This window comes from Melanotaenia boesemani, chromosome 8 (genome assembly GCF_017639745.1).
Source record: "Melanotaenia boesemani isolate fMelBoe1 chromosome 8, fMelBoe1.pri, whole genome shotgun sequence".
Classification (NCBI taxonomy): domain Eukaryota; kingdom Metazoa; phylum Chordata; class Actinopteri; order Atheriniformes; family Melanotaeniidae; genus Melanotaenia; species Melanotaenia boesemani.
Window position 1 is genome coordinate 13,231,178 of NC_055689.1, and position 239,668 is coordinate 13,470,845.

The 239,668-nt window shown below is 38.5% G+C and overlaps 10 protein-coding genes, 1 long non-coding RNA gene and 1 other non-coding gene across 15 annotated transcripts; 4 read left to right on the top strand and 8 right to left on the bottom strand.

Annotated features, from left to right (window-relative positions):
- Positions 1-6,784: 6,784 nt before the first annotated feature.
- map4l (microtubule associated protein 4 like) lies at positions 6,785-107,752 on the top strand. The gene is made up of 17 exons (XM_041992126.1): positions 6,785-6,905; positions 35,521-35,708; positions 49,966-50,052; positions 51,232-51,309; positions 53,521-53,751; positions 59,154-60,473; positions 84,407-84,771; positions 85,319-85,510; positions 87,020-87,134; positions 88,422-88,481; positions 89,508-89,764; positions 93,526-93,585; positions 97,403-97,495; positions 99,188-99,269; positions 99,365-99,468; positions 99,671-99,863; positions 100,759-107,752. Exons 2-17 carry the CDS (start codon positions 35,531-35,533, stop codon positions 100,761-100,763), a joined length of 3,420 nt encoding a protein of 1,139 aa, XP_041848060.1. The 5' UTR covers positions 6,785-6,905; positions 35,521-35,530; the 3' UTR covers positions 100,764-107,752.
- Positions 107,753-112,823: 5,071 nt separating this feature from the next.
- On the top strand, positions 112,824-147,365 carry LOC121644127. Its single transcript, XR_006011228.1, has 7 exons — positions 112,824-112,940; positions 122,001-122,152; positions 129,879-129,958; positions 130,095-130,228; positions 138,402-138,553; positions 145,061-145,211; positions 146,896-147,365. It is a non-coding gene; the product is annotated as an uncharacterized LOC121644127 (long non-coding RNA).
- LOC121644123 (myosin-6-like) lies at positions 114,779-127,290 on the bottom strand. The gene is made up of 39 exons (XM_041991848.1): positions 126,927-127,290; positions 126,657-126,702; positions 126,011-126,225; positions 125,788-125,931; positions 125,545-125,701; positions 125,427-125,454; positions 125,233-125,341; positions 125,003-125,095; positions 124,844-124,907; positions 124,494-124,592; positions 124,314-124,417; positions 124,086-124,224; positions 123,627-123,745; positions 123,399-123,548; positions 123,142-123,312; positions 122,749-123,058; positions 122,503-122,585; positions 121,989-122,194; positions 121,783-121,906; positions 121,565-121,701; positions 121,221-121,476; positions 120,877-121,119; positions 120,608-120,784; positions 120,377-120,522; positions 120,204-120,294; positions 119,700-120,089; positions 119,489-119,615; positions 119,294-119,412; positions 119,012-119,208; positions 118,752-118,935; positions 118,506-118,671; positions 118,298-118,422; positions 117,888-118,196; positions 117,255-117,458; positions 116,875-117,171; positions 116,639-116,743; positions 116,182-116,277; positions 115,793-115,927; positions 114,779-114,902 (listed from the first exon to the last, which is right to left on the bottom strand). Exons 3-39 carry the CDS (start codon positions 126,209-126,211, stop codon positions 114,882-114,884), a joined length of 5,826 nt encoding a protein of 1,941 aa, XP_041847782.1. The 5' UTR covers positions 126,212-126,225; positions 126,657-126,702; positions 126,927-127,290; the 3' UTR covers positions 114,779-114,881.
- LOC121644124 (myosin-7-like) lies at positions 131,642-143,368 on the bottom strand. The gene is made up of 39 exons (XM_041991849.1): positions 143,252-143,368; positions 143,020-143,068; positions 142,142-142,350; positions 141,884-142,027; positions 141,593-141,749; positions 141,471-141,498; positions 141,282-141,390; positions 140,964-141,056; positions 140,815-140,878; positions 140,635-140,733; positions 140,445-140,548; positions 140,184-140,322; positions 139,725-139,843; positions 139,502-139,651; positions 139,245-139,415; positions 138,853-139,162; positions 138,678-138,757; positions 138,390-138,595; positions 137,851-137,974; positions 137,483-137,619; positions 137,071-137,326; positions 136,727-136,969; positions 136,458-136,634; positions 136,227-136,372; positions 136,054-136,144; positions 135,550-135,939; positions 135,339-135,465; positions 135,144-135,262; positions 134,862-135,058; positions 134,602-134,785; positions 134,356-134,521; positions 134,148-134,272; positions 133,738-134,046; positions 133,449-133,652; positions 133,065-133,361; positions 132,853-132,957; positions 132,641-132,736; positions 132,410-132,544; positions 131,642-131,767 (listed from the first exon to the last, which is right to left on the bottom strand). Exons 3-39 carry the CDS (start codon positions 142,340-142,342, stop codon positions 131,747-131,749), a joined length of 5,823 nt encoding a protein of 1,940 aa, XP_041847783.1. The 5' UTR covers positions 142,343-142,350; positions 143,020-143,068; positions 143,252-143,368; the 3' UTR covers positions 131,642-131,746.
- LOC121644126 (myosin-7) lies at positions 146,868-159,953 on the bottom strand. Its single transcript, XM_041991852.1, has 38 exons — positions 159,832-159,953; positions 159,443-159,655; positions 159,183-159,326; positions 158,923-159,079; positions 158,807-158,834; positions 158,445-158,550; positions 158,248-158,340; positions 158,090-158,153; positions 157,910-158,008; positions 157,710-157,813; positions 157,155-157,293; positions 156,951-157,069; positions 156,691-156,840; positions 156,427-156,597; positions 156,039-156,348; positions 155,852-155,931; positions 155,534-155,739; positions 155,324-155,447; positions 154,297-154,433; positions 153,951-154,206; positions 153,591-153,833; positions 153,308-153,484; positions 153,052-153,197; positions 152,860-152,950; positions 152,379-152,768; positions 152,062-152,188; positions 151,778-151,896; positions 151,488-151,684; positions 151,074-151,257; positions 150,735-150,900; positions 150,524-150,648; positions 150,121-150,429; positions 149,829-150,032; positions 149,443-149,739; positions 149,007-149,111; positions 148,742-148,837; positions 147,860-147,994; positions 146,868-146,986 (listed from the first exon to the last, which is right to left on the bottom strand). The coding sequence occupies exons 2-38, from the start codon at positions 159,641-159,643 to the stop codon at positions 146,966-146,968; spliced, it is 5,820 nt and encodes a 1,939-aa protein (XP_041847786.1). The 5' UTR covers positions 159,644-159,655; positions 159,832-159,953; the 3' UTR covers positions 146,868-146,965.
- A 4,176-nt stretch (positions 159,954-164,129) lies between these two features.
- On the bottom strand, positions 164,130-175,183 carry LOC121644125 (myosin-7-like). 2 transcript variants are annotated; one of them, XM_041991850.1, is made up of 38 exons: positions 175,087-175,183; positions 174,707-174,767; positions 174,310-174,517; positions 173,784-173,927; positions 173,400-173,556; positions 173,283-173,310; positions 173,083-173,188; positions 172,853-172,945; positions 172,703-172,766; positions 172,504-172,602; positions 172,257-172,360; positions 171,695-171,833; positions 171,499-171,617; positions 171,224-171,373; positions 170,954-171,124; positions 170,560-170,869; positions 170,385-170,464; positions 170,015-170,220; positions 169,793-169,916; positions 169,563-169,699; positions 169,198-169,453; positions 168,877-169,119; positions 168,595-168,771; positions 168,367-168,512; positions 168,193-168,283; positions 167,714-168,103; positions 167,492-167,618; positions 167,291-167,409; positions 167,019-167,215; positions 166,683-166,866; positions 166,280-166,445; positions 165,731-166,164; positions 165,438-165,641; positions 165,052-165,348; positions 164,840-164,944; positions 164,655-164,750; positions 164,435-164,569; positions 164,130-164,262 (listed from the first exon to the last, which is right to left on the bottom strand). In XM_041991850.1, the coding sequence occupies exons 3-38, from the start codon at positions 174,508-174,510 to the stop codon at positions 164,239-164,241; spliced, it is 5,823 nt and encodes a 1,940-aa protein (XP_041847784.1). In that variant the 5' UTR covers positions 174,511-174,517; positions 174,707-174,767; positions 175,087-175,183; the 3' UTR covers positions 164,130-164,238. The 2 variants fall into 2 exon arrangements, with proteins under 2 accessions (XP_041847784.1, XP_041847785.1); XM_041991851.1 differs by having other exon boundaries at positions 164,141-164,259.
- A 9,131-nt stretch (positions 175,184-184,314) lies between these two features.
- Positions 184,315-188,028, top strand: fitm1l (fat storage inducing transmembrane protein 1, like). Its single transcript, XM_041992682.1, has 2 exons — positions 184,315-184,814; positions 186,222-188,028. The coding sequence occupies exons 1-2, from the start codon at positions 184,636-184,638 to the stop codon at positions 186,892-186,894; spliced, it is 852 nt and encodes a 283-aa protein (XP_041848616.1). The 5' UTR covers positions 184,315-184,635; the 3' UTR covers positions 186,895-188,028.
- A 470-nt stretch (positions 188,029-188,498) lies between these two features.
- Positions 188,499-196,513, bottom strand: trnau1apb (tRNA selenocysteine 1 associated protein 1b). 2 transcript variants are annotated; one of them, XM_041992681.1, is made up of 9 exons: positions 196,325-196,513; positions 194,539-194,636; positions 193,946-194,045; positions 193,042-193,094; positions 191,423-191,551; positions 190,866-190,982; positions 189,861-190,167; positions 189,687-189,729; positions 188,499-189,468 (listed from the first exon to the last, which is right to left on the bottom strand). In XM_041992681.1, exons 1-9 carry the CDS (start codon positions 196,361-196,363, stop codon positions 189,332-189,334), a joined length of 1,023 nt encoding a protein of 340 aa, XP_041848615.1. In that variant the 5' UTR covers positions 196,364-196,513; the 3' UTR covers positions 188,499-189,331. The 2 variants fall into 2 exon arrangements, with proteins under 2 accessions (XP_041848615.1, XP_041848614.1); XM_041992680.1 differs by having other exon boundaries at positions 189,687-189,732.
- Positions 196,514-201,686: 5,173 nt separating this feature from the next.
- trnaq-cug lies at positions 201,687-201,758 on the bottom strand. Its single transcript has one exon. It is a non-coding gene; the product is annotated as a tRNA-Gln (tRNA).
- Positions 201,759-204,049: 2,291 nt separating this feature from the next.
- bpnt2 (3'(2'), 5'-bisphosphate nucleotidase 2) lies at positions 204,050-211,381 on the bottom strand. 2 transcript variants are annotated; one of them, XR_006011303.1, is made up of 9 exons: positions 210,778-211,381; positions 210,017-210,089; positions 208,640-208,786; positions 208,226-208,382; positions 208,041-208,136; positions 207,573-207,734; positions 206,902-207,036; positions 204,514-206,618; positions 204,050-204,371 (listed from the first exon to the last, which is right to left on the bottom strand). XR_006011303.1 is itself a non-coding variant. In XM_041992753.1 (8 exons), exons 1-8 carry the CDS (start codon positions 210,894-210,896, stop codon positions 206,476-206,478), a joined length of 1,032 nt encoding a protein of 343 aa, XP_041848687.1. In that variant the 5' UTR covers positions 210,897-211,381; the 3' UTR covers positions 204,050-206,475. The 2 variants fall into 2 exon arrangements, 1 of the variants encoding a protein (XP_041848687.1); XM_041992753.1 differs by having other exon boundaries at positions 204,050-206,618.
- A 3,041-nt stretch (positions 211,382-214,422) lies between these two features.
- Positions 214,423-222,783, bottom strand: dars2 (aspartyl-tRNA synthetase 2, mitochondrial). Its single transcript, XM_041992595.1, has 17 exons — positions 222,327-222,783; positions 222,054-222,153; positions 220,834-220,900; positions 220,540-220,641; positions 220,264-220,359; positions 220,038-220,161; positions 219,881-219,927; positions 219,689-219,795; positions 219,333-219,402; positions 218,713-218,892; positions 217,379-217,486; positions 217,121-217,183; positions 216,510-216,662; positions 216,185-216,403; positions 215,967-216,077; positions 215,783-215,858; positions 214,423-215,465 (listed from the first exon to the last, which is right to left on the bottom strand). Exons 1-17 carry the CDS (start codon positions 222,499-222,501, stop codon positions 215,278-215,280), a joined length of 1,986 nt encoding a protein of 661 aa, XP_041848529.1. The 5' UTR covers positions 222,502-222,783; the 3' UTR covers positions 214,423-215,277.
- Positions 222,784-223,191: 408 nt separating this feature from the next.
- cryz (crystallin, zeta (quinone reductase)) lies at positions 223,192-228,307 on the top strand. Its single transcript, XM_041992596.1, has 8 exons — positions 223,192-223,420; positions 224,812-224,964; positions 225,070-225,233; positions 226,538-226,589; positions 227,150-227,299; positions 227,375-227,476; positions 227,621-227,716; positions 227,952-228,307. The coding sequence occupies exons 1-8, from the start codon at positions 223,313-223,315 to the stop codon at positions 228,111-228,113; spliced, it is 987 nt and encodes a 328-aa protein (XP_041848530.1). The 5' UTR covers positions 223,192-223,312; the 3' UTR covers positions 228,114-228,307.
- Positions 228,308-239,668: the final 11,361 nt, after the last annotated feature.

Genomic DNA, 239,668 nt, shown 5'->3' on the forward strand with positions numbered 1-239,668 from the left:
TATGTCCATTAGTGTGTCAATCCCTCAGTTAAGCCTGAGCACTGCAGGGGTTGGCTCCTTATTTAGGTCATCTGATGGTTAAAGAGTTAAACTCCTCTGGATTGGTGCGGCTATAAAGAAAGTGTGGTATCAGTTCCAACAACTGGTCTGTGTGGCCTAAATCCTGCACACACCCGCATACAGAGGTGGTCATTCAAGAGCTTTGGTGGAGTGTCATTTGTCAAGGTTAACAGCTTTGATTACAATTCATTTTGTTATAATAAAACTCAAAAAAGATGAAATACTTTAGCTTTCTGTGACTGTATAAAAGAATAGTCTAAGAGAAGTAAGTGGAATAAATGTGTACTTGTATGTAATATGTCTGCTAATATGTTGTGTTGGACAAATTTGCATTGCCAAGAGAAGCTTTTAGGATATAAAGCTTGTGCATTTTATTCTTATTCTAACAAGCAGGTTGATCATGTGGTATGTTTTGGGTTATCTTGTTAATATGTAAATCCTCAAACAGCCTTTTTTTTCTTTTTTTTCTAACATGACTAGTCTTGTTGCATCCCCACAGAATTATTCTGGCATTACCATGTCTGCTTGTGGTTTTTACCACATACTGTTGGAATTTGGTGACTACTAATTTAACAGTTGTTTCATCAGAACAAACCTTGCGATTTGAGAGTCAGTCAGATACCACTGTTCCCAATCATATGCCTCCAGGTGAGGAATGGCTTCTGTCTGACAACTCCAGCATAAAGGTCTGGTTAGGGAAGTGTGTTATACTTATTCCTCATGTGAGCATGTGCAGGAGCCGAGCAGACGTTGAGAACACGGGGCTCGGACAGTTTGTCTACATATGCTGCACTGTGGTGCTTAACTGACTAAAAAAGTGATCTAATATAAGCTTGCTGCATGTAAGAGACTCTATGTTTTGTTTAAAGTACACCTGAAACAAGGTGAAGAAATGTCTCAACAAGTGGGAGCAAGTATGGAACAACACACAAGAACTCTCAACCCTTATACGTTCCATAATGAGAGAGGAATTGAACGTGGCAGTGGATAAGCTAAAGAATCTCATAAAAGACATATCTGCTTGGTGAATTTGACGAGACAGTGTTGGACTCACACAGGACAAAGTTTGAGACTGTGATGAGCTAATTAAGACCAATGAAGAGTTGATAAGTAAAATCGAGCTGATGGATGAATGGATGGACTTGAAATGCAAAGTCACAAATTCAATGTGCATGTGTTGGGCCTGATGAACGACATAGAAAAAGGGAATCCGACCAGCTAGATGTCCGCTCTGTTTAATGAGTTATTTGAAGAAAAACCACTGTGGGAGCCACAGGTAGGTCAGAGGAAGACAGTATGAACATTTACTGTTTACATTAACATACTGTCACTTGGGTGGCCAGGATGGATTTGTGATTATTTTTGGGGTGGAGTGCATATCCCATGACACAATGAGTTGTTTTGTAAAGCAAAACTCGACTACAATGTCAGGCGGCGTCTCGAAAGAAAAAGTGCAGTTTCTCAGCATCATGATGCTGCTGGGCTCTGACGGCTCCAGAAATGTGCATATTGAATGTCAGTGTGCCATCAAACAAGTCAGGAATGCTGAGTTAGAAGGTTAGAAGGTTGCATAGTGTGACTTTAACAACACCAACATGAAATTCAGCTCTGCATTTAATCCATGGATGTGTTGAAGAGCAGTGGGCTGCCATGTTTTGGTGCCTGGGGAGCAGTTGTGAGGGGTTAAGAGCTTTTCAGTGGTTCACCTCTGTTGGCACACCGGGGACTTGAACCCAAGTTCTCTAGACCCAAATTCACTGCTGAAACCACAAGGTTGCCACGCCCCCAAACATTGAGGTACCACCAAGATTAACTCTGCACCTCTACAATATTTTGAAAGCAAATGAAATAATATTTGGTGTATCTAGATTTCTTTCCTCATTTGTGCTGATAAAGTAAAAGAAACTTAGATTATACAGCAGTACCATGTTTTCCAGACAAATGTATTGAGTTTTACTACTTTGTACTAGGAAATGCTCAGCTTAGTTTATGGCGATCAGCAGCATCATGAGCTCATTCTCTGCGTATCATCAGAAATACACAGATTTCTATTTTCCTGATCAAAATCTGATCTATCTATACATACACACATATATAATACACACAGTTTCCCCCCTAATATTATAGCTTATCTGTAATTATCTGCAGAAGTGATTCTACAGCGTCCTGGAGCCCTAGGCAACATTTCACAGAGGGCTCCTCCTACCAGCGTTCGTCACTCTTTTATTATATTATTTTTAGGGATGACAAAAATAACGCATTAACGGCGATAACTAATTTATTTAATTAACTGCATGAATATTTTAATGACGGCTCCAGAAATGTGCATAGTAAATGTCAATGTGCCATCAAACAAGTCAGGAATGCTGAGTTATGAGGTTGGAAGATTCCATAGTGCAACTTTAACAACAACAACAATAATTATTATTATTGTTATGTTGCATTTTTGCACCAACGTTTGCACCAACAATGTCTGCTCTAGTGGCTTACTGGTCGTCTGTGGAGCAGCTGCGTCCTTCCTTCTCTCTCATGTTCGGTGAATCATGACAGCTGTTGGTGATCAGTTGATCAGCTTTTCTCTCTTCTTGAGTTTGTTCATCATTTATCTGAAAAGGAGGAAACTAGCGTTTTATGGTTCACACATATTTACCCCAAAGTGTTGTTTTTAGCAAGACCTTCTCTAACACAGTAGTTGGCTGGTGGTAGACAGGGTTTATGATATGCAGGGGCGAGTCTAGAAAAGTTTAGATGGGGGCCAGGTAGGTGCACTGACCAGGAAAACGGGGGCACAATTAAGACCTTTTTAAGGTCTAGATTTTATGAAACATTGAACTGATTATTACAACTAAAGTGAACATCTAATGTAAAAAAGTGAAGAAAACATGTAAAACAAACAGCCAATGATCTAGTTTATCAGCAGGTGTTTACTTTGGGTGATGCTGCTGTAGGACCTTTATCACTGCTGCACAAACACGTACACAATACGTGTTTTTATCCAGATCATCAGTTTTATCAGAGTTTCTTAATCAATGTTGGCTGTTTAACTTCAGTCATCATATCTGATGGTTTTATGGCAGATATTACCACCATGGAGACGGTTGGTGAGATGATAATATATGAATTCTGAATTATGATCTAGAAAATGGTAGAGATGATTTAGAACAACATATAGAAGTACATTACATGCTGCATTTACTGACCCTTTGACATCTAAGGTTTACACAAGGGAAGGGAAGGTCAGTTAACTCTAAACATTTGCAAGCATTAGCTCTTTCTGTTGGTACAATACAGTAAAAATGGGCACATTTCAGACATAGTCGCAAATGGTGATTAATCATGATTAATTAGTTTGAAAGATGTGGTTGATCTGATTAAAAATGTTAATCATTTGACAACCCAAATTATTTTATAATAATAACAGTAACATTTTTAATATATTTATAGGCTTTGTTGGTGATGTATTAAATTCCTCAAATCTAACTGTTGGACTGTTCTACTTTATTAGTCATTTATTTTCAATAATTAAACTGGGGCAATATGATTTAACATCGTTCTAATACAAAATATAAAACTATATGCTTAGGCATGTATTATGACACCTTAGATTTACAGCATACAGGACATAAATTAATAAATGTAGTTTTCAGAAACATAAAGCCAAGTGGACACAAGGAAAATATAATATAAAGACCACCTGCAAACAACACACACCTTACTTTTATTAACTGTAGAAGTGCATTATCTAAATCTCTCTAAACTTAACATTATTATCTTGACAGTTTAACTGCAGCACAGCTTTAATTAGTATATAACAAGATATGTTTTATTTTTATTTTTAGGCTCACAACAATTGATAGACCCCCCCCCCCCCCCCCCCCCCCCCTCGGTTTTCCCTTCTCGGGATCTATCTAACAATGATAGTATAAATGATTCTTAGTAGACAGTTCTCTACATTAGTAGTACTTCTATTGCAAGTACATTTAACTATTTTATTTTACCTGCATACTATTACTCATCTGTTTCTGAACAAGCTAGCCAGATAAATTTAAACATAAACCAACATAACTCCTAACATGCTGCGTCCATGTGAACAGAAAAAGCCAGTCATATGAAAAGATACAGCCGGAGACAAGCAGTGGCTTTACGTGGCAGTTCACTAGCAGCACTAGGCTGTAACACAAAAAACATCAACAGAATATGATGAATCTGCAACAAGCCACAACTGCAGCAACCACAGTGCCTTTGTGTCTTTTTACTCTGTCAGTAATTAAATAAATGCCCCAAAATAATTTTGAATGAAAGAGCTTAAACATTTTCCTGAATGACCAAGAGCATGGTTATATCTGAAGATGACTAAAGGAAATTTGAGCATGGTATTTGTTATTATTTTTATTATTATTATTATTATTATTATTATTATTATTATTATTATTATTATTATTATTAATAATAATAATATTAATAATAGATTTTGCTGATATCAATTGTTATTGGGCAGCATTTGCTCTGATAGTCACTTTTCTTATGTAACACAACTGTCATATTGCTATTAAAAGTTATGATACCATAATGCTGTAAAAGTTTGCATTCTCTTCCATGTAGATGTTGTTGTCTTAGTTGAGTTTTGAATTGTATAATGATGCAATGGTGCAATGATTCAATTTGGACATGTATCACCGCAGCCTGACAAACAACTGCATCATACAGCCAAACTTCTTTGTCAGCATGACTCTGATGCTGACTCAGACATTTTTGGGGCAGTTTTTATTAACTGTGAAATGCAAATAGCAAAAGAGTCAGTTACATGCATACACATGACAAAGTTTTTTTTTTTTTTTTTACAAATAAAAACTATGTATCCACAGGAGAAAACAAACAGCAAGCCAAAATTTTCACTAAACATCAAAGAAATCACTAAATACACAGATAAAGATGGAATTATATTACTATAACATTACAAATACCCAAAGCCCAAAGGGACACGATCACACTGCCTCGGTGCAAATAGTGAATAATAAGGACAAGTAAATAAAATAGTAGAAAATTCAAATTGAGAAAAAAAGATGTTTGTGGAAAAATCAGCATTCTCAAAGCTTGTCATGAAAACTTCCTAACAAGTGTAATTACTTAAAATCTTATTTCACTCATAAATTTTGTAGCATACTCATAGAGCAAATCTAAACACATTTAGAAAGGAAAACTTAAAACTTCTTTGTTTATCTGTGTGAAAAACTACTTGCATGTTTTAGAAACATTGATTTAATGTTCATCTGGCATCTGGCTGCAAAAGAAAAAGCATCCATAGTGGGTTTATGGGAGATGAGGTCAAAGATGTGATGATACGGGTGTAAAAGTGAAAGCGAGGAATTATAGCAAAAGCAGAGTGACAGAGAGTAGATGTAACAACAGATTGAGTGCCGGTTAGACAGAAGCAGAGATGCTGATGATAGGAAAAGGAGAGGGACGTGATTTAGGCCGGCAGGAACATTACATAACCCTCTATCAAACCAGAAACCAGGAGAGAGGCAGGGAGCGAAAACAGAGGAGAGGACTATGAATGAAAAGAAGTCATCTCTGACTCTGGACATGATGAACAGCAACACACTCCTGTTTGAGTCATGAGAAGCTCCTTCAGCAGATGCCCTCAGAGAGGCTGCAGGCACTGTTCTGTTTTTGTTGTGCAGTTACTATGTTTGTAACACATCCTTTACAAGAATAAGTAACAATTAAATTAAAAATTTGGCAAGCCATGTTCAGACAAGACTAAACTCTCATGAACATCAGTTTGGATAAAGCTGAAAGTTGTGAATTAAAGAGAGATACTTCCATGATGAACGGAATGATGAAGACCACTTTTTATGCTCATTTACGTTACACAGTATGTGACTTTTTGAGAGATTATGGACAAACCCTCCAAATCAAATGGGAGCCATAATCCCAGATAATCCTATAGAAACCTCTGCCTCTCTAGCAGCCAGTCATCTGGCTAGCTAGCTGAAAACAGTCATTCAGTCAAAAACAACCTTTTACTTCCCTTTATGCAGCATCAAACTGACAGAACAGAATAACTGTAACAGTCCACAGTCATTGTTTTTGTTATTTCCATTCGCCTAATCCCCAATGTATTTCACACACTGATGAGAGACTTAATATTTCCACTTAAAAATCTCACATAGCTTTTGACTTTAAAATGCTATATGTTTTTCTAGAGCATGGTTTCAACCCTCTGACCAAAGATTTGGAAGAGCTCTTGCTCCATTTCAGTTACAACTTTCTTTAATTTTGTCTGTGATCATAAAGAAAGCTGTTGCATACAGGTTCTGGTTTGGGTGGCATCTAGTTGCCACATGCTACACTACAGTATATGGTCAGCATGCATGGACTCATTCTTGAAAGCTGATGAACTTCAGCATCATATTCACATTCCTATATAAAGGCCACTTTCTGATACTTTGCACCAAGGAAATCGAATTAATTTAGCGTTTCCTCGGTTATGGTGCATTTTACGTTCGTAGTGAAAATGTTTTAGAATTCCATGCGTGTTTACTATAATGTATTTCATACGACTATACATAAATTGAGTTTATGTATATGTTTTTACGGCGCTACGTGAACGCCTCACCAGCCTCTTGTCTGCAGATTCAGAGGACTCTTTTCTCTTTTGCTTTCGGCTCCTGATTGGCTGAGCCGGTTTGAGAGGGGGCGGGGCCTCTGTCTGCGTCCTGGCACCAGTCTTCTCCGCAAGCAGCGAAAGGTGGAGAGATTTTCCCCATCACACACTTTGACTGTCTCTTTCACGCACACACGTATACGCGCTCAGCTGACAAACGGGACGCAAACAAACGGTGAGTGGCTAATTTTACCATTTTAACTCAGATTTATGGTGTGTCATCGCGTGACTGTCGATGTTTTTCTGTTATTTTCGCGTTGCGACATTCTTGCGTGCATTTATGAATAACTGATATTTTCGTGTCATATTTTGCGAGATTTAGAGCTCGTGTTGCAGTGGTATTAATACAGGCCTGTATTTAGCGTTATCACAACGTCGGCCTTGGTTGTAGACATTTCTGTTCCTGGTGCTTCCCATCACAATGGAAGAGGATAGTGGGCGTGTGATGAGGAGGAAAGAAGCGAGGGGGTGGCGGGGGGGTTGTGTCTCAGGCAGAGATCCGTGGATTCATGTCTCTTTGTTATGGTGGTGATGCCGCAGTCGGGATGGTACACCCCTCCTGCTGAAAAACCAACACGGAAATGTCCCTGCCTTGGTTCAGAGCGTCCCATAGAAATGCGTGAAATGAGTGAAACATGTAATGGCTTACTCTGGTATTCTAATGTTGTAGATTATATGTTAATTCTTCAGTGTTTCCATAAGGACTATACAAACAGTTGCATGTGCAGTAAAATCAAACCTTGTTGTATAAAGTTTGTTTTTTTCTGGAATTGTCGGATCTTCTACAGAGAGTAATACAATATTAACCACCTCCCCAGTCTACAAACACAGCCGCAGATACACTGCATCCTCATTCTCTGTGGATTAGTAGGCCTGCACATTGTTCCATCTTTGCTTGTATTTTTTTCTGGTCTTTTCTCCTATTGATTATTTTCCTTTTGTCTTACTGGCTGTAGCACATCTGGGCTTCAACAATTTATTGATAGTGAGTGCATTGATTCAACAATAAATCGCCCCAGATTGGAATAATATTAGAGAATGAGGGTCTTAACTGTACTCATAAAGTAAAAGTGGTTGTAAAAGTAAAAAAAAAAAAAAATAAAGTCTTAGTGTCTGTTCTGTGTGCGATTGTTGTAGCGTGAGTATGAGTAAAATCCTTGTAGCCTCAACACGTGGCTGGAATGTTATGTAAAAGTGGGCATATTTCATACTTTTTGCCATACAGACATGCAGCATCGTTATAAACTCATTTGAGCTGAAGAATTTCAAATAGTATGCTTATTGTGCTTCTCTCTGCACCTGTTACACGTGCGATACATCACATCATATTTAATTATTTATTCATTCTTTGTACTACTGCAAGATAGATAATTCATGAACAATTTTCTCAATTTATCAATGTAATTGTAACTATAGTGAAGTAGTGAGGTGGAGGTTCAAATTCCTTGTTTTGTCCTACAATCAGTGATATTAAAACAGAAAAACAGAAGAAAAATATATTATGATTGCTTAACTAACATGACTTAAATGATATATTATTAGAGTTTATTTAGTTAAGTTTGCCAAATCATAACACAAGTCACCCAGAGAAGATGGTTTGGGACAGTTTCTGACTCAACTGTCAAAGCTTGAATAGGGATTATGCAGTCTGATGACTGGCAGCAGAAGAGCCCTATGAACTGTATTTTTCTGACATAGTTGATGACTAATTAAGTAATGCATAAAAGAGATATTTAATTATTTCACACATAAGAAACCTTGCAACCTGTGCAGCACATTTCCAAATATATCAGACTAAAGTATATTAGAACAAAGGGCTTGTTGGAGCAGCAGTGGGACAGAGCTGACCTAATCAGGATTTATGGACTGACACTGTATACTGTACAGCTGGACATTGGAGAAAATCTCTTGTCGCCATCATGTGATCTTATATCAGGACATTTTAGATTCATTCAACGCACAATGACATGACAAAGATAGGTCATAGATTTATGATTTAAGGGTGACTGTAATTTCATTTAAAACAAAGTGGGGTCACTCATGAAAATAATTAGACCTCTTCATATTTTCCATACCCTTTTGCCATTTAAAAGTCTAATATATTGGATGATAACTTATTACAAATGCAGTAGGTGTATACAGTGTGTTGTGCTAAATAAAAGCAGTTTGTACAGAATGTAATGGAGAAAAAATATGTCCAAATGATTTAGAAATGTGGTAATAACTTATTTTTTCTCTGCAAAGTAGTTCCAGCTCCATTGTTAAGAATACTCACAGCATTGTTTGCAGAACAATAAATGAATTCCCTCAACATGGGATAAATTAAGTCTTATTTAGTTTTATGTCTTCATAGAACATTGTTGAATCATTTCTGAAATATATAATCTGAGCTGATAAAGAGTAACCCCATCAGTTAGATATGTAAAGATTAGCTGGGATATTAGTATAATAATCTTTTACTTTATGATGGATCTGGTACCGTTCACGCTGTGCTTGTATGCAACTAGCTGACGTTACTTTAACTATGGACCATTTTCATAGCTGAAAGCTAGCTGGGACCCCACTCCAGCTATAGTGATTATTAACAGTTCCTCATTAGGGATGGCGCTAGCGGACTTCACACTTTCCAAACCACTTCAGGACTTATATGGTCAAGTCAGACAGTGACATTTTAAAGAAGAAAAAATAAAAAAAATGTGCACTTGTTGGTGCTCAAAATCTGTATGATTTTCCAAATTCCTGTTAAAAAAAAAACTCCAAAACATCCAACTGATGGAGATATTGCCACCCGATTTACCTTACCTTGACATTTACAACTACATAGGCAATCGACATTTCACTTCATAGGGAAAGAATTAAAAGCATACCAGTCAGATTAAAGGCTTATACATATTTCGTGGCAGGATGGGTATGAGACCTTCAATGCCCCAAACAAAGTATTTCCTCTTCATGTCAAAGCTGAGTAAGAAAACAGCAGATGCAGGTAACGTTAGCGCGATGCAAAAGTTATGGATGTACTGCCAATATTTTTAGGGGTTAACATTACTAACAATTACTGTGAGAAAACAATGCTATTTTAAGCCTGTTTAGTTTTTTGAGACTACAAAGGAAAATACATGTCCAACTTTTTACTAACACTGAAAACTACCGTCACTGTGGTGATCCGCAGTGGACATTGAATTTGTGAAATATCCAACCAGTTTCACCATGGTCGCATTTACACTGTGAGATGTTGGGGTTTGCTTGTCAGGGTTAGGGCATGTTATTGTTTCAGGAACGACAGGAAAAAGCACCCAACACCTCCTCCATCCACCATACTGGATGCAGAAGACAGGTACACATCCGGACGGACCATTTCATCCGTCTTCTGCTTCAGTTACATGAGTAATTAGGTCCGTTTTCAGGGAGCTTCGCCATCTGTCGCTTGACATAGAAGATGGAGCAGTACGATCAGAAATCACAGGGGCAGTGCTAAGCAGAATAGCTGACATGCGACCAGCAAAAGAAACAGAGAAGAAGAGGACCAGGAAGGGAACAAAAAGCAGAAGAGGACAGCAACTGTAGAAATTATGCAAGCCTTTGAAGAAAGGATATATGCGAGTGTTTAGGGCGTGTTGGGCTTTTGGAAACAACTTCATACCGGTGCTTTACCTCTACCAAACATGTCTGAAACTGACGTCAGCTCATGGGAATGAACTCTGAACTCAGCTCTACCCGTTAGTGGAAGAATTGAACTAACCATGGCAAAGCAAAACATGCGTGGAAGTATGAGGACAACGACGTATGACAACGTTTGAAACGGGCGTCGCTATTTACCTACGTTAAGAAGCATAAATGTGCCCTATGGGTGTAGGAAAGTAGTGATACAGATGATACTACTGTAGTGCTACAGAAATACAACCTGCTGGAAGGGCTTTTGGTAAATGATGTTTTTTTGTACCTGTGATGACATCTGCTTCAGAATTAATCGTGTGTACTTGTATTAACTAAACTAAAAGCACCTGTTAGAGACAGTCTGAGGAACATTGTGAATGTAACTGCAAACTAAGGCGTGTGAACATAGGCATCTTTGCCTCGTATGGAAAATTTTTGTGATCTTTAGTGTAAAATTGTAAAACTTAAGTGATATTTTAAGTGTAAATAGACTACCTTTTATAGAGCATTTTGTTGTCAGTGACCACTGCTTCACAGTGCAATTTGTTAATCTATGCAAACTAAGAAGACGCTTAGTTTATGCAGCTTTTTCCTCTTTTATATATTCTCTCGGATGAATGCACTTGGGAAATTTTGGGCTCAGTGTCTTTGAAATAGACTCTGGAAGCTGGATGGATTATGAACGATGTTCTAGTGCACTACTACTGTGATGCCATAATTTCTGTCTGGGGGATTGATGAGATTACAAGCAATCCCCCTCAGTTTTCAGCAGCCAAGCAGGCAGGAAGTCAGCAGTCATGCAACCAGCTACAGTCAACATTTTTATAGTGGAGCAGATTGTCAGCTAATAGCAATGGTGGAGGCTCAGTTCCTGGCACATCCATGTGCTCAAGTCTTTGGGCAAAACAATGGACCCTAAGTTTTTCATGATGGCAGACCTCTTGTATGGCTCTACCATCATAGGTGGGTTGGTGCATGAGTGGGAATCTGTGAGTCAGGCAGAAAATGTACAGTAGAAATTTAACTGAACAGTGGTGGAGAGCCTCCAGGGAATGTCAAAGCCTTAATAGTGGACTGCACAATGTAAGATTATGTAACACCTTAGGAGTTATAGTTTAGTGTTTTATTCCAGGTTACATGGGGCTCTGATAGCAGTTGTTGAGAAAACCTCCTAGAATAAGGGAAAAAGCTGTGGAATACAGTGTAAATTTGATCTTTTCGACAAGGCTGTGACCCTTTTCATAGCCCTCAATAAAGTGGGATGGAACAGATGGCAATACTAAAGATTATGACATGTAACGGATGATCAATAGTGCATGATAAAGTACAGTATGTACAGCTTACTAAGCTGCTATTAAAGTCTTGAGCATATACTGTTATGATTGTCATAGTTTGATCCAAGCTAGGAAATTAAGATTTCATGCTCAGTGGTAATCCCAGTGATTAAAACCTAGTGGAATCTGGAAACCTTAGCCATACATATATTTAAATGTTTTATTGACATAGCAAGTGCCACAAGGTAGTTAATTCATTCAAAAATAAATTTCAAGCTGTTGATTAAGAGTGCCCTTTCCATTTTACTTTTTGACTGAAGCTTTGCTGGTCAATATCTTGACACGTAAGCATGAGGTTGCCATCAGTGACAAATTTAGAGGGAAAGGATTATTTTCATGATGCTGGTGTATGTTGGCAGCTAAGTGTTTTGCTGGCAACGTAATAATCTCACCCCTGCTTGATAATAAAAACACAGTGGGTTTGCTTTATTCATGCTGTCTTGTTTTGTTTTGTTTTTTTTTTGCCTCCAAGTGTGACAATCATCAAGTCAGCTTCACACTGTGCTGATGAAAACTTGGACACAACTTGTTACAGCAGTCACTCTTGAGGGTCATTAGAAAGACTTTCAGTGTGTTCAATAAGCGATAGTAGTTTTGATTAATAATTTATGACTGTAAAAGGTTATATAAGGGATGAGTTATCCATTAGAAGCCATTTTTGTAGCTTCAATGGGGCAAAGACTCTGAGATCCCTGAAATATTTGTGAGAAACATCTGTGTTAGAGCTTCATCCTGCACACAGGCTGCTAATTTACCAGCTTTTTGTTATGTTATCTTCAGTGTTTCGTACTTTATTTGAGGTCATGTGTTTTTGCACAATTGAGGATTTGTGAGGAGTAGGGATGTCATGATTATAGATTTTTTTGGTACGATTATTGTCAAAATATTTATCATGATTTTACTATTATCACGATTATTCTGTTAATTTCCCATCACTAGAAATTTGCAAAACTACATGAATACTAATATTGCACACTGACAAATAAAAATCATGCACCTCATGCCGAATTGATTATGTTTGAAAAGCGACACTATCCATCACAAAAGATGTATTTAATTTTTTTTTTTCTTTCATTTGTATTACGTTCAGTCATGTTACGCTGTAACCCGAGTTGTACATGATTACAAAGTAGCAAATTACACAATAACATTTAGTTCAATTTTAGGTTAGCTAAACATTAGCGTCATTTAACCAAACTACTGAATGTTTACCTATAGCATAAAAAGCTGGGGGACATCCTGCAAATTCCATGTATTTCCTCCTTTCTCTGCAACTTTTCATGCCATGTTTTACAGGCTGGTCATAGTCTATTTCTTCTTCTATAACCAAAAAAAAGTTAAAAGTCTGACAAGGATGACCTAATCCATTTGTTTAGAGGAATAACTCTTCCACTGCTGTACTGTTCCATTCTAACATGCCTCTCCTGCAACTCACACAGAACTAAAACAAAGCAACCCAGGCAGAAACACGTTCAGATGGTGTAACGTTTTCGTTCCATGTGTTGCATTGATCTTTTATAGAAAATGACAGTATTGAGGAATCTTTGCTATTAATTAATCATAGCTTTAAATACTGCGATTAATTGTAGAATTAAGTAATCATGACGTTCCTATAAGGCTGAAATGATTAGTCGACATTGTCGACAATAAAAATAGTCGACTTTTGTAAGCAAAAAAACCCCCCAAGAAACAAAACAAACAAACAAAACAAAAAAAACTACAGAGTGAGACATCGTCTTCTTTCCTATTTCTCCTGAGAGTTGCACATCCAACAGCAGCAGAGGACGTCAAAAGTCTGGGACCACTTCACATTAAACATACAACATAAATTAACTACATGTGACATTTGTAAAGCGGACCTTGCGTACCATGGACGTACGTCTGCAATGCTCGAACATTTAAAGAGGAGGCACGTCGGACTTACATAACAACCTCATGCAAGATTTAAAAGCTGAAAATGAAAAAAGAGCCATTTAAAAATTTTGAGTCCAATTAGTCGATTAGTCGTTTTAATAGTCGACGACTAATCGAATATCAGAATAGTCATTAGTTGCAACCCTACATTCCTGGTGATTTACCAGATGGGGATCTGTTAAAAAGGTTGAACTTGAACCCTACTTTAATTGTTGTTACCATGGTGATCTTTGTTAATTATTAAAACTGAACCACCTTTGAGTAAATGAAAAAAAAAACAGTTTTAAGTCATTCTTCACCGGCCTACACACTGTTGTGACAGATCAGGTAGGATGTGGCAGAACTATTTTCTGTATCAAATCATGATCAGAGCAGCAGTATTTCTTTGTGAGCTGCCAGTTTACTGCAGGTTTGGACTTTAACCATAAAACATCTGTTCAGTAAATTATGCAGAAATATATCAGATATTAACTATTTAGTATTGACCGAATGCAACCACCTGGTTGTAGCTGTCACATCGACAGCTGGTTAAGATATTTATTTTCACATATCAATTTATTTAGATAAACTTATACCGTGTCTTTACCGCAGGCCTATTAAATTTGTGTTTATACCATAATACTTTAATATCATCACAGTTTGTGTAAATCTGCTGGTTGTGTTCAGTCAACCATAAAGATTACTAGAACGTTTGAAATAAGAACATTTTGTTTAAAAACATATTTTCCATATTTCGTGTATTTACACATCAGACTCACCCTGTTGTTCCTTGTCGAAGTGTTAACTTTTGAATAGGCCTGTCGCGATAAGCAATAAGTCAATTAATTGAACGATAAGAAAATAAGAGCACGATAAGTTTGCCGGCCGCGATAATTTTTATTAGTCCCCCCTTTACCATAAACTGTGTATGACAATAGGTTTCACTATGGAGTATTTCGACTCAACGCTCTGGTTTGTTGCGGAGTGATCTCTCTGGTGTCATACTTGACTGCAGCATGTTGCAGCACGAGCCGGTAAGCCGCATTTGTTTTGCAGGGCTGCCAACACGCAATGGCCCTGAGACTTGCGCATTTAAGTGGCTTCTCACGCTCTCGCGCTAAACCTCCGATTCTCATGCTAAAATATGTAAATAAGTCGAATGGAGAAATAATAGATGCAAGCACCTCCTCTTTTATCATTTCGCTGCTCCCCACATGTAAGCAGAACACACACATTCTAGCTTACGACGTCAGTACAAAGCCCCCACTTCCTGGTCTACCGTAATAACCCCTGTAATCCGCAGGCACATTACGCAAATAGAGTCAGCCTATATACTAGCGTATTTGACAAAATACACATTAAGAGCAATGCCGTCTAATCGAGAGGTTTGGGAGGATTCCCAGTGGGTCGCATTGCTTTTGGGCCGGTGTCCCGGCGTATGTGAAAAAGGCGCTTTTATTTATTTAGTTTATTGACCTTTACAAAAGGGGTACTTGCATTATTATGGCATATGTCATTATATTAGTTGAGAATGGTCTCAAAATGACACATTAGCGCTTTGCGCAATATTATCGTTTATCGCGATAATTTCTGAGAAAATTTATCGTACAGCTAAATTTGTTATCGTGACAGGCCTACTTTTGAACAAGTTTGCCCATTTCATGACGCTTGCAACTGTATTTGTGGCAGACTATGTAGTCAGACTTGAAAAGCTAGTACATGGACAACAAAGATAAAATGGCCATGTCATTCCAACAGCTGATATTTCTATGTTTCTACCAGCACACCAGCAGTCATGCTTATTTTTCTCAACTGATTACTTATGATCCATGATACTCACAAATACCTGTACAATATAATTGCATATTTTAATCTTTCATTCATTCATTCATTCATTTATTCATTCAGTCATTTTCTGTACCGTCCAATTCAGGGTCACGGGGAAGCTGGAGCAACAACAGGCGTGAGGCAGGGTACACCCTGAACAGGTCGCCAGTCCATCCCAGTTTAATCTTCTTGTTAATAATTTTTTGCTGTCTACAACACAGTTATTATTCAGCTGGCCACAAGCTATGAATGATGAAACCTGACATTAGACTGACCTGTTTGTTTAAATTTTTTAAAGATTGTGGTGCTCCCAGTGGAATAGTATCTACACAGTTGATACGTGTGGTAATTGATAGCGACAGAAGCTAAAGCCTGAGTAATATTTTTTCAAAGACTAAATTGTTTTGGTCCTTGGACTGCAGCCTTTGCATTTCCTAAGAGTAATCATTTATTTAAAAAGGAAATGACTGCATCCTCTGATGGTGACATGTGGGGGCTTAAAATGTTACATAAACCCTCACAAATATATTGGCAGTATACTGGTTTTTCACTAGTAACTGGCTGGAAACATTTTTCAAGTTGCTCAAGCTTAGCCACAAATACACAGACTCTGCTTTCTGCTACAAGGGGTATAGAGATGTTCACAGGTATGGTTACCTTTCCCCACGGCTGAAATTGACACTGCCCAGTGCCTAGGCAATTACCTAAAGTATGTTCTGTATGCTAGCAGCCTAAAGAACCAAAACAGACAAAAAACAAAAACAAATCAGAGCATGGTAACAGATTAATAAGTGGGTTGATGGGTTCTATGAAATCCATTTGATTTTTTTCCATACTCAATTTTTTTTTATATTTTTCTCCGAATTCTGTGTTTTACCCTGCAAGCTCATTATTTCCAGGGAGGATGTGTCTTATCATGTGGTGGAGGTATAAAAAATGAACAGTTCAATAGGAAAATGTCATTTTCTTTGAGATGTTAATATTTTAGCTCTAGAGGCATTAATGAGAGTTACTGGACAAGAAAAGGGGTGAAAGACAGAGTGGGTGCATCCACCAGCTGTAGTCTCTATAGCCTATATGAGCTGTATGCTTAACTAGAGCAGCTTAGTGCCACCAACATTCTTTTTTCTTTTCTTCTCTTTATATATATATACATATATATATATATATATATATATATATATATGTATATATTATTTCGATATTTAATATGCAGCAGCCTCTCCTGCAAATAGTTTAGTGGACATGGATTGATACTGTCTTTCCCCATGGATCTTCTTCAGGACAGCCTCAAGCCCAGCTGGGATAAGTGAGTCTGATAGAGGCTGCTCTCATTTATGCTCCTCTTTGTTTCTAACACTTCACCAAAAATGGAAGCAGCTTTTAAATTTTTTTCTAGATACACTAAGGGTAGAATCTTTTTTGATTTCTTGGGTATCGTCTGTGTTTCTGTCGGTCTCTTAGTTGTCACTGACTCTGGTGAGTCTTGAGTCCTACAAGCACAGGTGATGTCAGACAACAAGGAAGCTACAGCACTTTAACTCTTGTCTGGTTTTTCATGTTCATTTGTCTCAGACACGGTAAAACTCTTAGATTAAATGGCTGAAAATTAAGTCCCATATCAGCCAATACCACAATGTTCCACATTTTATAACAATTCCATTTTCATTGTCCAATTCTGCAATTATATCTATGTTTTTTGCATCACTGAAATCACGGGGCTCTAAAAGTAGCTGTAGTACTACTAAAATCTTTATGTCCATTCCATCCTTGGTACAAGCCACGGTTACTTCTGTTTTCTTTTTAGCTGGTGTAATAGACTCACGCAAAGATTAGGGGCTTGTACATTCCCATTATAGGCCACAGAGTCAGAAATACAGACCCCTCTTTCACTGCTGCAAATGCATTCAGTGTATGTTCCATCAAGCAACCATGATGTTCACCAGGGATTTGGGTGCTTTGCCTTTACAGAGTGTGGGGAAGGGAAGGGCAAAACTGTGCTGAGCCATACTGTACCATACCATGTCCTGAAGAAAATCTCATTTGTTTGAGTCAATATGCAGAAAAGAGTTTTCATAGTCAAATGTCCTCTGCTTGGTACCAGATGCTCTGCAAATAACTGGAATTTTGTGTCCATAGTGTAGTGTTGATCCCTAGGGTTGTCACGGTATTAAAATCTCACTCAATACCAATACTAAGTATGGTGCTTGATTCTTAATATTATTTTCAATGCTACAAAGGGAGAAAAAAAACTTTTTAAAAGGAAAAAAATTAAAGTCAGAACACCACAAAAATATCAACACAACCCAAAAAATACAATGAAAAACTATATATTAATAAACATAAGAAAAGACATTAACATTGTAAAGATAAATTCATTATTTTAAAGTTTTATTAGCTGATAGTCTTTTTAAACTGCTCACTGTAGTGCAAAAAATACAAAGAACTTAAACCACTAGTTAGTGTACTTATCAACATGTGTCCTTTTTTACAATATTTGAGAACAGATCAAGTAAACAACAGAACAAGCAAACTAGTTAAGAGGAACATCTTTTTAGAATTTAAATTTGCATTTTGAAGAAGCCTGAGGATAAAGTTCATACAATATATCAGACAGGAACCTGTCTTCAGCTAATCCAGACAAACAAATAAAGAGCAGTGCCACAATTCCTTTGAAGACTGGACTGACCTGACTATATACCAGAGGTTGAGTTCGTTGAACAAACCAAAACTTCAGAGGAAACAACAAAGGTCACCCTCTCCTGCAGCGTGAAGAGGCCGAGATTCAGATCAGACACGACATTGTGTGGTACTGCAGGGCAGGGAGGTTGGTAAATAATGTGTTTCTTTATATTTTCCATCTTCATCATCCTCTTCCTCTTCCTGAGAGCCACCATCAGTGTGGGGTTGCAATTTTAAACAAGCAAAGGTCATTTCTGTCCTGCTGATTGCAGGACGGAGATTGAGATCTGACCTGACATCAGACAGTACAGCAATGTGAAGGATGGGGTAAGCACAAAATGGCCCCTCTATTGACTTCTTTAATGCATTTAAATGTGTACTCTACACAGAAAGGCAGGCAGCAAGAGATGTTTTTCTTGTTTTTGTTTTTTTTTAAGCTTAAAATTTAGAGTACAATCACAGTTTATCTTGTCAGTAATCTTAAGTAAAGTTAGTTGCTTTTAAACTAATTTAAAACAAACTCACTGTTTAGGCAGAAGGAATATGCCTAATTAAGTTTCAAGTTACTTAAAATCGACATTTAGTTTCTGTAGAGAGAACTCACATATGCGATATATGATAAATGTTTAATGTGCGTCTTCATTAAAAGGAGGGATGTACTTTACTGCCTCTCAACCTTTTTTGATAGATGTTTCGGAGAATATTTAGCTTCACCTGCTGTCTCTTCATGAATCTTTCCCAGCTGGTAATTCGGATATGTAATGACCTAATTGTGGTACCAGCAGAACTGTTAACAGCCCCATATAAGACACACAAACACAAAACAGTAAGATTATGTTTCTTGTTTCCAAATGCTCAAAAAGAAAGATCTGCAAGCTTAAAGATGGACACATTTAGCGAAAGTAAAGTATCAGCTGGATATGTCATTTTCTATCGGCCCTTGCATCATCCTCGCAGGCTCTTGTGATTTTCCTGCATTTCATCTCTGCTGTGCAATCTTGACTTTCTTGATCATTTTTGAAGAGAAATGCACACAAGCCCAAACACATGAAACAGCCCAGTTTGACTGATTTGCGTAGTTAGTAATCAGGCTGGTTGATGTGCTGTCGTCTACTGTCTCATAGATACTGATGCTGTAAATGTGCATTCACATGTGTGTGTTAGTTTGTGTACGTTTGCACAGCATGTTGTCAGCAGTAATCTAAACTGCTGCTCATCAGAGACACATTGTGCGTATATGTGTGTGGGTGTGTCGGAGCCTGTGCCCGTCAAGAACGAGACAGCGAGGAGCTGCTGAGTCACCATGGCGACTGGCTGGGCTGCCATGACAGGATTCTGTTAACATGATAGATGCTGTGAATCTTGAAGCCTCACTTAGATGCAAACTGAGTTGTAAATTTTGTGTTATTTCCCATTTTCCTAATGCTTAATCAGTAAGATGTTTTTTCTTTTTTTTGCTTAGTCATTGTTGTAAATTATTCACAACCTTTTATAACCTTTTCCCTTGACATCTGAGGACAGTCTTTGTTGTGAAAGCTTTTTAACCACATAGATGGAAAAATAGAAAGATGATTTTTCCATCACTTTCAGAGTTGATGTTTCTGAACCAGTTAATTGACTCCACAACATATTGCAGCTGTCTAGATTGTTACGCCCTAAGTGAATCAGGATAGTTATTTATCCTATGCTTCTGTTAAACTTTGATGTTGACCAACACATTGGAAGTGGAGAGTCATTTTTGGAAAGTATTCTTATTTCCCATGAAGCCACACAGATGAACTTAGCAGTGACTGTACCATCTGAGTGTGGGTGAGTTGGTGACACAGAAATAGTTTCCTGGGGTTGTTCTGTTAAAACTGCGCCAGACATATTTATAATCTGTCAGTAATTATCAGGACTTCATCACAGTCCAGTACAGTGGGGTAAGATCTAGGCAGATATGTTAAACAGAGAACAGATTTGGACGTGCTTACTCATTTAGTGGGGATGTGTCAATTTGATTACAAACTAAAACAGGGCTGTAAAACTCTCTGGATACCTGAGAAGAACTGCACTATTGAGTGTTTAGAGTGTTTGTTTTGTGGTTTCATCATAATGCTTGCTGCTTAGTCAAAAAGAAGTGGCACCACTTGAATTCAACTAGACAAATGAAAGAGAAGAAAAAGAAGTCAACGATACAAAAGAATGCAGCAGCAACATCTGTACAACCAAAACAGAAACACTAGACCACCAGCTGCTACACTTGTAAAGAAACCTAACATACAAACAAAGCAGACAATCATTAGGAGCACCTGTAGAAAGACAAACTGAGAAAAACATGAACACCAATATAAGCAACAAGAAAGTTAAATAAAGGTCGGTCTACCTCATGATAACTTTTTGTGAAAGATGCACTACATATGCTACATATCTTTCCATTTCAGTACCAATGTTGGCTACACGTGGATGTTTTCTAAACGTAGCGATCAGTTTGACTGTGAAGCTAGTAGTTTGTTAGCTGCTCATTACTTTGTTTATCAAACATCCAGTCACACTTTGCCTGGAATTAAAGCTGAAATTCATATTAAAAGTATATAGCACTACAGACTAGTTTCAGAGAGGAAAAAACAACAAATGCCTGGTGCCTACTGTACAAACTTCTCAGGACAAAGCTGGTCAGTAGATTCATGGATGTATCTCAAACGTAAGAATGCCAGGACCCATTGCTCTCAGACTGTAAGAGTGGTTCAGGAAGCATGCCAGCAACTGTGAGTTACAAAGTAAAGCTAAAGGTTTTCCTGAATGGTCTTTAAATTTTTGTTGTGAGGCTCCTTTGGAGGACATGCTGTATGGAACTAATGGCATCTAATGTTTTGCTACATGTGGGGGTCATTAAGTTACATATCAATAAATTCTACACTTTTAACCAGTATAATGCATCCCTCTAAGATTTGTTTCACATACGACAGGCTGTTTGGCAAAGATTACATCCAGATTTTGTCCATGTCTTTTAGTTGTTCCATTACACATAAATAGAAAAACTGTTACACATAATTATGGTTGTGTATTGAACAATTGTCCAAAATATAACTATACATGTATCCAACGCTTTTAGGTCAGTTATTATTTCCAGCACTAAGTTTTCTTCTGCTGGATTTTGGAATAAGTGCCCTTTTTTGGTGACTTTACAACATTGTTTACATAAAATGTTTTTAATCAGCTTTTTTAAGTGTCTCATTTTCAGCCTTGCTGTCTCTCTCTTTTTTTTTGTTGTGTCATTAAACCACTGCAGAGACAAAGTTCACTAGTAATTAACTATTTCTGTTTAGTCTTTAACTCAATGTCCTTCTTACAAAATCCAAATAATAAATCCTTCTTCACTTCATGTCTTCTAGCGAAGTACAAACAGTCCTTACATCATCCCTAGCATTAGTTCTCTTTCACTATCTGTTATCTTGTTTTATTCTGTCTCTCTGAACTGTGTATGAACTTATTCGCTAACTGGAAAACAAAACTGGAATTTACACTGCTGTGCACTTGCTGCCCTTCAGTAAACTAATGGCTAAGCAGAGAATGTGGCTGCAGCAAAGATGTGCTGCTCTTTCTGTCAGGACAAGAGGCTTGATGCATACTATGTAGACACGATTACACTAAACAAGAACAAAAAAGTTGCCATTGTTTTGCATAACACAGTCCTCACTGTATCAGAATGACAGATGATTTGACAAGGCTGACCCACACCACTAATCACATATTTATTAAAACAATAATAAAAGCAGAATATGTGATTAAAATGAATAAGTTGTAAAAGTAGTTGCACATGGGGTCTTTGTGGTGTGGCAACATTTTTCCTGACGCGAACAGATTTATGAAAGGAGGAGATGATTCTTGCTTCATTTTTAGCCACCAACAAGCACCATGAATGCAAGAAGGGGCTGCTCCCCAGGGCTACTGACCTCTCTATTCACTGCTGTTACATCATTAGTACAGGCTTTGATATTGTACTGTGTCATCAGTGAGTTGAACTGACCTGCAGCTGAGCTGTGAAGCTATCTTGTATTCGACTGAGGAGTAAAACAGCTGTTTTCTGCTGTGTTGTGAGGGGAGTAATGAACTTCTGTTTCCCGCCTCTACCTCATATTCTGTCAAGCTTGCCACTTTTTCCTTTATTTATTTATTTATTATTTTTTTTTAACAATGTGTTTATTAAATTTTCACATCTTATAATAAACAGTCTACAAGTGACCAGTATTATATTAATATGACATTATCATCCCCTATCCCCCACCCCCACCATATGAACAGAATAGAACAAAATAGAACAAAACAAAATATCGCTCTCTTAATTACTCAAAAATTATACGAAGATCATCAAACTAAAAATGCAAAGGAGTATATCAATTACAATATCATACCTACAGTTACCTTCTAATCAAATATACATTGCTGTACATTACACACTCCAGTTATAGAATACTATTAAGAAGAGTAAAGAATCTCTACACCTCCTGTAGAAAATGACCAATATTAGATTTTTTAATATAATTAGTAAAAGGTTTCCAAATTTCTTCATAGACATCTAATTTGTTTTTCAGAAAATATGTTATTCTTTCCAAGGCCATGCACTGCGCCATTGAATTAATCCAGGCTCCAATACTAGGTGGATCAGACTTTTTCCAGTTAAGAGCTATCATTCTTTTGGCTTGTAATATTGCGAAATCTATGAATTTGCGCTGCTGGTATTTTAATTTAAGATTATTTGGATATAGATGTAACAGAATCATTCTTGCATCTAAGGGGATATTCAAAGATAAAATTACCTTTATAATATTGATCACTTCTACCTAAAAATCTCTAATATTGTTACACTCCCAGACACAATGCATAAACGTCCCCTGAGCCTCTCTGCATTTAAAGCATGTATCCGGGATATTTTTGTTAAATCTATTTAATTTGACAGGAGTCAGATATGTTTGCATCAACCAGTTGTATTGAAGTAGCTTTAAGCTAACATTACCTGACTGTTTCTGGGAGTTAACACAGATTTGTTTCCATTCATCTTCTGAAATATCCCCTGTTATGTCCATCTTCCATAATTCAAGTTTATGGGTTGTTGACTCAGTAGACCCAGACGCCAGCCAGTTGTAAAAAACTGATATTAATCCCTTATTATTGCATTTTTTAGTGATTAATTCCTCTAGGGAAGAAAGAGCTCGTAACTTTATTGATTGGTTTTGCATAGAGAGAATAAAACTCCTAGTTTGTAGATATTTAAAGAAATGCTTCCTTTGGACATCATACTTAATACATACTTGTTCAAATGTGATCAAAGTTTCCTCCTCAAAGATATCACTAACCTTACACAATCCTTTTTTAAACCATAACTGAAAGCCTGGGTCCAATTTGCCTGGTTTAAATAATGTGTTACCCCAAATTGGACTAAACTGGGATAAAGAGTCAGCTATCTTCATATATTCTTTTACCTCATACCATACAACAATCATATTGCGAACAATAGGATGAGTAGTGACTGTTTTCAATTGCCTAACCTTATCTGAGTATATGTATATATTTAATGGCAATACAAAGAAGCTTGACTCCATATCTACCCATGATGGTTTGTTTCCAGAAGAAAAGTAAAACATGATTGTTCTTAACTGTGTGGCTAAATAATACCAGTACAGGTTGGGACATTTTAACCCCCCAGCATCAAATGGAAGATAAAGTAAAGAAAGACGGACTCGAGGGCATTTCTTATTCCAAATAAATTTCCTAAATAAAGTGTTAATCTTGGAAAATAATCCAGCAGGTGGCGCCAAGGGAATGTTTTGGAATAGATACAGGAATTTAGGTAATATGTTCATCTTCAGAATATTTATCCTTCCTATCAAAGAAATTGGTAATGATAGCCATCTTTCTAAATCTTTAGATGTTGATTCCATTATAACATCGTAATTTGTTGAAATTATGGTTTCTAATTGGGGTGCTAACTTGATACCCAGATATGTAAAGCTGGGTGATATCTTAAAGTTAAATTTAGATAACTGTTTTGTTGTGTCTTGACAGCATTCTTTATTAAGCAACATTAACGCTGACTTTGATGTGTTTACTTTATATCCAGAGATATTACCGAATTGATTAATCAAATTTAGCATTGCTGGTAAAGAAGTATTTAACTGTTTTAAAAATAGAACTATGTCGTCGGCGAAAAAAGCTATTTTATGTTCCTTGCTACCCAATGTGATCCCTTGTATATGTTTACTAGATCTTACAGCTATTGCTAGTGGTTCAATAGCCAAAATAAATAGAAGTGGAGATAGTGGTGAGCCCTGAGGACAGCCCCTTGTAATATTAAATGGTTCGGAGATTACCTCATTAGTTAGCACCTCAGCTACAGGATTTGAACGTAATAGCCTAATCCAACGTAAAAAGGAGTTTCCAAATCCAAATTTTTCCATAACATCAAAAAGATAAGTCCATTCTATCCTATCAAAGGCTTTCTCCGCATCTAGCGATAGAAAAGCCGTATCCTTTTCCTCTTTTTGGCTATGCAAAATATTTAAAACACGTCTCACATTGTGGAATCCCTGTCTACCTTTAATGAACCCATTTTGATCATCACCCACAATGCCCGGAATCACGTCCTCCAACCTTTTCGCCAAGATCTTACTCAATATTTTAGTGTCTGTATTTATTAAACTTATAGGGCGCATATTCTCACACTTAGTATTGGATTTCCCTGTTTTAGGTAAAAGAATTATCAAAGCTTCTCTCATTGAAGTAGGAAGACAATTACTATTATAGCATTCTATGTACATATCATGGAGGGATTTAACCAATTTATCTTTGAAATATTTATATAGATCAATAGAGAGGCCATCGGGGCCCGCTGTTTTACCACTTTTTAATGAGTTTATAGCCTGTAAAATTTCAGTTGAATTGAGTTGAATGTCTAAATTAACTCTTAATTCCTCAGGTATTTGTGGCATATTAACATTCTCAAAAAATGTAGCATGGGTATCAGTTGTGGTTTTATATTCAGATCTATATAGATTTTTATAGAAATTTCTAAATGCTTTATTAATTTCCAATGGATCTACAGTAATATTACCTTTTGCATCCTCAATATTAGTAATTGCTCGTTCTGATTCCTGTTGTTTAAGACGCCAAGCAAGAAGTCTACCAGGTGTCTCTCCTTGATCGTAAAATTGTTGCTTTAACCTTAGTAAATTGGCCGCAGCTTTTTCATGTGTTATTTCATTATACTGAGTTCTTAACAGTAATAGTTCTTTTAAAATCTCCTCGTTATTTTGACCTGTTTGTAAACTTTTTTCTTCAAATAAACAGATTTTTGTTTCAAGGGTTTTAGTTTTCTTCTGTTTTTCTTTTGCCTTACTACTCATAAAGCTTATAATTTGCCCTCGTATAAAAGCCTTAAAGGCTTCCCATCTAATAGTAGCTGATGTTTGGATAGTGTTATGCTCGAAATAGTAATCAATTTGTTCCCCTAAGAACACTAAAAAATTTTTATCCTGCATCCACTTCATTTGAAATCTCCATTTAGGGTGATTTTGAATAAGCTTTGGCACAGTATATGTCAAAGATACAGCTGCATGATCTGATATAAGAATACTATTGTACTGGCAATTTGTGATACACGAAGTGAGTTCTGTTGATACCAAAAAATAGTCTATTCTGGAATACCCTTTTGAAAGGCCTGACCAACAAGAATATTCCCTTTTTAGTGGACTTAGTGCCCTCCATATATCCACCAGATTGAGTTCTTTTATAAAGTGTTGTAAAGTTTTCCTAGTCCTTATATGAGTGTTATCTACACCAGATGATCTATCCTTACTGGCATCTAAAACACAATTGAAATCGCCCGCAATAATATTTTTTCCAGGCATCGTGGAGATTCTCAGAAATAAGTTATTATAAAAATTTGCATTATCTTCGTTAGGTCCATAGACATTAACCAGATTGATTCGAGTTGACAAAATATTTCCTTGTACAATCAGATATCTACCATTGGGGTCTTCTGTTATTTTATCTATGCGCAAAGGGATAGATTTATGTATCATTATTATAACTCCTCTAGAATTAGATGAATAAGCTGAAGAGAGGACCTGGCCTGACAATCTACGTTTAATTTTGATTGTTTCATGAGCTAGCATATGTGTTTCTTGTAGGAACACAATTTTGGCTTTCAGTTGTTGTATTCTACCCACGACTTGTTTTATTTTGGTAAGTTTGCGTAAGCCTCTGCAATTCCACGAGACACATTCAACTAAAAGATCTGTCATTCAATAGTCTAGGTTGGTTAACAGAAAGAAAGAAATCCAGTACCCGTAAGTATGCACAGCAATAATAAACATATCCAGGCATCATATAAAAAAGAAAAATGAGAAAGATAGAGAGCGACCCACCCCCAGCCTAAGCCTGAAACATTAGAACTTACAGGCTCCCCCCCAATCCCTGAGTAACTTCCCTCCACTTTCTGGAATAGGTCCACACAATATTGAGGAACTATTCTTCTGTATTCCAAAACTCCGCTCGGATGCTTGTTGTTGCACAATAGGTAATGATCCGCATAAGAAGGTTTAGCTCGCCCTTAAATACGCTATGCCCTATTTTAGGTGTTTATATTTCCACACTCGCTTACTTTTATACCAAGAAGTAATTGCACTATTAAACAAAAAAAATAAGAAATAACTTAAGATCAGGGCTCTTTACTACATATTATGACAAATATACTTGACCAGTATATTAACCATACAGTGCCAGGTTTCACTGAAAATAAAATTAAGCCCAACATACCTTTATACTTCTCAATAGTCCATTATAAAAAGTTTGTAAGTGAGTGTTCATATCAAGGCGCATTCATTTATTTATTTAGTTATATATTCTTATTTTTTTTTTGCTATTCATTTGTTGCTGGCTGCAGCTTCTTGATGTATCTGTCCACGTCTGCTGGCGAGTTGAAGATGATGGTGCGGTCTCCGTTGGTCAGCAGGAGCCGCGCGGGGTAGATGATCCGGTGTTTGTCCAGTCCATGTTCACGTAGTCGTTTCCTCACGTCTCGTACCTCCTCTGCTTATACACCTCAGATGGCAGGTCGGGAAGAATCCTTATCTTGTTGTTACGATACGTCACCTCTTTCTGTGTCCGCGCCGCTCTCAGGATGTTTTCTCTGTCCTTATAGTTCAAGCATTTGATGATAATGGTTCGAGGGAACCTATCAGAGCTCTGACTCGTTGTTAGCCGTGAGCTCTCTCCAAAACCGGTGGTGCTATCTTCAAAATGTCCGCTATACATTTTTCCATAAAGGAGCAGGTGTCAGTGCCTTCTTCTTTTTCGGGTATACCCAGTACACGCAAATTGTTACGCCTACTCCTTCCTTCCAAATCTTCAACCTTATTAGCGAGATTTTTTGCCTTGTTTTCGAGGTTTTCCACGACTTCTTTCAGGGATTGTATTTCGTCTTCCGCCGTAGAAATTCGCACTTCGGCTTCCATGATACGTCCAGTGCAGTCTTTAATATCTGTTTGGACATGTCTTATTTTTGTCAGCACACCATCCATCCTCGTATCAAAATCATGTTTAAATGACTTAATGGCATGCATCAGGTCCTTTGTAGAAGGATTTTCCATGTCCATATCTTGTTCGGTGTCTGCGGATGCAGTATCGGGAGCTTTCCCCGGAGAGCACGACTCCTCGTCGGCCAACTCAAGGCCGATATCCTCACTACTTTCCGTCGGCTTCTTTCCTTTAACCGCCTTTTTCGGCATATTATAAGTATTTTACTTCTTATGTTTTCAGACCAGTCATTGTTTTGACTTTGTTTTAGATTATTTATTGAGGATTTACTAAAAAGCAACCGAGCACGAGAAACACGCGTCTGCTCAGTTTGCCGCCATAACTGCTAATTTTACCCGTTTCACCTGCTTTTATCTGTTGACTCTTCTTGTCTTCTTGACTTCAAAAGCCATAGCCAAACAAGGTGAAATCAGATCTTGTCTAACCAGTAGCACCAAAATTCTTGCTTCTACCTGCTGGAGCTTTCCTGTCTACATTGCGGACTATTAATATGACATATTTTGGTTTGTTGTCATTAAAGTGTTATGGTAATGAATGATATGTACACTTATATATCTCAATAAGCCTTTAACTTGGCCAAAAAAAAAAAAAATGAATTCACCTGTGCTTGTGGCTTTAGGTCTGATAATTAATAAAAACTGTAAGTTATTTTTTATTTACCATTTGTTCCAATGTTCCATCAGTATCTGGTAGGGGTCTGCAATCTCAAGCCCCGTTTCCACCAACGGGTGCAGGTTGGGGCAGGGTGGGTTGGGATGCATTTTTTGTGTTTCCACACTCAAAAACTGGGAAGGGTACCCTAATATCCAACCCGGCCCGTTCTACTTTGTCGGGTCTCTTCTATTGGAGTACCAATCTAACCAACCCGACCCGAAAGGGTGAAGTTTGACACAATCCAATCTGTTGATTGGTTAAGAAAAAAGTAGCTTCACGTGCGACCTGGCAAAAAACAAAGCAGAAACGGCTCCTTGTTTAGAGTAATGTATTTTCTTTTTGTCAATTAAAATGGCGTTACAAAGCACCACCAAGAAGAAAGAACACAAACTGTTGGATGACCATTCTCCTCCTTTGTTTCTGAGTCGTGTTGTGGTTCTACTTTAAGGCAGGCGAGGTGCTGCGTTAACGTCATGCTATTATGTAACTGAGGCATTTATCACTCTTGCGTAAGGTTACGGTTGGCTGTAGAAACGCAGCAAGATAACAGTTTACAAACCATTAACGCACCCTAACCGTCGCGTCCCGACTCGCACCCTTGGTGGAAATGAGGCTTTAGGTACCTCACGATTTGATTACATTACAATTCAGTGTACTTTGATTTGATCAATAAATGATTATTATTTTATTTTTTACTCACTCCATGGCAACTTCATACTTTTAAATCTATTTAGTATCCATTATTTCAAGTAACCAAACAAAATTATCTCAACTTTATTTATGTCAAACCTAAATAAATCTAACACATATCCAACAAATTTTTCCATGGAAACTACAGGAAAAATGTGTTAGCAATAATTAGGAACACCAGGTTTTGATTTGGTTTGGCATGTGATGTCAGAATTGCTATCCTTGGTTAATGCGCATGTGTAGCACAGAAAACTGCAAATGATCCATCAATTCAGCACCACTGTCCAATGAAATTGCGTCGGCATACAGACGACTGTGATGCCGCAAGTTAGTTTACTGCATTATATTGCATATTAACTGCACATTGCTCAAGTGCATCTTTTGTATGACTAAAATTGAGGGGAAATGCACTTAAAAAACGCAGATGAAGCATATGAAACTGTACTTATAATAGTTTTTTTCTGTAAATTTTTTTGCATGTGAAGTCATAAATGTTGTTTAAACAGATATTGTAGCATCAAATCATTAACATCCTACACCTTCTCCAAAAAATGCAAAATTTAACGTGTAATGATTCATTTTGAAATAACTATTGTCAAATAAAATATTAAACATAATTGTAGCCTATCTATCAAAGAGAAATACATAGCTATGCCATTTTGATAGTAGTCTAAACCCGACAGACAAGGCTATGGTATGCTATTAATCTGACAATGTATGTCAAATCGTCAACACCGGTGGCTTCTCTTCATCTAACCTGGGATGGTAATCCACAGGTACTGTTGCAGGTTTGTAGTATTGCTATCAATTTTTATTTTGGTTTTAAACAACTTACATATTGATTAAGTCTTGTCCAGGCCTTGTCCATATTGATGTCCATAAAAACCAAAATGTTTCTGAGTAAATCTCATGCTCAGTAAAAGTAGCTGCCAGCTTCTGGTATCGCTGTTGTTTACTTTTTGCTGCACAAACACTTTAGGGAGACGGATCGGTCTGTCCCATAAATATGTCCGAATGACACACACAACTTTTTTGTTTCCCGTCATTTAATTTTTATAAAAAATAATTGATTTTGAACATTATCGAATCGTAATTGAATTGGCACGTGTCACTTCGATTAAAATCGATCAAATAGTGAATCGGCCAACCACAAGTATCTGGATACATAAGCTGGATAAATAAATACGATTTATGAACAAGGTTGGCAAATATGCTGTTTTCCAACTCACAGTAGCAGTGGCACAGATAAACGTCTTTCAAGTCTAAACACTGCTGCAACTTTGAGTTTTTCTCAGGCTTCACATTAACATGTGTTCTCCCTTAAACATCCAGATTACATGTTAACATCAGGTGTAACCGCAATCATGCTATGCAGCTAAATAATGGGCACCCAGTATAATCAGGGCCTTCTGTGTTTTTGGCACATCTTTCTACAAGTTGCCTGTAAAATAATTTTGTAGACTGTGCTCACACAGATAAAAAAGTAAAATAAAAGGAGTCCATTGCACATTTCATGCAACACTGTGCAGACTATTCTGAGCAGGCAGATGCAACATAGAAGGCATAGCATACTAACATAAACATTCATATCTAAAACCAAAAAAGCATTAAGTGTTATGGATTTTGAATAATCAAATTAAGGTTATAACTTAATTTGCATGGTTCTACATTATCAAAGTTAAACTATTTGTTTATTAAAGAGAGTTTAGATTTGTGTTTTTAATTCTTCTTCTACTGCCATGTTTATATTACAGTACGATACCGCATACAAAAAGTTCTAACATTTTATACATGTAGATAAATAAATAAAGCTAAAAATTTCTTAGTTTGGCAAAAAAAAAAAAAAAAAAAAATACTCAGGAAAAATCTGAATTCTGATTTGTGCAGAAAGAAAACATGATAGATTGATGGTGTATAATTTAATTGATTTGTCATCCCCACAACAAATAATATCATCCACCAAATCTTCTTTGTATTGTGATAGAACACCAACATGCTTGGTCTTTGTGTGTGTGTGTACAGGATGTGTGTGTTGTGGAAGATGAGATGATTACGTAGCAGATGGATTTAGACAGGGGGAGGTGGCGGATGCTGGAGCAGGGAATTGTGGACACAAAGATAGTTTTTAATCTAGCCCATCAGCAGCAGCAGCACCACCATCATCATTTTCATCATCTCTGTTTTTTTTCTGTAATTTTTTCATTTTTTATTCACACAAATACACCTCCAGCCTTTTATTTACTGTCAGCTGTGATGTCTGTGTAGCACCATTGTTGTACACTTATACACATGTCAAGGCAAAATGTAGTATGTGAATGAGCAGTTGTTGACCTTCTTTTGAAATAAATTGATCGCGGTTTTAAAAAAATGCATCTAAATTACTCTGAATGTAAAACACTTAAGTGCATGTACTTGAGTGGAACTTGCAAACTATTAACCACATACAAGCTTGCAGTTTGAGAGCAAAGTGCATCATTGATGTAAGTTTAAATTCTATTATGGACATCAAAGGGAGCCAGTGAAGTTATATGAAAAATCCCTTCTGCTTGTTTATGTCAGAACATTTGCTGTAGCATTTTTTGATCAGCTGAGACAGCCCGATAATAAGAAATTGAAGTAGTGCAATCGAGAAGTAACAGATGCATAACTATTTTTTCTGCATCACTCTGAGACAGGATGTTCCTAATTTAGCCAATATTACGTGTGTGAGAGACAAGTGTGTCATAGAAACTTGTTTGCTATGCAAGTTAAAAGGCATCTTTGTCAAAAGTATCTCCAAGGTTCTTTACTGTAGTAATATAACCCTATCTAGAGTAACTGCATTACTAGACAGCGTTCATTTCTGTCTGAATTTAAAAGCAGAAAATTAAGTGACCTTGGCTTTGTTTGAACGAATGGCTTGCAGTCTGAGCAACTGATTGGATTCATGAAGAAAATATTTCCATATCTACAAAGTATATGAAAAATCTGAATAGTAAATTACCCAGATACAGTGTTCTGAAACTACATTTAAATTTAACAAATTTAAAAATTTGTTTTTTACTTAAGTAAAAAACCTTAACTTTTTTGTATGCAGGCTTTCACTCATGAACTTCAGTCCCAAAAAAGAATAAGGCTATAAACTTACTGTAAACAACTGAAGCAATGTTTAGACTTAGAAACATAGTAAGTTTACAACCTTAAAACTTAGTGCTTCTGACTTGTGTCTGAAGGCACATGGACATTCATTATGCACATTTCTGGGGCTGTCATTGCCCTGCAGTGTCCCGGTGCTAACTGTACTTAACAACTTTGTCTTCCAGTCCAAAGCATCATGTGACAGCTGTGTTTTCTTTACGGTATTGTGTCACACACCAGCAGCTGGATATAAACACAGTGGCCATTTTAAATGTGCACCGCGGGGCCAATTCAGCATTAAAACCCAACAAGACATTACTGGAGGAAGCAAGGGAAAGACATAGAAATAGCAAGAGATAAAGCTAGAGTCAATGTCTGACTGGCTTTTACATTGGAGAGTGTTTCGAGAAGCAAAACAATGCAAAAGATGCTGAATTATTCTTCATAAGGGGGCACCAAAGTGTAAAAATTTACCAACATTCTGTTATGACCCTTTAAGTCTGTGCAACTTGATAGGGAGTCATTTTTATTCAATGTGTATACAATTGTGTGCTATATTTGTATTTAAGAGGCATTAGCTTGGTAAGCTAGTCCCTGTTGACCTTGTTAGACTTGCTGATAAAAACATTTATTCTTATATATCAACTATTTCACTGTGATACTAGAGAGTAATAGATAGTAATAGAGAGTTTAGTAGATCACTGATTAAAAGCTAAGTTAGCTAACTTTCTTTCACAGAGCCTAGCTGTTCGTGAACAACATTTGAAAGAACATTATCACAACATGAAATTATAATCAGGCACTGACGTAAAACTTTAGGCCCTTGCCCACACCTGAAAGGGGTCTAATAATGCAACCACATTATTCAAATTTGTTTTAAGTCATTTTAAGCGTTGACGCTAGTTATTTACAGCCTGCTGAATGGTGGCAGGTAGGTAGTGTAAACGGAGTCTTTCAGAGCTTTTCACTGACTGTAGGTGCCTGCTGCTGAAGCTGGCACCCACTTTAAAACAATGGCCTAAAATAGACCAAAGAAGCTGCTTTAAGCAGAGCACAACTTTAGAGTTAGATCATAATTCTCAGTTCATAAGTAAAACCTTCTACAGTACATATAATGATTTTATGCATTTAAAAAATATGTTGATTTTTGGAGCTTAAATTTATATTATGGACAAGTGTCATACAAGTCCAGATTTAAGACTTCAACAGATGTTCAGAAGTACTCTTAAATAAGTCTAAATTAAAGTCCACTGAATGTTCAGGCCTGTAAAACCCTGCAATGAATAAATATTGCACAATAATCCACAAAGACAGCAATGGATTGTTAAATGGTTATGAGGTAACATTTAGGACTGGCTCAGTTCTATATTGGAGTGATGGTGTTATTGAGTGCTTCCTGCAAATGTTTTTGTCCTTGTAATAGAGGGAGAAATGCTGTGTGGGATTACTAACTAGATTGTTTGCATGCTACTAACAAGAATACTTAGCAAAATGTTTTTATTTGAGAAAAACTTGAGGGAAAAACAAAAAAATACATATTTAAAGTTGAGCAATACAAAGAAATCAATAAAAATGAAGTAGCAGAAAACCAAAATGAAAGCAAATGCCGTGTGAGGTGTTCACTGTACGGTGCCCTTCACCTAAAACAATGGCCCATAGTTCCACTCAAGGCCTGTTAACACTCTACTGTATGTCCTCATTCTGGCTTCTGGCCATATTCTGTGTGTGTGTGTTACATTTGCAAGACAATGACAGCTTGTTTGCTGGGAGTACAAATGGAGGGATAAACAGAGGCAGAGAACAGAAAGAAAGAAGAGTTTGCTGAAGGGTCATGCTGTCAGTGTGTAGCAGGTGTAGTAAAGAAGCACTCACATACCTGTACTCTAAATCTGGTTAAAGTGGTGTATGTTACAATAAGCTGTAACTCAGCTGATTCACACATAAAACTGATGCTTTTTTTCTGTTATTTCATATCAGTGTAACCCATTAAATTTAGTCAATTTTGCATCCCTTCTTTTTTTTCCCGTAAACTATACAGAATTTTATTGTCACTCAGCTTCTTCTTTAAGTAGATCCGATAGTCCCTAACTTAAATGGTGCTGACATCATCTGTTGTACTTTGGGAGATTCATGTGTGTGCAAAGATATCCATCTGTGTCAGTCTCAGTCCTGGCATTTTATCAGCAGATAGGCAGGTGTCGGCATGCCATCTTCCACAACAACCTAACAGTGGGTAGGCTATGTGTGTTGATAAAATGCTGATTTGCTGAAAGTTAACTTGTGCTAGGAAAACAACCAATTCCAAAACAAAAAGGGAAAGTGGCAAACAGCACAGAGGGAAAGCCGAGACAAATGTAGCACTGAACAGTCTTCATTATCTAACTCTTTATTTTACTTCACCACAAAACAGATCTTTGTTCACTTTGACTGTTTTTTTCCAAAGCAGGGCAAAGCTAAAACACCAACAGCAGCCCACAGCTCAGCATGTTCCACATATTTCTGATACTGCCCGCAAGTGGCAGCAAAATGCTACAACATGTAGCTTTACATTGTGAAAACCCAACACAGAGAGGCCAAAATGTAAGTTTAGGTACGTAGATGACTTGAAGTGTGTGGCCTGTAAACTAGTGTGCTTTTGCACACTAGGACAAAGGGCCACACAATATAATACGTTGCATTCCTTTCTTGGAATTATCTTGGTTACACAAACTGTGTGAACCTTTCCTTTTGGAATTTTATATCTTATCATCATCAGAAGTTAAGTACAGTAGTGGCACAGGAGTGTCTGACTGAGAAAATGAGCTAAAAATGTATTTTATTGCCACTAAAGTGTGAAGCGAGAATGCTTAATAATCAGACACAAGTAGATAATAAACTGCTCAGAACTGCTGCCACATAGTTATGATGGCCAGAGCCTCATATCGACTCCAAACATACTGATACACAAACACGCTGGCAGTCCTGCTTGCTCCTGCTGTTTCTCATGATTATTGTAATAATGAAAAGGCTAAAAATGAAAAGCAAATTTGCATTCAGCTTGTGTTTTTTGTCTAACTCTGAGGGAGTGAAACAGTGAAGACACACTAAGGACAAAACAAATGTTTGCTTAACACGTTTTTACGTGATTTTTTTTTTTTTGTTTTAATAGGGTGGGATTTGTCAGAGAAATGTGTTAAATGTTTCACTTGAATTGACACACCTGTAGAAAAGTGTTGAGTGGTCAGGCATGCAAAAATAATAAGTGTTGAGTTCACTGTGCCATATAACACAGTGTGTTATATGTAAAAAAAACAGTGTTAAAGAGCAAGAAAAATAGCTAAAAGCAAATAATAATAGAAGTAATGCTGTCCTTTTTCTCTCCAGCAAAAGGACTATGGACTTGACCCTGCGAGATGCTCTAGGTGGGGGCGGAGGTGGGGCCCCAGCTGAGGCCCTGCTGAAGAGAGACTTTGTGGCCTCATTGGAGAAAGAGAGCTATGATGACAAGGTGGGAGAGACAGTCTCAAAGAGTGACTACAGGCCCTTAGTGGATGGAAAGGATACCAAGAGCAGTAAGTGGCCTCAAGCATTTATGCAAAGATGTGAAGATAAGCCGAAGGTTTCCTAATGTGATGCTGTGGCCTGTGTGGCGTTTCACTTTATATGACGAAGCTCAGACTGAAGAAGCTAAATCCAGATATTTCCCATCCCTGAGCTTTATTCTACATAGTATGACCAGTGTTAGCAGCCTGTTTGAGTGATTTGCTGCAGTGTTAAAGGAGGACACAAGTGGTTTTATATATTTAAAAGAAATAAAAACCTGCAGATTCCAACACTGCTTGCAGGAACTGCGAGATTTTTACCAAAACACAGGCTTGATAGTGGAAAAAACTGTGTTTCTTTAATGGAGTGATCAGTTGAAGTTTGTCGTAAGGTCAAGGCAAATTTCAGTAAATGTAGTTAAAGATTATCAAAACGTACACTCGACTGAACTTTCTGTAAAGTCATAAAGCCTTCCACAACATCTTCATCATCTAAGCTTCAACTGATTTAGAAAAAAACATACAGCCAAATTCACAGTGGGGTTTCATAAATCCAATAAAAAGAACAATGAAGTGTTTCCATGTAGGCGAGATGCCACCGGAGGTGAAAAGCTCAAAACTGCTGGCCCTTAAAGGGCTCAGCCTCCTGACAAAATTAGACTATCCTTAATTTAATTTGATGCCATCTTTTATTAGATGCTTCCAGCTTGATGGAAAATCAACACATTAAAATGCCATACCCCAAATGTATACCGCAGGCCTTCAGTGGAAACATTTCATTTAACCAAGATTTTCTAAAACCCCAGAGAACATCATACAGCTGAATTACAGGCTGTGTTGAATGGCTCATGACAAGTAAACTGACCCTTTTGTGTAAAACTGTCCCTCAGCTTATTATTATTTTGACACCTTTTTGTTTTAAAGATGATGGATTTCTCAGATCTCCTACCCCAGGAGGTGCAGACAAATATCAGTTGTTTGAAGGCAGAGGAAGTCAGAGAAGTGAAATTGTTAAGGTGTGAAAGCTTTAGGAAGGTTGATGATGTAAGTAGGTTAGATAGCAGGCAGACAGATAGTATGTCACCTCTTTCTCTTCCTGTAAAAGAGCAGAATGCAACTAACTCAACACTCTGCCAGAGTAAGTAGGTTAATTAAGGTTGCTTTTTTTTAATCCTATCATCAGTGTTTTTGTGCATACTATAGAAATATTGTACATTCTAAGGCAACAAACACACAGTGATCCATCCTTTTACACTGTTCTACACTAATGAAACCATAGTGATGAATGCTGAATGGTATTTATGTTAATAAATCCCCCTAATTATTACACAGTGGTACTTTAACATAAATTGATGGCAGCACCAGTTTATGCTACTTAGAATATTTTGTGATTCCCTCCTAGCAGCAAGGCAAATAATTACAACTCTCAAATGTATTAATGAGTTTTAGCATATTTAAAAAAAATCACTTACAATGGCAGTGCGAGTGAATAAGATAAGCTCTATGTAAGCATGCTTTTCTTCCAGAGCAGAACAATGCCAAGATGTGACACACGAGAAAAAGGCTGATCTGGGAGGTTAGGGCTGATGCAGTATGGAAAAAGGGTAACTGCAGTGTTTTAAGATAGAGGATATTGAAGGATGGAGAGTAAGGAAGTTGTCTAGGCCGGAGATTTAAATAGAGCAAATACAGAAGCCCTGTAGACACAGACATGGATTATCAAAGCCGATAGAGACGGACTTGTTCGGACTTCAAGAGAAAGGGATTCATTTCTGTAAGGGATTGCTGTCGTATATGTATTTTACTGAGACAGCGTGTAGTTTTTCGTAGTCTGACTGGGCCTTTGTAACCTTTGAATTTTTAGGGTTTAAATTTCCCTGTTAACTTCTTTTAAACACATCAACAAATGTTAGCATCACAGACTGAGAGCTTGAGCTTCTAACCAGCACCTTTAAGGTAATAAAATTAGAATTATTACTTAATGTATTTAGAGATAATTGGATTTGTTGCATCTGATAATAATCTTCTTGCTACAAAAACTGATGATTGATCCTCTCACAGACTTTCAGCAGTGAGGTTCTGTTAACAACTAAAAATGCTGTTGCAATTAAGTGGTTTTAAATTTTAATATATGCAGCCTTAATTAAGCTGTCTTTTCTTATTACTGCGAGAGATTATATTAATAATTAATGTTGTTTTCAGCAGTGTAGGGTACAACAGTCTTGTTTAACCAAATAGCTGATTTCTGATCAGCTGAAATTAGGAGACTATGAGACTCTGATATCAGACCAATAATGATCCAGGACTTCTTGATGTTGCCATAACATAAGCTGCCAGAGATTCTCCACAGGTTTAAGTTGTTTTTAAGTATAATTGAGAAGAAATTTTGACCAACCCTCTCTAGACGCAGTCCTTAACTGAAGGACTGCGTCTCTTTCTTGATCCTTCAGGCTTCTTTCTCTTTCCCCCCCTTCAGCCTCCATCACTTCCTGTTATTGTTTGAGGTGTCAGCCCGGAGATAGAGCTGCTGTGGCATCATCACCATCACACACAATTAGCACCCAGCCAGTGTCACGTGAATATTAGCCCATCCAGTTGTTTGATAGCCAAAAGTCCGATGTTTTGTAGAGCCAGAATGAAGCAGCAGCACTAATGCTTGACATGAAAGAATGAAAGGATGACCTGGTAAAGTTTGAATCAATGTTGATTTTGCATACTGAATAACTCCTATCACTTTAAGACTGTTTTACCTTTTTATGTCTCTGTTACATTAGTGTTCTACCATGATCCAAACCATAGACTGTTAAAAAAAATAAATGAATAAATAAATTCACAGTCTATGATTCAGCTAAAACTAAAGCATTTTGTATTTCTGTCACTTGTCAACACAGTGCATTGCTGTTCAACACAAGCTTCATTTGTTTCCCAGTTAATATCTTTATTGTTCAGTATCATCACTGTTACACTGTCAGTTTTAGCTAACAGGCTAATTTTCAACTGTTATAACAATAATAAAAATAAAACTAACCACTTTAACATATATGAAAGAAAATGGAAATAAACAGAAAGAAAGGATTTAAAGATTTAGACATGTATCAAGAAAAGTAAAACCTATTGTACTAAAACAACAAACAAATAACAATTAGCATGGTGACCTCAGGACATAGAAGACATAGAAGTTATAAATGACAGACATATTGACACAGAATAATGATTTTAATAGTGGAATAGTGGAAAAGAAATAATCAACCTTCCATTAAATGTGATCTAATTCTAGCTCTACTTGCTACTCGACGTGTCTAATTCTTTAAACGCTTCCTTTCGGTTCCTTTTCATTTTCTTGCTTATAAGTTTCAGTTGTTGCGATTTTATACATATAACACAGGAATATTGTGTATTTTGTTCATCTAAACTAGATTCTGTAATAGAAACTGGGGTGGGATGCTAACTGCTGGAGAGTTTAATCTTCAGCTAAGTCCACATGGAGACAGGTTTAGGTTTATGTATTAATTTTTTTTAGATGTTGCGTCCACATGGAACTGGCATTTTGGTAGCGTGAAAATGTAATTTTTCAAACTAGATCCCAAAAGAGGAGTAAATCTGAAAACTGCACAGTTCTGTTTCGATTTTTTAGAACCCATGTGCATTTTTCCTGAATCAACGATGCCAGAGCCCAACCTCTGCTTTTACCCTGCATGTTCAAACTCCACCAAGAACTACAACAATGGCAGATTACAGTGTTGTGTTCATGTTGCACAAGTTAATGTGACTCGTAGCAGACGTTTTCCCTCATTGTCAGTCCACACAAGTGTTGCCTATTTTGCCAATTTCTCTGCCATTTTCTTCTTCATATTACATCACACAAGTTTATGCTCCATGTCTTATTCTCCGTTTTTGGTGTATTTCTGAAGTAGGATGACGAAATATCCATTAGATGAGTTCAGCGTGGCAGCTTAGGTTGAGTAAAACATTCAATCTCATCCAAATTGAAAATTTATGTTCTTTTGTGTGACAAAAAAGTCAGTCTGGTGCTGCTAATCACTACTCATTATATTCATGTTGCCCAAAATGCATTGTGCTAATGAGCTTACATATGGATGACAGAATTCCAGAGGTAGATGAGAGGTATGATTGTTGTGAGAGCTGATAAACACATGGTATATCGGACTGAGCTGCATGCTTTTAAATCCTTTTTGATTAACCCCTGGCCTGCTGCATCATCTCACACATCTCACCCCTGACATGCCCATGCACAGCTGGTATGATAAAGATCAACTAAAACAAGCACACATCCTCAGGCTGTAGGGTGTATTTGAATCCCTCATGTTGTGAAGAAATAAACATGTTTTCACATTCACACTAGGGGAACTCAGCTTGTTATAAGGGATATCAAGAAAGTTTCCTAAATTTTAAGGTAAGGACTTAATATGAGTTCTGGCTGAGAGTTAAATTAAATCAACAGAAATGTAATGTTATTAATCTTATGTCCTTTACGTTAATCACAGCATGGCTGTATGTTTATATGTGAGAGGGAACAAGAAATAGAGACAGTGAGCTCATAGTTGACTGTACAGACCCATTTGCTGCGTCCTGTAAATTATACAGATTTTCTTTATAAGGAAAAAAAAGATTTTGTGTTGCCAGCAGATGCTTTATAACAGGGTTCCTCATATGTGTGAGATCATAGGTCAAATACACATTTTACCAGAGTCAGATGTGAGAAGATTTGGTGGACATTTTTATAATTTCCATCTCATTTGCATCGGGATACACTACCAACAATTCATTAGATTTCAGAGGCATCTCACTTAGAATTTATCTCAAATAAGACTCGTGAAGTGAAAGGATAATTATGGCCTTGGATGCAGTAAGAATTTCACGAAGCCATTGTTGTGAATTAAATGTATTTTGCAGCTAGATGTTCCCACTGTTAGCATTTACTGTACTGATCTGAGAGTGATAAGACTGAATTATCAGTCAGTTATTTTGGTATAATTTCTGTCTGTTTTAACTCAGGGAGAATTTGGTTTCACACTCTGGCTGTACAACTACTAGCCCAGACGTCATTATAAAGCAGTGCTAGACAAATTTCTGATATTTTAATAGCCCATTAATCAAAGCTTAATTTATCTGGGTCGTTTTGCATGTTTTCTTCCTCTAGAAAATATATTCTTTCAAAAACTTATATTGACCTTGGATTTCAAGTAGTTTCAATTTTCTCTGAGTAAGAGGGAAACTCAGCTTATTGTGGGCTCCTGTAGCCGCACACTGGAGGTAAAGTTTCTGCAGTCTGGTTGTGTTACTGTCAGCTGTGTTTGCAGAGGAATGATAACACATTCCCACTGTGTGTGTGTGGGTGTGTGGGTGTGTGTGTGTGTGTGCACCTTTACTGTATGCATGTGTGTTGAAGGTAGACGGAGACCTCTCTGTTTTGACAAATTGTGCATTGGTGTGCATGTGTGTGCTACAAGACACTGCAGTCACATGTGACTGCAGTACAGTGAAGCATCAGTGCCAGCAGCAGTTCTGGTGAGGTCATCACGCACACACACACACACACACCTTAGCTGTCACTGTAATTAGAGTGAATGTGTGTGCTGAGTTCAGCAGATATGTTGAAGTAAAGATGATGCAAGTGAAGCTTTTTTAAGCACTTGTGTAGCACAGACTAGCTGACATCTGATTTAAATGAACTTAGAATAGAAAAGGAGTGTAAAAGCAATGATGTTTTCAAAATAAAATCAAATTATTGTATTTGTTTTTATTTTTATGATATATTTAACATACTTTATAAAAAGAAATAAGAAACTCTCAGGAAGATGGTAAATTCACCAACAGTCTGGCCAGATATTCAAGTAAAACACATGATTGTAGTGCAAATAAAATCATGAAAGGAGTGTGTTCGATGACTCAGTAGAGAAGCACAGAATCTCAGAGGTACCACCATTTCCTCAGTCTGCCAGAGCATCTAGAGTGGGTTGTTTTTTTGTTAATGTCTTCCAGGAAACTCTCAATACCCAGAGAAAATAATAATTCATCTTAATGAGAATCCCCCTTTTTGTTTTTGTTTATTTACCCAGATGAACAGTTATTAGGGATCCGTGATTGGTCATTGGGTACCTACCTTCACATCTTAGTAGGGCTGTCAAATGATCAAAATTTTTACTCAGATTAATCACAGCTTATAATTAACTAATCATGATTAATCCCCATTCGAGACTATGACTGAAATATGACCATTTTTACTGTATTGTATCAACAAAAAGAGCTAATTCGTACAAATATTTAATATTAGCTGACCTTCACTTGGGTAAACGTCAGATGTCCAAGGGTCAGTAAATGCAGCATGAAATATACTTCTATATTTCTCATGGGCCGTCTCCATGGTGATAAGATCTGCCATAAAAACACCAGATGTGACGACTGAAGTTAAATAGCCAACACTGATGAAGAAACTGATAAAAGTGATCATCTGGCTAAAAACATGTTTTTCCTTTTACCACTGAAGTGTACGTATTTGTGCAGCATTGATAAAAGTCCTACAGCAGCATCACCCAAAGTAAACACCTGTTGATAAAATACATCATTGGCTGTCTGTTTTACAAGTTTTTTTTCCCAACTTTTTTACCTTACATGATTACTTTAGTTGTAATAATCAGTTCAATATTTTATAAAATCTAGACCTTAAAAAAGGTCTCATTTGTGCCCCCCTTACCCTTGTCTGTACTCCTGCCTGGCCCCCATCAAAACCTTTCTAGACCCACCCCTGCATAGCTGAAGCATAAATCCTGTCTACTGTAAGCTAACTATTGTGTTAGAGAAGGCCTTGCCAAAACGAATACTTCGGGGTAAATATGTGACGGCGTGAACCATGAACCGCTAGTTTCCTCCTCAGCTGAACGATTATACAACAAGTGAAGACGGTACTTGCAACAGAAAAGCCGATCAGCTGATTACCGACAGTCATCACGATTCACTGAACAACAGGAGGGGAGAAGATGGAGGAACAGAAGTGTAGATGGCCGAAGAGCCACTAAAGCAGAGGAAAAGTTTTGTTTGTTGTTTTTTTTTTTTTTTCTTTTAATGCAGGAAAAGTGTGGGTTTTGAACACTCACACAGAAAAGTGTGGGTGTTAAAGCACAATCATTATTCTTCGTGGGGGCGATGTCCATGTCTTGTTCCATCGATATTCTTTCATTCTCAAATCCATCCATAGAGCCTTTCGGCAAATCTTGTTCCATCTTGCATGTCCCGCCATCATGTCGAAGAAATTACGGATGTATTGGGCTTGGCATGCCGCATGCATTAATTGCGTTAAAAATATTAACACTGCCTTCTAATTAGTCAAGTACATCCATTGCCTTTTCGTATCTTTATCCTCAACTCTCCCCACTCTTTTTCTCCTCTCTTTTCCATCCCTCTGTTGTCTGCTTTTTTCCCCTGTGGTTACCTTACTCCCCCGACCCATTCCCTCCCTCTCTCCCTCCCAACAAGTGCTGCTGTCTCTCTGGAGATGGGGACAGCTGTTATTGAAAACTGGGGATGCTGCTGTCTTTGGCATGAAGAGGAAGAGTTGGCAGATTATATGTGACATTATCAAAACAACAGGGAGCAGAGAGGACAAGGACAGGCTAAGGGCAGTGTGAAAACAAGATTGTCATTTAAAATGGAAAAGGATTTTCTAAAGAAATGTTTCCATGATGAAACCATAATCCAAATCAGGAAAGGCCCAAGCATAATGATTCAGTGTTAACATTTGTTAAAATGTCATTATTTTTCAATGCTTTTTTCCATTAATTTAATGTTTAATTATGTTTGCTCTATACCTTATGAACTAATTAAAATGGTTATAAGAATACTAATATAAGAGTCCATACTGACCTTGTTACAGGAGCTATAACTGACCCATTTGTAAATACAGCATCAGCAGTTTTGCTTGAAGGTTGACTGTTAGCTGTACTCTGTGAACCAAGGTTCATCTGGGTTCAGTCTTGGTAGCTGGTGTTGCCTTCACACTTGTTTAGTGCTGTCCATTTTTGCAAGTAGTGCATTTCCCCAAGACCCAAACCCTCCCAGAGGCACAATGCAGCAGACAGTGCTCTGCTGTACTCTGACCTCTTAGAGGAAATGTTTAAGTTAGAGGCTACAGTGTCTGCACACTGAAAGGGGTATTCCCGTAAACCAGTGGTGTCCAAAGTCAATCTTTGAGGGCCGCTGTCCTGCAGGTCGTGGATGCTTCCTGCTACATCACCTGTTTCAGATTAATGTTTCAGGATTAATTACTCGCAGACATGAAGTTATAGAGGCATGACAGTTGCTAGGTGCACGTGCATCTTATTGAAAATGGAGGATTTACAGAAGATAAAGGCTTGGCTTAGAATCCTCAAATGTCTAATGATTGAACTAGATCCAGGCAGATTTTCCATTAGTTTTTGTTTTCACTGATTCCTTACTATTTAATAAAAGCTGAATTGAAGTTGAACAGGAGAGACGAAAACAAATACGAACTTTGCATCTCCCTAAACACTGCAGTACGATAACTGCTGAGGGATGATGTGACTGGCAGAAGCCCTTCAAACTGTATTTCCTCAAACTGCACAAAGAGGGTTATTTTTGTGCCCACGGTTCCACTCATATTTGTTTTGACTTGTTTCTGCTACATGGAAGTTTGAGAGACCTTCCAGTGTAGTGATGCAGAAATGACACAAAAATAATGCCTGAAAGAAAAGAGGGTTTGACTTTTAGGCGTGATGCTGTTGCTGTCCTCAGAGGACTGTCTGGGTTTTGGCAATGTCTGCCCACACATATTGTTGCTGTGTGTGTGTGTGTGTGTGTGTGTGCAGATATGTAACAGGGAAAGAAGAGAGGGAAAGGGAAAAACATCTACACATGCACTTGTTGCATTAAGGCCACATTTAGTCATTTACACATGACACAATCTGCATGTATTTACAACATGTGCATAAATCTAAAAGAGGTAATGCCCGACTCTTATTTTCAAAACAAAGAAAATTTAGTTTGCATGTTTTGCAACTAAAATAAATGGTGATTTTGGTTGAGAAGAATCAACAGAGTTGACAAAATTCCCCTTCCATTAAGTGTAGAAACGATTTGAGCATTCCCTTAACCTTGTGGTCCGGTACCTCAAAAGGACTAGAAATGCTATGGCTGACAACTATTTTTAAGGACCTCCAATATTGTTTTCTTTACTTTATTTGACTCTAGCTGTTTTTAAAAGAAAGGCAACTTTGAGGTAAGTTTGGCTGGTTGTCTAAAGAGACATTGATTTTGGTCCTATTTCAGGGATTGTTCTTTATAAGTAATTCAATACCTGGACAAGGATTCAAGGATTCAAGGAACTTTATTGTCATACCAGCTCACATTTACATGTTTATGGTACGAAATTAGAACTGAGGTCCCGGTTTGAGCCATAAGAAGGAGGGCAATAAGTGAAATAAAATAAGACATGAAAAAAAAAATAAATAGAAATATAGGCTAAATATAAATAGAATATAAGCTAAATACAATAGAATATAACAGCAAAATTTTTAAATAAAAATAACAGTAAACACTAAAGAGCCCAGTTAGCATGTGCAGCCTAGATAAATATGTGCAAGTATGTATGCGCATGAGGTAGTGATAGTCCAAAGTATAACACTTCTGATATTAATATTAGTGATATTGCACTTGTATGGACAGCAGCTAAACATGTAAACATGTGGACAGGAACTCCCCTGGGGGGGGTAAAGTGTTTGCAGTGCAGGTCTGTTTGTCGGAGTGGGGGGGTGGATTCAGTTGGGGTGGGGATGGGGGGGTGGGGGCAGGGCAGCAGGGTTTGGGCTGATGTTCAGAGGTGGGGAAGTAGGGTGGGGAAGGGTGGGGGGGAGTCTACAAGGCATGGAAAGAGTTCAGCAGTCTGACAGCTTCAGGGAAGAAGCTGTTCCTGAACCTGGTGGTCTTACTCCTTATGCATCTCAGCCGCCTGCCTGAGGGGAGGGGTTGGAAAAGTCCATGTGCTGGATGGGTGGAGTCCTTCATGATGCGGAGGGCCCTCCCCCTGCATCGTGCTGTGTAGAGGTCTGAGGTGGTGGGAAGGCTGCTCCCCATAGTCCTCTGTGCAGCCTTTACCACCCTCTGCAGAGCCTTCCTCTCAGCGGCGGTGCAGTTGCCGTGCCACACAGTGATGCAGGTGCAGAGGACGCTCTCCACCGCGCAGTGGTAGAAGCTCCTCAGGACAGCGCTCCCTAGTCCGGCTCGCCGCAGCTTCCTAAGGAAGTAGAGGCGCTGGTGTGCTTTCCTGACCAGCTGGGAAGTGTTGGTGTTCCAGGTGAGGTCCTCGGTTATGTGCACACCCAGGTACCTGTAGCTGGAGACCACCTCCACAACTACTCCTCCGATGTGCAGGGGAGGAGTAGGGCGCTTATCCTTCCTGAAGTCCACCACCATCTCCTTGGTCTTCTTCACATTGATGCAGAGGTTGTTTTCTCTGCACCACTGAGCTTCAGGCTCAGCATTTTGGATACTGTTCAATATTCAACCTTAATCTGTTTTTCAGTGCTCAAATTCTAAATAGCATTTAACAAGCCGCAATTTAATATTTGTAGTGATGAAACTAGCATTTTTGTTTTGTTTTTTGTTTTTAGTTAATTCACTTTTTAGCGCAGCTACTAGTAGCTACAGCACTCAGTGATACTGCACTCAAAAATAAATAAATTTCACCCTTCATGCTGAAGTAAAATGATGAAGGCTCTTTTTTAACTCAGTAAAAGCTTAATAATTTTTTTTTAAAACTGTTGCTAATACAGAGTCACTGCAACAAACCAAAGTTTGCCAGGTAAAGATTGGACGAGGGATTGAACCAAAAGATTAGAAGAAAAGTATTAAGACAATAACTGCAGCAACTATATTGGTTTATTCACCTCATGTGTTATGTAATGGGTCTTTGCATTAGTCAGGTAGGAGATGCAACAGCAAATATTCAAACTTATTTCTCAAGTATGTTGTACAGTCACAGTTTAATCACCAACTATAGTGTGTTTTAAATCTTTGGAGACAGAAACATACTGCTTGGCCCATTTTGACACTTGAAGCGTTGAGTGGAAAGCATGATAGTGCTGAGGGAAAACAGACACAACTCTGAGCGACAGACTGGAAGCTGAACAGTGATTGACACAGAGGAGAACCAGATGGACAGAGAAAAGAATCCTGTGCTGTTCTTTCTAGGATAACTCTGCAGTTTACATGACTGCTGCTTGTTTATGTTCACGTCTATCTGTATATACCAGGGGTGGCCAAGTCCAGTACTCGAGAGTTACTATCCTGCAACTTTTAGACGCATTCTTTCTCCAACACACTTGAATCAAATGAATGGTTCTTTACCAGGCCTCTGCAGACCTGAATGATATGCACATGAGAGGATTTAGCCATTTCATGCAGGTATGTTGAAGAAGGGATGCATCTAAAGGTTGTAAGATAGGGGCTCTCAAGAACTGGACTTGGGCACCCCTGGTGTATACCAGAAACCACTGGCTCTCATCAAAACACCCTAACTGACTAAATCCAGTGCTCCTAAACTCATACCTAATGCTCACTTGTGAATTATTCTGGATGTATCCACCAATACACTCATATTGGCTTTATACCAAAAATATATGGCCTCATTTCTTCTGAATACACTTGAAAGAAAACTGCTTTTCAGCATAAACTACCATCTGTCTTCTTTTATGTGTACAGAGACCAGTCATGTGGCTGTGTCTGAACTGAAAGTAGTGATTCAGAATATACAAATTGTGTCATGGCTTTGGTTTTAGATGACAGTCTGTAATAACTCATGATAGTTCAGGACCATGCACAGGTACATATACTGTAGCAATGAAGCAGTGAAAATCAGTGTGCTTTTTCAAAGTGAACTGAATGTCTCATACATTCACTGGGCACTTTATTAGGTAGAACGTTAAACTGCTTTAGTTCTTGATGACATAGGTTAAACAAGGTGTTAGAAACATTCCTCAGAGATTTAGCTCCATTTACATGATATCATCACACAGATGCTGCAGATTCATGATGATCCAACACTTCCCAATGGTGCTGTGTTGGATTATAATCTGGTGACCGTGGAGGCCATTGGGGTTCAGTGTCATGTTCAAGAAACCATTTGGAGGTGATTTGAGCATTGTGACATGCTGCATTATCCTGCTGGAAGTAGCCATCAGAAGTTGGTACACTGTGGTCATAAAGGGATGAACATGGTCAGTAACAATACTCAGGTATGCTGTGGTGTGCAAACCATTTCTCAGTTGTAACTCGGGGGCTCAAAGTATGCCAAGACAATATCTCCTACACTATTACACTACCACTGCCAGCCTGAACTGTTGATACAAGGCAGGATGAATCCATGCTTTCATGTTTACACCAAATTCTGACTCTACCATCTGAATGTTGCAGCTGAAACTGAGACTCATCAGACCAGACAATGTTTTTCCATCTTCTGTTGTCCAATTTTTGTGTGTCTGCGTGAATTGTAGCCTCAGCTTCCTGTTCGTAGCCGGCAGGAGGGATACACGGTGAGGTTGTCTGTTGCTGTAGCCCATCTGCTTCAAAGTGCAATGTGTTGTGCATTCAGAGATGGTATACTGCATACCTTGGTTGGGACTGGTGGTTATTTAAATTCATGTTGTCTGTCTATTATCTTCAACTAGTCTGCCCATTCTCCTCTGACTTCTGACATGAACAGGACATTTATGTCCAGACAGCTGCTGCTCACAGGATATTTTCTCTTTTTCAGATCATTCTCTGTAAACCCTAGAGATAGTTGTGTGCGAAAATCCCAGCAGATCATCAGTTTCTGAAATACTCAGACCAGCCTGATGCGTACCACAAACCATGCCATGTTTAAAGCCACTAACATCCTCTTTCATTCTCATTCTGATAATTAGTTTAAATTTCAGCATGTCATCATTCACCATGTCTATCTGCCTAAATACACTGAGCTGCTACCATGTGATTTGCTGATTAACTGTGTTAACAAGTGAATGAACAGGCCTATCTAATAATGTGGCCAGTGAATACTGTCTAGATGTCAGAATTTTCCAAGACGAAACATGTTTTTCAGCTGCAGTTTGACATGATCATATTTCTGTCTTTACATATACCAGAGAAATATTGTACAAACTATATTACTCCAACACTATATTACATGACAAGTAATATTACCACTGTATAGTCCTGATAATTAAATTTCTGTTGCGTTTCATATTTTAAATATGGATAAATCAGGTTACTGATCTTAAATATATGATGCATTGCATTGATTGTCAAACATCTGTATATATTATCAACATAAATTTTATGTGCTCCTGTGATCGTACCGCCTGATGAGTTTTCCATTTTATAATGTAGTTAATAACATTTTTTATTGTCCTGTTAATAATATAATTCAGAGCGAGTTTTATTTCTGTGCTGCACAATGGTTGTTAAAGGAGTCAGTGGAGCAAATCCTCTCCTCCCTACAGTTAGTAGATATTTATTTATTTATTTATTTATTTTATGCAGCACAAAAACGATCAAAGAAACTCCTCCTCCACCACCAACACCCCCTTTCAGAGCATTTAGTTCATTTACAGTATTTATCAATGCTATATGTCCCTGTGAATGTGTTAAATGTGTTCTGGTGAGTGTGCGTCTGCAGTCTGCGCACATGGATCGATCCTCTAAGGCACATCCACCAACAGCAAGTGTTGCCAAGGGAACCACAGATGCTGTCGTTTTTCTTTTTGCGTAACCATGGTGATAGCCCCTTTGGCGACGTGTTGTGTCTGCTTGCCTCATTGTCAAATGATGTAACACGCACACACTCGCTGTCTGAAGAAGCTGGTTTGGGGGAAGCAGCACCTGTTTGATGAGCTGACAGAGCAGAGTGACACACAGACAGATTCAGCTGCAGGAATTAGTCTGTCTCACTCACTGTGTAAAGAGTTTTAAAAAGAAAGCCCACCACATTTTCCTTTAGAAAATGTCGGTCATTCAAGCAAGAGTAGCATTTACATATTGTATATCTTCTTTTCTGGAAATGTGCAGAATATGATAACGCTGGAAGTATGACAGCGTGCAAGCAGGGATTTCCTATTTGGTAACTGTGATGCGTCACACAGTATTTAGGAAATTTGAGTAATTCAGAAAAACATCATTTTTACACACAAAAAAACAAGCAAACAAAAAAAAAAGCATTAAAGTCAATGGTTGAAAAATAGAAAGTTTCATTGTGACAATGCATTTTTATCTTCTTTAGGCCCTGGAATGATGTCATCCATGATGTCATCTGGCGCCCGCCAAGACCCACCAGGACAGCCTGCCTTCAGCTCTGACTACCTGTCTGGTGAGGGTTAAAGCCGTGTAAACATGCAGTGTTTACTCAGTCCATCTGTCAAGAACTGAATTGTGTTGATAAGTGCGAATCTTAACATCCTATCACTAAATGTGACATTTTTGTATTTTCCATGTATTCCTGGTGTATTTTAACTAAGTAGCGCTGGTTAGACACGTTTTCTAAACCTGTATTGAGCACTGATGTTATATTAAAGTATTTGTGTGTTCACATAAAGGTGCAAAGAACATTATGCTATGAAGAAATTCCTCATACCCAAGCTCTTAGTAAAGTCTAAGGAAGATACTGGTAGTTTGAAGCAGTGTTAGTTGGTCTAATAAAAAAGGGCTTTGTCAAAACAATACTGATATACCGATTTATACATCATTAAATCTATTCCTCTTCATCCTGGATGTGACATTGACCCTTCTTAATGTTATTCTAGTGAAAGTGACTGCCTTTATAGGTTTAACTTAAAATGATATGAAGCTTCAAAAGTCTGAAAGGTCATCATTAAGAGACTGTTTACTAAGATAACTCCTTGCGTAAAATCACCTGCTCTGGTTGCCATGGCTACAGCGCAGCTCAACAAATACTGCCTAATCAAACACTAGTTGGTAAATATACATTTGACTTTTGTACCAAATATTATCTCCAACTTTATTTACTCAGGTGTGATTGGAATATGGAGCATTTTGCTTACATATTATGTCCTTTTCTTTTACTGTTACATGTTAAACAGGATAAACAGAACAGCAGCAATAATTGTTTTTGGAGATCTAAAAAGATTTGAACTTGAAATAAAAAAGTTGGAAAAATTCTGCAGCCATTGTTAATTCTACAGTCTTATCATTTAACAACATTTACTGCATACATTACTATTTTTATTGTTTTTGTAGCTCTTTTTTAAGCACAAATGATCGAGAATTCAAGCATTGTTCAGGTTTTTGCTGCAGCTTCCTTCCCCTCACTCCATCATATCGAATTCAATGCTGATCAGATGGAGTGATTGTCTACGCAGACCTGCTGATTTGATTTGCACTTTCTTGCTATGTTCCATCCTGTTGTTTCATTTGATGCTGCTTGTCATCATTAAGCTTTATTTTCTGCCACTCCCACTTTATTTCCTTACCTCTTGGACCCTCTGCCCCTGCAATCCTTTCACCATTTCTGCCTCTCTCTGTCTCTCAGGTCCTATGATGGGTGGGATGACAGGTCAGTGGAGCCTGAACAAGACAAAGGACAGCAGCATGCCAGACTCATTTTTAGGTCTACATTACTCTTTCAACTATTGTGTCATTTCAGCTTTCCAAACTTAGTTTGATTATATTACACTTCTACTCTGTACACAGATCTAAAAATATTGCATGTTGATGAGATAATTGCTATTTTTGTAATTTAGAACCCAGCTGGATGTAAACTTTGGATGTTTTTATGCATCACTTAAATTAAAAAGATCATTTATGCAACTAAAACAACCTGGGAAGGTAATAATAAAAACAAACAAAAAAAAAAGATGTTGCAAGCTGCTGCTTTGTAGTTGTTCAGCCCTGTTTTCAATCCTCTGATGTATACTGCTCCAGACTCACGGCTGCCATATGTACATATGTATGTGGGTCACTGCATTAGCGGCTTTATCCTCGTCCCAGAATCTCTGTTATGCCAAATACTCTCACCGTTTTGTTTCTTTTGTTTTCTGCTTTCAGCGCTGATATAAGCTATGTCTTTTTATTTTGTTTTTCTACATGATATATTGCAAACAAATATATATGTAAAATCAAATATCTGATCATGAGCCTGAATCAAGCTGTGCTGCTCTGTTTTTTGTCTTCATTCCTGCTAAGAGCTGCATTGATATTACAATTTTCTGTTTTATTTTGTCATCTTTAACATGTAACAAAAGAACAACCTGGATTTGCTCTGTTTTTTTTTTCTTTATGAAAATTATTTGCAGATTTCCACATAACATTAGCAATAAAAAAACGTTTGCATGAAGGAGGCCGTGAACAAACCATAATGTATTAAAATCTTATGGGCAAATGTTAAACTGTAAAATTAATGGTTGGAAAATGTCCAGAATGTAAATTCTGAGACAGTATTGAATATTAAATCAACTATTTGAAATGCAGTTTCAAGCAATTTGAACCTTAAATTTTTCATGTTTTTAATAATTCAATCTGGCCTGCAACAAAAGCCCCCACCAAAGAAGCTAAACCCAGTTGTATGCTGCTAATGAGGAATAAAAAGCATAAGGGTAGAGGATCTCTAACTTGTCATTAAATGCACGGTGAAATCATTGAACTATCTGAAAACTAATGACTCAATCTCAGGATATATTTTAAGTGGCCTAAGAAAAAATTGGCAGCATCACAAAGTGGTAAAAACTCCATCAATGCAGGCCTGAAATGCAAAAATGCAATGAAATAGTTGAATTAAATATATTATCTTTTCTATTTTTTGTGGTTCATACTTCATAGATCGGTCAAGTGGCTCATTTCTTAGGTGTCGCCAACTGTGTTTTAGTGTGTGTGTTTGAGTGTTTGAGTGGCTACACTAAACAAGTACCAGGCAGATTATAAGTTAAAACTGAATACACCAGGGATGAGAGCAGGTGGTGCTCCAGCTCTTCAGATGTAAAAATAGACCACTCTTCTACTTCTAATTTTTTTGTCGAGCCATTTTATTTTTTATTTTATTTATTTAGTTTTTTGTGTGTGTGTGCGTGTTGTTTTGTTTTGTTTTTAACAGAATGAGGCATGAAGTGTCTCATATTTTTTTAATTACTTAGTGGTTCTGAGCAGCAGTTTAGTTTTAAGAGTTACTATTATTGTCTTTATTCTTCCCCTGTTGCTTGTGCAGTTCAATAAGTGTTGATGGAGGAAAAAATGCCAGCTTGAATGACAGATATACATCTATCTGACTGATGATGTCTTACCACAGTTATTTAGATATAAAGTTTATAAGGAGGGTAGTCTGATAATAGTTTGTAAATCCATATTCATTCATTTGTAATTGATTTTGATAAGTAGCAATGACATATGGCTGTTGCTTGGAAATTCTGTTGAATGTGAAGTGGTGCATATCACACTATATCACATAGTGGACCATCCTGATGCAGAGGCTGATGACACAACATTCTAAGTCCACTGTTGTTTTGTTCCTGTGAGACCCCAATAATAACAGCCCAAAATAAATGGACTAATGCAAGGACAAGTGTTTATTTAAAGATTTAATATTATGAGAAGATGTTATCTGTGGCAGCCATCGGTAATTGAAATATATACCTTTAGGCACAACAAGCAACAAAGTGGGAATATCTTATGTAATTATAGGAAATTTGATTTCCTTTCTGTTTTGTATTTATATATTTATGTATTGTCTTGCGACAAAAACAGGGAGAAGTATTTGGCTTAGCGGTATTGTGTACAGAAAAACATTTGTCTGTTGTTGATGTATCTCTGTCTCCTGTCTCTCCATCAGGCTTCTCTCAGTCTGGGATGGGGGGGACCATGGGGTCCAGCCTGCCTCCATTCCAGACCAGTATGAGCTCTGTTCTCGGGCAGACTGGGATGAGTGCAGCTATGGACACCCAGAAGAGTTCAGGCCTATTTGGTGTGGAAAACAAAACCACCAGTGGGAGCAGTCCATTTAAAACCAGTGATCCTTTTTCTCTCAGTGGCCCAGGATTCCAGTCCATGGATCACTCTGCAGGTATCAGAAAGTGGGTTGGTTGCATGTGGTACTGTGTGGAAGAGCAGCATGGGAGGGCGTAGTCAGAAGAACAAATAGAAACAGGAAAAAATGTAATAGGGTTGGTTGAATTGGCTCAGCTATAGAGGAGAATAAAGCGGGAGCCCAGGCTTTAAATTGAAATATAAAGCCATATCTTACATTTAGATGAAGAAAACCATGGGGTGCAGTTTCTATTGCAGAAGAGGCAGAAGATGGGTGAGAGCCTGATTACACAGGACAAATGTTAACAGCAGAGGGCAGCCTTTTCTAATTGTTTTTACTGTCTCTATTGCATTCCCAGCTCTAATTTTCTTATCACTGGCCTCATGGTTTTACACACTGTCCTTGTCATTCTCTTTATGTACCAACATACTGGATCAGCAGACAGATGGGAATCACAGTGACAACTCTGGATAGCAAAATGTGTGAGGACACCCCACATTTCTCTTTATGTCTATTATTCACTGCAGTCTGAAGAGAAAGCGACTCTCTGTGGGAGAGTTAGTGCTCAGTGAGTCGTTGCTGGGTGCCTTTTATCATGAATAGTTAATGCTTATCATAATCAATTGCTGCTTGAGTGAATAATGGTTAAACATTAGCTTATTTTATGGTTGCCAAGCAACAAAAAAACAAACCCATGGGTACAGTACGTCATCATCTGTGCAGCCTTCATCATGTGAAGTTGAGCCTGAAGCTAGATTTATGGAAACTGAGTGGACATTTATACAGAACTGCCAATACTTATTTCATCATCTATATCTAACAAAGTGTTTAGTCAGAATTTTACTATCTGGGTGTTAAAAAGATGGTCAGTAAATAACCATGTACAACTCTGAAACCCTCGGTTGAACCTTGAAATGAGTCCAACTCTCCATTTTAGGTTGTACTTATTAAATATTTAGCCACAGTTTTTATATTTTTAGCTCCTACCCCCTCTGTTTTGTTGCTGGATTGAAGATGGCTCTGCTAACTCAAAGCAGATAGCTTAGCTGGCACAAGTTGAGTGTTCTAGTTTAGCCACTGCTGCAGCAGATCTGAAGATATGTATACTACAGATAATGCCACCATCTTTCTTCTAAAAACCAGAGATGACTTCAGGAAAGCATCTTTTGTAATCTGTTTAGAAATAAAAAGTGCAGTTCAGTTGGTTTGATCCTAAAAATAACTTCCTGCTGTCTGTGAAATTTTCATGGAACAGCCTGTTGTGATATAAGCACATGCTTCTATTTTAACCCTGCCCTCACATAACATACCTGCAGAGTCTGTTAAATCCTGTTGTATAATTTAGATGACAACAATCTAAAATAAAACGTAAGCTTTAGATAAGCAAATCCAGTTGTTCCTTCACCAAACATCCTTTTATACCATCATACAGTGAAGCTTCATCCATCTAGTTACAGTTGTTGCTGCACACAGGGCAGTAAGTACATACATTTGGTGCTCACAGATCTCAAATATTGAACAATTTTTCTTAAATAAATTAAACTAATGAAGCAATAAAATCCATTTTTTATTAGAATCAAAACATTCTAACAGAGAGTGCTACACTATATCACAAGTCTGTGAAATATTGCTGCAGACCTGTTAGTTTTCAGCAGACATTTTGACTTGTTGTTGATTACATTTTACAGAGTTTCCAGAGTTTGCATATCTTATTAACAATCACATGCTAAGTTTGACATCAACAGCAACAGTGACTGTTTAAGCCTTTTAAGATACAACAAAGACTTGAATTCTTTCCTGAGCTGCTCAGTCTTCCTGCATTTTATATGACACATGGTGAGGTATTTTTAGTTAATCCTTGTTTGCAGGGCGTATATAGAAAGTTTAGATTCCTGATGATTCATTTCTCACAACTTCCACTTGTCTCACCTCAGTGAGTGTCAGAAAAAAACACAAAGTCAGCCCTTAGGTAATTGCTATTCAGGGAATGAATGTGTCAAATGTCCAGATAGATCAGATAGATCGTTAGTTTGCCCAAATGACTTCACAAACACTTCAGTGTTAATGTCATAATGTTGATAGGAACAATTTAGCAGATGCTCATTTGAGAGAAGTGCCACCAAACACTCCAATGATTTAACAGATTTCTGCAGGATGCTGATAATAGTTTTGCCAAACAAACTATATCCCCTCGTCTGTGCTGGAGGCTTACAGTGGAGACCTTTTACGCACTTATTCTGTCTGTGGAGGTGGAAGTAGCACTCTGCACGCACCCTCAATATGAAACTTTTTTACTGAAAATTCATGCTTCCCTCTCATTCTGTGTTTTTGCATTAGTTTGTTCTAAGCAATCATGGCTTCAACATTAATGTATTTCTTGGCAGTTTGCCAGAGTCCAGATTAAGAAGTACTCCTATTAAATACCTTATCACATTAAATATAGATGATAATGCCCCTTCTAGCTGTTTATAGCTGGGAGAGCTCTGTGTGGCAGGGAGAAAATAGCAACTTCAATCAATTTAAAAATGCAGGGAAAGGTGCCAGATTTAAAGGGGAATGCATGTTCTTCTAGATCCATTAACATGCAGTGATGTAAGACTGACTGAAAGGCACACTGGAGGCAGGATGATAGTAATGGAGGTGGAAAAATATTTTAGACAGGCCAAAGATCAAAAGTGTGGATCAAGACAGAAGTTTATTTTAAATTCTATATTTTTGTCTCTTGTTTATATGTATCTGTTTTTCATCGTTCTATCTCTGACTGTGATCTGATAAAGTGCTTCTCAGTAAAAAAAAAAATATATATATGGCTTCAGAGGAAAAGATACTACACCTGATTGTGATGACTTCACCCCCCTAAACAAGAAAAGATAGTGGGAGCAAACAATTGAGGGGACAATTTCAGTACAAGCTGAATATTTTTGTTTGTTAAAGCGTGTTTGTGTCATTCTTCTGTGATTCTGTATCATATTAATTTAGTTTAATGTGTCATCTGTGTGTGTACACATGGAAATTCATTGCTGTGGTTTTCGAACATGCATGCATTTGATTTGATCATGCATGCTACATCCTGTATGATAGCTTGATTTATTCAAGTTGCTTCAAAGCTTTTTTGCTCCCAGTGTGCTTGTTTTTCATTGTTGTGTGCTCCATTAACTTCGTGAGAGCCTGGATGACAGCGATGATGTGTAAGAGAAAAGAAAGAGAAACGCGGCATACATTTATCGGTTCAGATGGACTAAAGCACAGTTCATTCCAGACTCCATTAAGGATTTTAAGACTTGAAACTTAACATGAAATGACTGATGGATCTTTCTGCTTTATTTCTTTCCATGTTACTTATTTTTGTGATCATTACAGAATAAATGATGTCCAAAAGAGATCTTGATTAAGCACTTGCATAAATGTGGAAATATCTCAAACATAGTCTACAGTGGTCAGTTTCTGCAACAACCAAATTCTTAAATACTGCTATACAAACAGTTTCTAAGATGTTATGCAACTGTGGCACAGATAACTGACACCTCCTGTCTACCATCATAAAATACATTATGTTAATCCAGTTATGTACACATAATCCAGCAGTCTTTAATGATGCCTGGGGGGGATATTTAACAGGCAAAGAAAAAGAAACTAATTAAATCTACAACCTCAATTCCAAAAAAATGACACTGTTCAAATCTCATAAACCCATATTGTATTCCAAGTAGAACATAAACAACATATCAGATGCTGAAACTGAGACATTTCATGGAAAACATTAGCTCATTTTCTAATTCTGCCCATCTTGAGAGGCTCTACCTCCCTGAAATGCTCCTTTTAAACCCAGTCATGTTACTGATCTGTTGCCAAATAGCCTAATTAGTTGTCCAATGCTTCTTCAGTTGTGTTTGATCTGTGCAAATTTCTTTCCAGCATTTTCTCGCTCCTGTTCCAACTTTTTTGACGTGCCTTCAAATTCAAAATGAGCTAATATTTGTGGAAACATTTGACATGCTGTTTATGTTCTACTGAAAATTAAATATGGATTTATGGGATTTTTAAATTATTTTATTCTGTTTTTATTTACATTTTTTTCTGGACTTTACTACACTTTTCTGGAATAGAGGTTGCATTTATAAAAGCAGGCACCATCACATACAACACTTCTTTTAATCAAATTTTTTAAAAGATTGTGTGCAAAAGAGTAAAAAGCAGTCAGACTATGGTTACTATCCCTGGGAAAATCCAGGAAAGAGAAGTTAACGTGATGTTTTTATGCATTTAGCCTGCTTACTATACAGTTTCTTATACTGACAATCAACGAAAGGATCGTTGCTGATTGTTCTGGTAAAATGGGCTTTCAAAGTGCAACGTTATTAACAAGTTTTGGACTCTCATTTGTCATGCAAAAAACAATGTTAAACATACTTTTATCATGTTATCTGCATGCTTTGCAACTCATATGCACCACAGAAATGTTTTCAGACTTGACTTTTAGAAAGTATGACATGGTGCAATAATTTACTTCACACCAGTTGCTATGCTTCATCCATAACTCTCAAATGTCTTCTCACATACAGTATATATAAATAGAATGAAATCAAATTTCAGTTTATCTAGTCAGACAAACTCATAAAAGCCTGCAGGCAAAATAAAGACATTTTTCTTGTAGGTTATTCCAGCTTTGTTCGATTAATAACCATCTATGGTAGCACCACTGAATAACAAGAACTATGTATTGTTTTCAATAAGCTCATGCTGTTGCTTAAATATCCTTACTGTAATTCTCTCAAGGGCTGATGATTGTCACAACCATTACTTTAAACCTTAATTCATGCAGCATAAACCCAGTTTACTTCAGGTCTTCGTATGTGTCTTTGGTGACACAAATACAAATGGGCAGCTCTATTTGAATTTGAAGGTGATGACTTGATTTTGCCACTTTTTTGAGCAGAAAAGCAGCAGAAAATAATGAATAATGTTTTTATCTTGTTCAGTTCTGTAGCAGCGATGAATAGAAATCAGCCATGACTGACAAAGGTTTAGGTCATGCAGCTTTTCATATTACTGATCTTTAAGACTTGTATTTTAATGTTCAGTAGTGCCAGGAGAAACGCTCATGAAAACCCTGGTTGTGTGTTATCTAATCACGTTTATTTCCAGACAGAGCAGGGGAGCGGTATTTGCTGACAAATTGCCACGTCACACATATTTCATTAAAGAGTATAGAGTGATGTACATAGAGCTGTCCACTTGTGTTCAGGTCACTTAGGATGCTTCTGTTGGTCTGGTGCTGGTTAGAGTTTTGAGATCATTACAGTTACTGCCAAGTGACTGTCAACAAGTTTTTAACTGAAATAGTAACCAGAATCTGATGGCTTTTTAGCTCGTGTTTCTCTGACACAGTATGTGATTGGTTCCTCCTCTTATAAAACCCTCCCCCCCCCCCTCGGCAGCTCCCGTCCTCTCTCCCAGCGGCTCAGTGGACGACAGCAGTGCCACATCCTCCAACTCCGAACCCCTCAGCCCCGAGAGAGTAGGGCCGGGGGGCGAGGCTAGCAAGCAGCGACGCCGGAAGAAGAAGAGGAAGGGCCGCGACGAGGTCTACAACTTCTTGGATAACCAGGAGAATAACCTCCACCAGTCGGACAAGCATGGGATGCAGGATAAAGGCGGAAGGGAGACGGAGGAGGACGGAGATGAGGAGGAGAACTGGGAGTGGGAGATCAGAGAGAGTGGAGGAGGGGGTAGGGTGAAAGGCAGGAAGACTAAGAGTCGGGCAAGACTTCCAGAGGAGTGGGGCGCACCCCAGCAGCCCATCTCTCCTACACCGGCTTCAGTTGCTCCTAAATGGGCTACAGCTTCTGACGCCGGCCTTAGTGACCCTAGAGTTCCAAACTCCAGTCCCAGCCCTGCTTTCCCCTCTGCCCCTGAACAAATAGCTACGAGTTTTACCAACTGTTCCCATGTTAGCCTTGTAACAGATTCGTCTCCACGTGCCTATGAACCCATGTGTGTAGATGATTATCCTGTGTCTGGTAAAGATGGGCAAAAGGCAAATGAAGAGAAAGTTTCAACTGGCAAACTTGAGCCTAACATTAGCTCGGCCAACAGTGCTGCCAGCAAGGGCAGTTTAACTGGAGATGTTAGCGGAAGTCTAGCACTGATGTCAGGAGATAATCTTAGCCCAGTCTCCCAGACTTTCTCTTTCCTCGATTCAGTCCTCCAGACTCCTCCGGGCTCCACCCCTGACTCGCAGACCACCACCCCTATCACCAACACCCCTACCATTGCCAGTACTTCCCTGACTATGCCTATCCTGTCAGAACCCACCATCCCTGCTTCAAAAGCTCCCTCTGTTTTTAACCCTGCAAAGAGCACTCCAGACTTTCCTCCAGCTTTCACCTCCCCATCACCCATAGCTCCTTCTGTAACTGCAGTTGGATCAGCTCTTAATGTTGATGCTAAGCCTTTTGTCCCCTCAGTCACGCTCAAGTCCTCCACAGCTGCCACAGCTGTTAAAACAGCTACAGCCTTTCCCGGAACCACTGCTCCTGCATCCATTTCCACCTCAGCCACCCCACTTAGTTCCTCCTTAACTCCTTCAAAGAATGAAGCTACCCCCTCATCATCATCTGACACTCCCCTCAAAGGTGTAGCCACGTCACTTAGCTCAGCCACACCCACTTCTTCCATCACCCAAGCAGCCCCTCCCTCTCTCCCTGCACACTCAGAGCACCAGGAGTCCTCGTCGCCACAGCTCCCCCCACTGGAAGGTTGGTGAACTACAGGGAAGATTATAAATAACATGGGGCTGATTTAAAAAGAAGTAATTGTAAGCTAGGATCGCAGGAAGTACTGTTTGTCTTCTTGTATGCATGGCTCTGCCTGTGGATTGAGCATCAGGTCTGCTTGGTGCTCCATCCTTGTTTTTGTGAATGTTTAATAACAATGGCCCGACAATTAAATCCAGAACAGTATGTTTTAATCAGTTTTTAGAGATTTATATTAATTACAGATTTGAGCACAACTCTTTGCTGACATTTTTTTAAACAGAAATCTTGGCATTTACCAGAATAAAAACATTTGTGTCCAAATATAACACTCCTCCGTAATGTAGGCATGAGTATGGGACACAAATGTGCTCAGCTGGTCGGGCCCTCTATTAACAAAGCCGCAAGGGTAAACTGTTAACTTGTCTAATTTGATTTCCTTCTGCCTGGCTCTCTGTATCAGTTGCCATGATCTTAACAACTATATTATCTGTCCTGCTGCTTCTGATAGCTCTTCTGTCTCTGCTTGCTCCACTGTCTACTGTTTCATCTGATTACCAGCTGCCTGCGTAACCTCCCGCTATCTCTTTTTTGGTCTATAACAGCATACATATCACCTGGGTTCTTGCATGGCAAAACCAATTTGCTGTTGCCTTTTTCAGCTTCATTAAGTCCTAGATGTTTTAATTGTTAATCTATTGCACAGTAACAAATGAATGTAGTAGTAGGTAGAGAGCTTAATGTTGACATGCCTGTAACTGGGAGCATTAAAAATGTGTAATGAATTGGTTTATCCATCATATAAAACAGTTACCAATTTTCTTTATACTTCTTGAGGTTTTTAAGTTTATCAGTGTATGTTTTACTGTCTCTGTATTAGCACATTTAGTTTTAAAGATAATTTTTCCCTTGTATATTAAAATCTGAACCATCTGCTGCACATTCAGATCTTGACAGCAAATCTGGGACCTTACATTTTATGTATGTAGTGTTTGTGCTAATAATAAGAGAGAGACAGAGTCAGAGCAAAAGTCCACCTGCTACATGTTATTCCACTTTCAGCCATACGACATGGCTTTATCAGAGGCCCTCATGGTGTTTGCAGTGAGGATTTTATCCACCAGGCAGCAACCACCTGTGAATTTAGTTAAAATTTATGGCAAGTGAAAAATAACTAACCTATTTTCATTGAAAACTGAGCAAAATCCCCAAAATTACTTGTATTCAGATTATTTATCATTATTGTTAGATCCATTCTCATTAGAATTGGTAGATCTGTTGTTTTATCCAGTTTTAAAGAGTAATAAAAAAAAAAAATCCCAGTCAGGTACCAGCATTTGGTCCAGTTTATTTCTTTCAGAAGCAAAGCAGCAGCATCAGTATAAGTTTATTGTTGAGATGAACTCATTCTAATGCTTCTTCCTCTGCACTCTCCTAGAATTCAACCCTGACTACGTCCCATAGCCTTCTAATGAATATTTACTTTTCAGCGTGATTCCCTGAGTGCTTCTTCACACATAAAACCTGACCATGCTTGAAATTTACCTTTAAATCTGATTTAAATCTTTCTGAAAGACTGACATAACAGCACTCTATCACATCAGCTCAAGCTGCAATAGTGACACATGTCTATCTAGTAAAAAATCGTCAACTTCCAGGAACTTTTAACTGTTTATTTCCAGTAGCACCGTTCTTGATTTAGTTTTTGTGGTAGAATTTGTAACAATGGTGCTTTATTAATGATTATGTGTGAGTGTTGTTTTTGAGTTCATTGAAGTTGAATCTGAAGTGACCAAATATTGCTTTTTATTGTCTCCCCCCCTTCCCTCTTCTGTTAATGCCACCAACAACGTATCCTCGATCAACAGGTAAGACGTGGTTTCCTCCTTTCAGTATTTTATATATAGGTTAAAAACTGTTGGGTAATTTTCATGTGACTGGACAAGGAATAGTTTTAATGTGGAGGACACAGTTAATTTGACCAAATTTACGGAAAAAAGAGACAAAGATGAGTCAAAGATTTCTAAGAAGGCTTTGTTATACAATGTAAAATATGCTGTGTCTAAACAATATTTAAATAATATTTATAATTATAAAAAAATCTTCACTTGACTTAACTTGAGTTTGAAGTTGCTTTATGGGCAGTCTGTAATGTCACATGATATATTACTATGATTTCCTCAAGCTTGACTTACCAGTATCTTCTTACTCACCTACAATCTTAAAATGAGATTAGATTAGATCTTAAGATTAGATGAGTGATTTGTTATATCAATGACAAGGTTCAATAATGAATAGTTATAGTCTAAATAGCTCAGAAGCAAGTAATTTGGTCCTATGTTTGGTTGGCTTTTCAAGGCAGTTAGACGTTCTGATTTTTACTCATTAACACTGTTTTAAAACTTTATTTGAACACACACATGCACACAACTTTGCCAAACTGCACAGCTCTGTATGAGAAATAGATTTTTTATGATGAGCAGTTTATGGTATTTGTCTATGATGCGCATCGACGTCAGCACACACAGAACTGTGGGATTGGTTCACCACAGGGGAATTCAGATTCAGCAGTGGCTCTCGTCTTTTTAATCTCAATTTTTTGTTTTTTGTTTGTTTGTCTTTTTTAATCTTATAATTTTTTCACCAAGTTGCATCCTCGGCTGCAGCAGCGGGTTCAGCACATAAAAAGCAAATTAACCGACGGATTTTCAGTCTAAGTTTCTGTGTTGGAGGCAGTGCAGTGATAAACACATCCTAGAGATCAGTGAACTTCTGCAGAAACTTTTCCATCACCGCGGTTTGGATATAAGGGAGAGTTTGGGCTGTATGTGAGCAGAAGTAAAGATGGCTGCATTTACAAAGTGTCAGCTGGATGAAGAGGATGATGAAGGAACAGGTGAGGTGGTGCACCTGAGAATTCATGTAGAGAGAGTTACAGGCTGCAGCAATAAGTGCATGATTTCAAATTAAATGGTACAGATTAGGATGAAAATCCCATATGCATATGCACATAAGAACCTCACTTTCTTCAACTAGATTGTGATGTTTGTTGTTCTCTGATTAACAGGAGTCCCGGTGTTGTTCTGTCAGACTTTCAGGTAGATGTAGTATATATATATATATTTTTGTAGTTTATTGTTCTTAAATAAATATACGTCATCATTTTTTGACACTTTTACTACGCCCAGAATATATTTATTTATCAGAAATGAATCCACACAGATAAACAGGTAATATATCTGATAATAGAATCAGAATATCAAAACAAAAATTTGATTAACACATATAAAATGTTAGTGTGATGGTGTCGTTGCACCTGACATGTCTTCATTTGCACCTTGTGATGATCTAACTTAATACTGTTTTTGCATTATAAAGATTCTTCACCTCAGTAAGGACGTTTCTTTTCAGCATGTTTAAGACATGTTTTTATCATAGTTTACTAGTGAGAAACCTAAACGTGTCGATGGAAACATTAGCTGTGTTCACCCAAAATGGCGTCTGCAGTTTAATGTTTTGCCTTATTTCTGAGCTGTTTAACATCATGTGCTCTTCATTGTCTACCATGTGGCATTACTTGAAATATGTATTTGTTTTGTTCTACATGTCCGGATTTAGGGTCGGATTGTTGTCTAATCAGGAATAGTGGAGAATAAAAGAATATATGACTGATTTAAATACTATTCTGCCTCACCTGCCACTAATTCCAGCTGACCCGTCCGCATGACTGTTTCTCACTGTGAGTCTTGGGAAAACTCTGACTCTTCATTTAACTCACAGCCTTCAGCCTGTGCATGTTTGTGTTTGTTGCTGACTCGCCTCCAGAGATCTGTCTACTTCACTGTTTCAGTTAAAGCTAATTGTCCCCGGGTGAATGTTTCTCTGCAGTCAGTTCTCACTTAGGGCCTGACTTGACTGGTTTCTTAAACTGGTGTTTAAACTTAACCCTTTCACGCAATATTTTTCAAAATATTTATATTGTAGGAATATTATCTGTTTATGTTTTATTAATATTTTTTTGTAGAATAAATAAATATAAATGGAATTAATAAAAAGTTAAATATGGTGAAGAAATAAAAAGAATTACTGTTCATGTCTGTAGAAGTAAACTAGTGTATGTGAAAAACTTTTAACAGTGTTTTATAAAATCAGATATTTCTTACCAGCTTTTTTTTTTCTGAGGCTAGGGTTTATTTTACATTGAAAGTTATGGATGTTTAACTTTTTTTAAACACTTGAAGCTGCTTTCAAAGAATGAGGTCTAAATTTAAGCTCAACAAACAACTGAAAGGCACTATTAGATTTGTTGTTCTTACATTAATGACTTTATAAGACTAAAAGTTGTAACTTCAATACTGATCACCTTTAATTTGTCATATACATATAACTCTTAGCGTTATTAATCATTGCATAGGTCACCTAATTTATTTAGTTATTTTGCAATATCTCATGTAGTTTGATAAACTAAAGTAGAAGTTAGTCATAGTAGCCAGAAAATGTAGGAGAAGCTTTATTCAGAAAATATATGCTAAGTTGTGGTTAATGTTATCAGAAGGTGTATTTTAAGTTAAAACATGAAGTTTGTCTCAACCTAAACATTTGTGATGGATAAACCTAACCAAAAAATGACTGAAAACAAAAAATGTAAAGCCAAAAGTGTAAAAATGCTGTCAGGTCAGACCGAAAATCAAACTGAAGTGTGTCACTCCATCTTTTCTCTGTTTCTCTATTTGTGTTTACGAGCCTGAAGCTCTTACTTTTCCTTCACATACAATATTAATATCTGACTTTTTTTACAAACACACTTTCAGCTTTTCACCATATATGTATTGACTATAAAGTTAAGAGAAAAATTGCTGTCATCTCTGCTGGGTGGTCTTTATTTAGCAACATGAACTCAGTGCATGTGTGTGAGAGATGTGGAAGGGCAGCCATCTTTTTTCAAGATCCAGTGACCTGGTTTTGTCCTTGTTAGTGAGCCAGTGAGATTGAGTCTGAGTGGATTCTATAAACTAAAATAACCGTTGAGGACCCAAGAGTGTTGCGGTTGCCAGTGTAAGGTAGCAGCAAGATAATCATGAAGCAGTGTGTGTCAGCGGTAATACACAAATGAAGGTTTTTGTTGCGTCTCACCTGTCTCATCTCTGCTCGTTGGCTCCATCAGGTGTCTGATGGAGGAACTGCAGCTGTTGCTATAAATGTGGCTGCTGGTAGCACAATAGGATTGCTGAGGTTCATTAATTTACTGGCTCCTTGATGACAGTATTTACCAAATATTATGATAATAATATTTCCTGATACACTGCTAAATTTTGTTTTTGAGCTTGCCAGCCCCCTCCTCCCCTTCCTGAAAAGACCAGTTTATCCAGACTGGTCATCTCCACTGGCCTGATTAAGCAACAACACTGTTCTACATCAGCTTTGCTGAAGCTCAGAATTCAGCAGGGAGTGTTTTATTGGACACATATTTAGTAGGTGGTCCAGAGCACTGGGTGAATCTTTAATATTTTTAATGAGTTACTGGAACTGATTAACTCTAACATACCAAGAGTACCTGAAGAGCCTCTATGTTGAATCTAACATGTGCTGTTTGGAGAATCTCTGAAAGTTCTTCACACATCGAGTGTTTCTTTCAAATCTGACTCACTGACACATAACATACTTTTCAATATTGAGGCCAGAAGAAGCAACCAGTCTTTTCTGTATAGTCACAGATGAAACATGCATTTTTTATCATCTCTTATTTCTCTTATTGAATTCTGGATGTTGGGCTTTTAAACCAAATCCAAATCACAGAAACCCAGATTAAAGTCATTGCAGCAAGAATTGGGTTGCAGGGACAGTTGGGGGAATTATTTTTGCTTCTTGTCCTCCTTTTCCACCACATGTTATCGCCTCCCTCCTTTACCCCAATGTTTTTCTTAAGCTTTACGACCCACTCTTCTGTCTGTTGTTTCACTTCCTCATTCAGTTTTACTTTTATATGTTGTTTATCAATAAACATCTTTAGCCTTTCTGTCTCCCTCCTTCCGTCTTCCTCATTTTCTCTGTGAACCCTTCCTCTCTTTGTCCTTCCCTTTTCACCCTCCTTTGGTTGCTATACTACCCTCCTTCTACCCCACCTCCATCTCTTTGCCCTTTCTGTCTCCTCCATCAGTCTTCCTCTCTTGCTTAGACTCCACATGTCGCTGCTGCACTGTACTAATCACCACATCGATGATTTGGGTTTGGATGTTGGAATGTTAACGGTTGTGGAAAAGGGCGTTGTCAGGGAGATGTGGGTGGCGGTTGCCATGGAAACAAAGAGACTCTGCGAGTGAGGGTTGGAGGGATGGGGAATGGGTGGACTGGGTGTAATAAGCAGTGGCTCGAAAACTAAAAATAGACACGTTGTGACAAGATCCTCCCCCTCCTTCTCCCCTCTCCCCCTCCCCACACCTCCACCACCATCACCCCTGCTTACTTCCTCCCTCTGCCTAGCGCCATCGGCAACCAGCTGTAGTGTCTCCTCTCTCTCTGTTTCCTCCATTTCCAGCTGATGCTTTACGATCCATGACCTTCAAAGGGAGAACCTGTTATTTTTGCCTGCATACAAACAAGCAAAACAAAGAGAGTTAATATTCTTTGCTGCTTTTTCTGACTATATGACTTCTTCAGCGTTTGCAATGTTTCTAGATCTCATATTTCCATCTCTACAGTCTCTACAGTGTAACTTGTTGGTTGCAAAAGTTAAAGTTGAGCAGAGATTTTCTACAGTTTCAGTAGCAGAGTTGTATCTCTAATCATTAAACTTGCCGGATGTAATTCACTCCATGTTCCATTAGCATATTGATGAAAGGAGAGATTGGATGTGATTAGAGAGCTGGAGAAACAGAATCAAATGTGAGCATATAGCTATCATTTCTCCTTGAGGGTCTACAGCCCATCTTTGAAACAATATCTCATCTAGCTTTTTTAGAAACTTTGTTCTTAATGCAATATAGAAAAAATATATATAAGTATACAAAGCAATAAAAGAAATATGACAGTGTATCTGCACAAGCAGTCTTTGATGCAAGGAAGCTATAGAAGTTTGAACAATAGATAACTCCGAAGCATGACGACCACTGTGCTCCAGAGTCCACGTGTGCATTAGTGTGGGAGCTAATGTCACCTCTCAGCCATTCTTGCAGCACTATGACGTTCTAACTGTAGACACGAGGGGCTTGAAGCTACACGCAGATGCATCAGTGCTAACACAATCCCATTGATTGGCATTTGTTATTCAAAAGATTAGGTTGATTCGGTCCAGACTGTGGTTAGCATATTTCTTGTGCCACCTGATCCAGTTTCTGCTTTGATCTAAAGTTGGAACAAAAGGAAAACTCTGTAGATATTCTGTAATGTAAAAACCTTAACTATCAAACATGTGATGATATCTGGCAGAAGGTCATCTTCTGACCACATTTCATTAAATAGATTTAGCATGTTTCAGTCAGAATAGCTGAGAAACATTGTCAAAACTTATTATTTCTTGTTGACGTTCAGGTAGGATGGATTTACTTTGGTCTGTTTGTGAAATTCACTAACAGTAAAGAAAGAAAAAATTTGACAGATTCAGTTTTTAATTTGTGCAACACATCTTTGAAACAACTCTTTTCATCTATACATTTTTTAATAAATATTGATCACAGAGCAGGAGTCCTTTTATCCTTCTGCGGATAATTGTCCTCCTATTAAATCTTAGCAATTAAAATCTACTGTCCCGTAGTGATACCTAAGTTGATCCAGGGTCTGGTTTCAGGCGCTCCTCAGCTGATCAATAAGTCTACCTGCATGAAGACATAAAAAGAGGAAAATGACGACAGAGAAAACAACCGCGTATCTCACATGCATGAACTTTGGCACAGCTGTGCGGGTTGTTGTAAGGGGGTGTTATGTCTCCCAGGTGAGCATGGAAGAGTTGCATGAGGAATATGGAGAAAATGATACGAGACGAATACTGTAAATGTGGTGAAACGCTTCAGGCTTCAGTAGTGCAGCCTAATTTGGCCATCTATTTAAAAAGGTTAGAAGTCAGAGCTGTGAAGAAGCAGCTGATGAAATGCAGTTAACAATCTTTATTTATGTTGATACACTTTTTCTTTTAATTCTTAGCAGCAGATTGCAAAAGTTGTCATTAGCCATATGAACATTTTGTAAATACTTTTAAACTCAGTGTGACTTCCTTGGCAAGAGAAAGTATATGAGCTATTAAGCTATTAAGTAGATAAACATAATGTACTTGAACTGACAATACCAACTATATTTAATCCTTTTAAAGCACATCTTTTAAATCTTGGTTAAAAAAAGTGTGTATATATATATATATATATATATATATATATAAGAGTTTATAACAAGTTGAATCTTCTTCGGCAGATGTGTTTTATTCACGTGTTTTATTCACCTTTTACAGATTTTCCCTGTAGCTCGTTGGCAATATTTTGTTCATCATGTGACCCACATTGGACTCTGTCCACCATGGTTTGAAGGTGGTGGACTTGTGAAAAGAGATTATAACTAGCTTCAGCTTCTGTTGACTCTCATCTAAATCCAATAAATATATTGTTGTTCATGGCATAATGAATGAAAATTCACAGATTAGCTGGAGCATTGGTTAAACATCGCTGCCACAGGCTTTCAGATATATCATTTAAAAAAGAGAAAGACCCCTCGCCATCACACAATGTTGTTTGATCCATTATCATGTAAAAATGATTGTGGTGTGTGAAAAATGTGACATAAAAAGGGGATTAGTCCTCTCATGTCATCAGTTTTTAAACGTACAACTTTAGCTTTCTGAGTTTGATCCAGTGCTTAAACAGTAGTGCTGCTTGGATTTCTTGCATAATAACCATCCTGTCCAAGTCTCTTGAAACTAAACAACAGTCTAATGTCTTCCTCTCCATGGCTCACTGTTTCTCTGCAGTTACAGTAGACAAATTGTTTTTGGAGGATTATGTAATGATACTCATTCATTCTCAGTCATGCTTGACAAGCTGCTGCTCTTGTATTTTTGGCACAAGCCTTGGGTGTGTTTGGAGGGTGAATTGGAGTTCATGTGAGACACTAGAGAGAGATGTCAGTGGTTTCTGTGAGGCATTGTTTTCTGTTTAAAAATGGTGTTTAAGAGGGACAGCTGACATCCAAAACTGGCTTACTGATGCTGATTCCCAGCAGTTCCTGGGTTTCTCAGGAGATAATAACTACTTTCTACATGTTCAGTGGCTGTCAGCACTTTATCTTTCTTCAGCTGTCCTCTGAGAGATTTAAATGCTTTCTATTTTGTTGTGATTTTAATATTTTTAAATCCTAATATTTGTCTAGGAGTAGAACCCCGCAAAAACATTTTGGACACATTTTATGGGTCATAACAGGACTGGTATTCAGATGTGACCTCTGAAATTCGCCACTATTAAAATATTGCCATTTCAGAGAACCAATTTATCCAGTTCCATTATCCAGGCTGCTCAGGTCTTTACATCTCCACATGACTCCTGCATACAACAACACAGTGACTATAAACCTTGACAAGCACAGCTGATCAAACACAGCTGATGTTTCTTCTTCATGAGATCTTCATGAGATCAGTGATGAATATTATAAGATTAAAAATCTCATTCTGAACATGACATTGGACCTTCAGAAAGGTTGCTTCATGCTTAAAGCAACCATAAGAATCTACAGTAGATCCTGTCAAGAGAGAATATTGAATTCCACATGGTTGCACTCCTTGAAGGCAGTTTATGATCTATGCAGAGCACATAGTGTTCATGATCTGAGCACTGCATAGAATGCCTTGTTGGAAACTTCTGTAAAATCCCTAGAAAGTAGCTGAATGTTCAATTTACATTGCTGTAGTGTGAATCTTTCGGTAACTATAATACCAATAGTACTCTCTCACTCTCTCTCGCTCTCTGTCACACACACACAGGTTTGCGTTAAGACCTGAAAGTCTGTGCTATGCAAAAAAGGGTAGATAGGAGCGACACATTGTGGAGGATGAGACAGTTTGTCATCATAAGAGTCTTAATCCATCTTGCAAAGCTACAGTATTAATCCCAAGCTGTGTCAGGGATTGCTGCACCATTCATAAAAAACATCAGAACTCCAACAAGAACTTCTTTTTAGGAAGAAGGTATCACAGTTATCCTTACTTAGATAATAAATAGACTGTAAAAGGAGCATCATGGGTACACAGTCTGTGGAAATGGTATTGTGCTTTGACTTTACAGAAACTTGCTGTCAGAAAAATGTTAGAAACTTTTAACCTTTTGACATTTAAAGTTCCTCTTTGATGTTTCTAACAACTGGCCCATCACCCACATAACAATGTAGAAAGACAGGATGTGGTGAGTGCTGATATACAAGATAACTGCACTTCTTCTCTGAAGTATATTCACATATCAGGTGCTGATATACAAGATAAGGGTGCACTACTGAATGTTGTGTTTTTCCAGTTATGTTATGTCAGTCACTTCAACTGACGCTGCACTTCTCTGAAGTATGTTCGCATATCTGGTTTGGCTCATTTACACAATCCACTCAATAAAAAGGTTCAGCTGGGGTGAAAACTTTGAAGTTGACAGACAGACACTCTTGAGTGATTATCTGACTCTGGTCTCTCCCCATCATGATGTGCTGAAAACTTATCCTGAGTTCTTGTGTCTTATTTTATGTTAGGAAAACCCTGACACTTGCACTACATTTGCAAGTCATACATTAATGCATTGCTTTATATCCATCCTGTGTGTAAAGGAAAGAAGCTGAAACTCAAACAATGTCAATTTTAACACTTGAAAATGTTATGAGTCCACTTGGACACTTGGAGCAGTAGTGAACACATAGATGCATGAATGAATCAGCATGGAATTAAATGTGGCTAATATTTGAATATTTTGAAACTTTTTACTTTACTTTTTTTAAATTCAGCCCACATGGTGTTACTTTTCTCATTTGACCAAATCCTTGGAGTTTTTCCCTAAACCTCTGTTGGATATTGTTGTAACATTCCTAAATTTGGGACTTAATGGACTGTACACAATGCAAATGTGTACAGCGTACAGAAACATACGTTTCTTACGTTTTATTCTTACTACATAAGTTTAACTTCGGGCTTCTGACTCATTTTGATGGCACACTGATGGTACATAACTTTGTGTTCTCACTCTGAATATCATGTGACACTGTTGTTTTTTTGTTTTGTTTTGTTTTGTTTTGTTTTGTTTTTTTTGCTTTAAAGCACTGCATCACATGACAGCACCAAGATAAATAAAAATAATAACACACTAGCCGTTGTGGACATGCACCATGGCTGATTCAGCAAAGAAACCCAAGAGGAAATTTTTGAAGGAAGTGAGGACAAGAAGACATTGATAAAGCAAGGTATAAGACACGAGGTCAGAGAAGAGAGGAGATGTAGTATGGATGCCGAAATAGCCTTCATTAAGGGACTCCAAAGTTTGAAAATCTGCCAGAGTTCAGCAGTGCTGCTTTAAATTTCAGTATGTGTAGAGCCATCGGTCTGTCCACAAAGTTCAAGTTAGTCTGTTTGTATTAATCCTGAATTGGCTTTACAGTGGGTGCAGAGGATGTAGCTGAAAACCAAAGCATCTGCTCAGGTGGTTATTTTCCAAAGGGTAGAACAGGGCAAGCTTCCGACTCCTCACTCTGCCCTCAAAATACTCAAATTGTTGTAAAGAAAAAATGGCTGCATTGAGTGCATTTACTTTTACATATACATGACAAAAGACCTCTTGACTTATATCTGTATATATGACACTTTTTAAAATATTTTTACTTGCATCTTGTTTGAAGAAGTAAAATTTTGTCCCTGTTTGGCTTTTGTATACACTGAAATAACCCTGCTTTATTAAATAAAGAATTTTATCTTTCAGTTATTGTGGCCAATCGTGGTCCGAAACAAAAAGTTCAGTCAGAGTCAGGATGATTACAATCTTCAGCTACGTCTCGCTGATCTCTCCTAGTGCCTCTCACTATGTATCAACATGTGAAAGTGGCTGTCAAATAGCAGCTGAGCAACTGTGACAGCCACTGATCTGTTCCTGTGCATGTGTGTTTACCACTATTGATGTGCACGCACAAGCGTGTGTTTATCATGTGTGTTTGCCTGTGCACATTTGTCACTAGGGGCTAGATGCTGAAATTTTGCTTCAGCGAATGAGGGAATATTCAGGGCCGTCATGTGACTGTGTGATGTCAGAGAGAGAGAGAAAGAAAGAGAGAGCAAGGTGCAATTTAGCCCCACAGCTGATCCGTGCAGCACTCAGAGAGAGGCTGAGACGACCAGACATACACACATACACACACATGCACTTTATACAGACACATGCTCCTTGCATCAACGCAGTTACACGCAGAGACAACTGCAAATCTTCACTTTGAAAAAGGAAAAGAAGCATTGCCTCTTCTTCTTAAGCTCACAAGACTTTGGATGCTGGGGACATATCTGCCACCTGGACAAGAGTAAAAGGACACATACTGGAGACAGAAAATATCCAGAGACAAGAAAGAAAAACTGTGGATAGAGAAAACAAAGAGGATAACAGTAAATAAGAAGGAAAAGAAGACGCTGACAAGAGACCAATCCAGAAAAAGATCAATACAAGAGAACTTACATCAGTGCACGAGAATGTCTTTCCTTTCTGGCTCGCCCTGGCAGCAGCCTGGCATCATTAGTGGAAGCAGTGGGTATGGACAACCGTCCAGTGGACATCAGCAGCCGCAGCATCAACAACAGCAACACAAACCTTCCAGTTCTCTCTCTGGTGCCAACATCCCTGCAGTCCTGGCCTCCTCTTCTCCGTCGCCCTCCAGTCCGACCTCTGCCCAACACACTGACTGGCACTGCCAAGGCCAGATGGCACCAGGGGGGGTGGCTGTTGCAGCACAGACAGGGTCCAGAATAACTTTGATGGAAGATGAGGTGAAATTAGGGCATGGCAGGACTGATGGGACATCATCTGGGGTGATGGCTGAAGTGCCTGGATTGCAGAGCTTTAATATGCCCACGCTGAAGATAGATAAGAAGATAGAGGATCCGGGATCCAATGGAGGCAAGCCAAAGGAGGAAGGACGTCGGCTTGAAGTGGCTGGGGGCACATTAGGGAGTGCAGGACAAAGCCCCAGCAGCCCCTTGTCCCACTCTTCACCTTCCTCTTCATCACCCTCCCCTTCTCTTTCACCTGGGAGATTATTTCCAAATTCTGTCCTAGAACCTAAATCTACGTCCAGCTCCATCCTTGGACAAAGTAATCTGCAACAAAAAAATACAAGCAGCAAAGATGGACATCACATTCAGGGAACTCAAGTGACTGTCCAAGACCAGAGCATACTTTCTACTCCAAAACAGGCCTCAAGGCCAGAGGAGAGAAACACTCTGGGCACTTCCCTCAGCGGAAGCATCACTTCAAGACTAGGACATGAAGAGGATGAGAAGATAACATATGGGAGCCCACTGGGAATTAAGAAAGAAGATCCCATTGAAGTTAAATCTGGAAATCCAATTTTTAAGGCATACTTAGGAAAGCAAGCGGTTGATGCACTTTCTCCTCCTGCTTCTGACCTAATGGGGAGTAATACTGGTGGCACTGTACCGGCAGCCTCTCCTGACAGAGCTGCAATAGATGCCACGGCGATTGGTGCTGAGGAGAACGGGTTTGAGAGACAAAACTTAAGCCATACTGAAAACGGGAGAACAGCATCGGGTAGTGTACCGAGCAGCGGCAAAACAGAACGTGGAGTTTCTACTCCTAACATGTCAGAGAATTTAAATCGCAATGAGGATGGGAGAGTGGGATCGTGTGCTACGTTAAACACAAAAACAACTAATAGTAGTGAACTGCCTCAGCGGACTGCAGTGAGACGTGCGATGTCTGACTGTTCTCATCTGTCTGTTCCCGTGGTAATGGCCGGGGTATACCCTACTAGTATGCCAGGTTTGCAAGCGATGGCGCCCAACGTGCTAAATTTTGCCATGATGGGAGCAGCCTGCCCACCCAGGGCACCTTACCCACACGTAGCTGTCCGACGCTCGCTCACGGTCACGGAGGGCACAGAAGCAGCTGCAGCCATGGCAACAATGTTCTCACCCCCTTTAATGGCATCACCTGTACTGCCATCATCTCCACCCCCTAAGAGACACCATGAAAGTTGCGAGACCAGTTTTTTACTCACCGTTCCACCACCTGTAGGAACGTCGGTTAACAGCACTAAAGATATTACACTAAACACAACGGGTAAGATTTTTCTCTTGTGTGTGAATGGCTATTGCTACAAATCAGAAATTAGACAGATTGTCTCTTAGGCAGCATAAATGTCTCCAAGCCTGGTCCCAGCAGATGTCTGATTTGATTTTTCTCTCATTAAAGTCATGTAACTCATTAATTGACAGCAGATCTGACTGGTTTTTGCCAGTGAAATCTGGGGATGTCACCTGTCTAGATGACTAGCTAATTTGTCTCACTGCACCAAAAACTATGATTGTCGCAGCTGCATAAGTACAATGACCTACAAAAACAAATGAACAAATATAAAAAAAGCCTTTTCTGCTCCATGCCAATAGCTACTTCCACTACCTCCCTATGCAATGAAACCCATTAGTGACATGGTAATGGGGAACCTGTAGGCTAAGTTATGAAGTTATTATTGTTTTTCTGTATTTTCTATAAAAGCCTCATAGTCACTATATTAACTAAATGATGACCACTATGGCTTTCTGTGTTGTTTCTGTCACTGTTATTTCATGTATTAAATTTCTGCTGCTTGTTAGCAACCTGATCAAACCAAAGAATTGAAGTGATATAAGGATTTACCACCTTTCATGCAGCTCTGCCTTCATCTTCCTTAGGGCTTATGTGGCAAGTGAATGTCATCATTATACAGCTAAGCTCATGAGTGCTTGCGTTTCTTTTCTGGTCTTTTCTGCCATTGCACTCCACCTGAGCACATATTATTACTGCTCAGTTGCTTTTGGCTAAATATAGGTTGGCTTTATCTTCATTTACGACATTGGCTGAAAAAGTGGTGTATTTTAGATTCTTGTTTGAAGACTGACATAGCACTTCCACTCTAGAAAACATTTTTACATAATATCTCCATTCAGTTGCATTTGGTTTGGTCAGCAGCTGTTGAGTATGCACAAATGGAACTGGTCAAAGTAATCACTGCATTTAGCACTGTTGTGCAATCTACATGAGCGGCTTACTGTTAAGCCAAAGTGTGCACTTAGAATATGTTTTGATGATGGTTTGAGTTCAAAATGTGCTGTAATAAATGCACGATATAAACACTAAAGGTGAAAAATATTAGGGACGGATTTTTCCTGTTGATTTATTGCCAGGACATCAATATTGAGTTTATTTTAAAACTTGGATTTAGGTTTTCTCTTAATCATTTTACAATGCTTTAGTCATTGCAGTAATTCATTTCTGTTATCTAACAAGAATAATGTATCGGCTGCTACTGTGATCAACCAAGATCAACAGCTTTTTCCACTTTTGGCTAAACTCTTGATCACCTAGCTTCCAAAACCAGGACTTGGATGAGTTATAACTAGTAAAAATTAAACGGGTTTTTAATTTCTAACATTTTTTATGTTGTCCCTTTGCCAAACTGAACAAAACAGGCAGAAAGAAAAATTAGCGTTGACAAGGCTAACGGGCTTACGAAAGATTCAACATCATAACTGTTACAGAAGCAGGGTCCAAACCTGGGATGTTTTTTTTTTTCTAAAAGTTACTGGCCAATGGATGGTTTCCTCCTGGGGAGAACGATGTCTGAGTCTGTTTTTTGACTCAGGTTAATCTGTCTTCAATGTTTTAATGAATGAGTTTAGGTAAACAAGTCTTCAATTTCACTGTCTTCAAAGTTACAGTGATTACTATTTCCTTGTCTAATAAGATTTAAGCAAATTCAATCAACAAAGGAAATGAGTTCTGCAGGGCCTAATGTCATCACTGTGTTTCATGTCTTCTGGTGAATGTCACACAAATATCTCATTGCATTTTATTTCCTTCTTAGATCATTGTTAGGACAAATTTAAAGGTGTTCATCGCAAGTTAAGGAAGTAGACAACGGAAGGGAATATTGGGAGTGTGGGAGGCGGGCGTACACTTTTCTGACTGTTATCCATCCACCCAGCAGCGTGTTCTGTTTTTCAGCCTGCAGTCGACAGGAAAGCTGGGACATTGATTAGACATTGACTGTGACTGTACTCATTCAAATATAGAGCAGCTATTTCTAGCTTCTTGTCTGTGTGTGCATGAATTCACACTGTTACATGTGTGCGTGCATGTGTAGGTGAAGAGCTTCCACTGACGTGAATCGTACAGATTTTAAAGACACACGCCTACAGAGATACACTCACAGTACACAGCATGTCTGCTTGCTAAGACGTTCTTTCAGTCAACAATGAAACAGACTGACAGCTACAAGTTATGCACATATATACACAAGTATGGATGCAACAGGAAGTACGCTGCTATGAAAATAGTGGCAGACTTTTGTGAAATTGATTATCAGACGTTGATGATACACACCTAGCAGCGCTTTGCAATACTTATTTTTTTGTCATTTTTAACAATATCCATCGGGGACCAATAAAGTATCTATCTATGACATCTTTAACAAACAGTAAACTGATGGCACTGCGTTTTAGCTTTGTCCTGTTGGTAGCTTGTAAATACTTGAAGAGGGAAAATGAACAGCACCAGGTAAGAAAAAAGGGGGTCGACAGGTGTGGGAGGGGCTCACAGTGTTACTGCTTTAACCACAACAGAAATTCAGAGGAATTTTGAACTTGACAATAACATGAAAAACAAAATGGTATGGTATGGTTTAAAACTAAACACCTCTTAAAAGTGTTGTCACGATACTAAAATTTTAAATTCAATACCTATAAGGATGGTGGTTGATAGTACTATTTTCGATACTATGGCTTTTTAAGTCAGAATGCTTAAAAATATCAACACAACCCAAACATTACAATAAAAATATATATTAGTAATATAAGAAAAGATATTAGCATTGTAAAATAGATGCAATATTTCAAAGCTCTATTAGCTTGTGTAGTCCAACACACCTCGTACAGTCTTCACAAACTATTTGCTCACTGTTAAGCAAAAAAATACAAAACTAAAAACATTTCAACCACTAGTTAGTGTACCTATTAACACACGTCATTTTCTTTACAGTACTTAACAGATCAAGTAAACAACAGAATAAACTAGTTGAGATGATCAACATCCTAATAAAACAGTGTTTTAAATTTTGAAGAAGTCTGAGGGTAAAGTTCACACCATATATCAGACAGGAACCTGGGCCATACAAATGTACTAAGCAACAGCCCTGCTTTGCACATCTGGTGATTTGGTGCTGTATTTCCATTGTTGCTGGTAGGGTGGGTTGTTTTTGTGGCTGTTTAGATCTGACTGCTGGTCCCCTTCTTGGCCTAAACCTCGGACTATGAGAGATACATAATGATTGTCAGATAAAACAAATGAGTTGTGTAAGCTTGTTAGCATGGGTACATCACTATAACTATGGATGCTAGGCTTGACCCTCGACTTTATTTTGTAAATTCAACTGTTTAGAGCCAAAACTAAAACAGCACTCCTCGCTTTGCACACTGCAGTGGTGGAAAATATGAGCGCATTGGGCAATTAGGTCATTGTAAAGCATGGAGAGAAGAGCAAAGACACAGCCAACTATATTGTTAACTGTGTTGACGGCCATGCATGACAGAAGCACCTTGATATACATATGTTTGAACAGCAACTTACTCACATCCTGATACTTACCATATAATTTGAAGTGACAGTCTTGAGCGCATTCACACTGGCATTATTTGGTCCAGTTGAAATGAACCCTGGTCCACTTCCACGGATAATACGGTTCAGTTTAGAGTCGTGAATGAACAATTCATGTGAAGCATTGGTTCAAAGTCAACTAAAACTGGCCTTGAGGAACTCAAGCACAAGCTTCTTGTGGCCACTGCCTTGTTGAAAATGCATCTCTCGTGTGAACAATAGGTCCACCAGGTAGCTGCTGTAGGGAGAAAGGCTGCCTCCTGCAGTGCGTGTTGCCTGTTAGATGCAGAGGATGATTTAGTTATTGAAAGCGGTTTCTGTAAGATTAAGTATAGTTTACATGAATGTCTTGATGACTAATTAATTTGGAAAAAGAGAATAGATTTAAAATCGCCAAATAAGCTACCCTTACGGCCCTGTGGGCACTGTCTAATATCATCAGTCCAGCTATCTATGTCCATGTCAGCAGATACATTTCACATGCACGAATGTCGCCTGTCGCTTGGCTGGAGAAGGACAGCGATTTCTGTCTCATCGTGCATGTTTCGTAGGCAATGAATGGAGAAGGAGCAACATCGCCTCCTGTGTGTTGAGCCCATTAATGTGTTGCCTTTGAACATCTATGGTGCACTGCTGGCTCTAATGTGTGTTTTCAGACCTGCAGTGGTGAAACATTTCGGGTTAATTCTTCACATTATTTCTCTACAGTTTAAGTAAACAGTTTCTGGGATCCAGGGAAGACACATTTCCATTATCAAGGTGGAACAGTTAGCTAGCTAGTTGCTAATCCAAGACTAGCAGTAGGCTTATTCATGACGTTCAGGTGTTCAGGGGTAGAATTGCTTTTACTTGCCCTATATACATCTTAAATAATGGATTTGTGATTTTAGACCTGCCCAAAAATCCTAAATTGGAAATGGATGAAGCTGTTGTAAGCTGCCTAACACAAGTTGCATATCTGGGAATTTACGCAGATTTAAGGATTATAAGTTTAGAAAAAGCTCTTCAAAAATTAAGCTTTCTATTAAAGCTCAGGCTTGATAGCCATCATGCTAGCTATTAGAAGTGAATGCAGTAAATACTCTAAAATCAAGTCTATGTGTGAATGTGAAGCAGAATAGAGGAAACCCGCCTGTGTGTTTGTGTGCATGTTTTCTGCTTGCAGAAAAATATGATTCCACCAGCTCCATGTCTGGGTCAGTTAGTCATGCTCTGGGTAACATGGAAGTCAACCCTGTCTCTTCCTCGCTCTGCCACAGAAAGATACACCAGCACACGCAACTGGTTGCCAGCAGCTGTGTATTGTGGCATGGTATTAGGCAGATTATGTGTTGTGAGCCTGCAGTTTCGTGTTGAATGCTGATGATGCAGGATGAAGTCATGAAATGCTAAAAACTTGCTTTGCGTGGCATTGTACTACCACCAGTTTGTTTGGAAGGGTATAATGTATTTTACTCACTGATTCTACTCCGCTTTTTAATTATGTATGTTATCTCTTTTAGATTATTTTGGCTTTTCTTTTTGCTGTGTACAGCACCTTAATGTGCTTATAAATAAATTGGTAATGTATGGTATAATATTAAAGCCCCTTCTGTGTTTTGATAATTTTTTTTATGCACAGCGTGTTGAAATGACCCAGGCAGCATATTCTTTTAATGGTACGTCTTTTTAAGCTTTCCCTGTTTGACCTGTGCACAACTTACAGCGCTGAAGTTGTTTTTCCTTTAGTATCAGAAAGAAATGCATTATCCTTCTTTGCTATGTCCAGTACTTGGAACACAACTTTGCTAAAATATTATTGGGGTGGATTTTGTTAGTTTGCTTTTCAGAATTTTTATCTAGTGTCCATAGTTTTTGTCATCATTTCTATGGATTATTTTACCCAACAGAATGTCTGGGAACATAAAAGTCTGACAGGACAAGACACATGAGCAAGCAAAAGCATCAAAATAATCCCATCCATCTTCATCTTTCCCTCAGTTCAGAATCGTCTGCTTTCTGTAGTTGATGTCATGTAGCAAAACAAAAGTGATCCATCACTTAAAATGTGTGTTTTTGGTTTAGTTGTTGTGTTGTGGTTGATGTATTTGCCAGGTTTGAAGAAGAAGAAAACATGTACTTGTATTCCTGTTATTTTAACCAATCAAATCCAGAAATGTAATTGTTTCTGACAGTCAACACAAAGATTGTTCTGTAACAAACAGGGTTGATTTCATAGATTCAGAAAGAGGGTGATGAATCAGAACCGATTGTGGAATGAATTTTATTAAACTACTCTGTTGCTGAAAAAAAACATATGCAGAATAGTAATAAAACCCTGGTTCTGTGTTTTTGCTTTATAAACTCCCTGAAATTGCAAAAAATCAACTGGTCTGATTCGTTTTCTCATCAAAACCGCTTTGTAGTTCCTTTTCTGCATATAAATGAAAAAGATAAGTATGCCTATTTCCTCTGTTGGACATCAAAATTGCACAACACCAAAACACTGCAGGAGATCTTAAACATTAAAATTCATTAGGCTAGTAGGTGCCACTGAGAGGCTTTAAGAAGCAGCTGCAGCAAGTTATGAATCTGTATTAACATAATCTTAACATCTCAGGGCTAACTCTGTTACAGCACGTACATAAACAAATTCCACATGACAGTGACTGCTGTCTGCGCTCTTGTGTTGAATGTCTTACCACATGTGAGCTGCTCTAGTGCAAATTTTTCCTGTTCAGATTAGACGCAACCTGTCGGATCTGTTCTAATTTGTTCTCCAGCCTGAGCAAGTTTGCAGTCACCATCTGAAAAATCATACTGAAATGCACATTGGGTAATGGCAGCTAAAGCCCCCCTGTGATGTGTGTTGTCTGCTTGATTGTGAGAAATCCCAACAAAGTTCAACATCAAGCAAACTGGCATCAATTTTTGAGGAGACAGAGCAGTTATCACACAGAAACCCCAGCACAGAGGGAGATGAGGGGACACAGCTTACAGTGGCAAAGCCTGTCCAGTCTCACTCTTATGTAAGAGATGTCTTGGTTGCAACAAAGAGCCCCTGTCCCTTTCTGCCCCCCCACTTCCTAACCCTTCAGCTAGCCAACTGTCTGTCCTTAACCATCAACCTCAAAAACCCTGTGACCATCCCCCTTTCCTTGTGTTTCCCTGTGCCCTCTTTAAATTTATCCTCTCATTTTTGTCTTTACTCATCCCATGAGTCAGTTATTAGCAACACTGATGCTGCTACTCAGTTTGATCCTGAGACTCCTCTGTGGAGGGTGAAGCTCCATTTAAGGTTTTTTGCATAATCCTTGCAGACACATAGGAGCTAAAATCCAAGGACGCAAGCTTTAAAAAAAAAATCTGGTTGCTATGAATGTGCACAAAATTTTTAAACTAGGGGAACATACTGTGTCTTACAGTTGTATATAGTTCCTATCCCAAGACTAATCCAGTTTCACCTGGAATGTGTGGATTTGCAAAGCATGTCATGTATTTTACTATTGTAACATGTCCTGGTCTTTACTGCAGCACCAACAGAAAAAAAAGCCATCAAACCAAACATGAAGTGGCCATAATTATTACAGAAAACAAAAAATGTGAACAAATGACACAACCTTTACAACCTTGGTTTTTTTATTTCATTCAGGTGTGTTGGTAATAACTTACCAGACATCAACAGCACTATCTTACATTCCTCCATTTACACTCAGATCACAGGACACAAGCCACACCGTGAGGATTAATAAGCTCTCCGCTGGTGGCAGAGCCCTCTCAATCTGAGCTCCACTATTATGGAATAATTTATGATGCTCAGAAAGTCAAACACCTTTTAAATCAAGACTGACAACCTGTAGATGTCTATATATGTCCACTCACTTGCTGTGATTGTCAAACTTGTGCCTTTCAACAACAATATAACTTTAAAAAACATTAAAATATCATATGCAAACTTTTGCTTAAAATCTAATTTAATATAGTATAAAAGAAATGGAAAATGAGTCATGACTTTCAAAGAAATGGTCTCACATGGTACGTACATGGTCAAATGTTTGTATAAATAAACCTGTTTTCGCAAACATCTGTTCACGGATCCAAAGTAACAAACTGCGTGCAAGATTCTAAAGTTGTAGATGCAGATTTTTGGCCCCGTCTTTACATTTCGTAATGATATTAATTTATCACAGTAACTCTGACAGGTTGTTGACCAATTATTTGTTTTCAGAATCGGTCTACCCAACTTTAAGAGCCTGCAGCAGTGCGGAAAGACAAGAAGCTATGTGCTCTCTGATTGGACAGTTTGACTTGTCATCGTCCAGTTAGATGTTAGAAATGTAAAACCGAAGCCAAAAATCTGCATCTGCAACTTCAGTGTCTTGCATGCAGGTTTTTTCTTTGCATCTGTGAACAGATGTTTGCAAACGCACTTTTATTTTTTCTTTACAAATACAATTTTCTTGTACAACCATGCAAATCGTTTTCTACAAATTCACAAATTAATTTCTCAGGCAGGTTTTTTTTTTTTTTTTTTTTTTTTTACTGGTCGGCAAAACTTGATTTACAAATACAAACTCTGAAATTTCAGTATTTGGAAACATTCATTTATAGCTGCAATATCTTTATGGCTTCATATTGAGCCCGTAGATGACCCCGTTGACATGGATTTTGAGGTTAGTGTCACCATAGCACTTACATAAGGCTGTGCAATAGAATAAATGGGTTGGCCTGTTTACCAACCAGACCCAGAATCATCTGCTGCCACGACCTACATAGAGTCTTCCACTTGGATGTTCAAATCTATAAATAACAGAAGTGGCAAGTGTTTTGATGTGATGGGTTTTGTTGGTAAACTTGCTCGTTAGAGTTGCCTGCACCGTGGCTCATGTGTTAGTTGCCTGGAAGGAAATTTGAATTCATCAACTTTTTGAGAAAACCTAACCTCTGGGAATGTGGGCTTTGCTGATTTCATAATGTAGTTATGACATCTACATACAGTAGCTGTTGTTGTGTCCACTTTCAGCTGCAAATAACTGTTTGACAAAAGGTACATTGTTTTCTTCAGTTGCTCATATTCAGGCAATAAAAGGTTGATTCTTTTCAGATATGTTGAAATACATTTATTGTTGACTTCTCATCGTGTAAAGTTTCTGATATTTGCTTTGTTAACTGTGCTTTCAGACTGCTGTTGTTTTGTTTTTGTTGTTTCCTCTTTTAAATAAGTGCAAATGTTAGATTGCAAAAGTTAGTATAGCTTATTAGAAAATGTTGGCTTAGGTAAAGGACTTACTAAAGCAAGGTTTATAGAGTGGAAGTTTGCATTTATTTGCACATTAATCATCTATTTATGTATGTATAAATTATTTCTGCATGACATAATTCTTAGTGTATTTTAATAGCTAGCATCATTTACTTGAAACACGGAAGTCTAAGCATGGCTCGGTGATGACGTAATAACATTTTTGGTCATTTAGCAGTGGCTAACGTTATCTGGTTTTGTGAGCAAAAGCGGGCATTGAAGGGCTAAGTTTCACAAATTTCCTCATATTTCACAGTTGACATGTTTTTTTTATCATTATTTATTTATTTATTAGCAAATATGTTAGTTCTGTTACTGCAGGGTGCCGTTGAACAAGTCAGAAGTGCATAAACCTGTCAATCAATGCAGTGAGCTATGACATTTGTTATTTAAGATCTGTGATTGGCTGGATGTTAAGGAAGGTGGGTTTACTCATGTATACCTTTTGGGTACGTGTGTGTGTGTGTGTAGAAGGTGAGTTGGAGAGAGTCAGATGTTTAAGCTGTAAGCAGCTGCTTGCAGAGCTTTTGTTTTTGGATTTTTCCAAGATTCTCGCTGTCTGGAAAGCAAACAAGAATAAAAAGCCTGAAACTAAATGAGCTCCGTCATCTTCTAATATCTGTCTGAAGGAAATCATTAAGCAGTGAAGCAGTTTATTTTGTGCAATTCAACTTGTTAACATATTTTAAAGACACTGATTTAAATTTAACCTTTTGTCCTGTTTCAATACATATTTTTTTAACTTATTTAACTGGATGTGGTTTTGCTAAATTTAGGATTTGACAAAAACTAAATTCTTCCTTTTGCAGTGAAATCTGAAAACAAGGACAAGCAGGAGAAGGCGGACATCATCTCCAGCAAGACAGATAAAATTGACGCCTTTGATAAAAAAGAAGAGCAGCAGAAGAAGGACATCAGCCCAGACACCAACCAGAAGTCGGAGAAGATCCTCAAAAATGAGGAAAAGATAGAGAAAATGAATACAGACAAAGATGACAAGACCAATGAGAAGGCAGAGAAGGTAGACAAGCCGGAGAAGATCAACAAAGAAGACAAGAAGGAAGAGGAGAAGAAGCCCACTGAGAAGAAGGAGGAGAAGGGAGGGAAAGGCCCAGCCAAATCTCCCACAGGCAATGGCGGCAAGACACTGCCAAGTCCTGACAGCAAGAGCAAGGTAAATCTCACACACACACACATACACGTTTCCCTGTATGCACATTGGTGCAGCCAAGGTTGCAGGGCATCCAGAGGTTAATAAAATGGTCTTGTAACCCCAAGGTCATTACATCTCAAAGCTTCTACCACTGCCTGTTTGGTAAAACTTCACAACAATATTGCATCTGTGTTGATGTATATTGTGTGTTTGTGGCACTACAGTGTGTATGCATGAGTCAAACATCTGAGAGCTGATTTTCATTTCATATGCTACGTGTGGACTGCTCACTTAATTTCATTTGATGCATTTATAATTTACTCCTCAAAAGCTCTCTAAGGTTGTATCGATTGCTGATTAAATTTGATCATTTATGACCCGTTTTGTGATTACCATATGGTTGCTCTCTCTGCTGCCATGTCACGCTAACATTGCTGTAATTTCATTGCTGCACTTCCTTTCTCTCTCTCTGTCCTCCTTTTTCTCTCTTTCTTTCTTTCTTTCTTTTTTTTTTTTTTTTTGTTTTGCTTTTTGTTTTCACTGCTTCTTTAAATACCATTACCACCAGCCTGATGTGGGTTCAGCCAAACCAAATTCAGCCAAATCGCGTCCATCCACCCTCTCCACCAATGACGAGGCCAACTCGGCCAAACGCCCCTCCCCCACCACAGCCAATAAAAAAAGCCCTGCGACCAAGGCGACAACACCCACCACTGCCAAGAGGCCGCCAGCAGCAGCTGGTTCCAACAAGGCTGCTAAGGTAAGTTTATAAAATGGAATTAAATGAACAATACTTGATTAATCACCTGAGGGAGTTTTTTTCTTTCATTTATTAGAAAATCATTCATCAAAATACAATAAACCTAAATTAATCTTCTGCAGCATCTCATTTAAATATATGTTTTGCGCTGTGTGTAGACCTGCTGGTTAGAAGCACTATTGCTCTAAGTATTTAATCATAGGCCCTTAAGGAGTTGGTCTTTTCCAATTCCCAGCATGCATTTCTGGAATCAGATCATCTAGCTGTACTTGTATATTGTATTCTATTTTTAGTAGGGCTGGTAAGTGAATTTTCCACAACTACTGTGCTACTTTTTAAAAGATCGATTTCTAGAAAAGAGAAATTTACTAAAATGCAGTCAAAGCTTAAACTTGAAATTTGTAAGTTTGTAGACTGAAGCATTGCACTGCTAAATTAACCAGTTACTTCTTGGGCAAATACATTGTCTTTATGGTAGAATATGTCTTCTCAAAATCTCTAAGATACATCTCAGCATCTGTTTTACTCTCACACATACGAAAGTCCTCTATACCACACACACTGATACGCAACCATACCATCGGTTTTTCCTTGTAAAGCCTGGACATTTTTTTTGCCTCCAGCATGTACAGCCAGTACCTGAATTTGACCAAATAACAAGTGTCCACTGACTTTCTGTCAATCTGAGATGATCTCACAAGATTATGCTCTAAAAATGTTGCAATACCTAAATTCAGGTCAATTTGGCATAAAGATGTTTTTTTTAACTTTAGTCTTATCACCTTTACCACAACATTATAGTCCAAGGTCTATTCTGAGAGGTCTGTATTTAAAAAAAATCAGATATTGTCATATGGAAATACTGCTGCTGAAATTCATTCATTCCCTTTTTATCACATTCAAAGTAAATAAAGTACAATCATTAAAATAATGAAAACATTTAAAACTACTGAGGCACTAGATTAGCAACTGCTTTGCTTGTAAAGATTATTAATTATTATTATTAAGTAGAGTCATGTAGCTACCGCTTTTAACTGATCATACTGTGTCCTGTTGAACTTGCCACGCTTGAGCTCCTGTGGACATGAGTAACTGGAATGTGGTGTACTCAGAGTTCCTATAGATTGAGACTCATAAAAGATGTTTACATTATCTGCACAAATCTCTTGCCTAATAAAAATTTAAAATCCCTTATAGTCCTGCTGGACTTCAGACATCTCAGACATCCCTCTTTCCCTAATCAAATTTTCAATCTCACAATATTAAAATCTCAGCCTCCTTCCTTCTACCTGTCTATTGTGGTTTTCAGGAACTTGTTTTATCCATCTTTCATCTTTGGTTTTACCCTCAGCTTCTGTCATTATTGTGCCACAGACCAGGGCAACGTAACCTTCATGCACACAGCAGTGGACATATGCAGACCTAAATGCAAGAATGTACATTAACACTCATACTCTTATTCACAAAAGCACCACCCCACAGCTGCTTGTCATCTGTTTTAATTTCCAGACTCCAGAAAATGGTACAACCGAGAAACGCCCACCTGTACCAAAGGCCACACCCACCCCCCGTTCAGCTGCCAGTAAGAATGGCTCACCTGCCACAGCCACAAGCAAAACTGCAGGTACGTGCACATCATATCTTTTCCAGTATTTCTACACTGGCTTTGCCTGTCCCCTTGGACCTGGGTCCATGATATAAACATTGTTGCCTCAGATAGGGTCTCCATTCATAGATTTACTATTGCAACATCTTCTACTACAAAACCTGAACATGAACAATAGCTGGAGCATTGACTCATTGACATTGACTCCTTTCCAGGCTGGAAGCTAAGTGAATTGCTGCCTTATGTTGCACTTTATCAAAGTCAAGTGCTGGCTTTTGAAGACACCATACCGATATTTTTATCTGCACATCACAACAGTATCTCGCCTCTGGAAGAGAGGGAGCGATGAGTCAACCTGTGACTTCTTTCTCAAACAGACGTTTAGGTGTTTATACACTTTAGCTTTGCACCCTCAGAGAATATGATTCATTCACTCAGCTAACAGCCATCGGTGTTATGCACCGCAAGGTTCAGATTTTCTTTTAGATGCATGAACAAATATTACTGTTCAAATTATGCATCTGTGGCATTTTACCACAGTTACAAACAATACTCCCCAGATTTATATTTAGATGTCTGAACAGCAAAAAAGATGAGACTAATATTCAGCCAACCTCTTTACAGACTAGTGAAGCACCTGGCCCTTCAGCTGCTACATCCTTGCAAGTATTTTTGGAAGTCTCGAACCAGCCTTTTTAATTCTAATGGGTTATCATTATTAATGACAAAGAGTGAATGTTAGCCGTTTTCATACAGAATACTAAAGCTTGGTTTAAATTACTGTATAGCTACATTTCATATTTTATATGTTTTTGGAGTGATAATCTGCAAAGCAACTGTTAAGGTTCAATAAATGCAGCTGATTAAAACGTGATTTCCTTTAATAAATGCTGCTGGAAATAGAAAAAGATGTGTGTGTTCAGGTAACTGTGTTACTGATGGAAACAAAGTCAAAAATGAAAAAAATGCAATACTAAAGAAAAGGGCTACAAGAGACTCAAAATATAGTGCAGTCATTTCATTTTGTGTCAAAAATTTGGGAAAAAAAAAATCATCCAGCAAGCTAATAAGAACTCTTTCATACAAAACAGGCAGAACTTTATTTATACTCTCAGATAAATAATAGAATTTAATCTGTGTTTAAAAAAAAACACACATTATGAGATTATCCATGCACCTGCCCATCTGCTTGCCTTTTATATACACAGTTAAATATTTAAATAATAGCAGGTGAAGTACACTTTAACTTACAAATAGCTTCCAATGTCATGTTTTTTATGTGTTTTTTTTTCTTTCTACTCACAGCAAACAAGAATGACAAGACCGAGAGCAAAACAGGAGAGACCAAGAAACCCAAGACTACAGGTAGGAACAAAATAACATAATTTAGTTTGGTCCTATTTTTATGAGCCATTAATAAATGCAAAAGCTGCCCTAGAGTGTCCATTTTATTTAATCCTGTAATTAAAGTCCACGTTAAGTTCACAGGATAATGTGTTAATCATTGACTTTACTTCAGTGATAGAACAAGCTTCTACTCTGTTTTGTCTCAATTAACCTCATGAATTATTTTCTAGAGCTGTGCTAATACCTAACAAGGATCCCAAAGATTATGATAATGCTACTTACATTTCTGTCATAATGTGGCAAGTAGCAGAACCAAAGAGCAGACTCAGACCACAGTTGGAAAACTAAATATGGGTTTATTTCAGAGGCAAGTGTGTAAGTTCAACAGAACAGAGGGTGGAAAAATCTGGAGCTCACAGGTTTTACTTGAGAGTTCTTCCAGGGAGGAATGTCAAAGTAAGTATTCATCCCAGCCGGGAGTCACAGTGGTTTGGAAAATTTTATTAACTTAGTTGTAATTTGTTGGGCAGAATCCCAGAGGGAGTATCTGGGCAACTGGCAGTAATTCAGGGACATTTGCTTAGCAGGTGGAGAGTGGGCAGACATGTGAAAAGGTGGCTGAGTGGATGAATCTAGCTGGAGGTCTCCCAAAGTGAGTAGATTTCCAGGAAGGCAGTGGTTCCACAGGAGATATCTTCAGTCAACTGTAAAAAAAAAAAAACAAGGGGAGATCTATTTATGAAACAGTCTGAACAGACTATAAGTAGTCTGGATAACTAAACATTCACCACAGCAGCAAAGACAGGGATCTTCTGAGGCAGAGCAGGTGTGGAGAGGATGACTTGAGTTGCAGAGGCATCGCCCAACAGCAGATCCCAGCAGGACATCCCACCAAGCACTACATCCACTACTGAAAGCAAATAAGTTAAGAGAAAAAAAAGAGATTTCTAGCCCAGCCAGACGCTTAATGACGATTTCAGGTTTCACAAGAAATGATTAAAACTTTAATTCTTAGCTGTTTTTCCTCCGCCCACATCTCTGTAGCCCGTCCTCGTCCAGTCTCCACCACCACTCCTGCTACACCAGCTGACACCACTAATGGTGAATCCGCCACTAGTCATCGCCGCCGGGTCATCACCAAACCCCCCGTGCCTAAGCAGAGCCCTATGGAGAAGAAGTCAGCGGCTCCCCGTGCCCCCCGAACTCCCCGACCCATCAACGCCCCGACACCAGACCTGAAGAACGTTCGCTCCAAGATCGGATCCATTGACAACATCAAGTATCAGCCTGGCGGAGGGAAGGTAAGACAAGCGAGGTCTATGAATAATTCAGAACAGAGTTGTACCTGTCAAAATTCCTGAAATGTGGCACAGTAATTGTCTTGTATCAGCAGATGATTTGACACTTGATGGTTAGTAATTCAGAAAGCTGCTGCGTGATCTACATCATAATAACATGTTTTACACAGATAGCTTCCTCTCTACCGGCGCCAGACCAGCTCTCATATTAGATAACAGACAATCTCCCCTTGAGAAGTTTTCAATTTCAGCTTGTTGAAAAAGAATCAGAATAGTTTGCTAAAGAAATATTACAGTTCATTTGTAGTTCATGTGCTTTGAAATAAAGAAACTGTTCAAATTTCATCCATGTATGAAGTAAAAGAAGTAACAGAAATACTGAAGACAAGAAAAAAGTAAGTGGAAAATTAAATACACTGTACCCTTGTGCATTTACTGAGCCACAGATGCCTGGAAATGATGTCCGAAAATGACGTTGACAAATATTTCCTTTTTGTTTTTTTTCTTTTTAGATTTTGCACGATATTACCATCAACATAGTAATCTAGAACTAAAAATAAAATAAGGTGGTACAGGAAAAGCTAACTTAAAAAGAAAAAATATCCATACCATCATAACATTTGCAATGGAATAAAAATCAAAGTAAATGTTGTTTTTATTTTCTTTTTTTTTTACATTTAAATTTTATATGCTTTTAAATTTTAAGTTGCTGATACAAAATACTCTCTTGAGTAGTGACTTGATGTAGTGACATCTGGTAGTACAAATGACTAATTTAACTCTCTTTTACTCTCTGTTTACCAGGAAAGAGCATGAAATGTATAATCTAGAGCTTGTGCTTAGTTTGTCTCTAATGCTAATTTGGACCTTTACTTGTTTTCTATTGCTCTGATTTGACACTATAAACACTTTTTAGTCTGCGTTTCCATTTAATGACTGACTGACATTTAATGCACAGTTTCAGATTCAGTTGTCTATGATAAAACATACGCACATCCAATAACATAAACTCATTTTCAATTTTTTCCCGAAATCTGTAAGAACCAGTAAACACAAAATGTTTTCTTGAACTTTAAAATCTGCATCCCTTTTAATTACTTGAAAATAAATAAAAAAAATTATTAAAAATACTCAATGTAATTCACTATGTTGCATTTAAATTAAACTGTTTGCCCTGTCCAAAAAAAAGAAACGAAGTGGTCTTCGGTTCTTCATTCTTGAAGCATCGAGGCTTACTGAAGTGCAAGTCAAGTTCACAAAGCACTTTTCTTAGTTATGCTTAAGAGATGGCAACAACACATCTCTCTGATTACGTCTTTCCCTTTTCAGCTTCATTAACTTTCTCTTCTTTCACCTTTCTGTTTATTCCCTCTGTCTGTCAGTTTACTTTAAATTGCAGCATTATTAGTATTTGTTATTGTCTAATGCTGCCATGAAAATGATCCTCCTCACATCCATCACACTGTCTCCTTCCCTGCTGCTCTAATATATAGAAACTTTCAAAGCAGTGTAAAGTGCACCTTTGCAAATGAGATACTTTCCTTTCAATGTGATAAAATTCCCAAACAAGTCCATCTCGGGGGAGAGGATTGCGCTGTTGCTTTGAATCACAGACATGATCCTCTGTTTGCTTGCTCTGCCTTGTGATAATATGTCAGTCCAGTTTATCGTCTGGCCATCTCTACTGGGTTGTTTGTCAGAGTCCAACTTTCACTTGACTGCAGTTGTTAAGCTTCAAATGGAAGGAGTTAGATTGTGTTAATAACATCTTTGTTTGTGCATGTGTATTTGTGAGTGTATCTCTGTGTGTAGATGTAATACAATTATTTTGTTTCTTTTTTTTAAATATTTAGCTAGTTTACCTAATTGCTTTTAAACTGATTATTTTGGCAGTTATTTCAGTCGGGGTAATGTTTTAGGATTAAGAGGAAAACTAGACCTTTAAAAAGCCCAAAGGGAGAGATTTATCATCTGGAATGAAAGTTCACTTATGCAAAGCCAGAAGTTACACAACATAAGAGCTTTATGCTTACATTTTTTGTTCAAGTTTGCAGTTTTTAGGGCAAATCTACATTTAATAAAAAGCCATTCCATATTCCTTACATTTTAAAAAGCAGTTTCCACTCTGCCTCTGCAGCATGTTGTACCTACATGTTAAAACAGTAGCCCAGGAGGGACAAGGACCGTAGGCAGAGGATGTTCAGCTAGCTGCAGTTAGCAATTTGCACTGCTAGATGTCACTAGACCCTAAAGTGAACTGCCTTGGAGGGTTCCTCTTATTTGGCATGAGAGATGTTTGCACGACATGAGACAGAGACAGAGGACAAGCATGTCATGCCAGAAGTTTGGTTGTTGGAAACTCTGGTCTTTATCTACATTAAACCTGAGGCTAGTAGTCATTTAACTTTGATAAACATAAAAAAAAAAAAACATTGCAGTGTGTCTCACTTAGCTGTTCAGAATTATGCTTATATATATTATACAAATAAGCTGACAAATAAACACATACCATTAATTTAGATGTGTTAGTATTTGTGTCTTTGTACGAGACTATTAGAGAGGCTAGCAGCTTTCAGGCTTCTTTATTAGGCAAAGTTAATCAACTCTCGGCCTAAGCTAAGCTACAAACCAAATAACTTAAATCAACAACTAAAACAAGTCCAACAAAATACAGCATGTTAATTTGTGCGCTTATGTGTGATTGGTGAATCTATTTGTATCTCCTAGTGTCCATACTTAAAGCTAATGGCTGGTTCTGGCTTCATGGTTAGCAAAGAAACAAAATGTTGGTGAAATGCCTGTTTTCGTTTGTTTTTTATCCACATTTCATTCTGTGGCCTTTCTTTGCATTTCATTTGCATTTCTTGGCATGCATTCTCCTTTTTATCTACACCCAGCTTCATATGATGCTTCTTCCACTTGTTGGATTTTAGCCTATTAAAATTAGTGTAGAGAATTAACCGTTTCAGTACGGCTGGTTCTAAAATTAGACTAATGTAAAATGTTTCAACGAAAGAAAAGTCAGCAGGGGTGTATCTCCAGCTGTCTGCATCAAACAATATAATAATAGCACTGCATTCACTTATTCAGGTAGATGTGCTCTGTTTTGCTAGCTCTGTGTCATTTTGTTTCCCTCATACAGATTTGTTGTGTTGCATGTTTAAATAATCTCAATTTCCATGATTAATAATTTGCATCCGGCAGGACCTACATGGTCTTCCATCCTTAGTATAGGAATGTGAATAATAATATACTCCAGGCATTTTTTTTTGCTGTTGTCTTGAAACTATGACTTAGCTGACACACTGAGTTGATATTTAACTGTCTTGTTTTTTGTCACTTAATGCAAATCTGAATTTAATATTGGTACTAACTGACTGTAAATCATTGTCCTGCTGCTCCATGTGCTGTGGTTTCCTGCCATTTTTAATGATTGCTACCTTCCATCTGATACAATCCACCTAATTCTCTCACTCAGTTGGACCACAGACACATCTGGCATCTAACTGGTGCTTCTAATTATTTAAAGTTTTTCATTTATCCACACATGTGGCTGGTGCAGTCAGTTCCTTTGCTTCTATTTGATTCATAATGTTTTAGTTTCTCATGCAATATACCATTTTGAATGGCTGTAAGAGCCCATGCACTCATCTGATTAATTCAGCCTCATGATCCCACCCCTCCACCTGCTCCTCCACCCTGTTGTGCTGTGGCATGTGGTTGGTTGGAGGTTGTATTGACCAGGGGGCTGGTTGTCTCCTCAGGTCTCCTCCACCCCGAACAACAAGACATCAGACCCCTCCACACCTGCCGCCAAGGCCAGAGTGAGTCCCTGCCACCTCACACACCAGTACTCCCACATCCTCTCTACATTCACCCCATACACCACCCATTCAGCATCCACCCAAGACACATCACACTGTGCTGTTCATACCTACAGATGAAGATGACTACAAATCAAGTTTGCACTTGTTTGTTTATTTATATTTATATCTATTTATTTATTTATTAATAAATTATTATTATTATTAATCAGCTATTGTCTTGGAAGATATCCAGATATAATGTGTGTGTGTTCATATTCAGCTAGCAGTGTCCAATGTGATTTTTAGTTTAGCATTGAACATATAAAATTTTTTTGTTGTGATTAAATAAATTTAATGAGTCATAAAGATTTTAATACATAGCTATACCTAGCATCTACCTGTGCTAGACATAGTACAGTAAGCCAGTGGTTAAAGCTAACATGGTTAGCTCTCTTTTTCTATCCCGTTATGAAGGTTAAAAAAAGGGAACGTATTAACAGAAAGTTTGCACAAGCTAACCTTGGCAGCTTCAAGAAGTCATTGAGATGTTGCATAAAAGCTGCTTTTGGATTAGACTTAAGGTTTAAGATAATAAAGTGACTAAAAAAATAATTAAATTTGAGTGTCACCCACAAAGAACATTATGCTAGTTTTGGGGCCCCTTTCCGTGGCATAACTTTAGAATTCAATTAAAGCATAGTACTGTATGAACTTAGCTTCCTGGCAATACATTATATGTCATTTAAAAAGCTGGTTTACTTCCTTTTAAAATGGTGCCACATTTATAAGGAAAATGCATTTGTAGGATGAGCAGTGGAGTTCACTACTACTTTAGACTACTTCATTTAACATGATTGCTCACAAAAACTGCTGAGTCTCTAGAAGTTTTTGTCAGCAATCATGTCCTCATTGCTTTACCAGTGAGTACTTCTGGAATTTTTCATAGCAGCCTTTAGGAAGTGTTTTTTTTTTTCTTTTTAATTTCTTTACCACTTTCACACATCCTGAATTTCATCATAATATATCCGACCAAGTACATCATCTTTTTAAGCTGACCAGTACAATTATCCACACCTCCATATCCATGTGGCCTCTCTCTGTTTGATGTTACTTCTTGTACAGAAGTAAGGTCCAGCTGTGTTCCTGTGTTATCCTAACTTTGACCCAAAGTTGGCATTGATATTAGTGCAGCTATGGATGAATGGTGCACTTTGTACCGTTCTTTCATGCTGTAATGAAAAAGAGAATAAAAGAAAAACGTAGGAAGAAATAAATTGTTGGCAGCCTACATTTTCAAATGTGAAACATTGTTTGGCATCCTATTAGTCTGTGTTTCCTTCGACCCCCAATTGTTGATTACAAAGACAGCTGTCATACAGTGAAGGTAAGAGAAAGTACTGAAAATAACCATGCACATTCTTCATGGTGTTTTTGTTCTGCACTGGTGTGCTTTTTGTCAACTAAAGGATCACAAAGCTGTTGTGTTTATGCAGCAGTTGTTAAAAGGATCATATTTGGTCTTAAACTTGTTGCACCCTATAAAACATGGGTTTGGCTTTTTTTCCACACTTGCAGTAATAGTAAATATTGTCAACATCCTGCATTGTCCCTTCAGCTTGCTAGCTACAATTTAAGTCATTCTTCAGGGTTATTTACAAGACATAATGAACCAGAACTGCACAGCAACTGGATCTGTCCTCATGAAATCAATCAGGATGTTGATGATGTGCTATTAGAGAGGAAAAATACAGAGAGGAAAATTGTGTTTATAGGCTGCTGCTTTCTGTGTGTGGCGTGTGTGTGTGTGTCCTCACGTGTTAAGTGTTTGTGAGCTAACAGCTCAGTGAGTCATCCACTGCTGGTGCCACCTGCGTCATCATGCCATAATCAACCAGGAGAAGGAGACTTAAGACAGACACAAAGAGACGAGAAGGTGTCTAATGTCTGCTGCAGGTTTTTTTTTTTGTTTGTTTTTGTTTTTTGTCTTGTTTTGTTTTTACAGTACAACCACAGAGGCCTGCTGATAACAAAACAGGACAGCAAGGATTTATCTTTATGTAAGGTAAATGTGGGGATAGTAGTGATTCCTCACTGCGTGGACTACAATAACATCAGAGTTTGTATAATTTCAGAAAATAAGACATTAAAAATGTCTTTAAAAAAAAAGTGGGTTTCTCTTTACCTCCAACACTGATATTTTTCTTTATACACCCTCTTTACTGTACTTTATTTAAGCAAATTTGTCTGAAGATTTTCAATGAATAAAGGATGCACTTTTTTTTCCTAGTGGGTCTTCTACTGTTTATGTTGTTACTGGCCAAATACAGACCTACTGATTGTGTTACATTGAACAAACTCCACAGTCTCAGTGTCTTTATTGACCTTCGTGTTATTAGAAGTTCCATCTTCTTCTATGGCTTTCCCATATTTCCATGGAATATTGATTACAGTGTGAGTTTTGTCTGAAAAGATTACTGAAATAATATCTTCGAAAGCTGCAATAGTAATGATATATTAACAAAAAAGAAAAAGGAAAAGCTGGCTAAGTGACAACCTTTGTGGCTGCAACATGATGACAGGACCTGATGTCCTTCTAAGTCTGGCTGTAAAAGCATATGAGTCCCCATAGACCCCAAACATTAATGGCCAACTTCACAGCAGAAACAAACATTCTTGCACTCTGGTACAAAATGTGTTTTGGCATCTGTGATGAATTTTTCGGCTAAAGACAGGTGTGCAACAATGAATTTTTCTGCATTTCACAATGCATTTAGTGAGACTTAATATCATGAATTATATGAACAAGTTTGCTTCAAGTGATGGGTAAGTGCTTCGTCTGTGGCTTAATCGACTTGCAGTGTCCTCAAGTCTCACTCCAGTGTACCAAAGTACCAACCAATTATTTGCACTTAATCCTTATATCTGTTTATTGTGCTTATGGTGCCCCTAATTTAGTTTCATTTTATATTTCTAATGTTCATCTTTTGCCACAGCTGGAAGACTCTATAGTCAACAGTGTCTTCAAACACTTTCAGATTCAAAACATTTTGTAAAAACATTTTGTAAAAACATTTTGTAAAAACATTTTGGCGATTTCATAAACCTTTGTGTGATCAAGACTTTTGATTTTGATATTTCTTCTGCTATAATGCAGAGATCCTGACTAACCACACCATAATCATGTACTTAGCGACTGTATTTTCATAGACAAGCAGCAGGGCAGTGCAAAAGACTTTTCCTTGCTTTTTCTTGCTCTTACTTCATAAAACCAAATTCAGAATACACTTTTTTTATTTGGAATTTCCTCTGTGAGCTGCATGTGTTAACACCAACTCACTGACTGGTTTTAGGATTATTATTTTGCATGCATTCTGTCTCATCTTCCAGTGTTTGTCCTGTGCTGTTTTAATGGTAGCTGATGCTGTTTATGGAAGCACTCTGTTGTTACTCAGTCAGTATCCTGATCTTTTTACACTTTCACGTACATTTGCAGCTAAGAATTTGTCTCATAAACATCCCTAATTTAGAGCCACTATTGCCTTGTTATGTCATAAACGTATTGTTGAATCAGTGACATGCACTGATCATCATATAACAATTACTCAACTAATACGTAGAGGGAATCTGAATAACAGAATCTCTTCCATAGTTACAGTATGAGGCTACTCTGTTTTCTGTCAACTTAAGCTGCCAGCTGATCTGCTCTTTTCTGCTGCTCTTGTCTGCCTTTCTATTCTACATCTATTCTTTCTTTTCTACTTACTCTCTTACTTTATTTCTTTATTTCTATCTTTCTTTCTTTTTCTTGTCTGTGTGTCTGCTTGCCCGTCTTTAGGTTCAGATAGTGCACAAAAAGCTGGACTTCAGCCACATCACCTCTCGCTGTGGCTCCAAGGACAATATCAAACATGTCCCTGGAGGTGGCAATGTAAGTACTGCTGCAGGTGGAAGCAGACTCTGGTTAGGGTGGACACAAATTGCTTCTCCGTTTTGTCTTTAAGTCCCATCTAGAAGTTGCAATTTGTGTTCTAGGAAGCCAGTTTATATTCTAAGCCTGTAAATTTGGTTCACTATTTATGAACTGTTATTACATTTAGCCCAATTTGGCTGTATGTTTGCACAAAATACAATTTAGCTGAACTGTACTTTTAAAAAGAGCTCATTTGGGACAGTTGGCCACATGTATGTATGAAATCTGTCAACATAAATTATCTGTAAAGCTCTGCTGATTGGTCTTTTGCAGAGAGATGTGGAAAATGTAATTTGAGCATTCATCTGGTATGCAAGGAAATAGAGTTCAACCATAAAAACTTTCTTTCCTGTATCAAACATTTACATGAAAGCTTATCATTTCCCATGTAACTAGAAATGAATGCATTAATTAGCACATCAGTGGCTTGCACTGTTTGCACTTTTGGTTGATTTCACTTTAAATAAACTGACCACAGGTTCTGGTATCCACCCCTCCTGATGTTGTTTCCATCTGCTCTTGACACCTGCACTATCATATTCCATCTCTTGGCTGCTCTCACAAGCACCGGTTTGCCATCTCACTTCAGTTAATCACATATAAAAGGTATATTTAGAATAACCCACATTTTAATCGATTATTTGATTCACACTATCAGAGTCTGCTCAGTTTTAAAAATCAAGAAATACATTGATAATGCTGGTCCTCTTAAGTTTTAAAAAACTGACTACTGTGTACTATTGTGTCTATAAATACAATTCTGCAATTATATTTTCTCTTTTGCCTGTAACATTACCAAATAGGAAAGCTACAACTTCCCAACAATTCTCCTTCTGCCATACACATTGAATCAAAGTGCAGACAACCTGTAATGTTTAACATGAGCACAGGATGGTCATGTGACTGCTCCCAAGAATTGGAATCTTACATCTGCCTTGCTCCCCCGTGTACCTCCTATTATTTGGTCTACTGTTATTAACAAACAGCTAATGTCATTTCTACATTGATTATAGTATGGTTATTTTCTGTTGTTTGACATGCAAAAATAAAAAAAAAAACTAAGATTTAATACGCAAATCTAAGATATGTAGTAAAAAGTTTTTTATTTATTGCTGCAGTGTCATTTTTTCCTCTAAATATATTCCTGTATATTAAGAATTTAACCTTTCAAGCTGCCTCCAAAGTGTCAAAGCTCTGGGTCAGGCAGGTATTCACAGTTAAAGGTGGTTTGTGTAGTGATGGTCATTTTCAGCTCATCATCACCCTCTAGTCTGTTGTCAAATTTGTAAATCTGACTGACCATAACACACAGTGCCAGCCAGGTCATTAGTTCTTAAAATTAATCTGGAAAAGCTGCTGGCAAGCTACTTAGTATTGGAAACACACACTTGTAGTGTGGCCATGGTCTAATAGCCTGTCCTGAGCTATCTGCAGGAATGGAGATTCATTAAGCAGCCTAACAAAACCAAAAAAAAGGCCCTTAGTTGCCCTTAGACCAGGGCAAAGAAATGAATCTGCATTGTTTGATAAAATGTTTTGTATCATATGCAGCTCTCCTGCATATAAACAGATTGGATGCTGAAGCAAAACATGGCTCGCACTATATGTGGTGCCCTAACAGGCAATGTTATGACCTTTTCTCTTCCCCAGGTGCAGATCTTGAATAAAAAGGTTGATGTGAGCAAGGTGACATCCAAATGTGGCTCCAAGGACAACATCAAACATAAGCCAGGTCCAACTTTAAACTTAGACTCCCCCCTGTTTTTCCTCTCTTAAAACTTTTATTGCACCATGTTCTTTACACTAATCTTCACTTTTTAACCCAAGGTGGTGGTGATGTGAAGATCGAGTCCCACAAGCTGAACATTAAGGCCAAGTCTAAGATTGGATCCCTGGACAACGTGGGGCCCGGGCAGACCAACGGACACAAGGTCACACTTTAAAACCATCAGTATAATTTTTAGTCAAACACAGTTAAATTCTCTGGTTCTGCTGACTCACTGTGCTGTTACTGACCAACACCACTAGATGGCGTAGAAGCTCAAGAGTTGAACCTTAGAAAAACTTTTCTTTGTCCTTTTTTTTTTCTCCATCCTTCTGTGTGCCCTTGCTCTTGTCTATATTTGGCTGCAGGAGGAGAAAACGGAGGAGAAGACATCTCCACCCCCAAGTGGCACTCCAACAACAGGACAAGCAGGCGTTGCTAAGGCAACAGCGCCAGAAGGTGTTGCTAAGGAAAATGGCATGAAGGAAACTGCGCCCTCTCCTTTTGGTGGAGACGGACTGAGGGAGCCCCTTAGCATAGATAAACGCATCACTGAGACAAGTGGGTATAAAACACACACATATACACACAGCTATCATTGTTACAGCACTGACCACATGCAAAGCAATGCCCTCCCTGTTGTTGTGCCTGTAGTTTGTAATCTGTAGTAATCTTAGTTTGAAAATTCTCAACTATACAAGCTTTTTGAGCACCTTTAGCAACATTTAGCAAAAAACTGGACATCTATGCAAAAAAAAGTTGTTCAGTTTTTAATCTGCAACTTTTTCTTTGGTGTAAGTTTTTTTGGTACTGTTTTTAATCAGAGGTCATGTAGAGGACTTCTCTAATGCAACTCTTCTTCCCTTTGTAATGTAAAAAAGAAAATGTAAAAATTCAGTATACATTAAAAAACAGAAATATACCTTAATTTAGATGCAATTTAATTTGCAAGTGCATGCAGCATAAACATCTACAGGTTGTTTTAGCTGATTATAGTTACTACCCAACTCTGTGTACCTATACTAGCTCATTTATAACAAGGTTGAATGAATTCTTTTTACCATGGTGTCTGCAGCACTGGTAAAAATAGCCATCAAATGAAATTATAAAGAGAGCTACAGAGTAAAGATTAACTGGATAAATTCATCTTCTGTACTGCAGCAGGCCTCCAGACTGGGAGTTCAAAGGAGCTGCAGCCTCTTTCCACCTAATGGTGTTGTCAAACACAGTCTAATTGATGGATGGCTCTAAATCTAATTCTATAAAAAAAAAATTATAATAATTGTAATTTAAATGTAATTTAAATGAACCTGCACCAGACAGAAACAGTGTATTAGGGAGACACCATCTGGTCCAGTTTCAAACTCTTTCTCTGTGTCAGTTTTCCCTCCCTTTTTTAATCAGGTTTCCTCTCCCATTCCTGTGTTATCTGAGTCCGGTATCTTTTTCTCCACAGACTGAGTCCCAGCGACCTGCAGACTTTGGCAGGACACGCATGGCGCTCACTGACCTGCCAATCAACTGACCAACCAACTTACCACGGCGCAGTCACTTCCCTCTGGCCCCGCCCTTCATCTCGCCCACCGCAGCACCGAACCGACCGTTCTCCTCTCAGTGTTTCTATGGGGTCCGCCTGCCAGCTTCTTGCTACCAACCCTGACCTCTGAACCGCTCGATGTCCCTGGCTTGACTTTTGGCCCTGTTAACTACAGAGAAGACCATTTGGTGTTTGTCTGTGAATCTCTGTGTGGGGTCCCACCAGCTTCTTATCTGATAAAATATCCTTATTAGCACTGAGTTAGATTACCTCAGCCCTAAATCCTAAATATAACTACCCCAAAACAAACACAAAAAAAACTAAATAAACCCACTATTGCACATAGTGAGTATAATCACCTTATTCATAGATTGTTCAAGCTATGACTAGTTACTGTAACACTTGTCACTGAAATTAACCTTTCCTCTGGTCCCTGATTGGCCTTTCACATTACAAATAATTCTATATTTCCCAGCTTTGTTGGCCAACCTATGCTTCCTTTTGTCCCTCCTTCCACTTCCAATACATTAGATATCATCAAGTCATGTCATGTCATTATTACCCTCGTCTCACAGCTAATTTCAAATTGTTTCACTACAATTCTCAAAGTATTGTTGCACTAGTTTGTCCACTCAAAATCCTTTACAATAATGTTGTTTTTATTATAATTATTATTTGCACAATTAATATCCTAATGTTCAGAGTTTGTAGAGATGGATGCAGAGAAGACAGACTTAATCTAGACTGAAGTTGTTAATTAGAAAGTCTGTAAGCAAAGATCCATGCAAAAGTTTCTTCAGTGTCAGATAATTCCTGTGTCAACTGTACACAATGTGACCCCATGATTATGCTGACTAGAATTAGAAACATAATTTAATTATATCATTAGTGCAAGATAATCATCAACATATTGAAAGAGAAGAAATAGATGAGCTTGGAAGCTCCTCTGGCTCCAAAAGGATTTGGCACATTGGTATTTGACCAGATAGTCACTTACTAGAGATTGCACTAGTAGAACATAAAGGAGTGATCTATAACAGGAACTTTTGACACTTTATGATAAGTATAAACTCACAGCTTGATCTCCCACTGCTGCACCTTTTAGTCCCTGATCATGAAGGGAATCGTACAGGGATAATGTGTGAAGTAATTGTTGGTAACAGTGACAACCGCTGAGTCACAGGCTGCTTTTGAAAGGCTCAATCATACCAGCACATTAAATAGCATAAATTCAGGCAGAGTTAACAATATACAGATGATAACATGCATTAGTGGAATTGCCTCTAATGTATTCCGGAGATCTATGGTTTACTTGCAAAGTAAATGCAAAGTAAAATCAGCTACGTAGTTTGCATCAACTTAAGCTAATTTGTACTAAGAGCAAGATGTCTTGACAAAGTTTGAAGTATTGCAGGAACAGAAACTAGTGTTTATTATAAAGAAAGTTTTCATACCGTATTTCCTATGTTGCAACTTTTATTCAACCTTCCAGCATTGAAATAAAAACTGTTAAAGAGGCAGAAATCAGTTTTCGCAATTGTGCTACAAAGTCTGCAAGCTTAACATGTATGTAGCCCCTCCTCTCGGAAAGGGATTGATATTATGTACAATCATCAGTACAAAATATCACAGCTGAATAAATGTCATGGTACAGAAAAAATAGAAACTCAGAAAGGTTTTATGATGTCCAACATTTGCATGTTTCTCCTGCGGTATACTATGGTTTGAATATTTCTTTTTATACCATGCTATACATAGGTCTGATTATTTCCCTTCTCTGGGAATACTAAGTATGAAACTGTAGCAACGGTATATTAAACAGTTATTTACTGTTTACATTTTGCGGGAACCTGAATCTGTAAGGCTTTAACTTCGATCAGGTCGTAGCTCAAGTCCACAAACTAATGTGGATGTATTAGCTCTGCAGGTTTTGAAAGTTTGCTTTGTGTTGATGAAAATATTATAAAGCCACCATAAAATAATACATTAAGCAACAATATATCAGTGTAGTTTTAAAACACTTAACCTTTGTCTGCAAATAAGTCCACATACTCAGATATGTGACCATTTGCATGACATAAACCTGGGGGTACCATTAAAATACAGTCTTGTTAACTGTTTTCATATATGCAGCCCTGTTGTACAACATGAATCTGTCTGAATTGAAGGCTTTCCTGCTCCATTAATTCCAGTTGTACACCTGCACCCCCTGTAAGGGACTCCAGCAGTTACCCTTAGATTTACAGTTAAAAGAGATAGACCGATAGCACCTTCCTCCTGTTACACACATGTGGCCCTGCAGAGGACGGTGAGCCTGTAGAGCCAGAACCTGATAGTTTTCTCACTAACATACATAAACACAGATTTGTATAGGTATAGGAAAGCACACATGCTTGATGGTGTGCATGCCCCATACATACACATACACTGCAATACACACAAATCATCCGTACTACACCGTAACCAACTCTTCGTGTTTTAATATTCTTAAAACGATGATGAGCTGTGTAGGTATGTCCTTCCTGTCATAGTCAATGTCTAACATTTTCCACTTACATTCAGCCATCCCCACCTTTCTAACTCTTTATCCTCCATGCGTCTCACTCTAGTTCTCTGACAGCAATACAGCAATCTTAGTATGGAAAGCCTCCTGTTACCTGAACATAAACATGACGTACAGACAGACAGAGATGGACAGACAACCACTAAAGTCAACTGGTAGGTTTGAGACAGGAACGAGTTCACCTGCAGGGAGGGCAATCGATTTAAGAGAATAATGTTACATTCATGGCAAACCTGAAGTTGGAACTTCTTTGCAACTTTATGGCGATTCTGGTAGATTGAACCTACAAGAACACCAACCACGCCTCATGTCATGGGCACTTAGAGTAGCAGATGATCCAGCTTCTAGTTATCTGCCTCTCTGTCTGGCACATAATTTACCCAACATCTGTAGTGTAAATAGATGAGAGTAAATAGCTTGTAAAATGTCTTGTGTTCATTTTTTTTATGTTATTTTTTTTTTTATTTTTTGTGTAGCATTTCTGTTTATTTTATATAGGATATCACTGAATATGTGAAAATATATCAAAAGCATGCATTTCTTGAATGTTTGAAAAAAGAAAAGAAAAAAAAAAATCCTATTACACTGGACAGCAGGAACTGCCCAGCTCCAAAATGCCATGAATGCAGCAGTATTTCAGTGAAGGTCCAAGAACGGCCACAGAATTCTTGTGTTTGGACCGTCCAGTGGCGTTTCAAAAAGTCTTTCTAATGACCTAATCTGCTTTTATAAAACAGTAATTTCACATTTAATTCTGTCCTAATCAAATCTTGAGTAGGAATAATCCTGGTGGCTACCATTTTTAATGAGTTTCCATTTGTTAAGCATAACTCTGAAGAGTTACAGTATAGGTGTTCAAGTTAAGAGGTCACTTGTATATATAGGCTATTCAGTTTTGATTCATTTTACTTCTACCCAACACTGTGATGTGGCTTTGATTTAGAGCAAAATTTAGACCAAAACAATTGCTATGAATCACACCGGTAATACAAACAGGAAAGGTCCCTTCCTGCTCGCTGTGCATTAAAGGCTGGGATGGTCTCTGTTGAAAACACTGGGATTTTCAATGCGTCTGTGACGTGCTGCCGTAGTTGTCAGATGTGTGAAGTGTTACTACTGCATCCATCCTGTAGAGAGTGCTGCCTAGCCTCTGGAACACTGATAGTCTGGCTCTTTGACTTTTAACAAAAGCTGACTGAGAAACCTTTACATCTCCATTAGAGCAGCCACAATAGAGCTCCATACTGTCTTCATTTAAACTAGAACTATAATATTGTGTCTGGAACACTTAATACTATCCAAATCATATGGAACGTGTACAATTCCCCTAAAAATTCAAAAGTCCTGTGCACTTTGAACACAGTCTTGTTCATTTCTTGATGCACTCAAGTGATGTAACTGTACTCAAGTTGCTTTACTGTATATTGGTAAAACCTTGTCAGCTGTGTACTGTGCGTGTGTGCTTCTGGGAACAAAAAAGTTCTGTTAGTTAGATAACTTATGATAATAAAAGAGCAAGTGATCAAATAGTCAGCAATTAAGAATAGCTAACTAAAAGCACCATGTAAGCATATTTAATATTGTACTGTTCCCTCCAAACCATGCCCATGACTTGGCTGAAAGTAACACACGTCACATGACACATGCGTTGATAATATGTGAAAACAATAATGTGAACTTTTCCTCGAGAGCAAAGACATGACAGCACTTTGACAGATGTAGGCGTTGGATTATGTATAGGCAAATAGGAGCGAGTTGTAGTCTTTTTCTGTGTAAGAATCACATTGTGAGAGAATGTGGTCGTGTGAGGGGGTGAGCTGCTGTGTATCTTTGGTGAACACGTTGGTGCCCTTTAGCATAGTGGATTTTAGCAGAACTTTGGTCATTGGTGTTGTGCTGTTGGCTTTGGCGGTTAAACACTCAACTCTCCAGTCTGCCCTTGTGTTGTTCTCTTAAATGTTAACTGGTTGTATCATTCTGCCCAGGCTGTAAAGTCACATTTTGTGGTCATATTCATATTTTAAGGGATTTTTTAAGGTGGCCAAAAGGCCACAGACCTGGGCCAGATGCATTGAGGAGCTCCAGCCATGACAAGTTTCCATGACAAGTGCAGAAAGTTAGCCAGATTTACTAGGAAGTAGTGAAAGTTTGAGTAGAGTTAAAACTCAGCCTGCTGGGATTGTGCAGAGTTGTGCATTCAGTGAATGGAGCTTATTGATGCTCTTGGGATTAAAGTGAATGCAGCATTGTTTCTGTTGTACCACATTTCAAAGTTTCAAAGTTACCACAACAGTGAATTTAATCAATTTAAACAGGCAAATTTGTAATACTGCTAGAAATACATACAAAGTATCTCCTTTTCATTGATGTTGGACCAGATATTGGTATATTGGGACTTTATAGAGACAACTTTATTAAAGAAATGTTGTAGATAACTTCAAACTGAGGGGCCTGATAGCACTTCCTGCTGCTAAACCACTAGCAACGCTCATGATACAGCTAACGACATGACAAAAATTAAAAGTTCAGTTGTCCACTATTTAGACTTATGTATTCTTTAAACTAACACAATCAATTTTGGCTAGCATTTACTTGTATTAGCTTATCTAGTTCCAAAATCTTGATCACAAATTAAAGCTAAAACCATGCCCTGTTATAATTTTTTACAGGTTTAATTTAGCATCAGACTTTTCCTAATTCAATGAGGAAATTTAATAAGGAAACAAGTGGAACATCACGTTCCTTAGGATGATAAAGGTCTACCACAATGACAGGTTTAAATGCACATTATTCGTTTAGTACACCTTGCCAGGTGTGATGTGAACATTGCTTTGCAGCTTGGACAAAGAGTAATAACCAGACTCACCCTGATGTCTGCTCACTACTGTTTGATTCCCCAGATGTAGCGCTTGAACAGCACCCTTCCACTAGTATCTCACACTGTCCCTTGTATATAGACACCACCGTGTTTTTATCACTCCAGGAATATCTCAAATTAATTATTTGACAAGATAAAAACTTTAAAAAAAAGCTTACTTCTTAACAGGGTGTTGTGGATGTTGCCAGCTGAGCGTTCACGTTCATGAACCCGTTACTGTTTAGCTTAATAATGGTGTTATTATAAGACTGAAAGCATAAAAAAGGAAAAGTGTACTTTTTATTTTTTCAGTCTGCCTTTTTTCAGATTAAGAAAAGGGCTGCTGAAGTTTCAAGAATGTTTTTAAAATGTCTTTAAGATGCAAGATTATGAATACATGTATGAGGTTTGTCTCTGTTCTGTTAAGAAAGATAGACGACACATGGGAACACTAACTTCCAGACTCAAAGTGCAGAGCGGTAAGGGAGGCAGTGTGTGTTGTGTTAGGCATGACCTGATGACTTATTGCACTGAGGCTTCGCGGAACAAAAGAACACACATTAAAATTAGCAAACTTGGGTTCGTTGAAACAGGAGGTAGCAATATGATAGGTGTGAATAGCACTGACACACACTGGCCAGCTCTCCTTTTGCTTACCACCACTCCCCAGTCAAACTAACAATACCTGGACTTAGTCTTTTGGCATGTGGTATTAAGTCATGTCTTGTGTTAGCTCCTGTTTTGACACCTTAGCATTCCTGCCAACACTAGAATGAATCAAGGCAAGTATTGGACCAAATTAATCTCATTCTTTGTCAAATATAGTGGAACATTATGGATCTGTTAAAAAGCAAATTGTTATTTGGTGAGTGTAAACTCAGTTAAAGTTCATAATGCCTGAAATGTACCAGAGTAAAAATAAATGAATAAAATAGAAATAAAGGGAGTGTTGGTAGATTTGCACCTTGGAGCCCCAAGCTGTGTCTCCCTCCTACAAAGGCTTCGTAGCTCTACAGCACTGAAAAAACAGCAGCTTATAGTTGTCTCTTACTACATATAGTACAGTTGGATATCGCAATTCCTGACTGGCTGCCCAGTAAACTCTGCAAGCTGCTTAAATGTCAAGGGGAGTGCAAAGAGAAGTGTTGAGCTGAACATTGTCTGCTGTATTTCAATCATGTGGGTGTCCTTACATGCCAACTGTTAAATGAAAAGTGAGACAGCTGACAAAACAGCTTTCCTTTCAGTACTGTAGGGTGAATTCTCTGTAGTGTGGGCTGTATTGTTATGTAGGGCACAACACCATAGCAAGAGCATGCAAGAGACAAAAAAACAAAAAAAAAACAAAAAAAAAAAACTGCTGGTTGTAAGAGGCATCTGTTCTATTAGATAGCGCTCATCTCCCCCTTCAATTCTGAATATTTGGTATGAAAGAGATGTTCATTGTGATTAATTGTTAACTAGTGACGTGAATATTAATCATGAAATAAAAAGATGAGCAAAAGATCAGACTGCTGTTTTTTTCCCCCTCTACACACACACACCCTATTCAGAAAATATAAATTTTCATTGTATTGACTGAACTCACCAGTGAAGTTAAAATGCATCTCACTGTTTTTACCAGGATGTGCACAAATGCTTCTTGAAACAGCTGGTTAAAAGGAAAAAAAATAAAACATTACTGAAGAGCAACACTATGCTACAGTATGCTAGGGAGGCAGCATGTTCAGCATTAATAGTATCTTTACAAATGTTTGAGTTACCTGCACCACAGGTACTAATGCGGCCCTATACCATCAGAGATGCTGACAACAGACAGTTCAAGTCCATGATGGTATCCATGATTTCCAAAACTAATTTCAAATTTTGATTAATCTGACTACAGCATACAGAGATTCCTCCTGATTTTCTTAAATCTTTTATAGTACCACAGATGGTGGGATCTTCAAAGTCTTTCCATTTTTACAATGAAGAACATTTTTCTTCACTTGCTCCAACATTTTTAGATGCAGTTGGTCAGAGATTGGTGTACCTTTGCCGACCTTTACATGTGAAAGGCTCTGCCTCTCTGAAATGCTCCCATTATTCTCGGTAATGTCACTGACATGTTGTATTTCAACCAAATTAGTTCCTAAAGGCTAATCCAATTTTTCTCATCCAATTTTTTTTTCCAGTTACTGTTCCAGCCTTTTGATGCCCTTGTTCCATATTTACTGAGATGTGTTGCTTCCATCAAATTAAAAATGAGCTGATATTTTCCATTTAAATGGTAAAATATCTCAGTTTCAACAGTTCTTATGTTTGTTAAGCTCTATTGGGAATAAAATGTGGGTTTATGAGATTTACCAATCATTGCATTCTACTTCTAAGTTACAAAAACATTTTTTGTTCGAGTTGGGGTTGTATAGTACTTTCATCTAAATATGACATTTTAACTCAGTCATATCTCTTAATGCATTCCTAATTCATTCCTTCACTTTTAGTCTTTGATTTGTTGCTGTTTCTTGTCGGTTGGGTACGCATGTTTATTATAACTGTTAATTTAGCCTCCTGTTCAACTCTGGGGGGGAAAAAATCACTAATGACATAATTAACTCATAATTAACTACAGGTGTGTCGTGCTGGGTACTGCGACCTCTGGCGGACACACGAGGAAACGGCAGATATGAACTGCGGGCAAAAGAAGAAATAAAAATTACAATATTTGGAGGAGTTATTGCATACTCAGTCGTAAGTACGGTATATAAATTGAGTAAAGTTAGATAAATAACCGTAGACCTGTCACATTGTGCTTAAATTCGGAATACTAGAAGCTATTCTAAGTTTTAGCTAGCTGTAAGCTAGCAGCTTAACGTACTTTGTAATAACGGTTTGACTGACAGCAGAGTCAACGGTCATCCAAGCTATAAAATTGGCAATGCAGCACCTAGTTTGTAATTAATCATTTATGTTACGAGCTTCTTGTACTTGCTTCTTGTTACCCTTAATTCTCCCTGAATTTACTTTGATTTGGAAAAAAAAAGAAGTCACAATCTGTACTTCTACTTATAAGGATCAGTTCCTGCTGGTATATTTGCCTTTTAACTTGTGTTGAATGACAGAAAATAAAGGTTTTAAGGTGAGTTAAAACGGGGTTAATCTAAAGTGACATTCATGTTTCACTTATTTCTCTAAGTAATCCCTTTTCAGTGTGTAATAAATACAGTTGGTCTCAAATGAAACTTCATGGCAACTTTTGGAGTGTGTATAAATGTAAATAAAAAAATGGTAAATGGACTGTACTTATATAGCAAAAAATAAAAAAAACAAATAATATGTTTTATTTTTAAAAAAGACTGCCTTTGTAGAAAAAATACTACAAACTGCAGCATATTTTTTCTTGTTGACATTAATTTAATTGATATGGTAGAGTATTATAAAGCATTATAGTTCAACCATGTGTATATAGGAAGTTAGTTAATTTCCAGAAGTCAGATCTTACTTTGACACAACCCTTGTCCTTGGGCACAAAGATAACCTGTGAAATTCCAGCTGGCTGCCTTCACAGTGTTGATGATTTTGTTGACAGCTGAGGGACAACGTCTGACGCACAGCAGAGGAACAAAGCATTCCTTCATATAGAGAAGCAGCAACAGGTGACTATAAGGAACACACAATCAATAATTTAAAGTAGAGTGAAGACAGAAACTAGATTTAATAGACAGAAGTAAATAAGAATAAAGAAAAAGCTGACCAAGATTACTTTATAAAATTAGATTTGCTCAGACCTGCTTTAACTGCAGTGCATCATATACTGTATATTTTGCAGTACTTTTTAAGGCATATATTTTTATTTTAATAGTTTTAGTCCATTTTTAAATCTTATAAGGAGACTTTATTTATAGCAGCCAATTTGAGAAGAAGTAATTGGCAACAGCAGGTGACCTGTTATCTTTAGGTACTGAGCCTTAATAGATATACCAGTGTTTATCTACTACTCCACGTGAAAATGGGTGCTGTAAAAAAGTTCTGTTTTACACCTTTCTGCAGTGAACTCCTGTTAATAGTTGAAAAATAAACGTGTGAGATGCATAAACCTAAACATTGAACACTTTAACATTATTGCATCATATCCTGAGGTCCAGGTACTACTTCATTTTCTAAGAAAGTTGATTGGGTTATGTTAAATATGATTTGAGAGATGTTTGTAAGTTTGCTGTACAAAAAGCTAAAAAAGGGATTAAAAGGAGATGTATTTCGATTGTTGGGGTTAAATTATGGAACAATGCTAATAAAAATGTTAGAGGGTGTAAATCGCTTTTGGTTTTCAAAAGAATGGTTTATAAAGCTATTTTTGAGGGTTACAATTGTGAATGATTTTGTATTTTGGTATTATGTTTACTGTTGGAGGGTAGCTTAAATTGAAAAGAAAGTAGGACAGGCATATATAAGCATCATGCTTCAGCCTGTGCCTTTTCAGTCATTACCTAATGTTAAGACTGTTGCCTAGTTTATGTTGTCTAGAATGTTTATATTTATTGTATTATGTGTGATGACTGAATAAATAAATAAATACTAAAATACTTAAGACTCTTTTTGTACCCCCCTTGTCAGGTTAAAGTAAAATATACAACATTATGATTTTTTTTTAATTATTTTTTTTATTTTTATAGCAGCTGAGGAAAAAAGAGGATAAGACAACAACCAAGAAGGAATGTCAGCACCATGGACAGGGAACAGCTCATGTCCATTACAGAAAACAAACTAGTATCACCATCTCAACTGTGAGTATTCATACATTGCACTTTTGTCCATTAGATTAAAACAAATAAAAATTAAACAGTTCCAGAATCAGACCATCTTGACATGAAGTAAGCCACGTTAGTTCTGCACACAGCTCATGCTTTGTAAGAGAATGACTCATAGATAATGAAATATCCATACAACCTACAATACATGGATTTGCCTATGAATGTGATTAAATTGTTCACATTATTTTATAAGTTTTACTAGTGACCAGCCAGCTCAACTCTTGCCATCAACCATGTACATCTGGAGAAAAATGATGTCAGTGATTTGTGTGGTTGGTGGAACTTCATTTAGAAATGTTCACCTTCACTAAGGATTATAATATCCAGCAAGCATTAACAGGATTAAGTTCAGACAACAGCCCCTCTTTCTTTAAGGTAATTACATGTTTAAACATTACCACAACAAATTACACTCATTAACCTCTTCTATTCCCCATAAACCAAAGAAATTTGTTTAAAATACAACAAAATGTTAATAGCAGTATTTTAGGGATATTTTCTTCTTGTAAATTGTTTTGATAGTTTATGTTGATAACAAAATTAACATAAAAATGTCACAAGAATAATTTTCACTCAACATTCAGCATAGGCTCCTCTGAGCAGCTAGCTGTCACTCAGTAAACTAAAATGATAACTGGTCTCAAAGAGGAAGACTTCCAAAAAGATAAAGTGTTTGCAGATACTTTAGCTGTCTTGTTAGTTTGCAGTGTAGAACTTGTGGAAAAAATTGTCTGAATTTTATCAATGGACCACCTTTCTTTGTACTGCAACTGAAGGCGTGGAAAACATTTCAACGGGAGAGGTAAAAGTTAAATTGTTGTTGAGGAAAACAAATAAGTGAGGATGAAGCTGAATAATTCTACTGAAGGATAAATATCCTAAACACACCTCAAAGCTAAAGAGGAGCTATAAGGAAATCAGTGAATTGCGCTCATGAGTCTTACATGCAAGGCCCAAAAATCCCACAGAACATATAAAGATCACAGATGACAAGATGTGTTGGATCAAGGTTAAGTTCTGTAGTCAGATGTTTATAAAGTTTTATGCTTACTAATGAAAATTGTTTCAAGGAAAATGGACAAAAATACTAATCAAAAACAAAAAAGATAAAAACATACTACTACATATGAAGGAATACACAGGTTCTGACACAACATAACAGAACCATGGGGAGGTTGAACCACCTCTGTTAACCTTTTCTTTATGTAGGTCCAATGCTGGCTAGAAAGAGCATTTTAAAGGACAAATGAGGAATCAGAGCTGGGAATGATGTCATTTCAGGATAAAGTAGTAGTCTACCAAAATTACCTCACTTCTTGCAAATGAAAGTGACAGTCTCCTGAACTGGAGCTGGCAGGCCCTGATGTACCAAGACCTTGCCATTAAAGTAAAGTTCTTTGGATCATCCTCTATGCAGTGAACATACTTCATCTATACTGTGTGTTTGGCATGATGCCAGAATCCTGAACTTCTTTACTTAGCTCTTATCTATTCTAAGCTTAGGGGAGCAATTAGTCCTCAGTGAAAGGTCCCATTCCCACCTGTCTACAGCCCTTGCTTCTCTGACTTCTGCAGTCACATGTGTAGAAGGGAAGGTGTGAGGCACCTTGTGCCTCTTAAGTTTGAAATCCGAGCCAACTGCTTTTAGATGGAGCTGCTATTGTTAGAATGCTTGTTATGTACTGATGGTCACTTGAGGAGGTGTTGAATATTTGTCCCTGCCTCCATATGTCCTTCTCTTGTCTTACCCTTCTCCTTGCCTCCATTCAGACAATGATGTAGTTAGTGGTTGGTGTACTGGTGCGTACACTCAGATCTGCAAGACCCTTAAAGACTGTTAGTTTTATTTACTGGTGGAGACTCAATTGCGTGCACCAGAAACAGCAAAAAGGTAGGGTTGTGTTGTACTTCATTGTATTAATTTGTACATGTGTAACATCTCCCTTTTTTGGAGAATCTTGTTGATTTTTTTTCTTTTTTTGATTGTTACCTCTGCAGAGGTGGAGGTCATGTATTCGACTGTGTTGATTTTTTTGTCTGTCTGTCAGCAACACAACCAAAAAAATTATGGGCAGATTTGGATGAAATTTCCAGGAAATCTCACAAATGGAATAAGGAACAACTAATTACATTTTGGGGGTAATCCAGATTACCGCTTTGATCCAGGAATTTTTTAAAGGATTCTTTACTTTGGGGGGGGGGGGGGGGGGGGGGGGGGGGGAATAATTTTGCCATTAGAGCTTCTAACTCAAAAATAATGCCCACAATCATTGGAAAAAAAAAATAATAATAATAATACAACTGCTTTGTAGAGGTCTGTGCTCTCTTCTAGAGCTTCTAGTTGTTTCTAATATTACTTAGATATATAACATTACCAAGAAGGCTGAAAATGAATGGGTCAGCTGAAATTAATAAGTAAAAAAAGACTTGATGCTTAAACGTTCCTGTGCATATGTCAGCTGTAGTGTCCACTAGAAAGGCAGAGACTTCTACATATGAAGTTATTAGCAAGCTTATTTAAAATAAATAATATGCAAAACATAAAGTTTGCCAAACTGTCTATAATATTGTTGCACTTGAAAGAAGAGCCTTTACTAAACAGAGGCTTTTGCTGACACCCAAACATTTTAGTGAGCTTTTGAGATAGTTGTTGTTAGTATAATCACATTTAATAAAATGTTATTTTGGATTATGACCATTTAAATTTTTGTGTGACCCAACTTGTTAGGGTGTATTGTTTTATTAAATCTAATAAGTAGAACAGCATAAACTTGTGTAATTTTAAAAAGAAAAAAAAAATTAAATCCAAAATAACTTGTTTTCATATGGTCAGAGACTTTTTTTTTTTTTTTTTTTTTTTTGTGGATCTGACATATAATGTTTAAATTATCATGTCCATGCAGTGATGTAGTCCAATGCTTGAGGCCCTGTATTGTACTTACTTAGGTCTTTACAAGTACAGCAGTACATCCCCCCTGACGCTGCTGACCATATCAGTTCAAATAAACTTTTTAAAGGTGTTTTTAAAATCCTACAGCCATCAAGAAACTAGTCAACTTATTGACTGACCATTAACCCTATAAAATCCATCACCATTCTACTAGATACGTAGATATTAAAATGCAATATACTTTATATCCGAATATTCTAAAATGTGTCTAATAGTAATGGTAAACATGCCATAATCTCCTTTGAAAAGGTACTGAGAGATTTTACTAAATGATTATATACTTAACTAAAAAAATTGTAGTAAATTCTATATTACAGACGAACCAGATATAACTTAGAAGTACTATATATGATAGAAAATCCACACAACCAAACATAAATGACACTAAAATGAGGTAGTTATTGTATAAAACCTTTCAAGATACACAGTAACAGCCAAACTGGACAGACCAACTCGAGTGTGTGTAACTCTAGTGTGTAAAGTGTTATGTAATGCATAAATGTGTACAAATACATGCTTAAATATAATTAGGAGAACTCGCAATGTTGTCAGATGACCAGATGACAGTATGTCCCTGTGGTCACTAGTCCCAGAATATAAAATTCACTTATTCACTCATATAATACACAAACTAAATGTAAAGGCTATTATTAGAGGCTATGGGAAGTTCTTATAAGTTTTATTTTTATTTTTTATGTTATGTTTACGGTTATCAACATCGTGACATTTGTTTCAAAAGTGGAGCTAGAAAATGAGGTTGTAAGAAGAAGTCCAGGCAGTTTTAGATGCAGATTTATTTTATTCTAATAAATAAGCTACATGAATAGGGAGACACAATCAAGACATCAAGTGTCTCTGAAATATCCATTTATTCCTTGTGCTTTACTCTTCATCATGCCCTTTCTGCAATGAGAGAGAAAGACAAAATAGAAAGAAGTGAAAAAACAAACATTAAATCCAAAATTATTCTCATACTCTTTCTTTTAGCTTCAGTTAGAATTTTTTCTACATAGTGATTTCTATTTTATAAGTGTCATCAATAGATTCTAGTAATGTTATGAATTCTGGTAAATTGACATTTCCCACATGAGCCAAAGTAGCATGTGGCAGATTTTAGGGATTTAATAATCCACATTTTGCAGTCACATGTTCATGTGCCATAATTTTTTAATTATTATTAATATTATTGCTTTGTCTTAAAACAAAATAAGCATTTAATAAAGCTATTCCTCTTTCTACTTTCTTCTCTCTATCTCTATATGCACACTCTTTAAAAGCAAAAGACCAGTCCAGACACCCAGTTGTTCATATAATAATCTGTTACAGCTGCATGCACCCACATACACAAACACACAAAAACAGTATCTCTCTCATTTATCTTTTGACTAGTGAGTTTTTCCCACTCACTAGAATATATAGATAGAACATCAGAATCAGTATCAAACTGTGACCCCCTTTTCTTGTCAGTTAAGGTTCTCTCAGTGGTAAAGCTGGCTTGCGCTTCCTCCTCTCGTAGTGTCCATGGATATTGGTAGATCCCTTGACACCCCCAATGTAATGCCATGTTGTACATGGTCAGCAAGAGATACTCAACATTATATGACAGATGTCGGAGCATCTGTCATATAATGTCTACCTGCTACAGACATTAAGCTTTTAATCAAGTGTGTTATAGTCTCAATCTGTTGTTGTTGTATTCATATCTTGTCTTTATTTATGATCTCGTTTTATGTAAATTATGTTGGTATTTTTGTCACAACAGATAATATTGATGGCAGCAGCGTATCACTAACCTTTGACCCCACATCACGGCTCTTGGCACGTAGCTTGTTGACCTGAGACTCAGCGATGTCAGCTCGCTCTTCAGCCTCATCAAGCTCATGTTGAAGCTTGCGGAACTTGGTGAGATTGCTGTTGGCTTGTTCCTCCTGTAGAGCAGAACACCAAGAATGGACATCAGAAATTTGTACATCAGCAGTATAATATAATAATGTAATGAATGACATGACTTTAGTCGAATATAATACCCGCTATCAAAGAATGGTTAGTTTACTCATTTATTAGTGTAAACTCTCGTTTAATGTTAATCACATCATGGTTCCCTAAGAAGTGAGCTGTTGTGGTGAATATGTGCAGTAGGCTTGAATATGTATTATTTTCTGTATCTGAAATGAATACTTACAGCTTCCTCTGCAGTTTTTTTGTAAGATTTAACCTTTAGCTGCAGCTTATCCACCAGATCTTGCAGACGGGTAAGATTCTTACGATCTTCCTCAGTCTAATATAAAAACAAAAAAAAAAAGACAAAACAATTTAATCTTTAATCTGAATGAACAGTATTTCATACTACAAATGAGCAACAAATTAAATAAATGAAAAACCAACATAAAATATCTTGATTGTTGGTCCCATATTTACTAATAGGTTTGTTACATCTGAGACTGAAGTCTCTAGAACTCTGCTGGTGGAACAGAAGACCACTATAAATTTGTGAAATATATTGACTCAGTGTTATAGTGGTGTTTTAATGCTGTCAATACTACATGATTTGTATAACTGGTTTATTGATAAAACCATTTAGTGACCCCTTATGCTCTTAGGCATTGTCATTAACAGCCTCTGTCAGGATAGAAGCTTACTTGGTAAGTCAACTCTTTGATCCGTCGCTCATATTTTCTTATTCCTTTGACCGAATCACTGGACTTCCGTTGTTCAGCCTCCACCTCAATCTCCAATTCTCTGATCTGTTGAGGGAATGATATAATAATAATACAATTTTTATACTCCATTTTTTCTGTTGGCTTTTTGTATGTGAGGAAATTGTATGTTTTTAAATGGTTAAATATTGAAAAAACAAATTAGAAAAAACACTCACCCTGGCCTCGAGCTTCTGCACCTGCTTCTTGCCTCCCTTCATGGCGATCTGTTCAGCTTCGTCCAGACGGTGCTGCAGGTCTTTGATGGTTTGCTCCATGTTCTTCTTCATACGCTCCAAGTGAGCGCTGGTGTCCTGCTCTTTCTTCAGCTCCTCTGCCATCATGGCAGCATCAGTGATGGCCTTCTTGGCCTTCTCTTCAGCATTTCTACATTCCTGCACTGCCTCCTCCACCTCACTTTGAAGCTGGGATGTATCACCCTCCAGCTTCTTCTTCTGGTTTATCAGGCTGGTGTTCTGTTTACATGCAATGTATAACATTCAGACTTCCTCAGTAATTTAGTAATGGTATGAAAGAAGTAGTTCAAATGGTGTCTCACCTGTGAGTGCAGTAGCTGCACCCGTTCGCTAACATCCAGCAGCTCTTGCTCTGCAAGTTTGCGGCTTCGCTCAGTTTGCTCCAGTGCAGCTCTCAGTTCCTCCACTTCGGCCTGAAGAAGGTTGTTGCGTCTGTCAACCATGGCTATATTTTCCTTCATATCATCACTGGCCCGCAGAGCGTCATCAAGCTGGAGCTGAGAATCCTGTGAAATTAACAGTTTATTTAAAGCTATGTGTATAGCTTTAGCTGTAAAATATAAAATCATGTAACTCTCAGTTAAAAACAAATAGCCAAAAATTAAAGAAAAATAATAGTTCAAACATCCCTTTATCCCCGGAAAATTAGGGAAAACTGAACTCTGGTCTTGTGAATCTCAATTTCGGGAGTGTTTTCAACTCAATAACCTGAATTATTTAAAGAAGAAAGACGTAGAACTTTTTCTAAAGTAGACTGACATGCGCAGGCATTCAAAATAAACTTATGAGTGGAAAGTTAGCGGTACTGAAAGACAGAAAGACTATACACTATTGTGAGATCATCTAAACACTTGAGTACCAGACAGTTGTTTCCTACTGTGTAAATATTTAAATATTGTATATTGTAAAAACATTAAACAGGGAAAAATCCAAACCTTCAGATGTGCATGAACAGCCTTCAGCTGTTTCTGGGCCTCAGATGCCTGCCTGTTGGCTTGGCTGAGCTGGATCTCCATCTCATTGAGGTCTCCCTCCATCTTCTTTTTCAAACGAAGGGCTTCATTCCTGCTGCGAGTCTCAGCCTCAAGAGAGCTCTGCAGAGTATCAACAATTCGTTGTTGATTTCTCTTAGCTTGCTCCATCTCTTCATCTTTCTCAGCCAGTTTGCGCTCGATGTCAGCCTTAATCTGGTTGAATTCAAGCTGGACTCTGAGAATCTTCCCTTCTTCATGCTCCAGAGAGGCCTGTAATTGAATAGATGTGTTAGGTCAAAAGATATTTATTATCAAATGTCAAAATATTTTCAACTTCATATATATTTGGATAGTTGGACTTTGCACCGTACTTCTGCCTCCTCCAGAGCTGTTTGTATCTCAGACTTCTCTTGTTCCAGCTGCTTTCGAATCTTCTCAAGCTCATGAATACTCTTTCCACCCTCCCCGATTTGTTCAGTAAGGTCAGAGATTTCCTCTGAAAGCCAAATTGTTACGATTGATAAACATGTAATGCTATAGTTACCTTTTTCAGAAGGTTTTATAGATCAATTGACTAACCTTGCAGATTCTTGTTCTCCCTTTTCATGGTCTCCAGATGTTCAAGCGACTCTTCGTAGGAGTTTTTCAGTTTGAAGAGCTCAGTGCTCAGAGACCTGGCTTCTTTCTGGGAGCTCTCCAGCTCTGTTTGAGACTCCTCATACTTCTGTTTCCACTCTGCCAAGACCTAAATGACAGTTCACATTTTAGCTAAAGGAATGACTCTGTACCTGTATTGAAATCTTACAGTGAGTAATGAACTTAAACCTTGTCAAAGTTTCTTTGCTTCTTGTCCAGAGCAGCAGCAGCAGCATTTGATCTCTCCACATCCACCATGAGATCTTCAATCTCATTCTGCAGCCTGTGTTTGGTCTTCTCCAGGGAGGAACATTTAGCATTCACAGCTTCAACAGCCTCCTCAGCATCCTGCAGACGCTGAGCCAGCTTCTTTCTATGATATAGATGAGTTTTTTAAGGTTGCTTTTCAACTTTGCAGAGTTGTTGAAGATTAAATGTGTTTTACCTACTTTGCTTCCTCCAGTTCCTCAGTTCTCTGGATGGCATCAGTTTCATACTTGGTTCTCCACTGAGCCACCTCAGAGTTGGCCTTGGACATGCTGCGCTGCAGTTCAGCCTTGGCCTCCTGCTCCTCCTCATACTGCTCCCTGAGCAGGTCACAGTCATGACGAGAAGACTGCACAGCATGGGCTAATGCATTCTTAGCCTAAAATTAAAGCAAGCTTAAGTTATTTGAATGTATTAAGATTTAATCTGTACTAAATGTGGCTTCAGTAGCTTTGCTTTGCTACCTTGATTTCCTCTTCCAGTTGTCTTTTAAGGTCTTCAATTTGTTGTGTGTAGGACTGTTTTCCTCTGGTGAGTTGAGACACCAGGGAGTCCTTCTCCTCAAGCTGCCTCGCAAGTTCACCTGGTTGAAGCCAGAGCTTGAAATGAATGCTTGATATAACCATATATGAAATATTCGCATCAAATGAAGCACATACCATTTTCAGTTTGAAGCTTTGCTTTCTGCATGGTGAAGTCGTTGATGGTACGCTGTCCCTCCTCTGACTTTGTTTTATATTCATTCATCTGGTCCTCCAGAGACCTACACATTTTCTCCAAATTGTTCTGTAAACAAAATACAGTAAGAAGCACTGTAAGAATGAAGAAAAGGGGTGATCATCCAAGGACAAGACCACGGATTTGAGTTACCTTTGTCTTGACAATCTGCTCCATATTGGAGACCACATCATCGAGCTCTAGTCTGAGCTCACTCTTCTCCTTCTCCAGTTTCTGCTTGACTCTCTGCAGGTTGTCAATCTGCTCTCCCAGGTCAGCAACGCTGTCGGCTTGCTTCTTCCTCAGGGTGGCAGCGGTGGCCTCGTGCTGCAGAGTGGCCTCTTCGAGGTCTCTGCGGAGTTTCTGGAACTCGGCCTCCCTCTTCTTGTTCATCTCGATCTGGGCAGCTGTGGCTCCACCAGCCTCCTCCAGCCTCTCACTGATCTCTTCCAGCTCTCTGGCCAAGTCTGCTCTCTGCTTCTCCACCTTGGCTCGTGCAGCTCGCTCTGCTTCAAGCTCTTCCTCCAGCTCCTCAATGCGGGCCTGCACCAAAGTTCAAACAAATCTCAGCATTACATTTTTTCTTCTATGAATAACAATAATCTTAAAATGTAATTTTCCTTGGTGGTTCAGAGTTGTTTCTGTGTGAATTTTCACCTGCAGCTCCTTCAGTTTTTTCTGGAGCTGAGCAACCATTGCCTGTTCATCCTCTATTTTGCTATTGAGTTGACTGATTTCAAAATCTTTCCTGTGGACGATACAAAGTTAAATGTATAGAATGACTCCTTTATTAAATTGTTTTTTGTGTAAAAACTCATTTCTCATTTTACTTTTTCAGCTTCTCTTCAAGTTGCTGCTTGTCATTTTCCAGATCCATGATACTCTCTTGGGCCAACTTTAGGTCTCCTTCAAGTTTCCTCTTTGCTCTCTCAAGGTCCATACGTATCTTCTTCTCTTGCTCTAAGGACCCCTCAAGCTGTAGAAAGATGAAAAATACTCTTTTTTTTTTAGCACATTTGCTTTGTATTTGTTTAAGTCCACCTGATCTTGTAAATTCTTACATCATCAACTTGCTGCTCCAGCTTGGCCTTGGCCTTGGTCAGAGTGTTGACTTTGTCTTCTTCACTCTGCAGGTCATCCAGGGTTTGCTGATGAGCTTCCTGTAAAGCTTTCTTTTCCTTGGTCAGCTTGGCAATGATTTCATCCAAAGCAGCCATCTCCTCTGTCAGGTTCTTTACCTGTTGCAGATGAAAATCATAGAATCCTGACGGCCATCACAGCAATATTTTCATCATAGTATTTTCTCTACAATTTTTAGGTTTTATTATACCTTGTTCTCAGTGGCGTGCTTTTCTTTCTCAACTTTAGCCAGAGTTAACTCTAAGTCATCAATGTCCTTCTTCAGCTCAGAGCATTCATCTTCCAGCTTCCTCTTCTTAGCTGTCAGTTCAGCGTTCATCTCCTCCTCATCCTCCAGCCTTTCAGTCAGCTCTTTGATTTTTGCTTCCAGCTGAATTTTGCTCTTGATGAGCCCCTCGCATCTCTCCTCTGCATCACAAAGATTATCTTGCTCCTATCATTAAAAATAAGTCAACATACCATACAGTGTGACCATCATGTAATTTATGAAGTTGACTGGAATAGAAAAATGTAAGAATCAGTGTTCTAACATACAGTCTGGACTTGAAGCTGCAGGTCGTTCTTCTCTTGGAGAAGAGTGACCATTTTCTCCTCCAGTTCTTTTCTACGGGCTTCAGATTTAGCATAAGCCTCCTTCAGTTTGGTAAACTCTTCCTTCATGTTGGCCATCTCCTTCTCAGTCTCTGCTGATTTCAGGAGAGGTTTGATCTTGAAGTACATCTTCATCCAGGGCCAATTCTTGACCCCCATGAAGGCACGGATGTTCCACTGGATTACAAGTAGGGCATCTCTGTATGCAACAAATATGGCAGTTTATGACTTTCAGCAGAATGACCTGAAATGATTTGACTACCAAAGTGTGTCACTTGAGAATTTACCTGCGTTCAACAATTTTCTGGAATTCGATTCTTGCTAGAAGACCTCGTGAGCGAGATTGGATGCCAGTAATAATTAGTGCTAGTCGGTCATCTCGCATCTCCTCCAGCAGACCAAGCAGCCCAGCTTTAAAGAACACCTTTTTTTGGAAGGACAAATTGAGTAAGAGTGAGTATTTATTGTGCAAAATGAATCTTCTATTAACAGTAGAAACTCTTACCTTGGTGTGCCCCAGTTTGTACTGGTTGTGGTCTATATCCAGAGAACCCAGCAGTTTCTCAGCAGCCTTCTTGTTGTCAATGAACTGTCCCTCAGGAATGGCATTAGGGTTCAGAATGCGGTATCTTTTAAGCAAGTACATTAATTAAGTTAATTATTTCTGTTCATCTGCATTTTGAAATATAAGTGTTCTCATCAAAGTCAAACCTCTGCTTGAAGTCTCCATAGAGGATCCTGTTGGGGAAGCCCTTTCTGCAGATCCTGATGCCTTCCAGCACACCGTTACAGCGTAGCTGGTGCATCACCAGAGGGTTCTCCATGGCCCCAGGAGTCTTGGTCTCATTGGGGATGATGCAGCGCACAAAGTGAGGGTGAGTTGACCTCAAGTTGGTCATCAGCTTGTTCAGGTTCTCCTGGGGGTTTTTCACACAAAATTTGGAGTAACTATATTGACATTGTGTTTGGCACTGATTTAAGATGTTGTATGTAGCACATATAATGATTGCTTAATTCTTAAATTAAATGGGTAGTGGAAGCTCAGATATTGTATCAGAAATGTTTTCAGAAAGTGTGTGGTGCACATTGCTATTATTTAGTTAAATAATCATCATTTTTAAATAAATTTTTGCTTGCATATCTTGTTGTTAATTCTTCTTACTTATGCCCTTTCTAAATTTTATCCATGCACATTATAGGAAAATTCAAATCTATAAAATTTTACCCTGTGCAAAGCTGACACAGTTTGGAAGGATGAACCTTTTTTCTTTTTCTCAGTCTTTCCACCCTTCCCACCAGATTCTTGAGCTATAAAAAAAATTATTAAATTTAATATAATGCACTTTAGACTTATAATAAGACCATAATAATACTAATTTATTCTTAATCTGGATTGACATCCAAATAAAAATGTAACAGAATTTGCTGCTGTTTTACATTCTTTTTTTTACTAGTGTATACTTCCATATACCTGAATCAGCTCCAGCATAGTTGGCAAATAGTAAAGCCAACAGCTTGAGGTTAGACTTCTGGTACAGTCCAACAACAGTCTCATTTAGAGGATCTTTGTTCTTCACCAGCCAGTTGTTGATATTATAATCAACAGTTCCAGCATAGTGAACCAGGGAGAAATGGGCCTCTGGTTTTCCTTTGATAATTCTGGGTTTCTGGAAGTTGTTGGATTTGCCCAGATGGTTGTCATAGAGCTTAGCTTTAAAGGTGGCATCAGAGGCTTTGGGAAACATGCACTCCTCTTCAAGGATGGACATGATACCCATGGGCTGTGGGAGGAAAAATATGTAAGGTTTAAAAAAAATATATTTGTGTATCGCTTATTTCAACATTTTGTAGTTTGATGTCTCACCTTTTCAATCAGATCAATACAGGCCTGCAGATCCATACCAAAATCAATGAACTCCCATTCAATGCCCTCTTTCTTGTACTCTTCCTGCTCCAGCACAAACATGTGATGGTTGAAAAACTGTTGCAGTTTTTCATTGGTGAAGTTGATGCACATCTGCTCAAAGGTGTTGAACTGGAACAGCGTTAGAGAATAATCAGAAATTTATGAAAATATTTTACAAAGATTTAACTAATTTGGGGTCTTTTGTTCAAACTCACATCAAAGATTTCAAACCCAGCGATGTCCAGCACACCAATGAAGTACTGGCGAGGCTGTTTGGTGTCCAGGGACTGGTTAATTCTCACCACCATCCACAAGAACATCTTTTCATACACTGACTTAGACAGTGCACCAACAGCATAGTACACCTTAAAAAGAAATAATTAGTAGCATCTTTTAATTTCAACAATATTCAACTACCTTCAAAACTTTTGATCCCTCTGTACCTGGTTAACATTTTGTCCCTTGGTGACCCACTCGTTTCCTACTTTGACTCTTGGGTGACAGAGACCTTTGATGAGGTCAGCAGAGTTCAGGCCCATCAGATAAGCTACTTTGTCAGCATCTGAGGAAGTCAACATAATACAATTTTCACATTTTGCACTAGGATGCTAAAGTACTTAACATGTATAGATGCAGTCCTTGAAATATTTATAAATAGATTTAAAAAATGCTACATATACATAAACATAAAATGTAAACCATACAACAAAAGTTTCCTCTTTCAATGTGCAACACAATGACAGCTGTCCTTTCCACTGAACTAAACACTTGACTGTTTCAAGAGAAATCATCTCAGAAAACAAAAACCTTCCAGTCAAAGCTCATAAACATAATAATTGTAATTATTCCAGATTGTCTGGTACGAACATTAAGAGCTGAGATTACTCAACATTCTTGTTTACCTTCAGTGCCGTCTGCCTCCGCCTGCTCTTCACGCTGCTTCTGCTTGAACTTCATGTTACCATGGTGCATGATGGCACCAGTCAGCTTGTAAATACTGTTCTTCTCCTCTTGAGTGAAGCCCAGGACATCAAAGGCATCCTTACAGAATTTAAGATATATTTTATTTCGTTTGTTTTCAAATGTTCTTCTAAAATGGTTTGATGTTGTTAACTAAAGATTCAGCTCACATCAGTGGCCATCAGCTCTTCAGAGTCATTGATGGAGGCTACAGTTGTCTCTCCTTGGGAGATGAAGGCATAGTCATAGGGGTTGTTGGTGATGAGCAGCATTTCTAGAATTACACAAACATGTTAATTATACAATACATAGTGTAATGCAGTAATTATTGAACAGTTGTTTATACTTACCAAGGAGTTCTGGCTTTGCCTGAGACAAGATCTGGTAGAAAATGTGGTAGTCCCTCTCAGCTTTGAGCTGGTAGGTCACACGAGACTTTTCCAGAAGGTCTGTTTGGAGTGGATAAAAAATGTTTTCTTTGTATTGTTGTCATCGTATGAAATGTGCTATATCAATAGAGTTGCCTTTCCTTGTCGTATTCTCTTCCCATTAACAACTATCTGGTTTTGGTCAAGACTTCGCTACTGGGACACTATCACATCCACTTTTTGAGATACTAGGGTGATAATAGGGTGAGTTTCAGCACCGTGCAACCTCGCAACAGTTACGAGGTTCAGAGAATGAATTTGGTTTTACTTACAAGTCTCAATATCAGCAGAGGCCAGCTTTCCCCTGTTGTCAAAATGAATCCTGATGAATTTGCCCTAAAAGGAAAAGTGTTGTACACTTCTATTTTTAACCAGGAAAAAGAACTTTTATGATAGTTGAGAAAACACATCACACCTTCTTATTCACTCACAAATCTGGAGGAGTTGTCATTCCTGATGGTCTTGGCATTACCAAAGGCCTCCAGAGCAGGGTTAGCCTGAATGATTTGATCCTCCAGGGTGCCCTGATGTTGTCAAATAAAAAAAGAAAAACACAATCTCAGGCACACTGACAATTTTGAACAACTAAAGCCTTTCCACTGTCTCTTACCATTAATATATTCAGTTATTTGACATCTATAATTTGATATGTATTACAAACCTTCTTTTCAGCCGCAGCATCTTTCTTTCCACCTGGGACAGCAGCAATGCTGGCAAAGTACTGGATGACACGCTTGGTGTTGACAGTCTTTCCAGCTCCGGATTCTCCGCTGAGTGGAGGAGACCCCGAAAGTTTAAGGATATGACCTATGACACTTAACTGCTGGCATGATTTTGGATAATGGTACAACTTACGTGATGAGGATTGACTGGTTTTCTCTGTCTGTGAGCAAGAAATAATAGCAAATAGGTGAAAAATTATCTCAGAATTTCTGAATAAAATAAAAGACTGATAAAACAGTGATTTATGTACCTGACAGCATGTACTGGTAGGCATTGTCAGAGATGGAGAAGATGTGAGGAGGAGCTTCACTTCTTTTCTTTCCTCTGTAGGCAACAACCACCTCCTGGTTATAGACTGGCAGCCACTTGTATGGGTTGACAGTCACACAGAAGAGCCCAGAGTAGGTCTGGCATTTCAAGAGAAAGATGGTACATGGTGTTTTCAGATGCTTTAATATTATATTTGAACAAATAAACCAGTCAGCTGACTCACGTAGATCATCCATGCTGCGTAACGCTCTTTAAGGTTAAACAGCACAGCTGGCTCATGGAGGAAAGTGAACATCGCCATGTCCTCAATTTTATCGAACTTTGGCGGATTTTGAGGGTGCACATCACACTCCTTCACTGTGACGGTCTGCAGGAGGACAACACATCTTATAAAACAGTCCACACTTTTATGATACAGCTCAACTGAACTTCTGTGATGCCGATACCTTATCATGTTCAGTTTGGACAGTAACTTTGTCACCATCACGACTCTGAATGGTTGCTTTGACGTACTCAACCTCAGGATCAGGAACAAAACACTCCCTCTTGATGTCAAATGGACGAGTCTGGGCTTCCAGACGCTCCATATCTGATTTCCTCAGAAAAGAAGCAGCAGCCCCAAACTCTGCCATAGCAGCGTCACCCATGTTTCAACCTTCAACTTGTTTTTAACAAAAAGAAAAAATTATTTGCTAAAATTTTTTGACATGTTCTTTTTTTTCTTTTTTTTTTTCCAAGACGGAATAACACAAACAACAAACACTCGGAGTTAGTAAATATAACAAAAGATAATAATTAATTGGACATAATGAACCAAGTTTGTGTACTATTGCAATTTCTTGTTTTTATACAACAAACAATACTTCTAATGACAGTTGCTAATAGAAACAGTTAACTGTGTACCATTAGTTTTCTATTTAAATCTAAATTCAGAAATAACTAAGCTTGCATTAAGGTGTCCTCAACATTAGGAGGACACTCACAATTTAGTTGAATCAGGAAAAAAAGTAAATTAGTGTACTGCGTTTGCATGCACATCTACCAGCTAAAAATAAAATTGTGATAAAACTGAGCTGCAGCTGTTAATTTTACCTGAGGTGTTGTCACTCTGAAGGAAATTTGAATCTTTGCTATTTATCTTAAGTAGACAGAAATAAAACAAAGGTTATATTACCACACTGTTAGACATGTAGATGAAAGGATAATTACCATTTTTACTCATTTCAATAAGTCAATAATCTTCTACAAATTGCTAACAGAAACCATCTGTATGTATCTTTAAATGATATCAAAATAGTGAGCATGGTCCAAATAGTCACAACAGACATAACAATTTCTCACTTGTATTCCTGTTTTTCTTACCTTTGATCAGCAACCTTGTCAAGTGAAGTGATGGGTCCAGCCTCTGACACCAGGCTGCCTCTCCATTAATAAAGGTTGAAAGTCAACCAAATATGGGGATGAATATCAGAGAAATGGCATCCAGGTTGCCTATCACAAAAAGCACTCTCCAAATTGGGTTGAGCCCAGTGTTGCTATTTGTTGCTGTCACCTTGAACAGCAGACCATTATGCCAGAGTGGACATGACAAAGAAAGGGAGAGGCAAGAGGTGGTGAAGCATAGACAGGCTGCTGTCTCAGTGAGCTGTACAAAGTAGCTGTCTTATATTACTGAACAATGAAAGTGGTTTAAAATTAAATCAACATCATGTTTCTGTTTTATTAAAGGAGGATTTAACTACATAAATGCTTTCTTAACCTCTATTTAATCTCACTAAGATACTGAGTCTAATTCTAAAATGAGACCTGATAATTATTAGTTATTTATAATTAGTCAAACACTATAATAAACTAAACTTTTAAGTTAACTGTGCCTCTGTGCTCAAAGTAAATAGCCTGCAGGCTAAGCAATATTTGTAGGACTTCAAACATTTCAAGACCTGAAGTTCAACAGTAGTCTGTCCAGTGATGCAATGTGCAATACAAGTCGTGAGGAAGAATAAAGAGCCACAGCTGTTGTCTGCAAAGAGGCAAGACAAGGCCAAGGTCACAGCTGTGATGTCTCTTTATTATTACTCACCACTGCTTAGTATTAGGTCTGCACTCTTAGTCCAACTTTGGTCACTTTGCATTGTTTCTTGTATTTAGCAATAACAGACATGCTCAGACACAGTCAGGCTGACTCAAGTTCATATTACATAAAAGAGCTACTTAAGATGATGTGCTGCTGTATATCCTGGAGCTGGACGAACACTTTCGACACCTGAATGTTACATAGAATTGAGTCAAGAGTATGTCTGTCACCCAGCGAATATTGCTAGTGAGACAGTATTATTATTCTGTTCTATCCATCATTTGAATGAAGTGTCCAGCATTTGGTTCAGGTCTTAGTTTTCAATACAGTTAAATAAATAAAATAAAAGTGTATAAAACAACCAAAGGTCATTAATGAATGATTTTGTTAGATCGGTATATTATTATCAGCTAAGAAAGGCTGGTAGTAACAGAGACCTGGACTCATGCAAAGATTTAAACTTATGCTTTGCATTTCAGTAAATTCTCAGGCCTTTAGAATTACCATTAATGGATAGGGGGTGTCCTAAACCTTTATTATGCTTGGTTAGCTTTATGTCATGAATATCATTATACATATAAGTGTGCATATGTGGGCTGTTGTGCCCAGCTTTCATGTTTTGTGTTAGAGGTGTCCAACATTTTGCCTGTTGGTGTAATCTAAATTGTTATTAGTTCATACACAGAATGCAAACTTTGTGCTGTCAATGGTAAAATAATATCATGGACTATAGCAAATTACTCTGATAGATGCATATAGACATAGTCTTGTTCCCTTCAATCTTCATGTCATATAAACAATAGATTAAAAAAAAAACATCAGGACCATGATGTTAGGAGTAAGTGCATAAAGTATACTATAACTTTATTAGAAACTAATTACTTTGGAGTAATATTTTAGCATTTTAGAGGCCTGTATTTTTTCGATGTATATTTTACAATTGTCACCATTAAAGAATCAGTAGGACAAAAATAAGAATGAGCCTGATGTCCATAATCTAAGTTTTGCAGATGATACTGTATTCTCACTGTGTACAGTACTAAATATCTTGATCACTTAAACAATATGCAAGGTATTTAAGATTTGTAAATATACTAAAGACAAACCTGCACTGCCAAAAAACAAACAAAACTTTCACACATTTAAATTTTTTTAAATGATTTTTTTATGAGATTTTTTTTCAAGACTGGGTTAAAAATTAGTTTTGCCTTCAGTGATACTAAGAGATTATCTGCTTTGTTCTATTTAATATTTTTTGCAAATAATTTCTATTATTTAAGTGATATAAACACAAAGTTTATTTTCTAGAAGCATTGACATTCATAGCACATGTTCATGCACACAGAGATTTATATTGCTGTGAGCTATACTTCAGGCTTGTGTCCAAATGTTGCATGCAGCAACTGCCCTTGGTCTGCTCCTGTTGACATGGCATTGTTTTCTTCTCTTTATCCTTGAGCACAAAGATAACTTGTGAAATTCCTGTTGGCTGCCTTTGAGGGCTTGGTGGTTCAGAGGATAGCTTGGGGACAGCGTCTGACGCAGGTTGTCAGGACAGTGTGTTTTTTCTATGACCAACAGCAACAGGTGATGAGTCTGTACGCTGCCAATGGTATATCACAGTATAGGTGCTGTTAAGTGTCAGATGAAAAACAATGTACTAAATGAACCTGTAATCAGCCATGCATTTAAGAAATCAAAGTAATTAAAGAGTGGTAATGGAGACAGGAGTTAAGGAAAGGAGACTGAGACAAATTAACTCAAGACTGCCTTTAATAATGGCAAACAGAACTTTAAGTAGGTGGAAATGTTTTCTTGGCTTAACTAAAATTTTTAACTCAGTTAAGGTGAAATTAGTTTAAGAATTACAACAAAAAGTCAGCACCATCCTTTGATCACTTGTCATTCTAGCGGGACCTGTCGCTGCCTCTCTTCGTACTTGAGTTTTCATCTCCTTCACTTATGCCTTGGTCTATTCCAGGCTCCAGGAGAGAGTGATTGTCCACCCATGTATGGACTCATTCTCAGCTGTTCACAGTCTTTGAGTCTTTGACTTTTACAATCACATGAGCACACAAAGGAAGGTGTGAGGCACCTTGCCCCACTTAAGTTTGAAACTGGAGCCAGCACAGCTATTGCTAGTATTTGTTGGTTGTCGTTGTTAAAGGTCACTTCTAAGGGGTGTTGAGTTCTGCTGGTGGTTCACAGAAGTTACCCTTGTCTTCTTCTCACTCATTTAGGCTGTGAAGCTCTGTGTGGACTCAAACCCTGATTTCTGCTTGTCTTATAAAGAGCCAGGACATCATGAAATTACTGAAAGGTACCGTTAACCACTTAAACCTTTTTTATAGAGTTTTTTCTAATTTGCTGCAAAAACATTTTTATTTTAGTCATGCTGTCACTCAGAAAGCAGCGTGTTGTTTAATGTATGAAATGCTTTTGCTTGAATTGATTAGGTCTCTTCTGGTGTGCACTTGCATACCATAACTCAGGCCAAGCCTGTATTTGTTCTGTGGTCCAAAAAGCCCTCCCTTGTCTGGCTGTGAAGATGCTTGCTACTGGAGAAAGACTGGCTACAACTGATGTGAAGGTTAGTAGTTTTAATTTTTCTAGTTTTTAAATGGTTTGTTATCTGATAACAATAAAATAAATGAATATAGATTATCATGTAAATTAATTTGGTTTATTTTAATTTGTTTTTTATAACAATAATATAAGACAGGGATAAGAAAGGGAGGGGGATTTTCTTGTTTTATAACATCTGTTGCAGGTGTTTCACTGTGATATTCATGCACAAACTTCTCCCTACCTTCTTTTCAGACACTTTGTCTATTCTTTTTCTATAAACATCCAAATTACTGATGCTACCCAGATCTTCTAAAAAAGCTACAAACTCAAATGAAATATAATTTTTGCACAAGAGAATTCTCTCCAGGAAAATACTGAAACTATGAAGAAGTATTTCTCTAAAATACTTGGTACAGTTTTTGGACATATTTTCTTCAGTTATACTAACAAGCAGTCATTGCTGTTCTGAAATAAATTAACTTATGGCAGACCTTTTTCTGCAGTCTGCTCTATGTATCACATTGTCACCTCTGAAGCCTTTTTTACATTAAAAATTAAATTTGAAGTATGGAAAAGCCAACAATGGATTTATTTCAAAATAATAAAAATGTTTTATTGGTATCTATTTAAAAATCTGTGATTTATATATTTTTTAATTCCAAAGAAAAGAAGCAAAGCATCCTTGTGTTAGTTTTATGTGAAGTTTAGCTGTTGCTGTAGTACTTTTTTTCAAACTACACCAAACTAAACAATAATCGTGTCTTTCAGTACGTTCTTATGCTTGTTGGCTAAGTTACAATAAATGGAGAAGCCGACCAAGTTGGAGGAATGAAACCGTTTCCACACCTAAAATACAAATCTCTGCAGCTAAAAACATTTATTTATAACCTTTTTTAAAAATCTATCTATTTACACTGTGGGACCACTGTGGCTCAGCATTTGAGGACTTATTTGGAATGAAATCAAATAATTACACTTTAGATGTGATGGCTTCTTATGTTGTTTTCTTTTTGCTTGTTTTGTTTTTATTGTTGTATTGAGCTGTCATTTGTAACTAGCCAGTGCAATATTCAACACACATATAGTTAAAATGATTATTTTCTTGAATTTGTCTACAAGGACCCATCCACTTCTATAAAACTATGGTAAAAATAAAAAAGAATTTGTGAGTAATAATTTTGTAATGTATTTGAAAATGCAATACACATTTTCAGACACTTTTCTCCGTCAGTGTTTTATATCAATTTATTCTTTTAATATTATCCCATTGTAATACTTGTATTAATCAGTTTATCATAATATATGTAGTCACTTTGGTTTCTTTAGTTTTTTTTTTTTTTTTTTTTTTTACATTTTGTTTAAGTTTAATTTAGCTCTTTACTGTTGTCTATGCTACTAACCAAAAAGGCTCTGTCAATAAAGAGTCAAGAAACAATTTTAGATGCACATCAGATTTATTATACTGAACAAAAAAGCATGCTTAAGGAGACACCATCACAAAGTAGGACATGTCTCAGAAACAATTCTCTCAAAGGAAACTTCATTCTTCATCATGTCCTTTCTGTAACCAAAAAAAAATCACATCACAGTAAAAACTCCTGCTTCAGATTTATAGCTACAGATTATAAGTTACACAAGGTAAAGCAGTTAGATTTAGCTTTCCGTTCATAATGTCTTTAATACAGTGTAGAAGGCAACTTGACTTCTTTTGGTTGTTTTAGATTTTTTACCTCTTATCTGAAAGGCTTCTTTAGTTCCAGCTGGTGGGAAATTTCAGACTTATAAGCTGTTGATGGGACATTAACACTTAAGAGTTCTTGACCTGTCCATTTCACACATCGTTCAGGCAGGTAAACATCTCACAGGTAACAGAGACCCCCAAAACCACTGAATGGGTGAGTAGAGGATGAAGTATGAATTTCCCAAGAACAGCTTATTATTCTGAAACTCTTCTCTAGTCATGTAGAATTGAAGAAGCCTTTTGGATGAGAGGTGAAATGTCTTCATGAGACAAGGAAAAAACAGTCCAGCTGCTCTCTGTTTAAGCACGTAGGACTACCATGGCCTGGATTATGGAAAATCTACACTGATGTTTGGAATATTCTAAGCTGGCTCATCTTAACTATATAAATATACATGTATAATTTTCACAATAAAAGTGTTAAAAGTGTGATTGTATGTATGCATGCTTGCACATACAGACCTTTGATCCTACATCGCGGCTCTTGGCACGTAGCTTGTTGACCTGAGACTCAGCTATGTCGGCTCTCTCTTCAGCCTCGTCCAGCTCATGTTGAAGCTTACGGAACTTTGTGAGACTACTGTTGGCTTGTTCCTCCTGAAGAACAGAAACACCATATTTGGTATATTACATGTGTCAGATGAAATTAAATGGTTATATATAGGGATAGTATTTAAAATCAGGTATACTTACAGCCTCTTCTGAAGTCCTTTTGTAGGATTTGACTTTAAGCTGCAGCTTGTCGACCAAGTCTTGAAGACGTGCAAGATTTTTCCGGTCTTCTTCAGTCTACACAGATGGAAAAAAGAAAAAGAGAAGTATAGAGAGAAAGATAACATATATATATAGAATTTGATTTAGACTGGAGTCATTTTGATAACACAAAGAGAAAGGCTGATAATTACCTGATAAGTAAGCTCCTTGATACGTCTCTCATACTTTCTAACCCCTTTTATAGCATCGCTGGCCTTTCTCTGTTCACCCTCCACCTCATTTTCAAGTTCCTTGACCTGTAGGACACCAGAGCAAAAGTTGATAACTATCTCTCTTATTCACAAGAAAGTGACATTTATTTAACATGTTTATATACTAGTAGTAAAATACTCGTTACACTCACCCTGGCCTCGAGCTTCTGCACCTGCTTCTTGCCTCCCTTCATGGCGATCTGTTCAGCTTCATCCAGACGGTGCTGCAGGTCTTTGATGGTTTGCTCCATGTTCTTCTTCATGCGCTCCAGATGAGCGCTGGTGTCCTGCTCTTTCTTCAGCTCCTCTGCCATCATGGCAGCATCAGTGATGGCCTTCTTGGCCTTCTCTTCAGCATTTCTACATTCCTGCACTGCCTCCTCCACCTCACTTTGAAGCTGGGATGTATCACCCTCCAACTTCTTCTTTTGGTTTATCAGGCTGGTGTTCTGTTGTTGACAGTGCACATATTCAGTGTGAAGATACTTAAAGCATACAAACCAAAACACACTGTATGAATGGTGACTGTGTCTCACCTGTGAGTGAAGTAGCTGCACCCGTTCGCTAACATCCAGCAGCTCTTGCTCTGCAAGTTTGCGGCTTCGCTCAGTTTGCTCCAGAGCAATCCTCAGTTCCTCCAGTTCAGCTTGAAGCAGGTTGTTGCGTCTGTCAACAATGGCTATGTTCTCCTTCATATCATCATTGGCACGCATAGAGTCATCGAGCTGGAGCTGAGCATCCTACAAGATGAACAGAAATATTTAACTCACCTATGTTTGTTTGAAAAAGCAGCAATAAGATAATCATTTTTTTCCTCACTCAAACCTTCAGATGTGCATGAACAGCCTTCAGCTGTTTCTGGGCCTCAGATGCCTGCCTGTTGGCTTGGCTGAGCTGGATCTCCATCTCATTGAGGTCTCCCTCCATCTTCTTTTTCAAACGGAGGGCTTCATTCCTGCTGCGAGTCTCAGCCTCAAGAGAGCTCTGCAGAGTATCAACAATTCGTTGTTGATTTCTCTTAGCTTGCTCCATCTCTTCATCTTTCTCAGCCAGTTTACGCTCAAGGTCAGCCTTAATCTGGTTAGCCTCAAGCTGGACTCTGAGAATCTTCCCTTCTTCATGCTCCAGAGAGGCCTGTCATTGAATAGATGTGTTAGGTCAAAAGATATTTATTATCAAATGTCAAAATATTTTCAACTTCATATATATTTGGATAGTTGGACTTTGCACCGTACTTCTGCCTCCTCCAGAGCTGTTTGTATCTCAGACTTCTCTTGTTCCAGCTGCTTTCGAATCTTCTCAAGCTCATGAATACTCTTTCCACCCTCCCCGATTTGTTCAGTAAGGTCAGAGATTTCCTCTGAAAGCCAAATTGTTACGATTGACAAACATGTAATGCTATAGTTAGGTTTTTCAGAAGGTTTTATAGATTAATTGACTAACCTTGCAGATTCTTGTTCTCCCTTTTCATGGTCTCCAGATGTTCAAGCGACTCTTCGTAGGAGTTTTTCAGTTTGAAGAGCTCAGTGCTCAGAGACCTGGCTTCTTTCTGGGAGCTATCCAGCTCTGTTTGAGACTCCTCATACTTCTGTTTCCACTCTGCCAAGACCTAAATGACAGTTCACATTTTAGCTAAAGGAATGACTCTGTACCTGTATTGAAATCTTACAGTGAGTAATGAACTTAAACCTTGTCAAAGTTTCTTTGCTTCTTGTCCAGAGCAGCAGCAGCAGCATTTGATCTCTCCACATCCACCATGAGATCTTCAATCTCATTCTGCAGCCTGTGTTTGGTCTTCTCCAGGGAGGAACATTTAGCATTCACAGCTTCAACAGCCTCCTCAGCATCCTGCAGACGCTGAGCCAGCTTCTTTCTATGATATAGATGAGTTTTTTAAGGTTGCTTTTCAACTTTGCAGAGTTGTTGAAGATTAAATGTGTTTTACTTACTTTGCTTCCTCCAGTTCCTCAGTTCTCTGGATGGCATCAGTTTCATACTTGGTTCTCCACTGAGCCACCTCAGAGTTGGCCTTGGACATGCTGCGCTGCAGTTCAGCCTTGGCCTCCTGCTCCTCCTCATACTGCTCCCTGAGCAGGTCACAGTCATGACGAGAAGACTGCACAGCATGGGCTAATGCATTCTTAGCCTAAAATTAAAGCAAGCTTAAGTTATTTGAATGTATTAAGATTTAATCTGTACTAAATGTGGCTTCAGTAGCTTTGCTTTGCTACCTTGATTTCCTCTTCCAGTTGTCTTTTAAGGTCTTCAATTTGTTGTGTGTAGGACTGTTTTCCTCTGGTGAGTTGAGACACCAGGGAGTCCTTCTCCTCAAGCTGCCTCGCAAGTTCACCTGGTTGAAGCCAGAGCTTGAAATGAATGCTTGATATAACCATATATGAAATATTCGCATCAAATGAAGCACATACCATTTTCAGTTTGAAGCTTTGCTTTCTGCATGGTGAAGTCGTTGATGGTACGCTGTCCCTCCTCTGACTTTGTTTTATATTCATTCATCTGGTCCTCCAGAGACCGACACATTTTCTCCAAATTGTTCTGTAAACAAAATACAGTAAGAAGCACTGTAAGAATGAAGAAAAGGGGTGATCATCCAAGGACAAGACCATGGAACTGATTTACCTTAGACTTGACAATCTGCTCCATATTGGAGACCACATCATCGAGCTCTAGTCTGAGCTCACTCTTCTCCTTCTCCAGTTTCTGCTTGACTCTCTGCAGGTTGTCAATCTGCTCTCCCAGGTCAGCAACGCTGTCGGCTTGCTTCTTCCTCAGGGTGGCAGCGGTGGCCTCGTGGTGCAGAGTGGCCTCTTCGAGGTCTCTGCGGAGTTTCTGGAACTCGGCCTCCCTCTTCTTGTTCATCTCGATCTGGGCAGCTGTGGCTCCACCAGCCTCCTCCAGCCTCTCACTGATCTCTTCCAGCTCTCTGGCCAAGTCTGCTCTCTGCTTCTCCACCTTGGCTCGTGCAGCTCGCTCTGCTTCAAGCTCTTCCTCCAGCTCCTCAATACGGGCCTGCACCAAAGTCCAAACAAATCTCAGCATTACATTTTTTCTTCTATGAATAACAATAATCTTAAAATGTAATTTTCCTTGGTGGTTCAGAGTTGTTTCTGTGTGAATTTTCACCTGCAGCTCCTTCAGTTTTTTCTGGAGCTGAGCAACCATTGCCTGTTCATCCTCTATTTTGTTATTGAGTTGACTGATTTCAAAATCTTTCCTGTGGACGATACAAAGTTAAATGTATAGAATGACTCCTTTATTAAATTGTTTTTTGTGTAAAAACTCTTTTCTCATTTTACTTTTTCAGCTTCTCTTCAAGTTGCTGCTTGTCATTTTCCAGATCCATGATACTCTCTTGGGCCAACTTTAGGTCTCCTTCAAGTTTCCTCTTTGCTCTCTCAAGGTCCATACGTATCTTCTTCTCTTGCTCTAAGGACCCCTCAAGCTGTAGAAAGATGAAAAATACTCTTTTTTTTTTAGCACATTTGCTTTGTATTTGTTTAAGTCCACCTGATCTTGTAAATTCTTACATCATCAACTTGCTGCTCCAGCTTGGCCTTGGCCTTGGTCAGAGTGTTGACTTTGTCTTCTTCACTCTGTAGGTCATCCAGGGTTTGCTGATGAGCTTCCTGTAAAGCTTTCTTTTCCTTGGTCAGCTTGGCAATGATTTCATCCAAAGCAGCCATCTCCTCTGTCAGGTTCTTTACCTGTTGCAGATGAAAATCATAGAATCCTGACGGCCATCACAGCAATATTTTCATCATAGTATTTTCTCTACAATTTTTAGGTTTTATTATACCTTGTTCTCAGTGGCGTGCTTTTCTTTCTCAACTTTAGCCAGAGTTAACTCTAAGTCATCAATGTCCTTCTTCAGCTCAGAGCATTCATCCTCCAGCTTCCTCTTCTTAGCTGTCAGTTCAGCGTTCATCTCCTCCTCATCCTCCAGCCTTTCAGTCAGCTCTTTGATTTTTGCTTCCAGCTGAATCTTGCTCTTGATGAGCCCCTCACATCTCTCCTCTGCATCACAAAGATTATCTTGCTCCTATCATTAAAAATAAGTCAACATACCATACAGTGTGACCATCATGTAATTTATGAAGTTGACTGGAATAGAAAAATGTAAGAATCAGTGTTCTAACATACAGTCTGGACTTGAAGCTGCAGGTCGTTCTTCTCTTGGAGAAGAGTGACCATTTTCTCCTCCAGTTCTTTTCTACGGGCTTCAGATTTAGCATAAGCCTCCTTCAGTTTGGCAAACTCTTCCTTCATGTTGGCCATCTCCTTCTCAGTCTCTGCTGATTTCAGGAGAGGTTTGATCTTGAAGTACATCTTCATCCAGGGCCAATTCTTGACCCCCATGAAGGCACGGATGTTCCACTGGATTACAAGTAGGGCATCCCTATGTGCAACAGTTTTGAAAAACATTTTATGTTGTGGCGTTGAAAAGTTTTTCAATGTTAATAAACTAATTTATTTAATGTCTTTAGTATGCAAACTTTTATAGCTTTCTATTTGAGAATGGGAAAGGTCACCCTTTCACATGGGTTTTACACACCTGCGTTCTACAATCTTCTGGAATTCAATTCTTGCCAGAACACCTCGGGAACGAGCCTGGATTCTTGTCATAATCAGAGCCAATCGGTCATCTCGCATCTCCTCCAGTAGACCAAGCAGCCCAGCTTTAAAGAACACCTTATTTGTGCAACCAGATTATATCAGTAATGGGGAATATAAGGTCCCAATGTTGAAGGCACTTGTGAGGATGTGTACGTGTTACAGGCTTACTTATAACAACCATATCACAACCAAATGTAAAAGCAGTAGTAGATATAGTATACAAAAGTGATTTCTTGCAAATGTTATAATTAAGCTGTATGTCTTTCATAGTTTCTTTTCACAAAAAAACAAGAGAAATTTACCTACCTTAGTGTGCCCTAGTTTATACTGGTTATGATCAATATCCAAGGAGCCCAACAGCTTTTCTGATGCTTTTTTGTTATCAATGAACTGCCCCTCAGGTATAGCACTTGGGTTTAAAATGCGGTATCTTTGTTGGGAATTAAGAAAAAACCATCAGTTTTCTTTAATTTTGTACATAATATCAAACTACCAAACTACACATCATTAAATAACTGTTGTATGTATGTATAAAACAAGGGAAAACTGAAGAAGATGTGTTCAGAAACAGCCAATGCAATCAGGACACAACAGTGTGATATTCACTGCTATAAACATTTTATAAATGACTAAATCTCTACACCTATTAAAGATTTTGAACATTGTCACACTTGTTAAGGAGATGGAACTTCTTGGCAGAATAATGTTGGTTCCCCTCAGACAATGTAGAATAATCTATGTTTCTAAGAACTTTTCAAAAAACATTTTTTTTATAGTTCTTCAGCTGATCACAAACTTCTATTCATCTGTATTTTGAAATATGAGGGTGTTCATCAAAGTCAAACCTCTGCTTGAAGTCTCCATAGAGGATCCTGTTGGGGAAGCCCTTTCTGCAGATCCTGATGCCTTCCAGCACACCGTTACAGCGTAGCTGGTGCATCACCAGAGGGTTCTCCATGGCCCCAGGAGTCTTGGTCTCATTGGGGATGATGCAGCGCACAAAGTGAGGGTGAGTTGACCTCAAGTTGGTCATCAGCTTGTTCAGGTTCTCCTTTAATATGATAAAGCAGCCATGTATGTAATTACTGGTAAAGTATGAATGTGTTGGATATGATGACACAAAAATTACATACCCTGTGGAGAGCAGACACTGTCTGAAAGGATGATCCTTTCTTCTTCTTCTCTTTTTTACCTTCTCCGCCTTCAGCCGTTGCTGTTAAGAAAAGTGTGCCATTTAAGAACTCAAACAAATTACTGCACCATTTCTATATTTTGATATTGCATCTCCAAATATTCATGCTTGGGTACCTGAATCAGCTCCAGCATAGTTGGCAAAGAGTAAAGCTAGCAGTTTAAGGTTAGACTTCTGGTACAGTCCAACAACAGTCTCATTTAGAGGATCTTTGTTCTTCACCAGCCAGTTGTTGATATTATAATCAACAGTTCCAGCATAGTGAACCAGGGAGAAATGGGCCTCTGGTTTTCCTTTGATAATTCTGGGTTTCTGGAAGTTGTTGGATTTGCCCAGATGGTTGTCATAGAGCTTAGCTTTAAAGGTGGCATCAGAGGCTTTGGGAAACATGCACTCCTCTTCAAGGATGGACATGATACCCATGGGCTGTGGGAGGAAAAATATGTAAGGTTTAAAAAAAAATATTTGTGTATCACTTATTTCAACATTTTGTAGTTTGATGTCTCACCTTTTCAATTAGATCAATACAGGCCTGCAGATCCATACCAAAATCAATGAAAGTCCATTCAATGCCCTCTTTCTTGTACTCTTCCTGCTCCAGCACAAACATGTGATGGTTGAAAAACTGTTGCAGTTTTTCATTTGTGAAGTTGATGCACAGCTGCTCAAACGTGTTGAACTGGAAGGCCATTGTGTGATCAGAAAGGAAATCAATGATAAAATTGGTTACCACAAATGTAAATGTTTGTCTCACACTAAACTCACGTCAAAGATCTCAAATCCAGCGATGTCCAGCACACCAATGAAGTACTGGCGAGGCTGTTTGGTGTCCAGGGACTGGTTAATCCTTACCACCATCCACAAGAACATCTTTTCATACACTGACTTAGACAGTGCACCAACAGCATAGTTCACCTAAAAAAGAAACCACGTTGGTGAGAATATTTCTGTAATATTTTGGAAAAAGATAAATTTCTTACTGTCTCACCTGGGCGACATTTTGTCCCTTGGTGACCCACTCGTTTCCTACTTTGACTCTTGGGTGACAGAGACCTTTGATGAGGTCAGCAGAGTTCAGGCCCATCAGATAAGCTACTTTGTCAGCATCTGAGAAAGTCAACATAATATAATTTTCACATTTTGTACTAGGATGCTAAAGTACTTAACATGTGTAGATGCAGTCCTTGAAATATTTATAAATAGATTTAAAAAATGCTACATATACATAAACATAAAATGTAAACCATACAACAAAAGTTTCCTCTTTCAATGTGCAACACAATGACAGCTGTCCTTTCCACTGAACTAAACACTTGACTGTTTCAAGAGAAATCATCTTAGAAAACAAAAACCTTCCAGTCAAAGCTCATAAACATAATAATTGTAATTATTCCAGATTGTCTGGTACGAACATTAAGAGCTGAGATTACTCAACATTCTTGTTTACCTTCAGTGCCGTCTGCCTCCGCCTGCTCTTCACGCTGCTTCTGCTTGAACTTCATGTTACCGTAGTGCATGATGGCACCAGTCAGCTTGTAAATACTGTTCTTCTCTTCTTGGGTGAAGCCCAGGACATCATAGGCTTCCTAAGAGGAATCAAGAAATGAATTTTTGATGTTTCTTTAGTTGGTTTCCAAATAATTTTCCACCATATGACTATATTACTACTATAAAGGGTTTGCTGTCGTTAACTAAAGATTCAGCTCACATCAGTGGCCATCAGCTCTTCAGAGTCATTGATGGAGGCTACAGTTGTCTCTCCTTGGGAGATGAAGGCGTAGTCATAGGGGTTGTTGGTGATGAGCAGCATTTCTAATGTGAAAATAAGAATATAAATAAAAGTTTTACAATACTTCAATGTACAAATAATTCTCACTATAAATTATTACAGCATATACCCAGAAGTTCAGGCTTTGCCTGAGACAAGATCTGGTAGAAAATGTGGTAGTCTCTCTCAGCTCTGAGCTGGAAGGTCACACGAGACTTTTCCAGAAGGTCTGTAAGAAGAGCCCTTGTCACTCTGGTATACAAATGTTTAGTCTGTGTTCATAGTTGTAATATAATATTCTGTTACTTACAAGTTTCAATGTCAGCAGAAGCCAACTTTCCTCTGTTGTCAAAGTGAATGCGAATGAATTTACCCTAACAGAAAAAGATCCACTCATTTTAGTCACATTGATTTAGCTCATCTCATCTCATTATCATTTGCAGTCTAACAGTCACTCACAAATCTGGAGGAGTTGTCATTCCTGATGGTCTTGGCATTACCAAAGGCCTCCAGAGCAGGGTTAGCCTGAATGATTTGATCCTCCAGGGTGCCCTGATGTTGTCAAATAAAGCCACAACATCATTCATGGTGGCAGTTTTGAGAAAGCTTTAAAAATTAAAAGCTTTCAGTTGAGACAATCATAATTAATCATTTAATTGGTGCACATGAGAGTAAATAAATCACTTTCACCAAGAAAAACCAAATAAATAAAAACATGCGTATAATCTAATTGAAACTTAAACTGTTAAATTTCATATTTTGATTTTATGATCAAACCTTTTTCTCAGCAGCTGGATCTTTCTTCCCAGTTGGGACAGCAGCAATGCTGGCAAAGTACTGGATGACACGCTTGGTGTTGACAGTCTTTCCAGCTCCGGATTCTCCGCTGAGTGGAGGACAGACACAAAAGTTTAGATTTTTAATTAATATCTTTCTTCAAGAATGGTTGATGTCATTGTAACTTACGTGATTAGGATTGACTGGTTTTCTCTGTCTGTCAGAAAGAGGAACACAAAATATTTGTGAAACAGGTAAGTGAATGGTTTTTCAGACATTGAGGCTTCAACAAACTCTTAAACAGCAGGTACCTGACAGCATGTACTGGTAGGCATTGTCAGAGATGGAGAAGATGTGAGGAGGAGCTTCACTCCTTTTCTTTCCTCTGTAGGCAACAACCACCTCCTGGTTATAGACTGGCAGCCACTTGTATGGGTTAACAGTCACACAGAAGAGCCCAGAGTAGGTCTACAGCGAAACACAACAGGAAAATAAGATTATGTGTTGACATTATTCTTTTTGTGATCTTATTCATGAACTTGTGCTTTACTACAGCATACATATATGCTGTAGTAAAATAACATAAAATAGAAGTTTCTCACGTAGATCATCCATGCTGCGTAACGCTCTTTGAGATTAAACAGCACAGCTGGCTCATGGAGGAACGTGAACATCGCCATGTCCTCAATTTTATCAAACTTTGGTGGGTTCTGAGGATGTATATCACTCTCTTTCACTGTAACAGTCTGTAAAGACATTTTTTTATAGAAAAATAACATTTTATAGAAAAAAAACTGAACTAAACACTTTTTGTATATAGAAATGTAGACATTTTAATCAATATCATGAAATTTAGTCACCTTTCCAAATTCAGTTTCAGCAGTGACTTTGTCACCATCACGACTCTGAATGGTTGCTTTGACGTACTCGACCTCAGGATCAGGAACAAAACACTCCCTCTTGATGTCAAAGGGACGAGTCTGGGCTTCCAGACGCTCCATATCTGATTTCCTCAGAAAAGAAGCAGCAGCCCCAAACTCTGCCATAGCAGCATCTCCCATTTTTTAACCTGTTACAAATGAGCAGATTTGTTCTTTGTAAATTACTATTACATTTTTACACAATGATTTGTCACATATACTGACTCAATTATCAGTTAATAGGTACAGTAATAATAATGAGGTGGTTTATGATAAACGTGTGATTTTCAAGTTTTGTTGTCACATACAGAGGATTGAAATGGCTATTCTCACCCACATTACTGCCAAGGACACGTGCACACAGTAACTAACAATAAACACCACCTAAACACACAAAGAAGCTAAAAAGTGAAAAATAAGGAAATAAGAGACTGCTTTATAGCTTAAGTCTCACTAAACTTAACTTAAGGGTTAGTAGATTAATAGTAATAAATTGATCAATAAAAACGCTGTAAAAAATATTTAAATAAAGTTCCAGTTTTTATCAAGAAAAAGTCCTTTTTATGTCATGTTTATTATATTCTGTTTCAGAACAGTGTTGTTTGTGTAACTCAAATTGTGAAATTTAAAGGGCTTCAAATCTTGAACAGCATATGACCCACACCTGTCCCTCAATTTATACCAGGAAAGTTAGACTAAAAGTCTAGTGGGACATGAGCTTAAACTTTTAACTTTATACAGTGTCAGGGATTTATTTTCAAATACTGAAAAATTAACACAAATTTTAATTCCTCGTTGAAGAGCAACTGTTTTTTTACCGAGGGTGGGTTGGACTCCAAAAGAAGACCAGGGTCAGTCAGGGTCTTTCTGTCCAAACCAGATGACAAAACAAGGTATTATTTCACTGCTGCTGCCTCACATCACTATTTTTTAACCCTCAGTCATGAAATGATATACATGTAAAACACACTATATTACATGTGATAACATCTGTTGTAAAAATTGTGTCAAGTTTCTATCCCATACCATTTAAATAAATGTTTTCCTTACCTTTGACTCTCAAACCTTTAATCAAGTGAAGCGATGAGCCCCGTCGCTGACAGCAGCCCTGCTTCCATTAATAAAGCTTGTTTATCCACCAAATATGGGATGGATTTTTGGAGAAAGATTGCACATTAAAAAAGCGTTGTCCTAATTGGGCAGGAGTTACAGCTGCTATTTGTTGCTTTCACCTTGTGACAAACAAGGCGAGGACAATACATGACACAAAGAAAAGGGGAGGGCAAGAGGTGGGGATCAGGGACAGGCTTGATATCAAGTGACTCTTAATTACAATTCATATTAATTATAACAGGTCAGTTTATATGATTTATTTTTGTTAAAAGCTGTGACTCAGTTAAATCTCCTGAATGGGATTTTTGTTTCCATATCTGTTTCATTTGTATATTGTCCTTTTAAAAAATGTGTATATATTTTCATTCAGCATGTCACACATAAGAGTGTTTCTTACAGTGATGTTTATATACTGGCTTACCTCTATGACTAAAACTTGATACTGTACATACTATAGCAGTGCCCCATTGGTGTATGCTTCACTTCCTATGTTGATGATAAAATGTATAATTAATTATAAGCTATGAAAAGTAATCTTACCATGACATAATAACAAAAAACTAATTTATTTCCACATTTAACATGTTGGTAAACTATTAAAGCAAAGGTGAGTTATAAAGAAGAGACCTATCTTCCTTTTCTCCCATTAGCACAACAAATGTTCATGTCCTAAACCTCAAACAGAGATGACAGACAAGCGAGGCCAATGAACAAGATTTAGACCAATTAGTTCTCTAAACACGGGTGATTTGAGATGCTCTGGACTTGTCGGTCATGTTAAGATTCTTATAAAGATAAAGTTCAGTTTGGGTCAATCATGTAAAGAGGAGTAAGAGCTGTTTCTGCAGTAACTACATAGACAACAAAGAGTTGCAGCTGTTGTCGAGTGTGAGTTAAGGTCAGGGACTTGAAATGATCACTCACCACTGCTCTGCCCAGCTAAGTCTACACCCTGTGTCTCATGGTGTCGTCATGGCATTGTTCCTTCTTCTTTGGCCTTGAGGACAAAGATAACCCTGTGAAATTCTTGTCTGGATTTTTCCTCGCTGATTGCGAAGGGCAGCCTTTGAGGGGAGCAATAATGTTGAACAGCAGTCTCCGATGTCATGATGGATGGGAGGTAGCAGGTGTGCAGCCCTTATCTGAAATATACTTTTAATCCACTCTAATATCTGCTTTCACATGTTTTTAAGCCTAATTCCTCAATGTGATTACAATCAAATCAAAAACAGACTTTTTTCTAAGTTTCTACTGAGCAATTAGAAATATAACTACAAAGTTAGTTCTCCTTTATAAACCAACGATGACCTTTACGCTGACTTTAGTTTTGGACTGTGGAACTTTTAAAGTTATTTGTGGAAATTGTGAAAGTTGATCAGAATTTGCTTTCATATTATTAGACTTGACTTTTATTGGCAGTCCCAGTGGAAATTATAGTTTGTTTCCCTCTGCTGGCTTTCATCTCAGTCTCATAGTGCGAATTCACTAAAGCCAATGCTCTTTGGTGGAAAGAACAAATAATGTCAGTTTAATAGGCAACTAATGTTTTCTAAACATTCCTTAATCATTTGTTAACATGACAGCCCTCTATAAGCCTGTAACACAAAGGTTACAGCATTAAAAGGGTGTGAGGTCTTAGAGAGTAAGTGGAAAGTTAAACATGGCTTAAATAGCTTTGTTACTATTCCAACATGGATGGCAGAATAACACAAGCAGTTCTTTTGTTGTCTTCTAATCTCTCTGTAGACATTGAAAAACTTTAGAAGGACGAAGTCATGTGAGATGAAGGTCAGCACTTGGTGCCAGCTGACATCCACCCTCCACCTCACTCCTTCAAACAGTGCAGGAGCTTGTGCCTCATTCCTTCCTTGGTGCTGCTGCAGATGCATGAAATACGGTAAGCTGTAGATTTACTATAAACCATGCTGATAAAATATGTGCTTGCTTTCTTGTAGAAGTTAATGTTTGTTTGATTCAGACAAAAACAGGAATTTCTCACACACAAAAAAAAAAACCCATGCGTGTCAGCATAAATAGTGACTGGTTAAAGAAGTACACTGTGCAGTACTGAATTAAGATTTAAACCACATGAGAGCAACCTTTTTTCATTCATTTGTTGCTACTAATATTATATTTTAATTGTGGCAACCTGGGAAAGACGTATTGAGATAGATACATTAAGAATTATGCTGACATTTGAGTCTATGATGTCAGACATGGTCCTGCACATGTTGCATCACAACAAACCTGCTTTTAAACTTATAAGGGCTGAATGTTTCAACCCTTTGCAGAAACAAATTTGCACATAGACATCTATTTGGGCTAGACACTTCCTCTACATACACACACACGCACACATATAAAAATATATATATATAAATATATATATAAATATGTGATGCTCTTATCAGGTTTTTAGGGCCGCATAATGGTTTTCAGTATTTGTACCTTCATTTTGTGTGGAATATTACTTCATTATGCTCAGTGAGATACTGAATTTGTAGCCTTTTTTTATTTTGAGGCATTTTCCTGTCTATGCTTCTTTTTGGGTTTAAATATTTTACTTCTTATTTCATCTACACTTTTATGGTCCTAATGTTTATGGTAACATTAAATAAGTGGTTCATGTGCCTTTGAAAATACTTCTAGTGCACTGATGGTGGATCTTATGAGCTAGAACTGACATAGACGTCTAGAAAAAATAAGCCAAAATCACAATAAAATTTAAAAAACAAAAAAATGACTTTGGTGTTAGTTTTTTTAACACAAGACAGGAAGGAAACATGGAAGCACTTTTATTGAGAAAATTATATTTTATTTGAAAACCTGACAATTTGTGGGGAAGGGGCAGCTGAAACGTCAAATAAGGAATGCCAGTTTCCATGGGGATTATATGTAGGGTGAAAAAACATTTGAACTATAATGGACTACTACCAAGATTATTTCTTTGAGTTCTCTTGTCTTTTCAAAGCTTTCCCTTACAAATATGTTTATTTTTCAAAGATCTTTTTAGTGTTGGAATTATTATTTATATTAGTAAAAGTACTATAAAAACCCTGTGTTGTTTAAATATGTCTGACAATGCAGTATGCTGTTAAAACCTTAAATTACATCTCCGTACATGCTGTTTTTATACCTAAAAGAATCTGTTTTTTTGTTTTACTTCCTGCCACGTAGTTTATAACAGGCTACAAATATCATCCAAGGGAAATGCTTAAAAATGCAATTGTCACACTAAGAAGTAATGGGCTATTATCTGTGTGTGTGTGTTTTTCTAAGGTTAAAAATTTCTCTGCTACAAAGATTATAAAAAAGAGAACAGTTACACAGTTGCACAGCACAAGGTGGCAGTAGTTAGTAGCCCACTATCAATAACCATTTTCCATTTATGAACTGCTGCAGAGCTGCGGAACTCTACATAATGTAATGTCGTAAAATGTATACTCATGCAATGAGATTTACCAGTTAAGTGATATCCTATAACCTATGTCCCATAGAATTGGTTTACCTTCATCTTGCAGTAATCACAAGGAATGAGGACTCGTCATGTTAATTTGAATGCACTTTGCTTTATTCTACAGAATTACTTTGCAGACAAAGAGGACTACAGCACAGGGGATCCCAAAGGTCTTAGATGGCCGTCACTCAGTTTCACTCCTCATCTAGCCCTTTCTGTGATGAAGAATGATAAAAGAGTAGACAGTGAGAGATGGATTAGTGACAGAGGACTCAACAAGACTCAACAAATGTTACATAGAATAATCCAAAAGGCATAAGTTATGTTCTGACTGTGAGGCAAATATTAATTGCATTGCAGTCATGACTTTCTCTACTGCTGCTTTGGTATGTGGGTTAATGACACAATGTTTTAAAACTGGAAAAAAAATATGGAAATTAGTTTAGCTAGATTATTTAAAACCATGTAGTTAAAGAGGCAAGTTCATTGTCACATTAGTTTTTGACACTGAAATTAATTTTCTTGAGCCTTCTCATTACATCACTCTTATCTATATTATCAAAAATATGGGTAAGTATAGCTTAACTTGGCATGTTTCACTCAGTATGTATATATATATACATATATATATATGTATATATACATATATACATATATATATGTATATATACATATATACATATATATATATATATATATATATATATATATATATATATATATATATATATATATATATATATATATATGGGTGTGTGTGTTTGCTCCAATACCCTATTAATTAACCTGAACATCATGTGATTTAACCCTGCTCTAAATAACTCCCCTCCATAACCAGTAAAATTTCATTAATACAACTCCTCAGTGCCATTAAAAACCAAATAAAAATGATCTGTACAAAGTCTGGTGTGATTTATTTCCTGTCGTTTCAAATGATGAACTGGTTCTCTTTACAGATCTTTTACATATAGGCATCTTGACATAGATAATACTAAGAAGGTAATGAAAAAAATATGTGTAATATTAGGAGTGCAGTAGTACATAATACTGTATCAAGTGTTGTGTTGAAATCCAGAGGAGTCTCTAACCTTTGACCCCACATCGCGGCTCTTGGCTCGCAGCTTGTTGACCTGAGTCTCAGCGATGTCAGCTCTTTCTTCAGCCTCGTCCAGCTCATGCTGCAGCTTGCGGAACTTGCCGAGATGAACATTAGCCTGTTCCTCCTGGTTGAAGTATATAACAATAAACGATAAATACAAAATCAGGCTAGCCTCAGGGTTTTAAGTCTACAGGTGCTTGTCATAAAATTAGGATATCATGAAAAAGTTGATTTATTTCAGTAATTCCATTCAACAAGTGAAACTTTTATATTGTAGACATTCATTCCCCACAGGCTGACATATTTCAAGTGTTTCTATCTTTTCATTTTGATGACTAATGAAAACCCCAAATTAAGTATCTCAGAAAATTAGAATATTGTGGAAAGGTTCAATAAAGAAGAGTCCTGGTGCCACACTCTAATCAGCTAATTAACTTAAAACACCTGCAAAGGCCTTTAAATGGCCTCTCAGTCTGGTTCTGTTGGCTACACAATCTTGTGGAAGACTGCTGACCTGACAGTTGTCCAAAAGCAACCGTTGACACCTTGAACAAGGAGGAATGAATGTCTACATTCAACAAGTTTCACTTGTTTCACTAGTTGAATGGAATTACTGAAATAAATCCACTTTTTTTATGATATTCTAATTTTATGACGAGCACATGTACATAGTTTTACATAAAAGGGTAAACACAGCTAAAACTAGCCTGTGTCCTTAAAAATGAAGCAATGAAATATGATGAAATGTAATATAAGTTTAAAATTTACTTTGAAGTATTGACTTTTTATTTACTTTGATGTATGGAAAGGGGAAAAAATTACATATATCCTGACTGCCACCACATAATGAGAGAACTTGTCACACACTTACAGCTTCCTCAGCAGCTCTCTTGTATGCTTTGACTTTCAGCTGCAGCTTGTCAACCAGATCCTGCAGACGAGCAACGTTCTTTCGGTCCTCCTCAGTCTGTACAGATGAAGCAACACAGTTCAGGAGTATGTTCTTTATTTTTTGTTTTACTCCTACTATTAAATATATTGAAAACCATTTGGGAACATGGGTATGCTTAAAATCTTTATTGTAATATTTGCATAAGAGCATTTATAAGAAAAAGTTTTCTGGATTTACAGATTACCTGATATGTGAGCTCCTTAATGCGCCTCTCATATTTACGGATTCCCTTCACTGCTTCACTGCTTTTCTTCTGCTCAGACTCCACTTCATTCTCAAGCTCCCTCACCTGAAACATCAGGAAATTGCTTTCTTTGAACTCACTAATCTCTAAGTATTTAACAAGACCAGTTAATTTAATATGGTTATTAGTTTAAATATGAATTATTAAAATATTACAGTCACATGAAATGAAAAACTTTAGACAAAGCTGGTTACTACCTAGTAAAGAAGCTATTAACTCAAATATCCAGATATTGTGATGAGCCAGTGGTAAAAATGTCCTGTGTCTGATGGGTATGTAAGCAGCTGCTCACAACACTCTAACATAACATCAGATGTGCATGTTTATATCTGTTTTAGACTTCTGTTACTAAATCTGTTATAGTGTTTACACTCACCCTGGCCTCGAGCTTCTGCACCTGCTTCTTGCCTCCCTTCATGGCGATCTGTTCAGCTTCATCCAGACGGTGCTGCAGGTCTTTGATGGTTTGCTCCATGTTCTTCTTCATGCGCTCCAGGTGAGCGCTGGTGTCCTGCTCTTTCTTCAGCTCCTCTGCCATCATGGCAGCATCAGTGATGGCCTTCTTGGCCTTCTCTTCAGCATTTCTACATTCCTGCACTGCCTCCTCCACCTCACTTTGAAGCTGGGATGCATCCCCCTCCAGCTTCTTCTTCTGGTTTATCAGCCCAGTGTTCTGCATATTTTTAGATGTAACATTAAGGATGTGAAAAGGCTGTGTAGCTGTATCTTGAAAATAATATTGACTTTGAGCTATAGTCTCACCTGTGAGTGCAGTAGCTGCACCCTCTCACTAACATCCAGCAGCTCTTGCTCTGCAAGTTTACGGCTGCGCTCGGTTTGCTCCAGAGCAATCCTCAGCTCCTCCAGTTCAGCCTGAAGCAGGTTGTTGCGTCTCTCAACAATTGCTATGTTCTCTTTGAGATCATCATTAGCCCGAACAGACTCATCCAGCTGAATTTGGCAATCCTTAATTCAATGACAGGAACCAGATAATGTTTATAGACTGTTATGAAGAGAAGCATCTTCAGAAAGTGAGTTTTTCTTTTCTATTTACCTTCAGATGTGCATGAACAGACTTGAGCTGTTTCTGGGCCTCAGATGCCTGCCTGTTGGCTTGGCTGAGTTGGATCTCCATCTCATTGAGGTCTCCCTCCATCTTCTTTTTCAAACGAAGCGCTTCATTCCTGCTGCGACACTCGGCTTCAAGAGAGCTCTGCAGGGTGTCGATTGTCCTCTGCAAGTTCCTCTTGCTCTGCTCCATCTCTTCATCCTTCTCAGCCAATTTACGCTCGATTTCAGCCTTAACTTGATTGAATTCCAGCTGGGCTCTTAAAATCTTTCCTTCTTCATGTTCCAGGGAGGCCTAATGGACAGAAGGAGGCAGAATTATGCATATATTTATATAACGCCATACAGTTTTCCTTTGAAATGTCTGAAATGTTAACAATGGTCTTTACTTCAGCCTCCTCCAGAGCAGACTGGATCTCTGTTTTCTCTTGTTCCAGTTGTTTTCGCATCTTCTCCAGTTCATGGATATTCTTTCCACTCTCACCAAGTTGCTCAGTGAGGTCAGAAATTTCCTCTATGGGATGTCAGACACAGCAATTAAATTACTTTATTATTACTTTTCTAAAGCTCGTTCACAGAAATGCTGTCACTGGATCTTACCTTGTAAGTTCTTATTCTCCCTCTTCATGGTCTCTAGATGGTCCAGAGCTTCCTCATAGGAGTTTTTCAATTTGAAGAGCTCAGTGCTCAGAGACCTGGCTTCTTTCTGGGAGCTCTCTAGCTCACACTGAGACTCTTCATACTTCTGCTTCCACTCAGACAGGACCTGAAAAAACAGGCTAGTAATTAATATTGTTAGTTCTCTACTTTAATAAACCAGAGAACATTCACAATTCACACTTACTGTTTTTGTAGAATTGACTCATGACTGGTACATAGACTTTTTGTGTGATACAAAGGTAACCACTACCATTGTGCAAGTACTTGAAAATACTCCACCTTGTCAAAGTTTCTTTGCTTCTTGTCCAGAGCAGCAGCAGCAGCATTTGATCTCTCCACATCCACCATGAGATCTTCAATCTCATTCTGCAGCCTGTGTTTGGTCTTCTCCAGGGAGGAACATTTAGCATTCACAGCTTCAACAGCCTCCTCAGCATCCTGCAGACGCTGAGCCAGCTTTTTCCTTGAGAAATCATCATTCAAACAATTTAAAGTTCCTGCACTTGGATAACTAAACCATAATAAAATGCAATACACTACAACTGGCTGCTCAGTCATCTAACAGACAAACTTTTTGTTCGTCTTACATTTTAGTAGGAACATAATACAAACAAAAAGCTGATCTGCTAGACGAAGTGATATGTCATTTTAGGAACTACATAATAGTTCATGAATATGACCCAGCTTCCTTACTTTGCTTCCTCCAGTTCCTCAGTTCTCTGGATGGCATCAGTTTCATACTTGGTTCTCCACTGAGCCACCTCAGAGTTGGCCTTGGACATGCCACGCTGCAGTTCAGCCTTGGCCTCCTGCTCCTCCTCATACTGCTCCCTGAGCAGGTCACAGTCATGACGAGAAGACTGCACAGCATGGGCTAATGCATTCTTGGCCTGTATAAACAAAGCAATATGAATTAATTAAAATGTCATAAAATATTCTAAAAATTTTCGCATGCTGTGAATTGGTTTAGAAATGTCATTTGCCTTGCTCTCCTCCTCCAACTGTCTCTTGAGGTCTTCAATCTGTTGGGTGTAGGACATTTTTCCTCTAGTCAGCTGAGACACAAGTGAGTCCTTTTCTTCTAGCTGCCTTGAGAGTTCACCTAGTATTTTTATAAATAGAAAATTTTATTGTCAGGACCCATGAAACATGTTTCCTTAAAAGTCACTATGAAGACAAAGTTGCTCAGATTTTCCTAGTCACACTATCAAATCCAACTACCACATACCACCTACATATTAGGGCATTATAAGGTAAAAAATTATACCATTTTCTGTTTGTAACTTTGCTTTTTGCATGTTGAAGTCATTGATGCAGCGTTGAGCCTCTTCAAACTTGTTTTTGTATTCATTCATTTGATCTTCCAGAGTCCTGCATGTCTTCTCAAGATTGGTCTGAAATTGCAAAATATCCCATTGAAATGAGAACGGTAGATGCACATATTAATGTCCCAGATACTGGCACACAATAGCAAAAGTCTGGAAATATCTAATCATTTAAAATGAATAGATAGGTGTGCCTCATATATATCTAAAACTGTATAAGTCATTGCTGGGAAAGCATACAAAAATCCTTAAAGCCAACCTTTGTCTTCACAATATGCTCCATATTGGAGACCACATCATCGAGCTCTAGTCTGAGCTCACTCTTCTCCTTCTCCAGTTTCTGCTTGACTCTCTGCAGGTTGTCAATCTGCTCTCCCAGGTCAGCAACGCTGTCGGCTTGCTTCTTCCTCAGGGTGGCAGCGGTGGCCTCGTGGTGCAGAGTGGCCTCTTCGAGGTCTCTGCGGAGTTTCTGGAACTCGGCCTCCCTCTTCTTGTTCATCTCGATCTGGGCAGCTGTGGCTCCACCAGCCTCCTCCAGCCTCTCACTGATCTCTTCCAGCTCTCTGGCCAAGTCTGCTCTCTGCTTCTCCACCTTGGCTCGTGCAGCTCGCTCTGCTTCGAGCTCTTCCTCCAGCTCCTCAATGCGGGCCTGTTAGGGTGAAATTATGAAAATTATTATATTATTATAGTAACGTACCTATTTTACCAATTACTCATGTAAACTGTGAATTATTTGCTACCTGAAGCTCTTTGAGTTTCTTTTGAAGCTGAATAACAATGGCCTGCTCATCCTCTATTTTACTGTTGAGCTGGTTTATTTCAAACTCTTTCCTGTGGCAAAACAGTACGGATTTAATCACATTTGCTTGTTTTTTCTGCAAATTTTTTTTTGTACTGGATGAAATATACTGTTTATAGAAGGATTAACTTACTTTTTCAGATGTTCTTCAAGTTGTTGTTTGTCATTTTCAATGTCCATTAAACTCTCCTGGGTCAACTTCAGATCACCTTCCAGCTTCCTCTTCGCTCTCTCGAGATCCATCCTAATCTTCTTCTCTTGTTCCAGAGACCCTTCAAGCTGAACATTATTACAGGAAAATTAAACTAACCTCTCCATCATACAGAGAGAGGTGAACAACCTTTCTAAAGATTAACTAAGATAGATATAGGTTATATTTAAATTCTTACATCATCAACTTGCTGCTCCAGCTTGGCCTTGGCCTTGGTCAGAGTGTTGACTTTGTCTTCTTCACTCTGCAGGTCATCCAGGGTTTGCTGATGAGCTTCCTGTAAAGCTTTCTTTTCCTTGGTCAGCTTGGCAATGATTTCATCCAAGGAAGTCATCTCCTCCGTCATGTTCTTTACCTGTTAAATAAACAATAAGTACTAAAAATTCCCTGTCTGGAGGTAAGAAACATGGCTCCTGCTGATACTCTTGCCGTGAGGAATAATATCAAAGCACTGAGCGAACCTTGTTCTCAGTGGCGTGCTTTTCTTTCTCCACTTTAGCCAGAGTCAGTTCAAGGTCATCAATGTCCTTCTTCAGCTCAGAGCATTCATCCTCCAGCTTCCTCTTCTTAGCAGTCAGTTCAGCATTCATCTCCTCCTCATCCTCAAGTCTCTCAGAAAGCTCTTTGGCTTTTGCTTCCATCTGAATTTTGTTTTTAATCAGCCCCTCACATCTTTCCTCTGCATCTGCAAGATTATCTTGCTCCTAAATGGTCATTTAGATAAGTTTGTAAGTATTTGAGGTAAATTTCTTGTGATTAATACATATTTACTACTACTATACACATAACATATTGTAAAGCAAAACTGTTGTGAGACATACAGCCTGGACTTGAAGCTGCAGGTCGTTCTTCTCTTGGAGAAGAGTGACCATTTTCTCCTCCAGTTCCTTTCTACGGGCTTCAGATTTTGCATAGGCTTCCTTCAGTTTCAGGAATTCTTCCTTCATGTTGGCCATCTCCTTCTCTGCCTCAGCAGATCTCAGCAAAGGTTTGATCTTGAAGTATAGCTTCATCCAGGGCCAATTCTTGACCCCCATGAAGGCACGGATGTTCCACTGGATCACAAGTAGGGCATCCCTGTCAATATGCAAGCAAAAGTATTACTGGCTAGCCCAATGCAATAAATATAAGTGGGGTTTCATTTCATTTAAATTACTTAATTCTGACCTTCTTTCAACAATCTTCTGGAATTCCACTCTTGCGAGCAGGCCTCTTGATCTCGCCTGGATTCCAGTGATGATGAGTGACAAACGGTCATCTCTCATCTCCTCAAGCTGACCAAGAAGACCAGCTTTGAAGAACACCTTCATGAAGCAAGGAAGAACATTTTAATGTCCACTGTATTAAACTTAAGAGGCTGTACTTCAGAAGGGAAATAAACACATGGTTTTTTTTTTCAAACACAAAGGTAAATTCTTAAGGATTTGGGAATTATTATAGACAATTGTTTTAGAAGAAACAAAGTTTTCATTGACCTACAAACCATAGAGTTTATTTATAAAAACAACTTGAGCAGTGAAATGAAATCATGTAAAATGATAATCAAATTTAAAAGACTGTTTGGAAAAGACATACTGAACATTTACAAGATGATAATGCAGATGTTGTTGGAGGAGGATGGAAGTTCAGCTATGAACTACTTGTTGCTGTATGGGTGCAGGTATTATTCATTCAGTTTTTATGGACATACTTTTGTGTGACACATTGGATATTAATTTATAATAACAATGTTTTAATATACAAACATGAAAAAGTAAAAGCCCAAAAGGATTTAAAGGGAATGTCTGTAGGACAGTTTTGTCATTGATGTTGTTACTGAGTATAAACTTCTATTTCATTTATTGCCTTTTACTCCTTTTTTTGCTTTGTTTTCTTTTATTGTGCTAGAGACGTAAACTTAATCAACCAAAACTTAAATAGATATCATAAATTGGACTATTGTGAGTCATGTAATGGATTTGTTTTTATTTGATTAAGGACTGTAGCTGTAAAAGTGCCTTGAGTAGACTGTTGTAAGTTGAAGCTGTACATGCAAAGCTGAAAGCAGATAAATGAAATCATGAAAGTGCACTGTAAGAAATTTTGCTTAGGATAAATCAAATTAAGTTTGAATAGTTTTATTAAACTTTGCTGATTTGTGTATTGACAAGAACGTGTGACAGGTGTACCTCAGACTTTTTTTTTTTGCTCTCACCTTGGTGTGTCCAAACTTGTACTGGTTATGATCAATGTCCAGAGAAGCAAGAAGTTTTTCAGCTCCCTTCCTGCTGTCAATAAACTGTCCATCAGGGATGGCAGCAGGATTCAGGATACGATATCTGGAAAATCACACAGTAAAAGAAAGAGCAAACATTTCAGATCAAATTCTTATCCAGCTCATCCATTTTAAGTCCAAAAGTCAAACCTCTGCTTGAAGTCTCCATAGAGGATCCTGTTGGGGAAGCCCTTTCTGCAGATCCTGATGCCTTCCAGCACACCGTTACAGCGCAGCTGGTGCATCACCAGAGGGTTCTCCATGGCCCCAGGAGTCTTGGTCTCATTGGGGATGATGCAGCGCACAAAGTGAGGGTGAGTTGACCTCAAGTTGGTCATCAGCTTGTTCAGGTTCTCCTGTAATTCATGATACATTTGTGTAAATATTGTGACACGTTAGGTATTTCTGTGAAATCATTTAAAGTATATAAAAGCTTTGATTTTCACATATTAACTTGTCTTCTCTTACCCTGTGCAAGGCTGATACAGTCTGGAAAGATGAGCCCTTCTTCTTGCTTCCACCTCCCTTGCCACCTTTTCCACTGTCAGCTAATAGACCGGTGTATAATTATTAAGATTTTATTTATAGATTAAAGACATCACATTGTCAGTCATAAATAAATTATTGGGTATTATCAGAATGAAGCAGCTTTTACCTGAATCAGCTCCAGCATAGTTGGCAAAGAGTAAAGCCAACAGCTTGACGGTAGACTTCTGGTACAATCCAACAACAGTCTCATTTAGAGGATCTTTGTTCTTCACCAGCCAGTTGTTGATATTATAATCAACAGTTCCAGCATAGTGAACCAGGGAGAAATGGGCCTCTGGTTTTCCTTTAACATTTCTGGGTTTTTGGAAGTTGTTGGATTTGCCCAGATGGTTGTCATAGAGCTTAGCTTTAAAGGTGGCATCAGAGGCTTTGGGAAACATGCACTCCTCTTCAAGGATGGACATGATACCCATGGGCTGTGGGAGGAAAATATTTTTAAAAAATCCCAGGTTTTTGTATCTTTTATTTAAATGTTTTGTAGTTTGATGTCTCACCTTTTCAATCAGATCAATACAGGCCTGCAGATCCATACCAAAATCAATGAAAGTCCATTCAATGCCCTCTTTCTTGTACTCTTCCTGCTCCAGCACAAACATGTGATGGTTGAAAAACTGTTGCAGTTTTTCATTTGTGAAGTTGATGCACAGCTGCTCAAACGTGTTAAACTGGAAGACAACAGATTTGTTATTTTGATGTTCACATCCATCTTATCATGTTGTCCATTGATTAAAAAGATAATTTGATCAGACGATGCTCACATCAAAGATCTCAAATCCAGCGATGTCCAGCACACCAATGAAGTACTGGCGAGGCTGTTTGGTGTCCAAGGAGTGGTTAATCCTCACCACCATCCACAGAAACATCTTCTCATACACTGCCTTGGACAGTGCACCAATAGCATAGTTAACCTAAAAAGAGGAAATTTAATCAGTATAAATTATGTTTAACAACCGTTTAGTCTTGCCTCTACTTATTTTAAGGTAAAGAGTCTCATCATCGGGTTTCATTTTATCCCTACCTGCTGAACGTTTTGTCCCTTGGTGACCCACTCGTTTCCTACTTTGACTCTTGGGTGACAGAGACCTTTGATGAGGTCAGCAGAGTTCAGGCCCATCAGATAAGCTACTTTGTCAGCATCTGAGGAGTATACAATTAAAACATTACTTAAACATTAAGTGTTTGGATCCTGAAACATCTCATGTTCTGTTTCAGCTTGTCTCACCTTCAGTGCCGTCTGCCTCCGCCTGCTCTTCACGCTGCTTCTGCTTGAACTTCATGTTACCATGGTGCATGATGGCACCAGTCAGCTTGTAAATGCCATTCTTCTCTTCTTGAGTGAATCCCAGCACGTCAAAGGCATCCTGAATTAGAAGAGGGTGTTTTTTGTTTCCAATGTCAATGTTTCCATAGTAACATGGTATATAGTGTTGGGTGACTGAGGTCCACAGATTGAGGGGCTACAAGAATATGTGCTCTCTAAGCCACCAGGATCCCACATTAAAACCATGCCTGGCATCTCACATCCAATATTTAATCCCACCTATTCAAATAATGTCATCTCACATCTGGTGTCCCAGTATCTAGTGTGATACTGGGTTACAAATTACATCAGCAGTTCCAAGGTGCACTTTCCCACCTTAATAGTTATAGAATAACATGTTGAAGTTTTGAAATTACTTAAAAGCATGAAATATAAACCTCATATTGTTTAAATCCTCAAAAATTGCACACAGGGACATCTACGTTTGTATTTGCATTATTTTGCATTCCTGCTCACATCAGTGGCCATCAGCTCTTCAGAGTCATTGATGGAGGCTACAGTCGTCTCTCCTTGGGAGATGAAGGCGTAGTCATAGGGGTTATTGGTGATGAGCAGCATCTCTGAAAGCAGATAAAAAAAGTACATTTTGCATGATGCTGTTACAACATAATGACAACATGCTGTAATTGGTCCAATGATAATATATTGTCAATTACCAAGCAGCTCAGGTTTCTTCTGAGACAGAATCTGATAGAAGATGTGGTAATCTCTCTCAGCCTTAAGCTGAAAGACAACACGGGACTTTTCCAGCAGATCTGTAAAGATGTTTTGGTGTAAGGTGATCACTGTGAATGTAAAAACCATCTAGCTGAAAACGTGACAAGGAGACTGCTTACATGTCTCAATATCAGCTGAAGCCAACTTTCCACTGGCTGCAAAATGAATGCGGATAAATTTGCCCTAAAATGCATTTAAAAAATAGGAAAAAATAAAAATTGGGAATTGGGAAAAGTGAATGGCACAAAAACTTATTCCAACATGTAGAGAAACTTACAAATCTGGAAGAGTTATCATTTCTGATGGTTTTGGCATTTCCAAAGGCCTCCAAAGCTGGATTACACTGGATGATTTGATCCTCCAGAGTACCCTGACCAAATGCAATGACATGTTTACTCAAATAGGTTGAACAAAAAGCCATGTTTAAATTCATGCAATGTACAGAGAGGGATCCTGTAAATTTTGCATTATAACCTTTTTCTCAGAGCTTCCCTCCTTTTTCCCACCTCCAGCTGCAATACTTGCAAAATACTGGATGACTCTCTTAGTGTTGACAGTTTTCCCAGCACCAGATTCTCCACTGAAGACATAAATTGAGTTGACTTTTTACAAACTGGTAGCACACAGTTAATACCGATTTACTAACATCTAACATTTGTAGCCATCTGATCTATTACGTTTACAATTTTAGCAATCTCAGCTCTTCATTGACATCATATGAGATAGATTAACTTAGGTATATCAGAAAAAAACTGAAAAATTATTGGATGAATTTACTGGGGTTCTCACAACCATTAGATCATTTTATTAGAACAATTATGGAAACAATAACTTACGTGATGAGAATAGACTGATTTTCTCTGTCTGAAAAGGACCAAAAAAGATCACTTAAGGACTTCTGGGGATTTTTAAACTTTACTCTTCTTATACAATAATAACTGAAGGAAATTACCAGTTAGCATGTACTGGTAGGCATTGTCAGAGATGGAGAAGATGTGAGGAGGAGCTTCACTCCTCTTCTTTCCTCTGTAGGCAACAACCACCTCCTGGTTGTAGACTGGCAGCCACTTGTATGGATTGACAGTCACACAGAAGAGCCCAGAGTAGGTCTACGGGAATAAGAAATGGAAACTGACTACTGAGAAAAATTATGTTAATCTAACTTTGATGTGTAAGTGCAAATGTGATCTTTTATCTAAGCTTTCAACTCACGTAGATCATCCATGCTGCGTAACGCTCTTTAAGGTTGTACAGCACAGCTGGCTCGTGGAGAAAGGTGAACATTGCCATGTCTTCAATTTTATCAAACTTTGGTGGGTTCTGAGGGTGTACATCACACTCCTTCACTGCGACGGTCTGAAAATAGAAATATTTTCTGTTCATGGAAGGTTTTCTTTCTAATAGTCTATATATGTTTTTTTAAGGTATTGCACATCCTGCTTCTTGAACAGCCTTTCCTTCAGCTCACTGACCTTCCCTTTCTCAGTCTCAGCAGTGACTTTATCCCCCTCTCTGCTGATGACGGAAGCCTTTACATATTCCTCATCGGGGTCGGGAACAAAACACTCCTTCTTCATGTCAAATGGACGTGTCTGGGCTTCCAGACGCTCCTTATCTGACTTCCTCAGGTACGGGGCTGCAGCCCCAAATTCTTTCATGGCAGCATCCCCCATCTTTCACCTTGCCTACAAAAAGGAAAAAAAAAACATCTTAATTGCAGTTGAGCTATATCACATGTTTATCCTATCTTAAAAGATTATTTCTTTGTTAATTTGTCACGTAATGAACTTTGATTATTTTTAATATCCTTGGAAATCAATTTATTTCAAGTCAAACTCATTTTCATTTTAGATGGTCTTACCTTTGCAGTCTCCACTCAAAAAATGGAGGTGTAATGGCCCTGAGGAGAGACTGAATGGAAAGTGAAAACAGGTCAGGCTTCAGCATCAAAGTTAAGCCTTCAGTTTTAAAGCCATTGTCTTCGTGCCTTACCTTGAGATAGACTGGTGACCTGTCGGGGGGCTTCTCTGTGAGTTCTCTTTATAAATAAACCTCTTTGCCAAATATGGAGGAGAGCTTTGCGTTCAGGAATGTTATTGTGTCCGTGTTGCGTTGGGGGTTCATGTAGGGAGGGGGTTAATGAGTGGCAGAGAGCAATATAGAAATCAGCAGGTCCATGTCTTATCAGTGATGGGGTCTCCTGACGAGGCCATATTAGGAGCTCCATGCAGCGCAGTGATTAATCATAGGTATCCTCAAGCAGCTAGGGGACCACAACTCAATCTTTAAATAGACACAGGGAGGAATTCCTCTTAAATTTGATGTGTTACAAGAAAAATACATGAACTGATGAGAAGACTCATCACTCTTAAACTGACATGTCAAAGTTTGTTTAGGTTTTGTTTTTTTTATTTTAAAGATTTGCTGCAAAAATGATAATCCTCTCAACCATTCCTCATCCTCTCAACCATTTACTGAAAGCCATAAAACATCTCCTGCAATATGAACAAGCAGGTCTTTCCTACCAGAAATTAAATTACTATATTTAAAGATGTTTTTTCCATACTGGGACCATCTGCATATTAAATAGAGTGATTAAACCAAATCTGTAAAATACAAACATAAAAAACAATTAAATAAACATTTAAATGGTTGGTGATCACATTTAAGTTGTTAAAATGAAATACATTGGACAACTGAACTTAAAATTATATAATCATATTCTAACTAAATATATATACTAGCTAAAAAGAAGAAAAACAAGTAGTCATTAATTTGTCTTTGAAATATGTACAGTGTTTGTATTAGTAAAAAGAATTCAAAAAATGTAAACTACTTGCATTATTATCTTATTACAAAGCAGAATACATAAAATGTCTGGGGAGATATTTTAGAGAAGTATGTAATGAATGAGTCTCAATTACTGTCAGGGCTTAAGTGGAGTCGCAGTGAGGCATGAGCAACATATCATGTTTAGTTATTACAGAATGGACTTTGTGCTAACAAAAATGCCCGTCACATACTGAGTGTCTTGGTTTAAAAAAAGAACTTTAATCTGTGAGATTAACCAGGCGACGAGTGCGAAGCAGCACAGACAAAGGTCTGGCACAGGTGACATGCTTGAGATTTAATGAAAGGCAATAAAGATGACACACAATCGAGGGCTGGAGCTGCATGAAAAGCACCAAAGTGATGCCAAGGTCAGAGTAGAAGCCTTTTGCCATTATCAGGCCCCATCTGTTAAAGCTAAAGCTAAGTTACAGGCCTGTTGACATGGGATTGTGTCTGTGGACAAACATAACTGCGTGGGATGCTTGCTGAGAAACTCGGTGTGTTTCAGGAGAGCAGTCACAGAGACTTTTAGGATCCTGCATTTGCCTGCATGGATTATAGTCTCTCACTGGGTTCAGTCCCACATACTGTAAATATCTTGAGAGTGACATTTGTTTCCATAGCTGAAGTGCAAACTACAGTTTTCTGATTAGAGCCTTAGTATGAACTGAGCTGCCTTCAGTTTTATAGCAGGATTTAATTCCTCTCATAAGACTGATGTCTATAAATTCAAAGATGTGAAACATCAGATGTAGACCTATCAGTCATCGAAGGGTGTTGCGCAACAAACTTACAGATTTATAGTCCAGGATGTGTCACGTTTCTTTATAAATCTTACTGACTTGACTCAATATTTATTACATATAATAACTAATTTATACAGCAAGCATTGTTATCCTGTATGGTGACTATACTGCACAAGCAGTCACCATAAACAGTAATTGCAGCCCCTTCAGAGGTTAAGAGATAAAAAGGAGGGTCAACAGCTGCTGACAAGCACCGAGATTATTTCCATTCTGATAACTTCCCCGGCCTGTTACTGACAGCTGGCGTCAGGGTGCCAAATGGAAGTGAGAGATTCCATGAGCCCTCTAAAGAGCAAGTGAAGATAACGCCGACCTCACAGGTCAGACGTCTACTCATTAAAGGAAACATTATTTAAATACTTTGTTTATGTCAAAACAAATGCATATTGTCATCACATATATCTGATTGAATACAAGCTGTGGGACAGTATTAAGATGCATATTTAACTTCATGTGTCTGGGCTTCAATCCCAGAGGACAGGCTCATATCAGCAACCAAAGCTCTCAACTCTGTGACTTATAGTTGTTACAAAGGAAATTATTTAAAAAAAAAAAAAACCCCTTTCTGCTGTTGACCAGGTACTTTTTTAAAGATCATTTTTCTTAATTCTTGAACTCCAAGTTCCCTTTTACTTAAAAAGCACTCAGAAAAATGCCATGTTATTATAAATTATACAATAAATCAAGTTAGCATTTTGATCAACACTTGGCAAAGCAGCACAACTGAAAGTAGAAAGTAGTTGATATAATCTTGTTGTTAGTTCTTGCCTTGCATTTATTACCAAGCAGTCATTGCAGGGGTGCTTTAATAAATGACTCTGCATCTATAGCAGCAAATATAAACTATATATATAAACTAATGGGCCAAATATTTATGTTCAAGTTTCATTCTCTTGACATAAAAAGACCACATTTTGTTCTTCATACCTATTGTAAATAGAAGTTAGCATAATAGATTTCTTGCTCACTTAACCTTGTAAAATCATGTTACAACAGAAAATGTGTCTGCCCTCAGATACAATCCTGAAACAATTTCTTTTGAGATATTTGTGATAAATATTTCTGCCCTTAGTAACCAGGTTAATAGTTTAATACAGTGATTTTGCTTTTGCAGAATATAAAAACATGCCTAACTCACTGTGAAAATGAGAAATATTGTCACTGTGTGTAAAATCGTATACTAACAAAATATTTGTACAGTAATAAAGCAGTTTCAATTGTTCCTATGACACATCTTGAGATAACTATTGAAGATTTTTCCCAAGTCCTAAAGGTGGTCTAACTACAGAAGCAATGAAATGCTGACATCCTGTTAACTATGCTGATAAGCCTCAGCACATACCGTGCTGCGTGCAGTCCACCACTTTAAGCAAAGGTGTCGATATGCTTTCGTCAGCTCACAGATACCTGCTTGTCTGCCAGGGGAGTTTCAGGACATGACATATAAGAGAAAACTCTAGGCTTCCTGAAGTACTGACAGAGGGACTCTGGACCCCTTTTTCTCCTCTCTCCTCCTGCATCAGATCATTATTTAGTCTCTAGAAGCAACCATGATTTAGACATGAGACCAGCACAGCAAGGCTCAGAAAGGTAAGAAAGCCATGCTAATAAAGGATGGAGGTGAACCAGTTTGTGCCTCTATACCAGTGATAACTATTTCTAGTGATGATTTGTTTTGCACAATAGCGTCATAATCAACATACAAGTTAAAATTAAATGATCCAAAATCATTTACACATGCAGCAGTAAATACACTCCAGAGAACAGTTATTGTTTGTTGATTTATTTTTGTGTATGAAGTAGATATTTAGGTATTGATTCTGTGAAATCCTCCCCAGGTCTTTGGAGGAGCAGGCGGATTTCAGCAGGGATTCACTGACCAGCTGCGAGTGATTATGTGGGGAATTATGGTGGGCCTACTTATGAGCACGGGTTTATTGTTGACTTTGACATCCAGGCTCTTGGGCTGGCTTCAGCTCTATTTTAGGAACAAGGAGATTTGTTTTATCTCTTTTTTACTTGCTATAACTTCACCTCAACAGTTTTCAGACTGCATGTCAACATTTCAAATGTCCTCAGTTTCCTTTTCAGACCTAACTGATCACCCCTCCTTCTTTATCCCAACATCAAGCCATGACTCACACCATATTTTACCTCAAATCATCATAACCAATCTCATTTCATGTATCATAATGACAAATTTTACATGCAACTGATAAGCCCTTATTAAACTGAAATCGGTTGTTTGTGGTAAGTGAGGATTTTGTTAAAGCTTAAATCAATCAGGTGAATATTTTCTATCTTCATATATAATCCTGTACTGACTCTCTTGGTGAGCAAGTACAATTGATGCTCTTCTAAATGCAAATACATGTGTCTTAAAACCATCCTCACTTTATTCTTTCTGCTTAACTCCATCTGAATACTTAAAGTAATAAATAAGACAGGTGCTTCAGAAATGCAACATTTCAAGTAAAATGTCCCACGAACCAACCCCTTAAAAAGAAATAGGAATACAGCATTGTGCAGCATCTTAATGGGACTTTATTAGCACTACAAGTTATGAAGAGAGTTGTTGAGGGGATCTACAGTACACAGCACACAAACGGATTTCTGCAGGCTCCAAAGCTTCATTCCTCATCAAACCCTTTCTGCTGCAGGCCAGGAAGTTGGAGAGACAGAAAAAGAGAAAGGGCCGTTTAGTCTTCAGATTAGTATTGCTTTAGCACAGCAAAGCAATGTATTGATTTACACATCAGTGTACAGGTAAATGCAGCACCAGGGGGCAGCATGTGTGAGGGTCAGATAGGATTGCATGCTTCAAACCTTGGAGCCAGCATCGCGGCTCTTGGCTCGCAGCTTGTTGACCTGAGTCTCAGCGATGTCAGCTCTCTCTTCAGCTTCGTCCAGCTCATGCTGCAGCTTGCGGAACTTGCCGAGATGAACATTAGCCTGTTCCTCCTGGTTGAAGGAAATAAACCCAAATATAACTGTATACTCAGAAAGCAATAGTTCATATAAACAGTAGACACATTTCCATACTTACAGCCTCCTCTGAAGATCTTTTGTAGGCTTTGACTTTCAGCTGCAGCTTATCTACCAGGTCCTGTAGTCGGGCAATGTTCTTGCGATCCTCCTCAGTCTGGAAATAAGAGACAATGTTAGCAACCTAATTTCTTTTTTAAGAATTGGATTGACCCACGCAGATTGTTCAAGCATGCTGTAACAAACCTGATAGGTGAGTTCCTTGATGCGGCGCTCGTATTTACGGACACCCTTCACAGCATCACTGCTTTTCTTCTGCTCCATTTCCACCTCATTTTCTAGCTCCCTCACCTGGCAATGGACATTTTTAAATAGTTTTTGTAAGAATTTATTTATTTACCTATTATTTACTCATTTTCTACATATATATGTATCACAGATGTTAAAGAAACACTCACCCTGGCCTCGAGCTTCTGCACCTGCTTCTTGCCTCCCTTCATGGCGATCTGTTCAGCTTCATCCAGACGGTGCTGCAGGTCTTTGATGGTTTGCTCCATGTTCTTCTTCATGCGCTCCAGGTGAGCGCTGGTGTCCTGCTCTTTCTTCAGCTCCTCTGCCATCATGGCAGCATCAGTGATGGCCTTCTTGGCCTTCTCTTCAGCATTTCTACATTCCTGCACTGCCTCCTCCACCTCACTTTGAAGCTGGGATGCATCCCCCTCCAGCTTCTTCTTCTGGTTTATCAGCCCAGTGTTCTGCATATTTTTAGATGCAACATTAAGGATGTGAAAAGGCTGTGTAGCTGTATCTTGAAAATAATATTGACTTTGAGCTATAGTCTCACCTGTGAGTGCAGTAGCTGTACCCTCTCACTAACATCCAGCAGCTCTTGCTCTGCAAGTTTACGGCTGCGCTCGGTTTGCTCCAGAGCAATCCTCAGCTCCTCCAGTTCAGCCTGAAGCAGGTTGTTGCGTCTCTCAACAATGGCTATGTTCTCTTTGAGATCATCATTAGCCCGAACAGACTCATCCAGCTGAATTTGGCAATCCTTAATTCAATGACAGGAACCACATAATGTTTATAGACTGTTATGAAGAGAAGCATCTTCAGAAAGTGAGTTTTTCTTTTCTAATTTACCTTCAGATGTGCATGAACAGACTTCAGCTGTTTCTGGGCCTCAGATGCCTGCCTGTTGGCTTGGCTGAGTTGGATCTCCATCTCATTGAGGTCTCCCTCCATCTTCTTTTTCAAACGAAGCGCTTCATTCCTGCTGCGACACTCGGCTTCAAGAGAGCTCTGCAGGGTGTCGATTGTCCTCTGCAAGTTCCTCTTGCTCTGCTCCATCTCTTCATCCTTCTCAGCCAATTTACGCTCGATTTCAGCCTTAACTTGATTGAATTCCAGCTGGGCTCTTAAAATCTTGCCCTCCTCGTGCTCAAGAGAAGCCTCTGCCTCCTCCAAAGCAGACTGAATCTCACCCTTTTCTTGCTCCAGCTGCTTTCGGACCTTTTCCAGTTCATGAATGGTTTTCCCACCCTCACTAAGTTGCTCAGTGAGGTCAGAAATTTCCTCTGTGTATGAAAGTAGAAGCATTTAATTGTTTTTTTCTTTTGACAGGTGTAATATTTATGTATTCTAATTTACAATCAATGATATGTTACCCTGCAGTCTGTCACTGGATCTTACCTTGTAAGTTCTTATTCTCTCTCTTCATGGTCTCTAGATGGTCCAGAGCTTCCTCATAGGAGTTTTTCAGTTTGAAGAGCTCAGTGCTCAGAGACCTGGCTTCCTTCTGGGAGCTCTCCAGCTCACACTGAGACTCTTCATACTTCTGCTTCCACTCAGACAGGACCTGAACATTGGGATAGAAACTACAATGTTAGATTCTTCACATGGATCTTCTTACAGTTGTGCCAGTGCATCATTTTATTTTGACAATAATAATACTTTGAGAAACATGGTACATAAAATGTTCTATGGTGGCCTTTGATGATGCTTTACACAGCTGATGGTTAGCGGTTATAAAATAAAAGGTTAAAAATAAAAAAAAAAATGAAAATGTTTTTACACAAGAATAAGTGTAACATACTTTGTCAAAGTTTCTTTGCTTCTTGTCCAGAGCAGCAGCAGCAGCATTTGATCTCTCCACATCCACCATGAGATCTTCAATCTCATTCTGCAGCCTGTGTTTGGTCTTCTCCAGGGAGGAACATTTAGCATTCACAGCTTCAACAGCCTCCTCAGCATCCTGCAGACGCTGAGCCAGCTTCTTTCTAACAATGAAAATTGAAATTATTCTCATTATTCTTATTATTTTGGGTGTTACCTTGCCTTTAATTACCTCCCACAACAGAAGTCTTTGATGGCTCTTGTACTGAATTTTTCTTTCATCTGATTTTAGACTCATCTCATGTAGTGGACTTACTTTGCTTCCTCCAGTTCCTCAGTTCTCTGGATGGCATCAGTTTCATACTTGGTTCTCCACTGAGCCACCTCAGAGTTGGCCTTGGACATGCCACGCTGCAGTTCAGCTTTGGCCTCCTGCTCCTCCTCATACTGCTCCCTGAGCAGGTCACAGTCATGACGAGAAGACTGCACAGCATGGGCTAATGCATTCTTGGCCTGTATAGATAAAAACTGTGTCACTAATATGTTTAAACAACTGTTTTTGAGATGCAAATGTGAAATTATACACACCTTTACTTCCTCTTCCAGTTGTCTTTTTAAATCTTCAAGTTGTTGATTGTAGGAATTCTTTCCTCTGGTCAGCTGAGAAACAAGAGACTCTTTCTCCTCCATCTGTCTTGAAAGCTCATCTGAAGAGGAAGAATACAGGTTTTAAAAATGCATTGCTCTACATTAAAGATGTTCAGTGTTCCAGGTGAAAATCCAACTAACCATTCTCAGCTTGGAGTTTGGCTTTTTGGGTGGTGAAGTCATTGAGGGATCTTTGGTATTCATCACATTTATTTCTGTATTCATTCATTTGATCCTCAAAAGTTCTGCATGTCTTCTCCAACATATTCTTCAGAAGAAATGGACATAGATTAAAGGCTTTGTGTTGACTGTCAAGGTATTTAATTGTCATTTTTCAGAAAGCTACTAAACGACCACACTTACCTTTGACTTAACTATTTGTTCCATACTAGAAGCCACATCATCGAGCTCTAGTCTGAGCTCACTCTTCTCCTTCTCCAGTTTCTGCTTGACTCTCTGCAGGTTGTCAATCTGCTCTCCCAGGTCAGCAACGCTGTCGGCTTGCTTCTTCCTCAGGGTGGCAGCGGTGGCCTCGTGGTGCAGAGTGGCCTCTTCGAGGTCTCTGCGGAGTTTCTGGAACTCGGCCTCCCTCTTCTTGTTCATCTCGATCTGGGCAGCTGTGGCTCCACCAGCCTCCTCCAGCCTCTCACTGATCTCTTCCAGCTCTCTGGCCAAGTCTGCTCTCTGCTTCTCCACCTTGGCCCGGGCAGCTCGCTCTGCTTCAAGCTCTTCCTCCAGCTCTTCTACACGAGCCTAGTGTCAGAACAATAGGCCTTGATGTGTCTGTACTGTAGACTAAAGTCTAACTTTTTAATAAAGCTCAGGTATAGCTGGATTTTTACCTGCAGCTCTTTCAGCTTCTTCTGGAGTTGAGCGACAATGGCCTGCTCATCTTCAATTCTGCTGTTCATCTGGCTCATCTCAAACTCTTTCCTGCAGCATTTTCTCTTGTTAGTGCTTGGTAATGAAAACAATGCACACAATAGTGACCAAACAATGTTATGATAAATTTGTACTTTTTCATGCGTTCCTCCAGCTGTTGCTTGTCATTCTCCAGATCCATGACGCACTCCTGGGTCAACTTTAAGTCTCCCTCCAGTTTCCTCTTTGCTCTCTCAAGGTCCATTCGAACCTTCTTCTCTTGCTCAAGAGATCCTTCAAGCTTGAAGTAAATACAAATAATTACAGTGGAGTAATTTGTTTAATTATTCTTCAGATGTTTTCTGTGTGGTGTTGATTCTTACATCATCAACTTGCTGCTCCAGCTTGGCCTTGGCCTTGGTCAGAGTGTTGACTTTGTCTTCTTCACTCTGCAGGTCATCCAGGGTTTGCTGATGAGCTTCCTGTAAAGCTTTCTTTTCCTTGGTCAGCTTGGCAATGATTTCATCCAAAGCAGCCATCTCCTCCGTCATGTTCTTTACCTGTTAATAAACAGTAAGTACTAAAAATTCCCTGTCTGGAGGTAAGAAACATGGCTCCTGCTGATACTCTTGCTGTGAGGAATAAAATCAAAGCATTTGGCAAACCTTGTTCTCAGTGGCGTGCTTTTCTTTCTCCACTTTAGCCAGAGTCAGTTCAAGGTCATCAATGTCCTTCTTCAGCTCAGAGCATTCATCCTCCAGCTTCCTCTTCTTTGCTGTTAGTTCAGCATTCATCTCCTCCTCATCCTCCAGCCTTTCAGTCAGCTCTTTGATTTTTGCCTCCAGCTGAATCTTGCTCTTGATGAGCCCCTCGCATCTCTCCTCTGCATCACAAAGATTGTCTTGCTCCTGCCAAACATAAACTCTTATTAACACACGTCTTAAAGACACCATCAAAGGAAAATGCAACTATAGTTCTGCTCTTACAGTCTGGACTTGAAGCTGCAGGTCGTTCTTCTCTTGGAGAAGAGTGACCATTTTCTCTTCCAGTTCCTTTCTACGGGCTTCAGATTTCGCATAGGCTTCCTTCAGTTTCAGGAATTCTTCCTTCATGTTGGCCATCTCCTTCTCTGCCTCAGCAGATCTCAGCAAAGGTTTGATCTTGAAGTACAGCTTCATCCAGGGCCAATTCTTGACCCCCATGAAGGCACGGATGTTCCACTGGATCACTAATAAAGCATCTCTAGAAGAAATAGAAGGGTTTAGTTTGTTTAAAAAAACAACAACAACAACCCAATAACCAGTGACTATTGAATGTTTGAGGTCTAAAGTCAACTTTATAAAAATTATACCTGCGTTCCACCATCTTTTGATACTCAATACGAGACAAAAGGCCACGAGACCTGGCTTGAATAGCTGTGATGATTTTGGAGAGACGCTCATCTCTCATCTCTTCAAGCAGACCCAGCAATCCAGCCTTGAAAAAGACCTAACAACAGCGATGGGTTTTACTTTTTGGATTTTCTCTATTATTATGTTTCACTTTGGTCACTTTTCTCTTTTTAAAAGAATCTGCTCTCACCTTGGTGTGTCCAAACTTGTACTGGTTATGATCAATGTCCAGGGAAGCAAGAAGTTTTTCAGCTCCCTTCCTGCTGTCAATAAACTGTCCCTCAGGGATGGCAGCAGGATTCAGGATGCGATATCTGGAATATCACCAAGTAGAAAAAAACAAACATGTCAAGTCATATTCTTATAGGACTAATCATTTTGTAATCTTCCACTTTGAGTCCAAAAGTCAAACCTCTGCTTGAAGTCTCCATAGAGGATCCTGTTGGGGAAGCCCTTTCTGCAGATCCTGATGCCTTCCAGCACACCGTTACAGCGCAGCTGGTGCATCACCAGAGGGTTCTCCATGGCCCCAGGAGTCTTGGTCTCATTGGGGATGATGCAGCGCACAAAGTGAGGGTGAGTTGACCTCAAGTTGGTCATCAGCTTGTTCAGGTTCTCCTTTAATATGATAAAGCAACCATGTACACTACCGTTCAAAAGTTTGGGGTCACGTTGCCATGGGATTCAATAGGGAGGTGACCCCAAACTTTTGAACGGTAGTGTATGTAATTACTGGTAAAGTCTGAATGCGCAGGATATGATATGACACAAATATTGCATACCCTATGGAGAGCAGACACTGTCTGAAAGGATGATCCTTTCTTCTTCTTCTCTTTTTTACCTTCTGTGCCTTCAGCCATTGCTGTTAAGAAAAGTGTGCCATTTAAGAACTCAAACAAATTACTGCGCCATTTCTATATTTTGATATTGCATCTCCAAATATTCATGCTTGGGTACCTGAATCAGCTCCAGCATAGTTCGCAAAGAGTATAGCTAGCAGCTTGAGGTTAGACTTCTGGTACAGTCCAACAACAGTCTCATTTAGAGGATCTTTGTTCTTCACCAGCCAGTTGTTGATATTATAATCAACAGTTCCAGCATAGTGAACCAGGGCAAAATGGGCCTCTGGTTTTCCTTTGACAATTCTGGGTTTCTGGAAGTTGTTGGATTTGCCCAGATGGTTGTCATAGAGCTTAGCTTTAAAGGTGGCATCAGAGGCTTTGGGAAACATGCACTCCTCTTCAAGGATGGACATAATACCCATAGGCTGTGGGAGGAAATTTTTTTTTTTTTTTAAAAATACCAAGTTTTTGTAACTTTTATTTCAATGTTTTGTAGTTTGATGTCTCACCTTTTCAATTAGATCAATACAGGCCTGCAGATCCATACCAAAATCAATGAAAGTCCATTCAATGCCCTCTTTCTTGTACTCTTCCTGCTCCAGCACAAACATGTGATGGTTGAAAAACTGTTGCAGTTTTTCATTTGTGAAGTTGATGCACATCTGCTCAAAGGTGTTGAACTGGAAGATAACAGATTTGTTATTTTGATGTTCACATCCATCTTATCATGTTGCCCATTGATTAAAAAGACCATTTGAACATAATCAGACGATGCTCACATCAAAGATCTCAAATCCAGCGATGTCCAGCACACCAATGAAGTACTGGCGAGGCTGTTTGGTCTCCAGTGACTGGTTGATTCTCATTACCATCCACAGGAACATCTTTTCATACACAGCTTTTGATAGAGCTCCAACAGCATAGTTTACCTGTAGAAGGACATACAGCCACATATAGTAGCCTCTGTCAGTAAAAAGTCTACATGGGGCATCGAATCTCATTAGGTAAAAACATTTGAATGAAAAGGTTTTAAGACACATTCTCCCTTTTTCACCTGGGCGACATTTTGTCCCTTGGTGACCCACTCGTTTCCTACTTTGACTCTTGGGTGACAGAGACCTTTGATGAGGTCAGCAGAGTTCAGGCCCATCAGATAAGCTGCTTTGTCAGCATCTGAGGAGAGAAAATGAGCACAGTGAAGCTATACTGGTTGATTCTGAATCGGCCTGACAAACAAAGCCTCACTTCACCTTCAGTGCCATCTGCCTCTGCCTGCTCCTCCCGCTGCTTCTGCTTGAACTTCATGTTGCCATAATGCATGATTGCACCAGTCAGCTTGTACACAGAGTTCTTTTCCTCCTGAGTAAAGCCCAACACATCGAAGGCACTCTGGGGAAGAGATACTGTAACACCTTAACATCTCGTCCGCTAGTATAATTTTGATTAAATATTCTCCTTATCATAAAGAATTAGCAATCTATAATATATGGCCTGTACTTATATAGCGCTTTTATCCAAAGTACTTTACATATACATCACATTCACCCATTCACACACTGATGGCAGAAGCTGCTATGCAAGGTGCTCAACCACAACCCATCAGAAGTAATTAGGAGTTGTGTGTCTTGCTCAGGGACACCTCGACATGAGTTCTCCGGGTCGGGATCGAACCCTTGGATTACAGGACGACCACTCTACCCACTGAGCCATGCCTCCCCAATAACTACTAATTAACCGATTTTGTCCTCTTGATTATGTTAGTCAGTTGTAAAAGTGTAAAAGTGTGAGGCAAAGAAAGAGGGAGAGGCTGACATCTGTTGCCATCAGTTCTTCTGCATCATCTATGGAGGCCACTTGGGTTTCCCCCTGAGAGATGAAGGCGTAGTCATAAGGATTATTTGTTATCAGCAGCATCTCTGTGAGGAAATACAGAATGAGGTAAAGATGAGGTCAGGCTGATTAACACACTGCAATGCAAACTCAAGGACAACCTCTCTCTTTTTTTTTATTTGTTTGTTTGTTTTGTTTTTTTTTTGGTTCCCACAGCAGCTGTACTGACCCAGGATTTCAGGCTTCTGATTAGACAGAATCTGGTAGAAAATGTGGTAATCTCTCTCAGCCCTGAGCTGGAAGGTCACTCGAGACTTCTCTAAAAGATCTGATAAATACAAGAGGGAAGACATTTCTAGATAAATTGTACCATCCCACTTTATTATAAAACATAAATAATATTAATATGAAAGAAATTTTGATCTCACAAGTTTCAATATCAGCAGAAGCCACTTTTCCTCTGGTGTCAAAATGAATTCGAATGAATTTCCCCTGAAGGAATAAAGATTACATTTATAAAGATACCTTGACATGTTGTCTTTTTAAAGTTTAGTCATACAGTTGTAACAGACACTCACAAATCTGGAGGAGTTGTCATTCCTGATGGTCTTGGCGTTACCAAAGGCCTCCAGAGCAGGGTTAGCCTGAATGATTTGATCCTCCAAGGTTCCCTATCACAGAATACAAACATAACATCTGTTAGCTGTGTTGAAAGCAGCTTTAGCAACATCTGGTGGGATCAGTCGATATTTCATGATGATGTCTATTTTATTTTACCAACTCTCACTATTGTCAAAATTGATCACACCTTGTCTTTGGCTATGGCTTCTTTCTTTACAGTTCCAGCTGCAATACTTGCAAAATACTGGATAACTCTCTTTGTGTTGACAGTCTTTCCTGCACCAGATTCTCCACTGTAATTACAAAGTCACTGATTAAAACAGCAATGCAAAAATATCATCAACATATAGCAGCATGAATGCTTTTAAAGTGGAAGGTGTTACATACGTGATCAGAATTGACTGGTTTTCACGGTCTGCCAAAAAGCAAACATTTGGAGTGAGCAAATTGTTATCTTGTGAGAGAAATCCCATCTAGAACAGTGTTTAAATTATCGATCTGTACCTGACAGCATGTACTGGTAGGCATTGTCAGAGATGGAGAATATATGAGGAGGAGCTTCACTCCTCTTCTTTCCTCTGTAGGCAAGAACCACCTCCTGGTTGTAGACTGGCAGCCACTTGTATGGATTGACAGTCACACAGAAGAGCCCAGAGTAGGTCTGAGCACACAGAGACAGTCATTACCATGATTCCTTTTCCAAGATTATATACAACTTTTCATCTGGGCGAATTGATCAAAGTTGTGGTCAATTTACTGACAAGCAAAACTAACAAAAATGGTAAATTTCTTAGAGGAAAAGTAGCAAAACATGAATCATGAATTTGAATATTTAAATTCAACACAGTTTGGGTTTCTAGAGTTAGACTTAGGTTTTTGCGTGCTCACGTAGATCATCCATGCTGCGTAACGCTCTTTGAGGTTAAACAACACAGCTGGCTCATGGAGGAAAGTCAGCATGGCCATGTCCTCAATCTTGTCAAACTTTGGCGGATTCTGTTGCAGAATATCCGACTCTTTCACAGTCACAGTCTGGAAGGAGTAGATCAAAAACAGTGTCTTATTTTTCTGTGTATATGCCCCAGTTCTGCTGAAGTATTCTATAAACAATTAAACAAAAAATATTGCTTCTCCTCCTGTTTGCTTCTAACATTACAGCCACACATTGCTGATGCTAGATGGCAGCAATGCCTCGATGTGATAACTGGCTTTGATTTAAGTCCTTTTTAACTCATACTGACACACATCAAGGACCCTTTAAATCACACCTGGATTTACACTCACATTAACACATGCTCCCAGACAAGCAGTCATACTGCTAGAGACTGCTTTCTACTAATTTTATCACTGCAGCTATCAATGGAGAGCTATGATTAATATTGATCATCTAAAATAAATGTAAGTAAAAACTAACCTTTCCATTCTGTGTCTCTACAGTGGCCTTGTCTCCATCCCTACTGGTGATGGTTGCCTTCACAAACTCTTCCACCGGATCTGGGACAAAACATTCCTTCTTGATATCGAAGGGACGTGTGGAAGCCTCCATGCGCTCCTTCTCTGACTTTCTCAGGTAGGACGCAGCTGCACCGAACGTAGCCATCTCTGCATCGCCCATGGCTGCACTGATGTGCACACAGATTGTTCAGGCTTCACTCACTTTATCTGTTATTAATTATTGTTAGATTATTTGAAATATAACTAATCAAATCTTCATCTAAAGGACTTAAAGAAGTTTTTAAGCATTTATGAGAAGATACTCATATATCAGATTTTTTTCTTTAATGAAAAATTGCTTTGAGAAAGGAATTTACCGGAGAGTTCAGCGCAGACTACAGGTGAGCTCAAAATTCAGAGTATAGGTCAGTGATCAACCTGCAGTAGGCAGAAAAACTTTATCAAAACCTTCATTGTTCAGCTTATAAAATACCTTAACTAATAAACTCAAACCAGCATTACAAGTAAAATCAAATCTCTTGTTTTAGCATAATTTATGTCACAGATTAGTGACAAATATAAATATATATATATATATATATATATATTAGACAAAACTCTTTAAATTAGATTTCATTGTCATATAATGTTAGCAATGTTTCCCCAATCAATCTTCTCTGATTTGGTTTAAAAAGTGGAAAAATACAGTATTAATAAATAATGCAAATACAAAATGCAACCAGTGGTTCAAACTTACAGAGGCCAGGTGAAGATGAAGCAGCTGCTAGACCTGCAGGGAAGGCAGGGATGAAATATATAACCCCTGATAACCTGCCTTACAAGGCCAAGGACACCACCCTGACCTGCTAACACACACACACACACACACACACACACACACACATCACCCTGATCAGGTGCACCACTTTCAACACATACCACACTGCTCTAACTCTCTCATGCACACACAAACACACACACATGCGCTGTGGTAATCGCCATCATTTCCATCACTTGTGGCAGAGCTCGTTTTGGCTCTGGTGATGCCTGGCTGCCCTCTCTGCTTGTTTGTCTCTGCCTCTCACGTCCAAATAATGTGATTTTTCGGGAGCAGTGCCAGGAACTTTCTGCAGCATAACCCATCTGTGACTCACCCAAGCATAGCATCTCTATCTCTAATTCTACCACACTTTTCCCTGTCATCTCTTGTGTTAAATTCTTTTTCCATGTGAGGACTGGTAATGGACAGAAACCAGATTCCATGTATGCATATGAAGAGGAGCAAAGAGGCAGGTATAAAACCTCAACTTATTCACAACAACAAACTTTTAATTTTCTTTTTTATGTCATGATGATACATGATTTTCAGTGGACTGGTAAATTAATGTGGTGTGGTTTATCTTTCTTAATTTTTTTTCATTTTATCTCCCAATTTTTTTATAGTCTGAGTCATTATGGAGACAGATAGTCATTTCTATCATTAGCTCTAAAACTTATTGTGAGGGCAGTCAAGTGGAGAATAGAGGCCTTTAAGGTTTGGTTTGACTGAAAGGTCAGAGTGTGTCTGAGGATGGTGTCGGGAGGAGGACATGGTACTTTGAGAACCTCTTTAACAGGACTGTAGTGGGCAGATAAAGACCAGAAAAAGCCTGACTTACCTCGTCATCTGTAAACAACATGGGCCAAAATAAAAATAAAATTAATGTAAAATAATAAATGTAAAATATTTAGTTTTTATTTACATTTATTAATTCATATCTGAAAATATTTGCACTTACTTTTGCAGTGAATTTGTCACCCAATTTATATCCATTTATTTATGTATTTATTTACTTAGCTGTTGATCTTACTTTTTTTTTTCTTTTTTTGTTTTTTTGGTATATGTTTGTCTATGTTTGTAAAAAGTTAAAATGGCAGCCTGCCGTTGAACCTGTAAACATCTACCTTTAAGTCATTCTCTTTACAAAAATTAGGTCAAATATTTCCTTTGGGATGAACTATTAAAATGCACTTCTTACAGTAAGATCGTAGATTTGCGTCATTCAAAATACAGGCACCAGGCGAGAATGCTTCATCATAATTCTTAAATTATTGTACCAGTTACCAGTCGAACGTAGATAGACATTAAATTTCCCAGTCTTTGTCCATGAAACTTTCAGTGGTTTGGCTCCAAAATATATCAGTGATACAGTACGTCTGCTCTGTTCAAATGTCTCAGAGCTGCCGGGACTGGTCAGCTGATGATGCCCAGAATTCAAACCAAACAAGGTTAAATGGCTTTCTGCCATCATGCTGCCCACTCCTAGAATAAGCTTCCAGTCGATCCCAATTGCAGTCACTTTTGGTTTTGCCACAGCTCATAATTACTCTCTTTTCAATACTTTTACTTGCACTTTTTACTTGTGTATAGTCTGTATCTTGTATGGTCAGTTCTCTATCCTGACATTCTCATCTCACGTCTCTGAAGAACTTTGAACAACCTTGTATCATAAAACCTTGTATATGGAAATTTGTGGTTGTGCTCTGTCTCCTCTCCTTCGTCAACTTCATTTGCTTGACTACAAACCTTAACGCTTCCATTTCTATAAAAAAAATAAGCCCTGCATACCATGTTAACAAAGGTTGTTTATCAACATCGTAAAGTGGGAGCCATGTGGTATGATTAATGTGAGAGTATTTCAAGGGCCCCATTGGCTCGTAGTAAGCAACAATCTTTGTGATATCTCATTTGACAGGTTACTATTTTGGATTAAGTTGTAATTCTTTCCACTGCACATGTGAATATTAAGCACGGTTGTTTACTGTTAGTCCCTGCAAACTTCTACACCTGTCACATCTCTTTGGACTTATTTGTGGGTCTAAATAAAAGTCCTTCATAGTTGGATTTTTTGTTTCTATAAAGTCTCCCCTCCCTAACCTTCATTTGCTGGAGTCAAGGTTTGTTTAGAACATTCAGTTAATCCAACAGTAAGAGATTTCTACCATGTTTAACTAACCAAATCAGTTAATTTCATTTGAAGTACAGATGTTTTACACACCGTCTTCCTGAGCCTCTATTCTGCTCCTCACAGAGAAATGTGTGCTATTTTGCTTTCTTATCACTCTTCCCTTAAGGGTTAGCTTAGATTGCCGGGTAACACCTTTAAATTACCAGTTGTCTCATTGTGACATGTTTACACAGTGCCAACCTTTGAGCCTCTTGTATCTAATCTCCGCCAATCAGGCAACATGTATTTGGCATCTTTTAAGAAGCCACTTCTGACATTTGAGTGTCAGCTCTATCATCATCTTCCCAATGTGGCTTCTTGGGTCGATGAAATGCAGCTGAAATAAATGGATGGACTTCAAAGAATGAACAGTGTTTTTAATTTGTCTGCAGACAGATTATCACATGCACATCAGCTGTCCAACAGCAGTTGCTCCAAACAGTAAAACTTGATGGCAGCTGGCCTCCGGCTGCCTTTTTCATCCTAGCCACCCAGTCTCTTAAGCATTGTTGGCAACAAAGTTTATTTCCTTGAACTTCTCTAAAATCACTATATGTATCTAATGTACATTCTGTAGTCATAATGTGTGCATTCTTTGTTGAAACACTGGTAGAAATATCTCAGTAGAACATAAGTTTGCATCTTGTTCCATTAAGCTTAACAAAGTACCCATCACAATGATGAACCACACCAGAAGAAAGCAGGAAATAAGGAATAATAAAACACTTCACAGATTATTTTAAGCTTTTGACACTTAAAAAAGCACATCAGCACCTCAGCACACACTTCCACACAGCCCTGCAGGAAGATGCCACATCTGGGAATTTTATGTGAAAGTTTTTGTTCTGCTGAATGACCCTGAGTGTGTCTGTGAAATGAACAGGCATGAGACAACAGAGGGAGGGGAAGCTGCGGTTTGAACAGATCATCACCCTTTTTAAGTTGACACACCTGCGCAGTCACACGTTGGTGGCTGCACACCTACTGGTAAAAGGCAGGAGCCCATAAACATCCCAAGCACAGCCAAATATGTGAAACATGAGAAAGCAAGCAAACTGTGCTGAGAAACACACCACTACACACCTCTACCAGGTCATGAAGCGATTGTTCAGGGGGATGTTTTTTGCACATGGCTGTGTAACTGTGCATCTTTTTTGTGGAATGTGACCTATAGGTTAAAGTTAAAAAACATACCTTTTTTGTGGTTCAACACAAAACAACAACAACAGTATTACCATTTTAACCATTATTGTTTCTACAACACAGAGATCGGGGCTAGACAAAAGCTTTTGAAAGGGCAGAATCCTGCCATTCACAAGTCACAGAAAGCTGCTGTTGAGGACTCTTTGATTTTAAGTAGAAAATGCCAAATTAGCTTGTTGAAGGCCTAACTGGAACATTTTTAATATCAGCTTTACTAATCTCTGTGTGGAGTTTGCATGTTCTCCCCATGTATGTGTGGGTTCTCTCCACCTTCCTCCCACTATCCAAAGACATGCTTGTTAGGTTAATTAATGACTCTAAATTCTCCCTAGGAGTGAGTGTGTGTGAATGGTTGTTTGTCCCTACGTGTTGGCCCTGTGATGGACTGGTGAACTGTCCAGGGTGTACCCTGCTTCTCACCTGTTAATGCTGGGACAGGCTCCAGCTTACCCACGACCCTTAATGGACTAAGCGGTACAGAGAATGCATGAATAATCTCTGAATATGAGGTGGATGTGGAGTCTCTCAGCTCTACTGGCTGAAAACAACACTTGATTTTCTACGTTAAGCATAAGACAGAGCTGCGCACGTCCCGCCCAGAAAGATGCAACCTGCACACAGTGTGATGCACCAAATAAGTGTGCAGATTAACACCTGCTGAGATCAGATGACATGGATTAGCAGTTTTCCCCAAATGATTAGTGATAAGTGAAGGAAGTCCTGTTGGGCATGTTTGTGCACCAGGGAATAACAAATTGGCCTTTACACCCCCTTAATAAGTGGTGGAAAGCATAACACTCATCCTTTTAATTCCTGCTACTTCCTTTTAGAGTGAATAACATTGTAAATTATTTTTATCCCATCATTTTTCCACTTAAACACCCCAATGTTAGGATAAATACTGATGAGATGTCTTAGACCCATAGCAATGTTTTGATTAAAAGCACTCCAAACATAAAAAGCTGCACTCGCTCGTATTATCTCATTGTTTTGGTATTAAGCATGCGTGGACTTTATTAATACTTGTGTGTGATGTGATATTAATAGACCTTTGTTTGATACCTTGCGTGACCTCGCTGCCTTCTGCGGCCCATTCAAACCACACCAGCTGTGTTAGAGCCTGTTTTCTGACCACATATCATATCAGTGGCATTTCTAGATTAACAACAGCCAAGGAGATAAGAGCCCACTTCTACAAGAACCATTCAGGCCAAGAAAAAGACATTGATTCATGTTTTTCTCACACTGCCTCATATCAGACATAGAAGGGTTTTGTATGCTGTGATACTACAGGATAGTTCAGGAACAGGAACTTTTTGGGCCACAGAGCTGTACTTGAGCTGTACTGAATTTTTGGGTGTGATTTTAAGACTATACTGCTAGAAGTGCTTACAAAAGCTTTTTTGGTAATTACATGCCAGAGTTTTGTCCAAATGAAACACAATGAGTCATTCATTCATTCATTCATTTATTTGTTTGTTTCTTTGTTTGAAGGAAATGAACACAATACCCCTAGCACGTCATTCCACATCGATCTCTGCTTTGGAGGACAGCAGGACAGGGCAGAGACAACCGGGTATGCTGCTGTTGGTGTGGTCAGTCTTTGCTTTAAAGGGGATTAAAGGTGATATCCTGCAGCTTACTGTTCCTCAGTCTACCTGGATGCCACACAATAGATCTGCCCTGGGAGAGGCAGAACAGAGAGAGGAGCTGCACGTTTCTGGTATACACAGTAATTATTTCCACCAACCTGCTCGGTCTTTATTGTTTATTATTTTTCTTTTGTTTATCTCTTTCCCTTGGCAGATGGCCACCAACCATCCCTGAGCCTGGTCCTGTCCAGGGACTCTCCTTTAGTTTAAAGGGAGTTTCTTCTACCCAAAAAGTGCTTCACAGAGGCAAATGTTGGCTAAATAGTAAGAATCTGTCCACTTTAACATGTCCATGATAAGAGTCATATCTAACAATGTAGGTAGGAACTCACTGGGAGGCACTGTCCCCTCTCTCTGTTAGCTGAGGTTGTAGGTGAGAACATCAAGACTTATTATAAGATAAGATGTGCATGTAAACAGGCTCTATACATCAAAAGTAACGAGTTTGTTCATATTCGGAGTCTTTGATAGTATTAAGTATGTCAACAGTATCATTTAACAAACTTGTTTACTAGACTAAAGCAGCAGAATTTCCAAACCACAACCAACTCCAGGACAATGGGGTTGCTGGAAAAGTTTGTCTTTGTCTGTCCAGTTAATCTGTATTGAGGAAATACAGTACTATCTTGGGTGTCTGGCTGTCACTATCACTTACCCCACATGTTGGTACATTACATTCAAAGCCAAGGGAAAGCTAAATTATACAAATGACCTAATTAGCTAAATTGTTTAAACACTGACACTTAAGTTAAATATTACATATTTCCTTACTCATATTGTGAGGAAATGAAAGCTACTATTATGTAATACTTGATATTCTTGCATAAAGACTTGTTTCTGGTAGGTTAGAATGGTGGTTCCCAACCTGGTGTACACCCTAAGAGCACAGGGGTCGCTGAGGGTTTGACTGTTCAGAGCCAGTGTGATTTAAATTATGGTCATGTCTAAACAGAGACATGTTGAGGTATATTCATTTAAGTTTTTTTAATCATTTGGGTGTTTCATTCCCATGCAACCAGTGTTTTGGGAGCTTTTTTGTAGTTGCATGAAGGGGGCCCTCAGGAAAAATAGGCTGGAAACTACTGGGTTGACTTAGATGGAAAAACAAGTTACACAATAAAGGATCTGCAAGTCACCTCCACTGTGTTGGAATAAACTGTAGTATTACAGTTCACCCACAGGGTGGCAGTGTGTCTTGTCCATCATAACAACAACTACTCTGTTCAAGATTTAATTCAAGATTCAAAGTGTTTACTGTCATTTGCACAGTAAGGAAACAAGTTTCCCTGAACAATGAAATTCTTACCTTGCCGTCCACACTGAATGCCATAAAAGATTATAAAATAAAAAATAAAAAACTTTTAAAAACTAAATTGAAGATAAAGATAAAAAAAAAATGAATAAATATCCTGTGTACATAAATGTGCAGAGTGCTTCATCAACTGTTGTGCATGTGCATGTGCAATATCTATTATAAGAAATAAGACACATAAGACAGTAAACAATATTGCAGTTACTGTGGTTGACAATATGAAGTCAGTGTGCAGGGTGCAGGCCATTGTTACAGACTCCTTTCAGCTGTTAAGGAGTTTAATGGCCGAGGGAAAGAAAGCGTTTCTGAGTCCGGTTGTCCTACATTTCAGACTCCTGTAGCTCCTGCCTGAGGGGAGGAGTATGAACAGTCTATGTTGTTGTTGTCTGACTTAATTTTCTGGGCAGCATTCCTCTTTTTATGGGAAGCTGGAGTGTTAGAAGCTAATTATCTATGCATGAAGGTGAGATCTTTTCAAATTAATAGAGGCAGTGTGTTGTGTGTTTGTAGTCCATTTTAAAGCCAACATATGGGAGAAGTGAGTGTGAAGTTATTGAAGTTATTCTTACCAGTTTTGTCAGATGGACACATTTTCTGTATTTGACCATTCCCAACAGCAGCACGGCAAATGTGTTTATATTAGTCACTTTTTTCCAAGAAATAAAAATGATCTTGTCTTTCATCATTCAAAATGATGCAGTAAAATAAAAGTTTGTTCTTCTTGACCAGGGCTTCGTCAACTCCGGTCCTTGAGGCTACTGTCCTGCAGGTTTTACATGTTTCCCTGATTCCACACATTGTGTTTTTAATACAGTGTTTCTGCAGAACCTCTAGATGTCAGCAGCAAGCAGAAACGTTAGATCTCAGTGTTGCTCAGGAGGGCAGCATCACAATGGATGGGATGCACAAAGAGGAATGCTTTGCTGTGATTGGTGGTTCAGGTTATGGTAAATCTCCTTATACCAGGAGGTCAGAAGTCAGGGTGTGGTCTAAAAGTTAGCACTCAACCTGATATGGCGCCAAACCTTACTGATAGTAAGGCCTTTATACAAGCAAACTTTTAGTGTCTCACTTTAATGAAATGTTCTATTAATATTGTGAAAGAAAGCATTAATTAACTATAAAATCATCTTCCATCCTCTGTTCATTGCACATTACAGTCAAAGATGTTTCCTGGTTTTCTTAAATTTTCATATATAACAGCGACAACATGTTTTAAAAACCTCTCAGAATCACACTGTTCAAAACCTGGAAATGTATTTTTCTGTAGTGGATTAAATAAATGATAGCTGTTAACTGTAAGTATGGTCAAGAATAAATAAAACAAGCTTGTAATTATGTGGTGTCCTCAGAAATGTTATGTTCCCTCTGTTGCAGCAGGATGGTATTTATAGTATACAGAGGTTACATAACAGATGGCGAGATTAGCTGATCAAATGATGTGTGGACCCTAAGAGGGGATTTCATAACTATAAAACGCAACTTCTGTAATAAACAAAATATGGTAATTATTGAGTGTTAGACTGGTAAGTTATTTAAAGCTATAGAAGAGCTGCTGGATATTCTTTGAACCTGTGTCTGATGAATAAAACATGACGGTCGTCTGGAAGACTGTCACTGTAGAGATATTGTCTCCTTAAGTTATAAACAGAAAGCTTTTTTGTTTAGTTTAATTCACCTTCTTAATCAGCCATCCCCATCCTTAAGTTTGATCCGCTGTCTGAGGTAAAAGTCATCTTAATAAAAACAAAACTTTCAGTTTTCATGGCAGAATCAGTCAAAAACTTTACATAGTAAAGCCCTGCAAGTTACATTAACACATCATATGTGATCATATGTTTACAAGAGAACTTTTGTATATTTAAAGTTACAAAACAATTCTTGTTGCATGGCCTCTGTCAATTAGGACCAATTGAACAAAACTACATAAATAATGATTTCAAAGAGGGAGGTTGGTAAGAGAGGAAGGGCAGTAACTGTGTGTGTGTGTTGCCTCTCAGTGATTGACAGAGACAGACTGCAGCAGCAGCAGCTGAATCCGAGACCAGATACAGTGCAAAGGTTACTGCTATTAATACACATGAACCATTTTCAAACACACACAGACATCATGTGTCATGTTTCATCTAATTGATAACAATTGATTATATTACTCTTCACTGTGCATTTCTCAGCCTCCGACCCCCGTCTGCTTCAAGGTTGAGTTTGAAACTGTCATCCCTGTTATTGCTGGCGAAACTCTGTCATTGGTTCCACCTTCAGTCATCTCAGTAGGAGCAATGTGACACCTACAAGAATACGGAGACATTTGACAGGGTGAGAACATACTGTGTATTTTTATGTGTGTGTGTGTTTGAGAGGATGGGTGTCAGTGTCCAGAGAAGAGCAGAGAAGCTTCATTTTCAATAGAAATAGAAGAGTACCCTGAAGCTGCATCTACTGGGTGATTCAGAGTGCAACACAGCAGAGGAACCTGTCTTTCTGCAAAGACAAACAAAGCTGGCTGATGAAAGCAAGAAGGGAGAACAACACAAACACTACAACACTGAGCTGCAACTACTCAGACACAAAGTACACCAAGCTAAGTCAGCATTGTGGCCTGCTGGACTGAAGAATTTTAGGACTGGATTTCACACCATGCACATATTTGGAGTCTGGGGAATGCAAGAAACCAGCTGTCCCTTCATTCAGGCATTACGGTGCACTCTCTACACGTGGATACAGAAACTTCACTACTGACATCAGTGGATTTCATCTGTTTGTAAATCACAGCCAGCAGCTTTGGATTTCTGCAGGATCATCCATCAAAGCACCAAAGGATCTAATCTCAACTTGAAAAATATAGTTTAGTTTGTTTGTTTAGTTTTAGTTCTTTAGTTTTTTTTTTTTTTTCATTCTTCTGCTCAGTGCTGGTGCCCATGAAAAGGTTATTTTGGACTACACAAGATACAGAAGTTTTCCTGTTTACAACAGAACAACCCACACTTAATGGTGTTTTAAGTGCATTCTGTAGAGGATTACAGCTTTATCACATGAAAAGGTACATGCTGTGGAGTCTGAAGTGGATAATCTACACAAACACACGGCGGCATTCCATAGGTTACGCTCCAGTTCTGGCTGAGATCTGATCAGAGTTTTGGACGTGGATTCAAATGTTTCTTAACACAGTGTTGGTGGTCCTGACGGACCTGGCGGCCAGGTTGCTCGGTAACAAGCTCTTCCGGCAACACTTCCACCTGCTGCTGTCAGCTGTTGTGATGTTCGGTCCTGCACTGAACCTCTGGGTGTCTCCTCACAGCATCTTTGCCAAGAGAAGCCACTTCCTCTACAGGTGAGACCACTTGCTGCTACTTGGACCAACAGAGTCACTGTGCAGTTCCCTGTCTGTGTATTACTAATGGGAAAAGTACCAAATAGTTTTTAAAAACAACTTCAGGTCCAACTGGAACACTTACAAGTGTTTTGACTGACATGTCTAAAGCTATGTTTGGTTGCATCTCATGTTAAATAATTGTCCTCATCTTTGCCATTAAATGAGGACATCCTTTAAATCAGAGCCATTACTTGTTACAGCACAACAAGAATGAATGAATGAAATCATCTATTTATCACAATTGCACACCTCTACTGCAGGTGTCCGTATAGTCTTGCAGTGGTCTTCAATATGCTCAAAGTGAAGAAACAATTTCATTTCAAGTGAATCACATACAAAAAGAAATCTTTACTTTTTTGTCCTGAAAGCAAGCTGTTTGTATGACCAGGTGAGAATGAGTTTTTAATAAGAAATAAAGATCAGAAAGGGTTCACCATTCAATTTAGATAGCTTATTCATACTATGTAATAAGTAAGCAACACTGCATTAAAAACTAAAGTGAAAAACTATCCTGAGGGAGACAATGTCAAATCTCATTTTGCTCAGTAAAACAGTGCAGAAACTTACCTGTGTACAGTCCAGATGTGTAACACATTGAAAACATTGGGTGGATTCTAACACGAGGTCCCAAATTGTTGAGCAGCTGAACAATCTAAAAAATGTGGGAAATGTTTGTTTTATAACTACAACAAGGAGTCTCCTTAGTTTAAAAACTAAGTATGAAGACACAAAGTATAGTTCGCACAGTGACCTCTCTCATTAACTAATAAAGTTCACAAAATACGTATCCCCAGTGTGTGTCTTGGTTTTTTCTGGTCTGGAGTTTCTAAATTCTCCCGAGGAGTGTGCGAGTGTAAGTGGATGTTTTTCTCTCTGTGTTGGCCCTTTGATGGACTGGTGATCTGTCCAGGTCTGCCTCAGTCTCACCTGGGAAGGGCTGCAGCTCTCCTGCAACCCTGCATTGGAATAAGTGACAGTGGATGGATAAATATAAGAGCCTGTGTAGTTTTAGAAATTATTGTTTGGAAATTCAGCTTCTAAATATTTTCACCTACTCAGCACTGAGGCAATGATCTCACTTTTGTACACATAAATATATATATTTAGTGCATTGTCTATACATTTTGTTTTCCATTGGTTAAAGAGGTTTTTTTTCAAATCAACACACACAAAAAATGGTTATTAAATTAAAATTCTTGAACAAATCTGCCTGACTTTAAAACTTACTGGTAAAGTTTTATGTGGCATGTTTTAGAAGTTTTGAAATGAACATTTTTTTAAATTTATATAATTTATATTTATATAATTACTCTTATTGTTAATTTATATCCCAATAATCACGTTTTACATTTTACTCTTCTCCAGGTTGTTCCTGCGCTCTGGTTGGGGCTGGACCTGCATCTTTGTTGGCTCTTTTGTCTTCCTCCTCTCCTTCTCCATCCGGCGATCCCTCTCTCTGTGTATCCGTCATCTCTCCAGGCTCGCTGTGGCCGGCGGACTGTGGTTTGGTTTCTGCAAACTCCTAGACCTCCTGGAGAATGCTACAGGAAGCTGCTACGAGCCTCTGCACACTGGCACAGAGGTCACCAACGGCCAGCCTCTGCTGGTGCTACGAGAAGGGGAAAGCAAGGCTGAGTGTCTGAAAGCTGGGATGCTGTGGAGGGGGTATGAAGTTTCAGAAGATGTCTTCCTCCTCTGTCTGTGCTGCCTGCTGCTGGCAGAGGAAATGGCTGTATTTGGCCCTTATCTGAGCCTTGGGGGGATCTCTGATGCCCCTCTGAGGATCCTCTTCTTGTTCTGTGTTCTTCTGCTCTGCCTTTGGATCTTTCTGCTGCTCTGTCTCTTAGCTTACTTCCCTCAGTTTCCCACTCAGCTACTAGGTGGTGCTCTAGGCTGTCTAAGCTGGAGGGGACTGTATCAAGGCTGGTACCGCCTGGGGCCCAGTTGGTACTGTCCTGGGAGGCCTGGTCAGGGACTCCTTAACACAAAAACCAGCCCTGAAGCAGAGGATGCACTGAACCACAATCACTGCAATTAACTAAAAGAGGAAGGAAAAAAATTTACATATGATTGTTAAAATTTGAATGAATTAAATCCTGACAGTTGGCTTCAGAAGTGTATCAGTGTTTTTTTCTCTCTCTCTCTGTATATCTGTGCTGCAAATACAAATTAAGTCATTAAATGGTGCATCTTCTCTATGATGTAAAACAGATGCTAAGAGAGTCTTCAGCACAAGTTAAGTAAGATCACTGACAGCATTTGCTCTTTATACGGTCTAGAAAAATAGTGTCCTCTGCTCAGGGAGAAAAGTCAGGTGATCATCAAGGGCATACAAGCTCCAAGTGTACTTGGTATTGTCATATTGCAAGTCTGTTTGTACTGAATGTAGACTATAACCTTACTGCACATAAATCCATGAGCAACATCAGTGTTTCTCATACTGTGTGCAAGGTTTATTTCTCCTCTAACTTTAAATCTATTTAAAGGGCATGCCATCAGTGTGTTAGGGTTTTGTAATGCATGTATTGTCAAGAATGAAACAAGGTTGTATCATTAAGATTAAATGTGGTTCAGGAGACTGCTTCTGCTGCAGGATGCACCTAGGGCTGCTACTGTATCAGAGATGGAGGTGACCTGTTGTGTCTGGCAACGGTATTTGAAGTGGGGTTTTTTGTTTGTTTGTTTGTTTTTTGGCTTCCTCTTGGTTGCAGGTTTAAAGATGTAGTTGCAAAACTCTACAGGCAGCTGAAACTGAAATAAATACCAAGTTGGGCATAATCTCAGACTCAGCGATGTTACAGTTGGGGTCCAGTTGAACAGTTAAACCATTTTCATTTACCTCATTGGTAGGAAAAAGATTTAGGAAAAATCCAACCACATTTCCAGTTAGTTATGATGCAGGTTCAGCCAAACAAATATTCAACAAGTACCTAAGTTACTTTGTCTAATCCTACTTCATGTTGCTTCAGAGGCTGTCATGTTAATGAAATTAAGGTATAAAATGCTTGTGCAGTGAAGTTAGCAGGGAAAAACAAAAGAAATAAAAATCATGGCCCAAGCTGCTCAGTGAGCCTGCTGTTCCTATATTTATTTACATCAATGCCAGAAAGTGTGACTGAGCGAAAATAATCATGCATTGTTTCAAAGCTGTGGCTGCAAGCAATTGTGGAGCAAAAGTACACATATTTTTTTTCAGAGGATGCTCCAGTGTATCAAAGGAGATAATAATAGATGTACTGCAGCTCCTCAGTTTAATTTGGAGAATTCAATCAGCTCTTAAAATAGCTGCCACTTCTACCCACCTAATGGTCTGATGGCATTTGAAGATGGATTCTTAGTGCATTATAACAGCAACATACATGTGATGAATTAAAATATAAACTATATGATATGGATTATAATATATAAAATCAACTTGTTTTGTCTAAACACGTCTTCTGCCAAAGCTGCACACAAACCTATCCAAACATTGCCCTTAGTGCATGTTTTGCATCTCAAGTGTGGCTTTTGTTCTGAGAGAAAATAGGAAAATAGGGTAAAATAATTACACTGCTGACTGAAAACCGGTATTCATTTTAAATATTAATAATTAAAAAAAGAAAAAACATGGCAATGAGAACACCTCTCATACTAACACAGCTCTGCTTTCCTCCTAAATTTGTTTTATTGATAAAACATCTCCAGAAAGAAAATATATACAAGATTCCAGTCGTTAAAATGCAGAAAACAAATTCTGCTTTGAAATCTGACATCAAATCAGCTGGAAACCTCATAAAAGCTTGAAAAAAGCATCACAGCAACATATCCGGCGGTGTGTTGTACCATTCATCCATTACACAAAGACACTGAGCTTCTGCTGCAGAAAACAGCGATAAATAGCATTTTGGATGTTTATGTTCTGGTAAACTTAATATCACCATCTTCCTACGCTGAACACGACACCCGGATCAAGTTCATTAAATCTAAAGGAGAAACAATTATGGCAGTCCTTCATTAAAAGTGAACGAGACGATAAGGACTTGAGTCCTTTATCTACAACATAACTCTAATAACCATCCTGAACAGACAGGAGCTACTGTACATGGCAAAAGACAAGAAAGGCAAAGTTTTTCTTTGTGTTTCCAGAAGACTGATGAGAAAAGTCAGCTTCTGTTGGTCATTACAACATGGATCAATAACAACGAATGACCCAAGGTTTCTACTCCTCTGTGACATCATTAAGTGGTGAAACACTGACACACACTACATTTAGTTTGTACCTCGACAGCTTCTGTGTGTCAGTCGGCTTCAGCACTTATTCACTGTATTCTCTACATGGTAACTGCAGATTTTTGACCAAATTCCTGTTTGTTACCAACACGGTAAACAACACAGTTAAAGGTATAGATGTGGTGGAAGTTTCTGAGTCCAAATTTGTTCAAAACAAAGTTTTAATGACTAGAGGGAAACAGAAGACTTTAAAATAAACAGAGTTATCAAGAGAGGGAAGGTATGGGGGAATCAACAGAGTCCAGAGGCTCCCAGTGACAGTTCATCATGGCGTCGTAAAGCTCCTCACTGCGCTCAATAAAATCTTTGTTCCAGAGCTCCACGTCACACTCAGGGATGGGCTCTGTAAAACACCAAAGACAGACTTAAGCTCACTGTTATGTTACAACAAAAATACAGCAGTCATGTTATCTGCCAGCTAAATGTGATGTGATGGCAAGGACACCAGAAACGAAGGTTAACGTGGAGTATGAGGTCTGTGACAGACCTTATGGGTTATTTTTCAAGCAGATGGCATTCTCTGTGATAATAAAGATTGTTCAAATCCAACCAGGGTTTTACCTTCTGAGTTATCCTCCTCGACATCCTCAGTCTGCTCATGGCTCTGCTGGAGAAACACACTTAAAGTCAGGAAACATTTCCTTTAAAATTGATCATTCTTTATAATGATTCACAGTCATCAAACAAGCACATTTCCCAAAATGTTTAGCATAGGTGTCAAGTTACTTTTCTCACCTCTACAGCTCCTGACATGTCAGTGGACATGGGTGGCATCCCCATTGGAGGAGGTGGCATCATGTGACCTGGAGGGGGATAACCATAAGGCCCATAGTTGTAGTTGTAGCCACTGTTGTAGCCGCTGTTGTAGCCACTGCCATAGCCACTGCTGTTATAGCCCCCATACTGGTCATATCCACCCCACTGTGAATAGTAGCTCCCCTGACCCCCGCCCGTATGACTGCCATAGTATCCAGATTGGGTCTGGTTGTAGTTGCTGTGGTAACTCTGGCCCTGGTTTCCATGGTAGCTGCTCATCTTCTGGCTGTAACACAGTAAATGCAACAAAGTTTAACAAACATGAGAAAGAAAACTGGTGAACAGACGCATTTACAGCTTCTGAGTCATCAGAACTAAAATAATTTCAGGTTTGATGGGTTACTCAAACACAGGAACTACATTAGACGGGGATTATTTTCCGCTGCAAATTAATGTGCACTTGGTGCTCTGCTTAGCGCGTGCAGTGGCAGATGTAGGACTTGGTCAAAAATAAACTAGCATGTGTGTAAATACTGATGAAGGAACAGATCGACTAATCTAACAGCCCTGCTTTTAGCAGCTTCTGAAGCTCCATCTTTAGGCTTTAGATCCAAATATATTTATTAATAAGTCACGTTTAGTGTTGGTTTCGGTCTTGTGATAATGACTCCTAACTGAACTTATCCTTTAAAAGCAGACCCACACTGATATTAATTGTATTGGTTATTATATCAACTTGGAACTGGTCCCTACTTTTATTATATCACAACACATTCTTTGTACAGACACTTGAAAGAAAAGTGGAGAGATAAACCTGATTACTGCTTGTTTTTTTTTTTTTAACAATTTTAACCAAAAAATACAAAGTTCATAAAGACAACGGCTTAGTGGAAATAAGTTAAGATTTCACTTTTTGTAAGTAAAAATTATTACAAAACGTATACAGCATGACTTCCAAATTTCTTATGTCACTCTGCATCTTACCTCTTGGCGACAGCAATGCTAAGCCTGATTGGCTTTCCCCCCAGCATCGTACCCTGGCACTCCTCAATGGCCTTCTTCTGTTCGCTCTCTTCCCCAAACTTGACAAAGCCGTAGCCTCTGAAAGTTAGACAAGAGTTACACCTCCTCCGCCCAACAACACGCACCACATACTTGCCATGTAATAGCCACGTATAATGAGAAACAGAATATAATGGGTATTATTATGGTAGAACTGAAACTTGCTGTTTTACTTTTAACATGAGGTAGCATCACTTGAATTGTGAGTTGCTCTTGCTTAGCCTATATGGGGAAAACAATAGTTTTAGCATAAGTTGCCAAGAAAACATTTCTTCAGCCTTTTTTCGAAAATAGATGAAGATGTACTGGTGGTCAACGTCCATAACACTGCTATCCTAATAATTATTACACCACAGAACACAGGAAACAAAGGCTGCATACTTCTTTATGGTAATATCACACCAAAGAAATCTTACAATCGTAGGCCAACAAATTATAAGTCACACTGCTGTCCATTTAACCCACAGAAGCTGGCATACCTGGAGTACCCGTACTGGTCGGTGACTACTTTGGCTCCTTTGCAGGATGGGTACTTCTTAAAAACTTGATGGAGCTGGAAGTCATCCACCTCAGAGGCCAGGTCGCCTACAAACACTGAGAACTCTGGCCTGAAAGAAGCAAAAAGCTCTGATCAAATACTCCTGCACTCATAGTGCAGCAAACAAGAATCAGGAAAGATAGTTTTCCATTAAAAACAAAGGCAAATAAGTGAGGAGCAATTAGGGGTTCGGCGTCTTGCCCAAGGACACCTCGACATGATCTCGATTTGGCCGAGGATCGAACCGGCAACCCTTGGGTTACAAGACGACCGCTCTACCTTGCTGAGCCACGCCGCCCCCAGGTTAAGTCTGCAGTAACTACCTATGGAAAAAACTCCCAATTTTCATAAAAAATAAATGCCATAAATGGAAAATTCAATTTATCGATTAATCGCCCAGCCCTAACTGAGATACGTAATAGCTTTTTGATAATCCGTTTTGGTGCAAATATACAATTGTATTCCTGTCTATAAAACTGGTTCTTTACCAAGTTGTCTCTTATATTAAGAGTTATTTGCCTTTTTAATGCTTGAATGATTCATAAATTGATATTTAGTGTTGGACTGGCTGATAAAAGAATCTCAAAATAAAATCTAGGTTAAATTCACATGAATCGCAGTGATTAATTATAGACATTTTCAGTCAATCCATCTGAAGAGCCAGCTGTGTAGCTCTCTGTACACTCCAGTCCACTAGTGGGCAGTAATGCTCCTCTAGGCTGGTTGCCAACTGCCAGGAAAAGCCCAAATACAATGACCTGCCAATGGACTGAGGAAGAAAACCCAGCAGAAATGTAGAGGAGGAGATAGAAGAAGAGAGTCATTAACTGAAATTTGGCTTGTGTTATCTTCCCAAACTCTAAAAACAATTTACAAAAAAAAGCACCACTCTTATCAGTAATATGGAGGGTGAAGAACACGTGTGTAAACTGTCATCAGTTTACACACTAACTTGTTTAATTACCTTAAAACGTCTCATCCCAGTGAGTGTGCAGAATGCAATGAAGCTGCAATACCTTTGTTTTTATGGTGTGATTAATATTATACTTTTGACGCTAACAGAATTGACATGACCAAGATGGAAAAATACAAAAATAAACAGATAGTTTTTGCTATATTGTCCCGCTGTAGTTAACTGGCTTAATAAATAAAACACATTTCCCTGGAAATGATCAGGTACAAAGACTGGAGTGAAAATGAGTGAAAGGAGGAGCTAAAGTCCAAATAAAAATGTTGAAAGACTCTCAGAAAATCTGAAGTACTATGGTTTAAGGTCACTTTAAAAGAGTCTGGCTCCTTGAAAGCAAAATATGAAGAAATGATAGGTTTGTACAGTACTAAATACAGCACCACCTCCAACACGTGTATATCCACACAATGACTTTAGTGAATTAAACCACCATTTAAACTCAAAGTAGGCTATTCTGGGATTTAAACCATGTAAACAGCCCTGCTGTCTAACTGAGCCCCAATCTGTACATGTTCACACAGCTCTGAGGTAAACCTATGACAACAATGTATTTTTCAGTTACAAATACTTTCATGTAAACAGCATCTTACCCTGCCTCTGGTCGTTTCCCGTAGGTGGCATAGTTTAGCTTAAACTTCCGGGGCTGCAAGGGGAGAGAGAAAACACACATATTAAGCCAACTTCACACACCAAAGACGTGTAGTATAGCACTGATATTGCTGGAAATAGAAAGTGGAGTTATTGTTATGGTTATTTAGGTTTACATACCTCTACCACCCAGACCAGCCTTTAGCCCCTTCCTCAGTTAGTTCCTACCAGAGACTCTATTCACCAGCTTCAAACAAAGTACATTCATGTACAAGCAGCCTCTTAGCCACCTTCAGCAGCAGATACAGGCTGGTGAACAGGGGAGCCCAGTAGCTTGGCCAGCCCACGGGGGCCGACAGTGTTTCCAGTAGAGCAGCAAGCAGGAAACGCTTAACTTCACACACCACTTGAGACTGATGTCTTCAAGTCTGGATGATTGGTTTAGTTTTACATCAGCAGACTGTCATTTAGAGATGCTGCCACTTCAGCTAAAACAGAATATGACTTACTAATACATGTAATATGTTCTTAATTTTTACACTTGACCACTGCCTGAAGAGCACAGGTAGTGACAGCACTAACAGAAAATCAAATGGATCTGTCACATTTTACCAAAGTTATTGTTGCAGACCAAAATGACAGGTCAAATTGACTTTTAAGCATCTTATTGCATTTCTGACATGACAAAGCAAGACCAAGGCTAGTAGAGCTCCACCATCCACAGTCAAATCAATAAATAAATACTGCTAGGTAACAGGAGTCTAACAGTGAAAAGAAGGAAGGTGCCATTAAATTATGAATAATTATACATTAATAACATATTTATGATCAAACAATTATAATAGATATTGTTTTTACAATAGAGATGAGATTAAGTATTTTTGCAATTACACAATAAAAACTGACCGGGTTTGATCCAGGCACTAGTTTTCCGTTGAGTCTTTGAACACAGCGGTCAACGCTTGCCTCGTCTGCCAACTCCACAAAGCAGTATCCTGCTGAACCCCTGCACATCAAGAAGACAAAGGCCACGGCTTCATTTTCAGAAAAAACATACAACACTTCATTTTTCCGTTTTACAAGTCATTCTAGCAAAAGACAGAGTGAGTCAAGGCGGAAACATGGCAAACGCAGCACGCTTACATGCAGACTTTAGTTTTAAAGCATAACCATGGAGAGAGCGTGCACCAGACAAGATTGTGAGAAAGGAAACACAATCAGTCGCTATTAAAAACAGAGGAAGGTCAGTTGTGCTGCTCAACTGCCATGCATAGTAGATCCTGATTTGACATTTTAGGTCAGAATGATCAGTTTGCTGTTGAAACACAGACTGCACCTGCTTACAGATTACAGCTTCCACAATGGAGCTAAAGTTGGGGCCTCAAGCAAAACAGTTTTCTAAGAGAAAAGCCATCAGTTCATATGAAACTGTATCAGCTGGCTTTAAAGCTCCGACACAAGAGGCTAATTTGTGGCCTGACATGCTCTGTAATACTTACCCTGTTATTCTGTGTGTGATGATCTTTACTCCTAAAGGTGATTCTCCCATAGCACTAAAGGCCTGCTTGATGAAGTTCTCATCCATGTATGGGTCCAGCTGTAAATCAATAAATGAATATTAAATTAAACATATTTAGCTGTAGCTCAAGACAAACACATTATAATTTGTATACAACCTTGAGACTGTACAAATTATAATGAACTGCTTATGTTCTTACACTTCTTTTACACGTTTTGCTTTTAAGTGATTTGGTGCAAATACCAAACAAACATCTCTTTAATTCAAGCTCGTAATTCATGTAATATACACTAACATCTGTCAAAAAGGGAAAAACTAACTGAAGTTAGTAGACACATAAAAGATAAAATGTTATAGAAAGACACAAGGGATGGGGAAACTAATCAAAATGGGGACATAAAAGATTCTGAACTGATTTACATCTGTCAAGATAAAGTTATGTTGGCAGAACACAAAAGCAAAAACTAGGAAAAGCAGAAATGAAGTGACTGTAAAGTCTGTAGCATGGACAATATGAAAGAGCTAAGAAAATCCCAATGGTAAACTCAGCATTAAGATCTAGCATATGGAATCACTTCAGCTCCTATGTAGCTGAATTAGAATATTTTGGAAAGACAACATATCTGAGAAACAACATTGCACATTTCCAGCAGGGAAAGCTTCATGCCAACTCAGAGATGGTGAAACAAATTAGAAAATGTATTGTGATTACCACAGTCAAAGATTTGGATCTATATTCAACCTTACAACCAGAGCTTTTGCACTTCGTTGCAGACTTTGGAGCTGATATTCAAGATCCTGACTGGAACATATTTTACTGACATCATCTCAAATCGATCAAATAATTTAAAACAGGGGATAGGATTGCACCAACATGTGATGCAGACCACAAGATTTTTGTTACAAATTTTCACAGTATGAAACAACCCGCACCATTTGTCTGATTCTCTTTTAAGCATTGTTCTAACTTTTTTTTTCTGCTCACGCTCATCTGCATTTTAAACACTAAGTCTGCCATGCCTGCAACCACCTGAATATGTGGATTAGGGATTATAAGAGTGTCTCAGAGTTGCACATTTTCTATATATAAAACAAGCTTTACCTTTATTTGACCGTGGAAACCTTGTTTACTAGTAGGAAAACACTATCAACATACAAAAGATGGTCAAGCCAGAGGAAACATCTAGAACCTGTAAGGACTGTACAGACTTATAGTCCATGCTGAAGAATTTAAGAAAATATATAATCTTTTTTTTTCTTCTTCTTCTTCTTCTTTTAAGTAACTATGAGTACCACTGTATTGTAATTGATTTATAATTTCTGTACATATTCCAAAAGCAAACTGTTCAAGCCGGTCAAGTCTTATGTAAATACACACACACATACACACACAAAACAATTCTGTGAGCGTTGCTCAGTGATTTACCAGAGTGACAAACATCGTCTGGGTCCCCTGGTAGCAATGGTACCTAGTGTTACACATTCCGCATCACTAACAAGTGTATTTTCGTTTTAGTGCAGCGCTCCTTTAAAGGTAGCTAACGCTTATCCACAAATAATAACTATATACGAAACATTTCGAAAACCACTAGACCATTAACGCAATCTATTGCTGTTATTGAAAGGTTTTACACAAACTCGTTCAACTTAGCACTTTGTCGCAGAGTTTAGTTTTGTCTTTTGCATCTGGGTCGCACACCCTGGCTAAGATAGCGACCAGCACGCTAAGCTAAGCTAACAAAACGAAACGACGACTTTAGACTTACATCACCCATCCAGAGGCTGTTCTGTCTATTGAACATCATGGATTCTGGAGTAAAAGTGGCACTATAGACAATCCTTCTTCTGTATTAAGCCCGTGCAAAAGGGCAAAATTTTTACAATGTTAGAGATACACTCATGCGATCGCTCGTTCTCCCTCTTCTCTCTTCCTTCGTCCTGCTTTGCTACTTCCGGAGTTGTGCCGAAAAAAGCACCCTTGCCGTGAAAAGTCCGGGCTGGCTGGCGTGCGTGTGTACGTGTTAAGAATTACTAATAGTCAAACGTTCGACCACCAATACAAATGTAAAACTCAATGACTATATTAAAATGACACATTATGCTGTTATTTTATACTTTAACACATAGTTCAGGCAGATCCTTTGCATCTTTGCACTTTCAATAAACATTAATCAAATACCACAGCTTCATTTGATTTTATTAAACTTTTATTAAATTTTTCTGTTTAAAGAAATACAAAAAAATTAAACAATATTACTCGTTTACAGATAAATAGATAGACAGACAGACAGACAGACAGACAGACAGACAGACAGACAGACAGACAGACAGATAGATAGATAGATAGATAGATAGATAGATAGATAGATAGATAGATAGATAGATAGATAGATAGATAGATAGATAGATAGATAGATAGATAGATAGATAGATAGATAGTATTAAAAAGTAAGGTTTACTGTGACGAGTGTCAGAAGTGGTACCATCATGCATGTGTAAAGAGACTTCCAGTGGATGAGGAGTACTCGTGCTCTGCATTAAAGTAATGGTGATTGTTGTTTCATAAAATATCTTCCAATTAGATCTTCCTAACTGCTCTCACTGTGAGGCCGGAGTTTTGCTTGCTGGTAAGGCAGAAGAACTTGTTGATTTGTTCTGTTATTACTATTATTTATTTTATTTATTGAATATTTATTTTTCTAGAAGCATGTTTTTAATATATGGTTCTTATAGTACTTCACAATTTAAAAGTTGTGTGTGAATAAAAACACAGGAACAACTAAACAAAAAAAAAATTGCTTTAAGCTGCTTTCCTCCTAGTGATTTTATTGAATGAGTATTCTGTTATATTACCATAGCAAACAGATAAAACAAACTTTGAGTATAGTGAAAATTTCACACATCAGTTGAACTTCAGACTGAAAAATGCTTCTCTTTTTAAATTAGGAAGTTGACCAGTTTGTGTAGCTAGGTGATACGAAGTTAAGTTTTCCCTATACTAAGACAATATGTGTAAAAATAACAGTCCTGGAAAATGTGTCTGCCTTTCTACTGTGTAATGTTTGCATTAAAAACATAGAGAAGATACGAACAGGCTCTACATTGGACACACATCAATGATACAGCTCCATCGTCGTTTTTGGCAGAATGCCAGCTTTTGTGGGGGAAAAAAATAGATTTCCCAAGTGTTTATGTTTCAACATGTAATTTGTAAATAAGAGAATGAACTCTGGTAGTAATTCACCAGGTGAAATTTGCCTTGATATTAAATTTTTAAACAAGCAAGCTGTAAATAGCAAGGGGAAAGTAGTCCTATACCCATGCACCCAGAAATAGAAGGGGTGCATATTCTGGCAGACCCCTCTGTCAAACCATGATTATTGATACATGTTGTGAATTTGGTGGCTGTAAGTCATCTGGAGCCAGAAATAAAAAGTGGTTCATATTCTGGCAGAGCAGTCTGCCAGAATACACACAGACCCTGTTGGTTCCAACATTTTTTACTGTGGTGGATACGCAGTTGTCTGTGCTTTGACTCTGATGACATCAGTAAGGAGGTAAGAGCCTGACGATCAGTCCCAAGGGTGAAGTGCCTCTCATACAAGTACATGTGCCATCTCTCACCAGCTCAAATGCACACCAAGTCTTCTTGTTCCCCCACAGAGTATTTCTATTTAGCTGTGGTGAGTACACAAAAAATGCCATGGGGCACTCAGTGCCACAACACTGCACCAAGAGCCCTGTTGGAGGCATCGCAGGTCAGGATGGTGGGGCTGTCAAGGTCAACATGCGCCAGCACAGGCAGAGAGATAAGCTGTTTTTTAAGCTGGCGAACTGCTGCAGTACAGGCTACAGTCCAAAACCAAGGCGCATCCTTCCTCAGGAGGTCATGGAGAGGGGCTGTGGTCACAGAGTGCTGGAGCAAGAAGTGCAAGTAGTAGGCTGTCATCCCATGAAAGGAAGGAAGTTGGGATGGGCATCTGGGCTCAGGGAAGCACAGGATGGCCTCAACATTTGAATGAAGTGGGCTGGGACCACAAGCTGACAGCTGAAAACCCACAAAATCAATGGCATCAACTGAAAAGGTGCACTTGTCTCCGTTTAACATTTTGCACATTACATATGAGGCATTCATCATGGATGGCCGTACACCTCTATATCGTTCAGATGTAGGACCACACTCGGAATCCCTGCGATAATGGTGCACATTATCTTCTGAAAACAGCTGGGGGCAGAGCTCAAACCAAAGGGCATAAGTGTATACCAAAAAACCCCAGCATGCTTCACAAAAGCAGTAACGTAATGGCAGTGGCAAACTTAGCCATTTGGGGGCCCCTGCATCTACCAATCTAATGCATCTTATATTTATATTCTATGAATATTGCAAACTTTCTCATTGTCTTAAAGCATAGATGTGTGCAAATTAGGGCTGTCAAATTCTTAAAGTTTTAAATCAGATTATACACAGATTACAAATTAATCATGATTAATCACTATTGGCGACTATGCCTGAAATTAGCTAGTTTTTACTGTATTGTATCAACAGAACCAGCCGATGCTACAAATATTTATTATTAACTGAGCTTCCCTTGGGTAAATGTCAGATGTCCAATGGTCAGTAAATGCAGCATGTAATGTACTTCTATATGTTGTTCTACATCATCTCTATCATTTTCTAGGTCAGAATTTAGAATTCATATATCATCATCTCACCAACTGTCTCCATGGTGATCATTTCTGTCCTAAAACCAGCAGATGTGACAACTGAAGTTAAACAGCCAACAATAATGAAGAAACTCTGATAAAACTGATGATTTGTATAAAAACAGGTTTTTCCTTTTATCAGTGAAGTGTAAGTGTTTGTGCAGCAGTGATAAAGGTCCTACAGCAGCATCACCCAAAGTAGACAACTGTCTAGACCTAAAAAAAGGTCTCATTCGTGCCCCCCTTTTCCGGGTCAGTGCTCCTGCCTAGCCCCTCATCAGAACTTTTCTAGGCCCACCCCTGCATAGCTGAAGTACAAACCCCGTCTACCACCAGCCAGCTACTGTGTTAGAGAAGGTCCTGCCAAAAATTATACTTTGGGGTAAAGATGTGATGGTGTGAACCATGAACCGCTAGTTTCCTCCTTCTCAGCTGAACCATAAACACATGCAACAAGAGAGAAAAACTGATCAGCTGATCACCGACAGCCGTCACGATTCACAGAACAACCTGAGAGGACGAGGAAGCAGCTGTTGCACCAATAGAGATGACCAGAGATCCTCCAGAGCAGCCATGCTGGTGCAAAACACAGGATAAGTGAAATGAAAAATAAATTTAAAAAAATTTAAAATACAGGAAAATTGTGGGTGTGGAACCCTCTCACCGGGAAAAGGGTGTGTGTTAAAAACCCTCATACTCCATGAAGGTGACATCCATGGGTTGCTTCATTAATGTTGAGTTTATTCTCAAGTCCATCATAGAGCAGCTGGTGTTCTGTCAGTTTAGCATACGCATCAGAGTACCATACATTCTGTTAAGGCGCATGCGGGTTAAGGTTAGGGTTAGGTGCAGTTGTCAGCACTATGCATATGCTGATCTGACAATGTATGCTAAACTGACAGAACACCGCCTCATCTTTTCCATCTCGCCTCTCCATGTCCTGCCATCATAACAGAGAAATGGTGGATGTATCAGGGTTGTCATGCTGCATGTGCATTAAAAATATTAACGCAGTTAATTACATAAATTTGTTACTGGTGTTATAGTGTTATTTTTGACAGCCCTATGAATTAGTTTCAGCTTCAGTTTTCCTGATCTTCTTCAACCCCTGTCTAATGCATGTTCTCACTGACAAGATCATCTTGCCTCTTCAACTCTTAACAAAGAATCATGTGACCTTGGGTATACAATATTAGTAAAGACTTGACATTTATTATTCCAGGGTTAAATAAAGATTTTTTTTTTTTTTTTAAAGGAAAAAAATGTTGAAAAACAGGGTTAGGGAAGGACTTTGTGATCAGTCTGGTGTCACCTTGTGAGTGCTCACCAAAGTGAGAATAGCATAGAAAACAATTAGATCAGTGATGATGACACATTACAGTGAATGTTAATGGATCATCATCGGGCTGCAGTCCATTATTACCCAATAATATTTGGCCTTGTTTACTCTGTCAACAATGGCATCTGTTGTGCACTTGGCCACCAGTGAGATGACAAATCCAGGCTTCCTTAGAAAGTTGTGATCATCACGTCTCTCTTTGATACCATTCAGCCATATTTATCCAGTCCAGGAGACATTCCAGTCTCTTTGCTGTCCACCATAGTATAGTAGATCAGTCTGTCAATGTCTTACTCAGTCTTGGCATAAGCTTGATGTCATCCATGTAGATGAGGTGGCTGATGGTTGCTTGTACAAGACTGATAAGATGTGATGGGACTGTTCACAAAGTGGTGAGCCGCAGTCCATCCTTGCTTGGGAAGACTAAGCCTTTGGTGGATGCTTCTTTTATACCAGACCCTGACACCCTCATCCGTTAACAAAGATTCTGCTGATAGTTGTTGGCTTTATTTAATCTTCCCAATTCAATGTTGATCATTTGCTAGGATATATAAAATTGTCTTTTCTTTTTTGCCCCACAATTTCCATTGACTGTTTCTTGCAGTTAATTGAATTAATTTTAATATGTTCTATATACAATGTAGATGTAAATTCACTGAAAATAATTTCTTTGGACATGTGTCCAGCAATTAGATTCTTAAATTAATTGACCAATTGCAAATTTATGCTTTTGCTGTATTTCATAAAATGATACAGAAAGTTTGGCTTGTATGCTAGACCAAACAGTTTTTGTATCAATGCAGATGACACTGAATGTAACATTACAGGAGTAATAACTATTTTACCTCCCAGATAAATTCACAGCCACTGTCATAGAAAAAAAAACTGCTATAAAATTGCAATTTGCCTCTGGAATTAGTAACGCGATACAGCCATTACTTGTTGTTTTGTTACTTTAATTCCAGTATGATGTTGATATTTTAACGTAGTTGTGGAAGTGAAGGTATTCATGACCCACTGAGTAAACTGACTTATGTTTAATTACAAAGAAGAAATCAAAGTTAAGACCCATACTTGTCAAAACCAGGTCCTACCGAGATTTGAACTCGGATCGCTGGATTCAGAGTCCAGAGTGCTAACCATTACACCATAGAACCGTTAGAGCCACCGTCGTAGCCATGGAAACAATACTGTTACAGTTCAGCACAAACGTGTGAAAAAACGGCTTTAAAATACGAAGAAATATTTAAATAGCTACGTCCAGTCCGACGACTTGGAACCCTTAAAACAGCTTCTTGATGGTATTTGATGGTACAGATAACACAGAAGACGCACAGCGGGAGGATTTGTTTGGTGAAAAGCACGAGACTGGAAGAAACGTCGCCTTGTTTACAGCGACGTTTATTTATTTATTTATTTATTTATTTATTTATTTATTTATTTATTTCAACTCGTGTTAATGTTTAATGCCAATGGATACCTAGACTGACTGAAGCGTCCGAACGTCTTTGAGAGGAAGTTTCCCTTGCAGCATTCATGAACAACTGTAGATTGTAAAACAATAAATAAATAAATAAATAATCAATTACAACATAAAACTATTTGTATGGGATGAAACCCGAAACAATGAAAAGCCAGGGTTTTCTGTATGTTTCATTTCTTTCTTAGTAAACGTGTGTGAGAAATATGTCACTAAGCTCTAATGTCGGACACTGTGTATTCTAAAACATAATTGACAACATTAGGAATTTTAAGTAGTTGACAAACATGTTTTGAAATCGTAACTTAGCCATGAAATATGTCATAAAATCACACAGCCATGCCAAGCTGAAAAAGCACCCTTATAGCGTCTCACAAGCCTGATGTCCACTAGGATGAACATCAAATTTAAAAAAATAAAATAAAATCCTGTGCTTGACAACTTTGAGTTATCTTGAAACTTACTTTAGATATTTTAATTTTAAAACACAAGGTTATAACTAATGCCAGTTGAAAAGTTTCATTACTCCTTCTCTTGTCTAGTCAGTGCGCTGCAGCTCTGTAGTGTGATTCCTGCTCATTATACAGATATGGTCACAGCTTCTTTATTGCATTGTGATTGGTTAGTTAGGGACCTATCAGTGACCCGGCATTAATCAAATTTATTAGTTTACAGGATAAATCATTTCCTGTCCACTGGGTCTAAAGGGATTAAAACTCACAATTATCAGCTTTGTCCAGATGAGAGTTAGTTTACTGATCTTTAACCCCAACTCTTGGGCGTTAAGCAAACTATCCTATTTCTGTCCCAGTTTATACAACCAGATAGATATACACAGTGTGAACACAGTCATTGAATGGCACGTTTGCAGGTAAATGTGACCAGACACCATCATCAGGTTATCATTGTTGTTTAGCCGGTTATACGGCATTGCACCTTGCTGCTGGTTGGGGCCACGTGGAGACAGGGAGGATTCTGGTTGAACTGGGAGCTGATGCAGAGACCAAAACCTTCAGAGGGGAGAAGCCTGTAGACTTGGCCAGAAGATACTCTAAATCAGACTGTGCTGACTGTCTCATGCAAGCTTGTGAAAATGAGTTAAGCAATCTGGATAACCAAGAGTGTAGAATGTGTTTATCTCTGGGTAGAGACAAAAGAGGAGATAGTACCTAGTAAGAAATCATCCTTCAATGAATATACCCGTTCCCATGTGTAGAGGATGTCTTGGCTCTTAACAGATTAAGTTTATTTGAAAATTGTTGTTGTGGTCAACCTATGTAAACTTCTTTGAATTAAAATGGAGTGAAAGTGTGAAAACCGGACAAGCTTTAGGCTTGTTGTAAAGCCTCAATTGTAAAATTGCAGTAAAAACTATTCAGCACTACATCAGATTATATTTTCCTGCCGGCAAAAGGTTCTTATGTAAGTAAATCTGGAAAATGGTTTTTATAATCTCTTTTTCATTTAATAGGGATGTTAATATAGCACATTTTATTCCCGTGATAAGACCAAAATAGACACATCCCATACCATCATGCACACACACTTTATTGGAAATTCACAGCAGAAGCAGGATGAGTAAGTGACAGAGCAGCTGTACAAGTTTATTATCAAACTGACACAGAGTGAACTTCAGGTCAAAGTCAGAAAACGTTGTCAATCACACAATGAACTTCACTACTTGCTTTTAATCTCTTTGTCTGCCACCTTTCTTTTAACCACCTTAGGACAGGCGTGTTTCACTTCCAAACTGAAAACAAATTGCAAATGTTGCCTTTTATGCTGCTTTTGGGCAAAAAGAGTCACTTTAATCTCACAGTTGGTTTACTATTTGTATAATTTCAGCCTTTACAGGAACGACTCTGCACATTTATAGACATCACTGAGTATTAAAATCATTTCTACAGTAGCAACTTGGTTCCATCTCATAATATTAAAACTACTTATCTACTCTATCGCTTTTTTTTGTTGTTTCAATAAAAATGTGAATCAGATGGCTGAAAGGAGAACAAGTTAAACCTTGCTTGAGAGGTAGAGACAGACACGACTACAAACTATCAACAAGGTGCTTAAATGGCCAACATGACATTCGTATTATAAACAGCTAGCCAGTGATATGACCACTGCTAAACATTCATCTGAAGCCGATAGCAGATGAATGCTGACTGACTAATCAACAAATTTAAAAAAACAGCTCCTTTAATTACGTCTGGCAGGATTCTGTTTGAGTCATTGCTAACAGTATACATTCTCACTGCCATCATAAACCACCCATCCCTGATTACTGTAACTTCATAAAAAACATCTACAAAAGGGCAGGTCAAAGCAGCTTGGTGAATTAGCCATGATGGCTCCACCCTGATGCTAACTGCTCAGAACTGAACAGAACATGGTGCCCTTTTGTCCTACCTGTGGTTACAACTAGTCAGGACCTCATTCATTTGCATCTTATCGTTCGAAGAGTGCTACACCGACGTAACCAACTTCTTATTTCAACTTCCTGGCAGATGAGGAGCAGACAATAGAGGTCTGGTTAGCCCACTTCTAATTCCACAAACCTTTTTATTTTTTAAAAAATACATTTTCAATCTTGTGTCTCAGTTTGATCTGAACACTACAAGATTTAAAGAACATTTTTCACGTATAAATTTGTATTTCCAGACACCACACATTAGACTCTGTCTGCCCTTAAAGTTTAAGCATATAAGCAGGAGAGACAGCGGAGTACCTTTTTCATTATTTACATTTGGTACAGATAAATCTCTGTCATTGTCATATTGACCATTATTACCATAGAAACGTGAATTTAAAATATTTTTTTCAGATTAAAGGCACTCGAATCATGAAACTGAAATTTAGTATGAGGACCCGATAATAGCTCCAGCTTTAACAGCATTTCAGTGTCGACACCATCAACTCAAGTTTATTCCTTCAGCCTGCAAGCATCTTTAGTCAGTGGCAGAAAAGTTGTTCCAATATTTATGTTTTAATCTTGACACTATTTTCATCCAAGTCGTGTTAACACCACAGGGTGCTGAGACAAACTGACATTTGCATGTGCATCTTCCTGAAGACACTGACATGAACTCTTTGCTGTTTTTTTGTACAACTTAATAGTTTCACTGCGAAAGTAAAGCTCAACTTCACTGACTTAGAAGTTCAGACAGACTGACTCAGTTATTGCAGACACAATAAACAAAGGAAGTAGTCAGTGGAAACAAAGGTTCATCAAGCCAATGAGATTTTCATTAGGATGACATTTTAGATGCTCAAAGGTTAATCTGAATTCCAAACCATGCAAGTACACGTCAACAATGTGCAGTCCAGTATTTTCCAATTATGAATGTGCACAATACATTTGAAAGACTTCTTAATCAGTCTTAAACATGGGATTTCCCAAGGAATCAGATAAAAAATACCCCATTAAGTTCTCTGTGTTGGGACAACAGGGAAACACAAATGGTTCGGATGGTAAGCTGTAAAGTCATGAATGAAACTGTACATACATGATGATCTTGTTACACTCAAACCACGCTGCTGCCCAGACTATGGTCTGGTTCCACAGAACCTCCCCTTCCTTCATGTTTAGGTTATTCTGGTTAATTAAAGGTCAATTCTGTGTTAAGGTTCAATACAGACATGGCCTCATCTTCCGTCAAGGCCCGTACCTCAGTGCCAGACCTGCAATACTCCTTCTACTTTGCCGCTTATTTTCTTTTAGTAGTTTTGTGCTTTATGCATTTACAGGTCAGAAAAAAGGCCTTTTCTGGTCAGAATCCAAGTTTCTCTCTAGCTAAAATAAAACATACTATGACCTCTGAGTGGCCAGTAACTGAGCCCAGCCTTGTGGTAGGTGCTTGATGCAAGATCTATGAAAAGCTCATTTCTATGTTGACCAAATCAGGTCAGTCTGTGCCTTAATTTTGTGTTTTTGTGGAAGACCATGTGATGGAGATGGAGGCTTAAGATGCTGGGACTGGAGTTTTTGCGCTCCTCTGTTTAATATTTCCCATTACAGTCCACTTATTGTCTTTTGCAGGTGAAACGAGGGAACTCAAATCATTGATGTCCGCTGTTCACTGAGCATGTGTTTTTGCATGAGTGGCCAAGGAGTGGAGGACGTACCATTTCTTCAAGCTGAAAGATGTATGCATGAAGAGGAGTGTGCATTCAGAGCCATTGTGCTGGTCCTGTTAGCTCCACAGTCTGGCTCAGTGGCCCATGGAGCTTTCTGTGGCTCCAATCCAGGTGACCAGTTGATGTTCGGTGTTCAACAAAAATGTAACCATGCAGGCTTGGTAATGTTTATAGCTATATCTTGGTTACAGTGAATGGCTGCCAAGTGTCACCCTTACCACATGACTCAGCTTCCAGTGGCTCTGTGTTTGTGTCTTTCAGTGCTTCTCAGGGTCCCAGTTTGGTAGTTTCTCTAGTAGAGCCTTGTGATTCACACCAACGCTGGCTACCAGCCCTTTGTTGTTTAGTGGAGTTCCACTGTAATCAATATCCTCTCCCTTCAGAGTGGTCATGTTGCCTCCTAAAAACACATGCAACTGATAGTCACTAAAGAGATCCATAAAAGTCATACCTGCATGAAGAGTTAAACATCCCAACAACCTTTTAGTGTGAGTATTGAGGTTACTGCATGTCAGCTTTAATCTATGTTCTTCTCTCAATGTCCTGAGATGTAGCTTAGTAAGCAAAGTTTACCAAAAGGAGTCACTCATAATAATAATAATAATAATAATAATAATAATAAAATCAGAACAGAATTTGTCAATGAAAAGGAAGCCAAAGTTATAAATGTAGCTGATAATTACCCAGTGCATTCAGTACTGCTGCACCTGCGCAGATGTCCCATTTTTTGATAAAGGTGATGTGGACGTAAACATCTGCTTGGTCCATAGTGCTTCCATCACTTGAAGGTATCTCCAACAGCGACAGTACTTTGTATCCTAGGAGACAAGTCACACACAAAACGAGACTGTGGCTGAAAGACTGATTGACTCTTACACTACCTCTTCACAAACATGGGCCTGTTTGTTTGGGTTTTATTTCTGTGATTGATATGCTAAATATACTTTAATAGACAGCCTGGTATTGCTGTCGATTTATTTCATGGCAAACTGCAGAAGAAACTTAATGCTGTAACATGGTTTTCTCATTTGCTTGTGTGTAAGCAAAATAAAATATTCATAAGAGGTCAGAAAGCCATCGACAAGCCACCTAAACTGTCTTTAAGAAAAGAGTAAGCATGCTCCTGGATGAAACTCACCATTTAAATGGTGATGTTTACAGACAAATTCTAGTTTAAATGCAGTCACAATGCAGGTTAAAAAAGAAAGTATGGAACAAAAAAGTACAATAACGAATATGTAAATTGACTGAAAAAATATGTGTATTTCTATCAGTTGTTTTAACTTAAACGACTTAAACTTGAGATTCCACCTTCTGATGTTAACTGATAAATGTTGGAGAATTCTCCACTCACCAGCTCCCCCTGCTTCGATTACTGTTGTGCCGTTTCCAAAAGCATCAAGAATAAAATTCTTAACTTTTCCAGAGTGAGAGCGTGACACAACCACTTTGGGAGGGCTGACACTGTAGGACGAACGGGGTCGCACATTCGATCCTTGACCTACAAACGCCCAGGCTAACAATCACAGGGAGAAGACAGAGAGGAAGTTCAGTTCAAGTTTTACTGTTAGCCAAATCTGAACTACCACAACTAAAACTCAGTTTTACAGTTTCTTTTTAACCAAAAGGTAAATTAAGGAAAGCTGGAGAATTGTTATTTTAGACACATTACAAGATACACTAAAACTACAAACTAACAAGGTATGAAGAAGGAAAAAAAATCTATTTAACCCCATTAGATAACAACAGAAGATCCTTCAAATACATCTTAAACTCATAAATGGAGCCACTCATCTTAAAAGCAAATAGGTCACAAACTTACCAGTGAACCCTGTAAATGGCTGATGTATGACCCCAATGATTGGTTTACCATCTACAGCTACACACACCATCGTGGTGACATATTTCACCAAGTTCTCTGTAACGACAGAAATGAGGTTACAGGGAGTGTTGGGCTACAGAGAAATTAGGTAAATTATTTAAGGGAAAGTAAGCTTAACATCTCACCTGTATACTCTTGAGTAGCATCTAGAGGATCGATCCACACAGTGATGCTCTCAGCAGGGACCTCCTTTCCCCTCCCGATCTTCTCTAAAATGTCTGCTGGAATGTCCCGGCTCCAGGCTACTGCATCCAGTTTATTGTCATGTTCCTCACTGTTAATCTAAACACACATGCAGAAATTATTGTACATCCTACACTGTGGGCATATTTTGAACTTAATATTTGTACTCATAACTCTCTCCAACCTCTCTAGTCAAATCTAAATGGAGCAACTGTTGTTTTGGTGAAATCACAGCAGCCTTTTTCAAGGTTCACTGCTAAAAGTGTTTGTCATTGAGGACTTAACTTTCACCAGACAACACAATAACAAGAACAAAGCCAAGTGCTGCATGGAAAAGCAGCAGTGGATTTACTCACTGTGATATCTGGGAATGTGTTCTTTAGCAGATTAAACATCTTTCGATGAGACTGCAGGTCACCCATGGTCAGAAGCTCGCTGGCTCCTTCCCTTGTCTTTCCCTTTGACTTTTCCTTCAGACTATTCTCTTTACGCACCTGCTTCACCTACAGAGAAGAAACAGAAAAATAAATTAATTCCACCTGCTGATAAAGATTAATATTGTAAATCATGTTTCTGTAAAAAAAAAAAAAAAAAAGAAAAACAAATGATAAAGTTCTGTTGTGTAAAATTATTCAATGAGCTCAGGAACATTTCTGAAAACCACTGTCAAGCTTGAATCTGCAAACTCAAATTAAACACTGTATTAAAAAACTCCAGAGATGAAGCCATCTTCTTTTTTCTTTTCTTTCCATTTTTTTTCAGAAATCATGGATGGAACTATTCAGTTTGTTCTAAGGGTGTGTTCACATTACAGATGTTTGATCTGCTGTAAACAGCCCGTGGTCCACACCTACGGACAGTACGAGTCGTTGGGGACAGTGTGAACACAAACTGCACCCTGATGCGGACTAAAGAAACAGACTCTGGTCTGCTTGAAAAGCGGGGGTCTCGGTTCACTTGCAAACGGACGATCCAGTGGACGCAAAAGGAAGCAACGTATGCCAACCACAATAAAGCATCAAGAAGAAGTAGAAGGGAGTGGTGTAAAGTATTGCTTGGGCAGGAGGAAAAACTAAGCCAACAGCGTGTGTTTGTACAACTTATTCAGAAAAACATATATGTTCTGCACACCATGGTAAAATTAGGAAACCCAAGACTGCATAACTGGCTTTCAGCCCAACCTATTTGGTTTTTAAATTATTTTATTTAGAGTTTATTGTCTAGATTTGCTTTTTTCTATTTACCATTTTTATTATGTTTTATTCATTTTAATTGTTTATTCCTTTTATGCTTTTATTTGACATATCTTTGTTGTTCAAGGCTCTTTCGGTCACCCTAAACATAGGATGTCCAGTTCTGGTCGTCAAAGGCCGCTGTAATGCAGGTTTTCAATGGTTTCTACTTCAACACACCTGACTCACATTAATGGGTCATTACAAAGGCTTGGGCATAACTTGATAAGAAATCGTTAAGGAGAGCCATTTAATTTGCATCAGGTGTTAGAGCAGGCAAACATTTACAACTGCAGGACCCTCGAGGAAATCCATACTCTACGTGACCATGTCTGAATGAGAATGTACTGTTTTTTAGACTTAACAAACATTAATTGTATGCATCATATCAAAGTAGGGTGACATCATTTAGGTAAAAAAAAAAAAAAAAAAAACTTAACAAAAATACAACAAAGACATAAAGGAATTTCTCATTAACTCTGAAAATAAGGTTTGTTTTACCTCTTTACCACCCAACACTGCAGCCTCCACTGAGACAGCCAGAAGGTCTCTCAGATCCACCCTTCTCCTCTGTCTACAAACACAAAGGCACAAATGGAAAGTAAAGGTTTCATCTTTTTTGAAAAACAAAACAAGCCACATAAGCCTAATAATGCTAAACAAAATAAGCTTTTGGGTAGAAAATAAGGAGGCATGTTCTGAAGACACCTCCATTCTACCAATGTTTATTTTAAACAGACGGATAAGCTTTGCTTATTAGCAGCTAATAACCCCACCACAAACATTCAACAGGATGTGATGCTCTGTATCCTATTGACTTAAGAGAAATATAGAGCAACCAATGTCTGACCTGCAGGTTTGTTAAAAAGCTACATTCAGACTGACCCCAGTTTTCTACAACAGATTATTACAACATAACAGCCTTTACAAGATTTTATACTGTTATTTGGAATTTGCTGTAGTCACTTAAAGCAGAAAATTATGTTTGTTATAGAATAAAGTTTTTTTTGTCTCAGGTTTTGCCCATTTTTCTAATCCAGGTGGCCTGAAAGAGAGCATAACAATATTCTAGGTTGTCCTGACATTCCGTCCTGCAGTATTATATGACTGGTCCTGTTTTTCACAAATAAAAAAAAAATGTGATCACCCACTTTCCACTCTTAACAAACCTTCAAACATATGCACTCTATTTGCAGACAGCCATTGTACACACATTGAGAGACAAGGACAAATTATATCATTTAAGGCCATAACAGACTAACCTTAAGGCAGCCAGATGGCTGGAGAAGACCCCGGCATACAAGTGGTAGATGACACCAACTCCAAGCAGGCAGAACACCGCCACACCAAGCGGTGACAGCCGAATTCCCATCGGAGCCATGACTGTAGGAGGAAACTCTGGGGTTTGTTTGCAAGAAACAAGAACACGACTAAAGGACTAAAGTGCTCACAGGGTAACAAGACGGAGAGATAGCTGACGTGGCTGTCCCAACCGCCGAGGGATAAAAACCTTTAGCGTGTTGCTTCACACCTGGTGTGTATCTTTATGATAAATGTGTGGGTAGTCATGTAACAAACAGCCGAAATACGGTTAAACGAAGCTGTCAAATAACCTACACACTAGCTAAATTTGATCAGCTGACTAGCCTTTTAGCGTCGTCCGACAAATGAAGAAATTAACTGAATAACCGATTGTTTCTGTATGCAGCGACATTCCGTTTCTTGGATAACTCCACTCCCCACTCTCGCCGTTAACTCGTTGATACGAGCAAAGTGTTCAAGGCTGTCGAAGGTAGGACAGAACAATCACATCTCTGTTCAGTCATTTTTCTCCTGACGTACAAACGTCACAACGGTTCCTCCTCTTCCGGGTTACCGCTGCTGTCGTCATCAGTGAAGCAGGAAATACACAGCGGAATTTCATTAGGTTCCTAAGTCGTCAGCATGGATGTATTATAAGAACTGGATAACGGACTGAACAATGGCGGCACGCCGATTTTTCCCAGTGGCCACTCGTGGTACTGCAACAAAAAATCCCATGGGGCCCAAAAAGCATTTTTCCCATAGGCCACAATGGTAAAAGACACGGCTGTAAAACTGTTGACAGGACGTCTTCAGCTTTAAACACAGCTAATTACTAATCTTTCTATTCAATATTTTTAATTCATGGACATTTAATCCGTCAATTATTTTTCAAAAGGCCATAAAAGCCACAGAAAAGTCTCTATTTCTCCGGTGACGTCACGGCTGTGCACATGCACTGCCGAAGCGCGGTCATGCTGTGTCGGGAGCGAGGAGGACGGCTGTTGACTTCAATATGATGGGAAAGCTGTTCGTAAAAGTTAAGTTAAAGTTAAGTTTCTTTTTTCTGATATCGAGTAACTTAATACATTTGTATTCTTAATGTTTGATATTACATGCATGATAGTTCCTGTTTTTAAACGTATTGTGACCTAAATCCTAATTAGCTCTAGGTTGTAGTTACGACCACCTGTTTAAACCACCTGATAGTGCGTTTTACTGGTTTATTTTATGTAAAGAGAGATTCAGCCCATGAATAGATCGAGGAAAGTGAGGGTGGCTTTTTTTTTTATTTGTTAATTTCTTATATTTTGGTTCACATTAGTTCACTTTTTGTTAAGTAGTTTAATCACACTGTTCACCCAGAGGGCAATAGAATTTTTTTTAATTAAAATATTTTGTCTTATGAGCTGCTATTCTATTTTCGTTAGTTCAAATAAAATATGAATAACAGTCTTGACGCATCGCTGTCAGTGATATTTTGTTATACATATACAGTTAAATATTTTGGGAGTGTTGAGCCATTTCATGACAGCGACACAATGTCGCCAAGTTAGGTAAAAGAGCCTACAAAACCATTTTCAATCCCTAACGGAAATCACGATACATAAAATACATAACTACATAATAAATATAGAATGGTGATAACCCAAATGGCCTAGTTTTCCTTAACATAGTCCTCAGTTTAAACAAAGTTTTTTTTTCTTTGTCAATTAAAAAACTGCAGCATTTAACAAAGTGGAATCCGGCAAAACACAAGAAAGGAACATTTTAAGAGACGCAATTGATAATCTTGGTGTCATCCAGGGAATAGCAGAAAAATAAAGAGAATATGCATGGGTAGCACAATGAAATAATGCATTAACAAGGACTTCTAACATTTATTACAAAAGACGTGCCTGAAATTATTCATGAATAAAGGTAGGAATTGTAAGTCATCGTGAAAATTTGACACGGGATTATACAAATATACAATATAGACTGACTTATATTGGGCTATTACGAATCCCATATAGAAATTCATCAGATTAAAACAAACCATCATTTTAACAATTACTACACAACTTTTTCCACGTATATTATATCATTACTTTACATCGAGGTCCGATCGTGTGCCGTAGAAAATCATCATCTGAGTTTGTACAGCTCTCATACTGCAGATTAATGTCGTGACCGCGCGTCGCTGGATCAGGTCACTGGGCTGCGCATTGCTCGTTCACAGTGACGTGAAGCATGATGGGAGGTGACACTACTGCGCATGCTCTATGGGCCCAATATGCGGAAGTAACCCGGAAGCCTGAGAACTTTTTCGGCGTATGCGCTGGGTGAGCAACTTCCATAGAAATGAATGGGCCGCCATTTTCAGTCCGTTATCCAGTTCTTATAATACATCCATGGTCGTCAGCCCATAAATTAAATTAAATTAAATTAAAATAAATTAAATTAAATAAGGCACTTGTATAGCGTTTTTTATTTTGATTTTTTCGTTTATACATTAAAAAACAAAAACGTTTTATTTCTGTCATCCAAAAAAATGCAAAAGTACAGAGAATCAAATGAAATTAAATATTTCCGTTGTTTTTGTTTTCCAAATTATTTGCTATATTCCAAATTGCTACTTTAACGTTGTCTCTTAATATTTTTTTTCCTTTGTCTCCATTCTTAAACCTTAACTGTGATGATTTTCTATTTCCAGTCAGAATTTTGACTTTTGTGTTCCTCAGCCTGTCACACTATAATTGTTTTGACTTTGTGTTTTCTTTTTGTCCCACAGTGGCTTTAACGTTTCATACTGTAAATCAATATTCTGACTTTTATGTTTTTTTTCCAAATCAAAAGAAAGTTCATATTCATCACTTACTTCTTTGATCTGGAAAACAACTATTGATGCTGCACAACACCTCTGCAACGTTGGACATTATCACAGCAGTTTAAAACAAAATACAGAAAATACAAAGCATGATAAATTAACTGTGTCTTGCTGTGTGTTTGTTGATGGACTATTTCCTTTTTTTTTTTTTTTTTTTGTTTTTAGAAAAAGACTCCAAAATTCATATATTTGTAATATTTCTTTTGACTTTATAATTTTCCTAAAAGGAAAAGCTGACAGTACTTATGCATTTAAAGCTAATTTGCAGCAGCAAGAACATAGTTTATGCAATGTACACATTATTCATCAGTGCTCTGTGTATGTATTTCAAAAGTGTAAACTAAAGTGATATCTTCTGTATAGCTTCTTTAGTCAGGTATAAAAATTACAATTTAATCAGCTGGAATTATTCATTCATTCTCTGTACTGCTTTGTCCATTACAGGTCACGGGTAAGCTGGAGCCCATCCCAGCATTTTAGCAGGTGAGAGGCAGGGTACACCCTGGACAGGTCACCAGTCCATCACAGGGCCAGCTCGAATTATGTAAAGACAAAATAGCAGGACATGGTCTGAACAAATTAAAACATTACAAAAATATTCCACATCGGACAGCTTGACTTCTAACTGCAGCATTTTGCTTATTTGCTGCAGTGCAAAGCTTTTGTATTTCAGTCCAGAGAAAATGAATACTGAAAATGTTTGCCTTTATTACGAGTCACATTGAGTTTATCATCACCTTTTCCTTCAGCAATCGTGTGTGATGTGAGCAGTTTGTTGATTGTTCAGAGTAGCATGCCCTATTTTGTCGAGTGCAATAACGAAGGGGGGAAAAAGCCATTTCTACAGGTTTAAAGTTAATATTAATGTACTGCTCAAATACTTAAAATGAGTTTAATTTATTCCATGTGGCCACTGTAAAATTAGCAAACGAAGCAAATCTGCAGATCAGAGAAACCGACAGCAGATCTATTTTTGTTAACAATGATATTACCATTGTCATGAGTCTAAAAGAGTCAAAAAGAAGGTAAATACATAAAGAGACAGCTTTATACTGAACATGGATTTCAGTAACATGTTGTATCTGCACCCGACTGCAGGTTCATGAATAAGTAAGTGTTTTCTACATTGAGCATTGAAATAAAGGTCCCAGTGTGCTTAAATTTAGTAATGACTAATAAATAATGACAGTTTTTCTCAACAGCTTTATTCTTGTTGAGGTGAAACAAGCTCACAAACAAGAGACAACAGCTACCAGAGATTAAGTCCTCAAAACAAACTTTTTAAATAAAATCAAAAATTAGTTTAACCACAATGGTCTTTGTTACTGAAAAGAAAAGTTTTCCTCTTTTTTCCAACCTGTGTTTCAGATGTGGTCTGCATTTCTTTTTCCTCTTATTTTGAATCCTCAGTACTGAAATGGAGCCAAAACATCCCCTTCTAAAGATTTCTCCGCCTGCTGATGGCCAGGCAGCAGGTGTGCTACAGTCTTCAGATCTTTTCATTGACCTCATCCTGACCCGATTTTCCTCTGTTGTCGGGGTTACAGAGATCTGCAACAACAACCTTGATGTAAAAATATCTTTCTTCTCCTCACTTCCTTTCTCCTCCTCCATACTCTGTTGGCCATTTGACGGAAATGTGGTAAGGCTTCAGCTCCTCGTCAGATACCGAGTCGGGTGCGTGGCTCATGAGGTCATGACCTCTAAAGGACTTAGGGAAAGCAATGACATCACGGATGCTGGGTGCTCCGACTATAATGGAGACCAGTCGGTCCAAACCTAGATGAGGGTTAAGGCCAGTCAATACAGTTAAAACAATTTTCACTTATTGAATTCATTAGTTATGACTTTCTGATGGTATTAAAACATAATGCATCACCACCACTTTATAACTTAGCATATTCAAAGTTGTTTTCTAAGGGCTGAAGAAGTGTAATGCTGTATTACTGTCAGTGTTTTGTTTTTTGTTTTTTTATAGTTTTTCAAATAAATTTTAGTTTTAACATTTGTCATCTTTAATTTAATTAAAATTTTAATTACATTCAATTCTAAACATAGTGAAATCTAAGCAAGCTTGAAAGTAGAGGTAACCTTACCAAGGGCAATGCCTCCATGAGGTGGTGCACCTGAATGCAATGCCTCCAGCAGGTGGGAGAGAAGATTGGGATCCTCCTGCAATAAAAATATTTTGTACTCTGGTAAAATATCCAACTTCTACAACTTAAAAGCTGAGAGCCTGAAACACTAATGCTGAGAGGCTGATTCCATATCATCACTGACCTTGAGGATATTCGTCAAGACATAAAACTGCTCTGAGCCTTTGTGGATGCGAATGGAGCCTCCTCCAATCTCACAGCCGTTCAAAACCAGGTCATAGTGTTGACCTCGTACCTGTAAAGTACAGGTACTGTGAGAAGATTCTCTGTGCATCCCATATTACTATATTATTTTCTATTTCTACACATGTAAGCATGTCTAAAGGGATGCAACATGAGCACCCTGTGTGGCTCTGTGAAGAGAAACTGCACGTCTTCTGGTAGCGCAGCGGTAAATGGATGATGGGCTGACTCTAGCTCTTCTGGCTTGTCCTCTTTGGGCAAGAAAAGAGGGAAATCCACAACCCACAGAAATCGGAAGGCCGAAGGGTCGCGGAGTGTAAGACCTCGGGACTCCAGGAGCTGTGCGCTCTGCAGGCGAAGATTACCCAGTAACGGGCGCTGAGAGCATAAACAGGGACAAAAGAATACATTATAAACTAAATATTGTCTTTCCCCTACTGTGTTGTTGTTACATCATCAACCTGTCCCTATCTCTGTGTCTAACCACAGTTTGGAGGGGGCCGGCCGCTATCAGCAGCAGGTCTCCTGGTTTGGCTTCAGTCCTCCTCAGCAGGTCCTCCGTGACAGAGTCAGATAGCAGCTTCTTCAAGGAAGACTTTAATGTCCCATCTGGTCTGACCAGCACCAGACTCAGCTCCTTCATAGGATGAAAAAAAAGAGAACCTCTTTCAGTAATACTTAGAGCAGCTTCTCTGGTCCTATTTGAGTTAAAGATGCTTCAAAGTTGTTGCTTGTGTTTTTTCAGGGTATGTTATTGGTTGATAAGATAAGATAAGATAAGATAAGATAAGATAAGATAAGATAAGATAACTTTATTAATCCCTAGGAGGGAAACTACATTGCCAAGGACGCTTAACACAAAAACATACAACATCAGCACTACATTAATAGACTCTGCTACACACCATTACGACATCATTGCAACACAGAACACAACCATTAAAACAGGACTCTACAGGAGTGGGTGGAAAATGTTTTGTGCTCTCATGGCCCATTTAGGACAAAGCAACGATCCAACTAGATCTGCTACATCTTGATGAAGATTTAGATAAAGAAAAACAAGGAAGAGAGAAATAAAAGAGGAGAAAAAGCTACCTGTCCAAACTTAAGCTGGGCTGTTTGCCTCAGCTCTTCCAAATCCCTCCCAGTGAAAAGTTTCTGTCATCGAACACAGCGCAGTTTGAAACGAAGGAAAGAATGGTGAAATACAAGGACATAATTACAAAACAAAAGGTTTGTGTTAGCTCCTGTTGTTTGTAGTGTATCTTCACTGTATCAGACTGTGATCGTAAATGTTAGCTTTACTCACATTTTACAACATTTTCTTTCAGAAGAAATTACTTTCATTCTTACCGCTCCACTGGGGACACAGAGTGCTTGTACAGAGCCATCTGATTGGCTGAGAGCTGATCTGAGGAACACAATTTGTGTTGATAAGAAAACCTCACTGAGGTCGATCAGCTGGAAAGACAGACAGTGATTGAGACAAAAAGACAGATATGTTTAAAAAAAAAAAAGTAAGAAGCATTTTCCCTCTTGACAAGTAATATTTCTCCACAGCCAGCTTGAACACGATTCATGCTAACTGAGGTCTGGACAGATGTAATTCAAATATGTATACGTATATGTATTAACTAAATTCATTAGCCTTTTCGTAAATAATTATCATGTTTTCTTAAGTTAAAAATACCTAAACAAGGACATGCATTCAGTCTAATCTGAGTTTTTACCTGGATACAAGGACTTATGGTTAACTTGTGGGCTCCAAGTTAAGTTTTACTTTTGGTTTAAACAGTTTGTTTGCAAGATAGATTCTGCTGCTCAGGTGCGATACCACTCGGTCTTCAACCATTACGCAAAACATCTTTAAGCTCCTTCCTCAGAGTAGGAACGCAACCAGCTAGGCCCTCAGCAGAGTTAAGTGCATGGTGATCTCTAAAAATATTAAACAAAACGCTGAGAAATAAACAGATAATAAAGTTTAGGGTTTGTTGAGCCTTTACACAAATTGTAAAATAAATATTTGTCATCTATCATTACATTTAAAACTGTTATTTTTAACAGTTTTAACAGTCATACAAAACGCTGCTGCTAGAGTTTTAACCTGGGCTAAGAGATCTGAACACATCACACCAGTTTTAAAATCTTTACACTGGCTTCCAGTCAGTCACAGAATAGATTTTAAAACCTTTCTGATTGTTTACAAATCCCAGAATGGTTTAGGCCCAGAATACATCTGTGATATGTTCAGAGAATATAAACCTAGCAGAGCTCTTAGATCCAAAGACTCTGGTCAACTAGACCAAACCAGAGTCCAGACTAAACATGGAGAAGCAGCATTTAGCTGTTATGCTGCAAACAAGTGGAACAAACTTCCAGTGGAGATTAAACTTTCACCAAATGTAGACATTTTTAAATCCAGACATTTCTTTTCTCGTGCGCCTATGCATGAAATCTGCACGCTAACTTTTTAAATGATCTTGCTTTTAATCATTTTAATGTAATTTATGCTGCATTTTACTATTTCTAAATGCTTTCTTTGCATCATCTCTAATGCTTTTAATGTTTTATGTAAAGCACTTTGAATTGTCCTGCACATGAAATGTACAAATAAACTGCCTTGCCTTACAGTCACATGAAAGCTTCAGTTCCTTAATTAAAAAAAAGACCCCTGCAAAATCACTCACCTTCATACTGAATCTACTGTCAGGTTTGTCCACACCATAGTCCCTCATAGCTTCCTCATATGTCATAGTCTGGAAAGGAACGGTAATGGGACCTTTCTCTGAGGGCCAGGAGTACTGCAACAGACCCTCCACCAGGGACATGATACCTGCCTGGTCCACAAAAGACATCTCTATGTCTACCTGGAAGAGACAGTCAGAAGATATGTTAGTTTAGGAAATAATATCATACAACAAAGCGATTAAAGCTGTTGAAGTAAAGTCCAACCAAATCTACGACCAAGAACAGCAGCCAGAATAAATGTAAGAGAATCTACACACAGTGCATCAGCTTTAGCAGCATCTGCTAATGAATGCAAAGATGTGATGAATGAGGCGATGTAAAGTCTTCAAGAAGTTTATTAATAATGCTGAAGAAAAGAAAAACAAACAAGCAACTTAACTCTGCAAATCCCTGATCTGTGACCAGGTAAAGTCAGTAATAGACACAGACAGTTGAAATATACACATGGCCGCTCCATTTCTGAAACTTAAACCATGAAACCCTGGATGATACAGGTTAAAGTCTAACAATTTATAGTAAGAACCTGTTTGGTGAGACCCATTTCCCTGCTCCATCTCACCTGTGTGAACTCGGGCTGCCGGTCTGGTTTGGAGCCCTCATCTCTGTAGCACCGAGCTATCTGGAAGTACCTGTCACACAAATCGCTGATTGCAGTTATAGCGTGTCTTTGTTGTTAGCTTTGTACACGTATGTGAATGCTAAAATGTGGAAGCTTTCAGCTACGGTGTGAATATAACCAGACACAAAAACAAGACATGACTAATGCTGTGCACATCTACAGTTTCTTTTAAATGTACCCTGTTGCCAGAAATCAACCATGTACACAGGCGTTATACAGCTGTAACACTAAAGTTGTACAACACAAAGTAACAGTGTAAGCATCAGCCAGGACAAACACATTCAGTCTACACCCACCTGTCAACACCACCCACCATGAGGAGCTGTTTAAACTGCTGAGGACTCTGAGGCAGAGAATAAAACAAGCCTGGCTCTCTGGAGGGAACCACAAACTCTTTGGCTCCCTGGAACACATACAGGTGTATTATTTTACATAATATATGATGACAAGATAGGTGAGCCCGGTAGTCAGGAAAAACCTGGTCTCACCCCTGGCGTTCTTTTGAACAAGGTTGGCGTTTCTACATCCACAAAACCTACAAAACAGAAAACCAGAATCAGGGCACATCACATAAATCTGGGACTGAATCTGCTCCCAGTTGGGAAAACCCTCAGCAACCCAAAACAAAGAGCCTCCAGTCCATACCGTGAACATTACAGAGATACTCTCTCATCTTCATCACCAGCTGAGATCTGAGTCGGAGGTTCCTCTGCATCTGTGACGACCTCAGGTCCAGGTAGCGATACTGCATCCGTAATGACTCTGACTTCTGTACAATCCAGCAAAAAGACACAGTCAGTCCCAACTGTTGTTACAAATGATCAGTGAAAGGTGCTCACTGGTGCACCAGCGAGTAACATGAGTCGCTTACTTTGACAAATTCTTTCATCTCAAAAGGCAACTTCTGACACACGTTGAAAACATCCACGTCTTCGGCCAGGACCTCTATTTCTCCAGTTGGCATCTTCTGTTTTGAATATGACAGAAAAAGAAAACAGAGTATTTCAGTGAACTTTGAGGATGCATTTGATAAAGTAATGATGTTTTCACATATGGTCAAGTGGTGGAGGGAAGTATTCATTATATCCACACAGAGCAGAATGGCTTTAGATGGCTCTTTCATTATTATCCATTATCACACACAAACCTTGTTCTCCTGCCCTGCCGGTCGTTTTCTGACTGTTCCCGTAACCTTGATGACTGACTCGACTTTGACGTCACACAGCACTTGTTTTAAGTGATTCGCAGACTACAAAAAGAAAAATCAAATATGTGATCTACAGCAAAAATTTATTTTTATTTCTTGTTCCTACAAGCAGTAATTCGACATGTGTGCAAAAACTAGTCTCCTTATCAGCCTCAACAGCTTTCTATTATTGTTGTTAAGCATATAACGTCTTTATTAGTCCTGATAACTTTCATTGTTTGACGTCTGTCTTACCTCTTCCTGAGGAATTAGAACTTGAGTCAGGCCACTGAAATCTCGGACGATGACAAACAGCTCATGTCTGTTTAAAGCAGAAATAGATCATAAAAATAGTCAATAGTAGAGTTTGATCCCTGCTTTAGTTCTCTGTTCATTCTGTAGAATTATGGACATGCTGTGATCAATGTACCGGTACCACAGAACTTCTGTCGGCAGCAGTGTCTGACAGACTATCAGTCAAAGATCCACCTCTTTGGTCCAGTCTGGAATTCCTAAACTATAAATAGATTGCTGCAAAATTTATGGGACATTTATTGTAGTCTGAGGACGGTTCTTCAATACTTTGATTAAATCTTTACTTTAGTTCCATCAGTTCTCTCTTACCCTGTGAAATACTTCTGCATCCATGAAATAAGGTGGTGAATTTGTAACACATATTCATGCTTTTCAGGAAATACACCACAGACTTTAATGATTCTCTCAGATTTCTACAACTTTCACCAACTACAAAACAGAAAAATATTTACTGGGGGTAAAAAGATTTTATCTGTAGTATCATCAGAGGGTTCCACTGCCACCTGGAGCTACCACTCCATGCTCAACTTCACATACTTGGTGTGAACTGCTAACTAATGTCGAACTATTAGTTTAGTTTCGTCGTGAAACTAATTGGGAAAGAACTACGTAGCCTTTTTTCTTGTAGTCTACTTGTACTTCAAGTTGTACTAGCCAATCATGTGCTTTGGCTGGGTTCAAGCTTTGTGTGTGTATGCGACTGTGTGAAAGATCCTAATGAGTTTTTAATTTTTTATGTAATTCTGTTTTGATGTGTAAAGGCTTGTTTTGTTTTTAACATGCATGATTTGAATTGTGCTTAAATTTCTTGATCATGTAAAGCACTTTGTATTGCCTCTGGCATGAAAAGGGCTTTATAAATAAAGTTTGATTTGATTTTGAAGTAAATATTGTGTGGACATCCAAAAACATGGAACCTATTGGCCAAACCACCATCTTTACCACCACACCAAAAATGAGCTCTTTAAAAAATTATATGTATTCAAACAACTGGAGCTCACAAGGAGGGAGTTTTGCTCTGTTTATTTACTGGTAGTACCAGAAGCCCATAAGTATTGGCCACTGCACACAAATGCAGATCATCATTTGACAGCTAATGAGCTCCCACACTGATCAGTTATTTGCATCTTGGTTTCTAAATGACTTAAAGAGAATAATACCTGATGTATTGGACCCAGCCACATAGAGTGACCTTTTCTCCCACATGATCTGACCTCAGCTCTCCGCAGGTGTGACTCCTGAATGACAGACTGCTGAGACCTGGCAGCAAGACATAGATAACACTTGGGCTGTAAGAAGAAATGGTCTTCACTTACTGGTCCTTGCAACCAGACAACTAAAGACTATGTTAAAACCAGCTGCAGCCAGTCAGCACCTCACTCATCAAACACAGATGATAATGAAATAGGTTTATATCTAATCAGGCAGAGTACCTGTGGAGGCAGAGGCAGGTCTGTGCAGTGTGTCCGAGCAGCTCAGATGTCTGACCGGAGCTCTCAACTGCACGCGTCTTCCCCTTGAGGTCAATATTACCTTCTGATACCTGACAGAGGGAGTTCTAAGCCCACTGAGGAGTCTCTGTAGCAAAAACCTGCTTTTTGTTGCCATTTTTCATCCACATAAAGTAAAGATCAACTCAGAGGATCACGATGTTCCGTCAGCGTGTCTGGCTGTTAGAAAGACAAGAGCTTCTCTCAAACGGACAAACATTGCTTAACAGTTTCTGGATGTAATAACAACATTTTGAAATCAATAAGCGTGCTGTCAGGAGGAGACCTGTGCTGCTTCGGTCACTTCTATTATCTGCTCCAGGTTCCGCAACGCGCTCCGAGCGATTTCCTGCTCATATGGATGGACCGTTCAGTTTGTTTTCCATTGGCTCAATGTGGATCCACTCACGTCCAAGTCAGGGTCACGTAAACGGATGTGACGTCATAAACTGAGACGGAAATAAATACACCAAGACATGATTGATACGAAAAAAAGAGTTTAAAGCGCTTTTGAAAATACAGCAAATCTTTAAATGAATAATAATTATGTGGAAATAGAACAATAGATGTTATATTTAAAAAGTTTAAAATATCATTAGTATTTTAATTAATTTATAAATGACCTAGTATCTATTATTTTCTTCGCATTCCTTGATATTTCAAGCTGTTTGCTTTTTACTCCGTTAAAACTTAAAGACAGGTGATAGAGAATAAATGCAATAAAACGTCATCTAGGAGGTTATCAAGTCACGGACGTGTCTGAAACCCATTTTTTACGTGTACACGAGAGGGCACTAATGCGCCACGATCCCGAAGTTGTAAAAAAGAAGAAGAAAACCCAGCATACCAGACATCACGGGTTTTGTACTTGGAAACTGAGACGGTGTCTTTGCTTCTCATCCTGTTTGCAGAGCAGTGGGAGTGCAGACATGTCGGGCAGCAGGCTGATGAGAGCCATCAGAGTCAGTGAGTTTGGAGCTCCGTCAGTACTGAAGCTATGCTCAGATGTTGCTGTCCCGCAGCCTGGACACAGACAGGTGAGACGTGCTGGACACACTGCTGACTGGATCACGGTTCAAAGGTGAACGTTTCGCCAAAATAAGTCAACGAAAGATTACTACTGAGATAAACAGCACAGTGCACGAAATAAGTGCAGCTGCATCAGGTCTCATCAGAGTGAAATGGTACTGATTCTTAAAGCCACGACCATCAGATCTCCAACATTAATTATGTCCTATCTGCAAACACAGATCAACGCACGCAAGCTTTCTGCTGATATGTTAGATGACCAGTGTTTGTTACAAGCAATGCAATGTTGGTCACTTTATAATGCCTGTAATTACATGCATTAATGAAGGCATTACTTCATTAATCTCTTTATTAATCCTTATTAAACATTTTCATCATTGTATACTCATATTCTTAATGTGTAGAAGCAAGAAACGCTGGATAGAAGTGCTAGCTTTTTTTTTCTTTTTTTAACTGTGACTGAGTGACTGACAGCTGTGACAGCCAATCACGTAACAAGAAGCACAACGACGGAGCCAACCAGATCAGTTTAAATAGTTTATAGGCGGGACTTTAATCTGCGCTGGTTCTGAGAGAGCGCGGTAACTCAGTTGTCCTGTGCCACGGAAAATGGAAGGGACTACCAAGGAGTTGCTGGATATTTGTAGGGACATGTCCTTGTCGTCTCTACCCAATTCTACGCCCATGGTACAAGGTTAACTTGACCCCTGGAGTGAGAATAATGTGTGCTAAGACACTGAGTTTCACTGAGGCGTCCAAACAACACCTGCCAAGATAAGAATGGCCTCGGAGACAGAACGCGATCTTATTTACAGCTACACTGTTTTATGTTTCCCTCCCTCCGTGGGTAAAAGTCTCTACACATCATTCTTTCTCTACACAACCTCACCAGACTATAAGATGGTCTGTGTGATACCCTTCTTGGACAAATTTCTTTTCTCTTTCTAATTAACTTTAACTTCACTCATCCAGACTCTTGGTTGTATTTTTTTTACTACAACATATCCCAAGGTATTCATAAGATTGCACGGTCTCAGTCGTTTGTCTTTTCATATTGACATATTGCAATATGTAAAAATGCATATTGCCTTTTTTTCTGAAATCAGTAGCCATGTCTGGTTTTCTGAGTGGTGAGTTGTAGATGTGAATCCTCATACCACTTGGTATCTATACACTTGGTATATATATACACTTGGTTGTATAAGGTGTCAGTAATTGGGCAATGACTGTTTACTGGATAAGATTTTATTTAGAATCCAGTGCTCTAATTTCTCTTTCGTACTCTATTTAATATCATATTGTCTTAAAACAAACAAATTTTTCCCTCACAGCTGTGAACACAGTCTGTCTGAAATGTCTCTGTTTAGTCTGTGTTGTAAATCACTTTGTCTTGTTGCAGGTGTTGATCCGTGTCCTCGCCTGTGGAGTTAACCCTGTGGAAACTTACATCCGCTCTGGATCTTATGCCCGGAAACCCACTCTGCCATACACTCCGGGCACCGATGTAGCCGGAGTGGTGGAAACTGTTGGGGAGGGAGTTATTGCAGTAAAGGTAAAGTAAGCACATTTCCATAAAATACAAATAATCCATATCTTGATTGCCTGACATAATTAATAATAAGTTAATTGTTAAATCAATCCCAGGTGTGTTTTCCAGGCAGGTGATCGGGTCTTCACCACAGCCACTGAGACCGGAGGTTATGCAGAGTACACTGTTGCTGCTGATGACAGTGTTCACAAGCTGCCTGATGCTTTAGGCTTCCCACAGGGAGCATCCATAGGCATACCATACTTCACTGCATACAGAGCTCTGGTTCACAAGTAAGACCACACCTTTCCAGGAGTGAAATTAATGAGTGCAACATCTGGATGGTTGCAACCATAGGCCTGCAGGTTTTCAGAAGTCTTGGGAATCTGTAAATTGAACTACTTCTCATTGTTCGTATTAATAATCCCAACATTAAATGAGAATCAGCTTGATGTAAACTCAAAGGAAGTACACTCACCAGCCACTTTATTAATAGTATCTCTTGAATTGCTTGGTAAGACAAACATGTGCAATAACCGGATTACCAGCACAAGACTCTGATCACAAGCATTTGTACTACTGGGACTGGAACTACTAGTCCAGTCTGTCACTAACAAGGTGGACTTAATAAAGTGGCTGGTGAGAGTAAATCTGTGGTTAAGTAGAATAGAAAAGTGTTGACTGGGCTTCTGTTCCTGGACAAAAGAAAGAAAACTGAGGTAGCAGTTAGTTTAGCAAAAAAAGATGAACTAACATGAATTCATCATTTTTCATTGGTTAACTCAGGGGTAGGCTAGTTCAGTCAGGTTTCAGATGTTTCCCTGCTCCAACACACCTGATTCAAATTAAATGGATCCAACAGCATATAAAGTTCTGCTCAGTGACTCATTAATTTAAATCTGGTGTGTTGAAGCAGGGAAACATCCAAAACTAGCAGGATTGCTGCCCTTTAGGACCCAATTTGCCCATTAAATTAGATGCTGGGTGCATAAAAAGGTCTTGCTGTTACTTTACTGGGCCTGTCAGAAATCCTTTAATTCCAGCCTGTCTGTCAGAACACTATGTCTGAACTGTCTTTTTTCATATTTTTATTAAATTAAGGCAAAGAATACTTTAGATATGACCTGGAAAACTCAAAGGGAAATGCCAAGTGTCAAATAACTGTCTTACCAAAAGGAATTTTCATGTAATGACTGAATCAGATGACAGTATTAACATTTTTTTTAATGTAAATAAGCAGAAGCCATAAACACAGTCACCACAAACAACTCAACATACAGTACTTTGTAGCTGTATTAGTTAAATATAAGTTAAATAGTAAAGACTGCACTCTGGTGGGAGGTATTTTACAGCCTCTTACAAAGAACCCATCATCATCTCTCCATGGTCAAATCCACAATCAGTCAGAATGCAAATAATCTTTTATTTTCCAACTTTATGACTGTCAGTCTGCTTATTTACACACTCACAAATATAGGAACTTAATCTGTAATTGCTATGAATAAAAAAGCCTCTCATAGCACGTTTTATAACCTGCAAATGTAAGAAACTCAACATTTTTTTTTATAAATGTGTGTTTTTTTGTGTTTGTGTGTAGAGCTCGTGCCAAAGCTGGAGAGACCGTCCTCATCCACGGTGCCAGTGGAGGGGTGAGATGAGTTTTCAGCTTGTCTGCACCACTGAAACTAAATAAATACTAGTAATACCCAAGACAAATAGACATGTTCCCTGTACTGGAAGACAACTCTTTCTTTATTAACTCCTTTATTATTAACTCCAACTGTGCTGTAGAGCTGACATGACAACTATATACTAGCATTGCTAGCTTTTGGCTTTACAAAAATAAATCAGAGGTACAAATTTCTAAAAAAAAACAAAAACAAAGTAATAATAATAATAATAATAATGAATTAGATTATGTTGACAAAGATGGAATAAAATAAACCTTTAGCGTTTATAACTCAGTTTCTGACTTTAGCTGTTTGCTAATGCAGACTTGTTTCAGGTCAGTAAGTCAGAAAAACAGCAGCACATATGATTTTAAATCTCTTCTTACTTTACTGACTTATCCTGCTGTGTCTGTTATTAACTTACTTTGTCAAATTACTACTCTTAAAAATCTGGAATGTTAAATCTTGGCACTATCCTCTCCAGCTCCTTGACAGTAATAGATATTGTTCTCATATCAGACATTTTCCTCCATCAACAGGTGGGTGTTGCAGCATCCCAGCTGTCTCGTGCTCTGGGCCTCAGGGTGTTGGGGACAGCAGGGACACCTGAGGGGATGAAGCTGGTTCTCAATAATGGAGCTCACTTGGCTTTTAATCACAGAGAGGAGGGATACTCAAACAAAATCATGGTATTCACACACTCAGGAGGAAGGTAAGCAAGAATAACATTTTAAAATTACATGAATATGGATTTTGTGCTTCAGGAGGCCACAGAGGGCCGAGGTGTCGATGTGATAGTGGAGATGCTGTCAAACGTCAACCTCAGCAAAGACCTCCAGATGCTGGCCTATGGAGGGCGTGTTACGGTCAGTCTGGAGCTTCTTACTGCACAGCCTCATCTCTAAACCGGAGCTTACTATTTCTGTTACTGCATGACTGCCACTTCAATTTTATTTAAAGCACTTGCAAGAGCCCCATAGCTTTGTTTCTGCTTTGCCCTCTTTTTGTAGGTTGTTGGCTCCAGAGGTCCAATAGAAATCAATCCCAGAGACACCATGGCCAAAGAGAGCTGCATCATGGGAGTGGCCCTTTTCTTTTCTACACCGGTAACTTGCAGTGATGCCACAGTCACTCCACATACATGACTTTTACATGTCATAAATGGTAGCTGCATGCACTTAAACCTAAATGAAACTTTCCCTGCATTCTACAATCTTTATGCACATTTTTTTATATGACCAGACTCTCAGTGCTGCAGAGCAATCCCATAATAACATAAATAGATAAATCCTGCAACCATTTAGTTGTAGTCACTTTTCTCCATCGTCTGTTATCTCTCAGGAGGAGAATAAGGAGTGTGCAGCACTGCTTTATGCAGGGATGGAAGCTGGTTGGTTGCGTCCGGTTGTCGGTTCCCTGTATCCACTCGACAAAGCCGCCCAGGCCCACCACGACATCATCGAGTCTCCTGGAGCTGCTGGGAAAATGGTTCTGACCATATGATGATATACACATAAAATCTGCAGTTAACTCCACTAACTGACAATCCCCAGCAGGGTTTGCTAACAGTTGTCTGTCTTTTCTTTAAATGACACATGAGAAAATTACCACTATGCACACTTTTAATTCTTCAGTTAGAAAGTATTTGTATCAAATGCAAACTTTGAATGAAAGTGAATAAAAACAAAATCATACTAGCATTTTTTCTGTGATAATTGTATTAAGACAAACAATTTAGCTTTAGGTGTGACATTCAATGCTCATTTCAGTCCGACATGACATCTGTGACTCTCAGGTTACAGTCACCGTTGCTGAGCATGCCCAGAAAACAGCCAGGTAACCTAAGCTTGACACATTCAGACTCAGTTCATGCTCCAGCACCGTAGCAACCGGTAAACGATGGCGGCTTGAGTTTAAATGAGCTAACGGAGCTAATCCTCACTCTTATGGGGCTGTATGTGACTGGAGTGTATCATGACATCAGCAGAGGCAGATCTTTGGGTTCTGTTCAAAAGGTAAGCAGTTCTGAAATTATGTCTGAACGCTGAACGTTTTTTATATGATTTTGGAATGGATGTAGATTCTCATAAACTAAAAATATGTACCTAAACAGAAATCAAATGGATGGTATAGGACAGTGATCTCCAACCCTGGTCCTCGAGGCCCACTGCCCTGCAGTGGTTGGTGATCCCTGGTGTAGGAAGTAAACAACAGCAGTTGATAAGTAGTTGTTGACGTCTTAGTTCTACATAACAGTCTAGTTACTGTTACTATGAAGAGCCCAGCAAAGATACGTACTGTAGGTACAATCCTGGGTATCTGAACAGATTGAATGAACCCAGTTTACAGGATGAGAAGATTAACAGAGCCCAAGAGTAAACAGGGACAGAAGAATTTGAACGGTTTGCTTGTATTAGCGGGACACTGGATGGGCTTAGTGAAAGGCTCTCAAATGAAATACTTTAGCTATAGTAGTAGACCATTAGAAGTTCAGTAACTAACAGCTGACCAGGAACCTACTGTAAGCCTGCATTAAGCAAAATTCACAACACCCTCAGCTGCATGCATTAAAATAGAAATTAAGAAAAAGGAATATTCCAAAGCCCCACTACAACAATAAAAAGGACTCGTAAGTGGATTAAGGCAAAGTCTACATCTTTTAAAAACTTTTCATATTTACATTGATTAAAAATAATTAGCTTGAATATCCCGCTTGGTTCCTAGGAAATTATTGTTTCTGGGCCTCCTGCTTCAATAGATTTCCTCCCAGTTTTATTTGTGCTCAGCTCATCACAGCTGTACAGCTAATATGGGAGGGTTGTTTGGCTGTTCAGAGGAATGCCACTGAAGTGAAGTTCAGAACAACTACGAAGGCAGCCACCAAAGTCATATTTTTAACATCTGTTTATAATTGCCCTTTGAAATGTTCAAGTTCATTCCCACTTGTACAGCCCTTTCATTATCCCAGCCCTGAGACAAAATGTCTAGAAGATATGTAATTAGCACCACCTGTGATGAAAATAGTTTTGAGTTAACATATGTGGTGAAGTATTTGTCTGAACTCTTTATATTTTCTGATTTAATGATAATGTTCATGTAGTTTGTAGACTCTAAGTTGAGTCTCAGTGATAACATGTACTTTCTTTTGTTGCATTAATTTTTCCTTTGGGCTTTAATTCCAGTAGTCTCTCACATTGCTTGTGATTGTTCCCCAGAAGAAATGCTCTTCAACTTATGAAAAAGAGAATCCCTTTTTTTTTTTAATAATGTGAAATTTAAATGATATTGCATAAGGGTTCACTTCTGTTGCATGCAGAACATGCATACAGACACATAAACAAAAACAAAATAAAAAAAAGAGATACTCTACAAAGAGGTGCAAAACCATTTCAAAGATTTAGACACGGGTTTAAAGAATGTCAACTGCAAAGCAATAAAATGAACAAAACAATCACAGAAAGGAGATGAAGACGCCTCATAATGTGTTACCATAACAGTTTATAAAATAACAACATGGTGAGTACAATATCGCCCACAAAGGGGCAAACAGCAAGAGCATTTAGAAAGCTCATCCTCTGCCAAGGTTGATATTTAATATCCAAATTCATCTAAAAAATGAAAGTCTGCATCAAAGTTTAACCATTTCTTCCTGCACACATAATCCATCTGTTCACTGGCTTTTATCAGATATGTAGCAGTAGTTTCTGTGTAATTTTGTTAACAAAACAGAAAACTGTCATGATGACCCTCAGAAAGCACAAAAGGCATCCAAGATGCATTACACAATTATAAAACTCAAATTACTATAAAAACACAACTTAACTTTAAAAAGACTTAAAAAGACTTCCAACAGCACAGCCTATCTGTGTACTGTCATACTTATGAATTTTGATTATTAGCAATAAGTTGAATATTAAGCATTTACTTTCATTCAGCTCTTAAATATCACTCAGTATGACAGGTTTCTTTGATGCTTGTGTGTAACTGTCTCAGTTAGTGAGGCTGTCTGTGTTGGGATGCTACAATAAATACTTTTCTTTTGAGATAAATAAAAGGTTGCCAGGATGTAACAGTATCAGACTTTGTAGTGCAGTTATTCTCTTGTGGGCATTGCGATGACCCACTGTAGTTCATGGATATCTAAACTCAAATTGGTTGGTCAGAAATGACGGCTTACTAAAGGAAAGTCGATTAGTAAAAAGAGCTTTAGCAGAAACCCGATAGGCCTCATTCTGCTACAATGTCTGGCTGTCATCCATCAGTCAGCATCCTCTAGGGACAACCCCCGTCTTCCCTGACGACACCACACACAAACAAACATATTAGTGTATTGTTAAGCCATTTAACAGTGTTTGAGTGAACAGCAACCAGGAACAACCTTCACATTAGAAAGGTGCCCAAACTTTCTCCCAATGACATGTTTTCATTTTCAAATATCCAAATGACTTTCAGCATACTTGCACACTCCCGTCCTGAGCGCTCATCATCACAATCCAAGGAGCTTTTTAGTAAATTTGCTGTGAGGATGTTGGTAACAGCTGAGGGTCCCACTCTTCATACACACCCTTCAGTCATAGTTCAGTCATATCTATTATTTGCCTGCTTTATGTGACCGTTCATGTCTTCTTTTTATTTCATATTCCATATGATGAAGGGCTGATCGTTGCATTGGGCTGTGCACAAATATCATTTTAGTGTTCATGAATATCTTTTCAGGCCAAACAGATGATAATAGGGATGCTGAGGAAGCCATATTGGGTTACAACCCCATTGAAGAGATGCTACCTCATCATCATGTTGCCTCCACTGTAACACAACATGTCCAGTAAGCACAATGGAAAAAGTATCACTTTTTAAAATATTTTTAATCATTACAGACATTTTAAATATCAATTAAATTAACTCTTGATTGCTTCTGGTAAAAGTAAGACAGATTTCACTGAAGCCAGCCTGAATGTTTCTGAATTTGTCTGTAGGTGTTTTACTGATGTTGCTGCTGCCAGTCATCAGAGCCCAGCATGTGCCTCCTGCACCATCATGTCCTGCTTCCTGTGTGGTTTGTTCTGAGGATGCTGTCATCTGTCAAAGACTGGCACAAATCATTGGTATTTCTGTCTAGATTAGACCGTGAGGTGGCTGACCTGCACTAATAAGACTAATTTAATTGTAATTTAACCTGAATATAGTTTACAAACGTCTGCCTGCAAAGTAACATTAGTCAAGTTACTAAATAATCCTCTGGTGTTGTATAATACAAAAGTGTATATTATTTGACCCAAGACAGTCAAGTGTGTGTTTTTGTGTTTGTGTGAGCAGCTGCTCCTGATTCAACTCAGGCTTTGCTTCTGACCGAGGGCTCCATCTCTTCAGTCCAGCCAGCCTCACTGTCGGACCTCAACAACATTACTGTCATAGGTCAGAACGAACGGGAATCTGTATTTGTGTATTATGTTCTGCAAAAAGTGGCTTAAAAATATTGAACTTCAGATCTGTCTGTGTGTTGCTCAGGTCTGAGTAATAACCACATCTCAGAGCTTGGTAAAGAGGCCTTTAGAAATCTGCCTTTCCTCCACACTTTGCTACTGGACCACAACCTCCTGACCAGCCAGGCTCTTCAAGGTGGCGCTCTGATTAATTTAACCCAGTTGGAGGTTCTTGCCCTGGGCCATAACCTCATCAGCATGGTGGGTACCTCTGCAGGGGACGATCTGTAGTTGGTGGCCTGTACTGTGATAGTAAGATTTTGTGGTTATTTATTATTTTCTGTGTTTACAGAACAGTCATAGTAACTGAAGACTGCACAGCAGATGTTAAATTTCTCGAAAGCTCTTTATTTGAATAAACATTTTTTATATAGAATAAATTATGTACAGTATGTCATGGTTTTGGAAGTCCATTGTTGGCCTGAAAAACCAAGAAAAAATGTATTCTGGTTGCTGTGCAGATCCAGGCTGGCTGGTTTGAAGGCGCAAAGGCTCTGCTCAGCCTGAAACTGGAAGGAAACCTGCTCACCAGTTTGGACTCTGGTTCATTACCTCTGAATGACCTCAGAAAGCTGGAGAATTTGGATCTGTCAGATAATCTGATTGGTTATCTGGACAGAAACAGGTTAGGACCTGTTATATTTAATTGAATTTTCTTATCTTTTTAAGGAAAAAGATAATGAAAGACATGAAATTGTAAAATAATGTTCTCTTGTGGTTTTAGTTTTTATGGGTTGGTGAGGCTGAAGACATTGGATCTTTCCAGAAACCGTCTGAGTTCTGCTCCTGCTGAGGCCTTTTCCTACCTCAGCTGGCTGACAAACCTCAACCTGGACCTCAACTCGTGGAACTGCTCCTGCGAGCTGCTGGAGTTGGCTGCTGTCCTGTCCACCTTCATTCAGCAACCTGATAAGGTGAATGAGCTCCTCCAAAATCTTTGCAAAATGACATCGCAACCTCCCTTTACTTTAATGAACTGCTATGTTTCAGTAATTAATAGTAATAAGCCAGAAAGAACAAATGAGTTCCACCAACTTCAGATAAAGCAAGTAAAATAAAAGTGATGGTAAAATTGATATTGCATCTATAGGACCAGGAGTCAAAATGTTAAATCAGTTAATATTACAAAATTTGCTTAATCACGCCTAAAATCTTTTTTCCTTGCTGTTTTCAGACCCTGTATAATGGCCGTAGGATGGTATGTGTGAGTGCCGATAACCCGGCTGTAACCACAGTACTGGACCTGACTGAGGCCAACTGCATCCCGTCCAACCAGAACATCACAGTGCAGATTCAGACAAGAGCCAGCGTGACACCTCAGCTGTATGCTCGGGATCTGGCCATCACTGCTGTCATTTGCTTCATTGGTGAGAATTAAAAACATTAATGTTCTATTAGTTTAAAGAAGCACTACCAAAATTTGGCAGATTTTCTGTGACGTGCCACCAAGCAGCTAATTCGGCTTCCATCTTGTATCCTACTTGTACTCTGAGTTCCATCCAGACAGTAAAAGTCAGTCCTGTGTTAACTCCTGTCTTATCGCTTGCTTTGTCTCTATTTCTCTTTCTTTTCCTCTCTTCCTCGGATAATGTTTTCTTATATTACTTTGACGAATCAGCCACTGTGCATATTTAAAACAGCTATTGTGTTTATATCCGCTCGCTAGAGTGTGAAGCTGTGTGTAAAGTGAAATTCAGCAGCAACGTCGCACGACATCCCGGAAGAAAAAAAGATGTGAAGTGTGTGTTCTCAGCCTCAGGACCCTGCTGGGCAGCAATGGCTCAAGAAACGTGCATAATGAATGTCAGCGTGCCATCAATATGAGTCAGAAACACATATTTTTAAGGTCAGAAAGTCACATAGTGCTACTTTAACTGGTGACACATTTGCAAGGAAAATGCATCTGTGGGATGAGCAGCAGAGTTGTGTATTTGGGTTGCACATATGAAAAACTTGGAAAAACTTCCAGATCTGTTGTTGTTTGGTATAATTTATTGGATTAGATGATTGAGGTCTTAAGAAACAAGACATAGTGACAATTTAACAACATAATTCAATAAACAGGGGCCTCAGCAGCGTGTGGAAGAACTACGCACAGCCACACTAAATGTGGCACCATTTAAAAGGGAAATTAACAGACTTTCCAGAAGAATAAGATTCATTGAGAAACTTTGTCACAACAAAGAAATAATCCACCACACCCAACTTTCTTGCATTTATTTTCCCGTCATTTATTTACCCCTGTCTTAAAACTCTCAATTAAAACTCCACCAAACTAAAATGAAATGAATGCTGCATTCGTTTTAGTCCAAACTGTAGGGAGCTGCCTCCTCACTGAATGTGGAACAAGATACAGAAAACTATTACGATACAAAAAGGAAAACTTTAAGAAGCAGCTAATAAGGTTGCTGTACTATATCCACAGTATTTTATAAATCTATTTGAAGAAAAATTTAAATGTTTAAAATGTTTAAAAATTCTTTTTATACGTACAGTAGTCATATTTATGGCACAGGAAACTGCCACATGGCACATTAATAAGTGTTTGTAGTTGTTTAAAATTTAAAGTGGATAGAATTCCAGGCTGAATAGAGACTTTACAAAAACACTGACTTGTAACATATATGAACATACCAATAAAACAAATCAGCCACCTGAACTGTGACAACTAATCTAATTAATTCAGACAAAGAAATGTGAAACAAGAAAACCGCAAAGTAGGTCACAAATATCACCTTCTTTCTTAATGTGGTGATTATGTGAAGTACAGCGTTTGAGCAGGAAACCTTGCATTTTACTTTGCAGCCTTAAATCCATCATAACATCCGTTAAAACAAATCATTTTTATCTGTTTTGTTAAAGTCTGCACATACATTTTATTGTTGTGAACAATTACTATTATTGCAAACTGTCCTAATTTTAGTGAAAAATCAGTCACTGTTTCCTAAAAGAGAAAACTAAAATAATTTAACCTAATGAATTTGTAAAAACTTTCATTTCTGTTTTGCTGTGTTTCAGGTGGTGCTGGTTTGACCCTGTTCATAGTCCTGATCTGCTATCAAGTATCTAGAAGGAAGAAACGGAAACAAAGCCAAAGACTGAAAGTAGAAGAAGAGAGAAGCAGCACTGTGGTGAACCATGTAAATCACATTGACGTTAGTAAGAGGAAGAGGGATTTTCTCTTACAAGCTAACGGCAGTCAGTCATGGAACAAGGAAACCATGATGTGGGATGTGAAGACAGATGGATATGGTGCCCAGTTTAGGTCCAGAGCTGATAAGAATGGTGGTGATTTACAATGCCCTTACTGCAATGCTGATGGACCAAACCCTATGAGAAGGGACAACTGGATGAACGGAGGGACTGAGGCAGAGGACAGTCGAGAGAGGAGAGTGATGATGATGATGGACGAGGAGAGAGGGAGGGCTGGTTTTCAGCAAAGAACCTTAAGCAGGGATGTCCCTAACAAGATTCATTCTCATGGCAATACAAACTTGTCCTCTCATCTACCAAGAGAAATTTCCTGCCAGAGGCTGGAAACTTTTCCATCCCACAAAACTAGCAGAGACATGGACAATCACACGGCTGACATTGAGACGAAGATCAGAGGTCACAAGACTTTACACTCCGAGAGCAGCCACAGAACCTACAGACCACCAGAGCAGAGTTTGAGACAAGGGGGGTTTCCTTCAAATCCTACAAACTCCTCTCTGCTTGATGACTTCCTTTTTCAACATGAGCACATTGACCGAAAAAGGAACGGTCATCACCAGTTTGACAAGATGAGGAACGTGGAGCTGAAAAGAGAATCAAGAAATGTTAGGTTTGATTCAGACATTTCAACAAGCAGTCAGGGTAAGAACAAGCTGAAGGAGGACACGATGACCTCTGGAGATAAGAAGAAAGGAAGAGAAAAGACCCACAAAGTCCAATCCAACCGCTTAGTGAAGGTTAAACTAAACTTGAATCCATTACAAAAAAGCAAAGTTCATCCGAGGAGAAAAACCGAGCAGGGCCACACAGAGAAAGGCAGCTCCAAGAAGAGTAAAGAGAAAAGAAAGCATAGGAAAGAAAGGGGAGTGGTGCAAGAGAAAGAACAATCTGGCAAAAGGAAATCCTCTAAGACTGGCAGATCAGCAAAGAATGGAGATAAAGATAGAGAAGAAACGGGAGAAGGAGAGGGAGGACAGAAAAGCGAAACCTCTGATAAGCATAAAAAAACTTCCAAAAGTGAGCAGGAAGGTACCAAAGGTGACCAGGGTGAAAACGCACCAGAAAGCTCCCAACCTGCAGGTAGCACCACTTCTGCAGACCAATCAGCCTCTGCACAAGCACCAAATACGCAGGGTTTTCAGTATCAGGGAGTTGGAGCGGCACCAGACAGTGCTCAACTTTCCTATCAGTATCCCTTCTCCTTAATTTCCACTGAGAGGAATCGAACTCCCAGCCTCTCCCTTCTTGGATCGGCCGGCTCACAGTTAACAAGCAGCAACCTTTCTCTTCAAGCAGGGAATGTTTTGCTCAACACCACAGCTTTAGGATCTAATACTCTGCTCACCGGAGGTCCCAGTAATCCCATTACTTCTGGCATAGCATTCAGTGGGCCCAGCATGGCTCCAAGAGGTACCACTGACAGCTTCAGTGGACAAGCTGAAGGAGGGATTGTGCCTTCGTTTTCCTCTCTTCTAGGTAATACTGCACATACTAACCCTTTGATACACACAGCTCCTTTTCATACCTCCCAAGCTGAAGGACCTCCCTTGAATTTAGCAAATCCAGCAGTTAACTCAGCACCCCTCCAACCTTTGTCTAAGAGCCAGCTGCCTCCTGATAGCTCTGCTCTTGTTGCAGCACCAAAGCCAGATCCATCACATGGTCAAGACAAGGCTGGGGAAGGACAGCTTCAGATGCCAACTGAATCTCAAGCACCCAAAGAGAGTTTATCTGATCAAGTTCAAGGTGAAAAATCAGGGGTTGCTCCTCAGGCTCTTGAACCAGTGACTACGGTGGAGAATATTTCCAACAATAACAGTCAGATAGAGACTGGGCTCGTCAGTATGCTAGTTGGGAGCATGACTCTAAATGAAGGATCTGCTGCAGGGGTGTCTGGTGAGAGCATGCAGGCAGCAGATGTGTCTGTATCAGGTGCTTCAGCACCTAGTATCTCCACACAGAGTGGCTCCTCCCCAGGACCTGCTCTGCTGCAGCAGGAGTACCTGTCCGAGGAAGGAGGCTCCTCCCCAAGGAGGAAGCTGAGGCTGGTGCTTCCTGAAAAGACGTCCAGCCGCCCGCCCACCGCACTAGAGAGGAAAATACGCTAGCAGCATATTTAAAGTGTCCTTTTTTAAGACTTTTGCTCCAGATTCAAAACGTACTGCAGCTCAGACTGATGCCTTCATTTTTCTACATGGTTAATGTGATGTCATGAACTTCCAATAAATGTTATTTTGAATTTCCAGAGCATGTAAGGATATTTTATGTTGTTTTGCTTTTATGAACCATAAGAAGAGGAAAAATCCTCACTGTCATTTTTGAATTACAAAAGTTATATAAAAAAAAAACTGTAACTCAATAAAAAAAACAAAAAAAAAAACAAACAAAACAGCAGTGAAATAAACATGAATTCTCCACCAGCAGTGACTTTGCCCTTTCTACAGATCGTAACCAGTTCCTGGGTTTTCAGTGCTTTGCTGCTGGATTAAGTTTCCAGTTTTAGCACCAGGACATCTGTTTGTTCTGTGTTGGGTTTCACACAGCTGCTCTGTAAGTGCTGCCCACAGAAGGTTAGGTTTACACTCACCAAGCCTTTAATATTGTCATATTAACAGTATTTCACCACTGGAACTACATGAGATCAAGGTGAAGAGATGTCACACCAGTGTATTAGTCATACTGATTCTCTGAGTTGAGATGGCAAAGAAGATATGAAGCATGTTATTTATCTCATCACGAGACAAAGTCTGTCATGTATTCGAGGAAAAGGTAGAGGGCAGTGTGTTACAGCAGTGTGAAATAACAAAATAAACCAGGAAGGGAGCAGAATAATAATGTGGAAAATGGTATGTTAGCTACACTATCTCTGACACCAGGCTGCAGGATTTTATTGCTTTTAGAGTGCATGTAAAATATGTCATAATGACTCATTATTCAGGCCCTGTGTCATGGGACCAGGATGCAAACATTTATTTTTCACTTCTTTGAAGCATTCATTATTTATTTATTTATTTACTTTTGTATTTTGAGATCTTGTTTGTTTGTTTTATTTTTTCCTGGACAGAAACATAACTTTTTGGGTCACATCCAACAATCTCCCAATAACAAAGCTGCACCATATCCATAGCAATGATCCACATTTTTGCCCAATAATTAATATTTAATACTATAATTATATCAAGTAAATATATTTTGTGTAGAAAAACCTACTTTCACAACTAGAGTGTTACTTGCTGTAAAGTAATGCTGGGTTAAGGATTCACATTCTTTACTGTCATGAAAGTACAAACAAAATGTCACTTATATGAAAGTAGAGGTCGTAAAGGTATAAATAGATAGATAGATAGATAGATAGATAGATAGATAGATAGATAGATAGATAGATAGATAGATAGATAGATAGATAGATAGATAGATAGATAGATAGATAGATAGATAGATAGATAGATAGATAGATAGATAGATAGATAGATAGATAGATAGATAGATAGATAGATAGATAGATAGATAGATAGATAGATAGATAAATAGAAGTACTTTATTCATCCCAAGCTGGGAAATTTAGGTGTTGCAGCGGTACAGTCATTTAGCAGTTGTGCTTCTTAAGGTAGGAAAAAAATTAAAAACAGTATAAAAATTTCAATATCTACAAGACTTATACATGGAGGTATTTAGCTATACACAGTAAGAAGTGAGAATAGCCAGCAAATAATATAGTCCAGTGCAATGATTAGTAGTGACAGTTGTTTTCAGTGACACAAGATGAGGAGTTTAACTGTGCAAGGTTGATCCAGTCAGTGCAAAAAATTCACCAGTTACAACAGTCACTCATATTGTTATCTCTGACACAATGATGATGAGTTAAACAGTCTTATTGCTTGTGGCAGGAAAGATTTCCTGAAGCGGTCCTTGAGACAGCGAAGCTGTCTGAGCCTTTTGGAAAAGGAGCTCCACTGTCTGTCCAGCACAGGGTGGAGAGGGTGGTCCGGGTTATCCAAGATAGATAACAGTTTGTTCAGTGTCCTCCTCTCCACCACTGCTTCTAAAGTGTCCTGTCTGCAGCCAATGACAGAGCCAGCCTTCCTGATCAGTTTGTTCAGTCTGTTGGTGTCACTGGCTGCAATGCTGCCCCCCCAGCAGACCACAGATGAAAACAGGGCACCGGCCACCACAGACTGGTAAAAGATTTCCAGCATCTTGCTGCACACGTTGAACGACCGCAGCTTCCTCAGGAAGTAGAGTCTGCTGCAGGCCTTCTTGTACACAGCTGTGCTGTTGGTCTTCCAACTCAGTCTGTTATCGATAGTCACTCCCAGGTATTTATATTCCTCAACCGTGTTCACATCACTACCCAGGATGCAG

Bases quoted from the DNA above. Each gene is read 5' to 3' on its own strand.
- map4l (XM_041992126.1), top strand. From the start codon at position 35,531: ATGGACTTGACCCTGCGAGATGCTCTAGGTGGGGGCGGAGGTGGGGCC. The intron at 51,310-53,520 runs GTCTACATTACT...TCTCTCCATCAG, and splicing joins CATGCCAGACTCATTTTTAG to GCTTCTCTCAGTCTGGGATG. The intron at 89,765-93,525 runs GTAAGACAAGCG...TTGTCTCCTCAG, and splicing joins ATCAGCCTGGCGGAGGGAAG to GTCTCCTCCACCCCGAACAA.
- LOC121644123 (XM_041991848.1), bottom strand. From the start codon at position 126,211: ATGGGTGACGCTGCTATGGCAGAGTTTGGGGCTGCTGCTTCTTTTCTG. The intron at 120,523-120,607 runs GTAAGAATTTAC...ATCTTTCTACAG, and splicing joins TGGAGCAGCAAGTTGATGAT to CTTGAGGGGTCCTTAGAGCA. The intron at 118,197-118,297 runs GTACGGTGCAAA...ATTCAATTACAG, and splicing joins CAGCTCTGGAGGAGGCAGAA to GCCTCTCTGGAGCATGAAGA.
- LOC121644124 (XM_041991849.1), bottom strand. From the start codon at position 142,342: ATGGGAGATGCTGCTATGGCAGAGTTTGGGGCTGCTGCTTCTTTTCTG. The intron at 140,734-140,814 runs GTAAGTAACAGA...CTCTTCTTACAG, and splicing joins TTCTGCTGACATTGAAACTT to ACCTTCTGGAAAAGTCTCGT. The intron at 139,652-139,724 runs GTGAGACAGTAA...TTTCTTTTTTAG, and splicing joins AGGGACAAAATGTCGCCCAG to GTGAACTATGCTGTTGGTGC.
- LOC121644126 (XM_041991852.1), bottom strand. From the start codon at position 159,643: ATGGGGGATGCTGCCATGAAAGAATTTGGGGCTGCAGCCCCGTACCTG. The intron at 155,448-155,533 runs GTTTGACTTTTG...GTGATTTTCCAG, and splicing joins TATGGAGACTTCAAGCAGAG to ATATCGTATCCTGAATCCTG. The intron at 152,769-152,859 runs GTAGCAAATAAT...TCACCCTAACAG, and splicing joins AGAAACTCAAAGAGCTTCAG to GCCCGCATTGAGGAGCTGGA.
- LOC121644125 (XM_041991850.1), bottom strand. From the start codon at position 174,510: ATGGGCGATGCAGAGATGGCTACGTTCGGTGCAGCTGCGTCCTACCTG. The intron at 172,603-172,702 runs GTGAGATCAAAA...TGTATTTATCAG, and splicing joins TTCTGCTGATATTGAAACTT to ATCTTTTAGAGAAGTCTCGA. The intron at 171,834-172,256 runs GTCAGCCTCTCC...TCTCTTCCCCAG, and splicing joins AAGAACTGATGGCAACAGAT to AGTGCCTTCGATGTGTTGGG.
- fitm1l (XM_041992682.1), top strand. From the start codon at position 184,636: ATGTTTCTTAACACAGTGTTGGTGGTCCTGACGGACCTGGCGGCCAGG. The intron at 184,815-186,221 runs GTGAGACCACTT...ACTCTTCTCCAG, and splicing joins AGAAGCCACTTCCTCTACAG to GTTGTTCCTGCGCTCTGGTT.
- trnau1apb (XM_041992680.1), bottom strand. From the start codon at position 196,363: ATGATGTTCAATAGACAGAACAGCCTCTGGATGGGTGAT. The intron at 194,046-194,538 runs GTAAGTATTACA...CTTGATGTGCAG, and splicing joins ATCACACACAGAATAACAGG to GGGTTCAGCAGGATACTGCT. The intron at 189,733-189,860 runs GTGAGAAAAGTA...GTGTTTCTCCAG, and splicing joins ACATGTCAGGAGCTGTAGAG to CAGAGCCATGAGCAGACTGA.
- bpnt2 (XM_041992753.1), bottom strand. From the start codon at position 210,896: ATGGCTCCGATGGGAATTCGGCTGTCACCGCTTGGTGTGGCGGTGTTC. The intron at 208,137-208,225 runs GTGAGATGTTAA...CTGTCGTTACAG, and splicing joins TGCTACTCAAGAGTATACAG to AGAACTTGGTGAAATATGTC. The intron at 207,735-208,040 runs GTAAGTTTGTGA...TGTGATTGTTAG, and splicing joins GCCATTTACAGGGTTCACTG to CCTGGGCGTTTGTAGGTCAA.
- dars2 (XM_041992595.1), bottom strand. From the start codon at position 222,501: ATGGCAACAAAAAGCAGGTTTTTGCTACAGAGACTCCTCAGTGGGCTT. The intron at 219,928-220,037 runs GTATGGACTGGA...TCTGTTTTGTAG, and splicing joins GTATCTCTGTAATGTTCACG to GTTTTGTGGATGTAGAAACG. The intron at 215,466-215,782 runs GTAAGGTTACCT...ACCCTCATCTAG, and splicing joins TCATGGAGGCATTGCCCTTG to GTTTGGACCGACTGGTCTCC.
- cryz (XM_041992596.1), top strand. From the start codon at position 223,313: ATGTCGGGCAGCAGGCTGATGAGAGCCATCAGAGTCAGTGAGTTTGGA. The intron at 224,965-225,069 runs GTAAAGTAAGCA...TGTGTTTTCCAG, and splicing joins AGGGAGTTATTGCAGTAAAG to GCAGGTGATCGGGTCTTCAC. The intron at 227,717-227,951 runs GTAACTTGCAGT...GTTATCTCTCAG, and splicing joins CCCTTTTCTTTTCTACACCG to GAGGAGAATAAGGAGTGTGC.